The following is a 269948-nucleotide window of genomic DNA, read 5'->3' on the forward strand; positions in this document are numbered from 1 at the left end:
GATTTACTGTATCTCCAGTTCACTGCACTTACCCTTTGCCGGGAATCTTCTGATTATGTTCAGTACTTCTCTTTTAATTTAATTAGGGAAGTGTGAATCCTAGTATTATGAGAAAAGGAAGACTTACTCCATCTCTTTTCTAGTTAACAAACAGAAAAAAGTCCCCTTTTAACTAACACCAGCACTGATGATGTTACCTAGTTAAGGTAATGAAACATCTGCAAGAAATTAAGTAAACAAGCAAGGACCCCTCTCCTTAACTAATAATATTTTGGTTCTTTTCTGCAGTCTTCCAATTCTAGAATATTTTTGCTGGTATAAAGCAACAGAACTTCCTACAGCACAAATCACTTAAACCCATTCCCTTAACCATAAATCATATGAAAATGAATTAATAACAGAACAGGGCTGGGCTTCTAACCCCTAACCTCGGTATCTAGAAATCAAACATGAATGCTTCAAGGAAAAAATGCCTATGCGTTTTTCTTTCAGGATTTCAAACTATGTGCACATTGGGAAGGCAGAGATGCACAAGGGACATATGTCAATTCAGATGATTTGGACCCAAATGCAAATATGAAGACATCTGAAGTATCTACATGAATATTTTATGTCAGCTGCAAAACTTTTTCTTGTGTCAAATCTCTCTGCCAAATAGATTTGCCTCAATATGTCTTTGTCCCTATATTTAAAGGCTGTTTAAGTAAACAAGGTCAGAAAAATATTCCATTATTAGATTCCTAATATTTCCAAGGAATTTGAAGTTTAAGTTACGTTTACGATTTCTTTTTCTCAAATGAATATATTCAACAAGTCTAATACTGTTACTGAAAACAACTGCATTCTTTCTACCTTAAAGACACTAAAATTACAATTTGGAATAAACTGAATTTCTTGAGTCTTAGCAGATCTTATTTTCTATAATGAAGCACTGGGAAAAGATAATAAAATGAAGGGGAATTATTGCTGCTCTGCAAAAACTCAAGATGGCTTTTGACTCACTTTTATTTCATAGTAAGAAAGATGGAAGGACTGAGAGAATTGTTGGCTAAAGCAATTGACCAAGTTTCATACTTAAAGTATGATTTAGTTTCCTGCATCATCACCATACACTAGCTGTCATACTTTATACTCCCAAAACATCTTTCACACCACGATTTCAAAATATTTACAGTGATTTCATGGAAGGTCCAAACCATACCTTAATTATTCCTTCTCCCTGTGAAGTTGAGAAGCAAGCTCGGTCTTGTTTCTGGATTTGAACCAACATCCACCCTTTTCTCAACACCAGTTGGCTTCAGGGCTAAGGTCTTGGCTCTTCACATTGAAAGAAGAGTTAACTTTGTGGTTTTAAATATGGACTTTGAATGCTCATGAAATGAACATGGAAGGAGTAAGAAAAACATACCAGTTGCTTCAAGTCATTTATGTATGAATGGTTTTGCTGTAATTATACTGCCCTGCACTGGGACAAGTTAAAAATAATTATTATTCTTAACACAGATTTCACTTTAAAGGGAAAACAGCAAGGGAATTTGTTAGATGCAGTTTTCAACCATGCCATCACAAATCTCTTCGTTTTAAAAATTATACTACTTGTGTCTTTTGTTTTTTTGCTTTAAAAGGATAACCAACTTTTGTTGCCTTGTGGGCCATTCTAGGATTTACATAGCATGCCATGAACACCTCTCAGATTATATTTTTGCAGTTTAAGGCATTCATTTTCCATAATTCTCACCAAGATCCCAAAATGTTGAAAAAAGGGGGAGGGGCTGGAATTTTCAGGCAGCAGGGAAAGCATCAAAAAGCAAATTGGTAGGCTACAACTTTTCAAACCTCTATAACCAAAGCCCATAAATTTATTTCCCTAAAATTGTGCTAAAGGACTACGACCCAGTGTTGAGTATACATTATACGGAAAGAATGAATAATTACTTGGTCAAAATTCCTTAACAGCTATTGTAATTTACAGGGAGAAATATAAACTACAGAATCACTAAAACAATATTTTTTTTTTTACTGACAGTCCACACTGTAAAGGCAAAAGCAAATTAGTATCGGCTTGCCATATTCCTTCAATTAGCTAAATCAATTAGCCTTATGACATTTTGTAAGAAAAGAATCCAGACACCAATGAGAAACACAAATACTTTTTATGTTTGAGATTAGACATTGAAACAGAAGACATTTCTCCCCAGAAATCTTTTGCAACTACATAAAGAGTGAAGTTACAAAAACTGCTGACAGAGGCAACAGTGAAAAGCACCAAGAATCACTGGAAAAGCATGCACTGGTACAGCTGAACAGCCCTCACCTTGGACACTTGCCTATGGACTAACCCTACTGAAATCTCTTAAGCTTCGTCTTCCTCTCCTTCCTCCTCAAACTCCCCTTGCTCATCTGCAGTAGCATCTTGATATTGCTGGTACTCAGAGACCAGGTCGTTCATGTTGCTCTCGGCTTCCGTGAACTCCATCTCATCCATGCCTTCGCCGGTGTACCAGTGCAAGAAAGCCTTCCGTCGGAACATGGCTGTGAACTGCTCAGAGATCCTCTTGAAGAGCTCCTGGATTGCAGTGCTGTTGCCGATGAAGGTGGCAGACATCTTCAGGCCTCGGGGAGGAATGTCACACACGGCCGTCTTCACGTTATTGGGGATCCATTCTACAAAGTAGCTGCTGTTCTTGTTCTGGACATTCAGCATCTGCTCGTCCACCTCCTTCATGGACATTCTGCCCCGGAAGATGGCTGCCACCGTCAGGTATCGGCCATGGCGGGGGTCGCAGGCCGCCATCATGTTTTTGGAATCAAACATCTGCTGAGTCAGCTCCGGGACTGTCAGGGCACGATATTGTTGGCTGCCACGACTCGTCAAGGGAGCAAAGCCCGGCATGAAGAAGTGCAGACGAGGGAAAGGCACCATGTTGACCGCCAGCTTGCGTAGATCTGCGTTCAGTTGGCCAGGGAACCGGAGGCAGGTGGTCACTCCGCTCATGGTGGCAGATACCAAGTGGTTGAGATCGCCGTAGGTTGGAGTTGTGAGTTTCAATGTGCGGAAGCAGATGTCATACAGAGCTTCATTGTCAATGCAGTAGGTTTCATCTGTGTTCTCTACCAGCTGGTGAACAGAGAGTGTGGCATTGTATGGCTCAACCACCGTGTCTGACACTTTTGGAGATGGCATTACACTGAAGGTGTTCATGATCCTATCAGGGTACTCCTCCCTAATCTTGCTGATGAGAAGCGTTCCCATGCCAGATCCAGTGCCCCCACCCAACGAGTGGGTGAGTTGGAAGCCCTGTAAGCAATCGCAGCTTTCAGACTCCTTCCTTACTACATCCAGCACCGAATCCACTAGCTCAGCTCCCTCTGTGTAGTGGCCCTTGGCCCAGTTGTTCCCAGCACCACTCTGGCCTAAAAGAAAAAAAATACCCAGAAGAAAATAGATTAATAATTATTTCATCAATATCACCTTGCACCATGCATAGGTAGAAACTATTTATATGCTTCAGTTGTATTTTGGTCAAATTCTAAAAATGGCTCTTTAAATGACTGCCACCTATTACACACACAGGAGACACATTAAATACTAATATTTTACAGGTTGTCCTAGTGACTGGCTCAGACAGTGACTGTTCAGTTATGATAATGATGAAAAAGTTTGTGACCAATCCTCGCATATATAACCTTTGCAGCTTAAGTTCAATCACTAAATCCTGATTTTTCACTCAGCAACCACTTTGCTTATTTACCAACCTGCTGGTCTCAATTGTTGCTAAATGAGGACTGCTTGTATAGCCTTATGATCAGACAAGATGCAGCTGTTTTAAGGACCTACCCCAGATATGATGGGAGTGTCCTTGCACATACCAAATCATTTTCTTTTTTTATATCTGAGCACTCCAAGGCTGCATTTTAAATATAGCCACAGTTTCACACATAATACTAAAGTCAAAATGAAGCTTATCACATATATCCCGCCCCTGTAATTTATTCAATAGACTGTATCTGAACCCAGGCACCATTTATTATAAATAGGGTACATAATGCTACTGATTTCTGAGCGCTAACCTATTCTAGGGAACTAATTTATCCAAGGCTACAAGACTTACTTAGCCTTTTTAAGCCACAAATTTCCCTTGCCTAGAAATGCTTGACTCTTTTTTTGGTCTACTTTCAATAAAGAATGAAAATGTTTTTGTCCCATGCAGGTGAAGTAGATTTGAAAGAATCAGTAGTCTCTCCTTCACATAGACTCTTTATATATGTTGAATTCAAAACACTTAAAAAACAGGGGTGTCCAAACTTGGGAACTTTAAGACTTGTGGACTTCAACTCCCAGAATTCCCCAGCCAGCATGGCTAGCTGGGGAATTCTGGGAGTTGAAGTCCACAAGTCTTAAAGTTCCCAAGTTTGGACACCCCTGACTTAAAACAAGTCTAGGTTTTTGCAATGTATGAAACCACAGCAACTGGCTTCCCTCAGCACTGCCCATATTGCTGAGGAGTGTTGGGAGTCATTATTTAAAAATTTATGGAAGGCCGCTTAGCACCCACCCCTGCTCTTGTGCCAAAAAAACCCAACACTATCCCATTATTTTCCATTGAGGTTTTCCTCTGAGAATGGCCAATTTGCTTTTCAAACACAATTGAGTATATTTAAAGAGAAGCCATGTAGATCAGCTACACACCAAAGACAAAATTATCAGGCCTAAAGATCTGGCCAAAAGGTCCAGATCTGACCGAGTCCATTGTACCAGGCTCCAAGTCAACAAGGATTGCACGGGGGACATATTTGTTACCTGTGGAAAAGACAAAATACCCAGTATTACTGATCCAACCAACTTTTTTAAAAAAAGAAACACAAAGCTGCTTCCATGCTTTTTGTCAACTCTTCAGTGAAGAAAGACAGGTACGGTACAGACAGATAGAAGGGCAGGTTGACATTTAAAGGGGGCAGTCTGAGGCATGGATGGCCAATCTTTTGGCTTGCCTGGATCACTTTCAGGAATTGTCTTGGACCACATATAAAATACATAATGTAGTAATGTATATAAATCACATACAGGTAGTCCTTAACTTACAACAGTTCATTTAATGACTGTTCAAAATTACAACAGTACTTAAAATGTCTTATGACCATTTTTCACACTTATGACCATTGCCCCATCCCTATGTCATGTGATCCAAATCCAGATGCCTGGCAACTGGTTTACATTTATGGCAGTTGTAGTGTCCCAGGGTCATGCGATCCGCTGATAAGCAAAGTCAATGGAGAATCTCGATTTGCTTCACCACCACGTTATTAACTTAACAACTGCAATGATTTGCTTGTGAAAAGTCATAAAATGGGGCAAACTCACCTAACAAATGTTTCACATAGCAACATAAATTTTGGGCTCTATTGTGGTCCTTAACTTGAGGACTACCTGTAATAGGGTTTACTATCTTGTGGGCCACATTATTAGCTGTCCAGGGCTGCATGCAGTCTACAGTCAGACACGCCTCATCTAACGAAACCAGGATGGAATTTCAAGTAGGCATTCATGCTTTGCTAGGGATTTAACCAGACTGTTTTATCAATGATTTGTCACACTTTGCTCCCGGTGGCTGCCTTCTTTCTTCTAATGAAAAATAATTCAGGCACAACATATCACCGATTTTCTCTCTCTCTCTCCCTCCCCCCCCCAGTTACCAGTTGCTTCATTGTAGTAGACATTGATCCTCTCCAGCTGCAGGTCGCTGTCTCCATGGTAGCTGCCGGTGGGGTCAATGCCATGTTCATCGCTGATGACCTCCCAGAACTGGAATGAGATTTTTGAGAGCTGTTAGCAACTGTGTTCAAAATGCCAGGAGGCTGCAGGAGCATGTGCTTCTTGCAGGCACACCCTGTCTAATTCTGCTGTCAGAGCTGCTGTTGCTACCCCAGCAGAAATCAAGGCAGCTGTGTCAACGGGAAGGGGATTTTAAAGCACAAAGAAATGACACAGTTACAGCTGAAGGCAGAAAGAGGTTCTATCCGTCACTGACTTGCCATTATTTCTAAAAATACACACACACATTTTTCTATATTTTTGCCAAGGAGGAGAGTTGGGCACCATAAATGAAAGATTTCCTGCTCTTTAGTATTTTCAGATATGTTCTAATTAAAACTAGTCTCAATGTTTCCCCCCCCCTTTTATGTTCAATGTTCTTTACGAAAGAATATTGAACATATCTGAAAATACTAAAGAGCAGGACATTTTACATCGAAGAGGCTTTATTAACAGCTGTATCTCGAAAGAAAATGAAGAATATATTTTGCCCATACTGCAGACTCTGTGTTTTACATTAGAATAAAGTGAAGATATAGGATCGTTCGGTTCACACACCTGCCTACAACCCCAACCCAAAAAAACCAGTTTCCTTCCCCAGATATAAAATAAATGCACACATTTCACTTCATCTGATTGAGGTCTCCTAAAAAAAAGAACCCGTGGTCCTTAGTATTTTTAAGATCTACGGAATGCATGCTGAGCATTTTTTGTCTGTCTTAGAGGGGTGGGGTTGCAGAAGGCTTAAAACAGCACAGCACTGGATCAATCCTATTTCCAACCTCCTGCGCAGCTAACATTTGGGTCCCAATTTCCCCAGGAGGCTACCAAGTCTGCTTCTGTGGTGGTGTCAAAAGCACCAACAATGGGTACCACCAACCAGAACTGCCTAGATGGCAGCGAAGAGTTAAGCTCTTTTTCTTACCCGCCTCCTCCAATTGTTAGCTGGATTTCACATTCAATAGTCTCACCAGCCTTGTGAAAAATTAACCTATTAGAATTGCAGGGGACTGTAATTCTATATCTTGCCCCTTTTGCTGGAACTGAAATTCCAGAATTCTATTCCAATTAAATTGTATGCAGTTTGTCCTCTAGTTTAGTCTCTCTCCCCACTAATATATAATAGAAGGTACGTCTGAATGGAAGGGGAGTAAGGGTGTGGCCAAGGTCTCTAGATGGCTCAAAAAAGAATCCCTGCTTTCTCACCGAGTCGCCCGAATCTTTTATCCTCCCACCGCGTATTAAAAAGCAACGGGGGGACGGGACATGCCTTTTCCCCCTCCAAGCGCCCCGGGTAAAGCTCGCCCGCCCGCTACCTTTCTTTGTGCCACAGCAATGAACCTGATTATGAACGCCGACAAGCGCTCTCCCCTCCCTTCCACTGAAGCAGAACAAAGAAAAAAAAGTGCAACCGAGATCATACATACACACACACAAGCACACACATATGTAATCTTTTTATAATTATATATAATTGTAACTATTCAGAAAGAAATTAGATTTGGAGAGCACAGTATTGGACTTCCGAGTGCCCCCTTCTGCTGCAGGTGGAAGGAAACGACTGCCCTGCCACAGATGATGCAGTGACACCCGTGGACACTTTCGACTCCCACCCCGCCGCGAAGCCTTCGACAGCAGAAGAACCCCTTCCGCTCTCCACGCCCAGGGTACCTTGGCTCCAATTTGGTTCCCGCACTGGCCGGCCTGGATGTGCACAATTTCACGCATGGCGACAGCTTTCTTCTGGGCTCACACACCCCCTCAGTGGCCGCTGCTTCAGCCTCCTGCCTTACCCCACCTCTTCTCGCGCCGGCAACCTGCGACAGGGAAAGGGCTGGTTCCGCGAGCTTCCTTTTATACCGGGAGCGCGGATCGCCGCCCTTCCGCAGCCCCAAGCCCCGCCCGTTTCCACCCAAGCCCCGCCTTTTCCTCGGGTGAGGTAATGCGGCTCTGGACAAGCGCGCGGGGAGGGGAAGGGGGGCGACCGCGGCAAAAGGCCGGGGGTGTCGTTTGCTCCTCTCCTTTCTACGCCGCCACCGCGGCGAGAGGCAGGTCGCTTGCTGTCTTTTTAGAAGGAAGTCAATTTGACGGAAGAAGGGATCGCGGAGGGGGGCTCCCTCCCGGTCTGTCCAATTGACTCCCTTCTTCTATTCCACAAACCAAGAGATCGACAGCAAAAAAAAACAAACACCCCCCAATATTCTACTAATCGTAGTAATACAGTAGTGGTAGAGCGTAGTACAGAAATAAGGGAACGGCGGTATCAAAACGCTCAGGGCTTTTCTCGAAAGCAAAGAGTCGGAAATGATGTTCGAGTCCTCTCAAGGCAACCAGACCCATTTCAAGCTGGTGGGTGGGGCGATCATCACAGCCCCCCCCCCCGGCATAATTCCTCAAGGCATTTTGCCCTCCTCTGCTGATTTGAAACCCCCCCTCATCCCACCCACCCCCGCTCCCCCAGGCAGAGAAAATGCGGCTCGGATCAGAGAAGGGACCGAAAGGAAGGTCTGCTTTGGTTCTCTCTCTCTCTCTCTCTCTCTCTCTCACACACACACACACCACACCCAAGCGATCTCTTTCAGGGTTTAACCGACATGCGGAGCCCGGGTGGGTGGGGAGGCTCCAACTTTTTTTTTAAGTCTGAAGCAGCGCTTTGTTCTTGGTTTCTGTTAAGTAATGAAGCTCCCCGTTAGAAGAGCGAGTATGCAGAGAAGCGTAATGAGAGTGATATGGAATAACGCGCACAAACCAGCATACAGAGACACTGAATAGCCTAGGGTTACATCCCTAACAGTTTCTTCTGGGGGGGGAGAGAGAGTGCTAAGTAAGGCACTAGGGAGGAGGAGGCGACGAAAAAACTGCAACGTCTGGGCTTTCAGGCTCCGAGCATCCGTCGGAGAGCGCTTTGCACCGCGCCCTCCGACTCCCAAGTCCCCCCAACTCTTTTGTTCCTTCGGAGGCTCGCCCGCCCCCTTTGCAGCAGCAACAGCAACGCTGAGAAAGGTGGTGGAGGGCAGGGGCGTGTCCCGCGCTGCAGCTTCTCCTGCAGCTTTCCCACGTGCTTTCTTCACACACACATACACATACACACACACACGGGGACCCTTTCGAGAAACCACACCAGCTGTTTGCGGATCGAGCCCTTCCGTTTCTTCGCTTGCTCCAGGAGCCGAGCTTGTGGGAGAGAAAAGAAACCCAACTCTGGTTTCAGCGTTGTAGACAACGGGTAGCTTTCATTAACGTCCCCCCCCCCAATCGTCTCTCACGACCTTCCCCCTCCCCCCGTTTCGGGCCCCAATTGAGAGCACTGCGTCTCTCGGTATGAAAAGCCAGCCGGGCAGCATTTTCGAGTTTTCAAGCTGGATCGATTTGTATTTTTTGCACGGCGGGGTCTCGTCAAGGTCGCAATATTGTACTGGTCAGAGCAGTCGGGCAACGGCGTTTCTCGCGAAGCTGTCAATGGGGGGGAGAGGAAGAGTTGACGGTGATGCGATCCGAAGTGGGGGAGCGGTTGGGAGATAATAGCTGTGAGAGATAGGGGGGAGGGAGAGAGAGAAAGAGGGGGAGAGGCAGACGGGTGGAAAAGGAGGAGAGAAAAGGCTACGGGAGGCTTTTCTCACGCGGACTGGGATTTTGTAAAGAACGGAAACCGTGTCAAAGCAGTTAAGCCCCCCCCTGCCCCCCCCCAGTCGGCGCTAAGCGAAGTATTAACTCTCCGGTTTCCAGAATGTTTCAGACTGAAGAGTATTATCCTTCCTATTTGTTTTTAAATGCAGTTGGTTTAATTAGGCGACTCCTTTGTCAAATTTGCACAAAAGCAGCGTGCCAACTCCATCGCTTTTCCTAGATCCGCTTCTTTGTAGAGGAGGGATCGGTGCTGAATATCTCCGTTAGCTTCCCACGTTTTAGGGCTGGGGCTGGGGAACAGTCGGCCGTCCTTCAGCAGATCCAGCAGCTGTGATGAGAAACGGAATAGCGCTGGGGGTGGGATGGGGTTTTCTATGCTGCGGGCTGTTTCTGCCAATTCCTATTGTTAGTAGATGTAACTTGGAAGAAAACACGCCTCACACACAGCCTGTCAACCGAGTGATCGTAGGCCACGGAGTAGCCTTTTTGTATTATTACTGGAATGCTGCTGAGGGAGTGAGTCAAGAGGATCTCATAGCTGGGGCTTTCACATTTGCATTGGTGCAAGCCTTAATGCAGAATCCATATCTCCATTATATATATGCATTATACAGTTTCATTTTGAGAACCAAAAAATGATGTATTGTTCATCTATTAAGCAAAGAAATAAATCCACCGATTCCTGCCCAAGAGAACTCTGGATGGCAAACAGAAATAATAATAATAATAATAATAATAATAATAATAATAATAATAATAATAATAATAATAATAATAACAATAATAATAATAACAACAATAATAACAATAACAACAACAATAATAACAATAAGCGGGGTCGAGGAGAAGGAACATGAAAAAGCCACGAAATACCAGGACTTAAAAATTGAAATCCAACGATTATGGCACAAACCAGCAGTGGTAATTCCAGTGGTAATCGGCACACTGGGTGCTATTCCAAAAGCACTGGAATTACATTTAAAACAGTTAAAACTTGACAAAATCACCATCAGTCAAATGCAAAAAGCTGCACTGCTTGGATCTGCACGTATATTACGAAAATACGTTACGACGTCCTAGGCCCCTGGGTGGGGCCCGTCTAGTAATCAATGCCAAATCCGGCGAATCAACTGGCCGCTGTGATACAATCGTATAATAATAATAATAATGGCACAAACCAGCAGTGGTAATTCCAGTGGTAATCGGCACACTGGGAGCTATTCCAAAAGCACTGGAATTACATTTAAAACAGTTAAAACTTGACAAAATCACCATCAGTCAAATGCAAAAAGCTGCACTGCTTGGATCCGCACGTATATTACGAAAATATGTTATGACGTCCTAGGCCCCTGGGTGGGGCCCGACTAGTAATCAATGCCAAATCCGGCGAATCAACTGGCCGCTGTGATACAATCGTATAATAATAATAATAATAATGGCACAAACCAGCAGTGGTAATTCCAGTGGTAATCGGCACACTGGGTGCTATTCCAAAAGCACTGGAATTACATTTAAAACAGTTAAAACTTGACAAAATCACCATCAGTCAAATGCAAAAAGCTGCACTGCTTGGATCTGCACGTATATTACGAAAATACGTTACGACGTCCTAGGCCCCTGGGTGGGGCCCGACTAGTAATCAATGCCAAATCCGGCGAAACAACTGGCCACTGTGATACAATCGTATAATAATAATAATAATAATAATAATAATAATAATAATAATAATAATAATAATAATAATAATAATACGTTATGACGTCCTAGGCCCCTGGATAGGGCCCGACTAGTAATCAATGCCAAATCCGGCGAATCAACTGGCCGCTGTGATACAATCGTATAGTAATAGTAATAATAATAATAATAATAATAATAATAATAATAATAATAATAATAATAATAATAATAATAATAATAATAATAATAATAATAATAATAATAATAATAATAATAATAATAATAATAATAATAATAATAATAATAATAATAATAATAATAATAATAATAATAATAATAATAATAATAATAATAATAATAATAATAATAATAATAATAATAATAATAATAACAACAACAACAACAACAACAACAATAACAATAACAATAACAATAATACAATTGTCAATATTTATTACAATAGGAAAAGAAGTTAGTCCTGTAGAGCAAACACAACCATGCCAGCTCCATCAGCATCCTGGCTCCAGGTTTTCACTGCCTTCCTCTAGGGAAGCAGTCGGGCCCAGCCATATCTTGGAGGAAAGCTGTTTCACAAAGCACCATGATAAAAAAAACCGGGGGCTTCTTTTGAGACCCCCATAAAGAGACACGACTTCACCAAAGTGACCTGGGACATTGTCCACCCTCTTTTAGATCTGGTAAGATGGTCACAAACCTCTGGGGATGAGCAATCCTGCAAGGAATATAACCCCTATCTACGCCTTTAAAATAATAGTATTAACAGGTGGAGATTATTATTTTACCTTGTGAATCACAGGATCTGTAGATTCATAATCACATGACATGGGATGTTATTTTGGGTGAGGGAATTTAGAAACTGAATATTCTTATTTTTTCATTTAAGCACTGTGGGGAAAATGTGTGATAAGATAGTATGTTGGTCTTCTTTTGAAGAAACATTCCCCCAAAGAACAAGCAGGCACATCTCTGTGTGTGTGTGTGTGTGAATATAAATATAGATGCCATGTATATTATTATTCACTTTCAATGTATTTCCTACTTGTTTTGAAACCTGCTAAGTTCACACAATATTAATCCACATTTTAACTGTAGCCTGTTCACACATAACACTAATTTCATGCATAACAACAAGTTGTATTGTGAAGAAATCACAATGCTGAGTTCACACTTTTTTCAAAAAATGGTCTTTCAGTCAGTCTTGATTCCTGGCAACTGCTTGCAGTATTCCTGGCAACAAATTCCTGCAGTTTTCTTGGCAAGATTCCAGAAGTGGTTTGCTATTGCCTCCTTCCTTGGACTGAGAGATGACTGGCCCAAGGTCACACAGCTGGCTTCATGTGCAAGTCATACCTAGAATTCACGGTCTCGTGGTTTTCTGATGCCTTAATCCCTAGATCAAACTGGCTTGCTCTCACTTACCATAATTTAGCTAAAAGGAAACAAATTACATTATGGTCTGGTACAATGTGTGAAACTCAGGAAAGTGTGCTGCAAAAAAGCACGTTAATTGGAATGTGTTGTTTAATCACATATATTGCTATGTATATTCTATACCTATGTGGAAAACATACTTAGTAAATTAAAGTATTTATGAATATAACTCTCTGGAGAAGAGCCTAATGCTGGGGAAGATTGAGGGCAAAAGAAGAAAGGGACGACAGAGAATGAGGTGGCTGGATGGAGTCACTGAAGCAGTAGGCATGAGCTTAAATGGATTCCAGAGGATGGTAGAGGACAGGAAGGCCTGGAGTAACGTTGTCCATAAGGTTGGGTTGGACACAACTTCACACTAACAACATGAATATAACAAGAGAGCCAGTTTGTTCTAGTAGTTAAACATCAGGCTAGAATCAGAAAATCTTGTGTTCTAGTCCTGATTTAGGCATGAAAACCAACTGGGTGACTTTGGGCCAGGCACTTCCTCTCAGCTTAAAGAAGGAGTGGGTTGTTTCAGGATACAAGCCAGTTGGTCATTTCCTCTTGAAACCAATGGATCAACATTTGATTGATCTGAAAAAGCAAACCCTGCACTTGGAGGAAAAATGCTAGGAAGGAGAATGAGATATATGAGTGTTGCAGGTAAATCAAGATTATCTGTGAATAAATATCCCGGGGCATCTAAAAATATTTTGGAGAATTATGTGCATTTATAACAGGGGTGTCAAACTTGCATCGTCACTTGATGTATTGCAACTTTTTTCCCCTTTGCTAAAACGGCGGTGGCATAGCCAGCATGTGATGCCTGTGGCTCACGGGCTGTGAGTTTGACACCCCTGATCTATAACTTGACTGGTCTGTTATCTGGTAACTGATTGGGCCCTTACAGCTGAAAATGTGTCCATTCAGGCAATACTAAATCTTAACATTGGCCTAAAAATGGGTATATAAACCTGTAGTCCTGTGCTCATCTTCTTAGATGTTAGTCCCAGGGAAGACAGCAGAACTAATGTTGCAAATGAAATTGAGTTTTATCATTTTAGTTCAGTTTCCAGATCTTATTTAACAGTTCAGTCATCAATCCTTACATCTTTAATTAAAAATTTTGAATTCTCAATTCTTCAGGCTGCTAGCTACAGGTTTCCTTGATTTACGACTGGTTGCTTGGTGACCATTGGAACTTATGACAACCCACATTGGAGCTACTTACAACTCATTTCCAAAGTTACAACAGCTGGGCCCCTTCCATAGTCATGTGACCAAAGTTTGGAGACTTGGCAACACAACTGCATTGATGCTCATTTGCAGTGTACTGCAGTCATGTTATCAAATTTATGAGGGTTTTGCACAAAACTGGAACTTCAGATTTTCAGCTAAACAGTTGCAATACCAAACCTTGGCTTTGCTTTACCCTTTGTATTAGTTTAGAATATGAAATACAAAAATACAAAAGCAAATAATAGGAAAAATAGAGGAGGTAAAAGGGAAGAGAAAAGTGCAGAAAAGAAGGAAATAAGAAAGAAAATGCACTGACTCCCTTTGGTGCAGTAGAATAAGATAGTAACATCAAACCTCAACTTTTTACTTTTACACAACAGTATGAACTAGTCATTTCTATAACGAGATCTATCTAAATCAGTAAAACCCAAAATCAAAGTTTCATTTTGATTTCCACCTCAAGCACAAAGTACAGAAGTGGTTTCCAAGTGATTTCCATAGGTTGGCTTTACAACAACTGCATTTATTTTGTAAAGCTGCAAAAAAAAATGTCATAAAATCATTTTGGTCATGTGATTGACCTATTTTATAACTGATGGCTTAAATGGGTAGACTCCATTACGGCCATAGGTTGAGAGCTACTTGTACGTGGTTATGTTTCAAATTCATTTTTATTAGGCAAATTCATTATTACTAGGCAACAAATATCTAGATCTCACAATAGCATTTTCCTCGAATCCTCTATTCTCCTTCCAACATTGAGTAATCCTCTTTAAACACCGTGGGTTTTGGTTTTGTTTTTTTAGCCAGCTGAGTTTGCCAAAAATTGATTACTGTATTCAGGTTTGAGGGGAAACTGCTTTGCTTGAGGCGATTTTGCTACTTGGTTGTGATCCTCATGCCTTTTTCCTGGCATCCTTACTCTAACTATAATATATGAAGGAGTTACAGCATATTGAGAATCAAGTCAGATATTAGCTACAATCCAGTATAACATTACTGGAATGAAAGCTGACCAGAAAAAAATCTTTCCTACCCTGGTCCTGGAAAAAAGTGCCATAAGTTCTTAGGGACGAATATCCTCCATTTAAGTAAACTGGGAAGTCTGACTGACTGATTTCCAACACACCTCCATCATGGTACAGAGTGCAAGTCAGATGAACAGGTAGTCCTCGACTTACAACAGTTCATTTAGCGACTGTTCAAAGTTACAACATCACTGGAAAAAGGTGACTTATGACCATTTTTCACACGACTGTTGCAGCGTCCCCATAGTCATGTGATCAAAATTCAAGACAGTTGGCAACTGACTCACATTTATGACGATTGCAGTGTCCCGGGATCATAGTGTCCACTTTTGCAACTTTTTGGCAAGCAAAAGTCAACGGGGAAGCCAGATTGACTTAAAAACTGTGTGCGAATGACTTAGGTGATTCACTTAACAACTGTGGCAAGAAAAATTGTAAAATGGGGCAAAGCTCACTTCACAAATGTCTCACTTAGCACCATAAATTTTGGGCTCAATTGTGGTTGTAAGTTGTAGTTGGTCTTCTCCAATAAATCTGCAATTGTAGAGAGAGACTACTGCAGGGGTGTCAAACTGGATTTCTTTAAGGACCAGATCAACATTTTAGTTCTCCTCCGCTGGCCGGCCGGGAGGGGGGTGGGTGGGAGATAGGATGGATGCCTCCTGCAGCACCTGCCAACTAAAACATTTTGGCTTCCAGAGGCACAAGGGGCCGGTCCTTTGCTATTTCCTGGCTGGTCCTGTGGGCAGATTTAAGCACCCTGCAGGCCATATCCGGCCCCTAGACCTTGGGTTTGACACCTCTGGACTACTGCATTCAAGCAGATTTCTCCTCACTCCACCTGTCAAGGCCACTATTTCACGAATAAAAATTTGGATCCAAAAAGTGCTGCTTTGTGGGTTGGATCAGTCCGCTTCAAGGCTGGCATTACTGCTCCATCAAACCAGCATGAATAAATTAAGATAGACAGGGGCCAACAGAGCCACAATGTTTTATTAACATCCTCAGATCCCAGAAGAGTAACACGATCCATGCTATTAAACCAAGTGATGCAGCAGTCAGAAAGAACTATAGCACGTCAAAAGCAGGTACTCAAACCAGCACGAATATGAATGATATGATGCTCCCTTCGCCCGCTGGATGATGGCCAAGGCTATAACTGAATAATTAATTCCTTGGTTTATGTGTGTAATATATAACCATCTATCCCAAGACCTGACACACGCACACGCACACACACACAAATACCGTATCAGTTTCACATCACATATAAAAATGGAAGTGGGTTGCTTCTGTGAATTTTACTAGCAGACATTAAGAAGATAATAGGCCCTCTGAACAAAGAAGATGTCTCCAAATATTAGTGATAATTCTTTCTGAAAGAAAGTGCTAGCTTTTCTGACTGTAGGTGTCTGTGCCCTAAAAAAAGAGAAAAGCAGACTTCCCCTCCCCCATCTCTAGGACGGGAGGGTTAGAAACCGAACACATTTCATAGTCAACAGTAGTTAGAGGAGCCATTATACTGAATAATAGCAGGTTCCTATTGTTTTCGGCAAGGCATCTTGCCCGATCTCAGTCTCTGTTACATTTCGAACGTATGCAGTTATTTTTATGCACAACTTTACATTCCGCGCTAGGAGAGGAATTGCCCTGAATTTGCATTTTTAAATTTTTTGCTTCTCTTCAATTGTATGCCTTCCTTAATTCTTCAGAGACTGTCTCCGTCCTTCATTGAAACGCTGCCCACAGATCCCTGACGCTCGGTCTGGCCAGCCACACATTGAATCAGATTCCACCTACTGCGGTTTCCTAGGCAACCGCTTTAGCCTTGGAAACAAGCTGCAATGAGGGGGAAAAAAGGATCCCTCTGTCTCGTCATCCCGCAACATTTTCGGTTCTGACAATACCGTCTCATGGCTTAAAAAGCAAGAATATGGAAACAAATGAATGTCTCCCCTCCCTGAATTTTGAAGGAAAGGAGCAGAGAATTGCTTGAAATCGATGCCCAGAACAACATTTATTTTACACCTTTTTCTATGCCCTTTGAGCATAGGGCTATGGTGTTCAAATATAAGAAGGTGTTAAGACCCCAGTGCTATAATTTTCTTTGCTGGCAGGTAACAAAAGACTTATTTCAGCAATACAACCACCATGGGCATCCATTGGTGGGGAGAAGGAAGGGGGAAATGATAAAGCACACATCATTGTGTTGAAATGCAAACTTTGTTCCTTCTGTAGGGAGGATTGTGATGTTTTGCTTATGCAGGTAAGAGGTAAAACGTGCATTGGCATTTTGACAAAAAACTCATCATTTAGATTGCAGTTGAGACTGATATCCATTTATGTAGCTACATGATCTATAGAATATAATAGAATAGAATAGTTGGAAGGGAACTTGTAGGTCATCTAGTCCAACCCCCTGCTCAAGCAGAAGATCCTAAACCATTTCTGACAGATGGTAGTCCAGTCTCTTCTTGAAAGCTTCCAGTGATGAAGCTCCCACAATTTCTGAAGGCAACTTCGGTTCCACTGGGTAATTGCTCTCACTGTCAGAAAATTCCTCCTTATTCCTAGGTTGAATCTCTCCTTGATGAGGCCCCCATTCCTCCTGCCAGCTCATCTGCCTCTTCCCTCTGGCTGCATCTCTGCCCTCTGTCTCCCACAGACCATTACTTAGTGGGATTTAATTCAGAATAGGCAGGCATCAGATTGCAATTCTATCCGGGGGCCTAATGGCCACCAGATGGGACTACATCTACCTTCAATGTGGTTAGTTGGGAGTTATAATCCACCCATCATTCATTATATCCTTGGCAAGACACCTAATTGGGGAATCTAATTGTAGACTCGTAGAAGGAAATTTGGGTTCATTTATGATAGTCAAAAATCAGAAAGTGTCTGATAGCATCTTCTAAGAAAAACACATTTTATTATGAGGCATGAGTACTCATGCAGGTGCTACCAGGCTGATTTCTAGCTGGGGAAGCCTATGAGAACCATCTAAAGCTGACATTCAGTATAATTTTATGCTCTTTTTCATAGATGTAAGACTCATACAGTATTTCAGTGTGTCTTACACTGCAGTATTGCAGTGTTAAGTACCCTTTATCTCAATGAAATCAATAGTTTGGATTTCACTTTGGGTAGCGGCCTGGGTACTGCTAACAAAAAAAAAGGCATTTCCGATACAAGAGGGGATGAAGCAGCTCTTTTTGCTGATATGTTGATATGACTCAAATGAGAAATCAGAGCCTTAAAGACTTTAGTTAACCATAACTTCTAAATCTGGTGTCCTTCAGATATGTTGGTCTGACACAGAGGATAATGGGAATTATGTGATCAAGCATTTCTGGTGTTTTTTTTAAAACCACAGTTATGTATAATGCTGCCTTCTGTGAGTAGTTATATTAGTCTTGAGGACAAGGCAAAACAAACATGCTTAAATCCACAACAAGGGAAGAACATTATCAGCTGTTCTGTGTGCAGATAGGGTTTCATTCCTGGCAGCTACAATTAGGAGTGGATTTGGTCTTTAAGATCTGCTGGCATTGTAGATGAACACTGAGTTTGTTGCCAGCATCAGAGGTGGTATTCAGCAGGTTCTGACCAGTTCTGAAGAACCGGTAGCAGAAATTTGGAGTCGTTTGGTGAACCGGTAAATACCACCTCTGACTGGCCCTGTCCCCGTCTATTCTCTGCCTCCGGAGTCCCAGCTGATTGGGAAGAAATGGAGTTTTTGCAGTAACCTTCCCCTGGAGGGCGGGCGGGAATGGAATTTTTACAGTCTCCTTCCCCTGTCACATCCACCAAGCCACACCTACAGAACCGGTAGTAAAAAAATTTGAATCCCACCACTGGCCCGCATGGTCGTATTCTAAATGCAGCAGTTCCCTGGGTTACTGCTCATGAACAGGGGTGGATTGATCTTGGAAACTCTTCTTTCCAGTTTGCAGAAAGGTAGGTTGAGAGAGGAGAATCTTCTCAACAGATCCATATCAAGCACTCATAGAGTGGATGTAGAGCTTCTGCCCAATCTATTGACTGCTTAACAGATACACTGCAATGCCTCTAGGTGAGATGGGTGACAATTCAAAAATAAGATAAAAAATAAGATAAAAATAATAAAATAAATAACAACATAAATTAAAAATAATAAAATAAAATAGCAATAGACTTATATACCGCTTCACAGTGCTTTACAACCCTCTCTAAGCAGTTTACAGAGTCAGCATATTGCCCCCAACAATCATTTTACCCATCTTGGAAGGATGAAAGGCTGAATCAATCTTGAGCCTGGTGAGATTTGAACTGCCGAACTGCAGCTAGCAGTCAGCTGAAGTAGCCTGCAGTACTGCACTCCAACCACTGCACCACCTTGGTTCATAAAATAAAAAATAAAATAAAATAAAAAAAATAAAATAGTAATGTAATGTAATGTAATATAATATAGTATAGTATAGTAATGTAATGTAATGTAATGTAATTAATATAATATAATAATATAATATAATATGATATGATATGATATGATATGATATAATATAATATAATATAATATAATATAATGCAATGCAATGCAATGCAATGCAATGCAATACAACAACGACAACAACAACAACAACAATAATAATAATAAAATAAAATAAAATAAAATAAAATAAATAATAAAATAAAATAAAATAATAAAATAAAATAATAAAATAATTGTCTGGAGCAGGAGGGTAGCAAATGCTGAATTCAGAGACCAGATAATTTTTCCTCTCCTGGTTTTATAAGAGATGAGATCAAGAATATCAGCTCTTGTCTGGTGTTTGTAAAAAGAAGTAAGATATACAGAGTTTCTAGAACCATTTTGCTTAGCTAATTGGATTTTTCTAAACAGTAGAAATGTGTGTATTCACAGAAGGACTAATGTTACAAGGGCACGGAGTAAGAAGTGGGCTACATCCCAAAAGAGTAATTCTTAGCTTCTAAATGTAACAAGGGAAGTTTAGTTTTTCACATAGGCTTTCCAGGAAGAAAAATGGTTTCATAGTTAAACAGATTCATAATTTGTTACAAAGTTCCTGCATGCTTTAATAGAAGGACAAAGAAAGCTCTGGAGACTTTGTTATGCTGCTTTTTGTGTGTGTGCACAAATATGTAAATAGAGAATAATAAAAGTATAAAGACGCAGAAAAACTATGGTATTTTCAGAAAACGACTGGCTCTCTCTTTCAATTCATACTCTTATCTGTCTCTCTGCAGCAGTATTTGCACAACACATTCATTTGTGGTTAACAGAATTATGGTTTACTTAACCCAATTGCCTGCGTTCAGACATCTCACTTAATCATAAGCTGGGCTCACACTCTCCGCTGACATATACCCATTGGTACATGAATCTGATAGATTCCAGCTACAACAGTAATCTATTAGGTAATATTAAAAAATCAGTTTGCTTCCAGCCTTAAGTATGTTTCAACAATTTAGGTTCCATTTCAGGGTGTTCAAGTGGTCCCTTTCTCATTCTTCTGGAATTGAAGCATGTAGATGTTTATCTTGGAAAGGGGACCATTGCATGTCATTTAATAGTTGTCTTAAAATGTATGAGGAACTGTTACAACGATGGAGCAATTTGGTTTTTTCTCTTTGTCACTCCAGGAATGAGTTGTCTCAATGAGTGCAAATTAAACAAAATTGCAAAGTAGATTTAATCGATTCTAGAGCTTACAAATAATTTTCCAGTGATAGCAACTGCTCGTTGTATAGAAATTGGTTGATTCGCCTTCATTTGAACCCTGGTGGCACAGTGGTTAGAATGTAGTATTGCAGGCAAACTCTGCCCACAACCCAGTGTTTGATCCTGATGGGGCTCAAGGTTGACTCAGCCTTCCATCCTTCTCAGGTTAGAAAAATGAAGAGCCAGATTGTTTTGGGGGGGGGGAGGATATGCTGATATTGTAAACTGCCCAGAGAGTGCTGCAAAGCACTATGGGATGGTATATAAGTGCTATTGCTATTTGAAAATATGAAGTGAAGACTTGATGGGTTATAAAGGATTTCCTGCATTAGTAGTAAGATTGAACGAGACCTTTCATCTCCATTTTTCTGTTTTATGAATGAGACAATATATGAACAAATCAGTTTTCACTGTGGAGGAATGTAGTCTGGATTCAGTCTGAATGTAGTCAGGGAGGGAGTACATTCCAGAGGAACAAAGGCAGCAAAGTTTAGTCTGAGTGGGAGGAAGACAGCCAGAACAGCTCCTCCCTAGGAATTCTCAGAGTATATGTTTAATGATGTAAGTAGTTTGCTTTAGCTTGGCAATATTTCTGTCTATGGGTGAGGAACAATAAAGGAATCTGCTTAGAACAGGTGCGTCAAACTGGCAGCCCATGGGCTGGATGCATGATGTGCAGGCCATGCCCACCCCAGTTCTGCGAAGGGAAAAAGGGTCACAATATGTCAAGTGACGGCAATGTGACATGGCAAGTTTAACACCTATGGCTTAGAACTTTGGTGTGTCTTTGTTGGTTTTTGGAGCCTGACAGCCACAACCACTTCTGGAAAAAGTTGACTGAGATTGTAGGGATAGCTGATATTTATAACTGCTTAGTTTATACTATTCTTTTATCATGCAAATGTGATTTCCTTAATATATACAATTTCCGTTTAAATTCAGCATAACCTTTTCCAGTGAAATAAAAAAAAACCAGTATCAGAATATTTATAACAGGTAGAGTCTCTAGATAGGAATAATAAAGTTTCTCCATCTAGTGGATAGATGAGCTATCACATCTCCGGGTCTTAAAGTATAAGGCTGTGATAATCCAAAACAGCAATGATATTGCAGTTTTTTAACAAATGAAAGGCTTCAAAGTCAGTATTAACAACAATCTAGGCAGCAGCAGGCACAATTTGCATTGGATTTTCTTGAGTTTTGCAGATAAACATAAAATGCTTTTTGTAAGAATTTAGGAACATTCAGCATTATATATTTGTTGGAAGAAGTGTCCTTCTGGGTTCAGCTCCAAGTGGGGAAAAAGACACTGGAGACATGGAGGCTGCTTGGAAAGATGGTTTTAATGGTGGACAGGACCGCATGGCTTGAGTCCTGAACAGAAAAGGTGATCACATGCTTCAATGTTGGTGGAGAAGAGAAGAGAAGGGAAGAGAAGAGAAGAACAGAGAACAGAAGCGCTGAAGGGCTTGCAGGGCTTTTTATAATCTGTTCAGCCCCACCTATCTGTTTCCTGTTCCTGTGTAAGAAATGTATTCTGATTGGTTGCCAGACTCCCATGGGCCCATGCAAGGGCAACCATCTAGGCCAGTGATGGCGAACCTTTTTTGGCTCGCGTGCCACAAGTGGGGGGAGCGCAGGGGGGTCGAGTGTGGGCGTGCCGCACCCATAATGCAACGCGCGACCCCCCCCTGTGCGCATGCACGCACAACGCGCGACCCCCCATTTTTACATGGTTTTTTGCCATCCCCAGGCTCCAGGGGCTCTATAGGAGCCTGGGGAGGCTGAAAAGAGCCTCCCCCGACCCCCCGGAGGCCCTCCGGAGGCTCCAGGGACTGTCCGGAGGCTTCCCTGAAGCCTTCGAAGTGCTTAAAACCACCCTCCGAGCAAACCGGAAGTGACTTCCGGGTTGCTCGGAGGGTGGTTTTAAGCACTCCAAAGGCATCAGGGAAGCCTCGGACGGTCCCTGAAGCCTTCGGAGCGCTTAAAACCACCCTCCGAGCAAACGGGAAGTGACTTCCGGTTTGCTCGGAGGGTGGTTTTAAGCGTTCCGAAGACTTCAGGGATGGTCCCTGAAGCCTCCGGGGGGGGGAAGGCTCTTTTCGCCCTCCCCAGGCTCCTTTAAAGCCTTTGGAGCCTGGGGAAGGTGAAAAATAGCTTTTTAAAAGGTGAACTCAGCGCCTCGCGTCCCCTGACAAATGGCTCCGCGTGCCACTTGTGGCCCGCGTGCCATAGGTTCGCCATCACGGCTCTAGGCTGAGTTTTGAATCCAGGTTTGGTTGAGTTCTCAGATGCCATGTGGTCAGTTGAGTAAAAGGCAATATTATCCTGCCTTAATCCCATCACTCTGGAGTTGAAGAGGAGAACTCTTTATTATGTAAAGTGGACTAGCTTGGCCTTCTTAATGGCTCATTGACATGTTTACAAACCACGTAATACTTAAACTGTATCACCCTCTTGTAGGATTATAAAAGTACAGCTGGTTATTATTCAGTACCTGCAGCTTTTATTAGTAATATTTTATAGGATCCTTTTGATTATTGTTGCAGAATGTTTGGCTGTAGTTCAGTGACCTAATCTTGTATGTATGTGATTGGGAGATTATTTGTGCATAGTTATTCCATATATTTGCACTATATTTTTTTTCTCCAGTAAGTCTTTGCCTTCGTCTTCTGTCATGCTCATCTTTGCCCAAATATATTTCTAGATATTTTTCTAATTTTCATCTCTCTTATTATTCATTTGCTTGCTCTTTGCATTATTTATAGAACGTTGTTCCCTGAAAAGATTTACTGAGGCAAAATTCTGTCCATTTCTATTGCCTTTTACATTCTGCCTTTTATTAGATATTTTCGATACATTTTCAACAGTTATTTTGTTGTATTTTCTGTTTTACATTTCAGGTATTTTATTTGCTCTTATCTTCAATTATACCACCAATGTCAATCCCAAATTCTTCAGCCATTCTTTTTAACAAACCTATTCCATTGAACCTAATCCTTTTCTCCATTGCACAATAATATGGAATATTGCTGAAATTATATCTTACAGGGCTGTTGATTCTATTGATTTCCTTTAATTGTGATTTAGCAAGGAGTTTGCAATTTGAGCTGTAGTCACCACAAGGCATTCGTTAGTTTTGCTGACCAAATGAAGCATCTTTATTCTGGCTTGTCTGGGTGTATCGGCAATATGATTTTGTCCAACAACAAGCAACAAGATAATCAACATCTGGACAATGTTTGATTTTAAGACCTTGCCTGCAAGACAGAGGACATGAAGAGAAATGGGGGGGGGGGGGGAGGCACTGCTTTTTGTCACACATTTGAAACCTAGATTCAAATTAAGATCATTTCATCAGCTGAGTTCTTATCCTTTTCTTGATCTCCGTTTCTTCTATTATTTGCTTTGCTTGTCCTTTTAACGATCCCAATTTTCCAGAGCATTGGGTTAAAGAAGTTAATCATAGATTCCTTGTTGCAGGAAGAATGGACGGGGAGTGCAATTTAAACGCCAAAACTCTTTTGAAGTAACAGCTGTTTCTTAAGCTAAATTTGCACAAGGTGGCCAAACTGTGGTTATGGCCAGCGATGCGTGAATTTAATACAATCTAACAATTCCTTTATGGCCCAGCGTGCATTTTTAAAAAAATAAAGAAAATAAACGCGTTCATAAAAGTCGAGACGCCGGTTGGAAGAAAGAGAAAAAGTAAGAGAGGGCCACGCCCGCTTCTGGCCCACTGACGCCCGGGAAAGGGCGGACGCGATCGGGGATCGCTTGCTTTGGCCTACCGCTGCCAACAGCGGCTGCTGAGTGGCGGCGATGGAGGAAGCGCAGAAGCCGGGAAGAGGAGACGCCGCCGAGCGAGTCTCGGCTCCCGCCCCGCCGGTCGAGGAAGGGGGGATCTCGCTGCACAATTTCTGCGGGCGTTTAGCGGAGCAGGTTGTGCACTTCCACGCCATGCGCCTGCAGGACTCGCTCTTCCTTTGGGTCGGGGACGGCCCGGAGCTCAGCAACTTGGCCGTGGCCATGTGCACCCCCCGCGTGAGTTCCGGACTTTTTACCCCTCTGGGGTTGCAGCCTGGGGGGGTAAAGGAGGTTGCAGACGATGCGCATCGTTTTGCAAAAGTGGGGTAGCTGCCGGTTGGCTCCCGACCCAGCTAGCAACCATTTTCTCCGCAGATGCAAGCCGTGGTCCGTCTGCCTTTCTTTTTGAAACAGCGCTATGAGGAGGCGAACTCCTGCTGCAGCTCAGTTTTGTGGGTGCAGGGAGTCCTTAACCTACGACCACAATTGACCCCACAAACTTCCTCAGTGAGAAAATTAGTTGAGTTTTGCCCCATTGTATGACTTTCCTTGTCATGTTGGTTAAGTGAATCACAGCAGTTGTTCAATTACAACACAGTTGTTAAAAGTGAATCTGGCTTATTCATGGATTTTGCTTGTCGGGAGGTCGCAAAAGCGGATCACATGACTCGGGGACACGGCATCCCGTCATAAATACGAGTCAGTTGTCAAGCATTTGAATGAAAGTCATGTGATCCTGGGAATGCTGCAAGGGTCATAAGTGTGAAAAACGGCCATAAGTCAGTGCTGTTGTAATTTCGAACCGCCATTAAACAAACGTTGTAAGTCAGGGACAACCTGTACGTGCCCAGAGGTTGATTCCCATGATTTCCACAAGGCTTAGTCCAGGGGTGTCCAAACTTGGCAACTTTTAAGACTTGTGGACTTCAACTCCCAGAATTCCCCAGCCAGCTCTGCAAACTACTCTTATAAGAAAAGCATACTCTTATTCTTTAAAGAACCCAAGTGAGTCCTGAGGAGAGACGCATCACCCTTACCTCTTGAGATCATTTGTGTATAGGTGAGCAGAGGCAACCTGTTTCCAAATTCTTGCTAAGAAAAGGACTTAGCCAGGTCTGGTGCTTGACTCTAGGGAGATGCACCTTAGCATCTCTTCTTCCTGCCTCTGGCACTGATTTCTCTCTCTTTCGAATGCAGCTCCTGGTTTATGTGAAGGGAACACAGTCAGATTCTTCAGGAAGTCTTGTTTTCCAAGTTTCCGGCACCAAAATAAATAATGGGGTTTTCTATTTTTCCTTTCCTTTCTGGGATTGATCACTGAGATAGTTTGTTTTGACAGTCTCAGCAATCATTATTGAGGCTAAGCTGCGGGTTTGTGCATCACTACACTGCATTATGGTTCTGTCTCATTTGGGGACGCAAGACACATTTTTCTCATCTCGCTGGAGTCATAACTTGATAGGTTGGCATGCTTATCAATTAAGATAAATGCATCTGTGGCTATCCTAATTTTCACGCTATGTTCATTTATATTAGGAAACAGTAGAGTTAGGTATTTCAACCTATCGAAGAGAAGGGCTAGGGGCACATGATAACACTCTTCCAGGACTTGAGGGGCTCTCTCAGAGAAGAGGGGATTCTCCAAAATACTTGAGGGCAGGACAGGAAGAAATGGGTGGAAGCTTATTAAAGAGAAATCCAACCTAGAAGAAAGAATTTTTCTGACAATCAGAACAGTCAATAGAATAGCTTGACTCCTGAGGGTTATGAGTGCTCCATTATTGGAGGTTTCCAAGAAACCTCAAGACTGAACAACCATTTGGCTGGTATGGCATAAGCAGGGAGTTGGACTAGAAGACCTCGTGGTCCCTTCCAGCCATATGATTCTAATGTATCTTAGGTTCTGAAACCAAGAGGCCACAGGGTTGAGCTGTTATTGGTGTAAAAAGAGGCTGTGTGCAACATTTTATGTACCAATTAATTACCTACAATTGGTGCTTATGATTTCACTGTACTTTTTGTACGGTTTTTGTTGTTGTTGTTGCCCAGAAGAATCTCCATTTCGCTACTGTTTTGTAGTTTTTTAATAGGAGCTTCTAAAGATTGTTGGCATATATGTATGATGGAAGCAAATGATGCCTAGGAATAAAAGCATTCATGGATAAATGTGTAAGGAATGCCTGTTGTTACAATGGCATAGGCACCTGCTCCTAAATATGATAGTGCTAAAATGATGAATCATATGCCACAATGACCTTTTGTATGTCTTTGCATTGTGACACTGTAGGCATATATGTAAAGTTTACATCCCTCATTCCCATGGCACACACTTATAGATGGCAAAAATGTACATATTGGTAAAGGATGTAAATGTATGTGCAAATTTGAATACAGATGATACCTTGTATTTGACAGAATCTAAATGATTGCAGAGAATATTAATTAGATTGTGTGATGCAGTGAGAAACGTGTAGTTAATGTATCAAAACCCAAGGTGGTTATGTTTGACGGAAAATAGAGCAAAGAATTTCAGGTTATACAAAGGTAGTAAAAAACCAGCGCAGGCAGATGTTCTTGTGCATCATGATATTATAATATGCTTTATAAACAAAAAATGTGGGGGAATAGTTGTGGGTAGTAAATGGTGTGTTGAATGTTTGTTGAAAAAAGCAAAAACAGTGATTTATAAAACCAAGCTACTCTCCACTTCATTGCACAGGTAGTCCTTGATTTACAAACACAATTGGGACTGGAATCAGTCATTGAGTGATCTCGTCATTAAGTGAGATGTCACACGACTGTTTTGCTTAACAACTGCAATCCTGGCACTTGGTTGTGGTCATTAAGCAATTTTTTGGGTCATTAAGCAGATGGAGTCCCACGTAAGGAGTGCGGAGTGCCTTAGAAATAGTCTGACAGGGAGCATTTTCAGCCCCATAGTTGAGAGAGAGGCAAATCTCTCTGATCAGATTGGAGTTGGTGAGAGAATTGGATTTTGGAGAGAAAATTTTAAGACCCAGAGTGGGCAGATTTTTTTTTCTTTCCACCGTGAGACAAAAAATCCTCCCTGTTAAAATCCAAGCAGGATGTTCTACCCCAGAGTAGAGAGACCTTCCCTGCTGGCTTCCCCAATGACTCCCTGGAATAGTCAGGAGAGATTGCAAATGGTGATTACATGATTGTGGGATCTCGATTGTGACTACAGGGCCCATTATAATAGCTGCAACTTTAGGGAACAATTGTAGGAACTTTTGCTCAGCTACTTTAAATGATGGTTGAACAAACGGTCGTAAGTTAAGGACTACCTGTAAGAGTTTGTTGTGTTGGTAGAAATATAATATATAACACCGTGAAAGCACTTCTACATAATACTGTAAAACCTGAAAGATAATTATGAGTATATGTACTGTATATGCTCAAAGTTTAATTTGATTTCCCCTAATTTCCCCCCCCCCATGTTCTTAAATTAAAGGCATTAAATCTGTTTAGTTTAGTTTTTTAGTTTACTTTTCTTTACTGCCATTGCATCTCGTACATCAAAATTAAATGCCATCTTCAGTATACATCATACATCATACATAAGAAAACTATAAAAATAAAAAACACACATCCTTCATGCTCTATACAATTGAATTGAAAACCCCTGATACTGCATTAATATTACACTATACAGTAGAATTCAATATAGTTACTGCTCTCGGATAGAAGGTGTTTTTTCAGCCTATTTGTCCTTGTTTTTATTATCCTGTACTGTCTGCCAGATGGTAATAGTTTAAAAAAAGGGTGCCCACGATGAGATGGATCTTTAAGAATGTTTTGAGCTTTCTTAAGGCAGTGGGAGCTATAAAGTTCTTCCAAGGAGGGGAGAGGGCAACCAATTTAGATATGAGGTTTCTGTTTTGTGATCTTTCATTTTAGCACTTCTGTTGTTTTCATACATCTTGGAAACAAGGTTTTTAGAAAATAAAAAGTAAAAGGATGAAGCAAAAATTGTATCTTCAGTGGCATCAGCATTGGGGAAAATTCCATAATTACAGCATTTTTTCTTTTGTCGAGGATCTGTGTATGTATTAGAGCACAGAATTGCTCCTAAAAATTTTTCTTTGTTACAGGACTCCATTCCGGCATCTACCTTACTTTTTGGCAATGCTTCTGACAATACCTCAAATTCTTTAGCTCAAAGGCTAGGTACGTATGTGCATGAATTTTTAAAACTTAACACCGGGAAAAGGAAGGAAAAAAAATCCATGACCACATAAGTTGGGCTTAATTGACAGCTTTTGTGTGTGCTGGTCACCATGATACAAAAGTTTAAAAAAACGTAATGGCTCAAATTATATGGGATCATCATAAACCTTGTGAGCTTTGAGCAATCTTTCAGCATGTTTATTATTATTCTTTTAAATCAGGGATGAGGAACTATGGCAGGGGTGTCGAAACTTGGGAACTTTAAGACTTGTGGACTTCAACTCCCAGAATTCCCCAGCCAGCATGGCTGGCTGGGGAATTCTGGGAGTTGAAGTCCACAAGTCTTAAAGTTCCCAAGTTTCGACACCCCTGAACTATGGTCTCTTTATGACTTGTGGACTTCAACTCCCAGAATTCCTAAGCCAGCTGTCAGGCCTGGAAGCCATCTTTTACATTGGGCCTTCTGACCTGCCACATTTTCCACTATGGAAAAATGGGAGGGGGGGATTATATGGAGCATGGGAAATATATAGTCTAAATAACATTCCTTTCTCAGAGAGTCAAGGGCATCTTGCCCTGTATCTGGAGTGGTGTGACTGGGAGGCATCTCCAGTTGGGACGGTGCCTGATTGGGCCATGTGATGGACATGTGGGTGCTGGGCAGGGACTTGAACTTTCACTTGGGTGGGGAAAACCTGGAAGCTTTCAGATTTGGATTTTCCCGGATGTGCCAATATGACGTCTCTAATAAAATGGAACTTTGAGGAAACTCAAGGCCCGGAGTCTTCTTTCATTGGGGGGGTGTTACTTGGAACCCTAACACCAGCTATGCTGGCTCAGGAATTCTGAGAGTTGAAGTCAACCGGTCCTAAAGAGGCCATAGTTCCCCCCCCCCCCCACTCTACTTTACATACTGCTGCTTCCCAGATAACCCCTGGGGATACTGAAAGCAATTCAATTCCTGTTTAAAGCAAGCCTTTTATCCCGAAGAAGTCCCAAAATGTCTTATGTGGAGAATTTATCCCAAATGTAAAGCAACTACCTCCCAAACTCACACTTGTTTTTGGTCAGCAACTGAGGGCTTGGAACTGTGGGAAACACATGGTGGTATTTGATTTCTGCTATGACAGTCCTTCAAAGATTGATATGATTTGTGCTTTGTTTATGTTTTAGCCAGCAAGACTAAAAAACAGATTTTTGTCAGTTATAACATTCAAAATACTGACAACAGCTTCATACTACTTGTAGAAAATCGTATCAAGGAAGAAATGACAACTTTCCCAGAGAAATTTTAGTTCGGGATAGTCACATTTTTTGTTTATATTTGTTTTTTTTTTAAAGATGATTTTTTTTTTGTAAAAAAAAAAGTCACTGAGATATATTTGGGATGGCAAAATGCATTCAGTTTAATCGAGCATCTTTTTGAACTAATGAATGAATCTACATATCGGTCTATAATGAAAAGGAAAGAAGTATTCAGTTCTTTAGATATTCCTGTTGGGAGAATATAGAACTGGAATAAATGCTGCAACATTTGACAGATGTTGCCACCTACTGTTTCTGCTTGACATGACATAGATCTGTTTTGAATTTTCCAATCACATGTGATCTAGTTCTGTGGCATCAGATCAATGATAAAATGAATCTGTTCAGTGGAAAGTATTAGATGTGAAATTGATTCATTGCAGAATATATGCCCATAGCAAACCAAGTCAAGGAAAAAGACTTAAAACTTATTCAGTAAGTGTAGTCTTACCAGCTTCTCTAACGATTTTTGATGGAATGGTGTGGAATTGAATTGACTACTTTCCCATTATATGAGCACAGTGGTGAACAGGCTTACATTTTTTACAAGAAAGGGGGAAGCATTCTAGAATAACATCTGTGAGATGAGGCAGAAAAAGTGTCACATGCTCCTTTTCAGAAAAAATGAATTTCAATGTTTAAAGTAAAATAGCTAGATGTAGACTGTATTACAAAGAAAATCACTTGTGCTGTCAAATTAAAAATAAAATAAACCAACATGTAATATTTACTCTGCTTTGTGATTCATCCATTAAATCAATAAAAAGACAAGCTACATTTCAGTTACATTTAGTGAAATAAAGTTAGAAAGTTTTGCTGATCCAGGTCCGTGGACCCTCTAAAATAAAGGCTTGTTAAAGAAATTGTGCTTCATATTGGCTAATGCTCACTGCCACTCAGAGAGCAAGTTTAACTCTATTTTTACATAAATGCTGCATAATTCCTAGAGGCTATTTACTGTTTGGGAACAGGATTTAATATTGTAGGACGAGAGTGATGGTGTTTTTGCTTTCCAAATCTCTAAAACCTATACTTAAGAAATTCAAATCTACCCTGTTGGATAATGGCAAAAGTCTATTTAATCCAGTATTCTTTGCTTCAAGCAGCCAATTAGTTTGTTTGGCTTTTGGGAGTTTTCTCTGGAAGTATAATAGCTGTATTAAAGCTATTGAAGGCTTCAATGGCCATTTTCCTTCTTATTTACATAATCCTCCAGCTCCTGAATTTTAACAGGGCATTCTTAGCAAGGCAAGAAGTGGCATGATGGCGTCATGATGAAGATGCTCACCTTGCACTTGGAAGGTCCTAGGTAGTGGCAGATATTTCTCTCCTAGAGCAGTGGTCACCAACTGGTGGTCTACTGACCACTGGTGGTCCACAGAGAAATCTTTGTATTTTTGCATTTTTTATATACACTCATCTTCAAGCTACAGGCTGGATATGGCCCCAGAGAGCAATTAATCAGGCCCGTGTGCAGCAACGCAAGGCTATACCGTCATCACCCTGCCCACCCACCGGCCCCCACCCTTCGGCCGAGCGCAAACCTCACCTTGAGTAGAGCAACACGAGCTGGAACTGGAAGGCAAGGGCTGTGCTCCTTTTTGCACATTGCATGTGCCATCCAGAGATTTCCAGCCGCACCACATCCAGTCCCATATTACAGAGCTGTAGTGGTCACACTCACAGGACTGGCCCGTTGATCATCCCAAAGCAGCTCCTCCACCCGGGTGCACTGGCCTGCAGGGGAGCTGCCTGCTCCCCGGCAAGCTGGTGTGCCTGGGTGGAGGAGCTGGTTCGGGATGACCAAAGGGCCAATCCTGTGACTACTACAGTCATGGGACTGACTTTCCCACCAATTATGAATGTGGTGGTCCGCGGGATTTAACATTATGAACTTGGTGGTCCCTGAGATCCAAAAGGTTGGGACCCCTGTCCTACAACATAAAGACAAAATATTTGCTGTGAACTCCACGCGGGCGTCAGGAGGGGCATCTGGCCAGTAAATTCTCAGCTTCATTCAGTCACCCTGATTCTACCCCGAATAGAAAAAAGGGAGGTATTCTTGGGGAAGGCCTGTGGAAAGCAACTTTGGGCAAAGCAGCATCTGTAATAGTGCAAAATGGGGTAATCCCAACAAAACGGATGAACACCAGCAATAATGGAGCAATGTCTTTTATTCCTGTACATTTACATACAAAGTTGTTCAGTAGGTACAACGGGTGTAACATCATGCAGACATTTAGCTTTTAAGACTGTTCTCCAGTAGTTGATTGTTAAGCTTGTGCTATGAAGAAGCACCAACTACTCATGATAAAAAAAAAAAGTACAGTAACAACGATTAGTCAAGAAAACATCATCAGAAATTGAGGGAAAGGGTGGGGATGTCATCCACTACAGACATAGCACACTACTCTGTTCCAAAAGGTTTTCACACAGTACATTGAAAAAATGAGGTTTTGTTAACTTTTATTTTTTAAAAAAAATCAAGTGTGAACCATATTCAACACTTGTCTTTCTGTCCCAGCTATAGATGCAACTTGACATGACATTCAGAGTTCATTTTAATGGCACTTCTGAATTTGGTGACTTTTTTTCTTCTTTAGTTTGGCTTTAGGATCTGGCGACATAAATAGTTGGTAATTTAAACAACAACAACAACAACAAAAACGAAACTGAGCCAACAATTCAGAATACTCATAAGAATCCATTCTTACAATGATCCATAACAAGGTTCTCTGCACCATTTTCAAAATGCTTTGATAACAAATGGCACACACAAGTCTTGGAATGTCCAGTTTTGATCTGAACTTTCTTGCTATTTAAAAGGTTTCTAATAAATTATTTTCAAATATACTTCCCAAAAATGGCTGACGACCTTGAATTACCGAAAGCAGAAGGAGAACAATTGAAGTGGACAGAACAGATACCGATGGGCTCCCTGTTTGGATAAATATGAGGATTGATTTATTTTTCTTCCAGGGCCAGGCAGCCTGCTAGAGCTTCCTAGCTGGAAGGTCTGACCGTCGTGGTTCTTAAAATCTCTCCTCTTTGGTTTTCTATGAAATTGCCAAACAACCAGGGACGTGCGGTCTCGGGAGGCAGGGGAGGCACAGCCTCACCTCTCTTCATGAAATAATAGTATATAATATTATATACTATATGTATATATATAATATTATATTATATACATCCGTCCGGCCGCGCCCGGGAGCTGCGGAGGCAGAAATGTCGTCGGCGCTCCCGGATGACGGGGAATGGGAGGCGGGGAATGGGATCACGTGTGCTGGAGGCTGAGGCAGCCTCCGCCTCCAGCACACGTGGTCCCATTCCCCGCCTTCCTGATGACGTCACCAGCCTCACCAGCCATGAACTTCACCGCACGTCACTGCAAACAACATATGCCATGTTTTATTTAATTTGGCAAGAACCAAGGATATCATCTGTGTTCTGCAGCAGTCAGTTTTCAGGCATTCTTGTGCTAAAGCTGGTCTTGAAATCTGTGCAACTAGAGAGCATCCCTTCCCTTTTCGTACACCCCATTGCAACAGCTTGTAGGGGATGCAGCAGGAGCTGATCCGACAAGAGCACATTCTGTGGTTCTGCAGATTGCTTAACTTCAAAGCTGCCACAGGAAAAGGCTGTAGTGGCACTGGTGTTGTTGTTGCTTGGTCTCCACTGGACAAAATGGCATTGGGTACCCGATCAGTCTCAAACGATCATTTTTAATGGAGAGTTCAAGCCATTCTCACAGTAGACCATGAGTGTGGTAGTGGCAGTCGAACCACACCGATGCTGCAGTATATGCGCAGACCCAAGTTTCCTACCACTTCTGCTGAACCTAGACCCATTGAAAGGAATGGTCCGATGACACTCCCATTCCCATTTTCAATGGGTGACGGAGTTCTTGTTGATCAACCTTTTTCTATTAGAGAACAATATTTTTAACTCTTTTTTTAAAATATAGATTTAATACAGGTATTGCCACTCTGTCCCAATTGAACATTCAAACTGGCTTACAGTTTAAAACAACAGTGGGGAAAAAAGATGCCACCCAGTTAAAGACAGCGTTGTGCTAAAAAAGTTTGGTGGTGAATGGATCCTAGTGGTACATGGCTCATTCTTGCTGGTCTCCACTCAGTTTTGAGGAGCAGAAAGACCATAAAACCTGCTTTTCAGACTTAACGAGAAGAATGAAGCTATACTCCACATACCTGCAACATTTCACACACTGGAAAAAACTAAAACATCAATTAATGCCTAATAAATAAATAGAACCAAGTCCTGTGAGGCTGCCTGACTGTCAAAAGTTACAGACTTCTGGTTGTGTGCGTGCAATCAGCTCTATATTAAGGACCGCTGCCAACGTCTAGGGACAATGCTAAAGTTGTAAAAAACAGAAGACCTGTCCAGATGTTGATAGGCTGCAATAAGTAGTTGATTTTCCAGAATCAACATGGGGACCAAGTATGTAGTAGTTCAGTCTTAAGAAGAATACTTGAATGGGATGTTATGGAAAAATATTGCCAATGGTTTGCTATGAGCAAGCCTCCAGCAACGTGCAGCTCATTATTGGAGGAGACAGCAGCAAAAGCTCACCACACCACAACTGTAACAAACTTCTGTGAATCCTTGAAAATGGATCAAAGTTCAGGTAGGTCAAGTTCTATGAGTAGCCTTCGGAATCTAGGGTTGCACTTGAGCACATTCAGTAGAATCCTGTGGTCCTGCGGATAATTTTATGCCCACTTAATTCATCCGAAAATAATTTAAATTTAGGCGTGCAGCATAATTTATTAGAAACATGTGCTACAAAACTGTCTTCAATAAAAATGTTGTGAGGACTCAACTGACAGTCTTCCGTGAGGCAAACTACAAGGAAAGTTGGGCACGAATAACAACACATTAATTCCAAATACCAGATTCAGACCAAAATAATAAAAAAACACATCTTAAAAACAAATCTTTTTTTAAAAAAAATCACCAAGAGCTCCTCTCATCTTACAATATACAATCTCCAACCATTCACTCTCTTTCTCTGCTTGTTTGTAAAGTTAAGGAGCGTCACATCAGAAAGTGGTGAGGATTGTAGGTGACAAAATGAACACAACAGGGACTTTGAACCATGGCAAAATGCAAGAAATTCCCTATATTAGTGCATGGTTGTAATAAAGACTATATGTACAGGAGTGGGGAGTTTTAAAAAAGCTACTCCACAGCATACAGACTGCAAAAGTGCTCTGTTGTCTACTTGGAGCCTGGATGTCAATAATAAATCCCCCTCCCACACACACAAAAAAACACAAGGCCCCACTCCACTGAAAAATAATTCTATACTAGAAACTTGCTGTTCCTGATATATCACTTAATGACAAGCATCATATAAAAGGCAAAAGGCGTCACACAAATTTGGCACATGAATACTGCACAATTCAAAGGGCCTTATTTTTTGAATGTGATGTCGAAGAGATAAATGGAGGAGGGGTGGTCATGTTAAAACCAGACAGTTTACTAGAGAGTGCAAAAAAAAAAAAAAAGGCTGGAAAAACAAGTTGTTTTTCTCCCACCTCTGATCTACACAAAACAAGTCTGACAGGAGAAGTAAGAAGATACACAGAGAAGTCAACAGACAATATACAGAAAGAAAGGAAGAAGGAAGGGGCATAACAAGGAAGGCTGCACAAAAGTGGGTCCCTAACACTTTACCCACAAATGCAAAATATACATCAAACAAAATGACCACCAAGTGAAGAGCTCTTACACATCACCACATTGGCTGCTGCGTTGATTTAAATGGCAGTCCTGTTGGACAATCGGTCTCATGATGGTGATGTTCATAAAAAAAGGGAGAGTAGGAATAGTTTAACTAGCCACAAGTTCAGATCTTCTTGCGTGAAGCTGACTTTGAGTGACTCTTGCATAAGAAGCACTGCTGAGACAGCCAAGGCTTGAGCAAGAGCAGAGATTTAAATTGCCAGCAGATATTATTGATGAATCTGTGGGGAAGAGGAAGGAAGGGATGATGTGTTTCACTAGCTTCCTGCTCTTAAACACAGCTGATGCAGAAGCAGCTGAGTTTCAATAGCAGTTACCTTCAGATTTACTTAGGACCAGGGAGTTAAGAATCTATTTTCAGCCCCAGTGATCATATGGGTCTTGGCTTTTATTTATTGTAGGGTTAAAAAAAAATGAAGAATCCTACAAGAGCACTTTGGATTTTGTGTTGGTGCACTTATGGTGGCCATTTTGTAAGGTTTCAATAGTAAAAAGGGTAGCTGGTTGACAATATATGCAACCTAGAAAAGTAATTACTTCGGATGTCACATGGAGGGTGCTCCAAAATCTTCTTAAAGGGACCTTTTCAATCGGTTGCTTCCCATTTCCCCCTATATTTCCCCCCCTAAACTTGATCTTTAAGTCATTGCACTCATCCATCAGAATCAAACATTCCTTAGAACAAGGATGATGATGTTGGGGCTGCCTAGAATTTCAGCCCATGGCTTCTGAGACAACCAGTAAATATTTTGCTATCATTTATCCCCTTCTCAGATTGGAGGTAATTTTCTAAAAAAGCATTACCTCTTCTTTTTGAAGTTAAAAAATAATTCTTGATAGTGTTTATTATCAAGTAGGGCTTTTTGAAATGGCTTCTTGTTCTTAATTAGCAGACACTTGAAAGAATATCAATAAAAATCTTTCCCACTTAAAAACCCTATCCATTTAACCTCTTCTTGAAAAAAAATTACCTCCTTGTGCAGTGCTTTTTATTTTTACTGTAAACAGCAATTTACATGTGGATTCCTCAACTTCTAAATTAAGAGGTGTTAAAAATACCCCAGGGCTTCTGATCCGAACTTTTCTTTCTGCTACTTAAAACACAGTTGGAATTTAGTTTTATGTGCACACTTTCACAGTAGGTAGGACTAGGAGGTTGGAAGGAGGAAATATTAATTATCTGGAGAGATCAAGGGGAAAAAAAAGATGACTCAAAATGTCAGTAGCCAACAAATTCATTGTTGCAGCAAGAGATGCTTCATACCCCTAGTAAAAACACAAAAATAAACAATAAAATGAAACCAAAACCATACCACCTCGTGATTTCTTTCTTGGAATGGCTGCTTTTCTTGAGAGTAACATGGCTTCATGTTTATGGTCAACAAGAGAAGAACAGAATAAAGTGCTTTCATGGGGAAAATCAACAAAATAAATAGAACTATTTCATGGCAGGAAAAAAAAATGGACAGTGATCTCCAGCCAGTTTTTCTAAAGATGCATTTCCCTCCATTACTGTGCCTCAAAGCAATTTGTATCCCCATCACAGATTTCTAGAAGTGGCTTTAGCAGCAGAGTCTAATTTCCCTGTATATCCATCCCTTCTTCTCAATGGTTTGTAAATCTTGGACGAGAAGCAAACCCACAACTAAATGCTCCTCCTCCTCCTCCTACATTGCTTTCATCCCATTGGCAGTGACGATCTCGGTCACCCCATCATTCACGGTTGCCGAATCATGGAGGCCGGAGTAATCTTTAAGTTCAGAGTTCGTCAGCAGCAGGGGCTGCTCCCCCTTCTTATGCGGTATGAGAGGCTGCCGGGTATAATGTTCACCATCTGGAATGTTCTCTGGCAGGTTCTGGTTTTTGCTCTCTGGCAAGAGGAGAATGCAGATGATGCAGATGAGGGTGCAACAAGCAAAAATCACATGGTGGAGGAAGTAGCCTTTCTGGTTGTGAAGTTCCATGATGGGTGCTGTCAGCATCCCAAAGCCTGCACTAGCCAGGACGAGGCCAAGGCCGCCACCCCTGTGGAAGCAAGCATAGTTCTTCAGTATAGGGCAACTGCCCATGCAATATGATGATAACATTAGAATAGCTGCAGTTGAGCATCTATCGTATCCTGCCCCATACATCCCTCCGGCCGATTTGCTCACACAGAGAGGGACTCCTCCGGGTGCCGTCCACTAGGCTGTGCCAGTGGACGACGCCTAGGGGAAGGGCCTTCTCTGTGATGGGCCCGACCCTCTGGACTGACCTCCCCCCCGACATTAGAATGACTACGGATCTCCGCTCCTTCCGTCAGAAACTTAAAACCCACCTATTCCAGCTAGCCGGCTTGGCCTAATTCCACCTATCCCACCTCAGTCCTATTTCTAAATTTTTTAAGATTGGTGTTAAGGTCTGTTTTTTAATTTTTATAAATTGTACAGGGGTTGTTTAATCTGATTTTTATTTATGTGTATGATTGTTTGTATGTTTTAAATTTATTCCTGTACACCGCCCCGAGTCCCTCCGGGGAGAGAGGGCGGTCTAGAAATTTAATAAATTATTATTATTATTATTATTATTATTTTTATGGTCCAACCCCTCCTCATCTCTCAATTCGGTTACTTTATCTAATACTTTTGTTTAACACCAAATATATAAAAATGTTTTTAACACTAAAAAACTCAACGCAATTTGCAATTGTTGAAGGATTGCAATAAAAGTATAAGAGGAATACATATGGAAAAGAACCCTTTAATTACTTAATTGAATTATAATAATGATGGCAACTAGTCATCCCAAAAAATTTTTCCAGCATCTGCCCAAAATATAAAAATCACCCAATGATATCCTTGACCCCAATAGAAGCCAACTTACTATTGATTTTTTAAAATATTTGGTTACACAGTACATGAGAGAACCAAAGATAAACCATAGCCAAGCCTGAGGACTTATGTTTACTTGTTGGTCTCCTTCTGCCAAGGTTGGCATGGGTCATAAAAGCAAAAAGAATAGCTGATTGGTTAATAAGTGACAATAAGTGGCGACAATTGACAGCAGCAAGAGTCATGGAATCTGAACGTTTCTTTCAAGAATTATTTTCAGAAATCAAATGAATTTTTTACTCAATAAAGTCTTATTGTGCCAACACTGTTGCTTAGATGCACATAAAACCGAACAGTTGCATTTACAGTAGGTATAAAACTACTTCATAACTCGGTTCTAACAATAATCAGCAGAAATGAGGAAATGTCACAATGAGGTCATCCACTGTCTGCTTTAAATCTGAATTTATCATCAAGTACAATCCAAAAATAGGTAAAATATGTTATTAAAACTAATAGAATACCTTAAAATGCCCTCCTCCCCCTTTCTGTGTATTTGTGTGTGGACATACATTAACTATTCTTCTATTCCACTGATCAGCCTTTGTTTTCTATCCTACGAAAAACAGAAACTTGGAACTTATGTAATTCTTTGTGTTATCACTAGAGAGCAACCTTTCCTCACATTTATTTTATAAGAAATATAAAAGCAGGGAGCCGGGTTACTGAAAAAGATATACTGATGACAGGCTTCTTCACCAGCATGCCTGCTCACTTTTCACTGTCACATTTTAGATCCACTATAAATTTGGAAGTCCTTCAGGAACTATCATTTTTTTTAAAAAATGTTTCTTTTAGCTAATGAATTAAGTACACATGAATGTGTAGAACAATGACAATTCTGGCCTGGATCCAAATATAACAAATACACAATGATAGAGGCTTTAATGACACTGATTTCTAAAAAGAATATTTTCTAAGTGTGCCTCTTTGGATTTAACACATTATTCAGAATTAAATCATTCTTTGATCAAACAGTGGAAAACAGAACAATTTATATCCACATTTTCTATACTATCCATGAATTCAGATACTTTTGTTATGTCTACATTTACTTATCTTTTATCTGTCAGCCTCCAAAGTTTTTTTTTAAAGGAAGGCACCAAATAAACGTATCTGACCTTTTCTCCATCTTTCTTTTATCTCTCTGTAACAATCCTCTCGAGATCAAGTGATCACACTGTTTCATCTCCTAAAATTCAGTCTGTGGAATTTATTATCTATTGTCTTCTAGTAGTGCTTAAAATCAGGAATCTCTACGAATATATTGGCTCTGTCGGGATTCTACAATAGGCTTTTTTGGTGAAAAATGTTTTTCTTTATATATTCACACTTTAGGAAGTTTCCAAAAGCTGCTCCTATACTTTCATGGACTATACACATATACTTCAATGGAATATGGAATATGAATGAGAATCACTCCCAAATAATTTCAGGAATTATTCTCTCACACATTCTGGATGCTATCTCGCTCACTCTCTGAAATTACTTGAGAATGATTCTCTTTCAGCTTCCTTTGATTTTTCTGTTTGTCCTCTTTGCCCAAGTAATAAAATAAAGGGCAAAAGAAATCCCGGTTTTTCTATCTGAGTGAAGAGAGAAAATGTGGTATAGTGATAAAGATGCTCGACTAGAAATAGGGAGAGCCAAGTTCTGGTCCTCCCCTAGGACAGAAGCCAGCTGGATGACCTTCAGCAATCACTCTCTCCACCCAAATCAGCAAACCAGGATGAAAAGCACAGTCCTTATCATATCACATACTAATAAGCTTCACTGAAACAATGAGGCAAGTTCTTTCAGTGAAGCTAAGAAGAACAGACTCTTAGCTGAGACAATGTCAATTTTGTTCCTTTTGCCCAGATTCCGATCTGGGCAAAGAGATTGAGAAATGTTTCAAATGGGAAAGGCCCAGCTTCTTAGCACCTGGACCCTCTTTCCTCATAAATATTCTATTAAAAAAGAATTCTGCTTTCAGTAACCAAAATACACAGTTATTCCACAACCAAAAAATACTACAGGAGATTTAGGGTGTTCACTTTGCTAAGTGTTTGAACGCATATCTATTCTCAATCCCTTATAATGTGGAATTAGGATTTATCAGAGATGTTTAATTGCTTAGCAGCTAGAAGCTGGAAAAAGCAACCAGAATTAAGGGATTGGCATCTGTCTCAGGGATGGGGAATCATGGCCCTTTTATGACTTCTGGACTTCAACTCCCAGAGTTCCTGTCAGCCATCTGGCTCAGGAATGCTGGGAATTGAAGTCCACAAGTCATAAAGGAGCCAAAGCTCCTCACTTCTGTATCAAAGGATCTCCACTTCTTTTTATGCTTCAGTTTGAAGTTGTTCACAACAGACCTTTTCTTGTAACAATGCAAGTTTGAATACATACCATTAATTGCCCCTCTAGTCAATATCTTAAAAATGTTTTTATGAACTTATATTCATCAAATTTAGAGCCAGTGAATTATACAGCTGAGGGGAATTAACAGGAAAAATCAACACTAAGAAACATAATTTTAACAATGCTTGTTCGCTGTAAAGAATAGGGTATTGAAAAGATTTTATATTACTTCAACTTGAGTTACGTCGTTCTTGAAAATCAAACTGGGTTTATATACCAAATAAACCTAAAAATATTTTCCTAATAATTTGAGCAAGAAAGTAATTTAATATTTTGTGCCCTTCACATTTCTCCTTTTATCAGCAGAGCTAAGGGAAGCTTAATCCTCTCTCTTCCAATATTAATTAGATTTACTACAAAGTTATATAATAACAGTATGCAAAAATTACATATACATCAGCTCACTAATATTTACAATGCTCCATGACAACAGTGTTTATGATAGCAATACAGATGCAAAGTCTAATATAATTGCTAATATCTCATTTGCTGCAGGCAAAATAACAGCAATAATACATGTGTTAAAGGTATTGGAACAGCTTACATTCTGTGATGATACCTTTAGCACACCCACATTTGCCTATCCTGGGTCCCTGGAAAAGACTTGTTAGATGGATAAAAATGTCAAATCCAGTCTGAACATTTGGCTGACAAACAGCAACAACAATAATAATAATAGTACCAGTATTAGCAGGAGCACTGGTACTACTTTGAGCAATGCACACATTACTATTTCTTTAACTATCCTAAGTTTTTGGGAAAGATCTGATAGTCAAAAGTGCTAAATCCAGTCAAAGGTATCTGGAGGGATAAATATACTGAGAGGGATGATTGATCCCCGAATGGGACAACTTCTCATGGTCAATTCATCAAGGGCAACTCACCATGGATAACTTGCCATGGCCAACTTGCCATGGGACAATTCGCTGCAGGACAATTCAACAATTCAACTTCATTTTATTTAAAATAATTTAAAAATTATTTTATTTTTTCTCATTCACATTCAGTTTTGTCCCTCGTTTGGCCCCCTTCCTTTAATGCTTCTATTCCACTATTTCTACGATATTAGTGTAACTCTTCTCCCTCAGCAAGTTGTCCAGCAGCGAATTGGCCATGGCAAGTTGGCCATGGCAAGCTATCATAGACCTAACTGGTCCAATGTCACCCAGATGGCTTACAGGCGTATGGGATGACAAGGTCCTGTGTCTCTCTCCAAGTCTAGTCAGTCCCTCAACCACTACACCACATTGGCTCTCCTTCAGTGAAGCTTCCTCTGCAGATTATAACCACTAGACGATGTAAGATCTCACCATAGCTGATGGTAGACACAAAACACCTTGCAGCTGCCACCAAAACCTGGTCAGAGCATTTAACCACTAGCAATAAAATTATGAAATCCACCTTTATTTTATACAAAAATCATTATCTTTTGGTCTAAGGAGCTCAAGCCATCACAAGAAACAATGGCTCATCCCCTTCCCCTTGCAACAACACAATGACTCTTCAAATCACATGATGGTGAGAGGGAGTTTTTTTAATTTTAAAATGTGCTGATAAGAGAATATTAGGACAATGTATGCAACAATTTGACTTCATCATTATGAATTGATTAAAAGTGTACATATTGCTTCTTATGTGCACACTCCTGTAATGGTTGGCCACAAAAGTGTAAACAATAAAACAACCAGGTAAAAAGAACAATAATGAGCTAACTGGGCATGGCAAATGTTTGGTTTGCCAATATTCTGAAGAACACTATGGCATTCAGAAGACCTTTTAAAAAGTATACGGTTGTGATAATCCCTTCAAAACCAGCATTTTGATTGGACTAGAAGGCAAGGTTTAAGGAGAGACAGATTAATATTTCCATTAAACTAAAAAGCTCCCTGAATAATTTTTATTAAGCCTGTTCATTCATTGGTAACTGAAACCTTTGATGTTCCCCAAGCTCAAATCATTTTATGAGGCTCAAAGAGACACTAGGAAAACTATTTACACTGACTGGAATATAGGTTAAACAGAAATAAAAGAGAAATGGAGAGGACAACTGAAGAATAACCACAATAATTTCCAATTATAGCAAACTGTAATCAGTTTTCCTTTCATTAGCTTTAGGGATCAAAGCTACTGTATGGACTAATCACAAGTGGTATGCAAAACAACAAAACAATGTCCTTACTAGTTTTTGGAAGTTTACATAATAATCATAAGACTTAGTTGCCCCAAAATGTCTAATCCTAAAACTAGTTGATCAGAGGATCAATGTCTATACGTAAGGATGGAACTTCAAAACGTCTTCTGTTCCTAGAACAAACTCTTATTTAAATACCTTATTACTGTTGGGGTGATCTCTGCACAGAAGAATACACTCAGACTTCCAACTGCGTGCGATGAAAACATCCCCACGATGGAAAACGTAATGGAGAATTTGTCCTTTACGGTGTCACTCATACCTGTTTAGAAACATGCAAATATGTCATTTGCATTCAGCTCTCAAAGACTGACAGCTCCCCCTTGTTCAATGTGCCCCTCTACCAACTACAACGGTTGGCCCTTGTACACATTTAGGAGACTGTAATGAAGAGGAAGTATAAGGCAACATGAGGGACATTATGCATGTTCCTTTGCCTTTGTGAATTGGTGCCTTTGAAACAGTGTTGACTGCTGATGACTGCATGGACTAATTCCTGCAGTTTTCTTGGCAAGGTTTTGGAAGTGGCTTGCCATTGCCTTCTTCCCAGGCTTGAGAAGATATGACTGGCCCAAGGTCATCCAGTTGGGTTCATGTCTAAGGCAGGACTAGAACTCACAGTGTCCTGGTTTCTAGGCCAGCACCTTAATCATAGCACCAAATTGGCTCTTTTATCTCTCTCTTATCTGAAGTATGGAGAGATAAACCTGCCTTTACCATGCATGGAACTGAAAAAAAATGACCTCCAATTCTTATGTAATTATAATTAGTTTAAAAGAGAAAAAAACAGGACATAGTTACACATGCAGGTAAAATATGCCTTTGGGCTCAAGAAATAGATATTCCCATACCATTAAAATCAAGGCTGTCCAAATTTAGGAGGTGGGGCTGCCCAAGGATGTGCTCCAAAAAGGACAGGGCAAAGTCTAAACTTGATTCATTTAAATTTACATTTGATTAAAATTTATTCCACATTGATATTACAGATATTGTAGTTATTCCCCATATGTCTGATGCTTCCCCCTGTTTCGTTACCTGAAATTTTGTGGAAGCTTTGGGGATGTGTGGCTTTGACCAATAAGATTTCTGCCTGTTCACCCCTGATTTAAAAGCATGCTTGTTGGGGAAGTTAAAATACAAGAACAATAGGTATTAAATGGGTGAAATAGTATTTCTTCAAAACTGGCTAATTGTGCTTAAAATGGTTGAAATGTACCCCCAGACCAGTGGTGGGATTCACATTTTTTTACTTACCATTTCTGTGGGTGTGGCTTGGTGGGCATAGCATGGCTTGGTGGGTGTGGCTTGGTGGGCATGGCAGGGGAATGATACTGTAAAATCTCCATTCCCAACCCACTCCCGGGAAAGGTTACTGCAAAATCCCCATTTCCTCCCAATCAGCTGGGACTTGGGAGGTAGAGAATAGATGGGAGTGGGGCAAGTTAGAGGTGGTATTCACCAGTTCTCTGAACTACTCAAAATTTCTGCTACCAGTTCTCCAGAACTGTCCAGAACCTGCTGAATACAACCTCTGCCCCAGACCAAGAAGGTTCAGTAACATTAATTAAATCACATTCTAAATGATCTGGAAATGATACCTGAGTCTGGAAGTTGACTGTATTTTCCTATCACTGGATTCCGAACAATAGGATGATGAAAACATGGGAAACAGAAAAAGAAAAAAAAGAACATATGAAGAAAAACACACATCTAATTGCAGTTGTTTAAAAAAATTACAGTGAAGAATTGCTCCTTTAACTACCCCAGCACATTGGTTGTTTAATGATTTAATAAAGTGAAAATACATCTTTTTCCCTGGCCTGCCATTCAATTTCCAATTCCCAATAAAAATTCTAATGAGTTAATAACAATGAACTGCATAATAGTGAAAGATTCCAGGCCTAGAATTAATGCAAAGGCTCAATAAAAGCTTTTATATTGATAATGTAGGGAAAATAGAGAGAGAATACCAGACGGAAACAAATTCAGTATTAAAAAAACAAAACTCTAAGATTTTTAGACAAGTTTACTGGAGTCTCACAAAATCCTGTTATTGTAAATGTTAGGACTCAATCCTCCTTGAATGCGTTCAAGAAACCTGATCTCCACGTCTTTTCCTGTTTCTCAAGACATCTTTGGATTATTTCAATATTATTGTATGCAACATATCTGTATGTTATATACAGATATGTAACATATACATATCGCTATGTAATATTGCAATAGCACTTAGACTTATAAACCACTTCACAGTGCTTTACAGCCCTCTCTAAGTGGTTTCCACAGTTAGCATATTGCCCTCAACAATCTGGGTCATTTTACCGCCCTCAAAAGGGCCGAAGGCTGAATCAACCTTGAGCGGGTGAGAATCGAACTGCCAAACTTCTGGCAGCTGACACTCAGCAGAACTAGTCTGCAGTACTGCATTCTAACCACTGGACCACCACTGCTCATAACCAGATATAAAATTTTACAGAGCTGCTTAGCTGTCGTTTGCATTTATATGAAGAGGGATATGATATGAAATCAAGTGTACTCCAAAGTTCCATCCTAGAGATGAGCGTTTTAAAATCAAAATAACATTTCCTTGAAGTTAAGCTTGACCTGTGTATCTTCATGGATAACATCCATGCAGTTGAGAAACAGAATGGAAGTTATTTGTTAGTGTCTTCTTCCAAAGAAATGTTTCCAGTCTCCCCAACAGGCTGAGACTCTATAATGCTCTTCCTTCTTCCTTTCATGTATGAAATGTCTACAATCCTCCTTGGCTTCCAAATCCGGAAAAAAACATCCTTATCCATCTGCTAAGAACTGAAAGTGGTGTGTGTAAAGTTTGATGTAGGCATAAATCGCATGGAGCTTCTGCTAAAATATGCCTTCTAAATGCCTGATGCCATATTTCTTATATCTGCATTGACAGAATCACCTGATCATTACAATCTCAGAGGCATTACTTAAAGTCACACAAGGCCAACATTAATTTAGGCTTCAAAAAAAGAAAAGAAAATGATATTGAATTAAAAGTAGAGGTTAAAGGTGAATCCGAGTCACTATGATCTGCTAATAGTTATAGATGAGGATTTTGTGGGATCTTGTGATCTCGGCATCTGCTATTCTCCGCCAAATTCAAATTAACACAAAAGGAGTTGAGATGCTTTCCATTAAAAGTAGCATAATCAGTAAATCCCAGGATAGTTCTGGCAGAGATGGAAATGTGTCATCAGCCAATGTTTTCTTTCTCCCCAATCTCTGAATTTATCCAGACTAGACACAGACTATGCTAGAAAATGAATCTTGCAGAGAGACCCAAGATTTGGCTATATATGTGATGCATTCTAAATTGTGCAACTGACCTACAGAAAATGATAACCTTGAATAAAAAAGAGATGGTTATAACTAGCAGGTTGCATGACATAAAACCGCAATTACACAGGGCACAACTATCAGATTATACTTTGTTCTTTCTCTCAGAAGCCAGCATTCGGAGTAAGAACACTGCATGAGCCTTCTAGCTAGTGGGATGTCAGCATATTGGCTTGTAAGGTGGTAGAGTAGTTTGCCGTACCTGGGGTAAAACTGGCATTTGTGGTACCCTGACCAAAATATCTAAACCAACACAGTGATATACAAGTGTAGAGATGCAGTATTTGGTAATAGGCATTCTGATGTGAGAAATGAAAGGCTATCAAAAGAAGTAAAAAATGGCTACATATTAGAACTTGCTTCTGCTTTGCTATATGTGAAAACAGGGTAGGGCAAGGGAAATACAATGTAAATTGAACCCAGTGGAAATAGGGGTTCTTAGCATGCATGGAAAAGAAGAAGCGATTGAGTCAGGGTTGAGTGGGTGGTGACTGAATGCGGATTCAGTGAATGAGCAGCATGACAAATATGTTGATGGCTTGGTCATGTAGGGAATGCAAATCAAATCACAAAAGAAATATATAACGTGTGAATGGATTGAGGGGGAAATGAAATCAAAGGAAGTCATGCTAGCATGGAGTTCAGAAAAGGGAGGTGAGAAATTTCAGGAGCAAAGGGTAGTGTATGAAGAAGTGAATGGATATGGTAGAAGTGAGGAATGTTTGCAAATATAGAAAAATATGGAGAAATGCAGGGAACAGAGTCGATGTACAATAATTTAACTATGCTTCCCTTTCTTTTCATTTTTCTCATAGTTTCAATGTTTGTTGTTCAATAATTTATACTCATTTTTTTCCTGAGTATAGGAAGCAAATGGAGAAAATCAGAAGGACTAAAAGGGCCTGGTTTGTTTTGTCGTAATGAGACCAATCTACCTGTTATCCACACTCCAAATATGTTAGAATTTTCTGTCTTTAATTATAGCATCTAATGCTAATTACAGAAACAGTAGCAAGTCAGATGCAAGGCATTCTTTACTTCAACACACAAGCAATAGGTCAGCATCCTCCATGCAACTGATGGCTAATGCTGACTTAAAGGATCCGGGATAAACTGCATAGCATACACTTTAAACATCTTGCTGTTTTGCCCACTCCTTTCTCCAGCATCTGCCACCAGAGTTGGCTGCTTCACTTTGCTTATTGACAGAGCCCTCTATAGCCTGGCTAGAAGTTAAATTCGGGACCCCACACACGAGAGAGGCCATACACTGGACCTTGTGTTTGTCTCTGACCAGTGGATGAGTGATCTGGGAATAGGGGATTTAGCCATCACGCCCCTGTCATGGTCAGATCACTCACTTCTCCAGCTGGACTTCCCTGGCGCTACCCCCCGCCGCGGGGAAGGCGGAACCAGATTGTCCTAGATGGTTCCGCCCCAGGCGTCTGATGGAACCAGATAGGTTCCAGGCGGAGCTTGGGCCACCTCCTGCAGACCTGTCCCGCTCCCGGGCAGAGGACCTGGTAGCTGCATGGAATAATGCGGCTGCCGGAGCCTTAGACCGGCTTGCGCCTTTGCGGCCTCTCCAGTGGCAACGATTGACCCGGGCTCCCTGGTTTAACGGGGAGCTAAGGGTGATGAAACGCCACAGGAGACGCCTAGAGAGCAAGTGGAGATCCTCCCGCTCCGAATCTGACCGAACACAGGTAAGAGCCTACTTAAGGACCTACCTTGTGGCAATAAGAGTGGCCAAATGCCGATATTGTGCCACCCTTATTGCGTCTGCAGAGAACCGCCCTGCCGCCCTGTTTCGGGTGACCCGCTCCCTTCTGTCACAGGGGCAGCGGGATCCCCCTTTGCAGGGCAGGGCAGAGGAATTCGGGGAATACCTGCAGGATAAAATCGATCAGATCTGGAGGGAATGGACCCCCTTCAGTGCTCCAGGGGGGGCGTCCGAGGCGAGTCTTGAGAGACCACGCTGGGAGGAGTTTGACCCTGTTGTCACCGAAGATTTGGACAGGTTGCGCGGGCGACTGCGAGCCACCACATGTTTACTGGACCCGTGTCCCTCCTGGCTTGTACTGGCATCCTGGGAGGGCTCACGAGGCTGGCTACTGGGACTGGTGAACGCTTCGTTGAGTGAGGGCCTTCTACCAGCCACCTTGAAAGAGGCGGTGGTGAGGCCCCTGCTCAAGAAGCCTTCTCTGGACCCAACGGAGCTAGCAAATTATCGTCCTGTCTCCAACCTTCCTTTCTTAGCGAAGGTTGTTGAGAGTGTGGTGGCTCAGCAGTTCCCGCGTCACCTGGAGGAATCTGATTATCTAGACCCGCGCCAGTCCGGCTTCCGACCCGGACACAGCACGGAGATGGCCTTGGTCGCGTTGGTGGATGATCTCTGGAGGGCAAAGGATAGGGGTTGCTCCTCTGTCCTTGTCCTATTAGACCTCTCGGCGGCTTTCGATACCATCGACCATGGTATCCTATTGCGCCGTCTGGAGGGGTTGGGGGTAGGAGGCACCGTGTTGCGGTGGTTCCGCTCCTACCTCTCTGGCCGGACGCAATGTGTGTTGGCAGGGGAGCAGAGGTCGATCCCGAGGCCCCTTACTTGTGGGGTCCCGCAGGGGTCGGTCCTCTCGCCTCTCCTGTTCAACACATATATGAAGCCGCTGGGCGAGATCATCCGTGGTTTTGGGGTGGGATACCACCTGTACGCTGACGACACGCAGCTGTACATTTCCACCCCAAACCACCCCAACGAGGCCGTCGAAGTGATGTCCCGGTGTCTGGAAGCCGTGCGGGTCTGGATGGGGGACAACAGGCTCAAGCTCAACCCCTCCAAGACAGAGTGGCTGTGGCTTCCGGCTTCCCGGTTCAACCAGTACATCCCATCTCTGGCCATCGGGGACGAGCAATTAGCCCCGGTGGAACGGGCGCGCAATTTGGGCGTCCTCCTAGATGCCCGGCTGGCTATGGATGACCATGTGGCAGCCATGGCGAGGGGGGCGTTCCACCAGGTTCGCCTGGTGCGCCAATTGTGACCCCTTTTGGACCAGGATGCCCTGCGCACAGTCACTCACGCGCTGGTGACGTCCCGCCTGGACTACTGCAATGCTCTCTACATGGAGCTCCCCTTGAGGTGCGCCCGGAGATTGCAGTTGGTCCAGAATGCAGCCGCGCGGGCAATTATGGGGAGAACGAGGTTCTCCCATACAACACCTCTCCTGCGCGAGCTGCACTGGCTTCCTGTGGCCTACCGGGTGCGCTTCAAGGTGTTAGTCACCATCTTTAAAGCGCTCCATGGCACAGGGCCTAGTTACCTGCGGGATCGCGTTCTGCCCCACACATCCCTGCGACCTATTCGCTCGCACAGAGAGGGACTTCTCCGGGTGCCGTCCTCCAGAGAGTGTCAGAGGGCGGCGCCCAGGAGTAGGGCCTTCTCTGTGATGGGCCCTACCCTTTGGAATGACCTCCCCCCAGATATTAGGACAACAACTGACCTCCGCTCCTTCCGTATGAAACTTAAGACCCACCTGTTCCGATTAGCTGGCCTGGCTTAATTTAGCGCTTCTCCACCTCTTGGGCATTTTTAATTGGTAATTTTAATTTTTAAACTTTAATTATCATTGGGGTTTCAATTGTTTTAAAGTTTTGTAATTTATTTATTTATTGTTCCACCTCCTCCATATTGTATTGTTGTGACCGTTGCTAGTGTACGTCGCCCCGAGTCCCTTGGGGGAGAGGGGGCAACTAAGAAGTCAAATTAATAAATAAATAAATAAAAATTGGGAAGATGGGCAATCGACTACAACAGGGGCGTCAAACTCGCAGCCTGCAGGCCGGATGCATCACCCTCAGGCCATGCCCCCCCTGGCTCCGCGAAGGGGAAAACTGTTGTGAAACATCATGTGACGGCAATGTGATGCTGCAAGTTTGACCCCTGTGAACTTCAATCAAGAAGACAAGGTAATATACAGGGACTATATTAAGCTTTGGAAAAAGAAAGCTCTAAAGAAATGTACAAATTTGCATTGTTCCTTATTTTTTTCCCTTTTTATTCATAATCAGGGCTCCTAACTACCCATTGTGATGGTTTTCTGATCTTTCGACCTACAACTAAGGGAAGAAACGAAATCCAATTCTGGATCTAAATTCTTGAGTCTTGTGACATTTTTCCCCCCTTTCTCATTATTTTCAGTTTTATATATAGCAATAGCACTTAGACTTATATACTGCTTTACAGTGCTTTTAGAGCCCTCTCTAAGTGGTTTACAGAGTCAGCCTATTGCCCCCAACAATCTGGCTCCTCACTTTACCGACCTCGGAAGGATGGAAGACTGAGTCAACCTTGAGCCTGGTGAGATTTGAGCTGCCAAATTGCAGTCAGCCAGCAGTCAGCAGAAGTAGCCTGCAGTACTGCACTCTAACCACTGTGCCACCACAGCTCATAAACTGGAAACCCTCTGGTAATCTGAAAGTCAGGGCCCAGTGAATCTGAACTAAACTTTGCAACAGTTCGATGCTGACACTCACAGTTGAGAAGGCCCAGTTGTAAAAGAGAAGCCAGAGCAGTGAGGATCATGAAGAGCAGGAGACCCCCTCTTCTTCCGAGAAAACCAACCACTGGGCACATAGCCAGGCAGGACACCAGAGTGATGCTGGCCATGGTGTAATAGTCTGCATAAAAATTGTTGGTAAAAGACATCATATCTTCATGACCCATCATACTCTTTGCAAAGCAGTGGTGTATTCCGTATCCAGTCAGCCTGTGGGAGACAACATGAGACAAATAACAGGAACCACTCCTTTTATGACTGCACAGTAAATGATTACTTAGGATTATCAGGTGGGACTTAGCCCAATCCCAAAGATATGTTTCCTTTTTAAAAGTCGGGGAGGATGAGAAGGACTCTAAATAATGTATTTCTTCCATTTGCTTAGATGTCAGGACCTGTTGTGGCCCACCAGCAGTCAGCAGAACTGGCAGTAATTGGACAGTGAGGAGGTTGGGGAGGAGCATGGCTTGAAGGCTGGGGAAGACTCGGATGAGGGTTCTGCATCGGAGGCAGAGAAGGGGGCCGAGGCCGCCTGGCAATGATCAGGTTCCTACGGAGCCAGAAGCAGTGAGGCAGAGGAACAGCTAGAGCCTGTTCCCAGTGTGCGCATGTGCAGAGCTGCCAGAAGAAAAGAACAACTCAGAAATCAGGGTCGACTTGGGAGTAAAGTCACAGGTGGAAGGTGATTGGCCCCTCCCATAGGAAATAAAAGAGGAGCAAAAGGGGAGTGGGCTTTTGCAAGAAACAATTTGTTCGTTCAGTCATTAGATTCGTTTTAGGTGTGAAGATCAGTCCGTGAATTCTCAGAGACTCTGTGCCCAGTCTTTCTTTGCACAGCACCTCATTTGGAAAATATTTACACGGCAGCTTTCCAAGATAGATAAAGCCTGTAATCATAAATATTCCTTTGAAAGACTGTTTGCCAGGCCTTGCTGAATGTGAATGAGAGGAATTCACATTTGTTTAATAAAAGGGGTTTTGTCGGGATCAGGACTGTGCTTTTTGGGGAAGCCTATGTCAGAACAGGGCCAAATTTAGCTTTATCATATCAGTATTGTTCTAGAACCAACTAGGAGACCTTGGTATGTAGACCTCTACACGCCAAGACTTGACACGCAACCTACAGTGCCATGCAGTTCAAACTCCCTACATGAGAAGTCTCTCTCCTGTGGAAAAAGACACAGTCGCAATAACCATGCAACCTGCTACAAGAAAACTACACACAAATGCACTCTCAAAGATTTGCTTAGATTCATAATGGAACAGTAATTCTATTCAATATATCTATATTGAGCAAAATTATTGTTCCACCATGAATCTAAGCAAATTTTGGCACAGAGCAGTTGCAATTTGCAAATAGTAGTACGTGGTAGGAATCTTTTTTTTATCTTTAGTGTCTAATATCTGCTGGGATTAAATATCAAAATCTGTGAAAACTCATATTAAACTATAAATATTCTAAGACATGCTTATTTTAGGCAGATAACATGAACTGCATTGTTTGCATAATCTACTGTACTCCTCCTTAGCTAGGGAAAGAACAAGGAACAGTGCAGAATAAAGAAATCATATCCTTGTACATAAGAAATGAGCTGCTTTTTTCAACGTTATTTCACCAAACATGGACCAAATCTTGGAAGCCAATGTTCACAACCAAGAGGGACTATAAACTTGCTTTTAATTTTTTTTAAAAAAGCAGAGTTTTTGGCCAATAAAGAATTCTATTCTTTTCTATTCAAATAACGAATTCTCTGTTCAATACTAAACTAAAAGACATTTTTCTACTCTAGCAAAGAACTGCAGAATCTAAAGGCTAGCAAGAAGTCATGTACAATTAGATGGTGGAGAATCTTATTTCATTTCATAGTTTGCAGTTTGTCTTTCCCACAATGAACAATTTCCATTAGATTAGCGCATCAGTTAACACAATCAAAAGAGCAACAAATATTTGGATGATTTATTTTTGTTAAAGAATTATTTCCTACAGGAGCCTGAGGGATGTTTGAAAAAAGACTCTGTATTTGCAGTACCACTGAGTGATACGAGAATAGCATCAGGCATGTGGGTAGAACATTTAATGCTGCAGTTATCAAGCTATGAACATGCATATACAATCATTCCTAATATGGGCCCTAAAGAACTTTTACTAGTCTATTTAGATAAATAGATGCCTTACATAAAAATATTATGCCTGTCTCCAAAATCAACCTGCCAACCCCAAATCAACCTGCCAATCCTGTTTTTAGTTGTTGTTTGTTGTTACAGTCATTCAGAGTGATATTGTTAAGTAAAAAAATCATGCAACAAAAAAATCAGTTCCTTTTGAGGGGACCAGGGGTATCTTCAAGTCAGTCATTCCTAGTGACTGCCTGAATTAATACCTGCAATTTACTATTACTATTAATCTTCTCACCGTTCCTATCACCCATCTCCTCCCACTTATGACTGTATGACTAACTTTGTTGCTTGTATCCTTATGATTTATATTGATATTGTTTCCTAGTATGATTTGTTTGCTTATTTGTACCCTATGACTATTATTAAGTGTTGTATCTTATGATTTGTGACAAATGTATCTTTTCTTTTATGTACACTGAAAGCATATGCACCAAAGACAAATTGCTTGTGTGTCCACACTTGGCCAATGAAGAATTCTATTCTGTTCTGTTCTATTGTATTCTCAACAAGATTTCGGAAGTGGTTTGCTATTGTCTGCTTCTTAGAACTACATACAATTCATTTTAGCTGATTTCTTTCCTCCCTGTTAGATGGTCATATTTTATCAATGAGATTTCAGTGAACTTTGCAGTAAAGGTTATGGGACCTTTAATGCTGGTAACGGAGTCACTGAAAAAGTTTCAAGATGAAACTAGCAAACACATAAGCATACACGTATTTGTATAAACAGAACAGAAGGCAGAGCAATTTTGTGACTGCTATTGTTAAAACAGTTGAAATTAGAAATCTTTGCCAAACTCCTCGAAATCACTCAGGGAGTTATATTAGTCATAGCTGTCTCAAAGGTACTTTTTCAAAAAACAACTGGACTGTTTTTTCCTTGTATACTTTTGACCAGCTTTTCTTAGTCTTTGCCTCATCTCAACTGGAATGATAGGAAAACCCAAGGCAGGAAAAGCCACTCTCATGGAATGGATGGCAAAATGCACAGCAGTTAAAATAAATTCTTTTGCTGCAGACTTCCTCTTGACAATGGTAGGAGTAGCAATTCTGGTGTTATAATATACATGCAATGCTTTTGCCCCTTATAGAGCAGGGGTGGGACATGGCGGCTCAGTGGCTAAGATGCTGAGCTTGTCGATCAGAAAGGTTGGCAGTACGGCGGTTCGAATCCCTAGTGCCCCGCTACTTGTCCCAGCGCTGGGAAGGCAACAGTGCTCCGTGCGCCTTTGGCATTTAGTCCTGCTGGCCACATGACCATGGAGATGTCTTCGGACAGCGCTGGCTCTTCAGCTTTGCAACGGAGATGAGCACTGCCCCCTAGAGTCAGGAATGACTAGCACATATGTGCTTTACCTTTACCTTTACCTAGAGCAGAGGTCCCCAACCCTTGGACTGTGGACTGGCACCAGTCTGCGGCATGCCAGAAACCAGTCTGCGTAAACAAGCAAAGCCCCAGTCGCGGGATGCAGACCATGCACCGTCCGGTCCACGGAAAAATGTCTCTCCACAGAACCAGTCCCTGGTGCCCAAAAGGTTGGGGGCAAAGATTGTAGAGAAAAGGCAGGCAGATTCTTATTCTTATGAAAAAAGTTTAACATTCAAGCTACAGGAGTTGCTGATGCTAATAGGTAAAACATTTCCACTATTTTCTTCATTGCCTACGGAGTTGCTCTTGATAATCCTTCTGGGGGGGCCGTTCATACTTACGAATTGATGCAAAGCACAACAATGTTTTTCCACAGGTTTCTCGTTCCCACCACTTTAACAATGCAGACTTTTTTTGGTCTCCTGGCAAGCTCTTTCTCTAGTTCTGAAACAAAAGCAACATTTCATTATTTAAAAGGTAGGCATTTGGGAAGGAGGCAGATCAGCTCAGCGGAAAGAAGGAAGTTCTAATTAAAGCTCCTTGTCCCTTTTTTATCCAAGGTTCCGTTAGACAGTGAATTGTGTTTAAACTGCACACGTTGTGGTTTCTGAGGTTTGGGAACCATGCAAACAGAAAAAAAGAAAGTAATACGCCTCCCCTAATCTTGATCTCATTTTTGAATTAATAATTAATTGAACCTATTCCCCCTTTCCTTTCGAGCTATCAAAGCCTTGGAGAGTTTTACGATCAGATTAATGAAGCATAAATTTCAGGATTATCGTGTGATTTCCACAACCGCAGCTGGCAGAAGATAAAATTAAAGAATTCTTTACCCAGTCATTTAGTTTGATTACCAGAAAGGGACAGATTTCATACGCTCACAAAAATGTTACTCCTCATTTCTTATTTCAGCTTGGAATAGTTTTACCAATGTAGAGTCTATCTTATTCCCTTCTGCCCATCCTTGGATTAAATGTTCTATCTTGTCTTCAGAGAGTTGTTAACCTTGTTAAAAATGAACAAACCCACAAAAATGTTTTGAAATGGATATGGACAGTCAATTACCTCACTGTCTTTGGCAAATTAGAAATGCCAGCAGTTGACCAAACAGAGTAGGGAGATGGGAGTTTTTTTTAATGTATTTGTTAATAATTTGAAGATGAGACTATTGGACTATTGAACATTTTCTGAGGTTTAGAATTTCTTCTAAGTTTTATTTGCAAGGCTCTGTTCTTAGATACTATATAGTCACTGTGTTGAACTACCTGATATTAAATGTGTCCATTCAAGTTGGAATTAATATGCATTGAGTATAGGAAGGAATAACTGAATAACACAATACTCTGAGACTCTGATTTTGCCTGGGGGGGGGGGGGGAGAAGAAAGCTTTGTACAAGAATTATTTGGATCTACATATTGGGAGTTGATAATTCCTTCCTCTCTCTCCTTTCACAACCAAGAATAGAAAGAGATCCAACTTTTGTACCAGGAAGTAATAATAGCAATAATAGTGCTTAGACTTATATACCACTTCACAGTGTGTTACAACCCCCTCTAAGCCGTTTACAGAGTCAGCATATTTTCCTCCAACAATCTGGGTCCTCGTTTTACTGACCTCGGAAGGATGGAAGGTTGAGTCAACCTTAAGCTGGTCAGGATTGAATTCCGGGCATTTGGCAGAATTAGTCTGTAATATTGCATTCTAGCCACTACGCCACCATGGCTCTTATCTCGAAAGTACAGAAAAATAACCATCTGAATTGTACAGGAACCATAAAAGCACTAACAGACAATTAGATTTCACTATCCACCCAAGCCACGTTCTCAAACAATAGAAGACGAGGGAGGTAAAACCTCCTTGATATTTTATATTTCGAAATAGGATTTTTTCCATTTATTATTCTAGTATGCTTTTTTCATATCTAATTCATTTTGCCTAGTTTCACATCTTTTTTCTATTTTATCATTGTTAGACTGACCCTATATAGAAAAAATGGTTTTCCCTTTATTTTTTAAAATAAAAATGTCAGCTTTAAGAAGATTTCTGCGTAGCTAAAAAAATTCTATGACCAAGCCATAAACACAAGTGAAATAGAGATAATTGCTTTGGTATGCCCATAGATTTGTTTCCCCATTCCCTTGAATCTTTATAATCTTTGTAAAGTTCAAGAATTCAAATTCTTGAATTAGTGAAGCATCTCTCAAGCACAGGAAATCCCATATAACATGAAGAAAAGACCAAAAGAGAAAAAAAAAAGATTTTTCAATTCATCTTCTTGTAAACATCACTGACTTACTTAGATAGCACAGATAAAATAGGGTTGAGTCAACAAAACAATCAGACAGAAGGCCATTGTAGAACTGGTTTTTCTTGGTTTTTTTTTAAAAAAAAACTATGTTTGTGTGTATATATACAATTGAAAAAACTGAAATACCTGTTAGGTTACCTATAGGGTTTCAGTGTGACAGTCCTTTACAGAAGCTTTTGTGAAAAGCAACAAGGGTTTATAACTTTATTTTCAGAGGGGTTGGACAATGATGATTTTCTGATTAGGCTTATCAAGAGGTTGCAGGCAAAAAACATTATGGAGAGCCATTTTTGACTAGTGGTTGAGCACCAGGCTAGAAAGCAAGAGACTGTGAGGTCAAGTCCTGCCTTGGCCCTGAGTGTCTTTGAGCCAGTCACTCACCCTCAGCCCAACTCACCTCAAAGGGCTGAAGTTATGGGGAAAACAGGAGGAGGGAGGCGTGTTGGATATATTCACCACTCGAGTTATTTGTAAAAAATAGAATAAAAAAATAAAGGTGGGATATAAAACTGGCACGGCAAAATCCATCATTTAATGCCGAAACAACATGATGACTTCTTCCAAAAGGTACCTGCATTCTTTTCATATATATTAGGAAGCTTTTCTGAAAATTACCTTTTTATTTATACCTCCACAACATAAAGGATAGAGGGCCAATTCAGGTTCTCGTTCAACACATAAACCAGGGGTGTCCAAACTTGGCAACTTTAAGACTTGTGGATTTCAACTCCCAGAATTCCCCAGCCAGCAGAGCTTGGGAATTCTGGGAGTTGAAGTCCACAAGTCTTAAAGTTGCCAAGTTTGGACACCCCTGACATAAACAAACAAGCACTATAAAATCTAGCAGGCAAGAAGTTCTATAATATTTCTGTCACAATAAGCAATAAAATGTGACCAGCGACTTTACGTAGATGCTAGCATCACATCGTTGTAATAACAACAACTTGGGAACCGCACTAAAGAAAGAGAGAGCCCAGCCAATGGTAAAGAAATGTAGCTAGAAATTGCTTAAATTAGAACCTTTCCCAAGCCCTCTCCTGTACGTTTCAGGTATATCTGAATTAGGCAATTTGCTCATAGAGGTCACACTGTTGCTGCTTTAGGGCTAAATCCACTATTGCGGCATGCAATGTCAGAGGTGGCACGCAGAGCCCTCTCTGTGGGCATGTGTGCTATTGCCAGCTGCTGTTCTGGTTTCCGGTGCGGACGTGTGTGCTGGCTAGCTGGTCTTTGCGGGCACCAGAGCGCCTAAAAACGGTCTGAAAAACAGCCCGAAAAACAGCCAAAAAGGCTCTTTTGATGCCATTTTTTGGGCCAAAACCAGCCTGAAAAATAGATTTTTAAGGCCATTTTAAGGCTGTTTTTTTCAGGCCTGAAAACAGCCCCCAAAACTGCCAAAAACAGGCATGCACGTGCTGGCCAGCTGGTCTTTGGGTTTCCGGTGCTCCAGCATGCGCACACACATGAACCCACATTCCGGTTTGGGCACTCGGTGCCAAAAAAGTTTTGCCATTACTGTACTATTGCATAATTAGACATCTACGCACAAAAGATGAGCCTCCCTGATCTCCTTCCTGCCTTCCCCTCCATGCATCCTTCAGATCTGCTCTGGGTAGCGCTCCCAAACACTTAGAGAATATTTGGGAGGTGTTCAAGAGTGAATGGGAAGATGGAGAATCTGAACTGCCCATGGTGCCCATTCTGTGGCCAAAGGGATACAATCTTCACTGAGGTCCGTCTCAAATACTGGTAGTCCTCAACTTACCACAGTTCATTTAGTGACTGTTCAAAGTTACAACGGCAGTGAAAGAAGTGACTTAGGACCATTTTTGCACACTTACAACTGTTGCAGCATCCCCCACATGGTCATGTGATTAAAATTTGGATGCTTGGCAGCTGTCTCATATTGATGACAGTTGCAGTGTCCAAAGATCCTTTGATCAGCTTTTGCGACCTTTTCACAAATAAGGCCAACGGGGAAGTCAGATTCACTTAACAACCGTGATACTAATTTAACAAGTGTAGCGATTCAACTTATCAACTATGGGACGAAAGGTTGTAAAAGGGGGCAAAATTCACTTAACAAATGTTTCGCTTAGGAACAGAAACTTTGGGCTCAATTGTGGTTGCAAGTCTGTCTCACTTTGGGCCTGACATCTATGCCACAAGATCGGTAGTCGGGCGTGAAATATCCATCATTAAATCTTCAAACTGAAAGCAAGACAGCTTTCTGTTAAGTAATTAAGCTCCCCGTTAGGAGAGCGAGTATGCAGAGAAGCGTAATGAGAGTGATATGTAATAACATGCACAAAACAGCATACAGAGACACTGAATAGTATAAAAATATAGTAGTTTACTATGTAGAAATATAAAGGTATTCAGAGTCCGGTTAACAGTCCAAGTCATACACGGTTCAGTAATTCAGTTATCAATATTCTCAGTTTAACCCACAAAGTAGCTAACAGTAGCAAGACTCAGTAACTCACGAGCAGTATCAAACAGTATCCATGATCAGCATCTAACAAAACAGAGAGCTAACAGCCATTCTGGCTCCCTCTTATAGCTGCTTGAGGTAACAAACCAATTACATCTCTTAAGCATTTAAAGTAACAGTAAAGTAATCATAGTGTCAGCTTTCTAAATACCATGCATGAAATCAATCAGAGACCAAGGCAGAATCATCCTTAAAGTTCCAATTTAATCATACAGGCATGTTAGCACGTCTGTGGAATTCCAACTCTGATTCTCTTCCTGGAATTCCACCCAGTTTAAAGTTCATGATCCTATCCCCACACCCATAACCCATCACATGTTCCAATCATCATCTTCCACGCTGGCATCTACACCCCTCTGCTTCCGGTCAGGTGTCGAGGTGCGGAGACAAAAGATGGCCTTTAGCTTCTAGAAAAAATGACAATACATTCCACAAATCTACTCCTTTCTATTCCCCCCTCCCAACTACTACACTAATGAAACACATAGGAAATTATAAGAAAGTGTGGCAGGCCAAAGATCCTAAAAGAAACGTAACTACAGGCCTGACACATAGCTTATATACATTGCCAAGCCAAGCCTAGGGTTACATCCCTAACACTTTCCACACATAAAGTTAGTGTGGCACAAGAAAGACTCCACCACAGCTTTATCTCGAGTATACAAAGAATAGTATCATGTAACTACTACTTCCCACAGAAGTCCCTTTTCTACAAGTGTATTTTAAAACGGAGCGTGCATTCAAATGTTTGATTTGTAGAGCACTCATCCATGAACTAATTGTATGAGCGTGCTAATCCCAGTCTCTGCTTCTCCATGAGTTAGTTGTATGGAACCTCTGTGTCTGGCAGCCTGCTCATACATTACCTCCAGCTTGGCTGCTTCCCACATCCCCCATCTGGCACTTTCTGACAACAAAGCCATTAGAGCTCCATGACATGCTGTCCTTTTCTTCACTTCCTGACAGAGCTGTGGGCAACCACCTGTGGCCTGTGAGAAGGAGCCAAACAAACAGGTAAAGGAAGCACGGTTTGACTGACAATATCAGGAAACAAAAACAGCATTCCCTTAATCTGTCACAGTCTAGCAAAAGAACATTAAAAGCATGTATGTTTCCCTAAATAAACCACATCCGTGTAAAGGATTTTCTTTCCTAGGAGCGACGACCCTCCAGTTCACATAATCTATTGTCCTCAAAATATAGAACATTCATGTGTGCATAAACTAGGCTGACTTCCAGGCAACCGAGCTCATTTACAAGCAGGGATCATCCTTATCTCCCTTCTGCAGAGTTTTACTATTTAATGACTAATGGAGTATGTGTATACACAGCACAGGTCTCTCAGAGTGTACTTGGGGGAAAGATTCTGTGCCCTTTTTCACAAATAAAATAAAAATGGAAATTAAACATGTGCTCAATACACCTATTTTCCTTCCGTTTTCCAACAAAGCACTAACAAAGCACTAAATATTGGCAGTTCAACCCAGGTTGTGATTTAACAACCACACTCATGCAAACAGTAACAAAGGCTCTGTAGGAGGCCCATTTTTGCAATACAGGATAGAAGTGGAAGAATGGCTTTTATAGAGTCAGGACTTCTCATAGGTAGCAAGCATGATAAAACAGACCTGCAAGGCCAGCATACAAGCTTCAGCTAACAAAAGGCTGATAGACAATTGTCCAGGAAACTGCAAAGTCACGGACTGGATTCAACATAGCTAGTTATCTAAATGTTATCTATACTGCTGCAACTCTCTTAATCTATGTCCGCAACAACAAAGGCTAAGCAAAGTCTTATTGAAATTAGAATCATTTGTATATCCAGAAAAATATGTCTATAAAAACTTGTAAATTGTCATCTCTGGAGCAAAACACAGCAGTTCTTCCATTCAGATGTCAGATCATCTGGAACATCATAAATGACATTTTTTTCTGCGTAAAAAAGGGGCATGTAATAATTAAGGATAACACAGAGATGCTCTAGAAGTGGGGAACTACTGCCCCTTTATGACTTGTGGACTTCAACTCCCAGAATTCAATCTGAGGCAGCCATGCTGGGAGTTTAAGTCCACAGGTAATAAAAGGACCTTAGTTCCCCACTCTTGCTGTAGGGCATACATTTGCTGCCCATTACATTTAGGAGAGTCCATTGTGCATTTATTTTTCATTTTAAAGCACCCAATGGTAATGTGGCTACAAATTTGCTTTTATAAACATCCAGCTGGTCACTTGATTCAGAAGCATCCTTCTCCCAAAATTCAGTTCATGGCAGCACACAAAATATGAATTAAAGGGAACAGAAGGGTCAAATTACAATACAGAACAAGACCATTTAAATGACAAGTGCTGTTCTATATTTCACATTATGGAACAAAATATCAAGCTGAGATACATAAGACATTTGGTGGGGTGGAAACCAAAATATGTATGATAGGAAGGTTTGGACAAGATGCTGCTGTTTCTGTTGTAATTCTTGAATCTGCTATACATTTTTCAGTTTGCATAATCAGAGACCAAGTAACTTTCTGGGGGAAATGAACCTTATAGTCAATGACTTCTAAAATTCTGCTGTGCAAAAATGAATAAAGTTACCATCTGCAGTTGTCCAAATATAGGTCAGCATTCCTTGGCCACCATCTTAAGCAAAGTACCCATTGCCACAAAATTATATTCCTAATTTGTTGTTCTCTTGTCTCTTTCTGGCTTTCTAAGATATTTTTTTCCTAATGGTTGTCCTCTCATTTAGTAGTCATTACTTTAATTAACTTAGGAAGAATGAGAGACATTTTCTGTAAAATCCATTGTGAAAATGTGCTTTCTTGACATATTTGTCCTTGACAAACTCATGTACAGACAGGAAAGCACTTAACATATGGACTTTTGAGATAGTTTAAAGGAAAAAAAAGTGTTGTGATAAGGACTAAAAGGAGAAAGAGAAGAAAAAGAACACCAATTGATTTGGTATGCCTACAAAAACAGATGTGTCCTGTTTTCTAATGTTATTAAACAAAGCTTGCAAGAGTGGTATATCTCTGCTAATCTTGTGTGCATAGATAGTTTAAGCCTTTAGTCCTGGGAAGCTGTTGATTGTTCTGTCTTGGAAGTAATGGACCCAGCTCATTTAAGTTATATTAAGCATTACAGGTAGTCCTCAACTTACAACAGTTCATTTAGTGATGGTTCAAAGTTACAGCAGCATTGAAAAAAGTAATTTAAGACAACCTTTGCAGCATCCCCATGGTCACACGATCAAAATTCAGACGCTTGGCAACTGACTCATATTTATGACGGTTGCAGTGTCCCGGGGTCAAGTGATCACCTTTTGTGACCTTTTGACAAGCAAAGTCGATGGGGGAGAGGGGGGTGCAAATTCACTTAACAACTGTGTTACTAACATAACAACTGCAGTCATTCCTTTAACAAGTGTGGCAAAAAAAGTCGTAAAATGGGGCAAAATTCATTTAACATCTGTGTCACTTACCAACAGAAAATTTGGATTCCAATGTGGTCATAAGTTGAGAACTATCTGTACTTCTATATTCCAAAATAATTTTATTCTTAGTATCAATAAAATATTATTTACCCCGTATTTTGATATGGAACTTAATTGATGGGCCAAAATGTCCCACATGAACCAAATAATTCTTTTCTCCATTTTGTTGGTTAAATAAACTGAAGGAAAATAGCATATGAGTTTGGAATCCAATGTTTTTCCCAAAGCAAAATTGCAATTTTTAATCTGCAATGTACAAAACCATCCGTGTGTACTTTCATTGTCTACTTCGCATAGCTTCAAACGCTTACCAGACATCACTCCTTTAATATCACACTCTGTGTTTGACCTATTCCTGTGAATCAGAGGATGGATGAGCTTCTTTGCAGCTTCAAACTGTTTTGTGGCCATCAGCCAGCGAAGAGATTCTGGGAAAATACTTCAAAGGGAGAGAATGTGTTAGTCAAGGTTCTTAAAGGTTTTTTTTGAAAAAAGTTTTTTTAGTTTTTAATATCATCTTCTTTTCCTGTCTGGATGTATATTTTTTTAGTTGAACTATGAATAACAAATATTATCAAGTAGCTAAATGCAAGATGCATAAAGAAAAAAGATACCCCAAAAATCTACTAAAAAGCAAGTAGAGAAACAGGTACTATACATGTACACACTTACCATACATTAAAGTATTATCCCATTGTGATCTATTGTTTTTGAGGTAAACCATAAAATCCATCCAGATTTGATAGAAATATGATTTCCTGTCTCTGATGTCTCATTAGTTTAACTTTGCCTGTGATTTAAAGACCACAGGCTGGAAGAGAAATGGCAGAGGAAAAAAGACGGCACTCTACCTCCTCCCACTATTTCTCTCTGTGTTCCAGGGGTGGGTTCCTGCCAGTTCTAACCTCTTCTATAGAAGAGGTTCCACAAATCTACCGTGCCTTTTAGAATCGGTTCTAGCTCCCTCTCCCCACCCGTCCGCACCACGCTTGCCCCGCCATCCGCTCACTGATTGGCTGGTTCACCAATCGCCCTGCCCGCCTCTAAGAGTCCTATCTAAACCTTAAAGTCTTAATTTGACAGCTTTAAGACTTGCGTGCTTCAAATGCTAGAGTTTCTGAGCCAACATTTTGGTTGCTATGCAAGTGGCTTGCCAGCCATGTGACCAAGTGGGAATGGCTTGGCAGTCATGTGACTGGGTGGGTGTGGCCTACTTGTAAAATGTGGTGAAACTCACTTGGTTGGCAAGCCACTCCCACCTGGTCACACGGCCAGCAAGCCACTCCCACAAAGCCACCTACAGAAGAGGTTCTAAAATTTTTTTGAAACTGCTGTGTTCATATATAGTGTCATGAAAATTTGTGATCGAACACCTCATTTCTCTTGTAACATTTGGCTCTGAACATTTGCCTGTTACTAATGAACCCCTTTCTGAAAGTAAAGAATCGTAGATACTTACATCCAGTACAGTAACATCAGCAGGAAAGGGCAGATGATAACGGCTTGGAGAATTTGCCAGTCCTTGCAGAGGGCAGCCAACCCTGGCATCAGGAACTGCCCTGCCATTGCTACAAAGCTTGCTATCATCGTCATCATGAAACGCTGGTTAGGAAGGCAGAGCTCTATCCCTGGAAAATATAAATAACATTTTGAGAGGGATGACAATCAAGAAGGAAAAAAAGATAAAATCTTCGAAACAGTCACTCTCAGTGCTTATGAAAACAACCATATATTCAAAGAGGATAATTCCTATCTGAAATATTCTACACAGCAAACTTTGTTTTAGGGTGTATGGAAAAACTGCAAAGTTACCCAGCTGCTGCTCTGCACCTCTCTCAAGAGTGATGGCCTGCATTTTACAATTCAGAATAGAATAGAATAAAAGAGTTGGAAGGGACTTTGGAGGTCTTCCAATCCAACCCCCTGCTTAGGCAGGAAACCCTGTAGCATTTCAGACAAATGGTTATCCAATCTTTGCTTTGGAGAATAGCTTGACTTGGCAATTTATTTGCATGAATACAGGCTAAAAAGGAAAAGGGAGAAGAAGCCGGCCTAGAATCCATTGGCTGGACAATGTAAAAGATGACATCGAGATGACCATGGCAGATCTGAAAGAGGCAGTGCAAGACAGAGAGTGATGATCCATAGAGTGGCGGAGGATCAGGCATGACTGAATGTCCGTCCGAGTTGATGACGACGACAGATGTTAGTAATAGTTACGGCTGCATTTTATATTCCGTGAATCACATCAAAACCAATTAGACTTGACTTAACCAAGAGTCACTGTTTTCAATCAAATTAATCATAATTATCTCACTTGGATCCAGACTATATTTACCACTGGAAAAAGAGTGACATTTTTCTGTTTTTTGGTTTTTAACAGCTACCACAAATACCAAATATTCGCTTGGCGTCATAAGATACCTATTCCCATTTGAGCATCCCAGAAAATTGTTAGTGGCCTGAATATTTGATTGTCAACAAGTAAACATTTGGATGTGCCATAGTTCACCTAATTAAATGGCACCCAACATATTTAGAAAATATTTCTACTCTGTGTTTTGGAAACACAGTTGAAGGCATTATTTTGCTTTAGACTTTATCAGTCAGTCTGTATTGAAAGATAATACTGGCTTAAAAAAAACAATTGCTTCCAGTTCAAAATATTGATATTGTTGTTCACTTTGGCTGCACTGTGTTTATTCTTCCCAAAAGGTGAAAAAAAATCTACAAATGTAATATATGCACAGTTGTTTCTGCTACCAGCAGGGAACACCAAGAGCTGTATTGCCCATTCTGCTTATAATAAGATGCACGTAAATGGTAAATGGTCTTGGATGGAAAAGATTGCTCACACACGCTGCAGTGCAAAGCAGCATAAAAGATTGGTTGGCATTCTTTGATTTTATTTTCCCCCTTTGATAAAAAAAAGAGCAAGAAATGCAAAAGGGGAAAAAAAAACCAAAATCAAATAAAACCAATCAATCTCACACTGCTTTGTAACAAAAACACAGCAGGAATGTAATAGCATTCAATACATTATTCCAAATTAGTTTACGAATGAAGGCAAATATACATGTCCAAAGATAATACTGCAAGATCGAATCTGGATCAATCACTGGGACCAGAGATTTAGTCTTCCAAGCTTTTGGATTCATGCTGGAGCCATCTTCAGAGAACTTCTCTCTGGAATATGTGCTTGGGGCTACCCTGTGAGTCATATTTATGTGGTGCCTTCCTATTGGCTGATTGGTGTGTTGATGGCTGGCGACTGCTGTTGCTTCTTCATGCTGCCAAGCCCTCAGCTCCTAAGTGCTTGATAACCTAGGAGCCAAGGGCTTAGCAACAGAAGGAAACAACAGCCAATCACCAGCCATCAACACATGATGCGTACATCTCTGACTGGAGTTAGAACTTCAGCCTGTATTTAACATATTTTGTTAGTTTTTCCACAAAGGTACAGACTGCAGGCCCCCAAAATATTTCTTGGAACGTCTCCCCTCCCCTCCCCTCATATTAATTTTTCTGTTTAATAAGCAGACCTATTTCCTCCTAGTCAAGCTATGGTTTTTCTAGTTGCAATGTATGGCTGTGAAAGTTGGACCATAGGAAAGGCTGAGCACCGAAGAATTGAGGCCTTTGATCTATGGTGCTGGAGAAGACTCCTGCGAGTCCCTTGGACTGCAAGGCGATCAAACCGGTCAGTCCTAGAGGAGATCAATCCTGACTGCTCTTTAGAAGGCCAGATCCTGAAGATGAAATTCAAATACTTTGGCCACTAATGAGAAGGAAGGACTCACTGGAGAAGAGCCTAATGCTGGGAAAGGCTGAGGGCAAAAGAAGAACGAGATGGCAGAGAATGAGGTGGCTGGATGGAGTAGTAGGCGTGAGCCTAAATGGACTCCAGAGAATGGTAGAGGACAGGAAGGCCTGGAGGAACGTTGTCCATGGGGTCGCGATGGGTCGGACACGACTTCGCAACTAACAACAAACTTTTCCCCTGGCTACTCTCTTCCTTGGGAAAAGATATCACTAAAACACTAAAACAGTGTCTGAGAAAATAATTCTATCAAATTGAGGATTATATGATAACCATATTTAGATTTTGGGCAGGGCTTTTGGCCTTTCATATTAATTGGCTTGGCAATATTGTATTTCAGCAAATAGCATTGGTTATATGGTACAATAAAGCCAGATAAATCAGGACGGCTAAATATGACATCATTAAGTCAATTCAAACGGAGACGAAACATTACCTTACTTTGAAGGAATGTGAACTAGGAGGAAGAAGAATACAGTAAATGACACTTGGGCATCTGTGAAATGGGTTGGGTGGACATTTTTGTTCTTATTGTACTCTCAACTGAAGGAAATTGGGATAAACATTTTAAAGGTTACAAAAACAACATTTATCATATGGTACATGAAAAATGCACTGGGGACTCTCTCTCCTAAAAATGCAACCAATGATATACAGTAATTTATAAATGGTATGTTTGGAAAGCTAATTTTATAAAACAGGTAACACGTAGCATCATGATTAACAAACAAAATATGAACACTAATCCTAATAAGTATTTATTCATCTGTGAAAAGTGTTTTCATGAAAACAATAACATAACCCTACTGTCTGACTTTTGGCTCCTTCAGACATCTCTCCGTTTACAGATGAGAAAAGGAATAACATGGAAATGATCTGATACTTATTGTCCTTGTTATTCTCTTTCAGGTTAAGGGTGCGATGCAATTATCTTAAGGAAACAAAAATAAATGATTATTTCAAGTTTTAAGTGTGGATAAAGGAATGTGGAAGTGAAGAAGTGCTGGGCTGAATTATGTCTTAAGAGACTGTATTCATAGTAGACATAACAATTATCTGCATAATTGATAAATGTAGCACAGGCAAATGTGCACATAAATATTCTTATTACTGGTTTGTTTATTTGTGGACCAAAATACCAGCCACAACAGTAATGGTAATATTGAGCACTATGTAAAACAGCCTTCCCCACACGAACTCTTCTAGATATTGGCCATGTCTTGGATCTTCTTGATGTGCCCTTTGTTGTCATGTTGTCTGAGAACTTTTGGAGGCACTAGGTTCAGGAAGGTGACACAATGTATTTTCAAGTGTTCAAAGCACTTCCCAAAAACATTTTACCACTTCTTAGAAAAATTATTGTGAGCATGGATGGTGATGAAAAGTAGTTTGCTTATGGCCATCTAGTTGAGGATACAAAATATAGAATAACAGAGTTGGAAGGGACCTTGTAGGTCATCTAGTTCAACCCCCTGCTCAAGCAGGAGACCCTATACCACACAGGTGTCAAACTGACAACCTGCAGGCTAGATGCATCACATGTAGGCCACGCCCACCCCGGTTCTGCAAAGGCAAAAAAAAATCACAATACGTCAGGTGACGTGCTCGAGTTTGACACCCGTATGATACCATTTCTAACAAGTGGCTGTCCAGTCTCTTCAAAGCCTCCAGTATTGAAGCTCCCACAACTTCTGAAGGCAAGCTGTTCCATTGGTTGATTGTTCTCACTGTCAGAAAATTTCTCCTTATTTCTAGGTTGAATCTCTCATCCATTGTTCCTTGTCTGGCCTTCGGGTGCTTTGGAAAATAGATTGCCCCCCCCTCCTCTCTGTGATAGTCCATCAAAGATTGGAACACTACTATCATGACTCCCCTGGTCCTTCTCTTCACTAGACTGGTCATGCCCAGTTCTTGCAACCATTATGTTTTAGCCGTATCATTTTGGTTGCTCTTCTCTGCACATATTCTAGAGACTCAACCTTTTTTATGGTGTGGTGACCAAAACTGGATGCAGTATTCCAGGTGTGGTCTTACTAAGGCTTTAGAAGTTCCCCGTCTATTCCCTCATCTAAGTCATTTAGGAAGATATTGAAGAGTACTGGGTCTAAGACGGAACCTTGTGGTACCCCACTACTTACTTCCTCCATGTAGATGCAGTTCCATTAAGGACTATTCATTGAATACCATTGTCAGCCAGTTACAAATCCATCAGGTGGTGATGCTATCTGTCATAATGACATGAGATTTCATCTGGAAACTTCCCACATTTAAGTAAAATCTCATTTTACAAAATAGCACTAACAGAGTTTGTGGACCAATACAAGTTGGACACAAAATCTATTCCTACTGAAATAAGCCTTACCTACACTGTGCAGGATAGTGTCTCTGTGGCATACATGCATTATTTCCTAGCTAATATTAACTTATATTATTCACTTTTGGTAAGGAACAGGACTGCCATCCCAATGTGAATCTTGTATTTGGCATCACTGATATTTCCTCTGCTTCATTATTACTGCCATCATCCACTTTAGCCAGCCTGATATTTCCACAACCTGTAGTTATTTACTTAATAATAGTAGGCTCATAAACTAAACTTCCACGTTTCATCGGTCAAATTAGACTAATTTTTCCTCTTATCCTATAGGAAATTAAAGCTCATAGTTTAACTTATATGATTTGCATAGTATGGAGAGAAGTCCTTTTTGCATGGTGAGAAATCCAGTGAAGCTCAGCTTCCTAACAAATGTTTATAATAAAAAGTGGGAAACTGAAGAAAACCAATCTGTGCATGACAAAATAGAACTAAATCATTTACTAATCAATCTCAAACTGACCAGTTTGGGTTGGAGAGAAATATTTTATAGAGAATCAGAATTCCATAGAAAAAAATGTTCAAGCAGCAAGTCAGGTGGATGTTAAATGACAGTCAAGAGGTAATTAATCAAACTAATGTAGTTTAAACACAAGCTGTCCACTGGGAGATCATCAAAACAAGAGAATGCCCTCAAGAAGAAGAGATTATGCCAGCTGAGGGTATAGGTTTTAAGGAATTTTATGACATGAAAAACCTCAGGAAATTTCATCTAATGATAATGATAAAAGTCATAGAACTCTAAAGCAAAAAAGTTTCTGGATTTAACGAGGATGATGATATTACCCATTCAGTTGTGTCTGACTCTTGGAGAGTCTATGGACCAGATCTCTTCATTTTTTGCAAACTTGTACTACTTCTTTGAGTTTTTCTAGGCTCTGGTTGGTGTCGGCTTTGATGATGACATGTTCTTTGATGGCCTGCCTTTTGCCGCTAACTCTTCCAAACATAATTGCTTTCTCCAGTGAATTCCCCCATGTAACGTGGCCAAAATTAAGTCAGACTCAGTTTCGTAATTTTGCCTTCTAATGACATGTCTGGATTTAAAATCCATCATAAACATAATATGGTAAATTAGATTCCTCTAGGGAAACCACAGAATGGAGCTATCACCGTTTCATTTGCAGCACCTCATTTTCTCACTGCTATATTCTAAACGACCAACCTCCATCAAATTACAAGGACAAGAAAGCATCCACCTATTAAATGTATCACGGGAGCAACTGAGATCCTGCATTTCACACTTCGATTTGACTCGGATGAAATATGACAGCTGCTGCCTGAATCCTGGGAAACATAAACGGTCCTCAGGGGTTACAAAATTGTTCCATCTCCATCTCCTCAATCCTATCTGTTCTGTGCTGACAGAGGAACTCTAAAATCACCATGGTAAACAGGTTCGGCTAAACTCGGTTGTAAAATTTAATATACATTTAAATCTAGACAAGATGCTAGAGAGCAGGATAATGCTCAGCTAAACATTGGTATACCTGTCTTTTGATCATTCGGGCAATCTAGAAGAGTCAAAGCAGAAGGAGAAGGAGGACAGGAGGTACAATTAGTTCAGTTCGTTTAGTGACTGTTCGAAGTTACAACGGCACTGAAAAAATTGGACTTATGGCCATTTTTCACGGTTTTGACCTTTGCAGCATCCCCAGGATCATCTGATCAAAATTCAGATGCTAGGCAACTGGTTTATATTTATGACCGTTGCTATGTCCCAAGGTCATGTGATCACCTTTTGCAACCTTCTGATGAGCAAGGTCAATGGGGATGCCAGGTTCACTTAACACCTGTTTACTAACTTATGACCTGCAGTGATTCACTGAACAACTGTGATAAGAAAGGTTGAGGCAAAACTGACTTAACAAAATAAGTTTTGGGCTCAATGGTGGACATAGGTTGAGGACTACCTGCATTACAAACTACAATTGTGTAATCCTTTATTTAAAATAGTTTGTGGTAAAAGAGAGAGAGAGAGAGAGGAAAAGATGGAAAGGAGACATCAGAAACCATAGACTAATTAATAGGCAAATTAGTCAAATAAAACCATGCTAGACTTTGCACAGCAAATAGAAGGTATGGTAATTATAATAAAATGTTCCTCAAAATAGACCTGGATTATCATCAGCACTATTAATTTATCACTGCAATTTTCTCTCTAACATTTTACGTTCCGTTTCTAGTCACACTTTCATTCTTACAATAATACCCACTATTTTTAGCAGCAAGCTACTAAACACACACCTCCCTTTCCCCATCCATGATACCTTAATCAGAGCTTTCTGATTTTATTCCAAGGGGAAATAATATGCAAGCTATTAGGTACATTTTTTGCCTGACTCAAAAAAAAAAACCCCTCCCCCTAACAATTTCCATTCTTGCCAGCAAAATAAAATTATGTCTGGCAATATATACAGGTATAAGAAGTTCTAAATACAGGGTTATTAATTGGAGCATTTGAGTTTTAGATCAAAATGCCAGATGCTTGAAGTTTCTTTCTTGTGTTGTAGATGCTGACTCAGGCCTTTTATTAAAAAATAAGTCTTGATTTCTCTCTCAAAAATAAAAGCAAATTCAACCAATAAAACAACAGAGGGAATAGAACAAACCTCCTTATGGATAAGATAAATCTATCACTATCAGAAGGAAAGAAAGCATTTACTGACTGCAAAGATCTGGACAAACAGTATGTGGCAGCAAAGAGTTAACATTTTGGCATCTCTTTACTGCTGTATAGTGGTCATTTGGACTTTCACTATCTGTAGACTATCATGTTGGTAAACAAGATACAGTATAGTTCTGAAACAGGGCTATTTGATCACACATTTTGAGTTTGTCGGCTGTTGCCTTCTGCTGCATTATTTGCACACAAAAAGAACAGTGGGAGAGATAGCTAAGTATGAAATCAGAATACCAGACAGATTTCATACTACGGATGTAAGCTAACCTACAGTAAAATAGCTTGGTTATCTGTGCTCCTAATCTATGCAATAAATAAGGTCACCTGAAGGCCAAAATAATTTATAATTTAACTGTATCACATCAGCAGCTTTCTAGTTTACAAATGTCTTCTTTCTGTTTTCCAGTTTCTGGTAAGGATAAGATACGAGAACTTGATCCTATTAGTAAGGGTATCCTCCAACATTTTCTTAAATGTAAATAAGGATTCTGGTGTACTTTTAAAGAACTTCTGCTTTCAGATATGTTTAAGGAAAGCACTTATTTGCCCCTACTATGTTAAATGTTGCTACTGCTTCTTTCAATCTGTCCAGCATTGGATTCCCCCCCCCCCCCAGATGGCGGTGCGCTTAGACGCTGCGGCTTTGAGCTCCTGGTGCCACAGTAGAGTTAGGCAAAAACTAGTCTATACCCGCAGGGAGTTATTAAAGATTGGATCTTCTAGTCAACTAGATATTACCAGCGATTTCCAGCAATCTCATAATATACCGAGTTGTTGCAGAAAATGACAGACTTAGACTTCTCAGGATACAGGAAGAGTTTATTTGGCAGCCAGGTTCAGAAAGCTAGCCCATGGCTAGCATTGCAAGTTCTGAACAACCTTCATTATCGAAGCACACGTTCTTATACATTCTCAAAGGCAGCGTAACACGGAAACACTTAACTCATTTCTTATTGGTTACCTTGAGGAAAAAGCCTTATAAGGAGATGGGGGTCTGTCTTCTCCTTTTGTCTTGGGCTATAGGTACTGTCTACGTGTCTTTATGCGAACTTTAATTGAACCTTGTGGTTTTGGACATTTGACATAGGGACGTTTGCTGGAACATGTTGTGGTTGAAGGCTGATATTTCCCTGTCCCTTTAAGCAAGCTTCTAACTGTCCCTTTTATGCCACGTCTTCATTCTTATATTTTAATCCATATTTTATTCTACTTTATCCCCCCCCCCCCCCTTTCTAGACTCTATTAATACCCACAATTGAGTCTAGCCTGTTAGATTAACAATATAAGCATGCAGGATACATAATAGCAAAAAAGCAAGGATACAAACAATACACATCTTAGGGCTTATCTTCCAGAAGTACTTTCTCCATTCCTAGGAGTGCAATTTGAACAAACGAGCTAGTATCTAAAATTTCATCTTCCTCATCAAGATGTGGGATATGGTTAATAAGGTTTTCCAGCAGCATTAATTCCTTTGCAACCAGTATTTCCTTTACAGACCTCATAAAGAGTTGCTTAATTAGGGGTATTATGCAAAGGAGAAAGGCTAAGCTTGCGATCCCACATAACAAAAGAAACAGCATTTGTTTAATCCAACCTGATCCCGGTAGCCAAGAAAATGACCGTTGTCTTACCTGAACGGTCGTTCTCATGGCGCTGCGGAGAGTCCAAGGATGGGTTAACACAGCCTGTTTGCCCATGGACTGAGTAGATTTTTCCCCTCTGGCCACGCCTCCTTTGCCTCTTCCGGCTCAGTTTTAAAAACGAGGTCTTGTCCAAAGAAGACGTCCTCAGCTCACACCTGTGTAAAGATACAATCTCGGAGCTAAACAATTACCCTGGGTGGGTCTTGGACTCTCCGCAGCGCCATGAGAACAACCGTTCAGGTAAGACAACGGTCATTCTCCATAGCGCTGCTTGGAGAGTCCAAGGATGGGACATGCCCAAGCTATGGTGTCCCAGGGCGGGAAGAAGTAGCATTGTCCGGAGCCTCAATAACCTTCTGTAACACTCTACGGCCAAAGGAGGCTTCGGCAGAGGCAAAGGAATCGATCTTGTAGTTTCTAATGAAGGCCGTGGGAGACGCCCATGTGGCCGCTCTGCAAATGTCCAGAATAGACGCTTGAGTCGCCCAGGCCGCGGTCGTGGCCGCACTTCTGGTGGAGTGTGCCGTTACACGAGGTGGAACCGGCTTGCCCTGAAGGTCATATGTCATCTTAATGCAAGTCCGCAGCCACCGACCTATGGTTGAAGATGACACCTTGCGACCCAGCGAGCCTGGTTGAAAGGACACAAAGAAGGCCTCGGAGTGCCTGATGTCCTTAGTTCGTTTCAGGTAAATGCGGACTGCCCTTCGCACGTCCAATTTGTGCCACCTGCGCTCCTTGGAATGTTGAGGGCTGGGACAGAAATTCGGGAGGATCACCTCCTGAGACCTGTGAAAATGAGAATCCACCTTCAGCATGAAGGCGGGGTCTAACCGTAGGATGACCCTGTCTGGGTGTATGATGCACAATTCTTCCTTGGCTGAGAAGGCCGCAATCTCAGACACCCTTCTGGCTGAAGTAATGGCTATGAGGAAGGCAGTCTTAAGGGTCAGATGTCGAAGAGAGGCCTTCCTCAAAGGTTTGAAGGGAGCCGCTGTCAATGCCTGCAGGACAAAGGGTAGGTTCCAGGTCGGGTACCTGTGCACCACCTGGGGTCGAATGTTGTAAGCCCCCTTCAAAAAGCTCTTGACCTGAGGATGGTGACTCAGGGATTGAAGTTGGTGTCTGGCTAAGATGGTGGATAACGCAGCAACCTGGCGCCTGAGTGTGGCTGGCGCCAGTCCTTTGTCCAAGCCCTCTTGTAGGAAGTCCAACAACTGAGGGATGGACGCTTCCACACTGTCAATGTCCCGTTGGCTGCACCAGGTAGAAAAGGCAGCCCAAGTCGCGTCATAAATACGAGTAGTGGCCAGACGTCTGGAAGCTTGGATAGTCTTAATGACGCTGTCTGAGAGGCTCTGGTCCTTCAGAAGCTGCCCCTCAAGCGCCAGACGGCTAACTGCAACCATTGGGGCTCTGGATGGTTGATGGCCCCCTGCCGCAAGGATACCTGGTCTGGAGGAATTTTCCACGGTTGTTCCACAGACAGATCGACCAAGTCCGCGAACCAGGATCTCCTGGGCCAATGTGGAGCCACCAGAATGAGCTCCGCCCCCTCCTTCAGCAGCTTGTAGATCACCTGCGGGATCAGAGGGAGGGGCGGAAACGCGTAAAGCAGACCTGGAGGCCAGTTGGACCTCAGGGCATCCGTCCCCTCCGCTTGTGCTGACTTGTAGCGGGAGAAGAACCGCTGGAGCTGTGTGTTTGCCGCCGTTGCAAACAGGTCGACTTGTGGGAGACCAAACCTCCTTACCACCTGTGCGAACAGGTCCGGATGAAGTTGCCACTCCGAGTTGTCGATGGTCTGACGGCTCAACCAATCCGCACTCACGTTGCTGGTTCCAGAGATGTGATCCGCCCTCAGCGACGCTAAGTGGATCTCTGCCCATCGTCCTATGGCCTCCGCCTCTGACATGAGTCTTTTGGAGTGGGTCCCTCCTTGTCGGTTCACGTGAGCCTTTGTGGCCACATTGTCGGTCAGTAGCAGAATGTGGTGCCCCTTCAGCTGTTCTGCAAATCTCCTCAGCGCAAGCCGGGCTGCCCTGAGTTCTAGCCAATTGATGCTCCGGGCTGCCTCCGCGCTGGACCACCTGCCTTGCACCAACTGACCCTGGCAATGCGCCCCCCAACCGTAGAGACTGGCGTCGGTCGTTACCACGATCCTGTCGGGTTCTCTGAATAGGCAGCCCTTCTCCACTGCTCGAGACTGCCACCAACTCAGAGACCGAGTCACTCTTAGTGGGATGCGAATTTTCCTGGTGGAGTTGCTGATCTTTGCTCTTTGCATTGGAAGCAAGAACCATTGCAGCTCCCTTGCATGAAGACGTGCCCAGGGAACTATGTTGAGGCAAGAAATCATGATCCCTAACAGTTGGGATAGTTGCACTACCTGCCAGGACCTGTTCCTGCGACACAACCGGATTCTGCTCCTGAGGTTGCAGATTCTTTCCGGAGACAGGGACACCTGGCAAGATACCGAGTCTATTATGGCCCCCAGGTGTTGTATGCGTGTGGCAGGAGTCAAGTTGCTTTTTTCCATGTTTACGGAAAACCCGTGGTCCTGTAAGGTGTGAACTGTGATGTTTACATCTCTCACCGCTTGTTGATGAGTCCTTGAGTGGATGATGATGTCATCCAGATAGCACTCCAGGCGAACTGGAAGCTTGCGCAGGTGGGCCGTCACAGCTGCAGGAAGCTTCGTGAACGTTCTGGGTGCAGAAGAAAGTCCGAACGGAAGCGCCCTGTATTGGAAGTGCTTTCCGTTGTAACACAGGCGCAGGAACTTCCTGTGTGCGGGATGGATGGGCACATGCAGATACGCCTCCTTGAGATCGATGGAGGTGAGCAGATCCCCTTGTCGCATGCAGCTTAGGATCGACTGAAGAGACTGCATTTTGAAGCGCTTGTAGGCCAGATGTCTGTTCAGGCGCTTCAGATCTAAAATGGCCCTCCACCTCCCTGAACTCTTGGGGACCAGGAAGAGAATGGAATAGAACCCCCTCCCTTCCTGTTCTGGAGGAACTGACTCTATTGCGTTGATCTGCAGAAGATGATCTATTTCTGCCTGCATGAGAGCCCTCTTTACAGGGTTCCTGGATAGTGGGCAGCGAACAAAGGTCCGCGAAGGGGATGATAGAAACTCCAAGGTTAGACCCCTCCTGATGGTATTTAAGACCCACTTGTCCGAGGTTGTTTCCTCCCAACGGTCTGCATAGAATTGCAGGCGGCCCCCAATGGGAGGAGACCCCAGACGGTCACTTCCCACGTCTAAACTGACGGTTGTGGGAGCCCCCACGAAAGGGCTTCCGAAAGGACCCTTGATTGGATTGTCTGCCCCTGGAAGAAAAGTTGTTTTGTTCCTGGGACCTGTCAGAGGACTGGTTAAACTGTCTTTGGGAGGAATAGGAAGAGGTGGAAGCCTGGGCACCTTCCTGTGCCCGAAAGGCCTGTTTCCTGAACGAGCCCTGACCTTTCCTGTCATGCTTCCTGAAGGTGGAAGGAAGAACCTTCCTCTTATCCTTTGTCTCAATTAGGAATTTCTCTAGGGAATCCCCAAAGAGGTTGTCCCCCTTGAATGGAGCTGAAGCCAGCTTCCACTTCGCCTTCATGTCCGCCTGCCAGTGCCTGAGCCAAAGCAGGCGGCGAGAAGTGATGTTAGACGCTAGTGCCCTGGAGGCGAATTTCGCTGCATGCAGGGATGCATCAGAGGCATATTCCACAGCCGTAATGATCTTGTTAAGATCATGTCGCCAACGAGATGCTTCAGATGGGGGCTGAGATCTGAGTTGGCGCAGCCATAATAGGGATGCCCTCGTAAAGAACGAGGCAGAAGTGGAGGTTTTGATCGCCCAGGCAGCCGCCTGGTGCGTTTTGAGACAAGCCTTTTCTGCCCTCTTATCCTCTGCCTTTAACCCTTCTAATAGCTCGGCCGGGAGATTAGAATTAGAGGTCAGAGAGACCACAGGGGCATCCACTTCTGGAAGTTTCAATACATCCTCCAGCCTAGGTTCTAAGGGGTACAGTGATTTGTCTGCGCCACTGGGGTTGGCCAGGGTACCTGGCTGCGCCCATTGGCGCTGGATAACTTCCATGAACATGTCAGGGATTGGTATCAGTTCTGGGTCAGGGGTTGTTTCGCTGAACAGCCCTGCCATGAGGTCCTGGGATGTAGAGGGGACTTCCTTGTCCTTAGGTTTGGCACCAAGCTCAGTAGAGGCTCTGGCCTTGTGTAAAATGGCCTTGAATAAGGATGGCTTAAAGAGACCTGTGAAGGAGGGCTTGTCTGGAGGCATATCCTCATCCTCCGAGAGAGCAAATTCCTCAGCAGTCTCCTCCTCCCACGTAGACACCTCTGTGGTGATAGAAGTGCCCGGGGACTCGAGGACTCTGGTCCTCTTTTCCCCCAGGGGGCGAACAGGCCTAGAGGCCTTGCCACCCCTGCCTTCCTGTAGCCTCATGGCCTCTACCACACCCTGGGAAATAGCCTGCGTGATGAGATCCCTCATTTCTGCTGACATAGCTGGGCCCTTGTCCTCTACAGGCCTGGATTGGTCATAGGCCTGTCCCCTGGCACCCCTAGGAGGATCTCTCTGATCCTCTGCATGAAAACAGCATTGAAAGGAGGGGATATCCTCCCTGACTGAAGAGCTAGGAGAACCTGGATAACCCAGAGAGGCTGCAGGGGATCCTGACATGGAATCCCTATCACAGAAGGATGAGGATCTATCCCCCATTTCCTCCCCCTGCTCTATCTCCCTCTGGATGGGTGGGGAAGGAACTGGCCCAGCCTCACTTGGTAAGGGTGCAGAGGGAACCTGGGGCCTAGCAGACTTGTCCTTTAGTCCTGCCCCTTGTCCCCTTGAATTTTTGGGGCCTTGCTCCCAGCTGAAGAGTGGGAAGCTTTCCCCCCAGCGCCCTTGTTTCCCTTTCTCCCTTGGCCTGAGGGATCTGGCCTACTGCGCTTTGCAGATGGCCCTGCCAGCTCCTCCCTTCGCTCCAAACCTTCATCAGCCATCCTTGATTGATCTTGAGTCGAAGAGGTCGCTGCTGAGGGAAGGGCAGTGGACGCTGGCCCGACGGCTCCAGAAGCGTCTGCAGACTCAGATGGGAGGCTGGATCAGGCACCAGGACACTCCTTGCCGCTTCCCCTTAGGTGGCTGGGGAACTTCAGGCTTGCTGGAGACCCAGGCAAACCCTCGCAATCCTCCGCGGCTGTCTGTTTGAGGCGGAGAGGCTCTGCTGCTTGCTGCTGCTTTCCGGTGGGTAAAATGCTCCCAAAAAATGGCCGCCGGCTCCTCTGCGCGCCAAAAGCCTCACTTAAGTTCCAGGCGCTCCCTATTGGCTGCAGCCGAAAAGCGCGCCAAAACAGCGCTTTTCAAAATGGCCGCCGCTCTCCCGATCGGCAAAAGACGCCGTTTGGAGAAGCAAGGGCTTTTTTAAAAGCCTCTTCTCCAAAGCGACCAGGGAAACACAGGGATTGCCGTCCTTCCCTGCGCTCGCCAGCAGACGCCGGACGAGCGGCCTCGCTTGTTCCCCCAGCTGCGACTAAGCAGCTGTGGAACCGATCGCTGCTTCAGCCTTACTTTTGTAAATCTTCTTCTTGGCAAAAATAGAAAAGGAAAATAAAAAGTCAAAATAATAAAATCTGGGGAAAAATCCTAATAACAACTTGATATTAACACTTAAAATACTCTAAAATTACTATTGGAGAACCCAGTCTATTTACTCAAAGCTGAGAGTTCCCCAAAACTAGTCCTATCGGGCGGACTGAGTTTTTAAAACTGAGCCGGAAGAGGCAAAGGAGGCGTGGCCAGAGGGGAAAAATCTACTCAGTCCATGGGCAAACAGGCTGTGTTAACCCATCCTTGGACTCTCCAAGCAGCGCTATGGAGAACCATGCATCTGTCCTTTGCAGTCTTTGACCAATTGAGGAAGCTCGGTCCCGTAGTTCTTTAACCACCCCCCGGACTGCCCCTGATCTATTCATATAGAAACAGCAATCTTCTCCCAGGAATACACATAGCCCACCCTTTTCAGCAGTTAAGAGGTCTATGGCACGTCAGTTTTGTAAAACCACTGCTGCCAAGGCTTATCCCTAAGAACTGGTCCTTCAAAAAGATAGTGGGAACTGGTGTTTCCAGGGGGAAAATGAACACAAAATCCCATGGTGGATTGTGTTCCCAAATGGGAAGTCAGGGTGGTTGGAATGGCCTTGGGCACCTTCCAGTAGTCAGATTCCCCTCCCATCAGTTAAAAATGAGTGGAGGCAGGAGCGAGAAAGTGACTTTCTGTTGGAAGAGATTGTGAGCAGAAGGAGACATGCTGTGAGTTAATTTCACGTTTTCCTGGGGGCAAGGTACATTTCAGATGGGCACTCTGATAGTGACCCCACAGGAATGCCAAGTTCCTGATATTGTTTGATGTTCAAGGACAGTGACCCTATAATTTCTACACCAACTGCTATGGGGCCAACGAGGGGGAGACGGCTCATCCCCAGACTTTTGAGTGCATCATACAGATCACCATGTAACTGGGCTTCTGCCGTTTTGGTTCCCCATCTACCTCCCTTGTCAAAGACTATCGTAGCTTTGGTGTTTTTTTTTCCAAAGATCTGACTCAACTGGCACCGCATGATAAGGTGAAGGTCCAGCAGACAAACACAACCAGCATTTTTGACCCACGGCAGGGTCAGACTGATTGATTAAGCTTTGACTTAACTCCAGCACTCTTAACATATAATTCTCTTTTCTCAATTGTTGCAGGGGCCCATTTTCCCTATGCTTTTCCCTTTTTCTTACAGGGTTTGTCAGATAATTGACTTTAAGTGTTGGGATTGGCTTACGGTTCTGTCCCCAAGCATAAATAATGCGCCGTTGATGGGAGCGGACCTGTTCCACATCCTGTAACTTGATTCCACCCTGTTCTCCATTTTTTTGGACATCCTTGGATCTTTCTTCAAGAGCAAAGGGGGTTGCTCGGGACATTATCACTTAGCAAGCCTGTTGCCAATAACAACCAGAGCCACAAAAGGCTCATAATTGTCCCTCACACAAAACTTCTCTTAACACAATTCTTTTAGCCTACTGAATCACTGCGTCAGGAAGAAGGCAGGGGTTATATATAATTTGAGGAATAGCAATATCAGCTTTGGGCAATCCACAAAACCAAATCTTATTTGCTAAACATATCACCCACAATCCAAAAACTCCTATTATACTGCAAAGAACCCATTCCCACGGTTCCTCAAACATAAGTGTCATCAGAAGATTCGTTTTCCTCTTGATTACAATTAATGATCTTAGCCTCAGCACCTGTCTTTTTTGGGAGTGGCAATTCCCAAAGAGCGAATACCCAATACAACAAATCAAAATAAAGGTAAGCAAATTTACTAAAACAAGACATAGTGCAGCAATGGCCATACCCTGACAGGTGCTCAAACTTTCTAATACATTTTATATCTAACAAATGGAACGTTGTCTTCCTCCTCCAAATCTTCAGCCATACGTCGAGAAACCAGCTTCCGGTGTGGTTTCAGTAGGCCTTCTTCTGCCTCGTTTGTGAGCTACCCATTGCCGGTAGGGCAGCTTATAGAGGGCGTGTCTTTAAGCGTATTACTAAGGGACGGGATTCATCAGCCTCCCAGTATTCTTCAGCGACTGGTTTAATGCGGGTCCAATGAATCCAAGACTTGGATTCTAAAACTTTTACTGCAAGTGGAGAACACATAACTACAGTACATGGGCCCGTCCATCTAGGTTTCAAGTTCTCCCCTTTCCAGTGTTTCATCCACACTCTGTCCCCCATCTGAATATTATGACTAGAGGTTGTTAGAAATGGTGGGGTGAGGGAAACACAATACTGTTGGATTTCTTGTATTTACTTATTCAATTTTCCCACCATTTGATTCACCCATGAGGACCCCAGCTGTCCTAGGTCCCCTATATGATTTTTCAAATTATGGCTCATAACCGGTGGCTGTCCAAACATCATTTCAAAAGTTACATGACGCCATCGAGAGGCAGCAGCAAACTTACCCTGAGGGCGCTTTTATCATGGCTGGGGATTTTAATCAAGCCAGTCTAAAGTCTGTTCTCCCTAAGTTTGTGCAGTATGTGCTGTGTACCACCAGAGGTAAGAACACTCTAGACCATATGTACTCAAGCTTAAGACAGGCATATAGAGCAATCCCACTCTCCCATCTGGGTATGTCTGACCACATCTCTCTGCTACTATGCCCAAAATATATCCCCTTAGGAAAAGGATACGACCAGTCTTGAAAACTATGAAAATCTGGCCAGAGGGAGCACTCTGCCAGTTGCAGGACTGCTTTGAGACTACCGAGCGGAGTATATTTGAACATTTGGAGCTGCAAGAATTCATTGACACTGTACTCTCATACATTAAAACATGCACAGACAATGTAACAGTGAATAAGCGCATCAGAGTTTACAGTAATCATAAACCCTGGATGTCAGTAGAGGTACAATCACTTCTGAGAGCCCGAAACTCCACTTTCAAGGTAGGAAACGAAGACAAATACAATGAAGCCAGGGCAAACTCGAGAAGAGGCATTAAGGTGGCTAAACAGAAATACAAACAAAAGGTAGAGAAGTACCTGGAAGATAACAACTCAAGACAGGTGTGGCAGGGGCTACAACACCTAACCAACTATAAGGGCAATACGAAAAAAATAGTCAATGCTAATGCCTTGCTAGTAGAGGAGCTAAATAGCTTCTTCACCTGCTTTGAGGTCAAAAGATCAGTCTCTGTGGCTCTAGCCCAAAGGCTCTCTGACCTCCAGCCACTAACCCTGGATGAACTTCAAGTGAGAGCTGAGCTGAAGGCTGTAAATCCCAACAAAGCTGCAGGTCCAGACGGGGTGTTGGGGAAAGTGGTAAAAACCTGTGCTGACCAATTAACAAGGGTCCTGACAAGGATTTTTAACCTCTCCCTGCAACAGGCTAGAGTCCCATCATGCTTGAAAGCAGCCACAATTATCCCGGTTCCGAAGAAAGCAGCCATAAAAAGCTTGAATGACTATAGACCCATTGCACTGACGTCTATAGTGATGAAGTGCTTTGAGAGACTGGTCCTACAACACCTCAGGTCCTGTCTTCCACCAAATTTTGATCAACACCAGCTTGCTTATAGAAGCAACAGGTCGACAGGGGACGCCATCACCACTGCTCTACATATTGCACTGAGCCACCTTGAGAAATCTGGGAATTATGTCAGAATGCTTTTTATAGACTATAGCTCAGCCTTTAGCCCCATCTTACCAGGAATTCTCATTGAAAAGTTGACTGACCTGAATTTCCCTCCCCTCACTTGTGAATGGATCAAAGGCTTCCTGACGGATCGTCCACAAACAGTAAGGGTTGGGTCCTTTACATCTTTCACGCTGAAGCTCAGCACAGGCTCCCCTCAGGGCTGTGTGCTCAGCCCCTACCTGTACTCGCTGTATACATATGACTGCATATCCTCTGATCCATCCAACATCATAATAAAGTTTGCAGATGACACAACAGTACTGGGTCTCATACCTGGAGGGGACGAATCAGCATACAGGGAAGAAGTCCAGAAGGTATCCGCATGATGCTCAAGAAACAACTTACATCTAAATACTAGTAAGTCAAAGGAGATGGTGTTAGATTTCCGGAAGCACAGAGAGGAGCCTGCCCCATTGTATATCGAGGGGGGCTGTGTGGAGAGGGTTTCCTCTTTTAAATTCTTGGGAGTGCTTATTAGTCAAGATCTCACCTGGAAAAACAACACGTCTCTGGTGATTGGCAAGGCCCAACAGAGACTTCATTTCCTTAGAGTCCTGCGAAAAAGTCAGGTGGAACAATAGCTGATGACCACTTTCTATCGGTCCACCATAGAAAGCGTCCTCACATATTGCATTATAGTATGGTATGCTGGTTTAACAGCTGTGGACAGGAAGGCCCTACAGAGAGTGATCAATTCGGCACAAGAAACCATTGGTTGCTCTCTGACACCCCTGCATGACATCGCCAGATCTCGCTGCTTTAGCAGAGTAAGGAAAATACTCAGAGATGATTCACACCCTGGTCAGTGTCTCTTTGCACTTCTACCATCAGGCAGAAGACATCAAAGTATAGCAGCCAAACAAACAGGTTTAAAGAAAGTTTCTATCCTTGGGCTGTGAGATTTTTAAATACAACCACAATCACTCCATGCACACGCTAGTTTTTTTCCTTTTTCTTTCTTTTGTCGTTTCTGCTATAATTTTGCCAGTGACGTGCAATGAGGTTTATAGCTGGTGAGGCAGCAATTTTTTTTAGACTTGTGGACTTCAACTCCCAGAATTCCACAGTCAGGCATGCTCAGTTGCGACCTGCCTCCCTCTGCCCTGGGATTTGGCCACGGCACCGCCTGCCAGAGCTGCGCGGAATCTGGGGCACGCTTGTCGGGCGGGGGCAGCGCAGGTGGGGAGCGGATGGAGCGGGGGAAGCCTCTCTCCCCCCTGCTTCCCACGCCCGAAAGAACAAAGGGAACCTCTGCTGCCGCCCGGGCAACCTGGCCGGCCTCTCTCGCGGCGGCTCTCTGGTGCCAAGCTTGGGAGTCCCTGGAGGAGCTGGCGGGGGCTGCAAGCACCGCAGGCTAGGCTGGACTGGAGCCTCGAGTCTAGAGCAGCAAGTCATTCAATAGGAAACTTGCTTCTTGGAAGGAATGACTCGGTTTGGCTCCTGCTTTGTCTCTCCTGCCTCTTCGCTTCTCCGTTCGGTCGTTGGGCGGCAGATCGAAAGCGGGAGCCAAACTGGGTCATTCCTCCCAAAAGGCAAGTTTCCCATCGAATGACTCGCTGCCCTGATGATGAGAGGTTAGGCTGTGCCTCACTTGCCTCACCTGACTGCACGTCACTGAATTTTGCACCAGTGAGGTTAAAACCAATTTTGTTGTATTTATGTACAATGACAATAAAGATTATACTTATATTGGAACAGAGTGTTAGTAAATTGAGCATGCAAGTAAAGATTAAGCATATTTTAAAAGAATGGCAATGCTTAGCTTGCAATATAGATTTAAGGATCCTGAATGGAGAAAAAAACACCTCAGAAAAATTCAGAAACATGTATTGTTTGTGGAGACATTTCGTAAGTTTTGTTTTAATCTAGTTTTCTGGCCACATGAAGGGTTAAAAAGTGGCAGAAATGGATGGGTTGGTATGATCCTCCAACAATATTCATGGTTGTGATGGCCCTGACTGTATTTTTTTTTAAATCTACTCTTGTTGAAGGGGAAAGAAGCAGAAAGGAAGCTACAGCTTTTGGGTCTATTTTGCACCAGCTGGGGAGCTAAAAAAAACAGCTGGCAGAAAAATGATCAAGTCATGGTGTTCATGCCATTTGGTGTAAGAGGATAGATCAGCAAGAATGGAGAGGAGATGACTCAATAGTGATGTCATGACAGCATGATCAAATGTTCATTCTTGGTCATATTGCAAAGATAAAATGTTTGGGTTTAATTACAGCTGAGGGAGGTATGTTCTATAGCAACAGCAGGTAAAATGCTTTAATCTAATCCCATTCCTGACACATTGCTGACTGTATGGGGTCTGAGAGAGTGTCCTTCATCAGTCCTTTCCCCTGTATGGGCTGTCTATGGAAGCATTCTACAGACTTCTTCTCTACTAAAAAAGACCCAGATATCTTTGAAGAGGCAGATTTGGTTTATGGTTCAATGTAAGATATAAATCCAATCAACTATGGTCGATTCATCAAACTGCAAAAAAATAAAAATCAAGCCACATCTGAGCAACATTTGCTGAAGAAAACACACCTTTTGAAGTTACCTCTGAAGCACTCGAGCAAATGACTCTTACAAAAGAGAAGGGAGAATATGAATCTCTTATAAAGCAAACTACTCCCTCTTGTTTTATTTTCCTTTCTCTGTTTCTTTTTTTTTTTGATACACACCTTCTGCTGGAACACCTTGTCTTTTAATCTATCTTGCCCTTTACATTCTTAGTGGAAAAAAACCACAGGTAGGTGTTATCTCAGTTAAATATTTGCTTGGGGAATGACACCCAAAATCCTCTAGTTGCTGTGAACAACTAGAGGAATTATTCCAAAGAAGGTAGCACTTAAATCATTGTTCCAAAATAGAACTTCTGTGCATTCTTGCCTGAGATTCTTACATATAGAAAAAAATCAGCAAAATCTGTCCCACTGCCATGGGATGGGGTGGGAGGTTTCACATGATGGATTTTTAAATATTGTAAACTACCTTTGTGTGTGTTGGGTGGCCATATGAATTTGTCAAACAAATAAATAATACCCCAGGTTATGCAAACTATCACTGCTTATGACACCTTCACAAAACAAAATTCATGGCCTCAGCAGTGAGTGTAGAAAATTTAATATGGGGGGGGGGATCACTTGCACCAAGAAGCACAAGAATGTTCTTTAAAAAAAATTAGAAGAGGAAACTGAACTTCCTTCTTTCAGATTCCTCCAACTTTGTATTTAATACCTAAATCCTTGTTTAATAAATCAGCAGTGATTTACAAACATTTTGGTCTCAGGATCCCTTTACATATTTAAAAATGATTGAGGAACTCAAACAGTTTTGGTTTATGTGGGTTGTAGTTATTGAGCCTAATGCCTAATGCTGGGAAAGACTGAGGGCAAAAGAAGAAGGGGACGACAGAGAATGAGGTGGCTGGATGGAGCCACCAAAGCAGTCGAGGTGAGCTTAAATGGACTCCAGAGGTTGGTAGAGGACAGGAAGGCCTGGAGGAACGTTGTCCATGAGGTCGCAATGGGCCAGACACAACTTCGCAACTAACAACAAGAAGTTATTGATATGTACTGTATTAGAAGTTAAAACAGGAAAATGAAAACAAATAATATTTATTAATTGTCTTTGCAGACCTCTTAGGTCTAGAAGGGTTTTGAGGATGTCCAGAGGTCTCCAAACACTGATAATCCTTGACTTATAGGATTTGGACCCCACACTTGGATTTCCTCTGAACTTGTGAACAGCAGTAATTTGGACAAACTTTTGAGTTGAGGAAGCCACTACTGTATTTTTCAGAGTATAAGATGCACCAAAGTATAAGACGTACCAAGGTTTTGAAGAGGTAAATAAAAAAAAAAGTTTTTGCACTCTGCAAACTTGCGAAAACGGCCCGTTTTTCGCGAAAATGGGCCTGTTTCCCCCCCAAAGGGTTTTAATAGCCCGTAGGAGGCTTGTAGAGTGTTCCGGGGCGGGGGGAATGATAAGGTGACTAGATTTTAACATTGGTAAAGCGGGACATCATTGACTGGGGGGTGGCTCTTGATTAAAAATTTGGTCTATATCCTTGCACCCCTAACCCTTTAGGGGAATTAACCCTAGTGGTCTTCAAATCTGACAGCTTTAAGACTTGTGGACTTCAACTCCCAGAATTCCTCCTCCAGTCATGTTGCGGCGATATCATCTGCGTGGATCTGCTCCATCTTCGGTTTTTTTCACTGGGGGCAGGGCTGCCGCTGAAGATGCCGCTGAGCCCCCGCCGCCACCAGAATAACTGCTGCCTCCTCCTCCTCCTCCTCCTCCTCCTCCTCCTCCTCCTCCTCCTCCTCCTCCTCCTCCTCCTCCTCCAACAGCACCACCACATTTGCTGTCCGGTGCTGCGGCTGAGGTGAAGCTGCCAAAGCTCCTGCTGGCGCCTCCGCCCATGGCAGCGGCGGCGGCACCACCTCCTCCGCTTGGAGCACCTGAGCTAGGCCCCGCGTTACCCCTGCCACTTCCTCCTTCTCCTCCGCCATGCTTTTGAGAAGCCATGATGCTTTTTTTTCCTGCTCCCGCCCCCTCTGCGGCCTTCCTACTGGCTCCCGCAGCCTCATGGCTCCTCAAAAGCACGGCAGAGGAGGAGGGGGCAGGGGTAACGTGGGGCCCAGCTCAGGTGCTCCGAGCGGAGGGGGAGGCATGGCTGCCATGAGCAGGGGTGCCAGCGGGAGCTTTGGCGGCTTCACCTCAGCTGCAGCGCCGGGCAGCAAATGTGGTGCTGCTGTTGGAGGAGGAGGAGGCGGCAGCAGCAGTTATTCTAGTGGCGGTGGGGGCTTTGGGGGTTCATTTCAGCCGCAGCGCTAGGCACAAGCGGCTAGGACTGGCTGCCCACAAAGGACCTCCCCAGGCTTGCTTTGCTGAACACGGGGTGACTGACAATAGTTTGAACGGGCGCGGCCGGTGCAAACTACCATCAGTCGCCTCACGCTCATCAAAACAAGTCCAGGGAGATCCTTTGCGGGCGGCCAGTTCTAGCTGCCCACAAAGGACCTCCCCAGCTTCCGGAGCCTGTGACAGTAGAAATCACCGCACGGCAGTTGCAAACTGCTGCGCGGTGTTTTCTTGCCACGTGCGCGGCCACGCACCTTACCAAAAATCGGGACTTTTTAAAAACACCACGGGACGCAGGACAAATTATTAAAAATTGGGACTGTCCCGCCAAAAGTGGGACGTCTGGTCACCTTAGGAAATGGGCAAAAACTGACCTGTTTTTCATGAAAACAGGCCTGTTGTTTGTCAAAAAAGGGCATTAGGAAGCTTATACAATGCTCCTGGGGGCTGGGGGGGGGCACAATTCAGCAAAATGTGGCCCATTTTTCACTCATTTCTGCCCTCCCCAGCCCCGAGGAGTTCTCTGAAAGTCCCCTACAAGCTCTGCACAGTCATTTTGTTCAAGGGGCGGGGTTTCAGGAGGCAAAAAACATGCTGTATTCAGTGTATAAGACACACCCAGATTTTTAGCCTCTTTTTTGAGGGAAAAAGGTGTGTCTTATACTCCAAAAAATACGGTAATTCTGAGAGTCAGTAATTTAAGTAGACAATGGATAAACTGGAGATCAACTCCTATAGGTAGTAGCTCAGTGCAGGAAAATAAGGCTGTGCTGCCAATTTTTTTTAATTCTAGAGCTTGTATTATCAGCTGTTCCTCCTTTTTATAGGAATGTCCCTTCTTTTAATGAAGCTTTTCTTCATTTTCTTCATCCTCTTATAACATTTACAGGATATTAAAGGTATTTATTTTTATTTATTTATGTGTTTTAATAGACTTTAGATTACTTAATAAACCACAATTGACTGGGTTCACAATTGACTTGGGAAAACCAAAGCCAGGTAAATCCATACTGTAGCCTTGATGTGTTTATAGCAAACAGCTATGGCAAGTGGAAGTGCATTTCAATTCAAAGTATTTGGTAAACCTCACTGGGACTTCCTTCTGAATATACACTTACTGGAGCCGTGCCTTGCACCTGTGACATTTCACTAGAACATAAATAAGTTCTTACAGCAGCTAAGCATTTGAAGAGTGTGTGTGAGCAAAACAGTGTCTGTACTTTTATGGAGCAGGGAATTACATTTCCAGAACAAGTAGGCAACAAATCTGGAGAGAACCTGCCCCCACAACATTTCAAGCATCCATAAATAGTTTTGTGATATTCTATGCCTGTTATGGAATATAAATACAACAGGGAACAAGCCATCTGCCTCACCATGTTGTTTGCCTTATTCTTCTAGAACCAGTTTAGCTTAGTATCCTTGTCCATCTGTGGAGAATTATTTTTTCTTCCTTGGCCGCCTTAAAAGAAACACTATAACAAACCTTGCGTCATTCATTTTAATTGCTTTTAATGTCTCAGTTCAAATTTTGATTTTATGCATTATTGTAAATTAGTGTTAGATACATAGTTCTTAAATATTCATATAAGTTCTAGATACTGGGCTAGAACTTATAAACCAACAGCTGTGTGCTCTGCTTTATTTTTTAACTAGATAGTTTCAATGTACCATAACAGCTCTTACTTTATAGTGGTACCTTGGTACTCAACTGCTTTAAAACTCGTTGAATTTGGTACTTAACACATTTTAATGTGAACATTTTGTCCCAGTATTAATCGTTTGTTTGGTACTCAATGCACAAGCTAGAAGTTGTTGTTGTCAGCTGCCTTGTGACTTACTACATTATTCCTTATGGGGAAAAATTTTGTTTGGTACTAATCATTTTTGGTACTCAAAGGGCTTCCCGGAAGAATTAAGGATGAGTACCAAGGTACCATTGTACTATATTTATAGGATGCTCATTCACAGAGACTCTAAGCCAGTGATGGTGAACCTATGACATACTGTATAGGTCAAAGATGATATGCCACAATGGTTTCAGTGACGTGCCAGATTGCCAGAGTTCACCAACACCCAACAACGACTACTTTTAAAAGCAATTCAAAAGAGTTGAACTCCCAACAAGACTCATCAACCCTTAGCACTGCTATTTTCAGTAATATTCCTTGCTCCCACACTGACTCTAAAAGCTACCTGATAAAATAAAAATGATGGGTAGTTACAATGTTTTGCTTTGCAATCAGAGGTGGTATTCAGCAGGTTCTGACCAGTTCTGGAGAACCGGTAGAGGAAATTTTGAGTAGTTCGGAGAACCAGTAAATACCACGTCTGACTGGCCCTGCCACCATCTATTCTCCGCCTCCCGAGTCCCAGCTGATCAGAATGGAATAGGGATTTTGCAGTAACCTTCCCCTGGAGTGGGGAAGGAATGAAGATTTTACAGTATCCTTCCCCTGCCACGCCCACCAAGCCACACCACGCTCACCAAGCCATGGCCGCACAACTGGTAGTAATTTTTTTTGAATCCCACCACTGTTTGCAATGCTTTGTTGGGAAACCCTCAAAAAAATAGATAATGAGCATCTTGGAAGAACATTAAAGGGGATAATGGACATTGTTATTGGTATTTTTCTTATGTTGTTTATACAAAAGCTCTCTCTCTCACCTGTTGCATTTTAAAGTGTACCTACATTGGTTTGTCCTTACAAGGATTTTTCATGATGTATATGCTTTATTTAGGATGTTGTATTAGGTACAGGAACATTCTGAGATTTTTCTTTTTTCAAGCAAAATGCCTCAGAGGTTTTTATGAGTTTAAATATGTGAAGTTTCCAAGAAGCTTACAAACAAGGCAACTGTCTTCATCTATGATTGGCAGATTGCTTCTGAAAATGAGAAATCAGTTAACATTTTTGCTAAAATAAGAGCTGTAGCAAAACCTCATTTTGAAAGATAAGATTTAAAGTTCTGGAACCAGCAGAGATCAGCTTAGACTGTTCCAGCATTGTTCTCTCATCTGATAGGATGTCTAGATCTACAAAGAAAATTTAAAACTGGAGGGTCTGGACAATACCAGAATGGAGAAGGCTGCTGAAAGCTACCCATAAAAAGATTTTTGGCTGAAATCTTGGGGAAAAGGGTATTTTTGTACAATCATTATAGTTCTAGACGGGTGGGAGCTCTTTGTACCAGCTGTATAATTACGTTCAACCTGTGATTCCTATAGAAATTATTCCTGTCTAGAGGTTGAACAATACAGGAATGAAGTACTTATCCTATAATTCCTCCTGGCAACACTGAATTCCTGGCATCTGGAAAGCAGAAATTAAACACCTTCATATGGTATCAATAAACAGTAAATCAAAGTATTATTTTCTGCTTATGAACTTGTTATTCCTTCCATTATTAGAATTATCAGTAAAACACACTCTTTTGCAGACTCCTTCTTTTAAAAAAAATGTAATACAAATGCAAGTAAGGAATTGATACCCAAGTAAACAGACTTAGGACAAAGCCTAAAGCAGGCTATACTATACAATCAGCTTTTAGTAGGCTTTTAATCAGAGGAACCTAGCAAACCAGTCCCCTCTGCGTGGTTTCCAAAGTCAGCATATTGCCCCCAACAATCTGGGTCCTCATCTTTCCCACATCAGAAGGATGGAAGGCTGAGTCAACTTTGAGCCAGTCAGGATCAAACTCCTGGCAATGTAAAGTAGAGTTAGTCTGTAATATTGCATTCTAATTACTGCACCACCACGGGTCCATTATTTTAACATTTTAGCTGTATCCCTGTCTTATTAATCTCATAAGAAGAATTGAAACTAGGGTCTGTTCTTCAGAAGTATATGCCGATAAAACAAGTGGCAATGAAAACAAAAAAAATCAGTAACGTTTAGGCTATCTGGGGAACCATCTCACTTCAATGAGACTGGCTCACCCAAACTATGCTGGCAGAAGGGGCATGCTGCAGGCCCTATCAGTCAAGAAACTGGTGGTAGTAGATGGGGTCCAGGAACACAGGCCTTTTTTTCTGTGGTCCTGCCCTTTGAAACATCATGCCCCCTGCCTCCAAGATGAGTGTCAATCCTGAAGTTGGCTGAACTGTGGCCATGTTGTTTTTTGTAGTTTCTAGAGAGATTCCACCACCCTTACTGCTTCAGGGCTGACACAGCAGCCTGGAGTGAGGGGGCCAGGGATGGAGTTGTAGAGATTAGCTGGGGTGTTGTAGCCTAAATAAAATTCTTTCCCCTGAGATTCAAGGACATTCGTGCAGGTTTCTGCAGGGTGGAGACTGGGACATCTTGCAACTGGACTGCATGCTGATTGGACTGTCACTACGTTAAAAAGTTTGCTAGATATGAACTGACTGAACTGACACTAAAGAGTTAAACTGAGAAAGAGTTATTGCGCAGGTCATAAAAGTTCTTATCTGACATTGATGTATTTGCGCATGCCTTCACACATTCCAGAGGAGAGAGACAGAGAAAGCTACTGCTGAACTTTTGTCCGGCTGCCAAAAAGCTGGCAGACGGAACCTTTATTATCAAAATGTAACAATTAGTTAGTTTTGTTTTATTTACTTTTATTATTTTTGTATTAAAGTTTGTTTATTAATTAGAATATGCTTCCCAAGACTTTTATTCTTTTTCTTCACATCTTAATGCATATGCTGTTGGAATCAGCCGCGATCCTAGACTTCACTTTCTTCAGGGTGAAATTTTCCCCTGACATGGACCATGTGATTGGAGACTCTGGGGGGAAGTAACAAAGTTTTACTTTTAATTGGGGGGAAAACCAGCGCCAACTTAGAGAGATGATTTCCACCAGGAAGATGCCAATTTGATATGTCCTAATAAAATGTTCTTTGAGGAACCTGCTTGCCTCAGAATTCTTATTGAATGGGATGTATTACTTGGAACCCCGATAGTGAGATCCATTCTCATCCTTCTGATTTTCTGTTAAGGGCCCGAAGACCTGGCTTTGCCAACTGCTTTGGGGGTGTATCACACTGGAGGCGGTTGATGTATTAAAAGAAGACCCCACCTTCTCCTCCTGCCATCCTGCTCCCTTCCTCCTCATCTTTTAAATTGTGATCTTTACCATTATCGGAAATATTTATTTTTCATGGTTTTACTGGCTTTTATTGTTATAAGCCATCCAGATTCACCACAAAGCAAGAGGGACCACAAAATATCTAATAAATAAATAAGTATACTCTCAGTTTCCAAATTCTCACAGGGCTCCAACAGCCCAGGGGATTAAGGCAGCTTGCTATATAGACCTTCCTAATAAAATGCCTTCCAGGTGCATTGGAAAGACAATATCTTGAATGCAATGCATCTAGATGTCACAAGGCTGCATTAAATATTGGAAATTGAACTAAACAGCAGTGTTCTAATCATAGCTTCCTTAATTCTGGCAAACAATTGTGACCTCACTTAAGGAAGTATCTGTAATATTTCCGAGAAAGCATTCTAGGAACATAAAATGTATGGCTTATCATGATTTTCACAACCCTTGAGTTTGACAGAGCTCAGGTTGTGCATTTTACTATTAAAAAACCTGACCTTCAGAAAACCACATCCCCTTTTTTGGATGCAACCATCAATATGCCATCAATCATTAAACAATTAAAATGTTTAAGACTGCCCCAAAACTGATAAAGTCACACATTTCTTTTCAATAAGAAGCAACTACAGGGAGTCCTCAATGTATGACCACAACTGAGCCTGACATTTTGGTCATAAGTGATTTGGTCATTAAGCAGGTCACCATGTGACTTGACTGAATTTTACAACCATTTTTTACAGTGGTGGTTAAGTGAATCATGTGGCTATTAAACAAATTTAGCATATCCACCAGGCAGTTGGAAATTGTCTTGTCCCATGACCGCAAGATGCTGCAACTGGTCACAGATACAAGCTGGTTGCTAAGAGCCCGAAATGCTATCATGTGAGCATGTTGGGGGTGTTTTGTGTGTGGCAGTCGTACCTTTGAGGATGGGTTGTAAATACAGTGATTTGATTTTATTCAGACATTTGTTAAGTGATTTTTCACCCATTTTACGACCTTTCTTTCCGCAGTTGTTAAGTGACTCACTGCAGTTGATAAGTTAGTAAACCAATTATTAAGTGAATTTGGCTTCCACATTGACTTTGCTTGTCATGTCACAAAGGGAAACACATGACGGGACACAGCAACCGTCATAAGTATGAACCAGTTGCCAAGCATCTTAATTTTGATCACATGGCCATGGGGATGCTGCAAAGGTTGTAACTGTGAAAAATGGTCATATGCCATTATTTTTAATGCCATTATAACTTTGAATGGTCACTAAACAAACTGTTGTAAATCGAGGACTACCCTGTACTGCAGTGTTTCTCAACCTTGGCAACTTTAAGTCCTGTGGACTTCAACTTCCAGAATCCACAGCTGGCTGGGGAATTCTGGGAGTTGAAGTCCACAGGACTTAAAGTTGCCAAGGTTGAGAAACACTGCAGTACTGTATCTTAAAAGTATCCAGATTAATTATATCTGCTTTTCTATTTTGGATAAGGTATAAATGTAGATCTACAGCTATTTGAATTCATATTTGAAAAGCTAAAGGAAAAATCCCTAGAATCAACTAGAACTGTAGCAACAGTGGTCTATAAATTCTGTTCAATACTCAAAATAACAAGGACCTACACAGGCAGTCCTTGACTTATGACCAGTTGTTTAACAACCATTCCCAATTATAACCAGAGTTCTAAGCCATTCGGGTGTTCGCTAACATTTTCCCTCTGGAAGGGAGGGAAAAACATGGCTCAGCCCTCTTCCTACCTCACTATGCCCAGGAAGCCTGAATCTTTTCCTGGTGCCCCACGTAAAGACCCAGACAGTCATTTAATGACAACAGGGAGAGCCAGGATTGTGGTTATTAAGCAAAGATGTCACACAATGACTGCTTCATTCAACTACCAACATCCTAGGCCCAACTGTGGTTGTAAGGGCAGGATGACCTTTATCAGTGATGGCTAACCTTTTTTTAAAGCTATGCCAAAATTGTGTGCACACACGCTATTGCACATATGCGCGTGCCCACCCACCTGTGCGAGTGACACACAAACACACATAGGGTGGGGATTTTCACCATCTCCAGGCTCCGGAGGCTTTCCTAAAGCCTGGGGAGGGTGAAAACGGCCCATTTTCTGACTTCTGGTGGGCCTGGTAAGTCCATTTTTTGTCCTCCCCAGTCTCCAGAGGCTTTCTAGGAGCCTGGGGAGGGCAAAAACAGCCTCCCCCCACCTCCCCGGAGGCCCTCCAGAGGCCAGAAACAGTCTATTTTCTGACCTCTGGCTTGCGGGTTGGGCCGTTTTTTGCCCTCTGCAGCCTCCTGAAGCCTCCGGAGGGCGAAAAACGGCCCAACGTGCAAACTGGAAGTCTGTTCCCGAACTTCCGTTTTGCATGTTGGGTTGTTTTTCACTTTCTTGAGACTTCAGGAGGCTTCCCTGAAGCCTCCGGAGGGCGAAAAACAGTCGAAAATGAAGGCCGAAATCAGCACTGGAGAGCTGGAGCTGACTTTATTAGAAGGTCGCAAAAGGTGATCACATGACCCTGGGACATCGCAACTGTTATAAACTCTTGCCAGCTGCCAAATGTCCAAATTTTGATCATGTGACCACAGGGAGATTGCAATGGTTGTAAGTGTGAAAAGCAGTCGTAAGTCACTTTCAGTGCTGTTGTGACTTTGAATGGTCACTAAACAAATGATTGCATGTCGAGGACTACCTGTATCAAGGAAGGACACTGAATGTGCTGCCAGATTGTTTAAGTGTACCTTAAATAAATTAAGCCTAATTAGATATATCCACCTTTTGAATGGGACGCGGTGGCTCATCAATCAGAAAGATCGGCAGTTCGAATCCCCAGCGCTCTGTAATGGAGTGAACTCCCGTTACTTGTCCCAGCTTCTGCCAACCTAGCAGTTCTTAAAACACATGAGCTGCCATCTGAACTACATTGTTCTTGTCATGATAAATTATCCCCCTTTATTCTAAATAAAGAGAAGAGCAAGTGAAAATGTGACAATACCAAGGAGAAACAGCATGGTGGAGAGATCCTAGGACAGACAGTGAGGCCTCAATATTTGTCCAGCAATTTTAACTTGAACATATTTTGTGATAAGGTGAAATGCCAAAATTACAAGGGACCCTGATTAAAGCTCGTGTTTAAAATTATCCTAGACAATTAGCCCGTTCAGACAGTCATTGAAAATTCTTATATGCAAATTAATCAATGTCCTATTCTAAATATCTCCCTAATAGATACTAATGGCCTGTGTCGGGTGCTTTGAAGCCAGGTTAGGAGGACACAGCCAACCCCATAAACACTTTTGAGACAATCACATCTGACAAATGGTATTTCAGAGAGGGAATATTACTCTGAGTTAGTACTTAAGTATATGGAGATTTCTTAGTTGAGGCTCTCTTTCTTGGAATAATTTCTTAGGGAATAATCATTACCTTCAGAAATGTTGCTAGATAATCTGCATAAATAACAACCATGTAATTAAAGTGGCTGAAATTAATTTGGGGGTGGGGAAACAAATCTGCAAGAATCCAGATAATCAGCATTTAAAATATATGAACAAGCAAAAGTTTAGAATTGTCTGGCACAATTTATATTGTAACACATTGGAGGGCCTCATGTGCTTTCTTCAGTACAGTAGATCACAAATTATATGGGTCTAGGAGACGGAGTGGGGTAATGACAGAGGAGAGTATTTTCTTATTTCTGTGGTGCTAACAGGAGATAAACAGAGCTTAAGATAAGGTGAAGATCTTCAAGGTTGAAGGTTTCTGGAGAAACTAGTCTGATTGCTTTCTCCTACCCTTTTCTAAGGATAGACCTTTTTGACTCCAGATGGAACCTCAAATGACCTATGTAACTAAGAATTCTTATTTGATTTCAGTGATGTTTGTTTTCATAACCAAACGCCATAAGAAATGTGACAAAACAAAGCATCATACAATACTGGAGACTTAAAAGAGAAAATTGCTTTCTGTAATTTCCTACATGCAGGGTGTTCCAAAAAATACAAGTCCATTTGAATTATTATATAAAAAAGATGGGGAATATGAATTACAAATCCCCACTGTCCTCTCACTATAGCCAACTTATGAAAATATAACACAAAGTTATGTTTCTCTTTAATTTGTATTCCTATTCTATAAAGCAGCGATGGCGAACTTTTTTTGGCTCGCGTGCCACAAGTGGGGGGGAGCGCAGGGGGGTCGTGTGCAGGCGTGCCGCACCCATAATGCAATGCGCGACTCCCCAGTGTGCATGCGCGCACAATGCGCGACCCCCCCATTTTTACATGCTTTTTTTGCCCTCCCCAGGCTCCAGAGGCTTTATAGGAACCTGGGGCGGGTGAAAAGAGCCCCCCCCCGCCCCCCCGGAGGCTTCAGGGACCGTCCGGAGTGACTTCCAGTTTGCTTGGAGGGTCGTTTTAAGTGTTCCGAAGGCTTCAGGGACCGTCCGGAGGCTTCCCTGAAGCCTTCGGAGCGCTCAAAAGGATCTTCCGAGCAAACCAGAAGTGACTTCCAGTTTGCTTGGAGGGTCGTTTTAAGCACTCCGAAGACGTCAGGGAAGCCTCCGGACGGTCCCTGAAGCCTTCGGAACACTTAAAACGACCCTCCAAGCAAACTGGAAGTCACTTCCGGTTTGCTCAGAGGGTTGCTTTAAGCGTTCCGAAGGCTTCAGGGAAGCCTCCGTATGGTCCCTGAAGCCTCCGGAGGCCCTCTGGGAGGGCGGGGGAGGCTCTTTTTGCCCTCCCCAGGCTCCTATAAAGCCTCTGGAGCCTGGGGAGGGCGAAAAATGGCTTTTAAAAAGGTGAACTCAGCTGGCCAGCGCGTCCATGCGCGCTGGCCAGCTGACAGGGCAGCGCCTCACATGCCCTGACAAATGGCTCCGCGTGCCACCTGTGGCACGCGTGCCATAGGTTCACCATCATTGCTATAAAGCATCAACTATTACTTAGGTGGAAAAAGTGCAATCAATTTAAAACAGTCACAGAAAGCTCCATTCAGTCAGTATTAGAAATAGTTGAAGCCAGAGGTAGGCATCAAATACTGTAACAACCGGTTCACTCAGAACCGAAAATGTGAACATGTGGACATGATAGTGCCAGGGTGGGTGGGCAGCCCTAGCCGCTGGTCAGAACTACCGGTTTGTCTGAATCAGCCCACCACTGCTTGAAGCCCAAGCTCATATATGAATGAAATTCTGTGCATTAATCTAACAGACTGTCTCTCCAACAAATACCGATTGCTATTGCTTCCAAATCCTAGGTATGAGGAAGTCCTCAGTCAACAGCACCATATGAATAATGTGTCCATGATTGAGGTCCATTTGGTCAACAGACTGCGGTAGACTATGTAGTTATAACACTACATACTCTGTATATAGTTGAGAGCCAATTTGGTTTCGTAGTTAAAGGGCCGGATTAGGAGTTGAACCAGTTGCGTTCTATTCCTATTTTAGCATAATGATCTTGGATCAGTGATTCCTTCTTCATACTTAGAGCAATGGCAAGCCACTTCTGAAAATGCTACCTAAAAATTGTCCAGGTAATCACCAGAAGTCAAGTCTGATTCAAAGGTAAAAATAAAAAAGTATAAAACTTTATTAATTCCAGTAATACTACCAACTTTTCTCTGTTTAGTATTACACAAAATGGAATCCTCTGACACAATAATCCCCTTAGATCAGAGGTGTCAAACTCAAGACCTGGGGCCCGGATCTAGCCCACCGGGTGCTTTGATCTGGCCCGTGGACATGCCCTGGAAACAACGAAGGACTCGTCTGTGGTGCCTCTGCCAGCAAAAACGCAGCTCGGGAGGGCCACGAGAAGCCCTTCTGGGCTCCGTTTTTGGATGCGACAGCCTCCTGCAGCCCTCTGCCAGCGAGAATGTAGCCCTGGCAGGCTGCGTTTTTGCTGGCAAAGGGCTGCAGGAGGCAGTCATGCCAAAAAACAGAGCCTTGATGAGTGACATTGAGCTGGCTATTCCCACCCTGGCCATGTCCCCAGCCATGCCCCTCCCCCCCGAGGTCAAACACAACCCTGATGTAGCTCTCAATGAAATTGAGTTTGACATTCCTGCCCCAGATAAGGCCTAGTGGCTTATCTGGCTTTTGTTCTGCCTTTTACCTCTAGGTTAATAAAAGCAGCAGTGTTATATAGATATCTTTTACTCAATGCATATTTACCAATGTAGGTTTTTAATACTATGTAATTCAGCCCCAGTGAAGTAAAATGACCTTTGAAATGACTTTGTCAATTCAACAAAGTTTTTCTTCAGCACTGTAAGGCTAAACTGGTGGGTTATGTTTCCAAGAGTAGTAGGAATACTGCCAAATCTCTGGATAAAATTATTTCTTACAGGAGATAGATTATTTATTAATATGTGCATACATCAGGCTTTTATTTATTTTCAGCTGTGTTCCCTTAATGGCTGTTAGCAAAGGCTCACTTTATCATACAGTTAGATCAAAGGCCAGGACTTGAGAGCTAACTGTATTTTCTAAAGAATCAAGTTCAGAAATAAACTGAACATAAGAGAGCCGTTGTCAAACAAAGCAGTCTAAATTTTCATAGATTTTATGAGTAGCTATGGAAATATTTACTATTTAGAACCAGTGAGCTTTGCACACAGTTGTACATACACTACCTACTTTCATCTGGCTGAATGCAACAGAAATTCAACTAATCTAAAGGAAAGTCTTTGTTCCAAGATAGTTTATTTTGAAATGATCTATAATGTTTCTGTAGGAGAAAATATTAAATCAGTCACTGTAACATGAAAAATAATTGCTTGCTCACAGGAGGATTATAGTGAATCGCCAAGAGTGAATGTTTGACTCCACCAAATGGAAATAGTACGACGTCTGACATTTAATATCAAATATAATAAATTTTAGTTTAATCTGTATGAGATACACCAATACAAAGTTTGACTCTTTATAATGTTTCCCCCCGAAAATAGGACATGTCCTCATAATGCAGCCATGCCACATTTTTCTGGTGGGCAAAAATATAAGCCCCCCCCACATATAAGCCTCCTGGACAACCCCCCACCTCTGGCCAGGCAGAGCGCCGCTCACCAACCTAGCAGTATCCCGAAGGTGCCAAGCCACAGGAACTGGGGGGGAGGCAAAGGTGATTATGTTGCTTGGCGCCTTCGTGATACCGCTAGGCTGGTGAGCAGCGCTGTGCCCAGCTGAAGAGGGGGGTTGCCAGGCGGCTGCTCTCTTGCAAGCGGGCACCCAAAGAGCCGGGCACAGCCACATGGGCGAATGGCTGTGTTGCGCTGTCGCAGCAGCGCAACACAACAGCCATGAAGGGACCATGCTCACGAGCAGCCACTCGGCAAAATCCCTTTGCAGCCAGGCACAGTGCCATTCACTGATTAAGGACATCGCCAAGCCGTGTGAGCGCCTGTTCACCGCTGCCCAGCTCTTGCGGCTTGGCGCCTTCCAAATGCCAGTGAATGACACTCTGCACGGCTGGAGAGGGTGGTTGCGCGAGTGGCTGTTCCGCTCTCGCTCACCCACCTCCCAATGCATGGCCCAGCTCTCATTATGGAGCCAGGGCACCTCCGCCGCCATCCCAGCCTAGTTTTTTCCGCACCTTCCAAACCAAGTCTTTCGGCAGTGGCCACTTTGGGCGCATGCTCTATGGTTGTACGCTCTGCTGGCAGCTGGCCCCAAACCATAGAGCGTGTGCTCAGAGCGGCCACTGCCGAAAGACTTCGGTTGGAAGCCGCAGAAAAAGCTAGGCTGGGATGGCGGTGGCGGAGGTGCCCTGGCTCCGTAATGAGAGCTGGGCCATGCATCGTGAGCTGGGAGGCGGGTGAACGAGAGTGGAATAGCCGCTCGCACAACCCCCCTCTCCAGCCGTGCAGAGTGCCATTCACTGGAATTTGGAAGGCCCTAAGCTGTGGGAGCCAGGCAGCGGCGAACAGGCGCTCACGCGGCTTGCCGATATCCCTAGGTGAGTGAATGGAGCTGTGCCCAGCTGCAAAGGGGGTTTGCCGGGTGGCTGCTCGTGAGCGTGGTCGCTTCATGGCTGCTGTGTTGCGCTGCTGCAACAGAGCAACACAGCCATTCACCCATGAGGCTGTGTCCGGCTCTTTGGGAGCCCGCTCGCAAGAGAGCAGCCGCCCGGCAACCCCAAAATAATAAACCCTCCCCCCATAATAAAGCCCAAGTCATATTTTGTAGGTAAAAAGAAAATAAGACCCTGTCGTATTTTTGGGGGAAACACGGTACTAGGCTCCTGAATTGGGATTAGCAGCTTCCAATAACGATGAAATTTGAATGTTGCTCTGAGCAGTTTGAATTTATTTATCTTAGTTGGGTTATACACCATTGCAATACTGAATGCGGTTTTGCTTTATAGTTCATTCTTCATTCCTTCATTCATCTTCTATGGCAGACCATCTCAGTCAATGACTTTGGGAGGCTTACAGTTCATAAAATATGTGGGGAGATGGGTGGCAAACAAATTAAATAAATAATACAATTAAAAATAAAAGGAATTAAATAATGAAAAATAGTAAAACCAATTTAAAAAACAATAAAGACATCCAATTCAAGATACATAAGAGTAAGGTATTTGGCCCATTAGCAATACAGCCAGGAAACGGGCACATTCAGCACCTGAGGCCTGGAAACATAACTGGATTTTTAAGGCCTTACACAAAAGGCTAAAGGCTAGTTCAAATTATTATATCATCAAATTCCATTGCTTCCATGTGCCTTAGGGTCTAGCCACCAAAAAGAAAATTTAGATCTTCATTTACAAGGAAATAAATCCATTCAATCCATAAAAGCTTAACCATTTGGCTGCATATTATTACATAACAAGGTAAGTAAATCAGCTCTGTAAGGCATAAGGTCATTTCCAGTATGTCTTTGTAAATGTGTCAATTAAAAATATGATCCTATAATGCTTTTTATTGTGGCATTTCTGTAGATAATTTTGCTTGCCAGAAAGAGGCTAAGATTGCAGAAAAACTATTTGCCCATATCACTTTCAATATATGTATCACTATTACAGAATCTATATAAGTACTACTAGGCCTGGGTTAACATGCATTACATTAAAATTACAATGCATTGAATAGCATTTTTATTTTAATAAAAAGGAACCAATGGAACAATTCAAGCTTCATTGCATTTAATTAAACTTGGTTTTAATGAGACCTAGTCTAATCTGTGGTGAGATCACCTCTAACTCAAATTTATTCTCTAACAGCTCAGTTCACCAATTTTCAAACAAATAATCAAAACTTACGTACAAAATAGGAAAGGCACAACTTTATTTGGGTTAAGATAATATCTATTCAGAAATAACTAAAGGCGAGGTTTACCAACATTATAATTTACTTCAAGTACAAGTGAAAGTTTGGGGTATAAGTCCCTGATCTTCCACACTGACCCATTAAATTGCACTCTTCCAGGTATCAGAAATAATTGCATTAACTAAATGTCATTAATTAAATTTTGATTACTCTAAAAATAGTTTTCTCCTTCTCCCATCTTTGTGTGTGTTTGTGGTACCCTGGTATTTTAAAGAAAGGCTACATACAGCTCTTGGCCCAAAAAGCTGAAGTGAAGTGAAGTATAAATGACCTAATTTCTCCCGGGTCTGTTTCAAATCTGACTTCAGTTTCACTACTAAGAAAACCGGACTTCAGAAAGATGAGCCACATCCGTCTTGAATTTCTCGGTCATCAATCATCTCAACAACTCTTTAGAATAGGCTGTTAGGAAAAGTCATTGAAGGGAATAAAAGGTCACCATCTAAGATAACCAAACAAATATCCTATTTCAGATAATTTAAGAAGTAGGTCAATCCACATCCAGTTAATATTATCAAGATACGTACACAAATGTTGGCTAAAAGGTTCTGGAAGATATCTATTATTGGCAAATGTCTTGACCACTTATAACATGACACAGAGCAGCATGTCAGAATGCATTGCCCGCATAATTTTATTCTGCAAATCCACAGATGAGTTCCTGGAAGCTGTTTTCTTTTTACTCCTGCTTCCAAGATCTACCCATCAGAATTACAGTTTGAACATCAATGATTTTCCTCCTTTTGCACATGCCTGCTCCATTCACAGCCTCACGATCACCCATATATTGTATACAGATGTGTTAGATTGGGTAATGCACACATAGGCTTAATGGTAACAACAGCTCTTTATTAAGTACAAGTGAGAACAATCCAGGGAAGGTTGAGTCTGACAGCAGCCCTTTTAGCTGTCAGACCCTTCGACCAATAGGATTAAACCTCTGTTCCCGCCAGAACAGAGGACCTTGGTGGAAACCACTGTAGTTAGAGCAAGTATCTAACAAGATGTATATATATATACAGTATATCCAAAAAGGGAAAGGACAAAATTTCATAACGAAATAGAGAAAACTGAAGTCCTCCTTGAACGAGGGAGAAAAACAGCTTAGTGCAGTTATTATACTTTTTCAGTATATAAAGGTAGTGGCCTAGATGCCTCATTGGGAAAGTCCTCGTGGGATAAGTTTTTTTTTTTAATTTTATAAGCTGTTTGAAAAAGAAGCTTTTCCTCTCAAAGGCCCCCATCAACAGCTTCCCATTCTATATTGTGCTTTGCTATTTTTTTTATAAATCGTCAGACACTCAAAATCACTGTGCTGAAATAAGTGGCTATAGTGAAATAAAAGCTAGATTGAGAAATATGTAAGGATAGCAAAGCCTCATGTCTGTCTAAATAACTAAATAATGTCTTGGAGAGTAGAGAGTAGAGTCTATGTGTGTGAGAGACAGAGAGAGAGGAAGAGAAATCCTTTGTATTGTAAACACAGTGACTCATTTAATTAATAATAGACCGGATGAGAACCAGAGAGGCATGTGCTCATCTATTGTATCCCTAGTGGTGAAAAAGACACAAGTATGCAAACAGATGATGTCATCAACAATGGGATTTTATGGAAGCTAATCTTGTGACCTGTACAGGTAGTCATTGACTTACGATCACAACTGAGACCCAGATTTTTGTTGCTAACCAAGAGAGTTATTAAATGAGTCATGCCCCATTTTACAACCTGTCTTGCCACAGCTGTTAAGTGAGCCACTGCAGTTGTTAAGTTGCGCAACGTGATCACATGACCCTGGGACAATGCCACTATCATGAGTCAGTTGCCAAGCATCTGAATTTTGGATCATGTGACCATGGGGATGCTGCAATGGTCGTAAGTGGGAAGAATGGTTATAAGTCACTGTTTTATTGCCACTGCAACTTTGAATGGTCGCTAAATGATGGTTGCAAGTCAAGGACTACCTGTCTAGACTTTTTAAAAAATGCAACTTGCAAAATGCCTTGCCACTAACTGATTTTGCATCCCCCCTCCCCCATCTTTGCTGTAGACAATACATACGTTTGCTTCCAAAATGTCTAGGAATGTGATGGCGAACCTCTGGCACATGTGGCACACAGGTCGCACACAGAGCCCTCTCTGCGGGCACGCGAGTTGTCACCCCAGCTCAGCTCCACTGCACATGTGGGAGGACCTCCCGTTGGCCAGCTGATTTTTTGGTCTCCGCCACACAAGCACGCGGGGTGGATGCGTCCTCCTGTTTTTGCTCCCAGGAGGCTGCAGGGAGGCCTCTAGGCCCAAAACTGAGTGTGAGAGGGGGTTGCACGCATGTGCGGGGGGGAGTGCTAGGGGGGAGCATGCGCATGCACGGGGGAGAGGAGGGAGCATGGGGGGTCATGCGTGGCAGTGTGTGGGGCACACAGAGGGTTTGTGCATTATGGGTGCTGGCATGCGCACGGGCTGTTGTGCACCTGTGCACACACTTCTAGCACGCCACAAAAAGGTTAGCCATCACTGGTCTAGGAGATATAGAAAATGGATGGTTAACCCCCCATTACCCTAGAATTGCAAAGATCTAATAGATCAGAAGAAACCGCATCTAAACTTTCTGCCCAAAAATTCAGAGCCTCAAATCCATTTGAGGCATATTTCTGACATCATATTGCTGATGTAGACATCGGGTCTGCGTTCTGCAGATTTACAAAATAGGAAAGGGTCCAAAAATGTCAACAAAATAAGCAGGAGCCATAATTAAAACAAAATTTAAAAAACAATGGCATGGTAAAGTAAAACACCCAACAGTATTATGCCTGAATTCTATGTCTACATTGTGGCTCCACTGAACTGAAAAATCAAAGGATTTTTCTGCATATTACTTGAAAAGCTGCTACTTGCAGCCATTCTGAGTTCTTTAGAGAACTTCCTTTCCTCCATAAAATTGTCAGAAGAAATCTTTATTGAAAGCTTCAAGGAAACCTGTCTAATATTTCCTGTGGCTTTCAAAATTTATGGATCAGCTAAGTTCCAGCTTTATTATAATAACAATTTGCTGTGTTACATATAGTAGAAAACATCTACACTATTTACATATTGTTGAAAGAGAAAATCTGCATACTGTATTTTCCATGAATTGCTAAATTCATTTCCCCCATCTTAAAGCTATCACATTTTTCCTTTAGCTTTTTTATCACCTTACTGGGTTACTGTCATCTTAATTTAATTCCTTTTGGCTGAATTAGAAAAAAAAACCACTGCCTTGTTAAAATGTTGAATTACAGCCATTCTATCATAGTACTATAACCCTATTTAACAGTTGTTTCCATAATGTTTATTTTAAACACAGCATATACTACCATTTAGCAGAGTTGAAATACCAGGTAAAAGCCTCATAAAATGGCAACCACCATAAATATTATGTTGAATCTTTGCTGAAACATAAGCGTTTCTACATCCAAACAGGATTTTTTGAAAAACAAATGGACAATAAAATGTCTCTTTGTGCACATTTCAACATTCCTGCACCTTCCTTGAAAAAGAAAACTTGTAAAATGTTCCAGAAACATTTTGTCCTTCACATGTTTGTGTGTATCCCTGCATGCATGTCCATTTTTCTACCCTGTGGTCTATTGGTATGTCTAGTCTAGTGAAAAGAAGGACTAGGAGAGAGATGATAGCAGTGTTACCAATATGTAAGGTGCTGCCACAAAGAAGAGGGAGTTCAGCCTATTTTCCAAAGCACCAGATGGCAAGACAAGGAACAATGGATGAAAACTAAGCAACCTAGAACTAAGGAGAACTTTCCATGAGAACAATTAACCAGAGAAGTGCTTTGCCTTCAGAAGTTTGCTGGAAGCTTTTAAGAAGAAATTGGGCAGTCACTGTTGTGTACCGAGGCCGTCCACCAGCAGGTGGCGCTGTCCCAGTCTTCCCTGATTGGCCCTGCCATTCGGCGGGAGAATTCCAGTTATTCTATTGGTTCCCCGTCTGACAGCTATCCGTATAAATAGCTGTCAGCCGGGGTTCTTGTTGCTCTGTTCTGTCAAGTTACTGTTGCTAAATAAAGGTTAATCGTTCAGCAGCCTCCTCGTGATTTATTACCTCAGAACATAAAACTGGCGACGAGGACTGGCGAACCTGAACCACACCCTCTTCATACCATGGCCACTGCTACGCTATTTGCTCCGTTTCGCATCGAGGCCGAATCATGGGAAGCGTTCATCAAACGCTTTGAATGTTTTCTACAAGCCCATGATCTGACTGAAGAACATAAAAGTCATTTGTCTGAAATAGTGTAGGGTCTCCTGTAGGGGTAGGACTAGATGACCTCCAAGGTCCCTTCCAATTCTGTTATTCTGTGTTATGTCAGTTTTGATGCACAAGCAGCAAGGAAGGAAGAGTTGTGCTGCTAATGCCAATGTCTGACAAGTCTGATTTTTTTGTTTTTTACTACATTCCAAGTTCAGGAAAAGGATTCACCTTGTGTAACCTTTTAACAATTAAAGTGCAGGTATTTTTTCTCCTTCCTTTGTCCTATTCACTAGGAAGTTTAGAGCAATGTGAATGACACTGCGCAACTGAGACCAAGTCTAAAGACAGTTTTCAACATACGACCACAATCGGGACTGGAATATCTATTGCTAAGTAAGATGGCTGTTAAATCGATTGCACCTGATTTAAGGACCTTTTTTGCCACTGTTCTTAAGCAAATCACTGGGGTTGTTAAGTGAATCGAAAAGTAGTTACCGTAAGTCAGGGGTGTCCAAACTTGGGAACTTTAAGACTTGTGGACTTCAACTCCCAGCATGGCTGGCTGGGGAATTCTGGGAGTTGAAGTCCACAAGTCTTAAAGTTCCCAAGTTTGGACACCCCTGCCGTAAGTGAATCCAGTTTCCCCCATTGACTTCATTTGTTGGATGCGGGGGCGCGGGGGAAGGTCACCAATGGCAATCACATAACCCCAGGAGGCAGCAACAGTTGTAAATATATATTGGTTGCCACACATTTGAATTTTGATTACATGGCTATGGGAATGGTGTGATGGTCATAAGTGCTAAGACCGGTCATAGGTCATTTTTTTCAATGACAGTGTAACTTCAAACCATTGCTAAACAAATGGTTATAAGTTGAGGACTACCTGTATCTTGCCTATATGGCGCCTATTGTGGCCTGCCAAAGGCCAGGAACCGGCAGCAGATTCGGACAGTGAGGAGGTTGGGGAGGAACATGGGCCAGTCCTGGAATTTAGGGAAGGCTCTGATGAGGGCTCTGTATCGGAGGCAGAGCGGGGGCCAGAGCCGTATGCCAGTTATCAGCTGCCTTCAGAGTCAGACATCAGTGAGGCAGATGAACAGCTGGAGCCTGTTCCCAGTGTCCGAATGCGCAGAATTGCCAGAAGAAAAGAACAGCTAAAGAACAAGGGTCGACTTGGGACAATGAATGACCCCTCCCAGAGGAAATAAAAGAAGAGTGAAAGGGGAGTGGAGTTTGCAGGAGACAATTGGTTTGCTTCACTGGTTCGTGACTCTCTGAGACTCCTTGTCAAGTTTTGCAGACATTGGCCTGTCAGCTCTCCAAGCCAGATAAGATCTGTGACTGTAAATCCTCCAGACTTTGCTGGATGTGACTGAGCAGAATTCACAGTAAATTAATAAAAAGGGTTTTTGTTGGCACAAGGAGTTTGCTTCATGCTCTTGGGAAGTCTAGGTCAGAATAGAGCCCTTGCATTTTCCCTTGGGTGTATTTCAGTCCAGAGATATGCCAGTTACCTTGTGCCAACAGAGAGAGGCTTATTCTCTACACAAACAAAGCTATTTTTAGAGCCACATCACCTGCTTATTCTCGCCTGTGCTTTATAATTCTGCAGCGTAATTTTTAGTGCAGCCAATTATTTTGAACCCTCTACAACTCTGTGTAAATATGCGCCATTGCTTTGTACGTCTTGCACAGTGAGGTTAAAACCGTGTTAGAGACAGAACGAATATGGCAATTTTAACCAGAAAATGAGGGATCTTCCCCCCCTCTTCCCTCCCTCTCTCATGGGTGATTCAAAGGTTTGGTATATAAATAGGGAATATAAATACAGATACTCCTTAACTTACAACCATTCATTTAGTGACTGCTTGAAGGCACTGAAAAAGGGACGTTTGACCATTTTTCACACTGATGACCTTTGCAGCATCCCCATGATCACATGATCAAAATTTGGATGCTTGGTAACTGACTTGTATTTATGACAGTTGCAGTGTCCCAGGGTCATATGATCCGTTTTTGTGTCCTTCTGACAACGAAAGTCAATGGGGAAGCAGACTCACTTAACAACTTTACCACTAACTTAACAACTGTAGTGATTCACTTAACAATTATGGCAAGAAATGTACAATGGGGCAAAACTCACTTAAAAACTATTTTGCTTAGCAACAGAAATTTGGGCTCAATTGTGGTTGTACGTCGAAGACTTATCTGTAATAACCAGACTACTATTACAGCTGTCTGGAGCACCCCCACCAAAAAAAATGGAAAATTCTTTTCACATACATGTGAGATTTATCTTTTTAGCTAGCAACTATTACTACTTAGATTTGGAACTTTGGAAACAATAAAAGAGAAAAGAAACTTTTATTGATGTAGAACAGTGAAGAACAGCTGTGAACTTCCAGGTATTATTGGACTCAAACTCCCATAAATCCCATGCAGCTTACTAATTGATTAGGAATACGAAGAGCTATTTTTGAAGAACATTTGAAAAAAACCAAAGCTTCCTTAGCACAGAGTTATGGGGAGCCAGTATTCGAGATTGAGTATTCAGAGGGAGAATATCCTTAAAATTAATAGAATGGCTGTGACCAGTATAAGATAAGAGTTAGTCAGCACTGAAAATAATCAAATGTGATTACCTCCTGACTGCTCAATTGCTGATGAGTATTTTCACTTCAATCACAGTAACTAATAGGATAATAATCTTACATTTGTCCATTCAGAAAGAGATATATTTGAATATTTTATTCAGTCTAAGTTTTTAATGGTCCGCATTTCCCGGACTAACAAAGAACACAGCTATTATTTGAGTGTCAATGTCTCCTCTATAGTGAGGAAATTCTGTGTGAAGAATACAGATATCTGTAAAATAGGGGATAAAATATATAGAATTATAAACTTTGACAAAAAATACATTTAGCAATTAGGGAGGTGTGAATACTTCTATAGAGAAATACAATGTTGTGTGGATTTTTTTTAAAAAAAATGCTGATCAAAACAGAAATGAGATGGAATGGATTTACGGATGAACATATGTCAAACTTATATGGACTATAAAGATCAGTTTAATTATAAAGGGATACTTAGGTCCAAGAAAGTGATCACAGGATTTCAGCTGGACTGAGGCACTAAGCAAAATACATTCTTACCCATAATGACATCTTATGGAGATTTAAAGAGGCCCACTCTGGTTTGAGTTGATTAAAAAAAAAGACTAAAAAGAATATATACAATCTGAAAATACCAAAAAACACTGTGTCACAGAGGTGAAAGCTTAATCATTATAGATTGGCAGGATGCAATTAAAGGGGTGTGTAATGCTGAATTTTGTTCTGTGGTGATATGGTACACAGAATGAAAATAACTGCCAAGTCATAGCACTGACAAATACAGTCAGGTAAAAGCTGAACAGAACCCAATTCCCCAGAGATGTAGTAGGTTCCCTTCATCAGACATTGTTTTAAGGGGACACTAGACAGCCATATTTCAGAAATGTTTGCATTTCAATCTCTGCAGAGGGTTGGACTCAATGCCTTGATGATTCCTTCCAGCGTGTATGATTTCACCATATTCTGACATAGATTCATTTTCAATTACAATTAATTTCACGCCTGTAATAGCCATAGCCAAATATATTTTTGTTAAAAAGCCTATAGGAAATGAGCAATTTTTGCATAACAATCCAGAATATAAATGCAGCTACCCAGTTTCCCCAAAAATAAGACCTCCCCAGATAATAAGTCCAATCGGGCTTTTGAATGCATGCGCTAAAATAAGCCTTCCCCCAAAAATAAGCCCTCCCCAAAAATATTGCAACACAGCAGCAGCCATGAGGTGACCACACTCACCACAGTCTGCACCTCAAAAATAATAAGATAATAAGATAGTAAGTAGTCATTACTTCTCAACCTGCTTAATAGCATTACTTTCTTATATGGTTACATTAAAGGAAGGTAGGAAGGAAGGGACTTACTTAATAGATTCCAAAGTTTTATGGAAATATTACTTTTCTTTTTGGGCTACCTGCCCTTATGTTTGGCTACCGCAGTTGGGGACAGGCAACTCAGTCATTAAGCAAAGTGGTTGCTAAGTGAAACCACAACTGTACTTACGATCTCCCTTCAGCTTTTCTTTGCTTTATAGACTTGCGAAGGTCATAAATATGAGGACTGGTTGCAAAGTTATTTTTTTATCACTGTCATAACTGTAAATGGTCACTAAATGAGGCAGTTGCTAAATGAGAACTACCTGCATTACTCAACTTAGCCATGGAGATATCATTTGAATTTAAATAAACATTTGCTTGCAGTTGTGTACATTTTTACTTTTGTTTGGGAAGAAAAAAACTCAGGTTCCATAAAATGCTTTGGAAATAGCTATTATCTCTTATAACTAAGGGAATCTAGTTGGTTCATAACTTATTCAAGTTTAATTTATACATGCTCCCCCCTATCCCGAAAGATTACACCTAGATGTGCACTTTTTCAGAAGAGTAGTCTTTGACAGACATGTACTCCTGTTGGAAAACTAGGTTTGACAGATGCTTTCCTGCTATTTAATTCTTAAAAATAAAGCAAAACAAGGGGTGGGGAAGCATTGTATAAGCATTCTTTCCAGAAGTGTGTGACTTCACTGTTATATTATACCATGAAGCCTTACAAAGAAATATTTAGTTTGTCTTTAAAAATACTTCTGAACAAAGATATAGCGAATTACATTCATAAAGTCAGCTTTTAACCAGCTCATGCCCTGACTGAATTAACTGATGTGCCATCAGGTAAATATCGATAATAAATACTCAGATATATTTTCAACCATACAAACAGTTCTTAACCTGGTCCTTCAGGCCTTCCAATGGTACATTCATCATAACTGTAATTGAATCAATCCAACTTGTGGGAGTCATCTTCTCCTTCTCGTTCCTTGCAACTCACGCCATAAATCACAATTTTTTGAATTCTATTAAGGATTGCACCAAAAGGATTGCACATTACTCAACACAGATGTCAATCAATCTGTAGTCCACTGGGCCGTGAAATTTCAGTTTCCTTTCCTACTGATTGAGGAACTTAGCTTGGCAAAGTATTCATATTAAAATTATAAACAACATTCCACTTTCGAGGAGCTAAATGATGGATTCTGAAGATGATACGGTTGCATAAAGCATTTTGTATCTGTAATCTAGATTAATTGCATGGTTCTTAATGATTAAACATTTCCCCCTGACACCCTTCCTACTTTCTTTTAACTTGGCAAGCACAATTCATTAGATTTCTCTATTGGGTATAATGCTTTAAACATGATGTAATACTGTTTTTGAAGGTCTCCTCAAGGGCTTTCTTGGTGAAAAAGCAGAGTATGCATCTTTAAACAAAAGAAGCAATATTGTACTGAAGTGGGCTTGGTTCCAACAATGTTGTTTAGCTAGCAGAAAGATATTCTTTCCCAGAAGAGCTATTTCTGATCAGGTGAAATTACACTGTGTCAAAACAAGGACTGCAAATCCTAAAGTCTTCTAATTGTTCAAGATAATCTCTAACATTCCTTTGCGTCACATTATAAATGGCATGCCTGTATCTTTTTATGTGGTATTGTATCTTGTGATCTACATTCCCTTATTATGTTCCCAAGACATGTTATAAGAATTTTGCTCAGTTCACAAAGATACCAGAGGAAGCTGTCTTGGGTACTATTGGTGGACATCCAATCTACTCAGATTCAAAATTATCAACTATCTCCTGATTCATCCAACTCAGTAAACACAATGTGATTTGGGGACCAGATGGGGTTGTATAAACATGATTAACAAGCCACTGTGGTTTGTTAATCATGGCCTACAGCTCAATGCATTCCATAAGCTCAGTCAACTTTGAAAAAGTGTTTTCCAATAAACTATCCTTAGATAAATCATACACAATGGTTTCAGGGAATATTCCCAGGCCTATTTCAATGATAGGAAGTGATTTCTTCCTATACTGATTTGAAAACCTTTAAATATTTGCACTTTTTGAAATTTTACATACAAAAAGTGTATGTAGCAAGGTAGCCATTAGAGCAAGGTAGCAAGGTAGCCATTAGAGCAGGTTCTCAACCTTCCCAATGCCGCAACCCTTTAATACAGTTCCTCATGTTGTGGTGACCCCCAACCATAAAATTATTTTCATTGCTACTTCATAGCTGTAATTTTGCTACTGTTATGAATCGTAATGTAAATATCTGATATGCAGGATGTATTTTCATTATTACAAATTGAACATATGTAATTATATATTGTGAAATGGTTTGCTAATGAAAATAATATATATAATATAATATAATATAACCTCTAACCTTGTTACAAAAAGTCCATGAAACATTTCAGTTGGTAACAAAATAAAAATAAAACAGAGAAGAAAGACAGTAAAAACAATGGGTCAAAGAGAAATACAGTACTAGGTTGGATATCCTTCCTATTTTTCATCTTGTCGTATTGGTTCTTTATGATTTATCAGTTGTTTTTTGTAACTAATAATTGTAACTATTATTATGATCTATGACCTATTACTTGCAGTTTATATGTACACTGTGAGTTGGTGCACTGGAGACATTCCTTGTGTGTCTTATCACACTTCACCAATAAACATTTCTATTTCTGTTTCATTCTATTTTTATTTTATTCCATCCTATTCTTATTTCATTTCTATTCCCATTCCCATTTCATTCCATTCCATTTTCCTATTCCATTCCATTCCATTCTATTCTAAGCATGGAAGCTTAAAACCTAAAACTAAAAAGATGTAGTGCTTTATGGTTTTTTTGAGGGGCTATTGAAGATGTTTTGTGATGGCTACCTTTTTTCCCCTCTGCCCCATAACTCCTGGAATCCTCTCGCTCCCAAGTTTTCCAACCACTCATTCATTCATAGATATCATGGGAAGGAAACGAAGGTGGGTCTCCTTGTGAATGAACGGAAGTTTTTACAGAAAAGGGAAAACCTGAACATCTGGAGCCAGCTGCTGCAGAGTGCCTGCATGAACTTCTGAGTCTCCGAGGAGGAGGAGACTGCGGACTGAAGGGACATCGTTGCCATCCTTCCCGCCTGGGTTCTCAGCTACTTCTTCCCAGTCTCCCCTCCCCTCACCGCTGGGAGACCGAGCCTGGCCTGGCCACCACTTAGGGTGCCGCCTCACTGCCGCTTAGATGCTCCGTTCTCCCCCCTCCCCACGTCAAGCACAGCCGTCTGATCCGCCCGCCGATGCCTCTCGTGTCGCAATTGGCTGGGCGCCGGCTGTCCTCATGCTGCCACTCCTGTCAGGTAGCCCCTCCCTTTTGCAAGGCAGCGCCCACCGCCGCTTCCCTGGCTCCAAACAGTGGCACGCAGGTGTCTTGGTTCCTAAAACCATCGAAAATATGTCTTTTCCGATGGTCTTAGGTGACCCCTGTGAAAGGGTCGTTCGACCCCCAAAGGGGTCACGACCCACAGGTCGAGAACCACTGCATTAGAGGCATGTGTGACCCAGATATTTACATTTGCGAAAAGGAATCTTCAAAGAGGTTAAGTTTTAAGAACACTGCTTGTAAAAAGCCAATATTCATCTTTTAAGCAAATATGTATATAAACATAAACATGGGCTTAAGCTGCAAATGAGGAAGAAAATGAGAGAGAATAGGTTTACCAGTTGGAAAATAAGTATTTGATAGCAACTAATACATACAACAATTGTCTCATCTCTTTACTTCTTTTCAGAGTCCACAGAACAGTTCTAAGACACTTTTTTCCTTTTGCTTAGAGAATTTTGGACACGAGCCATTATTATGACCTTTTAGGCTGCGCAGTACATTCTGTACTTAATTTTCAGGTGTAACTACTAGAATTGATTTACATACACCAAATTTTCTGACTGAATTCTTTTGAAGTGAGCCTCTTCCCTTCCCTCTTTGACAAGAAAACTTGTAAAACAAGTAAATAAAGCATCACTATGTGGCAAATCCTTTTCCATATGCGATGGAAATATGAAGATAAAAGCAATATTGATGAATATTGCCTTATTCTGGCTCCACATGAACTTGTATTATTAACTTTACTTAATTGGGATCTCCCTGAGCTTAGAGTAACCATAATGAAAACAATAAAAGGAAAAAGATTCAGAAAAATAATGGGAATGGATTTGCAGAACAAACTTGCACCATTGTGTGGACGACATGCTGTTTGTATTCCTCTGAAAACCATCTAGATGACCTTAGCCAATCTCAGTAAAATTAATATTAATATATATATATAGTAGTATATATGTCCAAGCCTGGTAATTGAGAGGATCTTTAATTTTATCCCGTAAGAGAGAGACAGAGAGGATAAAACCTGAAGATTGTAAAATCCAAGCAAATTGTATTTAATATATTAGCTGGACATAACCATAAACTGGTTTAATGAACATTCCACTGATTTCAATGGGATCAATTAAAGATGGTATTCAAACAGTGTTTTCTCTGGACAGATTAACAACTACTATCAGAAAAAAATTGTCTTTTTTGACCTCTGCACATATTGTCTAAAGTCTGGTTGGAGATCTGGGTGCACAGTATTTTCCAAAGCAGCTCAGGAGTAGGTTGGGAAGGGGAGGAGAATTTTTAATGTGAAATGTTGACCTTGAGCCTACTTGCAATCAAACTATGTTTTGGTGCAGGGGCCAATGACAAAGGCATTTGGCTTCAATGAGCAATTATTTTTAATGATGACATGGAAGAGACATCGTATGCAGTCTGTATAATCATGCCCTACCCACATACTTCACAGAGCATCTAATTTGCTATACTTGGTTGGTTAGATTAAATGTGAATCAAGAGAGTATCTACCCCACTCTTAGGTTATCTTCATTCTGCATCACTTATTCTGGTGTTCTGCCTAACTCCATAGCTGCACCAGCCAGTTTGACTAGTTTCTCAGTAATATAACAAACACAAGAAGGAATTGAGTAATTATATGTATGTATGCATATGCATATGTAAATCTATATCTATATCTGTATCTGTATGTGTATGTATGTGTGTGTGTGTGTGTATGTATGTATGTATGTATGTATGTATGTATGTATATGTATATGTATTTGTGTTACAACCCCTGGTATGCCTAAATATGGGAGGAAGGTCACTACTCCCTCATTTCTGTCCTTCGGCTTATCACAGAAGACCATGCAGGCAGAAAACCATATTTTTATTTTTAATGTTGCCTTTTTATATTTGTGTTGTATTTATTTATCAGTACAATTATTTATTTATCAGTACAAATACACCATAAATAAATAAATAAATAAATAAATAAATAAATAAATAAATAAATAAATAAATAAATAAATAAATAAATAAATAAATAAATAAATAAATAAATATATATATATATATATATATATATATATATATATATATATATATATATATATATATATATATATATATATATATATATATATATATATATATATATATATATATATATATATATATATATATATGCATATGCTGGTTTTGTTGTATTCGGGTCTTTTCCCGTGTAAGGTTGAGATTGTCTTTGCAACGATGTTTGGTAGGCGGGAGGTATCATCACGTTTGGTAGGCGGGAGGTATCATCACATCTGGAAACCAGCCCTAGCCAACAAACGAACACCACCCACCACCCAAGCCGTTAAAATACAAAACAACAATGCACACACAACCTGTACCAATCAGCACCAATCTACCAATCATGATACAACCACACAACCAATCATTCCACTTACTGAAACAAAGCCACCACCCCATCCCCTCCCACCAAGACTTACAGAAAGACGGCAGCTCCGTTCCCATTTTAAGCCCACAGCTTGAAGATGGCAGGTGTGATCCTGCCGAAACGTTGCAAAGACAATCTCAACCTTACACGGGAAAAGACCCGAATACAACAAAACCAGCATACCTACACCCGTGAAAATCTACGAAAACACACACACACACACACACACACACACACACACACACACACACACACACACACACACATATATATATATATATATATATATATACATACATACATACATACATACATACATACATACATACATACATACATATATATCCCGTGTTTTTTGGAGTATAAGACGCACCGGAGTATAAGACGCACCAAGATTTTGAAGAGGTAAATTTAAAAAAGAAAATTTTTGCACTCTGCAGACTTCCCAAACCCTCTGCACACCTCATTTTTTGTGAAAAATGGGGCATGCAGAGAGTTTGTGAGGTCTGCAAACTGCTCCTGGGGGCTGCCCTCCAAAAACGAGCAAAAAATGGGCCTTTTTTTGCCAAAAAAAGAGCATGCATAGCCTTTAGCTGGCTTGTAGAATGCTCCTGGGGGCTGGAGGAGGGGGAAACGAGCAGAAAACGGGCCATTTTTTGCCCCCCCCCCCAAAAGCATGCATAGCCTTTAGCTGGCTTGTAGAATGCTCCTTGGGGCTGGGGGCAAAAACAAGCAAAAATGGCCCGTTTTTTGCTCGTTTTTGCTCTTCCCAGCCCCCAGGAGCACTTTGCAGGCCTCAGAAACCCTCTGCATGTCCATTTTTGTGAAGGGGTGTGGTTTCGCGAGCCAAAAATGCTGCATTCAGTGTATAGCATAATCATATGAAAACACAACCAACAACGAGATGAGGCTTACAACATAAACATATTTTAGAAAAAGATATCCAAGATGTATTCTGAAGACAATACTCACGTAGTGCATACAGGGAAAGCGTTATTCCAGCCAGGCAAAACCCTTCAAAAAACCTGAGTGTGCTGAACATGGTCACATTCACTGAGAGGGCCACTGTCAGTCCAAATACTAAGATGAGCAACACTGAGAAGAGCAGCACTGTACGACGACCAACCCTGTCAAAATAAAAGAGGAACAATAGGAAATGTGCATTTATGCATTACAGGTTCCATATTATCCATTTGCAAATTAGAATGCTGCACTGGGTACAATGTTCTCCAGCCAATTTCAAAGAATCCATGATCGTAAACACTCTCTTGTCAAAAGATTCCCAAAATGTTTTGGGAACCATATCTTACCGGAGATTTATGATTTAGATTGGGTGTATTTAAAACAACAACAACAACAACAATTATATAAATTTATTTTGGAGCCTTCTCTATGTAGAATATAAATTGTGGTATGAAAGGAGAGTATGTCTGAAGAAGCTTTGTTGCCTTCTATATCTTTTGAAAAATGCCTGCATAAAAAAAAGTTCATCCTGGCTAAAATCATGTTAAACTTTGGCTGATATTCTATTGCTTCTAGTTATTTATTTTTAAAGTTTATATGTGTCCCATCAAAGCCAAGCTTTCCTAGTCCACAAAAATGAATGTCCTGGAATGCCTTGAGCAATTTCAACCAAACTTGGTACACAGATGACTTACTCTCTGGAAACAAATACTGTGGAGGTAAGACACTCCTAACACCCCTTGGTGTGTGTGTGTGTGTGTGTGTGTGTGTGTGTGTGTGTGTTCCAGCATAACCCTGGAATGTCTGGGCCTCTGAAATGAAAAAGGGATGAATTATATCTATAGTGTCAAATCACAGTACTTTTGACAGTGATAGTGTGCATTTTGGATTCAAGTCCGTGTATGTGTGTGTGCACCGCAGCATAACTCTGGAACGCCTGGGCTGCTGAAATAAAAAGGAATCGATTATATCTATAGTGAATTACTTTGACTTGATACTATAGAAAAAAATCATTCCTTTTTCTGTCTAATACAGGATTGGGATCAATAAATACCCGGGCAACACCGGGTTATCAGCTATTTGGGAACAAATAATGTCACAAGTATGATGGCCTTCCACGCAATAGACATATGTATTCAGTTAGAATATAGTCCAGAAGATTATAAATATCTATAAACCAAACCAAACAAAAATCCCACTGATTCTTCTAGATTCTAGATCTAGAAGAATCAGTGGGATTTTTGTTTGGTTTGGTTTATAGATATTTATAATCTTCTGGACTATATTCTAACTCTATGTAAATTAACAGGACGACAATAGAAGTGAATATTCTCTGCTTTTATGACTGCAAAATAATTGACACTGAAAGAGTGAAAGGGCTTCCATTCTTTATCTGGTTATACAAAGGTCAGACAAACCTACCTCTCCTTCTATAAACAACTATTTTACCAAAGGGTAATTTAGGTAATCTCCCCGAAATAACTACCTAAACATTTAGGCATTGCATGACTTCAAATTTAATAATTTGATTCTCAAACCTATTATGTACATAGAATTAGATTTATTTGGTATAAGAGATGCATGTTTGGTGAGACTTACTTCCTTCCCTTCTCTTCCCTTCCTTTCCCTTCCCTCTTTTTCTCTTTTCTTTCCAAATAAATTACATTTTTAAAAAAAACACGATTGTTTTTATTTGATGCTTCACCCTTATTTTATGCAACAAGCATGAAAATGCTGCAGGTTTCCAATGTTGCTAAACTTTAATTCTCAGGACCTCTAGTCAGCATCGTTAAAACTAAGGGATTTGAGAAATTGTAACTCAGTGGTATCTGGAAAGGAAGAGATTCTCCATCTCTAATCAGGACGAGGACTCTCCAATCTTCTTGTTCTAGATGTAGTCCTTGACTTACAACCTTTCATTTTTGAAGTTACAACAGCACTGAAAAAATGGATCTATGACCATTTTTCACATAGACATTGCAGCCTCCCCATGGTCACGTGATCAAAATTCAGATGTTTGGCAACTGATTCATATTGATGACAGTTGCAGCGTCCCGGAGTCCCTGGGATGCTGCAACTGTCAGCGATCACCTTCTGTGACCTCCTGACAAGCAAAGTCAATGGGGAACTTAACAACTGTGCTACTAACTTAGCAACTGCAGTGATTTACTTAATAAGTATTGCAAGAAGGGACATAAAATGGGGGACCACTCACTGAACAGCTGTCTCGCTTAGAAACAGAAATTTGGGGCTCAATTGTAGCCATAAGTCGAGGACTACCTGTATTTCATATTTTGAGATCGTGCTTTGGAGCACTCAAATATTTTTTTTTCTTTTCTTTTGGTGGGGGAGGCAGCTAGTGAGTACGTTTACAGATAATGAATCATTCAATATTTTTATTTTCTAAGAAACACAGTCTTTACTTTAACAACTGCATTGTTTAGTGACTGTTTAAAGTTATGATGATGCTGAAAAGGTAACTTTACAAACAGTCCTTGCACTTACAACCACTGCAGTGCTCCTCAGTCATGCGATCATCATTTGCAAGGTTCACAACTGGTTTCCAACAAGCAGAGTTGGTAGAGGAGCCAGCAGTAATATCTTAAATCATGGTTATATGATGTCTCGCTTAACGACTGTGAGTAATTTACTTAATGACCACAGCAAAAGTGGTATCCTAAGTCTGGTGCAGTCGTATGGCTATTGGCATAATGACGGCATTACTTAGCAATAGATTTACCAGGCCCAATTGTGGTTAAATGAGGATTACCTGGATCTATGAGAATTTATGTGGAATCCAAAGGAATTCTTGGCAATAAAGATAATTGGAGGTTGGTTCTTTGCTTTAAAAGATGCTGGCTTCACTTTTAATTTTATTTTTTAAAAAAAGCCTTTAAGCCACTGAAAAATAACTGGGACATGGAAGGTGAAAAGGAAGATTTCCATAGCTGTATGATGCTCACAAATATAATGTTGGACATACTGGCAGAAAATTGGTGGATTACAAATATTTGGATCAAAATCTGGCTTTAAAAAAGATGACGGGTTTATAGCCAATGATGGCTTTCTCCTGGCAGTATAAAATCTACCATCAAAAGAAATTCTTTCTTTGCCTCCTCAACTCACCGCAAACCTCACCAAATTTCCTCCAGAATTTTGAGAGGGCCTTTGGAGAAGATCTGAGGAATGCTAGAGGAATGGAGAGGAGGAGAAGCAATATGTCCTGTTGCTTCTGCAGATATATTTGTAGATGGTTAGATAAATCCCATACATCATTTTTCTGAGGATTACTATTTATAGCACTATACTTTAAAGTTTTTCTAAAATGTGAATTTATCTTGTTCAATGAAAACATTAGTGAAAACATTAAAAAGAAAGAAAATGTGTTAGTGAATACTGCAACAAGGTGAACATAAAAACAGAAAAAACACTATGCCTGTGTAATACACTTTTTTGTGTTGTTCTTCCAAAACCTATGGAATTGCATTAAGCAGCCAGTCAATTGTGTTGGTGTATTTCACGTAGCCAACTTAATAGTATTTTTTTTAAAAATACCGTAGAATAAACCTACTTAACATTATAGTTTCTTAAACGTCCATTCACCACATAATTACCCCTAATCTACTCACAGAAAGCCAATTCTAAAAGGATTTTTAGAAAATAATTTGTTTTGGTTGGTTTTTTTGAAGGAAATAAAAAAAATCTAGTCCCTAAACTAGTCTGTTTTCCAAATCAGCCAGATCTAGCTAAGAAGCAGAAGCAATGACATTTATGCTAACCCTGCGATAGATTACAGCCGTTATCCAGATAAAAAGTCCCAATGTCTAATCCAGATTCAGGTACCTAGCATGCTTAATAAAACATAGTCACAGTCTCTGCCTGTTACCAAGCAACTATAAAATGCTCCTATCAAACCTCTAGATCATAATTTTATGTCATAGTATTGTTTACCCAACTCAAATCACCATTAATCCTCTACAACCTGAAGAAAATACAAGCATCTTATTTGGATGATTTTCTGATGATTGCTGATGAATGTTTGCCTTAAGTTAATATTACACTGATGCGTCTTCCCTTCCCTCCCTTTTCCATTAAATTCTTGAGCAAAACAAGCTCACTGAAAAGCTGCTTGACCAAATTATCAATTAGAAAAACCTATCTGGGGAAGTGTCAAGCTATGACATCAAGGCAAATGGAAATGCGTGAAGCTGATGCTGTCAAATTTTTGCCCAGGTAGGATTCCTGGCATTAGGAGCTGCAAATGTAAATCCGGAATGCATTTGATTACATAGCAGCATATGGTATAAAAGCTGTTTGAATTGCATGGACACATGTATGAATGTACAACTCTCTCTGCATTCCCAAACAAGTAATGGCTGAAAAATGTATATTATGTCCATAGAATGAAAGACTTCTATTGTGTGCTTTTCTAAATTAAAGAATGAAAGTAATCCTTTATTTAATTCTTTATTATTGGATGTTTCATTTCAATTTTATCTACAAATTACTAGTTCTTTTCTTACTAGCAGTGAACTCAGTGGCTATAGTGAAATAATAATTTAACTGCATTAAAATTCCTTACAGGGATAGAATATTTTAGGTAAGAAGTACTGTCATTTTCTCTAAACTACCTCAATAGCTGGGAGATATTGGAAGCTGAATTTCAACATAAAATGGAGCTGGAGATAGATTTAATTCAAGCCATCCCTATTATCTCAAATACCTTCTTTTATTTTTTTTAAATGACTTTATTTAGCACAGCAACAATACCAATAAATTGCAAGCCATTTGTGAAATACTGTGCTTGTGTATGCGTGCATAAACTTTATTGAAGATTCTTATATTGATAAAAGTTAGATGTAAAAATATATAAACCAATTAGAAAAATGTGCAGAACCAATTAGAGAATGAAAAGAAGAAAAAGATAGTTAAAGAAATTACTTTGGATCTTATTCACAATTGCAAATGAATTTATTATCCCTTCTCCCCTTTTAAAATTATATTATATAAATTCCATTGCATGTTCAACCCTTTTTTTAATTTAGAAAATACAAAGATCACCATTTCTCTTTTTTCCCCATTTTCAGCAAAAAACCCATAAAGGTTTTTCAGTCTTTTATAAAAGCACCTGTGGTTTTATCCTGAACAAGACAGGTAACTTTTTCCCATTTCTGCTAATTCTACTATCTTTAGAATCCATTCCTCTATTGTGGGTATGAAATACTGGGGTTTTGTGCATTGAAATGGAAAAGTATGGGGAAAAATTCAAACATCACCGGAGGTGAGAAAATGTCATTTCCTCATGGAAAGCAATTTTGTACTGGTTTTAGTTAAACTTACCAATCAGCTATACATCCTGTTATTAGGTAGCCGAAGATTAATCCTACAAGCAGAGAAAACTTCGCAATGTGAACTTTCCAGGCAGAATCACAGACCAGATCCCACTAAAAGAAATAAAAAGAAAGAAAGATGATGCATTTAAAGTAGATAGGGTTATTTTCATATACTTGGAGCAAAATCACGTATAACTGTCTAGCACAGGTAGTCCTCTATTTAATAATAATACTTTATTTACAGTCACAGACCAAAACACAACCACTACAAAAGAGACACAGCAGCCAGTCACCAAAACCCCAACTAAGGGAGGATTCAGCTCTCTCCTCTAATGGTCACAGCTCTCAAGAAAAACCTGGAAACCTGAGAGGTGATGTACGAGGAGACATCCCCAAGGCAATGCACAAACAAATCACAGCCATCAGGACCAGAGGGGACGATTTCAGGAAGAGACAGTAACCTAGATCTGTCCGCGCCATACATAGGGCAAAATAGAAGGACATGCTCCGCTGTCTCAACCTCGGCTCTGTCACAAGGGCACAGCCGCTTATTAATCGGGAGCCTCTTGTAACGACCATCCAGAAGTGCTGAGGGCAAGACATTGAAGTGAGCTAGGGAAAAAGCTCTTCTATACTTGGGAATGGTTAGGGTATAAAAATAGGAAGACATCCTCAATCCATAGTTGTTAACTTGGTTGAGAGTCAGGGGGGAGGAAGTTTTATTGGCTCTGGCTCGTAGATATTGTAAATCAGTCCACAAGCTGTTGGACTATCCTAAATTGGACATCCTTGAGGTCGTAGTTTCCCAAGGCATCCTCCGTGAAACCTAGCAGATGAAGTTTCTTCAGCAGCTCTTTCTCCCAGCGAGAAATATGGGAGTCTGTGAACACCAGGGAGAGATAGCTGCCAGGAACTGCCAGAAAGAGCACCCGAAACCACCAGTAGTCCTCTATTTAAAACCATTCACTTAACGACCGTTTGAAGTTATAACGGCACTGAAAAAAGTGACATAACCATTTTTCATGCTTATGACCAGAGGTGGTATTCTTCCAGTTCGGACCAGTTTGTCTGAACCGGTAGTGGAAATCATGGGGGGGGAGGGATTACCCACCTGCCCCGGCTTCATGCCGTCCCATTTAGTCACTTTTTAAAGCCAAATAGCATGCACGAAAGACTAAGCTCAAGCACAAGTGCGCTCACATTTGCAAACCGGTAGGGAAGGTAAATGAATACCACCCCTGCTTATGACCACTGTAGCATTCCCATGGTCAGGTGATCAAAATTCAAACTCTTGGCAAGTGGCATCTATTTACGACAGTTGCAGTCCCCTGCCTTCATGTGATCCCCTTTTGCAACCTTCTGACAAGCAAAGTTAATGGGGAAGCCAGATTCACTTAACAACCATGCTACCTAACTTAACAACTGCAGTTATTCACTTAACAACTGTGGAAAGAAAGGCTGTAAAATGGTGCAAAACTCACTTAACAACTGTCTTGCTTAACAACAGAAATTTTGTATTCAATTGTGTTGGTAAGTATGTTCACTACAGTGACTATCAGTAATTTTACCTTGGTGTTGTCATGTTTACAAAATGCTAAGAATTGTTATTTCTTCCTGAAATAAGCTTTTTCCTTAGAAACAGCTAGCTATAAATGTACAGAAGCTGATAACCAGACCCTATAAGATTTTACAATTCTAGTCATTCACTCTTTCTTCCCTCTGGCAATTCAGAGTTTTGACATATTCTCTGAATATGGAGATCTTCTGTGGCAAATGTATCAATAATGAATCTGTCTATTTTTTAAAAGCAGATGATGTATTTACCAACATTTACTAACTTGTGCCAAAAGGAAGTGCCTTCTTTGTCTACTGAACGAGTTTATTGGTTTACTTCCATCACTCTGTTTGCCCTTTTCTTTTCCCCATAAGAAAATATTCTAATGGCTCTTTTAAACAGCACCCGGAACTCATTTTTTTGTTCTTCAGTGGAGGTCGATATCTAAGGTCATGAAAGCGAATGGTAAACAACCGTATTATTTTTCTGTATTCAGAGCAAGTATTAGCAGAGGTTTGGCCAGATCATCTGTAATCAGAGAAGGAAGAGTTATTGTTAAGCTGTTAAGAGTTCTGGGAAGCTTGTATATATATCCAGTAACATGAAATGACTGGATAAAATGTCCTTTCTGGCATCTTCTACAGTTAGTCTTCACCTTGAAGAAAATGGGAAGAATTTCAATTTGCACTGTTAACTACTGAAGGATTTTTAAAGATAGTTTCGCATCTCTGAGCCATTTAAATAAATATTAACAGTATCTAAAAGGAAGCAATCTAAAAGCATTTATTTGACTAAATATTTAACTCAAACAAATCTTCAATTTAATCACAATTGCATTCAAGAAGATTTATGTCAATATTTTTTTTTAATTCAGGAAGCTCTTTCAGAACAGTCAGTTCAGACAGAAGACATATTTAAGTGCAGTTGTTTCCATACTTCCATCAGGACGTCCCAAAAATCCTAGTTGTTTAGTAATCTTTTTAGGCTAAGCAGCAAGGGGACTTCAGACAACCAATAACTCAGTAGGAACTATTTTCAGTGTTCCCACGTCACAAGAGGAAGAAAGGGAAATTAACTAGATTAACTAACACAAGCAGAAATCTCAGGCAAAATTAGCTGCAATGAATTTTATGTAGCATCAATGCCAACCAAACTAGATACTAACCCTGCCCTATCTTTCATTAAGTGTCAGTAAAAACAATTGGCCCTTTAAAAACCCATTAATCGTTTTGGGAGAATGGGGTGCTTGAGCACTAGCATCTGATCCCTTTGTTGAGATAATATTTCCGTGGCACATCTGCTAGCTAGCAGGCGTGTTCACTGCTGCGTCATGAGACAGTGTGGCTAAACCACAACAAACTGGATTTCGTAGATTTCTCCACAAAAGCTTCTTTTATGGCAAGAACAATCTAACCACAGTTTTCTTCATGAAGTAAGTTCATCAGCAGATAAAATATTCTGCAGAGAGGATTCAAGCCATGTGCAAAAGATGAGCTGTTCGGCTCTGATCCTCTAGATCAGGTGAACCTTTTTGGCACAGAGTGCCCAAACTGGAGGATGTGCACGCATACCAGAGCACCAGAAACCCGACGACTAGCTGGCTGAACTGGGGCGATGGTGCACGTGCCCAAAGAAAGGGCTCTGCGTGCCATCTCAGGCACATGTGCCATAGGTTTGCCATCATGGCTCTAGATAGAACAAAACACGGTTGTAACTTCTGCACATGAGCTGCTCCACTGAGTTACAGCACAACTGCATCGCTTAGTGATGGCATTCCCTGACGTTCCAGTTGCTATGGTTAACCAAATCCCACAGTTGTTAGGGAAGGTAATTTCCTGCTGGCTTCCCACAGCCAACTCAATGGGGAAACTAGCAGGAAATTGCAATTCCTAGGCAACTCACAAGCAAGCAGAGGCAGATAAGGTGGCTGATGTCAGGTGGGGAAGGTGCAAGAGAAGGTGAGGAAGGATGCACATCAGAGGTGGGTTGCTCCCGGTTTGGCCCAGTTTGGCCTGGTTCAGGTGAATTCCCCCCCTGGCCACCCTCACAAGAGTATTTTATACTTCTCTTTGTTGGGGCATAGCCTCCTACTTCAATTTTTCTTATGGCACTAAGAACTTCCAAAACCACTTTTTTTCTGCTTTTTATTCCCTTTTGTTGGGACACCTCCTTTTTCTGCAGTTTTTACAGTTTTCTCTATACCACTGCCAAGACTCATGGTTTTTTGTCTGCTTTTTATTTCCCTCCATTTCCCCCCCTTGTTGTCTTGCCCTCCCTTCTTCTTCTTTAAATTCTTCTTTAGATCTTTGCTTCCTTGGGTTCAGAATTCTATTTAGACTTGATTTTAATGATTTATGCATATTTTTAATATTATTATTTATGCATATTTTTACAATTTCACGTACTTCTTCTAATTCCCAGTTTTCCATGATGTTCCAAAGTTATAGTTAGTTGTACAATTCTTGTTTCAGAGTTCTAATCCACTTTAAATTTATCTACTTCAACTGCTGTGGGGAAGAGCAATGGGAGCCATCTTAGTCTTTTGTTCTTCCTTAATATCCAGTTCCAAGATTGCAGTTAGCTACGTATACAAATCTTATTTCAAAATTCTGGTCCACCTTAAGTTTAATTAATCCAACTACTTTGAAACCAGAAGAAAAGCTGACGTCATCTTAATCTTTTGCAGAAAAAAAGAAGAAGAAAGAGGAGAAAAAAAACCCCTTCGTATTTCCCAGATCTGAGTCTGATATTTATTCTTTCCTTTAATAACTGCTCAAAATAAATCACTTGTAAGAAGCTTGTAATCAGCCAAAAGTTTTTCTTTGCCTCCTGCTTTCCCAAATTCTGATTTATGGGAGTTGGTTAATTAAAACTTCCCACACAGTCAAGGTTAAGTTATCAGTTATCAGTAAAAAAAAAACATGCTTTTTTCTTGATTATATTAACTGGAAGGAATTCAAACAAAGAAAAAGTAAACTTTTCAGGATATTGGTTTCTATTCCAAATTTCAAAAACAAATTTGAAGTTCATGATTGAATGGGTTTGTCACTTCTCTGCTGTCTATTCTTTTGTCCGAAAGTGTTTCAAACAAAGAACTTGGGGTGGTGGTGGTGGTGTTACAACCCTCCACCTTCCTTCCTTTCTTCCTTGTCTTTTGAAAAAAGAAAGTCCCGATTTGACCATGAATATTATTTATGTTCTCAAGATTTCTTTGCCTTTTCCAGGTTTAATTTATAGTTGTGGATTAGATAAATTTTCTTACCCAGTCTTTTATCTCTTCCACTCCCCTCCTGTTCCATTCGCTTTGACAAAAAGTCAGCATCTTGTCAGCCATGTTGAAGGCTGCCACCCCGACTCCGATTCAGGTAAATCTCTGACCTGCGAGGGACTGTTGCTTCCCTCTGGGTCTGATGAGACACTGCCCTTCTTTGCCCCCCCTCCAGGGGGGTTCTGATCCAAAAAAGGATCCCCGGAGTTGGTTTGTCAGACAGGGTTCATATGAAGCTCATCAGAGCTCACATTCCCCACATCTGTCTAGCTGGAGAACATCCTGTCCAACCTGGCATGAACTTTGGTGTGAAAACTTAAAGGAGGTCTTTAATCAGCTTCCAAGACACCCAGTTCCCTTCTCAACAGTATGCTGCACTGTCAGGAAATGCTTCCTAAACGTTTTCTTACCCTTTTTTCCCTTATAGCCTGAATCCAAGAGTTGAGGGTTTTTTTTTCTATTTTTGCTTAATTGTTTTTCAAGCCTAGGTAATTATTTGATGGCTAGGATCACCCAAGCCATTACAGGCTTGCAATTACACTTTCCATGTGTTTACGGGCCACAGATGCAAGATGTTCATCATTAATACAAATGACAGCTCTTTGAATATATGAAGACAGTTGACATCTCACACCTCATCAGTCCTAATTCCAGACTAAACGTTCCTAATTCCTCCAATCTTCCTCATTGACTTGGGTCTGTAGGAGCCAATGATTCAAAGATTCCTCTGTCCAGATGTAACACCTTCCTGGAGGAAACTATCAAAGTCATCCTAACCTATTTATAGAATAGTCAACCCAAAAGTTTTGAGATTTGGAAACATCTCTAAATATAATATCTTTGCATGCATGAATCTAAGATGGGAAAATATGTTGCAGGTTACAGTATTGCAGGAACCAAGCATTTAAAGCATTTAAAGAGTTATCAAGGGACGCAGTGGCTCAGTTGCTAAGACGCTGAGCTTGTCAATCAGAAAGGTCGGCAGTTTGGTGGTTCAAATCCCTAGCGCCGCGTAACAGAGTGAGCTCCCGTTACTTGCCCCAGCTTCTGCAAACCTAGCAGTTTGAAAGCATGTAAAAATGCAAGTAGAAACATAGAAACCACCTTTGGTGGGAAGGCAACAGTGTTGCGTGTGCCTTCAATGTTTAGCCACATGACCACGGAGATGTCTTTGGACAGCACTGGTTCTTTGGCTTTGAAACTGAGATGAGCACTGACCCCTAGAGTCGGGAACAACTAGCACATATCTGCAAGGGGAACCTTTACCATTACCTTATAAAGAGCTATCAGACGTGGCTTTTATTGAAACTAGGACTTTTATTGAAACTAGCACACAAACTTTGATTCATACACTCTAGAGAAGCTTTAACTAGCATCAGCTTCATTACTGAATCTGCTCGTGCATTCTAAACAAAATTCTCATCTCATTATTTTATACCTTTGTTGCCATGGAAATGTGAAAACGACTTCCCAACTCTAGGGGGCGGTGCTCATCTCCGTTTCAAAGCTGAAGAGCCAGTGTTGTCCGAAGACGTCTCTGTGGTCATGTGGCTGGCATGACTAAATGCCGAAGGCTCACAGAACGCTGTTGCCTTCCCACCAAAGGTGGTTCCTATTTTTCTACTTGCATTCTTACATGCGTTCGAACTGTTAGGTTAGCAGAAACTGGGACAAGTAATGGCTCACTCCATTACACGGTGCTAGGGATTCGAACCACCAAATTACCAACCTTTCTGATCAACAAGTTCAGCATCTTAGCCACTGAGCCACCGTGCCCCCCCCCACTTTTATCCATACCTGACCCCTTTTTCTTTCTTGTCCATTTCACTAGCCCAGGAGTCCTTACATTTTATGGTGCCAGGAATCTTGATAATAACAAATTACGTGAGAACAATACTCTCCATGAATAATACAAACTGTAGTGTTGGGACCCCCAGAGACAATAAATGACATTGATCTCCTTCAAATCTATTCTTGATTATTCATGACCTATGGTTTAAAAATCACAGATCTAGCCCCTTGATACTGCCAAGAACTGATGCTGAGAATCTAGATCTAAATCTGTATGTACATAACTACTTTATGAATTTCATAGATTTGATTCAAAAATCCTTCTCACTCATCAGATCAATGCTTGAATGTTCAATACTTCCGTTTAATCAAGATATCCTCTCCTCAAGACACAGGAGGTGTATACATACAGTGGAAGGAATGCTCATTAAACTTGACGGCTACCGCTGGGTAACCATTTATTATTGTGCATGGCATATCCCACAATAGTATAACCCCCAGGATTGTGATTCTTACATATTCTCTTGTTTTTCAGTGGCTATAAACCAGGCAAAACTGAAGTCGGTTTATATTTCATATAATTTATTGATTGGGCAAACTAATTTACTAAGCTAAGCTAGCATTTTGACATTCTGTCACTCCAAATAATATAAATTGGTGTTACAGTTCATAACATAATACCTGAAGGAACTTTCCTGACCACAAAGCTTTAGCACTGAAAAGGGAGAAGGATGCTTTCAATCCAGATATTTAAATGCAGAGTCTTTCAACAGGGCCTTGACATGTCAACCCACACCAGTCAGCTTCATCACTTAGTTCCAAAGTCTAATTTCTAACTTGCCGGTTCTGTTTCTATATTTAGAAATATATACAAGATGCATTGGAGAGTTTTTTTTTTGAAGCCTAATAATCACCGAAATGGGGTGTATACCAAGTTGTCATTTGCATAATGGCAAAATGCAATGATGGATCTTCATCCATCATGTTTGAAGAGGACCTTGACATCTAACAGGTTGTGGGCTGTCTGTGATGTGCCAGCAGGTGGATGGTAAGGCCTATATGGGCATGAAATGTTCTGCCACATGTTGGGCAGATGTGTGTGGGCGCCCTTGTTGCAGCATTTGCAGCTCTGGCTTTGCGGAGTGCTCGCTTCTTTTGTGCTATGGTTGTTCTTCTGTCCTCAGATGTCGGGCAGCCTTGGTGGATCAGCATCAGTGATGTTGAACTATTTTGTGCCGGGGTTTCCCAAGAAGTTGTGTCAATTTCTAGGGGCTTGAAGGAGGCTTTCAACATGTCTTTGTATCACTTCCTTTGTCCCCCATGCGATCGCTTTCCTTGAGACAGCTCACCATAGAGGACCTGTTTGGGGATGCAATGGTCTTGCATCCTTGCCACATGGCCTGCCCAATCTGTCTGCACTTTCATCAGCAGGGTGTGAACTGATGGCAGATCTGCTCTGGAGAGGGCTCCTATGTCTGGCACCTTCTCCTGCCACTGGATCAGGGGTGACATTCAGTAGGTTCTGGAGCACAGGTAGCGGAAATTTTGAGTAGTTTAGAGAACTGGCAAATACCACCTCTGGCTGGCCCCAGAGTAGGGTAGAAATAGAGATTCTGCAATATCCTTCCCCCAGGAGTGGGGAGGGAATGGAGATTTTGCAATATCCTTCCCCTGCCATGCCCACCAAGCCACACCCACAGAACCGGTACCAAAAAAAATATTTGAATTTCACCACTGCACTGGATCTTCAGTATTTTACCGAGGCAGGTGATGTGGAAGTGGTTTAATTTCCTAGTGTGCCTCCTGTATACAGTCCACGTCTCACTGGTATGCATGCAAAATACAATAATCAGGAATCCAAGACAGTTTGTGATGGGTAAATGGTAATTACTAAAAATATTATGTTCCACATAATATTGCTGCCTCATTTTGGTGGGAGATTGTTCCTGGGCGGAATGAGTGAAGAACATTGCTAGTGTATGCCAAGAGTGTATATTCCTAACAAGGTGACCCTAGGTGTGAAGGACATCTCAACTGCCCAATTAAAGGAAGCGGGCCCCTATATTGGGCAACAGCAATAAAGGACAATGCTGGAGGCATATGATCACTTAGACAATGACAAAGACATCAATTCAGAATAATGGATAAAATCTATTTATGTGATTGCTAGGAGTTGAAAACTACTTGATGGCATATAATTAATCAATCAATCAGAATATATGGTAGCCAGCATCCATCTTCACATCTTCTCCATAAAAACAGAAATCCCAGGAAAATAGTAGTAAATCTACATTCAATTTCTCCTATGGAACCATCTCAAAAAAGAAATGTGCTTTTTGCAAAATGTATATGTTTCTTCTTAGACTGAATAAGGGAATTTTGGAAGTGAAAAAATTAAAAACTACCCCAAATGCCAAGGAATTCTTGGTCCATTCCATATAATCCAGTGTCTGGTGGCAAATACAGAATGGCATTTTCAGTGTTCTGGGGCTTTTAACAGCCACAAAATTTACCATTTGTGGTGAATATAATTTCAATAAGATGCTCGGAAGAATATTTCAAGACAATAAAATAACTGAGAGATATAAAGGCAGCTGCACAAAAGTCATTCATCTTATCCACTGCAGTGGACAAGAGAAAAGTGCCATCCCAAAGCAATTACCGTACCATAAACTACTGGTTCTTAAAAATATAGTACTTTTTATTGAGAATAAATGGTAGTTCTGACAAGGATGAAAGATTCTTCTGAAAACTTGTCATATTTGAAGATTCTCTACATTCGGCATTTATATTTTAAATAGGCCTACAATAAACAATGCCGATGCTGAAAATATTGGGAAACCTATTCAAACATGCCTGATTCAAGATTCAGCTTGGAATAGGCAGTGAACTATGCCCATTATCTCAGTGTATTTCTTGATTTAGACCACAGGAAGAGGGGCAAACACTGCTTCACACCCAATTGCTCAAGTTTTCCTTGGATTCAGGAGTATTCATAGGAAGGGTTAAAAAAAGAGACAGTGGCCAAAAAAGTCCTATCCTTTTTTAATGTACATTGTAACCTTTTTGTACTCTCCTGTTTGGGTCTGTCCTCTAGGATTAAAAGCCATGTTGCAGTTCTGTTTACCGTAATAGAGAAATAGAAAGCTAGAGACTACTTTAACAAGACAGAAATATATAGGATGGAAGCATCACAGCCACAGGTTCACAAAAAGTTCTTTAGAATTGCTGATCTGCCCTATTGTCCATTCTGGACTCAATCAATAAACAAAAATAGATTTCCTTCAATATTAGATGATTTGATTGTTTTAATTATAGCTTCTATTTTGCATCACATGTTTTGCATTTAAAGAGGTGCCCTTAGATTATCTTAACATTTTACAGGTCTGTCTTAAGCAGCGACAGAAGTCACATTGTCCTTGGTCATGGTTTGTCAAATTAGCTAGAATTGGATAGTTTTCAATAACTGTGAAGTCCTTGGTGCTCTCTGAACTTGGTTGCTTACTTGTGGATATTTCATTACCTGACTTGTTTACAGAGTGTAGAATAACAAGAATTGGAAGGGATGTTGGAGCTCTTCTAGCCAATCCTCTGCTCAGGCAGGAGACCGTATACCATTCTGGACAAATGGTTGTCCAATCTATTCTTAAAAACCACCAGTGATGAAGCATCCACAACTTCTGTAAGCAAGCCAATTCACTGATTAATTATCTTCATCATCAGGAAATTTCTCCATAAATCTAGGTTGGAGCTCTCCTTGAACTCTCCATGACTTCTTGTCTTGCCCTCAGGTGCTTTGGAGAATAGAATTGACCCCTCTCCTCTATGACAGCCCCTCAAATGTTCAAAGACTTCTATCATGTTATCCCTAGTCTATCTCTTCATTAGAAACTAGACAAACCCAGTTCCTGCAGCTGTTCATCATGTTTTAGCCTCCAGGACATTAATCATCTTTGTTGCTCTTCTCTGCACTCTTTTTAGAGTCTCAACATCTTTTTTGTGGTAATCAAAATTGGATGCAGTATCCTTAATTGACAAGGGATCCATCCTAAGATTACCCGCTAGAACAAGAACATACAGCAGATCACTACAAAATTTATCTTTGCCCTTCCATTGTCCGTAAGCAACAAGACAATTGTTTGCTGCAGCAACACTTTGGAAATCAACCATCAAACAATTGTGATTGTTCCACAGGAAACATTTAAGTAGGAGAAAGAGGGAAAGGAGCACAAAGGAAGAATAATTGGGTGAGAAGCAATTGTCCCAAGGACAGAACATGTAATGAAATGAAACAAAGAGTTTGGATGATACTTAACATATTATATATCCCTATTCTCATCTGGCATCTTTCCTGCTCTAGAAATACCTGTATATCTTGCCTATCTACCTTACCCTTAATATTATACTTTACTTTACCTTACTAACATAATTGCTTAACGAGAAAGCACAATTAAGTTAAGACACAAAACTGGGATGATATATTACCACTGGGTGCTTAAAAAAAACCTAAAAAAGAGGCTAAGTATGGAGACTGTGTTGATGTTCATTTGTTTGTACCATACGTCCCTTTGAGTCAGTGCTGACTCCTTGTAACTGTCGGGATAAGTTTCTTGGCCCCATTTCAGAAGTGGTTTGCATTGCCTGCTACCTAGGACTAAGAGGGTATGATTGGCACAACGTTACGCAGCTGGCTTCGTGCCCAAAGTGGGACTAGAATTCATGGTCTCTAGCCTGAACCACTGCACCAAACTGACTGTCTCTGACCTAGAGGCTGGATAAAGAAACCGATACAAGCCATACATTGGCAGTGGAAATGAGGATTTTCTGTCTGCTTTTTGCAGTCACAACAGATGCGCAAAGCTATTATGGAGACGGTTGTTTTTAACCAAGAAAGCAACCTTTAGAGTGCTAGGATGTCTCTAAAAGAGAAGAGCTGCATTAATGCCAGGAGTCTGGCATTCTTGCAATAAATGAATATAGCTTGCGTGTATGCTTTGTATGAGGAATAAGCCCAGCCAACTTTTCAAAAGACCACAGCCAAGCGGTCAGACAAAAAAAAAGTAAAAAGATGTGTTGGAGAAAAAGCACTGGCTTAAGTATGTTCTAAATTTAGGTCCTCACTGGGAGTTCTTTGCAAGATCAAAATTACTGCCTGTCCTCAAAACCTCCATATACAAGTGCCACACTGAAATGTAAATTTACCGTAATTGCAACGTGACAATCCAGCGCCCTGAAAACACACACTGCTCCATTATGCTGCATTATAGTTATCTTTTTGGTTTAGGGAGGGGAGAGGAAGAACACCTATCAAATTACACAGACATGAAATGACTTTCAAGTAAAAGTCCCAGTTTAAGAACCGGCTACAACGTAAGTCTATTAGCTGTATTAACGATTTGCCATCTCCGCATACTATCAGTGCACCGGCAGGATTTCAGCGCTCCTTGCTCAGAGTGATAGTTCCATCAGAGGCAGGGCTCTTAATTAAAGACCCCAAGGTTTGAGGTAAATAATTGGCCCAGACCACAGAAGAGCGAGAAGGGGAAGTCATTCAAAAACACAGATAAGAAGCATTTATTTTGAACTATCAGCCTCACGGAAACATTGTGAACTAGTAACTTAATCCGGTCAGGAACGTCGACTTTGTGCAATTATAAGTTTTATTGGCACAGACAAATGCATTCTCATGCATTTATTAGGACTTACTCCCAAGTCAGTGTGTAATAAAGAAAAATAAAAGCAGGCCTTAATTTCGGCATTTACAGTTAGGGAATCAGAAGATAAAAATATGGGAGGTATTTGTTGCTAAAGCAATTTCTTCTGATAAGAGAGCAGAAATATGTCTTAGCTTCAAAGATGAGGAAGAAGGGGAGAGTAACTTAGTTATAACTTAATCAGGAAATATTCCAAAGATCTGATTTATTTTATTGTACTGTACTAGAATTTTCTGAGATAATTGTATCCGTTACTGATTTGTTTATTATCATTTGAATATTGCCTGGGTAGCTTACAATACATAAAACTAAAAACGTCCATTAAAAGATTAGCAATTTTTGGAGGCTGACACTCCAAAGAAACCCTGGGGTTCTGTGTGAACTTGACAGGAAAGACAACAGACAAAATAAATTCACTTAAACTCACCCATAGTAATTTTTATAAATAACAGCAGAAAGGGAAAAAATGATGGCGATGATCTTTACCTAAGAAAATACCTTGGTTATGCAGGGTTCTCCTGTGGGAAAACCTCACAGCTACCATTTTGTTCATGTCCACTCTTGTTTTCATCCCTTTCCTTCAGCAAGGTCACCAGGAAGCAGCAGAGAGCCAGGCCATACTTAACTGGCACTACTGTTATTGTTAAGTGTAATGGAAGGCACACACAGGCTAACGGTAACAACAGCTCTTTATTAAGCACAATAAGTGAGAACAATCCAGTGAAGGTTGAGTCTGACAGCAGCCCTTTTATAGGGAGCTGTCAGACCCTTCAACCAATGAGATTAAACCTCTGTTCCCGCCGGAACAGAGGACCTTGATGGAAACCACTATAGCTGAAGCTAGTATCTAACAGTTACAGACAAGGAAATTGGTGGAAAAGTTTTATTTCCTATTTTCTATTTTTAGAACTAGGGGTGGGCTTCAAAAATTTCAGCAACGGGTTCTCTGCCCTATTGCTGGGTGGGCGTGGCCATGGTGGGCGTGGCCTAGTTGGCCTCCTTCACCACGATGGGGGGTGGGGGGGACGAGACGTTTTCGCCTTCTCCAGGGTCTGGAGGCTTTTCTTGAGCCTCTGGGAGGGTGAAAACTGCTTCCCCTGGGCTCCAGAGGCCCTCCAGAGGCTGGAAACTGGCCCATTTCTGACCTTCCAGAACTTCCGGGAGGCCCATTTTTCCCACTCCCCAAGCCTCCACACAGGCTCTGCACTTACCTCACATCCAAAATGGGCCAAATGAAGGCTCCTGGGAGGGGAAGTGGGAGACAACCAGCCATCACGTTAGCTACGGGTTCTCCCGAACCCAGGCAAACCCGTAGCAGCCCACCCCTGTCTAGAACCAACCTGCCTTTCCTTTCCTCTCTTTCTCTTTCTTCTTTCTCATTTATATGGCTGCCCGTTTAAAAAAAGTGACTGGCTAGTTTTTAAAGAGCTTTATCTCTTAATCAAGGGGTGCATTATTTTTGGTTGGTTTCTTTTAACTAATAGTTTTTCCTGGAAACGTTCCCCCCCCCCTATTTTTGGCCTAGAAAAAGATGATTTAAACCCTTAGGATTGGAGAAGTGACAATCCTGTGAGTCCTTGGTATTTATTGATGCAAGAACAGGTGTAACTGGTAGAGCTTTTGAAGTTGGGCAAAGGATCTCCTGGCCACAGAGAAGCTGTGAGTCCAAGATATATCACAGGTTGTACACTCCTTTAGGGGAATCGGACATTTAAGAACATTAGGCAGAAACTTCATGAGGGCATGAAGCCTAACTCCATTTTGCTGGGATTCATCAGCAGTCTCCCTTTCCCCATCTAGGCCTTCATTGACTCCAGTTACTTGGATAACACTTCCTCCACGGGTCATGTCACCCAGAGTTGTGACCTAAGATGTAAAACTTTCCAATAATTTAAATAAATATATGCCACAGAGGATCCTGCCAACACACTTAGCTCATAAGCAAAAACAAGTCCCAGATGGGGCAACGAGGCATTTACCTGTTATCTTGTGAGACTCCACCTATCTTGCAACCTTGTTCTCAAAGGACTTGACAAACTCTTCCCAGAGGCCAGCAGGAGAAATTTCCTGTGACCCAGAACCCTTAAATGAATAAGTCAGTCTGCATTCAATCCAGGGAGTTATACCGTGGTATTTAAGAGATCAAGTTGCACACTGGTTCAAATCGCTGCCAAGCCATATATTTGCTGCTGGGTGACCTTGGACAAATCTCTGAATCTTAGATAGGCATCTCAATGTACCCAAGATGAGGCAAGGAATATATATGGTCTACCTTAAATAAGTAAATGAATAAGCTACTGGTATCCTTGAATCAGTTTTGACTCCTGCCATCTGCCTAGACTAGGTTCTGCAGTTTTCTGGCCAAGTTTTTTTGGAAGTGGCTTGCTACTGTCTCCTTCCCAGAGCTGAGAAAATGACTGGCTCAAGGTCACAGTCCTCCCATTTCTAGCCTGATGGCTTAATCACTAACCCCAACTCATTGTATGAGTATGCCTGTGCGTGTATAAATATGTTTCTAGGAAACCTTATTTAGTCCCACTATGCTCAATGAAGCTCTGTTCATCTATCACGCATATGATTACTTTAAGATAGAGGTAGTCCTCAACTTACAACAATTCATTTAGTGGCCATTCAAGGTTACAACCGCACTGAAAAAAGCGACTTATGACCCTTTTTCAGTTACGACCTTTGCAGCATCCCTATGATCATGTGATCGAAATTTAGATGCTTGGCAACTGGTTCACACTTATGACGGTTGCTGAGTCTCAAGGTCATGTGATCCCCTTTTACAACCTTCTGACAAACAAACTTAAATGGGGAAGCCAGATTCACTTAACAGCCAGATTACTAACTTACCAACTGCAGTGATTCACTTAACAATTGTGGCAAGAAAGGTCATAAAATGGGGCAAAACTCACTTAACAACACACATTTTGGGCTCGATTGTGGTCATAAGTTGGACTTTCTGTACTTGCCTCAGCATTTCTTATTTCTATTACTACAAATAGCAAGATGTTGTTTTAAGTGCTGCGAAGTCGGAGAAATGAAATATTGTAAGTATTCCTACAGTGTTGTATGTATTCTGATCCTTTGGCCCCCTGTGTGAGTGAGATTCAGGATAAACACAGAGGAAATCACAGTCACTTGACTGAACAGCAGAGAATAAAGGGTCACTGTTACAAAAAGAGATAAATCTATATTTTGTCCTGAAATCAATATAGTAGTCACGGAATGCATTTTCTTAACTGTAATATCAGCATGCTAAGAAAAAGTAATTTTCCTGGATCCTCCTTAACAAATGGGTAGTAAAGGGATCATTCTCAAAGCATCAATATGAAATTTGGAAAAACTGCCTCATTGTATGCAAACATCTAAGAGCTTGCCCTGAGCAAAAATTACTTAAATTGGCATCTCATGTTAAATTGGGTAATTTAAAAAAAATAGTCATGGGCAAGAAGTATCTAAGGGATTATTTTAACCCCTACATTTCTACAATCTAAGCTGTGATGCTGTGTTCGTGGAACCAAAGCACTACCCTCATACATGACAGGAAAAAAATGGCTATCTTGGGGAAAGCCAGGATTTGCAAAAGAACAAATAATTTTCAGAAGATGAATCTGGGGGGGGGGGGGAAATCTCAACACTAAATCAGGTCCAGAATGCTCACCAAGAAGCAGAAAATCATCACAAAGCAATGCTGCAGGATTTCACTTTGGGATATTTCAGAAACTATATGTACCCTTCCTCATACAGAGATGTTGATCCCCATCAATTCTGCAATGTCTTCACAAATGCAGGAAGTCCACTATATAGCTCTTAAATATTACAAAGCGATTTCCAAGCTTACTTTCTTTGATAGGAAAATCCATCGTGGCAATTATTGTTTTTTGAACTGTGTTGTATATCTTATTGCCGTGTTTCCCCGAAAATAAGACAGGGTCTTATTTTCTTTTGATCCCCAAAATAAGCACTTAGCCTTGTTTTTGGGGAGGTATTTTTTTTGAGGTGCAGGAGGTAGCGAGTGTCACCCCATGGCTGCTGCTGTGTTTCAATATTTTCAGGGAGGGACTATTTTAGCACATCTGGGGAGGTCTTATTTTCGGGGAAACAGGGTAGTTTTACTCTGCTAAAATATTTTAGGTCTGGCATAGTTCATATGAGAATATGAAGAAAGCATCTAGGTCAGGGTTGTCAAACTCAAGGCCTGGGGGCCAGATCCAGCCTGTGGGGCTACCCTGGAAACAGTGAAGGACCAGCCTGCGCCGCTTCTGCTAGTGAAAACGGGCCCCCGAGCTCTGTTTTCGGCTGCCACAGCCCCCTGCAACCCTCTGCCAGTGAAAACGGAGCTCCATTTTCATTGGCAGAGGGTTGCAGGAAGCCATGGCAGTCAAAAACAGAACTCAGGAGCCCATTTTCGGTGGCAGAGTACTCGGGCCACCATAGGTGCCACCAACAAGAGTGATGTCGAGCTGGTCACGCCTACCCTGGCCATACCCATCCTGGGCCTCCAAGATCAAACACAACCCTGATGTGGCCCTCAATGAAATTGAGTTTGTCAGACCTGATCTAGGTGAAGGCCTTGTTCGCATTGCTCTGGAAGATCACAGATCATCTCACAGAGTCCTCTACAACCAGGGTTTCTAAATCTTGTTGAACTCCAGGATCCTTTGAGAATCTGATGAAACACAAAAACCCTTCTCAGAAATATGTATTTAAATACATAAAATAAAATGGTAATTCTCTTCCATCCAAGTTCAGGAAGCACCAGAAATCTATCACAGTTTAGAATCACGACTCTACAACAAGGACAGGATGCGACAGCATCAAGCTGAGATTTGGGAGCAAAGTTTGAAATAGACTTACTTCACATGTAAATTAAATAATGAACAGTATCTTATGAAAATATTTTACATAGAAACTGGAATATTATTAAATCCACTCTCTAAGTTTATCTAGCTAACCCTAAAAATGTATGTGGAATTGACTCTCTATAAACAGGAATTTTAGAAAATGTTGACCTATACAGTTGTTGTAGCTGCTTTAAAAAATCACACACAGAGAGACATGGAAATAATGAAACACACTAAATAAGACTTTCAAGAAATATAAAGAGAAGGCTGTGTAAATTTTGCAATGGGAAGAATCACAAAAATGTGCACTGCATACACTACAACACGAATCCTTGCATACTTTACTTAATACACTAAGCCATGGATCTCGTAGAAATTACGAACAAGTCTGCTTTTCACTGATGGGATAAAAGAAATATTCCTTTACTTATTTATTACCATTACTTGTATGCCTTAAAGGAACTGAAAGATGAAACAAAATGCCACGGGAGACTTAGCAGCAAGCTGGTGTCCTCAGATTCAACAAAAACAACTATATCCTGTAGAGAGAGAGAGAGTGTATGAATATGTGTGCACACACACAAATGCATACCAAAGCTTGGGTCTTACAGGCATTAGCTTTCGTAGACATACTTTGAGTAGAAATAACTTCCAATCTGATTACAGAAATAGATGCTATCATGAAAATTGATCAAATTTCCCATTCAGTGAATTCTGTTCATTTCTCTTATATACTGCCTTATCTCTAACAGGTCAAGGCTGTATACACTATTCACACCTGAATAAAACACCATCATATAGATTGGGCTGAAGCAATTGATTAGGCCAAAATTACTAGGAAGAACCATAATTGACTGGCAATGAATCCCTAGTCAAAGTCTAAATCACAGCTACCTAAGTCATTTAGAGTTTAAAAGATTCAAACCAATAATGGCTGGCAATTAGAGCTTTTAGCATTGCAGTGATACAATTGATGATCACAGTATCATTCATTAGTTAGCAACAGCAATGTAGTATTTTGCTCCAGCTGACTTTTGGTTATTCTTCAGGATAATGTTTTAATAATTCAACCAAGTATCAGATCAGATTAATTCAGTATGCATAAAGTATGCATATGCTCATGCGTTCCAGAAAGCTGCTATGAGCTTTGCTTATTTGGAAGCTAGTGCTGTGAATGAACTGGTCACTCTTTGCCAAAACTATCATCTTAAATATTCACAGAAACAGGAGAATCAAAAATAATAATCTTTCAGGGATCAACAACAGCCCCAAATTGTCTCACAAATCTCTTCCTATGTCCTCACTTTACAATGCCAATGCCACAAGGAAAGTGATACGCACCACATCAAATCTCTGGAAAAGGAAAAGCCATTAAATTAAATCCTGAATTAACATTAATTTGGAAATTTAGGAAACTCATGAGAACATGTAAAGATGTACAGTGGTGGCCTTACATATCACACCAAGATACGTATAATGTGATTTGTCTGATTCCAGCTGAGCATATTGTGTGTGGTTGATGCTTCTGCTTTAACATTATGAACACAACCAATTATGGATTTCTCCAAACATTATGGTTAAATCTTGTATGAAACAAGATAATTGGGAGTAGGTTCACATATTGCACTAAGTCATGGTTTACTAAACAATGAATTTCACAATAAAACAGATCAATGTCTATAATTTTTCCCCTAAATCCCATTTAGAGCAACAGGTTTTATTTTAATACCACAAGCAGATGGCCTCCAACACCCAACATCCCCAACCAATATACTCAATAACTGTGCCTGTTACCCACAATAAAATACAATCAACCTGGAAATTGAGGAAGTGACTTATAAGAATTATATCCTTGGTCCATTAGATATTTGAGTTCAAAAAATGGAAGAATAAGAGGTTACTATTAACATTTTGTAATTAAGTACTTTTATTTCATTCCCAAATACATAACAATATGGAAAACAACTAATCAATGACTCTACCACTAATGCAGTTTTCTCTCCTAACTGGACACCCAGGACCATCAATGCCCAATAAACATTGTGGTGCTATTTGGAAATTAGATGATACTTTAATAGCCACCATAAATCCAATTGGAGGTTTAGAGATCCAATTCTCTAAAGTAATTCAGACAGATAAATCTAGAACAAAGAGATTTACTGATGCCCAACATTACAAGCTCTGAATTATGACCAGAGTCAAGACCTCAACCCAGATCTGTGATTAAATACACACACTGGCAGCTCTGAATTATGCCATCAGCTACTACTACAGCATTTGTTTGAGTTGTATAAAAGACTCCTGATCCTGTATTATCTGCTTCAAATTCTAATTGCTAAAACTGACAGCTGAATCTGATAATGGGTCCAATGTCAAAATTCAGCCCTAGCAGAAAGCAAGAATAGCAGGATGGCTTCACACAATGCCAAGGCCATGTTTAATGATGATTTGCTGAATAACCACAACAGTTAAATTTTTCCATCTCACCACCATCAATCTAGGAGTAAGGTACAACAAAGCTCCTAGATCAGTCAAGAAGGCTTTTCACAAACATATTCCCCACAGAAGAGCCATCCAAGTTACAAATTGTATTACACTGCCATCAATGGCTAGGTGGGATGGCTGCATCTATAAACATAAATGATAAATGGTAAATGATGCAACTGGCATCCCACTGCTGTAGGATTGCAATACTCATTATCCACAGCTGTCACGCAGCCTAATAGTACTAGAATTCCTAGAGCATGGGTGTCAAACTCGCTGCGCCAAGTTGCCATCACATGATGTTTCACGATGTTTTCCCCATTCGTGAAGCAGGGGTGGGCATGGCCTGTGAGTGATGCATCTGTGAGTGACGCATCAGGGCTGGGTATGGCCTGTGAGTGACATATCCGTGAAGCAGGGGTGGGGCTGGCCTGTGAGTGACGCATCCAGAGTGATGCTGCCAGTTTGAGGTCCCTGTCCTAGAGGTGTATCAGTTGGAGAAAGCTGATTTGTTTTGATTAGCAACAATAAACTTGGTCTAAAACTCAAAATTTTCACAGCACCCATTTTGAAGAGATATTAAAAATAAGACTTTTCTGCATGCAAAATAGAGTATGCTATGGAATCACCAGTAATTTAGCTTGGTATGAATTTGGGTCTTTCAGAAGAAATCATACACTGAATTTGGACTGGCTCACTAATGCTTAGCTATGGGTATCTGATGATTATGCAAGAACAATTTCCTATACGAGTTCTCAATCAGGAAGGCAGAGGATCAAAATGAGATATTTAATTAAATCTGGGTTACAGTGAGAAACGTTACTAGAAAAAACAGTGTACGATATTTCGGCATGAAATAAAACAGTGTTGAAAAATCCATTTCTGCCAGCAACTCAGAAATGCAGCCTATTTTTTCTTCTCACTTTTTAATTATTTTACTTCTACTTCACAAAAAGCTTTTGGAATATTCTTGGTTTTTCAGTCTAACAAACTAATTCTCCAATAATCATTTTCAGGTTACACATCTTTCACTTGCTTCATGCAACTTGCTCTAAAATAAATGAGGACTATTTCTTTTACTCTAATAATTAGCACCTTTTTCAATAATGGAATTTCATTCCTACTTTTTGACATACAGTACGTATGATTTTTCTGTAAAATTGTGCTCCTTTTTGTAATAATATATGCAATGCATAGTGTGGATAGTGTGTTTTCTAGTCCAACCCTCTGCTCAAGGCAGGAGCCTTTTACCATCCCAATCAAATGGCTGTCCAATGTTTTTATTGGGTATAGTTAAGGATTTTACCAAAGGGGAAACAAAATTGGCCTTGTATATGGTTAGAGCAGCTAGGTTGTTGATTGTGCAACATTGGAAAAATGATTTTTTGCCGACAATTGATCAATGGATTCAGAAGGTGGCGGGGTTCGCTGAAATGGCAAAAATTTCAGCTTTCTTAAAAGCTCAGAAACAGGAGGATTACACACAGGAATGGGCAAAATGGATTGATTATATGCAGAATAAATACCAGACTAGGAGTTATTATCTAGCCTTTAGGTAAGAATGTTTAGACCGATAGACGATCAGAGTAAATAGTATATGGGATGTTTGGAATTGTTAGAGTGGTATACAGCGGAAGTCAGGGGGGTGGGTTTGTGTGGGAGGTGGGGGAGGGTTAGGGTGGAGGATGGGGCAATATATATGTATGAATAAATTAGAAGATGGGACTAATGAAACATTGTTAGGCTAGGAGAAATGTATATTAAGAGTTATAGATGTTAAATTAGCTTAGAAAATGATCAATGTGTTATTATCAATTTAAGAGAAATTTATATAGTGTTTGTTGGGAGGAGAGGGGTTATGAGTAATCTATTTTAAGATGGGGGGAGGGGAGGGGGTAAAGTGTTTGGTATAATATTTGAATGTGAATTTTTGCGGGGGGGTTGGGGGGGTATAGCATTTGTATGAGATTTATATTGTGTGGAGGGGGGGGTGAAAAGGGGGAAAATTTGTTTGTACAAAACTCTTTTAATAAAAAAAAAATAGAAAGAAATAAAAAAAAAATGGCTGTCCAATCTATTCTTGGAAACCTCCAGTGATGGAACACCTACAATCCCAGGAGACAAGCTATTCCATTGATTAATTGCTCTCACTGTCAGAAAATCTCTCCTGACTTCTAGGTTATCTCTCTCTTTGACAAGCTTTCACGCATTACTTCTTGTCCTGCCCTCTCTGTCCTAGAGAGTAAGAAAATAAACAACAATTTGAGTTATGGTCTTCTTCTAAAAGTCCAACAGAATTGTGTGCCCCAGTCTCTTCCTTGGACAATGTCATCTGATGGGATTTAGGAGAATCTGTCATTTCTGCTATGGTGCCTGCCCTATGGAACAATCTCTCCCACCTTCTGTTCAAGATTTGATTGTCCCCAAGTCTGTTAGTCTTCAAGAAGGCTTTGAGGACAAGCTGTTTCCTCAGTTGTTGAGCCAGGATGTTAGATGAGTCCATCTTGGGTGGTGAAATATATGTTGATGTGCCCCAACTGTGGATTTGTTGCCTTTATTGATTTTCAGTTCTTCTGTTGCAGGGGACACTCATCTCATTTTTATTATTGTATGCCCCCAATAGATTAAGAACTAACAGCTAAAGCAAACCACACTCTGACTAGATACCATGTTTTACCTATCATCATTGCTCCTCTTAAAAATAAACTAAGGTAGGTCCTGTAGCATTTTCAAGAGGAATTGGAACAATATTTAATCATCAGGCAATGAAAGTTGCAAGATAAAGCAAGAATGCACTCGCTTGATTAGCTTAAACCACCAGGCAGTTAATTCTAACACGGTTCCCAGAAGGATTGCATTTTGCTGAGCTTTGGTGTTTGGGGATTAAGGGAACTACAGTACAATCATGATGAACAGTTTCATTTTACAGTGTAGTTGTTTATTTGAGTCATGCTGGAAAGGCAGGCAGACTCTCTCTTGAGTTGAACATGACTCCTTGATGACTTCATGGTATCTTCATGCAGCTTCCTAGGAACAATTTGGAAGTGGTTTGCCACTGCCTTTTCTTAGATTTTTTAAAACTTTCTACTCTAACCTATGGCTTTGGGATTCCCTAATTAATCTGCAATCCAAGTACTACACAGATCTGGCTCAATTTAGATGCCAGAGGCTAGAGAAGATGCAAAACACCAAATCAGCTACTGTCCCTTCCCCAAGAAAAAAGAACCAACTGTTAAAGGAAGCAAGTGAGGAATACATTCTAAATATTTAGAATGAGCTCCTGCAGCAAAACATTATACTGCAATTCCACCCTTAAGAGCACCATTCCTATTTGTGATTCCTACTCTTCTGCATAATATGATGATTAAAAGTTCCAAATAAATCTAGCATTTATTCATATCAGAGATTATACCGAATTAGCATCAATATATCAAGAATTAAAGCGAAATTGTTATGCTATAATTTTGGAACACAATTTCTTGGTATCTTTGACCAAAATCTTCATTCTTGTATTGAAGTAGTCAATATATCTCTAACTGGCTCCTTCCATCCATCCATCCATCCATCCATCCATCCACCCACCCACCCACCCATCCATCCATCCATCCATCCATCGACTAGGGTCGGTCATGTCAAATTCTATTTGGCTTTAAACATGGCTTGTTAAACTAGTAATTGGCTAATTATAAATTCATGTTGATAAAATATGACTGGTTCACAGTATCCTATCAAATCACATTAAGAATTAGCGTACTATGAGTGTGTACTAGCCAATTCAATGACACCTTTTCTTCTTCATTAAGTGAAAGGTTAGAATTTGTAGTCTAAAGCTAGCAGCTCTGTTCCCTTGTGTTTTAAGCTTCCTTTGTATCAACCTGCTTTTCACCAAGAAATATATATCATCATCACATGATGATCACATGGCAAAAGTACTTATGAAGCGGGACAAGCAAAATTCCCAGGTGAAAAATGCACGCACTGGAATCTTTGTCTAGAGTCTGGGCAGGCATTGTCCTGTGTTGTATTATGGGTCATTTGGTTTGTCTGAATGACGCCACTGAGAATCCAAAATTTCATTTATGATTTTGTTTCACATCACTATTAAAAAGCACCTCCTTATCATAGGAGCTTCACTTAGAAACATTATTGATTTTGCCAAGAAAGGAAAAATAGGTGGGATTTTTTGTGCATTCTTAGCTTAAAAATCTAAAACAGGATAAATTATAAAAGGATCGTAAAAAATATATGCTTGTATCTCACTGACTTAAAGCAGTTAAAGAATTCCAAGGTAACAAGAGATTATTTCACTTTAATCACCAGAGCAAAGGGTATCCTTAGGAGGAGGGTATCCCTGAAAAAGGAAAGGTATTATAGGAATTCAGTTCAAACACAACTAACAGAAGTTTTTTTTTTGGGGGGGGAGGGGGGAAACCATCCAAAATGAGCAAACATTCTTTATTAGGTTCATGTCAATAATGTGTTTGAGAAGCAGCTGAAGAAATATTACAGCTCATAATCATCATTCCCATACAAATAGGCTGCTTTTGTACAGCTTAATTACCATCATTAATTTAGCCACAACTATTCCATTAACCCAATTTTTCTGGGTTCACCTGACATACCAACCGTTTAACTACAAGGAGCTGAATTCACACAACAAGGTAGGTGAAAATATGGTTGAATAGCTTTTATCAACCTTTTCTTCACCACTGACCCCTTTAAATATCTTCTGTGGCCATGGACCATGCCCATGGACCCCCAAGACTTAACTCAAGAGTTAAATCATAGCATTTCTTCAAGACTTTGCGTATCTCCTGTGATCACATCACGCACACACACCCACACACACACCAGTCCACAGACCACAGGTTGAGAACCACTGGCTTATATTAATCTACTACTAATCTAGTCAATGTCACATGATGACACATCCCTGTCCACGCAGAGGTATTAGAAACGGAAATGCCCTGGTCCTGTGCCAAATCTCACTCGCCATCCCCCCACTTCCTGCTGTGGAATCTTCTCAAGCGCATGCACACATTAAGCCTTTGCAGGACCAGAAAAGCCCCACTCTGAGCACCTCACTCAAGAACTGCATTCAAAGAACTGAAGCCACAGGCGATCTCATCCATTCGTCCCCTGCAGCTAATGTGGACTGCAGAGAACTTCATCAGAAGTTGCAAGGTCCACTTCTCCTCTTCCATCCCCCACCCAGCCCCAGATATAAGAGATACAGGTAGGGCCACCTTTCCTGCTTTACTGTTCTGCCAGAGAGAGGCCAATAGTCCCAACGACCCATTCTGCCCCTGGAGAAGAGGCAAGGCGACTTCCCACTCTGCATCAGGCGGTCTCCCACCTCCATTACTCTTACCTTGCTCACTACATTCTGCTGTAGGCCTGCAGGGATCCGATGGTACCTCTCACTGCAGTGGCAGTAACTGTCATTCTTTCCCTCAGGAGTCGGCAGTTCCGGGGCGGCCAGGATCCCCCTACTATAGCTGTTGCTGCTGTGGTTGTAGCTGGGGCTGGTGGTGAGGCCCCTGGGTGGTGGCTGCGGAGGGAACTCGGACCAGTTGCCCTTCCCATCCGTCCCCTTGCACCAAGAGATGGGCTGCACCAAGAGGAAACTGTCCGAGAACTGGCTGAAGCCGATGAAAAGCGCGGGGATCCAGGTGAGGAAGATGAGGGTTTTCTGGTGCCCGCCGCCCAGGCGCTCCAGGAAGGGCAGCACGGAGCCATCGTAATCCAGAAGCAGGGGGTTGCAGGACCCGGAGGGAGGCGTGGGAAGAGGCAGGCTCTGGATCTCTGCCGAGAGACCCCCTTCAGGGGGTGCGGCCGGGGCTGCAGCGGCAGGGTCCGCCTCCCCGGCAGGCAAAGAGCCGTTTTCTTCGGGGAGGGGGCGGCCCCCTCCGCCACCCTCCTCTCGGCGCCGGTCAATCGCCATCCAGCAGGAGGAGGAGGAGGAAAGGCAACCTTACATAGAGGGAAACCAGGGAGGCGGCGCCCGGGGCACGATCCGCGGTTTCGTAAGCCGGCCGGGCTGGTGGACGGAAGGCTCGCCTGCGGGATCCTCGGCTAAGCCGCGCATAGGTATCAACAGCTCTTAGACGCGGCGAGGTCTCCGGGAGACCCGAGGGTCGCCCGCCCACCTTCGCTTCGCCTCCTTTCCCAAGCGCGCCTGCCTGCCCGCCTCGGCCGCCACACCCAGCACTCCCCTTTCCACGTTGCCCCTAAAACCTTCCTGCGTCTCCTTCGCCGCACCCGCTTCTTCCAGGACACGCGGATGCCGTTTCTTCCGCTGCCGATCGGCGGCGGGCCCGACAAGCCCGCCGGGTCTTGGCGATCGGATCTAAAAGATCTCCTTCTGGTCGCGGGGGCCGGGAGGAACCGGCGAACGGCTCCTGCGGGTCCCTGGCCAGCCCGCGCTACCGCCGATTAAGGACGCCGGTGGGGAGGGGGACGGGCGGACGGACGATATCCCTTCGCCGAGGATCCAGCGGGCGGAGCGTAGAAAGGAGCCGCATTCGCTGCGCTCAGCCAGAGCGGGATCCGGTCCTCTCGCGGCTGCGGATCGCCTCCTTTCTCCAGTGGGGGTTGGGGGGCGCGGCGGCGGCGGCGTCTTGCCTGCCTCCCTCTCTCTCTTTCTCCCGCCGCGTCTCTCCTCCGCTTGGCTCTCAACCTGAAAGCCCAGCCCCCTGACCCAGCTCCCCGCCCCCGTCTCCTCCTTTCCCGGAGGTAAAGGTAGCAACTGCAGCCGCCGCACCTGCTGCTGTGGCCGCCTCTCCTCCTCCTGCCGTATTGAACCTCTGCGGCCGCTCGGCTCCCCCTGCAGGAGGCGATAGCGACGCCCCCGACATCGGATCGCTTGGCACGGCGACAGTAGGGAGAGTTTCCAGCCAGGCCCGCCAATCTTTGGGGCGAGTGCCAGGAAAAGAGAGAGAGAGAGAGACGGCTTGGCTTGGATAGGCAGCGTCTGGGCAGAAAATAGGTCGGGCGCCGCAGCAAGTATCTTGGGTTCACCCGGCACGCTAAACTGCAGCGTGGCTTGGTTGGGTTTTCGACGGCGGAATACCTTGTGAAGCTGAGGTATTTGTAACCTGGGAGTCATTGTTTATTGCTGAACATGTTAGGTCAACCTCAGGCTAAGTCATATACTGTGGTTAGTATTAATGGTATATAGGGGACAAGATCAGGGGTGAAATTCAGCAGGTTCTGGAGAACCGGTAGCTGAAATTTTGGAAAACCAGCAAATGCCACCTCTGGCTGGCCCCAGAGTGGGGAGGGAATGGGGATTTTGCAGTATCCTTCCCCTGCCATGCTCACCAAGCCACACCCACCAAGCCATGCCCAGAGAACTGGTAGTAAAAAAAATTGAATTTCACCATTGGACAAGATGTAGAAAACCAGCCAATTGTGGGATAATAAATAGCTCAATGTGATGTGTGCACTCAATCTACAAAGGTAACCCAAGCCTATGGAATCTGTTTCAAGGTAATTCTCTGATGGGGTTTATCTTGATATCTTCTAACCTTGGAACAAACATGCCCCATTAACCATTTCCAATGCCGCCTCCTCTTTTTGTCTCAATCACAGCTGAGATACCTTAAAATGGTCTTTAGTGTTAAACTGTCATTTTCCCTCTTCTCTACAGACCCTTTTTGCTGTGAACCTAACCATGTACAGGTAGTCCTTGATCTACAACGTTTCCTTTAGTGATCGTTCAGTTACATCATCACTGAAAAAAGTGACTTCTGAGCATTTTTCACACTTAAACCGTTGTAGCATGCCCGTGGTCACATGAGTTACATTCAGATGCTTGACAACTGACTCACATTTATGACGGTTGCATTGTCCAGCAGCCATGTAATCACCTTTTGTGACCTTCTGACAAAGCCAGTTAGCAAAGTCGCTTAACAAATGTGGCAAGAAAAGTTGTAAAATGAGGCAAAACTCATTTAACAAATTTCTCAACTAACGTAAATTTGGGGCTCAATTGTGGTCATAAGTGGAAGACTACCTGTATATTAGGGTTGATGAGGTTATTAGTGTGAGGGTTCCTTATTGGCCATACCAGGCTTCTGTAGGCACAGCCTCTCCCCTCCAATCTTTAGACATTGCCCTTCTTGGTTATTTAGGCTGCAGGACCAGACATGCTACCCGATTCTGCAGAGGCCTCTGTGTGCATAATGCTTTACTCCAGCACTTTTCAGACCTCATAGGAGGTCCTTGCATACACAAGTTTAAAGGTCTTTGGAAAGTGCATAGCCTGTGTTTAAAACAAAACAAAACAAACAAAAAACACCAGCATTTTCTTCCATTGCATTGATTCCACTAGGGAATCAGCTGCATGTTGTTGATTCTGCTGCCAGACTGCATTTTCTATTTATTCTGCTGACAAGGGGCTTTTAAAAAGATTTTTATTTGGGGGAGGGTGGGACTATTTTACTCACTTCATATTACTTCCAATTACAGCCAACCACAGCTGCTGGGTAGAGGGGGGGGGAGCAAGAATCCTTAACTTGTCCTGTCTTAACACAATTAGGGTAATAATACCACTCTCTGGCTTGTTTAGTAGGGAAGTAGGGAAGACACTGTAAAATATTCCACTTTGCTGTCTAGGTAGGTGAAAGGACTTTAGCACTGTATTGCTTCCTCTTCAGTGGAAGATTACATAAATAAAAACCTTTGATTTCCAAGGAGTTCCATATAAACCTTTCAGCAGTGTTTAATATAAGTGAATCCAGAGATAGAGGCTACGCAAGATGGATGATACCTAACAAGGCTGTTCATGTTGCAGAGATAATATGTTCTCCCTTGATGGGTCTTGGAGCCAGAGCATTTATTTTTTCAAAGTGCTTTACATAGCCAGAAACACCAAAGGTGCTTCCTTTGTGCTTTCTCTGCTGAGTGTGACACTCTACAGTTTACAGATCGTTTCATGAAGCTGCTTTTGCATGAAACTTCATAGAAAGCACATCTTCAAAGAATTGCTCAGCCTTACTTAAAATCCCATTGATACTTTTTTGGGGTGGGATTAACGGTTAGGAAAGTGTGCAGAAAGGTTTTATGCAGTGCAATTCTCTATGTGCCTACTGAAAAGTAAGTACATAATTCACATTACATTAAGCCAGAATGTTTAAACTATGATTTGTTGGATAAACCACAATGTACATAAGTACCTTAAATACTTCAAGACACATGCTGGCAATATTCAGTAGCACTCCTAAACCAAGCAACCTCATTTAAAATTGTGTGTGAACTCAGTCTCTTGATAGTTTACGCATCAATTTGCAAGGAGAGTCTGTCATCTTTGCCTGTTCATGCAAACATTAGTTTTAGTGATGGATGGAAGTTGGAGAAATTGCATAGCATGTCACAAATATGAAAGGCTAAGTGTTCTGGGAACTGGAGCTGAAGAAAATAGCAAAGGAGAGAGTTGAGACAATCAGAAAATAGTAAATACTATCTTTTAAAGAGAGATGATAGATTGTTATTTTTTTTCCAGACTTTAGCTATGTTGTATAGTTCATAGATGACATCAATTATTTAAAAACCTAATTCTTATTAATTTGACCTTATGATTTCTTACAGTATTAGATATTTATGCTGAATGTCTTAATTTAGACCTGTAACAATTTTTTTACATGTGTGTGCAGGGAACTAGTATCTACATGCTACTTTTTTGCACAGAGTAATGGAGAGAGGGATGCCTATTCAAGCACAGGCATGCTTGAAAGAAACCAATTATCTAGACTTATTTTAGATTAGCTTTTGGCCTGGAAATTACACTGAAGTAGTTTTAGTTGCCCTGAATGTGACTGATGAACTTTACAGTGGGGGGGGGGGGAATGAACACAGGGGAATGTTACCGTGTTGATTCTTCTGGATGTTTCAGATGCCTTTAATCATGAGCTATTGATCATGAAATACTACTGAAGAAGCTTAGTTGGATTGGGAATTGGAGGCATATATGACACTCTTTCTTTTTATATTCTCAGCACATTATCAGAGTCACAAAAGCATATTCTTGTTCATCTCCATGCCGCTTAAGTTGAACAGTCTCGTCAAACTTTTAGACTCAGAAAGAGAAATATGCCTTGTTCCGGGCAACCTAGCTTTCTCTCTAGAAAGACCCAGGGTCCACCTTCCTGGTTCCTCCTGATTCTAAGTAGCTTCATAAACCTATCTTCAACTTCAGTGGTGTGCTAGCTTTGGTGATCCATGATTTAAAAACTTCTCAATTGAATTACAGTAGTTACTGTAATGGAGCTACCCTTGCAGAGGGTCTGGGAATTTCAACTGATACAGAATGCAACTATGGCAGAGGCGGTATTCAGCCAGTTCTGACCGGTTCTAATGAACCAGTAGCAGAAATTTTGAGTAGTTCGGAGAATCGGCAAATACTACCTCTATTTGCTGCCTCCCGACCTCTCAAGCAGGTTAGAGGGGTGGGGAAGGAATGGGGATTTTACAGTATCCTTCCCCTGGAATGGGGTGGAAATGGAGATTTTGCAGTATATCCTTCCCCTACCACGCCCATCAAGCCACGCTTACCAAGTCATGCCACACCCACAGAACCAGTAGTAAAAAATTTTGAATCCCACCACTGAACTACAGATTCTTAATTGGGACAGGCAAATCAGATCAAATAGCACAGTCATGAAAACATTGAGTTGTAATCTGTCAGGGACCAATCTCAAATTAGGGCATCAATGTTAAACTGTAAAGTCCTAAATGGCTTGGAATCATGCATGTAAAAGATCACTGACCAACACCAAACTATATTTTAACGTCAGTTTCAAAGATGCTGCTGTTGTAAAGAGCCAATATGGTACAATGGTATTGGTTCAGGTGATGGGTCTAGGTTTCAGTCCATCCTTAGCCATGAAAGCCCACTGGATGACTTGGGTTACCCACTTTCTCTCATTTTAAATCTATATCTCAGAACCATTGTTATGGAGAAAAAGAAAAGGAAGAAACACTACATAGGCCACCTTGAACTCGTGAATGAAAGGCAGGATATATTTTAATAAATGTATAAATATATGGTCCACCAATGAACTCAAATCACAAAGCAGGGACCAGGATTGGGATATTCTCAATGGCAGCACTCCAGTTATGGAACTCTATTCCGAAGAAATTGTAACTGCTTTCTCTTGTTTTAAAAGACAAAGGTAAGACAGTTTTATTTTATTTATTATATTTTATTTTAAATTGAAACCAGTTAGGATTACAAGTTATCCTGAGATAGATGGCAATTTTAGACAGCTTTTTAAATCGGACTCTTTAAAATTGCTATATTTTAATACTTTTTATGATTGGTGAATTTCTTGTTTTTATTGTTCTTGTAGACATTGCTTCCTTTTTGTAGGAGGAGGATTAATACAAAATAATCCCATTTAGAGAAGGAAAATAAATAAATGGGTAGTTACTTATTTGCATCTATTTATAAAGGGGTAAATTAATTATCTTATGCAAAAAACATTTGCCTAGAAACAAAATCCATTAGGCTCAGGGGTCCATGACAATTCATCCCAGCCAACTCGCTGCAGCCTCCACAGCCAACTTGCTGTGGCCAACTCGTTGTGGGACAGAGTTGTCCGTCCACAGAGGGTTGACTATGGAGAATTGTCCTGCAGCGATTTAGCCGTGGTGACTTGGCTGCGGCATGTTGGCCATGGCGAATAGGCCGTAGCGAGTTAACTGTGGCAAATTGTCCCATTCTGTAGGCCCACTGCCACCTCAGAGGGCAATTCACTTCTAAGGAAATGAATGAGGTTGTATTGTACACTTCCCATTGTACACGGGGAAAATGCTCTGAAATCTGCTACTGGTTTGCTTTGCGTGCACTTTGCATGCATGTGCACTACAGGCGCTGATCATTGGAACTACCAGTTTGCCAAAACTGGTAGTAAAAAATGCTACCGGTTCAGGCGAACCGGTAGTTCCAACGATCAGCTGTGCGACAATCAGCTGTGCCGGGGATTAGAAATCAGCACAGCTGATTGTTGCACAGCTGATCGTCGGAACCAAACCAATAGTAAAAAATGCTACCAGTTCACCTGAACTGGTAGCATTTTTTACTACCGGTTTAGGTGAACCAGTAGTTCTGACGATCGGCGCCTGCGGTGTGCATGCGCGCACGAAGCAAACCTGTAGCAGACTTCAGAGCATTTCACCCCTGTACAATGGGAAATGTACAATACAATCTCATTCATTTCCTTAGAAGTGAATTGCCCTCCGAATTGGCAGATTTATCGCAGAGCACAGCTGATTGTTACACAGCTGATCATCGGAACCAAACCGTTAGTTAAAAACTGCTACCAGTTCGGCTGAACTGGTAGCATTTTTTTTTACTACCAGTTCACCCGAGCCAGTAGCATTTTTTTGCAACCAGTTTGGGCAAACCAGTAGCCTTTTTTATTCCCGGTTCAGGCGAACTGGTCCAAACATTTCACCCCTGCCATTTTATCACAATTTTATGGATACCTTATACATTTACCGTATTTTTCGCCCTATAAGACGCTCCGGAATATAAGACGCACCCAATTTTAAAGGAGGAAAATCTAGAAAAAAAAGATTCTGAACCAAATACTGTAGTAAAATATTTTATATCAACTGTATAAAGTTAACAGCAGTTTAAGAACAATTTTATGTCCCCCATTTTTAGATGACCCAGGCAATGTTCCCTCTAATTTTTTTTCAGTGTGAGCAGAAAAGTATAGTATTTGAGCGGCATATTTTTATGCCTGAGCAGCACCTGAATTTTTTTCACAGGTGTCACCTAAGACAACAATAAAATCAGTATTATTTGAAACTCAAAGTTATGTTTATTCAAGGTACCCCGTTAATTAAAAGTGTTATATAGTATCACTTAACAACGCTCCTGCTTAGTAACCAAAATGTTGGGTCAGGAACTCTGGCATTGAAGTGTGCAAGTCTTAAAGCTGTCAAGTTGCAAGACCCTTGCACCCCTAACCCTTTAGAAAAAAAACCCCGGGGGTCTTCAAACCTGACAGCTTTAAGACTTGTGGACTTCAACTCCCAGAATTCCTCCTCCAGTCATGTTGGCTCAGGAACTCTGGCATTGAAGCATGCAAGTCTTAAAGCTGTCAAGTTGCAAGACCCTTGCACCCTTAACCCTTAAAAAAAAACCCAGGGTCTTCAAACCTGACAGCTGCCCCCTCCTCCTCCGCCGTGCTTTTGAGAAGCCATGAGGCTTTTTCCCCCCCTGCTGCCCTCCGCCACCTTCCTACTGGCTCCCGCGGCTCATGGCTCCTCAAAGGCACAGCAGAAGAGGAGGGGGCAGGGGTAACGGGGCTCAGCTCAGATGCTCGAAACAGAGGGGGAGGCGCTGCTGCCGCTGCCACGGGCGGGAAGGCGGTGGAGGGCAGCAGGGGGAAAAAAGCCTCATGGCTCCTCAAAAGCACAGCAGAGGAGGAGGGGGCAGGGGTAACGGGGCTCAGCTCAGATGCTCCGAGTGGAGGGGGAGGCGCTGCTGCCGCTGCCACGGGTGGGAAGGCAGTGGAGGGCAGCAGGGGAAAAAAAGCCTCATGGCTTCTCAAAAGCACGGCGGAGGAGGAGGGGGCAGCAGGGTAACGCGGTGCCCAGCTCAGATGCTCCGAGTGGAGGGGGACGCGCCGCCGCCGCTGCCATGGGCGGGGGCGCCAGCAGGAGCTTTGGCGGCTTCACTCCAAATGTGGTGGTGGAGGAGGAGGAGGAGGCAGCTGTTATTCTGGCAGGGGCTCATCGTCGTCGGGAGCTTTGGCGGGAGCTTTGGCGGCTTCACTTCTCACTGTCAGGAAATCTGCCGCAGCGTCGGGCAGCAAATGTGGTGCTGTTAGAGGAGGAGGAGGCGGCAGCAGATATTCCAGTAGAGGCAGGGGCTTTGAAAGTTTATTTTAGCCGCAGCGCCGGGCACAAGCAGCTAGGATTGGCCGCCCACAAAGGACCTCCCCCGGCTTGCTTTGCTGGACTTGAGTCAGTCACCCCGCGCTCACCAAAACAAGTCCGGGGAGGTCCTTTGCGGGCGGCCAGTTCTAGCCGTCTGCAAAGGACCTCCCCAGCCTCCGGCGCCTGTGACAGTACAAAACACCGCACGGCAGTTGGAAACTGCTGCGCGGTGTTTTGTTGCTGCGCACCTTAGAGGGAACAGTGGACCCAGGTGGCTACATTCGGCTTATAAGACGCACTCAGATTTTCACCCTCTTTTGGGGAGTAAAAAAGTGCGTCTTATAGGGCGAAAAATACGGTAATTCACTGGAGGCTTCTCCAAAAGAGGTTGGCAGAACATTTTTGCTAAAGTTTGCTTTTGAAAGTCCTACTAACAATTGTGTTGCTGATTCCTAAACCTGTTAAACCTGCTTTTGTAAAGCTCATAACTGATTTCCTGATGGGTCACAGACCTGAGTTAACTAAGAATGGCTGCTCTTGACCACATCTCTTCTGTTGAAACAGGAAGTCAGACCTTCTTTAAAAAAAGTTATTGCTCAACATCTTCTGTAAATAGAAGTGATTATTTTTATCAATATGTCATTAAACAAACCATGGTTTAAGGCAATAGGACAATTTTGCTCTAACAATTTATCTAGAGATCTGAATGGAGTGGTCAGAGAAGGCTGCATATCATACCAACAGGTCACGTTCCTTTGTCTAAGGCAGTGATGGCAAACCTTTTTCGGCTTACATGCCAAAGCGGGGGGAGTGCAGGGGGGGTCGTGCACGGGCATGCCACACCCATAATGCAATGCGCGACCCCCCAGTGCCATGCGTGCATGACAGGTGCAACCCTCCCCCATTTATTCATGCTTTTTTGCCCTCCTCATGCTCCAGAAGCTTTATAAGAGCCTGGGGAGGGCAAAAACAGGCTCCCCTGCCCCCCCAGAAGCCCTCCAGAGGCTTCAGGAGCTTCCTCCGAGCGCAAAAAACCCGCCCTACGGGCAAACCGGAAGTTCAGGAACGGACTTCCGGAGGCTTCCCTGAAGGCTCCGAAGAACAAAAACAACCCTATGAGCAAACCGGAAGCCAGGTGCATTTAACAACAGTGTTATTAATTTAACAACTGCAGCGATTCACTTTAACAACTGTAGCAAGAAATGTTGTAAAATGGGGCAGAACTCAACAACTGTTTTACTTAGCAACAGAAATGTTCTGCTCAATTGTGATTGTAACTCAAGGATAACCTGTACTTGTTCCAGATTAGAAATGTTTTTCAAAAGGCATTTTTATTTTCCGGAGGCTTTTAGGAACTGTTTTAAAATCTCTGCATTATTTTACACTTTCTATTTTTCTTCTTGGCAGTATTGTGTGCTCTTGGTTGTCATTCTTCTGGGTTACCACCATGGTTTTATTGTTGCCCTGTATTCTTTGTTCTTAATTTATACAGTGCCCAGAAAAAATTGTTTATTGGTGATTTAAAATGCACCAAATGTAATTAAAGGAATAAAAATGGAGCCAATATTCACTCTTTTAATTTTTCTTCTCTAGAAAAACGATGTGATTTCAAAATTTGCTGAAAGTAAAACTATTTTAATCATTTCCACTCAAACCATAAGAATTGCCATTTCATTCTCTGCAATAAAAGTGCAATCTAATACAACATTAAGGTTGACAAATCATTGTTGTTGTTTTTGAAGATCAATGCTAAACATTCAAGCCATCATCTTGTTCTTAATACATTAAAATGTAATTTCCTATTATTATTAATAATTAAATATAATTGTAAACTATTGTATAATATCTGCATTAACTTGGTCAATAGAACAAAATGTCTTGCCAACCTGACAGTTTAAATCAAAATTATAAGAAAATTGGTACGAGGCACCGCAAGATTCTCTAAAGTTGTTTCCAAGGCTGGTGAGCTAAGATGCTCTGGTCCCATTCTTCCAGCAGAAAATCAAATTATAGAATGTAAGAGTTGGAAGGAAACTCAGAAATAATCTAGTCCAATTGTTTGCCCAGTGTAGGAATCCAGTATTCTACCTACTGCCAAGGCAGTTTGTTCCTTGTTGAGCAACTCTTAACATTTAAAAGATCTTCCTAATGTCCAATCCATCCATATTTGCTTCCTTTGCACTTTAAACCCATTGTTTCTAGTCCTTTCTTCTGGAACAATTTGACCATTATCTATTTCTCAGCCTTTCAGATGCCCCCACCCACCCCCGGGCAATCATCTCAGTGCATCCAATTGTTAATCCTAGGTGGCTCCTTACAGGTCCCCTTATCAGATTGGTTGCCGTCCTCTTTGTGCTCCACTTCTTCAATATCTTTCTTAAAATATAGTGCTCAGAACTGAATGGAAAATTGTCGGAATTGTGCTCAGAATGTTCTGGTCATTGTGAACACAATGTTAAAAAGAACAATTATTTATTTTGACCTACATACTCTTAATTCTATGGATGCAACCTAGGATTGCATTATTATTATTTTTGCAGCTGTATCACAAGTACAATTAAAGATACATTGCCTTTTGAACTTTTTAATCTTTTAATCTAGAAAACACTTTTCTTTCCAGGACAAAGCCTTCCTAGCGCTAATGAGTTTCTGTTTGGATAACCATGCTGTGCAATTTCAATCACTTCTGTTTGGAAACCATTATCTATGGTCTGTTTGTGAATCAAGCCACTAGGGCTTGTCCCACAAAGCATGTATTTCACTTAGTCTGTGAACCAGGCTTTCTAGGGGCCAGGATATATTAATCAGGGATGATGAAACAATAACCTTTAATGCTATTTAAATTCAATTTCTATTGACTTGGATTACCAGATCTTGTCTACCCATCTACTGGTTATTCAGATTTTTCAGCCCAGACCAGGAATTCTGGAAATTGAAGTACACTGCATTAGCCAATGCATCTATTCCAGTGGTGGGATTCATTTTTTTTTACTACTGGTTCTGTGGGCGTGGCTTGGTGGGCATGGTGTGGCTTGGTTGGTGTGGCAGGGGAAGGATACTGTAAAATCTCCATTTCCTCCCCACTCCAGAGGAAGGATACTGCAAAATCTCCATTTCCTCCTGATCATCTGGGACTCAGGAGGCAGAGAATAGATGGCCAGTCAGAGGTTGTATTTACCAGTTCTCTGAACTACTCAAAATTTCCGCTACCGGTTCTCTAGAACCTGCTGAATACCACCTTTGCTGGAAACTTACAACAAATCTGGTCAGTGGGTTATATATGACGAAAGAGGTTTAAAGTTTAAATTGTACATGCTTAGAAGTCTGCTGGTCTGTTCTACTGATTAAAATGTTTACCATCCCAACAGATAGAGAAGCAACCTGGACTTTCTGGAGAAGCACCATCACTTTGCACTGGCCCCATGGGTGACTTGGTCGCAGTCTTTCAAAATTTGAAGGGTTGCCACAAAAATGAGGGGATCAGTCTATTCTCCAAAGCATCTTGAGTGCAGAACAAGAAACAATTGTGGAAACTAATCAAGGAGAAAACCAACTTTGAACTAAGGAGAAATGTCCTGACAGTTAGAACAATTGATCAGTGGAACAGTTTGCTTTCAGAAGTTATAGAGGCTCTGTCATCGGAGGTTTGTACAAAGATATTAGACAGCCGTTTATTTGAAATGGTATAGATCAGGGGTCAGCAACCCACGGCTCAGGGTTGCTTTCATCCCTCTGCTGCAGCTCCCTGTTGCCGGTCACCTCCACAATTGATAGGGTTAGGGTTAGGGCTTTTGGTTAGGATAAGTAGAGGAAAAAGGATGCTGTGCTAGGAGGAGACTATTGTGGGGAAACCAGACTTCCTGTTGGCAGAGGAAAAAGGATGCCGTGCTAGAAGGAAACTCTATTGTGAGGGAATCGGACTTCCAGTTGGCTCCAGAATTGAACGGGGGGCTTTTGGTAAGGACCTTTATGACTCTTTGAGTGTTTAAGGTTGCCGACTCCTGGTATAGATCTTGTGCTTGAGCAGGGGGTTGGATTAGAAGACCTCCAACTGAAGGAATGAGAGGCAACCTTACGTAAAGACATGCGCAGGAAGCTACCATGATCTCAGTAGTTGGTTATCTTGGATACCTACAAGCTCACCTAATTAGCAGAACCAGATGTGGGAATAAAGGAAAGGTTACGCATAGACATACGCATTTCAGCTATGGTCTCGAGTAGTCTGTTATCTTTTAGCCCACTATCTCACCGAGCAAAGGCAGGAGTTAACCTTGGCCATTTCTGGATTCACTAGGGAAAAAATGGGGGAGTAAACCAAAACAATATATTGTTGCTCTGTGCTTTGCTTGTAAAACTGTATAAAAGCCAAATAAACTCTGCGAAGGCAGACAGACATTTTTGACACCACTGCTTGACGGATTTCTGAAACCTACATCCAACTCTTTTTTTGGTATTCCGTAAAAAAAGATCTATTTCTACTTTTGATAATAGGACTTTTCTCTCTCTTTGCCTGGCATCCCTATGGTTATATTGATTTCTTGTACACAGGTAGTCCTCAATTTGTGAGCACAATTGAGTCCAGAATGTCTGTTGCTCAACAAGGCAGTTGTCAAGCACCCACCTTTACGATCTTTTTTTGTCATGGTTGTTAAGCGAATAACACAGTTTGTTAAACGAACCTGGCTTCCCCCCCGTGACTTTGCTTGTCAGAAGCTGGCAACCACATGACCCCAGGACACTGCAGCTGTCATAAATATTTGCCCATTGCCGAGTGTCTGAATTTTGATCACATGACTGTGAAGATCCATGTAAGTCAGGGGTGTCCAAACTTGGGAACTTTAAGACTTGTGGACTTCAACTCCCAGAATTCCCCAGCCAGCATGCTGGCTGAGGAATTCTGGGAGTTGAAGTCCACAAGTCTTAAAGTTCCCAAGTTTGGACACCCCTGATGTAAGTGCAAGGACCCATCATAAGTCACTTTTTTCAGTGCGGTTGTAAGTTTGAATAGTTGCTAAACCAGAGAATTCTGGGAGTTGAAGTCCAGAAGTCTTAAAAGTTGCCAAGTTTGGGGACCCCTGTGCTAAACCAATCATTGTAAAATGAGTACTACTTGTATAAGCGATTTCCCTTTCAGACAGCCTGAAAAGGAGGGAACCCTGTTAGCTGTTTACACAGGTGAATGTGATTCAGTGGTTTGGTATCTAAATAATGAGCAGAGTCATCAATTGAAAAGCTGCAATCTTGCCCCCAGCTAGGTTGTGCACAGTCTAATGAAGTCACGAAGGTTTAAGCAACTGAATTGTCTTCCTTTTTTCAAGACTACAGTAGAGTTAATGACTCAAATTCTATATATAGTGGCATGGTAATAAACCTCTCTGAACTTTTAAATAAATATAAATGGGATGTGGCTTTGCAGTAATTGAGGTACCGTACTCCCAAAGCCACATACATAGATTAAATCAATGGTTCACATATACTAAACCACATTTTGTTAGCCCTGTATTGCTGAATAATAATTGGGTGGATTTGCACCATATAATGCAAGCTTTAATGCTATTGGTTATTAATCACAATGGGTAACAATTTGTTGTTGATCATAATAAATCACGTTCTGATATAGCATAATTTTTGTTTCCACACAATAATGGCTTGATGCAGTGCAACACCTTAAGCCAGGGGTCAGCAACCTGCGGCTCTGGAGCCCCATGTGGCTCTTTCATCCCTCTGCTGCAGCAAAGGACCTTTGCGGCTCTTTGAGTGTTTAAGGTTGCCAACGTCTGCCTTAAGTCATGATGGTCTAATATATATTCATCATGCTGTACCATAAATCAGTCACTCCAAGAAGGAGAAGGGCCTAAATTCATCAAAAACCTAAAGGGTCGACCTAAATTTGACAAATGCATAAATAAAAAATAATGACTAATTGTTATTAGTCATTGCGACCAACCTCTTAGCGCTATTCATTCATAGGGTGTGAACTAATGATGGTACAATGCAGAACTGTTGAAACTTGCAGATATAACCAGAAATGTAAACTATTGCAAGTGTTGGAAGAAAATATCCATTTGGTTCAGTTCCAAGTTGGAGGAAAGATGCTGGAAACATGGAGGCTGATTGGAAAGATAGTTTGTTGATAAAGCAGAACCACAAACCACGTGTGATTCTGGGCAGCTGACAAAATGGAGTTGAGAGTGGATGGGATTTACACCTTCTTTGGGCTTTGAATTTGAGCCTCCTGTTCCTGTGCAAGAACATGTCCTTTAATATTCTATTGGCTATTGTCGGATTCCTATGGGGTTCATGTAGGGGTCATAGCTGGCTCTATAGGCAAAAGAGGAAATGCAAATCCTAGGTGTTTGTCGGAGGTAATCTGGTCAATCTCTGGTTTATTGTTTATCTGAGCTCCCAGGTTTCTGTGACTTTGAGGTTTGGACTGCTCTGAGAGTGGTGTAATGAAGGGGCTTATGTTTTGAAAGGGTGTTGGGTAATTCCTATTGTGACTAATGATTTTCGTCCTGTGTTGGACCTTGGGTGAGGAGTTGCTTTCTAATCCTACCATTGGCCAAGAAGTTTCGAAATATCCTGTCTTAATGGATTTCTGCCTGCAGCGTTTGCTTTGCTTATGAATAGAGCTGTCTAGATACTCATCTTCCTCTTTAAATTATCTCTTAAGTGCTGGCATCTGCTGTGGGCTATTAAGAAAGTCTTGGGGGCTGCTTTCTGTTTTTAAGAGCATGTTTCTCCATTTCTCCTTTAGTGAAATATAATATTCTGCCTTTTTAATATTTCCCAAATTATTTTAGTCTTCTAGGAGGGGGGGGCTTCCCACACAAGAATAGATCATTCATTATCCCAAATCACAGGTAGCCCCAAACCTTCCTTTGGAGGTCCTGGGGAACCTCTCTTAAAATTGCAGTTTTCCCATTTTGAAATGCAAAACACATGCACTATAAATCCTAAAGTTGGCATGAATCAGTTACAAAATCAAGAGCATATCAGTGGTGGGATTCAGCCAGTTCACACCTATTTGGGAGAACCGGTTGTTAGCTAATCCTGTAAGGAAGGCAGGAAGGAAACATTCTGGTGTTTTTCTAGCCTAATCTTTATTGCTCTGCTTACAGAAACTGCCTTTCCAGTTACCCCTTATTACATTGTAACAGCTAAGACGACGAGCCCATCGACGTGAGTTACGTTGAGTTGGCTACACCCACCCAGTCACATGACCACGGAGCCCCGCCTACCCATCTGGTCATTAAGGCAGAGAACCGGTTGTTAAATTATTTGAATCCCACCACTGGAGCATATAAACTCCCCCAATCCCATTTCTAACCGCATAGATGATGTGGCCCTACACACTTTGTAAGTCCTCAGCCTCACAATGTTAAATGTGTCCCTTGTCTACTCTTTCAGGATTGTACACAAATGACTGTCCTTTCTTTACTGGAGGGGAAAGAATTATGTAACTTTGAAAAGCATTTTTGAAACACTGGGCTCTGCAAAACGAAGTTGTATTATAGGCTGCATTTTAAATATATAAAAATAGGATCATACATAGTCAAAATTCCTGATGCATGATGTTCAATCTGCCTGTACTTGGCACACTCTCCATGTGCATTGCAATAAAATGCCTTCAGCTATTGGCGCATACCAGTAATCCTCAATTTACAACAGTTTCTTTAGTGACTTGTGTGCTACATGCTGGTTATAAGATTTTGTTACCTCATCTTTTGAGTGCCAAGAACTTACTTTAAATTTCTGCTTTTAATGAGAGTTTGTGTTGGATTTCGTACTCCTAATTAGAGCACAAACATGAATCCAATTCCCTTCAGAGTTTATTCAGCTGTTGTAGCAGTGGTGGGATTCATTTTTTTTTACTACCGGTTCTATGGATGTGGCTTGGTGGGCATGGCAGGGAAGGATACTACAAAATCTCCATTCCCACCCCACTCCTGGGGGAAGGATACTGCAAAATCTCCATTCCACCCCACTCCTGGGGGAAGGATACTGCAAAATCTCCATTCCACCCCACTCCTGGGGGAAGGATACTGCAAAATCTCCATTCCCTCCCCACTCCTGGGGGAAGGATATTGCAAAATCTCCATTCCACCCCACTCCAGGGAAAAGATACTGCAAAATTCCTGTTCCCTCCTACTCCTGGCGGAAGGATATTGCAAAATCTCCATTCCACCCCACTCTGGGGCCAGCCAGAGGTGATATTTGTCGGTTCTCCGAACTACTCAAAATTTCTGCTACTGGTTCTCCAGAACCTGTCAGAACCTGCTGAATTTCACCCCTGTTACAAGTGCTTAGCAAAATGCTAAGTATCAGTCACAGATTAATAACTACCACAATATAATTGCAGCAGAAATGTAGAAGACAGCTAGCTATGTTCCACTTCCAGGTATAGGGGAGGAAATCATATACAGCAATAGATTTATTAGACCAACAGATGATTTGGAAATAGCATGGAAACGTTCATATTTCTGAGAACATCTGTCAGAATGACTCCTCCCCCCCAAAAAAAATCCAGAAGATGGCAGAAGAGGAAAAAATGACTAATGTTTAAGATACATCTACATCAGATTAGTCTTAGATGAAAAGTAGAAGAAATGAGCAGACGGGCAAATTGGACCTATCGGATGCAGAAGTGGTATTGGCTAATTAAATTTCTTTTAATTTATTCCCTAAGTGCACAAATTCTCATGTAAAAAGAAGATATGAAAAAGGATGTGTGTTCAAAATAGCTCCAATCAAATTATCTGAGAGATTGCTTTTTTTTCCCTTTGAAGCAGCCTGAATATTGTTCTATTGTTATAAACCATAATTCATAGCTTCATATTCTAGGTATAACCAGCATTTGAGAATAATGTCATAAAGTATTAAGGAAACCATGGCTAAATAGTAATATGAGAATCAGTAATTGCACCCAGTTTTAAATCCCCTTTTCTTTGCTTCCATTCTTCATTTAGGCACAATTTATTATCTTATTTAGACCAATAGTTCTTTATGCTCAAGCAACCAATTAACTGACTTTTTTGATGGTCTATTATTTTACTACCTAATGCTTTAGTCATTTTTAACATGCACTTTTCAAGTTTATTTCTATTATTTATTTATTTTAAAGGGTAGCTATCGAGAATGGAAATAAAGAAATACATGGAAATAAATAAATAATGTGGCACATATAGGAGTTATAATTACACTGAAATTCAACATGAAAAATAATCCCTTGGTCCCCAGTGGTGGGTTGCAGGTGGTACACCCCGGTATGGGTGTACCGGAGCCAGCCTGGAGCACCGGATACTGTTCTGGTACGTGCTCCGGAGGGCCCACCTGCCCACCTGCGCTCCTTACCGGTGTTTAAAGGTTTCTGCGCTACCGCGCAGGCACATGGCACATATAGCGCCTGTGCGACACTCCGGTTGGAACGGGATTTGCAACTCACCACTGCTTGGTCCACTTCTGAACACTTGATTTTTCAATTGATGTAGCTGCAGCTAGATGCATAGTAGAGCTCAATGTACTATATGCTCCTTTCATTTTTTCACACGTGACTTCTCCATTTTAACACAATATCAGAATAATAGAACTGGAAGGGACATTGGAGGTCTTCTAATCCAACTTCCTGCTCAGGCAGGAAACCCTATATACCATTTCAGATAAATGGTTGTCTAATCTCTTCTTAAAAACCTCCTGTGCTGGAGCACCCAAAACCTCTTGATGCAAGCTCCTCCACTGAATAATTGTTCTGCCAGGAAATGTCTCCTTAGTTCTAGGTTGGTTTTCTCCCTGTTAAGTTTCCACACATTGCTTCTTGTCCTGCCTTCAAGTGATTTTGAGAATTTCTTCTTTGTGGCAGCCTCTTAGATATTGGAAGATTGCCATCATGTCCCTCCTAGTCCTTTTTTCAATACAGTCCTTCTTTTCATTTAATTTTTAGGGCCTACTCATAGGGCCAAATCCGCCTATGAGTCAATGAGTGTAGTTAGGGTCTAAATATAGAGCGCTGTGCAACTGGAAAAGAAAAAGACACATTTTTAGGAGTCTGGATTTTGTCATCTCCAACCTCACACGACTGTTCTTGTGACTAGGATAGCAACCAGACTTCAGTGATCAAGTTTTGGGAATGGCTTACTTCATGACCCCAGGAAAAACTTCATTGGCGGATGCTTTGTATATCTAGTTATTTAAAAAGCCACAACAAGAGACTATTTAAAAGGTTTCATATCACTTAGTATGTGGTTTATTGCACAACATGAAGGCAAAGCTGATGAATGACAATTATGCATCTGTCTCTCTCGATGCTCAGCCAATATAGTTAAATTTTGAAACCCGGAGCCCATTATTTGAACACACGTCTTCACCAATACTTAATAAAAGTTAAAGATGAATGTTCGCGTTGCCTAACATCTCAAGTCTCAGATTGTTAAATGCAAGAGTTGTGTGGGTTTAGAAAGCTAGTCCTCTCTCATTCTAACAGACAAGTATATGTATCCCTTCCTGGTCTTAAAATAAGCTTGCTTAGAAGCAGGCCTTGAAGATTATTTTCCCCTTGACCTCTTTGCTTTAGTGAAATGTGATATGGAGTATATAATACCCAGGGAATGATCCACAGAGTTGCCACCTATTTACAGTAAGCAGTTGCTACTCCTTTTCCCTCTTGCTACCTGCTACACTACCTATCATTTCCCAGAGCCACGTTACACTATGAGACTGAAGAATAACAGAGTTGGTAGGGACCTTGGAAGGTCTTCTAGTCCAACCCCCTGCTCAAGCAGGAAACCCTATACTATTGCAGGCAAATGGCTGTCCCATCTCTTCTTAAGAACCTCTGTGTAGGAACTTCTGGAGGCAAGTCATTCCACTGCTTAATTGCTTTAACTGCCAGGAAATTTCTCCTTAGTTTTATGTTGGTTTTCTTCTTGATTAGTTTCCACGCATTGCTTCTTGTCCTGCCTTCAGGTGCTTTGGATAATAGATTGACTCCCGCTTCTTTGTGGTAACCCTTCAGATATTGGAAGACTGCTATCATGTCACCCATGGGGCCAGTGCAAAGCAGTGGTGGGTTGCAGGTGGTACGCCCCGGTATGGGGGTACCGGTGCCTGCTGGGAACACCAGCTATCGTTCCGATATGGTGCTCTGAAGGGCCCAACCACTCACCTGAGCTCCTTACCTGTATTTGAGCTCTTTGGTGCTTCCGCGTACACACAGGGAGCATACGGTGCCTGCATGATGCTCCACTGAGCGGCTGGAGTGTCGCGGAGGTATCGTGGAAGTGTCGTGGAGGTAAGGACGCATGCGCATGCTGTGCACGTGTGCTGCCCGTGTGCATGTGGGGGACGTCAGGCTCTGTTTTACCGTATCGGTTGAAAGGGGATCCGGAACCCACCACTGGTGCAAAGGGATGATGGCAGCCCACAGATCAGATTGAATCAGATTCAAATTGAAGAAGGCTATTCTGCATGATCCCTGGAGAGGATTCCTTAAGAATCTGTTCCTCATATATGAATCTGCCCCAATTGGCAATAGAGGTTGTATTCCACCATTCCTGCCTAGCTAATCTGCTCTCCCTCCGCTTGAAAGATCAAGTCAATCACAGATCCAAACAACAGGTTACCTTTGATTTTATTTGAACAAGTAATTATAAAATTTGGACACGAAGAGGGTTTTTTTGAGGAAAGATGCTCTTTAGATGCTAAATGTATATACCGGTAGTTTCACAGCGTAGTAAGCCAGTGCTGAGTTTCTGCTCTGAATTCTTCTCCCTTAAAGGCATCATTGAAATGAGCAATGAAATCTGTTCTACTGCAAAAAGGATTTCTTTAGTTCAGTGTCTTTTTCTGTTATATTTAAATATTGCTTCCTCCTTGGATTTTATATTTGTATGGGAAAATAATGATCAATTAGATGAAAGTCATTAAGAAAGTTAATGCTGTACTCACCCGGATTACAATTTTCATGCATGCGTGCTTACAAATGTAGGCTAAGTGACTTAATTTAAATGAGAGGCCTGCCACATGGAACAGCACACAGACAATAAAGGTTTGTTTTTAAAAGATGTCTGATACCATATTTAAACGAAGCTCCCATTTTCAGATATTCTAAGTTATTTCAGGTTACTTGGCTCAGAATAAACCAACAGACATAAAAGTGATGAGCTAGAATTGCAACTCAGTTATACCAGGTTAATTTTTTTAAAAAAGCTATGTACCTTCATGAAAGATGCTACGGAATTTATTTATTTATTATTTATTAATCTAATTTATATGCCGCACCCTCTCCACCAAAGGACTCGCGGCGGCGTACAATTTATTACACAACAAATAAATAACAAGGAGGAGATATAAAAAGCAATGTACAACACATAATAAATAAATAATCAATTAATTAAAAACAGCAAAATGCAATTAAAAACAATTAAAATACCCAGAGTCAAACTTAATTTAAAATTTTATCCAGAGGGATTAGAAAATAGCTATAATTCAAGCCAGGCCAGCTAGTTGGAACAGGTGGGTCTTGAGTTTCGTGTGGAAGGAGCGGAGATCGGTTGCTGTCCTGATGTCGGGGGGGGGGGAGGTCATTCCAGAGGGCTGGGCCCATCACAGAGAAGGCCCTGCCCCTCGGCGCCGCCCTCTGGCATTGCTTGGTGGACGGCACCTGGAGAAGTCCCTCCCTGTGAGAGCGAATTGGTCGCAGGGATGTATGGGGCAGGATACGATCCCGCAAGTAGCTAGGTCCTATGCCATGGAGCGCTTTAAAGATAGTGATCAACACCTTGAAACGCACCCGAAAGACTACAGGGAGCCAGTGCATTTCTAGTTGTCATTTTCCTATCAGGACAACTTCATATTTCCCTGCTGGAAAACCTTATTATTTTAGTAGAAAACATTTCTCTGCATCAATTATTCCATTGTGCTGGGATTTACCATGTCTTTCCTCGTATAAACAACTGATTTGTGATTTGGGCATGTGAAACAGTACTCCTACGTGTGTTAAGTTATCATCCTTATGTAAATTGCAAACACAATGCATCATTATATTGCATAATGACTAAATACAGTATATCCATTTCATTACATGGAAACATGAAGCACGAATAAGACATAAGATAAGTTTAAGAATTATAATAAGTAAATTAATCACTTCATTAAAACTGAGTACTTGAGCTGTTCCATTATGCCAACTTTAATGTCTGCAACTGGCAGGGGTGGGGGAGTGAAAAAAAATAAGTGCCATGATGCAAATTCCATGATCTATCTGTGTATACTTGTATCCGACATCAGGACATACGTTTATAAGGTCAGTATTTGTAGTATAAGATTGCTGCATGCTTGCCATCATTTTTAAAAATTCATTATGGTTGCCTCAGATGTTTCTTATTGGAATTACAGTTGCTAGAATTCTTAGTCATGACAGTTGGCAATTTCAACAATTATAGTTCCAACATATCTGTGGCAATTGTAAGAGAAAGGTGAGTGACTCTATTTGAACAGTAGTGACTGTTAAAAGGTGAAGGATGTGAATAAAATAGTTGATGTGAAAATGATTGAAATAATTCCTGTTGTCCAGTTCTAGTGAAATTCACCATAGTTTGTATCATAGTATATCATGGACCTTGCCATTTGTATAATCCATGGCTTATAGTGATGTGTGAACACCGTAACACGTTTCAACAAGCAAATACTAATACGTGAATTTGACCAATATGAATTGAACTACATGCAAGAATTCAGCTGTGATGGCAGAAAATATTAAGTCCTAACACCATTCATTTGTGGCTTGTGGACTATGGTTTATGGCTTATCAAATTGCATGGAACCTATTGAATAAAACATAATAACCTTGGTTTTGGGTGATGTGTGAATTCTTTCTTTCAGATTAACGTTATACTCGTGGCTATAGTCTTCATTTTATAGGTCTTGTTTGCAGGCCTTTACATCAGCAATTTAATAGGTGAAGCTTTCCTGGATACAAAGAAACAGTGAGAAATAAAATAAGTTCATTCTGTGCCACATTTTTGTAAAAGGAACAAGTAGTGGTTCCAATTTCACATAAAATGGCATCTTCCCCTTTAAACAATGCCTGTTCTATAATATGCAATTATGTTTTATTAAAGTTGTAGTCACAGATTACAGCCTGTTCTGTGTACATGATGCAAAGAAGACATAACAAAACCACAATTGTTTTCCCTATGGTTTAATAGTTTTATTGGAGGCAGGAGACTCCAGTTTGCATTGGAAAATACTCAAAAGTGGAAATAATTAACTCCTTCCTCCCCACCTCACAAATCTAAATAAAATTCATTAGCATTCATGGGGATGTAATGCATACAGATTTCTTTGTAAGAGTGAGATGTGGCACAGTGGTGACATGTTCTTATTTTCTGGAAGGTGTTTTTTTTTTTTTGCTTTTTAGAACAACTTCGGGTTTTTTTATAGGCAGTTACAGATTTTTTTCATTCAAATAGAATTCTAGACCTATTGCTATTTCCTAATTAGAAAATGGAACGGAATGGAACAGAACAGGTCTCCAGTTCATAAGCTCTCAGTGTACATATAAGCAACAAAGTGATAAATCATAAGATATAACCAACAGAGTAATAGTCATAAGATACCAATAGGAGCATGTAATAGGAAAGATGAGGATAATACATGGCCCTGCTTTTTATTTTTTCCATGCTGGATGTGTACTGCAAAGCTAACAAGCCTCCATTTCTTCTCTACCATTTGATCATTAGCATGTATTCAGTTATAACTAAGAATGCTAACCTCCAGTCACACTTAATAGTTTCTAATGAGCAGAATTTCAAAAGGTGGAGATATTTTTTCTCTTAAAAATATATCATAAAATATGCATGCCCAGAAGTGATAACCTTATGGGATTTCTTGGTCTTGGATAGCATCAAAGGGGAAGAAGGCTCTGTTCAGAAAGGCTGGGAGTCCGTGCCACATATAAGGTTTCCAACTGATTAGGGAAAGGATTACCTGGTATGACAAATGTAAAGGCTTCACAAGATTCTTTCTGCTGGTGTTAAGGGCTAGTTTTATTTAGCAAGTTTTGATAAATAATGCTACTAGTCATAAGAACAGCTGCAGCTCCAACAGAGCTTCCTGTAATTCTAAGAAAGAGGGAATCTTTTTTTTCAAAATCCTTTAATTTCCCCCTCCACTCCTGTGTCTCATTAACATTTCCAATTAAAAGTCCTCCCAGGCTACTGCAAAATGCACAAACAAATCAAGGTTTGTTTCCTTTAACTTTCCTTCTCCTAAGCCCTTCTCCTCTTTTCATTCCATTCCCAATGCAAGTGGTTTCCTCCCCCCCCCTCCCGCCATTTGCCAAAAGAGAAAGAAGGCATTTAAAATCTCAACCGAGGAAGAGAGAGCCTACAGTATCGACAACCTGTTTTTGTTGTACTTGTTATTGCTTGGTCCAAATTATTCAGTGTTTGAAGGCTTAGCGCTACCCAGCAACTCGGGGCAAGGAAACCACCTGATTGGCTGGAGGAAACAGAACTTGGCTTGGCGCCTGGGTGCACGCAGCTCAGCCTTCTAATCTGTATGAGAAGGAGAATGCCACGCTCCTTCACTTCCTTTTTAACATTCGTAAATCACCCAACAGGCATGGTTAGCTTCAACTGAGCTCTGCTACAAAGGACTTGAGCAAAGCTGCGGATATGTCATGCAGATAATTTCTTACCTGAGCTGTGCTCCGAATATGTGATGAGTCCCCTGCCTGTGCCAGTTCCTTCTGAATCAATTGGGCAGCGTTGTTTAAGCTCAAGGATCCGTTGAGAAGGGATTGCTACGGACTCATCTTTAAGTTATGGGCAGCAGGCTTTTTGAGACCCATAAGGCAGTTGCCAAGTTCCAGTGAGCCTAGACAGGAATTTTGTTTGGACCGAGGATTATTCCACACTAAAAATTAGCCTCTCCTTGGTTCAGCAAAAATTGTGTTAGGTGAAAATACTTGCAGATACCTAATAGTACAGGCAAAATTGCATAAAACCCCAGCTATTAGTAACTCTGTCCTAGAAGTTAGTCTCTCCCTTAATTATAATTCATATATCAACAATGTTTTTCAATGGAATGGAATGGGCATCATTTGGTTGCTGTAGGCACTGCTGTTATTTTCTGCAAGCTTTTTGAGAGACATGCCCCTTTTGTCAGCTGTTAATAGACTATCCAGTCAAACTTATTTAGGCATTCCATTTGACACATGCAAAGGAATCTATGGAAATTAGGTTTTGTATGAAGAGAACATTTCTTGCATTATATACAACATTGCATTTAGGCAGAACCCAATGAAAATATCCCAATTCAGTCTATTGGAATTCTGTCCACTGAGAGCATATGCACTGGAGACAAATTCCTTGTGTGTCCAATTACACTTGGCCAACAAAGTATTCCTTTCCATGAGAAAGGAAGTTGGACACAAGTAGATAAGGTGTACAACTTTATTTGTGCATACTGTCTATAATCTCTTATTTGGCTCCAATCACAAATAATAAAGTAGTAACATAAGTGGAGGCCAAAGCTGAAACCTTTTGGAATAGGAAAGTCATTGAAACATACCTAAGATGAAAACTCAAGTGAGCTTTTTGGAACTCCCAGAAAAACAACTTTGCTAATTTTGTTGTTACCACCAAGAAGAAATGACCTTAAGTGATCACTATACAAATTTCTATCAAATTGATCTCTGAAGCTTATCTTAACTTCAGGTGGGTTCTTGGGGCAAAAGATGATCCTTAAGATACAAACATCTCAGGTAGTCCTTTACTTACAACCACGATTGAGTCCAAATTTCCACTGCTAAGCAAGATGGTGGTTAAGTAAGTTTTGCTCCATTTTAGTACCCTTCTTGCCACACTCGTTAAATGAATCCCTGCAGTTATTAAGTTGGTAACATAGTTATTAAATGACTTCTCAATTCACTTTGTTTGTCAGAAGGTTTGCAAAAGGTGAACACATGACTCCGGGACATTGCAGCAGTCATAAATTCATGCCAGTTGCCAAGCGTCTGAATTTTAATGATTTGACCATGGGCAATTGGGCATGCTGCAACGGTCATAGGTGTGAAAAGCAATTATAAGTCACTTTTTTTCAGTGCCATTGTAAATTTGAATGGTCAATAAATGGTTGCATGTCTCGGGCTATTGGACCCAGATATTGTGAACTATTATTCCTATCAAGCTATTTTCATCTCCTTCTAGCATTTAATGTAGTTTTAAAAGTACATAAGCAATGCAATATCTTGTAAATATTAACAGTGGAAGATATTACCTCAGCAACAAGATTCTAATGAGGCACCCCCAATAGAATGTTGTATTAAAAATAACACATATCCAGCAGTACCTTAAAGGCTAAAAAATGTATTGCTTTCATTATGAAATGGACTGTAGTACACATAGTGAATAAATAAACTTTCTGGTCTATAATTATATAAGATTAGGGTTTTTAAAAAAATAATTAAAAATGTTAAAGAGAACTTGTGGAGTTAATTGGTTAATCAATAGCTGGCAAACCACATTGATTAAATCAGTCAAAGTCCACATTCCTTTCTCTTAATCCTTTTTGCTTACAAGAAGGTACATTGGAATTTACACGTAGACACATTCCATGCAGCAGTCAATCATTACATAAGGGTCACGTATCATCTTCATGAGGTGTCCATGAGGTGTCCATGAGGAAAAGCATGCATCTGTAAACCAATCAATAGTTGCCAAGTGTATTTTCTGTCCAATGAGCTTTTGCTATTCTGAGAAGCTTGACAATAAAAGGAAACATTGGGGAGATACTCAAGGTGCCTTCCCATGACAATCTTACTCCTGTCTATGTCTGCTTTTCTACGTTACCAACAAGAACTGAAATTGGGAGACAAACTAATACAAGGGGCAGAGGAATCATTTTTCTAAACATCAGAAGAATTATTTAGAAAAGGAACTTAATTGTGCATAAGACCAACCGCACTCAACGTGTAGTCCTCAATGGAACTGCATCTACATGGAGGGAAGTATGCAGTGGAGTACCTCAAGGCTCTGTTTCAGGCCCGGTACTCTTCAACATCTTCATCAATGATTTGGATGAGGGAATAAATGGGGAACTCATCAAATTTGCAGATGACTCCAAGCTGGCAGGAATAGCCAACACTCCAGAAGATAGGCTTAAGATATAGAAGGATCTTGACAAACTTGAACATTGGGCACTATCTAATAAAATGAAATTCAATGGTGTAAAGGGTAAGGTTCTACATTTAGGCAACAAAAATGGAATGCACAGGTACAGTATAGGTGGTACCTTGCTCAGTAGTAGTAACTGTGAAAGGGATCTTGGAGTCCTAGTGGACAACCATTTAAATATGAGCCAGCAGTGTGCAGCAGCTGCCAAAAAAGCCAACACAGTCCTAGGCTGCATCAACAGAGGGATAGAATCAAGATCACGTGAAGTGTTAATACCACTTTATAATGCCTTGGTAAGGCCACACTTGGAATACTGCATTCAGTTCTGGTCGCCACGATGTAAAAAAGATGTGGAGATTCGAGAAAGAGTGCAGAGAAGAGCAACAAAGATGACTAGGGGACTGGAGACTAAAACATATGAAGAACGGTTGCAGGAACTGGGTATGTTTAGCTTAAGAGAAAGAAGGACTAGGGGAGACATAATAGCATTGTTCCAATATCTCAGGGGTTGCCACAAAGAAGAGGGAGTCAAACTATTCTCCAAGGCACCTGAGGGTAGAACAAGAAGCAATGGGTGGAAACTAATCAAGGAGAGAAGCAACTTAGAACTGAGGAGAAATTTCCTGACAGTTAGAACAATTAATCAGTGGAACAGCTTGCCTCCTGAAGTTGTGAATGCCCCAACACTGGAAGTCTTTAAGAAGATGTTGGATAGCTATTTGTCTGAAACGGTATAGGGTTTCCTGCCTAGGCAGGGGGTTGGACTAGAAGACCTCCAAGGTCCCTTCCAACTCTACTATTGTATATACCTGAATACTTGAAATTGGCACTGAATTATGTTACAATGTTTATTTATTTTATTTATTTATTTCTTAGATTTTTAGACCGCCCCCTCTCCCAAAAAGGGACTCGGGGCGGTGTACAGTCGATGCAAATAAAATACAGTCATAACAATAAAATACATTTAAATACATTTGGAGGGGAGATAGGCTGTACAAGAAATAAATATATTCTACCCTAAAAACATCCCAATTAAAACCCCAAACCCAATTAAAATAAAATAAATCCCCGGGAGGTAAAAACTAAGAAAGTGCCAGGCCAGCTGATTGAAATAGGTGAGTCTTTAACTTTTGACGGAAGGAATGGAGGTCGGTGGTAGTTCAAATGTCTGGGGGGAGGTCATTCCAGAGGGTTGGGCCCATCACAGAGAAGGACCTACTCCTAGGTGTCGCCCGCTGGCATTGCCTAGCGGACGGCACCAGGAGGAGCCCCTCCCTGTGTGAACGAATAGGTCGCAGGGACGTGTGTGGTAGGATGCGATCCTGCAGATAACTAGGTCCTATGCCATGGAGCGCTTTAAAGATGGTGATCAATACCTTGAAACGCACCCGAAAGGCCACAGGTAGCCAGTGCAGCTCGCGCAGGAGAGGTGTTACGTGGGAGTAACGTGTACTCCCCATAATAACCCGCGCGGCTGCGTTCTGAACTAGCTGCAGTCTCCGGATGCGTCCCAAGGGAAGCCCCATGTAGAGGGCATTGCAGTAGTCCAGGCGAGACGTCACCAGCGCATGAGTGACCGTGCGCAGGGCACTCCGGTCCAGTAGGGGGCGCAATTGGCGCACCAGGCGAACCTGGTGGAACGCCCCCCTTGCCACGGCTGCCACATGGTCCTCCATTGACAGCCGGGCATCAAGGAGGATGCCCAATGGCCTTACATTCTCTACAAGCAGCTGCTTGCTGGGTAATTTTCTTTCTCTGTCCTTCCCTCAATTTTCTATTAATATGCTCCATATTTTTGAAGTTTTTCATTCTAAACCTGGTGGCCCTCGGCAAGAAATTGTAGCTGTGCATATAAAACAAATTCCCAACTAACATTAAGGTATTTTGATATCAATTAACAGTTCAATTCAGATCCTTTTTCTAGTTAAAAGAAAATGTGTGGACCACCCGCTGCAAGCAATTATAGCATTTAATTTTGCTTAATTTTGTCCAAAGGAAAGTAGAAATAAAAGGGAGAATTTTTTTTTCTGCAAAAAGAATTATGTTTTGACTGCTGTTGATTCTTTTCACCCCTTGTCAAAACGTAACAGATGTAACCTGCAGTCCTTGAAAGTAAGAAAATATGTGTGTGTCCATAGGCACAAACCCACGCCCAAATGCTCCAATTTCCTAAAGTGTGAGATTATGTTTGTCTCCCAGGGGACCTCAGTGTTTAATTTGAACAATTATTTCAATTTGGGTTGTACAAGAGGCAAGATAGTAAAGACTAAATTCATTTTCCAGAGATTTCCCTCCCTCCCCATTGTATTTTTTTTTCTCAAAAGAGAAAAGGCTAACTATAAGACCCCTTTTGTGAGCTTCACAATGGAGATCTGCAGAACTTCATTTCGGGCCATCACAGACCATTCCATTGTTTTGAAGACATGCCCGCATAAGAATGGGGAAAAAAAGATGCTTTTTTTTTTTTTTACAATAAGCTAGTCAAGATATAGCATTGCCATCCCGTTGGACAAAGCAAATAATATAATAGATTTTGGAAGGCAACCGCATATGCAGCCAGTATTAATATCTATAGATCAGAGGTCTCCAAATTTGGCAGCTTTAAGACTAGTGGACTTCATTTCCCAGAATTCCCCAGCCAGCACTGGTTGGGGAATTCTGGGAGTTAAAGTCCACAAGTCAAAAGCTGCCTGGAAATCCCTGATTTATGGAACCGGCTGCCAAGATTCTCCTGAGCTGCATTAGTTTTAAACTGCAATCTGCACCCCTACCTGTCTACATCTCAGTTGCCTTTACATCAGATTGCCCCCAAAGTCACATTTAGGTATCTTATTCTCAATGATTGGCTTTAAAAATGTACGACGTGTTTGTTTATTTCCTTGGTGGTGGCGTTCCAAAGACAGATAATTTCCTATTGAATTCTAGATAGCCTGAAGGAAGCTAAATAGAACAGAAGAGAAATATATTTTAAAATAAAGGAAGTTCATTTTCGTGGTCAATTCAGATTTTCTTTAGAAGTTAAGAGAACATGTGATGCATTTTCTTCATCCTAATACATTGAAAGCAGTAGCAGCAAACCCTGAGTCACTCAACTTAGTGCTCTCTTCATCACAGAAATCTCTTGAGCAACATTTGGCCATCCAACTAGGACCTCTTTTGTCCAGAAAGTGAGAGTAGTCAGAGAAAGCAAAGCCTTTATATCACCTACACTTCCTTGTAGGGTAACCATAGGCAGTTTATGGCTCTCATACCATATGCAGCTCCGTAGCCCAATTTTGACTCCTTAGGATTGTTCTGTCCAAATGCAGCTGCAGAATGCTGAATAATAGTGTCATGATTGCTATCCATTTTCTTGCAATGCCTTTAAAGCATATTCTACACACACACACACACACACACACAAACCCTGAGAAGGGATAGAATGTGTTGAAAGTCCAGCTTTGGCTTCTCAAGTGATGCCATGGCATCACTGAACAGTCTCTCTAGCATTCCCTCAATGGAGAAAATAATAAAATCATAATTGCTGTCATCATCATCATCTGTATTCCCTATCCACAAGGTTATTGTCCCTGGTACAAGGTTTTTAAAACACCTACAAGGCAAGTTCTCAATTGGACTGACTGTCCAGAAAAGCCCCATTGTGTTATTTCCTTGCTTTCTCTTTGCAACCCTAAGAAGGCAGTTCTAATGCGCTCTGTGTGCAGTTTCCCTTGAAGAATAACCAAAAGCTTCAGATGGCAAAGATTGTGATGGCAAATGGCCTGGTCTTCGGCCATGTAAGGCTTGGTGGTAAAATGATTACAATGCAGTATTGCAGGCAAACTCTGCCTGGAGTGGAGTTTGACCCTGATGGAGTTTAAGGTTTGCTCAGCCTTCTATCTGTCTGAGGTTTGAAAAATGAGCACCCAGATTGTTGGGGGCAATATGCTGATATTGTAATCTGCCCAGGGAGTGCTGTAAAGCACTATGGGGCAGTATCAGAGGTGGGTTCCTACCGGTTCGCACCAGTTTACTAGAATCGGTTTGTCAAATCAACCGAACCGGTTAGAAGAGGTTTCACCGGTGGACCTGGAAGTAAGTTCCGGAATGACTGCCCTGGCCCTGTCGCTTGCTCACCCTGCCTGTTCCGTCGCAGCTCGCTTACTCCCCCGCCTGTCTGAACTAAACTAGCCCAGCCTGCCGCTCACTGATTGGCTGGAGTTCAGTCAATCAGTGAGTGGGCTAGAGTCGCCCCGCCTGCCTCTAACATCCGTTTAAAAGCGCAGCGGGTACTCCCTTCATTTTGTTTTCTTTTGCTTTGCCTTCCAGCAGCTTGCTGCTTCCCTCAGGTAAGCAATTAAGCATGAGGAGGGGTGGCTGGGGCGGCGGGAGGCTAGCTTACGCCAGCTCACGGCTTTTGCAAGGGAAGGCCTTCAGAAATATTATTCCTTTTCACGAATGGTTTATTTGTGATGCAATATGTTGCTTTTAAGTGTGGCATGGTTTATGTGCCTTAAAGTGGCTGCTTTTCTAAGGGCAGGGCAGGTTGGTGCAAGGCAAGTTGCCAGATTTTGTGTGTTTCTGTGTGCTACCTGGTTGTTTAGGTAATTGTGAGGTGGTTTCTGGTTCTGTGAGCTTCCTGGCACTGTCCTTTATAATTTCCCACAATGCCTTGATGATTTTTATTCCAGTGGCTTTGTCTTTCCTGTCCTTAGGGTTAGGGAAAAAAACTGGTTTCATCTGCAGTCTTTTGGGGGGGAAATTGTAATTTTTTGGTGTTTTTTGGGCACTGTCATAGTTTGTGGGTGTGTAATGTCCCGCAGTTATCTACACATTAATAATGATCAAGTACTAATAATATTTCCTTATACATTTTAGTGACCTTTCCTTACATAATTGATGTTTTCTTTCATACTTTTAGATTTCTAATTTCTGTTTCTGTTAGTTAGCAATTGCTAAAACAAATCCCACGTGAAAAAGTATTCAAAGCATTCTTAATTTTAATTGTCAATTTATTTATTCCTGCACATTCTAATATTTATTCATTTTCATATCTCTGTGTTTCCACTGTTGTGCAAACACAATTCCAGCAGCTGCTAACATGTGTAAAATTAAATATGTATTGTATTCCCTTTCAAATAGCCAACAAAATATTTCTGGTTTTAAATCCATATCTTGCTTTACCATTGCTTCTAACCACTAACTCTTGAATAGCTACTTGGACCGACCTAAGTACTGAACCTAATTCATATATTCCTGTTTTTTGAACTGAGAACTAAATTTCAAGAAAAAAAAATCTGTATTGCTCTGTGAATCTACCTATGACATTCATTCGTGATCTAACTTCTTGAATGAAAGACTATATATTTCCTGTATGTTGGGGGACATCCTTCCTGAAAAGAATGTACATTGTTGGGTGAAAACAAAGGTCCCTTCTGTTACCTGTAGTGTAGTCCTCAGCTTACAACCACAATTGAGTCCAATATTGTTTTATTTCTTCTGCAATTAGTATTATTTAACAGGATGAAGAGGCAACAGATTATGACCGCTAGGACAGTCATCTTTCCTATGTAAGTAGTTGTTTTATTGCTTTGTGTGCTTGTTTCATCCTTAATATTGTAGTGCAAGCAATTAAAGTCCTCCTTTCTGTGTCTCTTCTTTGTGCAGGCCATTCATTGGAGTCAGTGACTGGCAAGGACAGTCATCTTCCTTCTGTAAGTAGCTCTTTTATTGTTTTGTGTTCTTATTTTAATCTTATTGTAGTTTATCCATTGGGGCAAAGAATTCAGTGACATCATCTTGGCCACTCCCACCCGGTCACATGGGTGACAAGCCACTCCCACCCAGTCACATGGGCGGCAAGCCACTCCCACAAAGCAGGCCACACCTACAGAAGAGGTTCCAAAATTTTTCGAAACCCACCACTGGGTATAAGGTATAGTAAAGAAAAACTGGCAAACTGTAAAGGTTCTGTTGTGATACATTGCAACATAAAGAGCTTTCTTATAGTACTTCCTGATTTTGGATCCAAATAAAATGCTGTACCAGGACTCTTTTGCCTTATTCACTTGCCTTGTGGGGGGAAAATACATTCAAACCAAAATATAAAACAATGATGAAAAATAGATCATCTTGTTCTGGTCTCTGGGTAAAATATCTACAGGTAGTCCACAATTTACAACAGTTTGTTTAGTGAACATTCAAAGTTACGACATCACTCAAAAAAGTGACTTATGACCATTTTTCATACTTACAACTGTTACAGCATGGTCACATGATCAAAATTCAGATGCTTGGCAACTGATTCATATTTATGACTGTTGTAGTGTCTGAGAGTCATGTGATCAATCAGCTTTTGCAACCTTCTATTAACAAGCAAAGTCAATGGGGAAGCCAGGTTCACTTAACAACTATATTACTAATTTAACAGGTGTAGTGATTCACTTAACAACTGTGGCAAGGAAGGTTGTAAAACAGGGCAAAACTAATTTAACAAATGTCTCATATTAACAATGGGTATTTTGGGCTCAGTTGTGGTCATAAGTCAAATGAATACGTGTATTTACAATAAAAAAAATCCAATAGTAATTTACATAATATATTTACGATTTCAGCTTGGATGTCAACCAGCCTTAGGCACTTGGAATTGGGAAGAAACATGTAGAGAGCAGAGAACAGTACAAGTCACTGATGAACGAAGACATTAATCAAGCGTCACAAGGTACTTTTATGTTGCTTCTCATTAAAGAATTAGCAAAATAGACTGTGAGTGAACTGGAGAGAAAGAGTTGCTTTAATTTTAATTTGATGGCGATGGATATTTAATTTCTGCTATTTCCAAGTTAATTTATAGCTGCACTGACATAATGAAGGCCAATGCAGTGACTTTTAAAATTTGTTGCTGGCAAGTAATCTTGTTTAGATCCAAAAGTATTTACATGCAGTTTAGATTGTGCTAACATGATATCACTGTTGATAATGTGAGAAGTCTCCTACTGTGGTACATCATAGTCCTTTTCAGGCATATTCACTGAAGACAGATGGGCTAATAGTGAGATCCCTTGTTGTGAACCAACCTCTTGCTTCCACATTTTAAAGCCTGAATCCTCAATGTTGCATTCACACCGCCTTTATGTCTGTTAGGCTCCCTGCCTTGCTTTTATTTTTTTAGGTTAAAAATAATAAATGGAAAGAAAAAATGCTATAACAGAAAGCACCCCACATCCTGCTTTTATTATCACAAAATCTTCTACGTAGATTTTTACCATCTGAGTTATTGTGTGGTATACTGTTTCAAATCAGTGTGAATGATGCTTTAATTTATAGGATGTAAGAAGATAAATCCTTGCCTTCAGGAAATTCCAATCTAAAGATCAAAACTAAGGAAATCATAAAATCAGAGAAGGGAGACAGGAGTTAAAAGGGAAGTAATATGCAAAGATCAAGATGTGGTTGGAATTTTTGTAAAAAAAATCAATAAAGAATAAATCTAATTAGGCGCATGCTTGCACATGTTCTGTACACACAAATATATCTGTTAAAAAGCTTGGTACCAGCATTTACTGCAAAGTGTTTGATTATGTGCCATCAAGTCATATATATTTCAAGTGGTGAAATTCACATTTGTTTACTACCAGTTCTGTGGACAAGGCTTGGTGGATGTGGCGTGGCTTGGTGGGCATGGCAGGGGAAGGATACTGCAAGATCTCCATTCCCACCCCACTCTGGGGCCAGCCAGAGCTGGCATTTGCCAGTTCTCCAAACTACTCAAAATTTTTGCTACAGGTTTTCCAGAATCTGTCAGAACCTGCTAGATTTCACCCCTGGTTTACAGGCCAGATGCCTTCCCTTACACCTATGCGAAATTCACAGCAGATATTTTATTTGTGTGCCCTAGAAAATAAACATCAGCTGCTACCTAGGGTTGAACTCTCAACCTTCCTGGCCACAGTTTGGGAGTCATAATACTAGAAAGCTAAATCAATGCATTTCTCTCTCTCCACCCCTCCCACATTTCTGTCCATGTTGCAGACTATGGAAGACATTTAATCTTAATTATTTGGGGAGATACTTGTTTGTAATGTTCTAAATCAGTGTTTTTCAAACTTGGCAGTTCTATACGATGTGTGGACATGCTGGCTAGGCAATTCTGAGTGTTGAGATCCTCACATCTTAAAGTTGCTAAGTTGGGAAAATACTGATCCAGATCATATTTCAAAAGTCTTTTCTTAAAAAAAAATTTAAACAAATTTTTTATTGGTTTTACAAAAAATAATCAGGAAAAGGGATGGTGGATAAAGTTACAAATTTTGACAGCTACATTATGCAGGAAATGGCCCTCCCCCCCATTCTCATAACTTTCATTTATTAATACATTAAATTGTTACTACTTAATAGTATTTTGTCAGCATATAGCCTTTTATCTTCAAATAATTTCAATCATTTTATATCAAACAGATTTTCTAGTTCATTTTTGTGATCTGAGTTTTCTCGATGTTGCCTCTTCTCCCCCCTCCAGCAAGGCTCCGGCACCTCCCATGTCCTGTTTGTCCCGTGTAGTGTCATCGGATTTATCTAGAAGGACTTTGTTTTTTTCCATGAAGGCCTCAGCCTCCATAGTTGTGTTGATTCTAACTCTCGTGTCCTCCCAGAATATTAGCATACCTTCTGGCATAAGCCATCTGAACCACACCCCTTTCTGGTATAATTTCTTCGCTAGAAGTGAATAATTTTTTCTTTTATCTCTAACTTTCTTTGGGATTTGTTTCAGAATGGCTATTTCTCTATCGTATTTTAATACTTTGTGCACTCAGAATCTCATCTCTTGTAGTCTTTCTGAGAAATTTAATGTGGACCTCCCTTGGAACGTTATGTGTTCTGGCATATGCTGAGTTTACTCTATAGACCAGGTCAATATCCCACCCCAACTGTTGTCTGTCTTTTTTGATGTATTTAGCCAGTAAATTTGTCATAATATCCCTCAGGTTTTCATCATCAGCCTCAATTACATTTTGAAATCTAAGGAAAAAAGACATCCTTTCAAATTCCATTTTTATCTGGTGGTTCTCAAGTTCTTGATTTCCTCTCTGGACCCCCTTCACCTCCCCCCTCTTCTCAGCCGTCCCCTCCTCCAAAAGTTCCAGTCTCTATGAATTTTGAATCGTTCGGTTTTGGTTCTCTCTGAGCTGTTCGTTCATTTCTTTCAGTTGATTTTTCAAGTCCTCCTGCCCCTTTAAGAGTTGTTGAAACATCTGTTAAGTCCACCTCCAAGGGCTTAGGCTGGAGCAAAGATGTTAGTGTCTGTTGTCCACTGGGGCTGGACGTTGAAGATGCTGGAGCAGAACCAGCAAAACCTGGTTTCCCCGGTGGTGGTCTTTTGGGTGGCATTGTAGTAAGAAGAGCTCAGAAGTGACTGTGTTAATACAGGGGAGAAACAGTTGTAAAGGTGGATAGCCGAGAGAGATCGCGAGGCAGGCAGTCCAGACAAATAAAGACCTTTTCTAAAGTCTAAGTCCAGGCAATAAAATCCATTGTTCCAAGTCCAGGATAAAGTATAACAAGAGATATCTCTGAGTGTCACGGAGACAAAGACAAAATGCCAGCAGTTTCTGTGGGTGGAGTCAAATTTCAAAGTAAATGAAGACAACGGAAGTGTGCCATCTTGCCTTGCCAGCTCCGGGATCAGAAGGCAACAAACCAAAAGTTTTCAAAGTTTTCAAAAAAAACCAGATCATCACCTCATTTTCACTATTGCAGTAAAATTAATCTGCTGTTTGCTATTAGCATGACTTCATTCAAGAGCTCACCCCCCTCCTCCTCCTCTGGGGGCAGAGAGCAGTTTAGAGACGCTTATCCAAGGGGGGGGAATCCCCCTCCCTCCAGTCACACTTCCCAGGAACGGGTTGAAAGTTTTTTCTAAAGAGCTGACAGTCTTTTTGTTTTTCCTTCAGTCACAAAAGGGAACGGGGGGAATTTCCATCTCACCGCATTGTAGCTGCAGCCTTCAAATTGTCAGTCTCGCCCAGCTGCCTCAACGCGAAGACGCAGAGAAGCGCCTCCCCTTTTGCCTCCCGGTGCCTAGGGCGATGCAGGGAGCCCCCTGGCCACCGCTGACACAGGGGGTCCCCCGCTAAGCTGCCCCCTCGGCAGGGGCCCCTACGAAGCTTCCTGTGCCCCCCCGATCAGGGGGGAGCCCACCAAGAGCACGCAGGGCGAGCAAAGCATGCCCGTCGCGATCCACAGCCGGAACCAGAAGTCAAAAGTTTTTTCTTAAATTGATGCACAAATGGTTTTAAAATATTTTCACCCTCCTCAGAAAGCTGCAGAGCATGTGAAGAACAAGATGTTGTTGTAGTAGTTATTTTATTATTTAATAATAAACGATATTTATTATTTAACATTTTATTTTTATGTCTTATACAGATATAAGAACAGCTGTAAGGAGAAGAATATATTATTATTCCAAAATGAAAGGATGCAATACTATTTGTGTTGTTTTCTGGACACAGACAACAATAACCTACAATAGAGTATTTGCCCTGGCATTTGAACTGTACACATGTTTGTTGGTTCTCTAAATTTTTGCTATTGGTATTCACGCACGATTTGACCTTTATTTTACCGAGGCACACACAAAGACGTATATGGTCACATAAACTAATAAACAGATGCTCAGAGATATACTGTTTGCCTTTGAAATGCACTCAAACCTATCAGGGCTAAGAAAAAAACTACATTGGTTTTGAAGTGCAGTTAATACAGCTCCTCGTCAGTTTAAATAATTTCTCTTCTTTGACAATATCATTTTCACACTTGGAGAGGTGGCATAGAAGAATTGTAGGATGATAACTCTAGGAGAGAGCAGAAGTCCTAGGAACAGACAAAGACTTGAGTGGGAGAACAAGAGTTTGTTAGGGGAGGGCAAAACCATAAGGATGTGTTGTGGCCCACCAGCAGAGCTGGCAGCAGATTCGGACAGTGAGGAGGTTGGGGAAGAACATGGGCCAGTCCTGGAGTCTGGGGAAAGCTCTGATGAGGGTTCTGTGTCAGAGGCAGAGATGGGGCCAGAGCCGTATGCCAGTTATCAGCTGCCTTCAGAGTCAGACATCAGTGAGGCAGATGAAGAGCTGGAGGCTGTTCCCAGTGTGCACATGCCTAGAGTTGTCAGACAAAGGGAATAGCTAAAGAACAGGGGTCAACTTGGGAGTAAGGCCACAGGTGGACAATGAATGGCTCCTCCCAGAGGAAATAAAAGAGGAGCAAAGGGGAGTGGAGTTTGCAGGAGACAATTAGTTCATTTAATTGGTTGGGGACTCTCTGAGACTCCTTGCCAAGTTTTGCAGGTATCGGCCTGGCAGCTCTCCAAGCCAGATAAGGTCTGTGACTGTAAATCCTCCCTTGAAAGACTTTGCTGGATGTGACTGAGCAGAATTCATAGTTATTTAATAAAAGAGTTTTTTTTGTCGGGACCAGGAGTTTGCTTCATGCTCTTGGGAAGCCTCGGTCAGAACAGGATGAGAGAACTGTAGCCAAGTATCCGGTCAGTTATTCTGAATAATAAAATCAGCCCTCCCTGCCTGATGTTCTCCAGATGTAATAGGCTACAATCTCCATCTGCTGCATAGATGATGGGAACTGTAATTCAGCACTTCTTGAAAAGACATGTCAGGGTAAGGCTGAATTTGATGGCCTTTCAATCCAAAGATGGAGATGTTTCCAACAGCCCTGTTCATCTGCTTTTCTTCTGGAACCCAGAACCGAAAATGTGCCAGGCGAAAAGGGAGCCGCCTACCTTGCCCCTACAAGCTGTGGGGAGATGCCTGTGTCAGCTCCTCTATATCTGCTCACAAAGCCTCCTTGTGTGTACACAGTGTTCCTTATCTTTCATTTCCCCCAAAGAATAGCAACAGCCTGCTCTGTTCTGCTATTGAGCTTTGTATAAATGGGGGGGGGGGGAGAAGTCTTAACAACTGTTTGTTTAACAGGAGGCTGCAAGGGGTCACAGTTTCTTGAGCCACGGGGAAGTACCCCAGAGGGGGAAGGTTTGTTCAAAAGTGGAAAAAGTCTAGAGTTATGGACTATCCATTGCAGTTCATGGCAAAGAAGTCTCAATTACTACTTCCGCACATGTTTCCACTCCAATTTCCATACTGTGTGACAAACCAGAATTGACAAGAATAAACCGTCAGTCAAACCAGAAAGATGCCTTTTCTCCATGCCTTTTAAAATACAAAACAGTCTTAATGGCTGCGTCTGAGAGTAAAAGTGGGAAGAAGAGATTTCTGCTCTTCTTCAGTTGAATATGAATGATGCTGCCTTCCCCCCAAGACCCTTTTCTCCCCCTTGAATAAAAAAGTCACAACTCTCTGTGTGATCTTCAGCAGATGTGCTTGGGAAATGAAACAATAAGGGAAATGCGGCCTTGTATGGACATAGGAACCCAGAGCAATGTTCCCTCTAATTTTTTTTCAATGTGAGCAGAAAAGTATAGTGTTTGAGCGGCACATTTTCATGCCTGAGCACCTGAATTTTTTTTACAGATGTCACCTAAGACAACAATGAAATCAGTATTATTTGAAACTCAAAGTTATGTTTCTTCAAGGTACCCGCTTAATTCAAAGTGTTATATAATATCAGTATCTCTTAACAACGCTCCTGCTTAGCAACCAAAATATTGGCTCAAAGTCTGGCATTTGAAGCACGCAAGTCTTAAAGCTGTCAAGTTACAAGACCCTTGTACCCCTAATGCTTTAGGGAAAAAACCCCCAGGGGTCTTCAAACCTGACAGCTTTAAGACTTGTGGACTTCAACTCCCAGAATTCCTCCTCCAGTCATTTTGGCTCAGGAACTCTGGCATTGAAGCATGCAAATGGTAGCTGGTCTAAAGGCCACGAGACATGATGATTATCGAGACATGTACATGGGACATTTGCAACAGTCATAAATTGCTTTCAGACTTGCTTATTCTCACAACCAGCACTTCCACAAGGCACCATTTCTATTGCCCAATCTCTCCTCATAATAGTTTACCATTTTTTTTACTGATCGGAATGCCAATCAGTGTTCTTCGTCTAACAGCTGGCCTGCTCATCTAATCCTGAAGCAGCAACAACGATGTCCAAATCACTACTTTCCCCATACTCATTTTTCAACTGAGTTACTTTATTGGTCTACTTGTGCTTTACTAACAATCTTAATAAAACGGTGGCTGTCTTACTTAAGACCACTCTAATGCGTGGTTTGAATATCCCCAGCCTGGAAATAAAATATGTTTTTGTATTTATGTGCTGGATTCAAGAAGCTTTGCTGTCCAAAAATGAAAGATACATTGATGTTCTTCTCCAATCTTATATGGAGAGACTAAGCAGAATGACGGTGGAATCTTTTTTCGATACTGGCAACAGAACTCCTTCCTTGACTCCTGAGGGTAGCAAGATAACTTAGAGAAAGTAGGACAGTTCACATAGTTTGCCCAGTTCTGCCTTCCAACATCTCGTGAAGTTCCTTGGTTCTTTAGCATCCACACCTTCCCAGTCAACACAGGTGTTGAAAAGATATGGACAGTGCATCCACACAAAGAGAGTTTCCCAGATAGAAGTTGGTGCATCTACTACAGATGGCTTTCTGTATGCCACTTCCTGACCACCACACCGAACAAAAACCACACAAAAAACTCCTGAACTTCCTCTTGATCTTGGGATTTGGACTTGGAAGTGCTGAGGTAGATGTGTCAGAAAAATGGCTGTTGCTTCTTATTTATTATTTATTATTTTCTTCGAATTTCTAGACCGCCCCCTCTCCTGAAAAGGAGAGCTTAGCATTCATCTATGTCATTAGGCACTTGCTCGGTCAGCAGTGCCATTTTTTGCTCTGCTGACTCTTACTCCTATTATTAGCTCTCTTTTCTACTTTGTGTCAGAGAGAAATATTTGTCCCATGAAGGTGCATCACACTATCTTGTAAACCACAGATACTTAAGTTCACAACATCAGCAGAACTACAGTGCTGCAGTTTTTGCTAATAATCTATGTACCACCTGAGACTCACATCCTCACTATTTCAAGTAAAAAGCAGGTGACTTCTGGATTTTGCATGCACTGCTGTTTATCAGCTTGAGCACTTTCAGATGAGACGATAATAAAAACAGAATAACAGAGTTGGAAAGGACCTTGGAGATCTTCTAGTCCAAGCCCCTGCTCAAGCAGGAAACCCTATACCATTTCAGCTAATCAGCTGTCCAATCTCTTCTTAAAAAACACCAGTGTTGGAGCACCAAACAACTTCTGGGGGCAATTCATTCCACTTATTAATTGTCAGGAAATTTCTTCTTAGTTCTAGGTTGGCTCCCTTCTTGATTAGTTTCTATCTATTACTTCTTATCCTGCCTTCAGGTTCTTCCCTCATTTAACCCTGAGGTAATTCCAGGAAAATCCAGATATATTCATCCCATTGTTCTTACTGTTATTCCTCATCTGCCTTTCTGTCCATAGAGCACTTATATTTCTGTATTGCTTCTTCCATATTTTTTCTAACTGCATATACTTTAAGGAGAAAATTACAGAGCAATTTTTTCCAGGTGTAGATGGGAGAGTGATGAACAAGATATAGTGAAAGAAGGAATCCATGGATGATGCTTTGGACATTCCCCTTATCTCATAATTGGTTGTTGTACATATTTAATTTTAAAGTCAATTCATATCCTGCACCAATGTTCTCCAAAATTATTTATCTCCTATTGCTTTTTTAACCAAATGAAAATTAATTGACCCCATCTAAAACAACTCCTTCTTCTGACACTTTGAACCAACTTTTCAAAACCCCTTAAGTAATTGCTTCTGAAGCATTCCCTCCCCTTGAAACTAATAGGTGTCATAATCTTTCTTTTTAAGTTATATGTCATTCTGATTATATCTCAGATCAAATGGTATTAGTGATTTCATCTTTCCCTAACCTTAGCAACAACATAATGGTAGAATAGAACCAAAGGAGATGTGACATTTTCCATCCTCTATGGGATGATTTATTTATATACTGCTGCAATCTGAAATAAATTGGTAGAATTATTTACTTTCTATTATTCCATTTCCATCCAACAGAAATGAATTAATCTAGATAAGCTCAGTTGATGGTTTATTTTTTTCCCCTCTGGGTCAAAGTTGTAATAGAAACATGCTTAGGGTACGTAATGTTCTTAAGGTGCTCTTTCACCAACTCTCCATATTTTCTTTTAAGTAATTCTGATGCAGTACAAGTCATTTTTAAAAAACCAATTTTGGAAAAAGATGAGCTTGGAAGAAAAACAGGAGGCAGAATCAAGTTTTCCCCTTTCAGTTTTTCCCCACTGCTGCTTCACACAGTCATAGGATTGTCCCCAAAGGTGCTTTTTCAAAATGCAATTGGATTTTCTTTGTTTTTCTTTGAAGATGCTTTGCTTTTCATCCAAGAAGCTTCTTCAGTTCTGCCACACAAAGGCTAAGTCCAGTTGTCTTTTGAAAAAGCACCTTAGGGACAACCATGACCTACGTAGATGACTAAGAATCTCCATAGGATTGTATTATAGTCTTGCAATTCAAAAAGAATGGAATAACTCTGAGCTAAATTCTGACACAGTAGATACATGTCACCGCAAAATATTGGATTGGGAGTTATTTTTTTGTCTGATTGCCAAATTATGAAAATTAATGGGTAGTTCTGAAAATTAATGGGTAGTTCCATTTGATTTATTTGCCTGATTGCTTAGACTAGACATTGAGCATTTTTGTGATGCATGGTAGTTGTATGGATTCCCAGGAGAGAGGGGGTGGATTCCATAGGAATAAGAGGCAGCGCAGTCTAGATGTTTTATGTGAGAGAAAGAGGGTGAAGACAGCCTCTCCCTAATAGTTCTATGATTATAGGCTTGAGGTAGACAATAGGATGCTTCGGTTTGCCAAGATTTTGTTGATAGGTGTAGACCGATTAAAAAAAAAATCTGCTTGGAAGAATCACCACGTGTCTTCTCTTGGTTTTTGGGCCTGATAATTTTCAAATTACTCAGAAGCCAGGTTTCCTCAGCAATAGCTTGATCTATAATTATCTTGTCTTGTTCTCTGTCCTTCCCTTGGACAATTAGAGCATTATCTGCCTACTGACATAACTAGGAACAAAAGTCTGGATTGCTTCCTGCAGCTGAGGTGCCTTTACTGAATTTTGATGGTTTTGATTTAGGTCTGGGACCATCCTAGTATCACTTTCTGTCACAAGTAGAAACTAGATTTAACTAATTAGCCATTATTCTGCCTAGCTGGGTGATGCGCTGCAATTTAGAACTATCACAAGCCTGAAATTGTATCAGAGGACAGGAAGAACAGGATTTGGAAGGTGAGAGATCGGTTTAATCTATTCTTGAATTTAAGAGTGCTTTAGTTATTACCTGCCTTAATTACTGGTTAACCCACTTGCCACACCCGTTGTTAAGTCCTCGAGGCTACGACACGATTGACTATCATAGCCAGCCCCTGATTGGTTGAGACGCAAGCAGCCAGCTGGGGGGAAAATACAGCCATTCTATTGGTTCAGCGTCTGACAGCTCTAGTATAAAAAGGGCTGTCAGCTGTCAAATGCTGCTGTTTGCCAGGTCGAGGTTTGCCTTACATTTTGCTGTGTTATACTGTTAATAAAGGTTGTGTTAACTTCAACCTGCCTTGCCTCAGGTCCTGTCTGCCTCGTTCTCCTTACAGAACACCCTTGATCTCTGTTTAGATGCAGTTGGGAAGAAGAGTTCTTTGTCCGAATAATGCAAAAGAGCTGAAGGCCGCTATTGAAGCATCCTGATCTCCCATAACACCTCAGCAGTGCCACAGGCTGATAGCTTCCATGCCATGCCGCATTGAGGCAGTAATTGCTGCAAAAGGGGCCCAAACCAAGTACTGAGTACATATGCATGCTTATACTTTTCAGAGGTCCGATATTGTTTTATGCAGAATCCTTGTTTTATGGATTGCATGTAATATTCTAGTTTTCTGAGATGGTGGATTTGGGGTTTTCGTGAGCTGTACGCCGTAATCATCACAATTATGACAAATCACGGCTTGAACTATCTTGCTTTGCATGTAATGAGTCTTACATCATATATTAGTTTCACCTTTTAAGTTGCATTACTGAAATAAATGAATTTTTGCACAATATTCTAATTTTTCGAGTTTCACCTGTACACTGCATAAAGATTTTTGAAGAACCTGAGTTCAAGAAAGGACTTTTCTGTGCATGAAAAACATCTTAACTTGTGTATTCTCAGGTACATCCACTCCCATTTCAAGGGAGTGGTTGTTCAGTAAGAAAACAGATCAATATTTTATTAAAATACAGCATGAATCGTCTCCTGAAGTCAGAGTTTTGTCTCTCACTTTCAGGACAACTTTGCGGAATAGATCAGAGGTGGTATTCAGCAGGTTCTGATCAGTGCTGGAGAAACGTTAGCAGAAATTTTGAGTAGTTCGGAAAACCGATAAATACCACCTCTGACTGGCCCACCCCCATCTATTCTGCGCCTCCCGAGTCCCAGCTGGGACCCATCGGGAGGAAATGGGGATTTTGCAGTATCCTTCCCCTACCATGCCCACCAAGCCACGCCCACTAAGTCATGCCACACCCATCAAGCCACGCCCATAGAACCAATAGTAAAAAAAATTGAATCCCACCACTGGAATAGATGCATTGGCTAGTGCAGTGTTTCTTAACCTTAACAGCTTCAAGATGTGTAGACTTCAGTTTCCAGAATTCCTGTGTATAGCTAACAAACTTAAAATTCAGTGGAAACAGACTAGTAAGAATAGCAGAAAAAAAATGTCATGAAACTAGCAATTAAAATCATTGTCTTTTAACAACCCCATAATCACTTGAGGGGTGGAGTCTGGGCAACTGAATGGAGCTAGCAGAACGTTTTAATGGCCCGATGCCCTTCCTGTCACCAATACGGAGTTTTGTTCAGCAGATATATTCTCAGTGTGCCCAGAGAGAGAAATATCTACCTCTACCTAGGATCGAACTCACAGCCTCCTGAAAACTAGCAGTAAAAATATGCAAAGTATACACAGAACAACTGCTGAGAGCAAAAATAAACACTATAATGAGTCAGCCTGAAGCTGAGTCACCCTAAAAGTTAGCTTTAGTCATGCAGATATAGAGCAATATCATGGATTCATTATAATACATCCCTTTGCAATCTCCTTGTATTGCAAGCTGTACTTACACAATCTAGCGTCTCACTCCAAAAGATAGTGTTAAGGCTTGATGCTGTAGCTACCGTATAATACTTTTATTATAATATTGTATTTCTACACTTCCTTTAGGATTTTTCTTTATGTGTGTGGGTCTTTTCAACTGAATTATTTTACCAAATAATTCAGCTCAGACCATGTCTGTAGGTTGCTAATCTATACTGCATCTATACTTCTCATCTATATTACATTCTCAGATTGTTTCTTTCCTTGCACCATTTAAATAATATCCGGCTGTTAGCATTGTTTGTCTTAACAGTCATTTTTACAATATTGCATAGCAAATGGAGGCACAAATGTTATTGGCTTGACTTGCTGTGGATTTGGACATTGTTGATCAAAAAGGCAGGACTAAAATCTACAAAATAAGCAGGAAAACAGGGAACCTTGCCAATTGGGCCACTGCCTTCCTGCAACTCCCATATGATAAAACCATCCCATTTCTCCAGCTCAATTTAAAATGTGTGATTGTTAAAAAACATGGGAGAAAAAGAAATCAAAAGGGCAAAAGAATACTGCCACCACATTCCTTTCACTGAAGTAGATGATCCTAAGAAACTGCTTGTATCAGCTCGGACCACTAACGCCACAGATTCTAGGCATTTCTACAGGTGATCATTGCCCCATTCCAGAATCAACTTTGGAAATCAATGTTGTCTGTATTCAGCACCTAAACTCATTTAGCTAAAAAGATGAGGAGGGAAACATCCTACATTTTTGTTTACAAGAGATGAAGTTCTCCTAAGATTTTGGGCAGTCTGTTTCCACATTAATGAGAAGTCTTAACTCACTGGGCCCATTTGGGTTTCAGCTGACTTACTTAGCATGATCTCCATAAGTGCTCTCCAAGGGGCAAGATGACTTGACTGGTCTCCCTTGTAGATTTTTTTGTACTGTATAGGACATGGTAATGTTCTGAATTGATTTGGCCCATTTTGACTGTGCAGATTTTGGCAACTCTTCCCAAGACGAAGCAAGCAAGAATGAAATCTTTTTTTTAAAGTAAGGTTACACGTGAGTCAGTTTGAGCACATGTATGTCTAATGATTATACCTCAACTCAATGCACAGAGGACTGTGAGAAACAAACCATTATATCATGTAGCAATGATACATCTGCCCTACCTTTTTACAGGTACAAAATCAAGTCTTAATGGTAGGAAATAAATAAATGTGTCTCACTATTACAAAGATTTCCCAAGCCAGGAAAAAATAGAACGAATGCTATAAAACTTTCATTAATAAGAGCTATTTGATTACACCAGTATGCCCTGGTCAGGACATATAATCTTGTATTCCCCTCCCCCCACAGCCCCCAGTATTTTAAAGAGAGAAAATCATGCTGGAACAGACCTGTGATCCATCTTGGTTCCCACCATGTCCCTGGGAATTTTACAGCAAGACATGAATGACAGACCTCTGTGTTTAGGGCCAACCAATCAAATACACATTGATGTTTGCAAAGAAATCAAAGTATACTTCAAAAATGAAAACCTTCAGCCCTTGGATTCTGAAGGAGAAAAAAGGGAAGGGACTTGTGCTAATAAATAGAAATATTTCAAGTGTGCAAGATGTTACCGTAAAGCTTTGGTTTAACAGACCTTGGTTTATAATTTATATCCTTCTTGGCTTCCTAACTTTCTGCTCTCCTGATTCTATTTCTGCCAGAGCAATTCCTCCCTATTTAGCAAGGACAAAATGTTTGTGAGTAAAATGTTCCACGGCAAAACAGGGTGATATCAATTGTAGAAAATGTCAAACATCAGCAATATTTTCTAAACAGATATCTTTAGGTTACCACATTGCTCCCAGGTTTAATGCAGAGCAGGGGTCTGGAAAATAGCATTTGATGTTGATGGAATAATCATCTCTCACTGAACTTTTGGGTGGATTATCATTTAGGGGTAATAGCCCAGTGGCTATTAGCACATTATGCAAAAATCTAAAGAGAGATTTCAAAATGGGTCCCATCTTCTTTCTTCTTTTCACTCCTGATTTTTCGGTCTAACTATCCCTTTACTTTTTCCTTGAAAAACTTTCACCAAAACAGTCTCTGCCCCATAGCATTGAAATTAACTTTAAAATGTAAAACAAGTGAAACAATCTAATATGATATTTATTAGTTATCTATGATTGAAAATGGGGGTTGGCTTACCTGAGATGCCCTTTCTCAGGACAGGTGGAGACAGCACCCATGCCTGGGTAATACTCATATACTATCCAATAGGACTGATATCTTTAAGACACACCTTCTCCTGCAGCTATATCCAGCTTTTTGACGAAGATGAATACGATAACAGACTGACGTGTGAAACTGTAAATCGTATAAGGCAATCTCTTCTATTGATACCAGACCGGGCAAATGAAAAAAAACATTAGGGCAGGGCTGGATGCTGTCTCCACCTGTCCTGAGAAAGGATGTCTCAGGTAAGCCAACACCCATTCTCCATGGTTGGTAGAGACAGCATCCATGCATGGGACATACCAAAGCTGTCCCTTATTATGGGTGGAATGAAGATGACCGGGCCAAAAGAACCCAACTCTCCTCAACCCGTTGTAGCACCCGCCGTCCAAATGTGGCCTCGGTCGAAGCATACTGGTCAATTTTGTAATGCTGAATAAAGGGAGGAGGTGAAGTCCATGTTGCAACTCTGCACTCTTCCTCCAAAGATGCCTGGGTAGCCCAGGCTGCTGACGTTGCTGCGCTTTGTGTGGAATGGGTAGTGATCTGGGCTGGGGGAGTCTGTGATTGCACAGAATAAGCTTTTACGATACATGCCTGGATCCAGCGCTCCAAGGTTGCTGACGAGGCTTTGCATCCTAACGATTCTAGATGGAAAGTGGTAAACAATGCTTCCGTGCTCTGAAAAGGAGAGGTTCTGTGGATGTAGATGTGTAGTGCTCTACGCACATCAAGAGTGTGTCACTTGCATTCTCTGGGGTGAGATGGGTCTGGGCAGAAATTGGGCAGAATGAGTTCTTGGGAGCAATGAAAAATAGAGTTCACCGTTGGGATGAATGACGATTCGAGCTGCAGGAACACCCTATCCATGTGAAAAACACACAAGTCTTGTCTGATGGACAGGGCTGCCAGCTCCGACACCCTCCTGGCCAAAGTGATAGCTATCAGGAAGACCACTTTGAATGACAGTTAACGTCTGTTTCAGAGGTTCAAATGGTGGCTCTGTGAGTGCTTGGATACCATGGAAAGATCCCAGGTCGGAAATTGATGCACCACAGAAGGGCAAAGGTTGATGGCTCCCTTCAGAAACCTTTTAATGAGAGGGTCATGTGCCAATGATGTGGGCGCCCCACAGTGTAGGACTGACGAGAGGACCCCCATCTGTCGTCTGAGAGTGTTAGGCGCTAACCCTAAATCCAGACCCCCTGTAGGAACTCTAATATCTATGGCGAAGAGCTAGAGGTGGAGTGATGTTCTTGGAGCGGCACCAACTTCTAGGGATCGGACGATGACAGACATGTTTGTCCGCCGCTCGTCTCCCCGGTGGGTCCCTTAGGGGACACAGGAGCCCTTATAGGGGGGTCCTGCCAAAGGGCAGCTGGCCGAGGCACCCCGCATGTGGCGGCAGCCAGCTGGGGTGCTTTTCGGCTTCGCCTAGGAGCTGGGGAGAGGAAGGGGGGGTGAGAGACAGCTTCGTGCTGGCAGTCATTTTTGATGGCGGAAAGGCCAATTGGAACCTGTTCCTTGGTAGGGCCGTTTGGGCTGATAGCGTTGCCACCCTCTGCCTGACCTGTCTTGGTGCTGACTTTGTCTACCGTAATATTGGCGGGCTGGACAGGAGAATCCGTATCCCTCATCCGAGCCTCAAAAGGGTGGCTTACGTTGATAGGGTGAGGCCCTGGGCTCTGACATACAGAATTGGGAGGGAAGAATCTTCCTCTTATCTTTAGATTCTATCAACATGGGGTCTAAGGGAGCCCCAAAGAGCTTATCCCCAGCAAATGGGGTGGAGGCTAGGCACCATGTGTGATTGGTGTTCACCTGCTGCTCTCTAAGCCAAAGCATTCTCCTGGCTGAAACAGAGGAAACTGGATTTTGATGCAAATCTGGCTGTGCTCAAGGAAGTGTCGGCAAAAAATTGCAGGACCGCCTTAATTTTGCTAAGGTCTTGATGTGCCCTGGAATCCGATTTAGGGAGCCACTTTTGCAGTTGTGTTAACCAGAGGAGAGCAGCCCTATCGAAGAAAGAAGAGGCCATTGAGGCCCTGATGACCCAGGCGGCGGATTGATGGCCCTTAACTAAGAAGTGCTCAGACCTCCAGTCCTCTGGTTTCAATGCTTCCTCAGGGATGCTGGGAACCAATGAGGGAGAGGAGAGGGCAGCTACAGGGGCATCAATGGATGGGACCTTAAACAGCGTAGATAATTCTGGCCCCATGTTAAAGAACCTTTTGCCTTGAGATGTGGGGAAAGGGCTTGGCCCGGGAGAAGTCCACTATCTCTGAACAATGTCCAGAAACAGTTTAGGGGAAGGAATTACCTCCTTCTGGACCAATGGTTCAGAAAACATTAGACCTGCTGAGGTCACTGGGGAGGAAGAACCTGCTTAGGCAGCCTAAGCTGACTCTAGCTCAGCCACCTTCTGCGCCTTCAGAAGGAGAGAGGTAAATATGGAAGGACAAAACAGGCCGCCCGTGGTGGACTGTCCAGCCTTGGGATCCTCATCTACAGATAGTTCTGAATCCCTATGAATCTCCTCTTCATCAGAGGAAGAAGATGAACTGCTAGGGGACCTGGAAGGTTGTTTGTCCGATGTGCTTGGTGTTACAGTAGGATGTCTGGTTTCCTTACGTTTGTGCCATTTGCTTGGCTGGAAGATGAGGAAGCCCTTTGTTCATGGAGCCCTGCAGCAATGCCCTGCTTAATTGCCTCCGAAATAATGGAAGCCATATCAGGAGGCTGTTGAGCCAGGTAGGCAATGGGAAGCTTGGGTGATGGAGAAACCCTGTTTTCCTGGGCGTCCTCCTCTGCAGCCTCTACTTCAGATCCCTCACTGTCTAGGAACAATTCCTCCAATGAGAGGGGGTCTGCCTCCTGGATGGGAGTGGGATTATTTTGAGGGCTAATGGAGGCCTGTAACAGTTGTTCCGCTGCCCTTTTGGCTGCTTCTCTTTGTGCCTTTTTGAACTGCTTGTCCAGGGCCCTCTGGTGCCTATCCTCATCCTTCTGGGAGGTTTTGGACTTTCCCTTGGATTTGCCCCCCTTCTTTGCTGGTGGATTGTGCCTCTGTCTAGTACATCTTACTCCAGAGGGGTCAAGGGGATCTTCTGATAGGGAGGAAGAGTGTTCCATCCCTGCTTCCATATCCACCACGCTAACCCGCACCTGATTTTGAGGTTTGCCATAGGAGGAGGGGGGTTGGCTGTGTTAGCCACACCAGGGCCTGGTCTATACTTGGGCCTGCTGGGGAAGTCTAAAGTATGGGGCCTCCAGGGCCTGGTTTGCTGCCCAAAGGAGAATCTTAGCACTTCTGGCATTTATTAAATCTTCAAGGCCACCAGGTGGGAAGCAGGGAGGCTGCTGGTGGTGGGGAGACTAGGGGAGGGCGCATCTTGCTCCATGAGCCTGGCTAGGCCTGATGGCACCAAATTTGGAGCTTCATTATGAATTCAAAATGGTGGCCACCATGTGAAGATCTCAAAATCATGGACGCCCTCTTCATGCCTTTGGCAAGGCTTCCGAGGCTTTTCTGCCTGGCTGGGAATGATCACAGCATTCCCTGCCCCCTCCACCGCTGCGCCCCACCCCCAAGCAACTTTACAGTCACTGCAGTCTGTGTCAGGGGAAAAACGCCTGATATCTGAGATCAATGGACCGTGGCTGATTCCCTTCCGCATATCTTTTGAGATATTGAGAAAAATAAAAGTCTTTAAAAATATTCTAATTAATAAACAAACTTTAATAATAAAATAATAAAAGTAAATGAAACAGAAAATAACTAATTGGTTACATTTTGATAATGAAAGCTCCGTCAGCCAAAGTTGGCTGCCGAACAAAAAAGAGAAGAATTTGGAATGTGTAACGCGTGCGCAATAAATCACTTTCAGATAAGAACCTTTTTTGTTTTATGACCTGCGCAATAAAGCTTTCTTAGTTTAACTCTTGAATGTCAGTTTAGGCAGTTCAGGCCTAGCAAACTTTTTAACATCGTGACACCCCTTCTTTTGCTAGTCTGGGCTGACATCATCAAATAATCAATTAAGGCACATCTTCTTTCGCAGATATTTGTGTTGATTTGCGGCGAGTGGTTTGTTAAGCATGTCTGCGATCTGATCATGTGTAGAAACATATTGCAATTTAACAAAACCTTGCTTAACTAATTGCTTTGTGTTTTGATAACGAATGTCAATGTGTCTGGACCTAGAACCTGTAAAATGTGACTCAGAAATATAAACAACAGATACATTATCTTCCATCACGGTGATTGGTCGAATCGGACGTGTCCAGATATCTGTGATCAAAGCATCAAACCACGTTAGAGAATTACAAGCATCTGAAACACAAGCATATTCAGCTTCAGTAGATGAACATGAAACAAAACTCTGTTTTCTCACTTGCCAGTAAACAGGACAACCATTTAGGAACATCATGTAACCAGAAGTGCTTTTGCGTGACTTCTTGTCGCTCGCCCAGTCGGAATCGGCAAAACAAATCAGCTTTGGTTGATCAGTGTGTGTTGGTTCTAGCAATAACTTCATGTGTTTAGTGTGTTTTAGGTATTTCAACAACTTCTTAATGCATGACCAATGAAATTGTGTTGCCTTACCTACGTGTCGTGATAAAAGATTAACACTAAGTGCGATGTCAGGTCTGGTCCAACTACTAATGTATAATAGTGAACCAATGACTGAACGATAGAGTGTTTGATCCTCGAACTCAGGACTTGGTTCATGTGTTAAGTTGTGAAAATCTGTTTGCATGGGTGTCTTTGTTGTGCTAGCATCTTTCATGTTGCAATGATGTAGAATGTGGTCAATTTTCTCCTCTTGTGAAAGACTAAACCCCTTCTGTGTCTTTTCAATTTGAACACCTAAATAAGTGCTAATGTGTCCTAAAGATTTTAGTGTGAAGTATCTCTGCAAACTTTTAGCAAAAATCTCACTCATTTTCTTATTTGGACCGATATAAACAATATCATCAACATAAACAAGAATTATCTCATATGCATTGTTAGATCTTTTTGTGAACACGCATTCATCAGTTTCGGACTTAATAAAGCCCATTGAATTTAGTTTGTCAGTAAGACATAAATACCACATTAAACCTGACTGTTTCAGACCATAAAGACTTTTGTTCAGGAACCAGGTATCCCCTTCTTGCTTTCGGAATCCTGGAGGGCTTCTCACGTAGATCTCTTCATCTAGGTCTGCATGTAGATAAGCTGTGTCCACATCAAATTGGAAAACTTCTAAACCAAGAATAGTTGCAGTGGTTAAGGCAATTTTTACACTTTCAGTTCTGACTGTTGGTGAGTAAGTGTTTGTGTAGTCCTCAGGATAACGTTGAGCGAAACCCTGAGCTACAAGTCTGGCTTTGTATAAAGACTCACCATTCGGTTTCTTCTTGATTCTGTAGACCCATCGGGTGCCAATGACTTTCTTATTTGCTGGAGGTTTTGCAGGTGTGAATACATTAAGTTTCTTTAAACTGTCCATTTCATCCTGCATTGCATCATACCACTTGTCTTGTTCTGAATCAGGAAGCTGTTTGATTTGTGTGAATGTCTCTGGAGGAAGAGTAACGTTGCAAATCAAAGGTAATGGTGACTTTGTCAGTTGCCATGAATAACGTTGTGGAGGGATTCCTTTTGTGGCCCTCTTGGAGCGTCTAGGAACATCAGTCCAGTCTTCTTCTTCTTCATCATCATCCTCGTCCTCACGTTCGTCGCTAGCATCAGCATCCGCGGCTTGCGAAGACGGAACATCAGGTTGTGAAGAACTGGTAGAAGGAACATCTGCCTGCGAATTGTCATCAGGCTGCGTGGCATCTGGAACACCATCTCTAGGAAAATAAACTTCAGGATCATTGGAATGAATCCTGGACCAGTCAATATCTTCCTCAAAATTAGCAGATTGTGAAATGACAATCACATGTTTAGTATCAATGAATTTGTACCATTTTGAATTATCATCAATACCCATAAATCTCAGTCTCTTTGCTACTGTACCTCCCTTTCTCCTTTGACTTAAGGGAGTGTTCACCATAGCATATGAACCAAAAATGTGGAGGTTCTTGAGATCAGGCTTGTAGCCATACAGCATGTAGAAAGGAGTTTGATTGATTACACTGCTCCAAGTACGGTTGACAATGTAATTTGCATATTTGATTGCTTCACCCCAGTATGCGTTACTGAGATTGGCATCTTCTAGAAGACAACGCATCATGGTTTGTAGAACCCCTTGTCTTCTTTCTACGACTCCGTTATGAGCCGGTGTATATGGAGCAGATGTCTGATGAAGAATTCCATTCTTACGCATCCAGTCCTGGAAACGTTGAGACATGAATTCTGCACCACGGTCACTCTGGATTCTGGCGATGCGAACTTGGTATTGTGTAGAAACAAATGCTGCAAAGTCTTTAAAGATCTGAAAGGTCTCAGATTTCTCTCTCATAGGATATACAAATCCATATCTAGAATGATTATCTACAATTGTTAAAAAATACTTTCTGCCACCAAGGGTTGGTGGGAAAGGACCCACTATGTCAGTGTGTACCAAATCAAAAATGCGTGTTGACAGGCGTGTAGCGTGTTTGGGAATTGCAGCCGCCTTGGATTTAGCCTTTTTGCAAACGGCACAATCCAAAAACACCTTACACCCCTTTAGATCCAAACCTTTTGCGAACTCCGGCATCTTTCTAAGAACACGGAAACTGGCATGCCCCAATCTTCTGTGCCACTTGTGAATACACCTGGAATGCAAAGGTTTACCAGTTAGTGAATTCTCAACATTAACAGTTTCATGAGGACCCTCAGGCTTGCTTTGAGCAATCTGTTTCTGTTTTCTTTGTTTGTTGGCTTTAGGAGCCTTTGGCACAATAACGCTTTCTCTCTCTGGGACAACTCTCTCTGGGTCTGCGTTGTGCCTTTTTGGAGTTTGCATACTTGCCTGTGCTTGCCCTTTAGGCTTTGGCTTTAAGTAATAAACACCACCAATCAGCATGGTTTCAGCAACAATATCACCATCTTTAACTAAGTAACTTGCTTTTTCGAGGTGGTGAACCTGGAATTTTAAATCTCTAGACAAGTGACTTTGACTAAGCAAATTACTGGTTGCTGAAGGTATGTAATAAACATCAGGGATGTGTGTATCGAGCTCTTCAATGTAAACAGTTCCTTTTCCCATAACCTTGCAAGTGTGGTTGGTGAAGGAATACAGTTCTCGATACTCGGGCTCTGGTTCGCCCATCTCTGTGAAAAGTTCCCTTCTGTGGGTAACGTGCACAGCTGCTCCACTATCTAAAGTCCACAAAAGACGTCTGTCGAACTTTGGATCAGGTTGTGGAACGTTGGTTATGGCCAGTGTCACAAGTGGAGTTTGTGGATCACGCCTTGGACCACGACGACCTTGTCTTCCGCCTCTACCTCTGCCTCTGGAATCTGTTCCTCTGGGCTGGTACGTGGCGGGAGCTGGAACTCGTTGGGGACAATCCCGCGTGTCATGTCCCACACGGTTGCAGGTGTAGCATTTTGGCATCCTTGGAGCGTAGCCTCTTCCTCGGAAGGGACGTCTGGCTGGAGCCTTTGACGCTGGAGGTCGTTGCAGATGTGGGGTAGCTAACCTGATAGCTTCGTCTTCCACTAAAAGTCTGCAAACGTGGTTAACTGTGCGTTGAGCAATAGGCACGTAGTTAATCTTTGCAACAGCATCTTTCCATTCATAATTCAATGAGTTAATGATGATGCTAATCATTTGGATATCATCGATTACATGGCCATTTTGTCTCAATTCACTTCTCATTCTTTTCAGTTTGGTCAAATGTCCACCAATTCGTTCACCAGGTTTCAACTTCGAACCATGGAACTCAGACATGAGCAAACATGAGGATTCAATTGAAACGGGCCTGTAGCAATCTTCCAAAATAGCCCATATTTCTTGGGCAGTTGCATCAGGTGGAAAGATACCTTGGATCTCAATTTCCATTGACATGAGTAAAGTCGTGATTGCTCTGTTTTCGAGGTCTCTCATTGCAGGTGTCCAGGGTTGACGGGGAGGATTAAAAACCATGGAATATGTGCCTTCTCTTCGAAGCAAGAGCGCAATTTCACTGACCCAGGCTTTATAATTCTCTCCTGACTCCTTTAATTTGGACTCACCAGTCAAGGGGGTGACTGTGAATACCTGCTGAGGAATGTGCATCGGAACAATTTGTTGCTCTGGTTGCAAATCTGGTTGTTGAACCAGGGGATGCTGGGGTTGCATCATTGGCCTTTGCATGGCAACATCAAATTGGCTTCCTCGAATTCGCCTTTGGCTTTGCCTTTTTTCATCTAGGGAGGATTCAACGCCGCCAGGGGGTGTTGAAGACTTAACCTTTGATGGCAAAGTTTGGGCTTCTGTAAAACTCATAGCTAATTCTTTAAACCTCATCATCTTTTGCTGTAATGATTTTTCTCCGCCAGCAGATGGCAGTGCAGCTTCACTTTTTGGCTGCCTCTCCTTTCTATACGTATGCGGAAGTTCAGTTGACTCAAAGGGACCACGTGACCTCGGTGACGTGTACATGTCTCTTTGTTCTAATTGACCAATGAACTCTGTGGGGTGTGTCTTAGGCTGTTGTTTTGAAGACAAGATGGCGTCCTCAGACATTTTGGGAGTGGGGGAGCTCCTCCTACTTCGCTTTATTTCATTAAAGCACTCTCTCACCTCCCTAGTATATTTTTCAAACAGCTTTAATCGATATAGATAGCTTTGCATTTCTTGCTCATCATCTGGGGGGATTTCATAAAATCTGCTTTCTGCGTGGGAGGATTTTTTTTGTGCCGGCAGTTGCCATTCATCAATCGTTTGATAATCTGCGAGGGTCTGGGAATGGAGTGGCTCTGGCAGAATGGGAAGTTTTGGCTTGGCCCCCAAAAATTCATAATCTCCTGGAGATATTTTAGAAGGAGGAACCACTGACCTCGTTTCGTGGATGTCGCGTCCTGTAGCTCCTTCCCCCATATTTGGCTCGGCACTTTGTTGCTCCTGGAATACGTTTGAAGGTTTTTGCTTCTCTGTGTCCGAGGAAGCCTCCTCGTCAGAGGAAGCTGATTCATCTGTGCTCGCCCCATCTTTCCTTTTCTTTTTTTTCTTTTTCTCCGACATTGCTAATTAGGCTTAGTCGGTTATCTTAAGATAGCGCGAAGAGAAAATACAGCCATAAATTGTAACCATCTCAGCTGGTATCATCAAAACCAAAACTCTGCATACCAAGTTGTCAGGGGAAAAACGCCTGATATCTGAGATCAATGGACCGTGGCTGATTCCCTTCCGCATATCTTTTGAGATATTGAGAAAAATAAAAGTCTTTAAAAATATTCTAATTAATAAACAAACTTTAATAATAAAATAATAAAAGTAAATGAAACAGAAAATAACTAATTGGTTACATTTTGATAATGAAAGCTCCATCAGCCAAAGTTGGCTGCCGAACAAAAAAGAGAAGAATTTGGAATGTGTAACGCGTGCGCAATAAATCACTTTCAGATAAGAACCTTTTTTGTTTTATGACCTGCGCAATAAAGCTTTCTTAGTTTAACTCTTGAATGTCAGTTTAGGCAGTTCAGGCCTAGCAAACTTTTTAACATCGTGACAGTCTGGAGCCTTGATCCGGCGGCCTCTGGGTGCTCCGGAGCCGTGCTGTGACGTCTGGTGCCATGCAGCAAATTGGAGAACAAAGATTAGCCTAATCTGTAATGAAAAAGAGTAATTTTGAACAAATTGAAGGAGAGATAGTTTCACACGACTGTCCTTTGAGTTATACTGAGTCACAAAGCTGGGTATAGCTGCAGGAGAAGGCGTGTCTTAAAGATATCAGACTCAGTCCTATTGGTTAGTGTACGAGTATTACCCATGCATGGATGCTGTCTCCACAAACCATGGAGAACATCTCTTACCATTTAAAATTAAGCAAGTTTTACATCTTTGAAGAGATACATCCAGTGGGATAGCACTACCCTGCTTGGATTTAGTGTACACTTTAGGAGATATTCTGGACTCACAACTTCTGCTTAAGGAGCAGGTAACAGTTATGGCCAGAAGGGCCTTTACACAGATTTATTTGTGTGCCAATTATACCCTTTCAGGGTTTGACAATCTGTTGATATTCACTCATGCCTTAGTCATTTCCCAATTGGATTATTGCAATGCATTCTGCTAAAGGTTACTCTTGAAGAGAACAGAAGCTTCAAGTGGTGCAGAATGCAGCAGCATGAGTAATTACACTCATGTGACACTACTTCCAGTTCAAAGTGTTGGTGATCAGCTTTAAAGCAATAGGAAAGTAGACTTATAGGCAGTGGTGGGTTTCAAAAATTTTTGGAACCTCTTCTGTAGGTGTGGCCTGCTTTGTGGGAGTGGCTTGTCACCCATGTGACCAGGTAGGAGTGGCTTGTCACCCATGTGACTAGGTGGGAGTCGCTTGCCATCCATGTGACCGGGTGGGAGTGGCTTGTCGCCCATGTGACCGGGTGGGAGTGGCCAAGATGATGTCACTGAATTCTTTGCCCCAATGGATAAACTACATTAAGATTAAAATAAGTACACAAAACAATAAAAGAGCTACTTACAGAAGGAAGATGACTGTCCTTGCCAGTCTTCAGTATCACTGACTCCAATGAATGGCCTGCACAAAAAAGAGACACAGAAATGAACTTTTCCATTGCATGCACTGCATTAGGATGAAAGAAGCACACAAAACAATAAAGACAGCTACTTACAGAGGGAAGATTACTGCCTTGCTGGTCTTCTGCACACCACCACCTCACCACCTTACTCCAATAACCTGCACAAAGAAGAGACACAGAAAGGAGGACTTTAATCGTATGCACTGCATTAGGATGAAACAAGCACACAAATAATAGAAAAGGAAGATTACTGTCATTTTCTCTGTCTTCTGCACCACCACCTCACCACCTTGCTCCAATAATCTGCACAAAGAAGAGAGACAGAAAGGAGGACTTTAATCGCTTGCACTTACTATATTAAGGATGAACCCAGCACACCCAGCAATAAAGACAGCTACTTACAGAGGGAAGATTACTGCCTTGCCGGTCTTCTGCACACCACCACCTTACCACCTTGCTCCAATACCCTGCACAAAGAAGAGATACAGAAAGGAAGACTTTAATCGCATGCACTGCATTAGGATGAAACAAGCACACAAAATAATAGAAATGGAAGGTTACTGTCCTTTTGTGTGTTGAAGTCACCCACTGACCACCTTGCTCCAATGAATGGCCTGCACAAAGAGATACAGAAAGGAAGACTTTAATTAGTTGCACTACTATATTAAGGATGAAACAAGCACACAACGCAATAAAACAGCTACTTACATAGGAAAGATGACTGTCCTAGTGGTCCAGGGACGTGCGGTCAGGGGAGGCATGGGAGGCAGAGCCTCACTGCTCTCATAATGAAAAGAAAAAAAAGGTAAAGGCACACATGGTCCAATTCCCTGCCTTCTTGATGATGTCACCAGCCTCACCAGCCATAAACCTCACCGCATGTCACTGTAGTGGTCATACTCTGTTGCCTTTTCATCCTGTTAAATAATACTGACTGCAGAAGAAATAAAACAATATTGGATTCAATTGTGGTTGTAAGCTGAGGACTACACTACAGGTAACAGAAGGGACCTCTGTTTTCACCCAACAGTGTACAGTCTTTTCAGGAAGGATGTCCCCCAACAAACAGGAAATATATAGTCTTTCATTCAAGAAGTTAGATCAAGAATGAATGTCATAGGTAGATTAACAGAGCAATACAGATTTCTTTTTCTGAAATTTAGTTCTCAGTTCAAAAAAACAGGAATATATGAATTAGGTTCAGTACTTAGGTCAGTCCAAGTAGCTATTCAAGAGTTTTTAATTAAATCTCTTATTGAAGGCAGACACATGAAGGAGAATGTAAGGCAACTCATAGATTTAATTGACTATCTTGATAAGAATAAGCAGATCTCTGCAGTGCTGGTCTTCTTGGATGCAGAGAAGGCCTTCGATCGAGTGAATTGGAATTTTCTAACCAAGACTTTGGAAAAGATGGATATGGGACCATGATTTCGGCAGGCGATTGGAGCAATTTATCAGCAACAAAATGCACAACTTATTATTAATGGAAATTTGTCAACAACTTTCGAGATACAAAAAGGCACAAGACAAGGTTGCCCATTATCCCCATTGTTATTTATTTTAACTTTGGAAGTCTTGTTGAACGCAATTCGGGACTCAAAATCCTTAGATGGCATAGCTATCAGGCAAAAGGAATACAGAACTAGAGCATTTGCCGATGATCTGGTTGTTACCCTTTCACATCCTTTGAAGTCAATAATCCAGATGAAAAATATCATAGTAGAATTTGGCATGGTGTCTGGGTTTAGACTAAATCAAAACAAAACGAAAATGATGGTTAAAAACATGACAGAGACTCAAAGAAAGAGACTTGTAAGTTTAGCAGGTTTTGAAATAGTCTCCAAAGTCAAATATTTAGGAATACAAATTACAGAATCAAATACAAAACTTTTCTTAAATAACTATGAAGTGTTGTGGCAAAAGATACAGAAAGATCTTGAAGTGTGGAAAAATTTACAATTGTCTTTGCTTGGAAGGATCTCAGCAATTAAAATGAACATTCTACCTAGATTTATCTTTTTATTCCAGATGATACCGGTGCTTAAATCAGATAAAACTTTGTTAAATTGGCAAACAACATTAAATAAATTTGTTTGGAAGGAGAAAAAACCGAGAGTAAAGATGAAGATTATGCAAGATACTCGTGAAAGAGGCGGCCTTAGACTCCCAAACCTTCGATTGTACTATGAAGCTGCGGTACTAACGCATGTAGCAGATTGGTTTGGGAAAACAAAAATGGATTTGCTGAATATAGAAGGCCATGATCTTGTTCTGGGATGGCATGCATATCTTTTTTATGAAGATAGGGTGGATAAAGTGTTTAACAATCATGTTCTCCGAAGTGCCTTGATGAGAATATGGAAGAAGCACCGGCCCAATTGGGATTATAAAATACCGCTTTGGTTGGATCTTGCAGACACCATGGGGATTATGAATATTAAGTCACTTGGGGGTTGTTTATATAAAGATGTGCTTATTGCTGATGGGGACGAATGGAAGTTAAAAACTTTGGAACAACTGTTGGAAGAAGGAATTATTTTAAATTGGTTACATTACATACAGCTACAGAAGAGATGGGAAGAAGATCGTAGGGTCGGTTTTATGGATAAAGAAGTGGAACTGATCAAGCAGATAAAAGAGACTGACCCAAAACAAGTTAAAAGAATATATAATGTACTGTTAGAAAGAGATTCAGAAAGTGAACTGGTTAAGGATTGTATGATTAAATGGGCTCAGAATTTTGGTGAAGTGGTCATGTTGGAAACGTGGGAAAAAATATGGGTTCAGAATGTTAAATTTACACAGTCACAGAATTTAAGGGAGAACTTTTATAAAATGTTTTACAGATGGTATTTAGATCCTAAAAAATTATCATGCATGTACCCAAATGTTCAACCAAAATGTTGGAGATGCGGGTGCCTAGATGCTACCTTTTTTCATGTATGGTGGACTTGCAACAAGGTTAAAGCTTTTTGGATAAAAATATGGTGGGTTATGCAAAATGTATTTAAGAAAAGAATACAATTTACTCCGCAAATGTTTTTATTGGGTATAACTAAGGACTTTACTAAAGGGGAAACAAAATTGGTCTTGTATATGGTCACAGCAGCTAGGTTGTTGATCGCGCAACATTGGAAAAAAGATTTTTTACCAACAATTGATCAATGGATTCAGAAGGTGGCAGGGTTCGCCGAAATGGCAAAAATTTCAGCTTTCTTAAAAGCTCAGAAGCAGGAGAATTATACACAGGAATGGGCAAAATGGATTGATTACATACAGAATAAATACCAGACTAGGAGGTATTATGTAGCCTTTAGGTAAGAATGTTTAGACTGATAGATGATTAGAGTAAATAATACATGGGATGCTTGGAATCATTAGAGTGGTGTATAGTGGAAGTCAGGGGGGGGTTGAGCGGGAGGTGGGGGTGGGTTAGGGTGGAGGGTGGGGTAATATATATGCATAATTAAACTAGAAGATGGGATTAATGACATATTGTTATTTTAAGAGAAATTTATATTATGATTTATATATGTTTAATTAACTTAGAAGATGGGATTAATGGGCTATTGTTACTTTAAGAGAAACTTATATTATGTTTGTTGGGAGGTGAGGGGGTACAATATGTGAATGAGTAATCTATTTTAAGACGGGGGAGGGGAGGGGGTAAAGTATTTAATATAATATTTGAATGAGAAATTTTTTTGGGGTTGGTGGGAGGGGAGGGGGCATAGTATCTGTATGATTTACATTGTATGGTGGGGGGGCTAAAAGGGGAAAAATTTGTTTGTATAAAACTTTTTCAATAAAAAAAGAGTTTTTAATTAAATCTTAATTAAAATTAAGAAGACTTTGAATACTTTTTCACGTGGGATTTGTTTTAGCAATTGCTGACTAACAGAAACAGAAATTAGAAATCTAAAAGTATGAAAGAAAACACCAATTATGTAAGGAAAGGTCACTAAAATGTATAAGGAAATATTATTAGTACTTGATCATTATTAATGTGTAGATAAATGCAGGACATTACACACCCACAAACTATGACAGTGCCAGGAAAACACCAAAAAATTACAATTTTCTCCCAAAAGACTGCAGACGAAACCAGTTTTTTTCCCTAACCCCAAGGACAGGAAAGACAAAGCCACTGGAATAAAAATCATCAAGGCATTGTGGGAAATTATAAAGGACAGTGCCAGGAAGCTCAAAGAACCAGCAACCACCTCACAATTACCTAAACAATCAGGTAGCACACAGAAACACACAAAATTTGGCAGAGCTGCCTTGCACCAACCTGGCCTGCCCTTAGAAAAGCAGCCACTTTAAGACACATAAACCATGCCACACTTAAAAGCAACATATTGCATCACAAATAAAATATTTGCAAAAAGGAATAACATTTCTTGTAATAAACATATTCTATAAACAATAAATAAATACAAATTCCCTAAAAATAATTTTAAAAAATATTCTATAAATAATAAAAAAGTCCTAAAAAACCATTAAAATATTCTATACATAACAAATTACAATAAACCATTTAAAAATATTCTATCCACAATACTTTTAAATGTATTGAGTATAGAATATTTTTAAATGGTTTATTTCCTGTTATTGTTGATAGCATATTTTTAAAAAATAGTCTAAGACAATTTAAAAAAAGATTCCACACACTATAAATTACAATGAAAACATAAAAAATATTCCATACACAATACTTCTAAATGTATTGAGTATAGAATATTTTTAAATGTTTTATTTCAATTTATTGTTGATAGAATATTTTTTAAATAGTCTAAGACAATTTAAAAAAGATTCTACAAACAATAAATTGAAATAAAACATTTAAAAATATTCTATACTCAATACTTTTAAATAAAATGATTTAAAAAAATTCTATATACAATAAATAAATATTCTTTAAAAAAACATTAAAAGCATAAAAGAAAAAAAACCCGGGTCACTTACCAGCAAGCAGAATCAGCAGCTCTCCGATGCGATGGATGCTGCAGGAAGCAGACAGGCGATGAGGCAGCAGGTAAGCTGGACTGAAGGGACAAGGGAGAACCTGGTCAACTAAGTCTGCCGCCCGGCAGGCTTAGCCAGCTAGGAAAGACCGGAGACGGAGGAGAGGGGATGGGGGCATAGCAGGAAACCCCCTTTCGGCCACGCGGCGTAAGCAAGCTCGCCGTTTTAGCGAGCAAAGGCCTGAAGGCCTTCCCTCGCGAAAGTGGCGAGCTGGTGTGAGCTAGCCTCTTCCCTCCCCCGCCGCCGCCCCCATCTCCGCAAGCTCACCGCTTTAGCGAGCAAAGGCCTAAAGACCTTCCCTTGCGAAAGCCTAAAGGCCTTCCCTCGTGAAAGTGATGAGCTGGCGTGAGCTAGATTCTCCCCCCCCGCCGCTGCCCCTGCCTATGCCTATGCAAGCTCGATGCTTTAACGAGCGAAGTCCTGAAGGCCTTCCCTCATGAAAGCAGCGAGCTGGCATGAGCTACCCTCTACCCCACCTCCGCAAGGCCATGCAGCGTACGCATGCTCACCGCTTTAGCGAGCGAAGGCCTGAAGGCCTTCCCTCACGAAACCATTGAGCTGGCGTGAGCTAGCCTCTACCCCCCCCCCGCCACTGCCTCTGCCACCACCTCCGCCCACCTCCGCAAGGCAACACGGTGTACGCAAAATCACCGCTTTAGCGAGCAAAGGCCTGAAGGCCTTCTCTCATGAAAGCAGCGAGCTGACGTAATCTAGCCTTCTGCCGACCCCCTTTGCACTTAGTTGCTTACCTGATGGAAGCAGCAAGCGTCTGGAAGGCGAAGGGAAAGAAAACGAAACAAAGGGAGGACCCGGTCAGCAAGCGCGATGCGACAGCTGCTTGGGAACAGACTCTTTTCAAAGAAGGACTGTTTTGAAAAGAGGAATGTTGGCCATTGGTGCCGCACTTTTAAACGCTTTTAAGACTCCAGCCAATCAGTGAGCAGTGGGCTAGACTTGTTTAGTGCGGACGGGCCGGGGAGCGAGCGGCCTGGGCATGGTGAGCAAGTGACAGGGCCGGCCTGGGCAGGGTGTTCCGGAACTTACTTCCGGGTCCACCGGTGGAACCTCTTCTAACCGCTTTGGTAAATTTGACCAACCTGTTCTACCAAACCGGTGTGAACCGGTAGGAACCCACCTCTGCTTATATCAAACAAATTAAGGCTGGATTATTCAGAAGTTTATTTTTTTTCCCTCATGTGTTCTGTTTTCCTAGGCCTGAGTAATTTTTACTGAACTTTTCCTTCCCTAACCTTTTGTTCATCCTTTCTTAGGATCAGGATGACAACCTATCACACCTGCAGAAGTGTTGATCTTATTTTGAAGGATGAAAGAGACTGTCGAGTGTGCAATACTAACAGCTTTCTCGGTGCACTAGGAATACAGTTTGAACATGTCAAATTAGTTTTTGAAAAAAGTCATCTGGGCAGCTCCAGGATATAAAGCAGACCTCATTAAAGTTAGCTGAGTATAACTCTCTGTTCATCTATTACAACTGGAGAAATCTGTCATAATCTTTTTCTTTTCATTGGGGCAGGCAAACTGCAAAACAATTAATCAAACCTTTCATAAGGCAAAAATCATGCTTGACAGGATGCATTCAGTTAGTCAGAGAGGCTTGCTACAGAGAGGTGGATAGGCCAATAGAAAAGTGGCCAATAGAAATATACATGAGTATGTATATTCAGAATATTTTATTTGTTTGTTTGTTTTATTTATTTACTAGCTGATGACACGGCGTTGCTCAAGTATTTATTTATAGAGGGAAAATGTCTGGATCAGATGTAATTTTTAATGTTGGATTTTCCCCCTTACCAGAGGGAGCCCCTTTGTGGAGTACTGTGAAGCCATTACCATGGCAACTCCCCTGCGACATACAGTAAAAGCCATTTTAAGGCATACCAAGCTGTATCTCAACCAGAGGTGGTATTCAGCAGGTTTTGACCAGTTCTCGAGAACCGGTAGCAGAAATTTTGAATAGTTCAGAGACATGGTAAATACTGCCTCTGACTGGCCCCGCCCCCATCTAGTCCCAGCTGATCAGGAGGGAATGGAGATTTTACAGTATCCTTCTCCTACCATGCCCACCAAACCACGCCCACAGAATTGGTAGTAAAAAAATTGAATCCCAACACTGAACAGAACACATACCCTAAGGGGTGTTAGGGGTGTCTTACCCCCACAATATTTTTTTTCCAGAGGGTCATCTTACCCTCTGGAATGGTTGAAATTGCTCGAGGCAATGTTTGGTTGAAATTGCTCGAGGCGTTCCAGAGTTATGCTCGAACACACACACACACACACACACACACACACACACACACAGAGCCATTTTTATATAGAGAGGAGAAGATATAAATGTATTTGCCACCCATCTCATTTCAAACCTACTTGTTTTGAATAGCATGGACAGAAGTTTAGGAGCCGTGTATAGACAGAAACTAGGATTCTATATAGCAGTGGTGGGTTTCAAAATGTTTTAGAACCTCTTCTGTAGGTGTGGCCTGCTTTGTGGGAGTGGCTTGCCAGCCATGTGACTGGGTGGGAGTGGCTTGGCAGTCATGTGACTAGGTGGGCATGGCCAACTTGTAAAATGTGGTGAAACTCACTTAACAACGCTCTTGCTTAGCAACCAAAATGTTGGCTCAGGAACTCTGGCATTTGAAGCATGCAAGTCTTAAAGCTGTCAAGTTACAAGACCCTTGCACCCCTAACCCTTAGAAAAAAAAACCCAGGGGTGTTCAAACTTGAAGGTTTAGATAGGATTCTTAGAGGTGGGTGGGGCGATTGGTGAGCCAGCCAATCAGTGAGCGGCAGGTGGGGCAAGCATGGGACGGGCGGGGGGAGGGAGCTGGCATGGTAGATTTGTGGAACCTCTTCTATAGAAGAGGTTAGAACTGGCAGGAACCCACCCCTGCTATATACCTGGAAATAAGTTAGAGAAGAATAAAGAACATGCCTTTTGGAATGCAATTCAACCAATGTTTGCCCAGACCTGATGTTTACATTTTGTCCAATGCAATAAAGCAACATGTACAGCATATGTATTCCTGCTTTTCCCTTGGGGATGCTCTGTATGTTTTTGTCTGAAGGTACATTGAAAAAAATAGGCTACATATGCTCAACATTGGATCAAATGACAAATGGAGGTGAGGGGTTTAAACTGAGAAATTGGTACCAGAGCCGTGGTGGTGCAATAGTTAGGATGCAGTATTGCAGGCTAATTCTGCTGACTGCCATCAGTTCAATCCTGACCAGCTCAGTCTTCCATCTTTCCGAGGTCAGTAAAATAAAGACCCAGATTGTTGGGGGCAATATACTGACTCTGTAAACCGCTTAGAAAAGGCTGTAAAGCACAGTGAAGTGGTATATAAGTCTAAGTGCTGTTGTTGGCATCCCAAGGGACCACCCACTGCTTCTTCCCCAGGCAATGCATGAAGGATTTCATCTCAGTCCCCAGTTGGTTCCGGCTTACTTTCAAGGGTGGGCTTCAAAATTTTTAGCAACGGGTTTTCTGCCTGGTTGCTGGGTGGGCATGGCCGTGTCGGCCTCCTGCATGGCAGGGGGGGGGCTCCAGAGGCTCTCTGGAGGCTGGAAATAGGCCCTTTTCTGGGGAGGGCAGGGCCAGGCAGGAGTGAGATTTGAGGGTTCGCCAAACCACTCAGAATCTCTACTAGCAGCCGACCCCTGCTTATTTTCAATCTTTCTTTTGCCAGCTCCTCCCACCCATTTCAAATTTGGTTCCATTCTGTCCAGTTTTTCAAGAGCTATTATGTGGAAGCGGAGATAGAATCTCAAGCCCTTTGTCTAATTTCTTTCCAATTTCAGTAGAGTTTGAAAGAATAAAAACTGTTGCTGGACCATCTTGTATCAAATGAATGTTACTGTTTCCCTGCCTTCTGATCATTTTAACTGCATCTAGTAGAAACAACAAGGGTAGATACTAAAAATAATGGTGGATTCCCATGTCATATTAAGGCACGATATGTTGAATAGCCTCGCAGTTAGCTGGAATTGCACAATGCATCAGGGTGTATTAGCTTTGCTCTGAATACTGGGGCACAGTAACACAATTGAACCTCCTTCACAGTTCTGAAATTTGAATTCCACACCCACACCTCAAAGCTAAAAACAAAACCAGAACTGAGGAGACACAAATGAGCTAAGCTTAAAAGAAAATGTCAAGTAGCATGCTGAGAAGTGTAAAAATTTACATTGATGCAAATAAGCAAAAGCTAAGAAATGCACAGGGAAAGGAGGCAAAAAGAATCTGTCCTACCTTCACACATATGTGCTTTTATTACAGTCAGGTAAAGTGAAATTTCTCATCCCACCTGCACTGGTTCTAGGTTAGCAACACACATAAACAAAACAGGTGGAACTTCAATTACATGTTGGAGCAGCGATCTAGCCTCTTTTGACCAAACCCTGAAGACACCTTGACACTCAGACACAGGCAGGTCAACAACTAACTACTTAACTCCAAGCAATTACTATTAGACAATATAGACCAGAAGTCTCCAGTACAGGAAGAGATTGCTCCCCATTTCTTAAAGGTGTAATAGCAGTGCCCACAAAGACAATAATATGTGGCAATCAGGAAGAAAATGAACCACACAGCCCAAAGGAAGTTGACCTTGTCCTGACTAGACACCCTACAGATCAAAGAAGGAGTCACAGAGACCAGTTGAATGCACGCACAATTATTCATCAAACAGAGAACATTTCATTCAGTGCAGGAACTAAGACAGCAATTCTTATGACATTTTGGCCTTTTGTTGTTGTTTCTTCCACTGACAGAGTTCATTTTAGTGAAAACCTGAAGACTGGTAGAAGGTATTTTATTATTTTAAATGGACCAGGTCAGCCATCTGGTTCATTTCCAAAGTATATTGATAAGCTTTTGAAAATCTTGTTATACAACCATATGCACAGATGGTGTGCAAGTCTGACAAGAATATCTCTGTTATTCTCCAACTTTAGGCAAATTCTTTTCCCAGGTATTTGGCTTTTCCAATTATGGACAAAGCAAATTGGTGAGTGATTGGTATACATGGCTGGCTTCACTTAAAAAGTGATATTGTGAGTAATGAAACCATAGATGCCCACCTCACAGGACACACTGGCTCAGACTTTAGACCAGCCATGTCAAAATTGCTAATCCCAGATTCTCTGCTGAAGCTGCAACAATGACTGAATTCTACAGTATACTGGTGTCCCAGGTAAAGTGTAACAACCAAGGACTATGTATTTTCATGAGGTTGCTCACAGCTCTATATGATGCTATGCCAATTGTTCCAGATATGTAAAATTCTCTGGAATCATAGAATGATTTTATCTTTCACGGAGTATCAAAAAATGGCATTACTTCTCCTTATGTATGGTCTCTTAGCTCAACTGTAAAGTTTTGTATGTAGATGCAACAAAATGATTGTCAGACCTGGAGGCCATCTTTTACGTTTGGGATTTCAGGCCTGCCACATTTTCTACTGCAGGAAACTGGGAGAGGGGATTATACTGTGGGTGATATGTAGCCATAATAACATTCTTTCTCTGAAAGTCAAGGCCGTTTTGTCCTGCAGCTGTGATGAGGTGACTGGGAGGCATCTCCAGTTTGGATGGTGCCCGATTGGACGATGTGATGGACATGTGAGTGCTGGGCAGGGACTTGAACTTTCTTTTGGGTGGGGAAAACCTGGAACCTTTCAGATTCGGGTTTTCCCAGATGCGCCAATATGACATCTCTAATAAAATGGAACTTTGAGAAACTCAAGCCTTGGAGTCTCCTTTTGTTAGGGGTGTTACTTGGAACCCTGACATTAACCCGAATCCCTTCTAAAAAACTTTTCCAGCTCCTCTGAACTTTGGGGTGCTGTCCAGGGTGCTGAGCCCCAGCGTCCACCCAAATCTGAGTGACGTGAAGACTCAGGGAAGATTTCTTGGCAGGGAGACATTGATCTCACAGGTTTCTAAGGCTGATTCATTTCCACTTCAGAGATACCCACAGGGTGCCAAAGAGGTCATTCATCTGTGCAAGAAGGACAGATTTAACAGAAGTTAGAGCTCTGAAATATCAAATAAAGAAATCCCCCCTTTCTTTCTTTTTAACCATATTTCCTCATGAACATCTTGAAGACCAACACCTGCAATTCAACATTGTTAGTTACTCTAAAACTGACTTAAACAAAGCTGTAGAGCTGCTCCAGACCTTACTCAGTAATTTACAAGATGTCAGCAACTGATAAAGAATTGTAGACATCTAGAGAACTTCTGGCCAAGAAATATAATAGCGACTTGCCAGAACGGCTTTGTGAGCATTTTATTGTAACACAATCCTAGTGATAAAAATGAACAGTAATGGAAGTTACCCAATTTCTTGGGATAGGGAACTGTAATTTATTATCAAATTTTGCCGAAGTCTGCATTGCATGCCTGCTTGTCTTTTATCATCTCTATGACAGGGACAGCTGCAGTTGTAAAGAGGCCATTTTCCAAACTTAAATCAATAAAAAGAAACCCATCTGTGAAGTTATCAAAAGAACATCTAAGTGCTCTGTCGGTATTCTCAATGGCGATGAATTGTCAGAAGACTTGATATTCCAATATAATCGATATATTTATAGATTGAAATGCACCAAAGAAAAATGTTTCATAGTTCCTTTGCAAGTTACATCCATGCCTTCCATCTTCACATAAGGGAAAGGTTTCCCCTGTCTTACTCTAGGGAGCACTGCTCATTTCCGTTTCTTAGACGAGGGAGCCATCATTGTCCAAAAACACTTCTATGTCATGTGGCCAGCATGACTTTATGTTAAGACACATGGAATGCTGTTACCTTCCCACCGAAGTGGTACCTATTTATCTACTTGCATTTGCATGCTTTCGAACTGCTAGGTAGGCAGGAGCTGGGGTGAGTAACGGGAGTTCAGCCCATCATGCAGAGCTTGGGTCTCAAACCCAGACTGTCAGCTTTCCAGCTGACAAAATCAGTGTCTTTAACCGCTGAGCCATTACACCTCTTGTCTATCTGCATATAGCTAAGAGTAAAAACAGGCCGCTTCTATGATACTCCTACATTCTGAGATTCTCTGACCACAAGGCAAGCTTAGCTCCTCTGTTCTGCCATCAAGAAGATATTGAAAACCTTCCTATTTAGGCAGGCTCTTCCTACCCAAAGCTATATTTGCGGGACAATATGTATTATTATAATTTCTTTTAATTTGGGAATTTCCCTTTTATGTTTTTTTTACACGTAGGGTTAATAGATACCTGAAGATCCAAACACTTGGAAAGAGGGACAAATGGGAAAAGAAGGTCACATAGTTTAATTTTCTTGGCATCTATGACGATAGACCTATACACATATGAAATTCCCTTTTCCGTTATCACAACGGGATTGTGGGTTTTTCAATTGCAATATTTTTCCAACAAACCTTTATTTTCAAGACTGTACACTAGCAATAATATAGATGAGCTATGATGTGCTTGCCATATTTTACCATATGGCAAGTCACATGATCTACAGACTACAGTGATGATAATAAATTTGAAGGGGCTGGACTGAAGCTGGTTGTTGGAGTCAGGAAATAAATTAGATAACATAAATCTTGTTGAGTCTGTGAACAAACAAGAAAAGAAAGAAGCAGGCAATTTACAAAGTTACAACATATCTCTTCTTCATTTGCTCTATCAGATATAAATTCTTTGATCTTTTATACATTAATTTTCACCCTTGCTCCAAATCATTTGAATTCTCACCAACAATATTACATTATTTGCAAAGAGAATTTCATATATTACACCTCAAACCATGATCCCTCTAAGGTTACCACAAGCATTCTTTGGATATTTTTTTCATAAATACATTAAATAGCGAAGAGGACACAGACACCCTTCTTCAATTCTGACTCATTGTTCAACTGTGCTCTAAGCGTTTCATTTATTCTCATTCCTTCATATACTGCTCTTATCACACATAGCAACAAATCTTCCAACATTTGTGCAAAATGTTCCGTAATTGAAGCCTAATCGCTTTATAAAACATTTTGTCACGCTTCAACGCAGCACAACTGTAAATCTAGATTCTCCAGACTCTTATTCTGCAATTCTCTTACTCGGCAGTACGCTCTCTGACCGTGAGCTAGTATAAATATTTTATTGCAAGCATGAGTGAAGTCAACTATAGCAATCAGAGCCTACAGATAAGTCAAGGGTTAAAGGATTTTTGTTCCATCTTTCCAAGTGAACAAATCTTTTTGGTACTCTTCAGATCAGCTGGGATTTGTTGACCTTATCATTTTTATTAGAAAACCACCACTCTCTGCTTCACCAGTTTCCTTCCCCACACGCTTTCTGTAACATGCAGTAAACTTTCTCATATTTCTGATCTTTTCCCCACGTTTCTTATGTTTCTCAGGGACTTCCTGGAGAATGAAAATCTAGTCAGTGCACTTCCCAAATTTCACTCATTGTCACTTTTCATCTTCTTCAAAAGTGTGTTGTGTTCAGACCGTTCCAGGAGACCACACAAATGAATCCTGGTGTTTTGCATTCACTTTTGCTACCTTTCCCTTTGTACAGAGGAACAATTGTGGCATTGTTCTAAAAACCAGGCACAGATGCAGTATTCGCGTAAGCATTTAAGCAAGTCGCACAGGTATTCCTGAGCAAACCGCCTCCATATTTCAAGATTTCTCTGGTGACAGAATCAACATCTGAAACTTTATTAGTTTTCAACATTGTCTCAGCATGCATTGCCTCCTTTTTATCTTTTTTTGTTTTGTTTCCTAAACAATGAGATCCATTGCATCTTTTAAATTTCATTCTTCAGCACTATCTCAGTTCAATCTCTTCCCACAGTTTCTCATCCTTTTTATTCTTAACCCATTCACTCTGCTAGAGGCTTTTGATTTCTCCCTCTTCACTCATTTCAGAGCATTCTTTTTTTTCGTTTCACAAATAAAATGCTTCTTGTAATCTTAACTATTCCTTAACCATTCCTTTGATTGCCTTGTTTTCTCTATGTACATATTAGATAATTTCTTATTTATATACACTTTTTCAGCCACAACTTTTTTCAGTTCATCATCCCACAAAACCTGTGTTCTCTTATTTCACACTACTGTAACATCACTGGCACTTTGTAACATTAATTATTTTAATTCTGTTCCCAGCAGCTTCTATACCATCCTTCCTTGTCACTGCGTTAATTGATTTGCTAGCTGTGCTGAGATTTACTGCGCAGGTCACAGTTCTTATCTGCAAGTGATTTAGTGCGCATGCCACTTCACATTCCTTCTTAACTTTCTCTTCTGATCTTCTGTTCACTTGCCAAGGAGGAAGGCACGTAGCTTTGCCAAGATGTAATTAATTCAGTTAGCAAGTTTTGTATTTTTATTTTCTTTTATATTAAAAATATTTTTATTAGATCTTGCTTCGGGTTTATTTTGCTTATTCAAAAGTATACTTCCAGGGAGAAGCCATGATCCATCACCATTATTCACAAGGTTTTAAGTTATATTCCTTAACATTCCTTGCGCCCATTCTTTCATTCTTGAGTTTTTTATATATTTAATAAGGGTGACCATATATTAATACATTTTCACCCAGAGCTTGTATTTCTTCCCACTGTCAATTTCCTTTACTGAAGTTTCTTTCATTTCTTTCCTTTTCTCTCCTTCGTACTATTCCCCCCCCCAAGATTCCCTCAAGACTCTACTGAACATATCGTGTGTCTCATAATCAGACCCTTTTATATCCCTTGAATTCATTACTAATTTTTTCAATGTTTCATTACAAATACCAAATGAGTCAGTTACATTCACTTTGTCATGCATGTGATAACAGGCTTGAACTGAAACCACATAATAAAACCAAACAAGCAACAAACCTTTTCTAAGAAGTAAACAGTAGCCACAACAGTCCCCATTTTCTTTCATTCTTGAGTCTCCCAATTGATTCATTGACTTTCTCTGTACTCTCTTGTTTCATTCTCACCCATCCATTCATTCAAAGAGTAAGTTGCTTTGAGTGAATCATATTCATTCAAAACTCATCCCTGTTTTTTTCATTACCACTATTCCCTAGACAGTAACATGCTATTAAAAACAATCTATTAATTCTTACTTTCCTACACACCCACTCTAATTTAGAAATCACAATTTCATACTTTGTGGCATATACTTTGCCCATTTTGTTCATGAAGAAATCTTCAGTTCTTGGCACGTATTCATTCATTCCACTTCACGAAAACAGAACACATCCCTTCATCTCTGTTACCTTTTCCCTCTTTGTCTTTACTTCACAAACACACAATATATACCTCTCTCACTTTCTTAATGTATGTTCTTTGTATTTTACATTTGTAATCATCCTTAGTAACTTGGTTATTTACCAAATAAGTCTATAGATAATATCTTTTGCCATTCATGGTGTTGCCTAATTGAGGCATTTGTTTAACATTTGTCAGAGGAAACATATAGATTGTGTTACCAGCCCTATTTGGACCCATGTTGCACACAATTTCCTTTGCTGATGGTAAGAACAGTAGTGGTCAGTGTTGGCACTTTGTGTGCCTGGAATGCCACAAACATATCAAATCTCAGTTTTATCCCAACTATGCTTACAAAATCCTATCCAAGCTAATATTTCAAATCTAATCTACAAGCCACTTGAGTTTCCATTAATGCAGATATAAAACAATAAACTGTGCATAATATATATCCATGCATTATGCTCTTTGATGTAACTTTACAGATGAAAAGCAAAGGTGTAAAGTTTGAAGGTCTGGGTAGGTAATTTTAAAAAATGGCAGTGTTAGTGATTTCCATTAACAAAAATGTCTTGATTCATATACTGATTTTTTCTTCCTCTCCACTATCGCCACTTCCACAAAGAGATGATACAGAGGCAGACACAAAATAATCCATGTGGGCCATTGAGAAATGTTGGAATGTAAGGAACTATTTTCTCTCTCTTGGGTGGGTTCCAGCCGGCACTACTGTCGTTCCACTTGTGTGCACGCTTTGTGCATGCTCTTGATGCGCACTGTGTGCATGCACAGTGCAATTAAAATTGTTCTGCACATGCGCAGAACTGAAAACAAGATGGCACCGCCGATGGCACCAACTGGGGAACTGGTTCGGGAGCGTGGCAAGGCAGGGTCGCCGCCGGTTCCAGCAACTTAGGCCGCCAAACCACTACTGGTTCGGTCAAACCGTCAGAACCGGTAGGAACCCACCACTGCTCTGTCTGTCTGTCTGTCTGTCTGTCTGTCTGTCTGTCTCTGTGTGTGTGTGTCTGTGTATGACTGTAGAATAGATCCCATGTAACTCATAAAAAGGTCAAATTATCTTCGTGTCTATACAGTATACAGTATATATGTTTGTTTGTTTGTGTGTGTGTGTGTGTGTGTGTGCACACGCACACATCAAATCTTTTCTTCAATACTACCAGCCATGAACAAATAAAAGTAAGCTCATCAAATGTAGGCATCATAGGGTTTGGTTTGGTTTGGAAATACCCTACGTTTCACTCTACATATCAATTTGAAAGCTAGCATGCTGATCAAGAGAGTGGAAGCATACATTTATATATGTTTGTTTCTTAAAAGGTTAAGCTAGAAAATAACAACATTCTATAATTCACTAAAAACGAGAGAGAGATTGGTCTAGCAAGATAGGGTTTTTTTTTTTTGAGAAATGGCACCTATCACCATTGACCACACTGTAACCCAGAGGTTTTTTCCCCCATTCATACACAGAGAATGGAGAGAAAACAGGATTTCCCATGCAGCCTCATTGCGACTTACCAGCCTCCACATGGAAGGTACGAAGAACAGCTAGAATAATTGTGGGCATAATCTAGAATCCTGCTTTATTTGATATGTATCTTTGAAGCAGCGCATATATCTGTCTAACTGCATGGAGATGGATTAAACAGGAGCTGCATATCCAATCCCATTTCCAATTCAGATCAAGACCAACTGTCAGCTCTACTAGATAGACCAGATCAGGAATCGACTACACATCAAGGTAAGATTACTTGAATTGAGAGTTTGTTATGTGCCATTAAGTTGATATTGATTCTTAGTGATGCCATGGATAGATTTTCTCCAGCACATAAAACAAAATGCAGTATATAAATGAAATAAGAAATGCATTAAATTAAAAACGAACCAGTAAGAATAATAAAGGGTTTTTCCTCCACAGTGCTATGACTTGGTTAAGAGATACATCTGGATGGAACAAATAACATTCTATTCAAATGCTGTCCCTCTCTCGTTTCCAAGGGTATGCAGCATAAAAATATGCATACAATAAAATAGCTGGCCATTTCAAGTGATGTATTCTTCATGTATCATAAAAGCTATTTTCACTTTTATCCTCAAAATAAAAGTCCCCCAAGTCAAGCTCAACTCAGAAACTATTTTATCTACTTTTACTTTGAGCCCTGAGGAGCACATGCAAAATGGACCTCACAATTACTATATTTTTAACTCCTCTTCAAAAGAGCTAAACCTTACAGGCTCCCATTAGGAGACTTCAGAAAAGGTTCCAAAGATAAAATTTAAGAGTGTAACTGAATTATCGTCTGCAGAGCAGTTTAATTCGCACTGACTGAAGGTTGACTCAGCCTTCCATCCTTCCGAGGTCGGTAAAATGAGGACCCAGTTATTGGGGGCAATATGCCGACACTGTAAATCACTGGGAGAGGACTGTAAAACACTGTAAAGCGGTATATAAGTCTAAGTGCTATTGGTATCTGTCTGTCTGTTTATCTAATTCTTTATCATCTATCTCTCCATCCCTCTCTCCCTCCCTCCCTGTATGTATGTATGTCATCTATGTTTATCATCATTATCATCTATCTATGAATTGTCCCTTCTAGGGAGGACACAAGAGTTAGAATTAATACACCCATGGAGGCACAGGCCTTTATGGAAAAAAACAAAGCTCTCTTAGAAAAACCAGATGACTCTACACCAGATACACAGGACACAGGAGGGGCCGGAGCTCTGCCAGCGGGGGGAGATGGGGCGACACCGAGAAAACTCAGATCACAAAAATGAATAAGAAAACTTGCTTGACATAAGTTGACCGAACTTATTAATTGAACTTATATGCTGACTATATGTAACTATTTAGTAATGCAATTTTTCGTAAATGTATACTTTGAGTATGGAGGGAGGGGACACCTACCGCACATTGCAACCGTCAAAATTTGTACCTATCCACTACCTTTTTCCCTGTAAAATTTTAAAAAAACCAATAAAACTTTGTTTATATAAAAAAAAAAAAATTGTCCCTTCTAAAATGACTAAGCAGAAGGGGGATTATGTTTTGGGATTTCTAAGCAATGTCCTTTTGTGATCAAGATCTGAAGAAGCTCAGGATTTGGTCACAGAAACATGTCATCTACGTCAGTTGTTTTCTACTTATCTGCCAGCCTTCTGCCAGCCAGCAGCTGATAACCTACCTTCTCCCCCCACCCAAAAGCTGTGCTCAATCAAGGCTTCAGCAGAAATTCAGAACAACAGCTGACAGTAGCAAAGTTTAAAGTGGCTAAAGACTGCTACAGCTCATGCAACAAAGGAGAAAAGAAATTTTCATAAAACTCTGTAGGAAGTATAAAAGCACTCAGGTGTCAATACAGTATTCCATGTAACATATCTTTACTATGAGTGTTGAGTTCAGAAATAAGTAATTTGTTAATGCTTTGTATACAGGTATTCGACTTCTGACTTCAATAGGGGCCAGAATTTCAGTTGCTAAGCAAGGTAGTTGTTCAGTGTGTTATGACTTTGTGACTTTTTTTGCCATATTTGTAAGCAAATCATGACAGTTGTTAAGTGAATTTATTTATTTTATTTTATTTGTCAACAAGTACAAGGAAACAAGTACGAAAAACACATGAAAAAAATGGCACAAATAAATGGGTAAAATAAGCAAAACATAGCCATAAACACATAAAAAGAGTACATATAAATGGGACAGTAGGACAGGGATGGTAGGCATGCTGGTGCGCTTATGCACACCCCCTTAGGGACCTCTTAAGAAATGCTTAAGGTCCATGGTAGAGAGCTTAAGGTAAAAGGTATGGGGGTTAGAGGAACTAATAACAGGATCGGATAGGGTGTTCCACACATTTACTATTTTATTGCTGAATTCGTTTTTCCTGCAATTAAGATTAGAACAGATTACATTTACCGTATTTTTCGGAGTATAAAATGCACCAGATTATAAGATGCACCAAGGTTTTGAAGAGGCAAATAAAAAAAAAAGTTTGCATTCTGCAAACCTCCCCAAAACAGCCTGTTTTTCACATTTTTTTTCAAAAAAAAAAAGGCATGAATAGCCCTTAGAAGGCTTAGAAGATTGCTCCGGCGGGGGGGGGGGGGGGGCAAAAACAAGCAAAAAATGTTTTTGGTCAAAAAAGGGCATGGATAGCCTTTACGAAGCTTATAGAATGCTCCTGGGGGCTGGGGGGGCACAATTGAGTAAAAAACAAGCCATTTTTGCTCATTTCTGCCCTCCCCAGCCCCCAGGAGCTCTCTGAAAGCCTCCTACAAGCTATGCATGGCCATTTTTGCAAAGGAGGTGGGGTTTCAGGAGGCAAGAAATGCTGTATTCAGTGTATAAGATGCACCCAGATTTTCAGCCTTTTTTTTTTTTTTTAGGAAAAAGGGTGCGTCTTATACTCCGAAAAATACAGTAGTTGGTATCTATTGATAGCCCTTGTGTTATTGCAGTTGAAGTAAAAGTAACCATTAACTAGTAGGACGTTATGGCAAATTATCTTGTGCACTAAGTTCAGGTCGGAACATAAATGGCGTAGTTCAAGGTTATCCAGGCCTAAAATTTCAAGCCTGGTGATATACAGAATTTTATTACGAGCAGAGGAGTTGAGTACTCTTCCTGTAAAATATCTCTGGACCCTCTCTAATGTTTTGATGTCCGAAATGCAGTGTGGGTTCCAGGCAGGTGAGCAGTATTCAAGTGTAGGTCTGACAAAGGTTTTGTATGCCTTAGTTAGCCACATAGCATTACCAGAGAAAAAACTACACAAAATAAGGTTGATTACTCTGAATGCCTTTTTGGCAATGTTGTTACAGTGACCTCTGGGGCTTAGGTCTTTCGAAATGAGTGCTCCTAGGTCTTTGACAGAGTGTGACTCATCTTTTGGATCATTTCCACCCAGCTTGTATTTGATATTCTGATTTTTATTGCCAATGTGTAGGAGCATTTGTTAGCAGAGATTTGGAGTTGCCAATTGTTTGACCATTCAGATACATAATCTAGGTCGTTTTGTAGAGTAGTAGAATTGCCTGTGGTGCTAAATAGTTTTACATCATCGGCAAAGAGGACGTAGTTGCTTATAATATGATCACAAAAGTCATTTATGAAAAGTAGGAAGAGTGTTGGTTCTAGAACATTGCCTTGGGAATCACCACTGTTAACTGGTGCAGGGTTAGAAATAGCGTTTCCAATTTTGACTATTTGTTGCCTGTTTGATAGGAATGCAGCTATCCGCTTGTGCAAAGATCCAGAAATGCTGTAAGAACTTAGTTTTAACAGAAGTTTGTCATGTACCACTGAATCAAAGGCTTGGCAGAAGTCTATGTAGATTGCATCTATTGCTTTATCCTAGTCGAATTGAGAGGTCCAAATGTTTGAATTGTGTGGTCATTAAGCAAATCCAGCTTCCCTCAATGACTTTGCTTGTTGGATGCTGGATAAAAAAGTCACAAATGGTGATCACATGACCTTGGGATGCTACAACTATTGCAAATACATGCCAGTTGCCAAGCAGCCAAATTTTGATCATGTGACCATTTATTTATTTATTTATTTATATTTGGTGCTTCTAGACCGCCCCCTCTCCCAGAAGGGACTCCTGAGGATGCTGCAATGGTCATATATGTCAGGACTGTTTGTGAGTCACTTTTTCAGTGTCATCGTAATTTCAAACAGTCACTAAACAGATGGTTATAAGTCTATGACTATCTGTAATAAGAATATTTCTGGAAACACAAGGAAGGCAACAATAAGCACTCCCCAAAAATATTGCAACATAGCTGTAGCCATGAGGCGACCACGCTCGCCACCTCCTGCAACTCAAAAATAATAAGACCTCCCCAAAAATAAGGCCAAACGCTTATTTCGGGGGTCAAAAGAAAATAAGACTCTGTCTTATTTTTGGGGAAACACGGTAAAAACACCAAAGTCAAAAGTAAAAGAAATATTTTAAATATTAATTAAAAACCTATACTTTTTTGGAGCATATATATGCTCCCTGTGGCTAAGCTGGCTGATTTTGAAAAGCAAAAGAGGCTTAACCTTGCCGAGATGGGTTAGAGTCAGACTAGATGAAAAAAGAAAGGTATATTCAACAATTTCCATATTGTCGTTGAGAAAAATATTTGGGGGTTTCCCTGGGATTAGGAATCAAACTCTACTCAAGGGAGATTTGATCAGTTTTCTATAATTCTATCTTTCTCTGCAAGCATTATGTATTAAAAAATCAAAACATTACAGTCACCCATATTCAACATGTCACTCCAAAATGACATTTGTTGCCAGTCTTTCAAGGTGGACAAGGTCAAGGAGCAGGCAGGGCAGAGATTGCAGGAATGCTGTTTGATTGCTTCCAGGTATATTAATTGAATCTTGAAAGCTATTTTAAAATCTTTGCTGCCCATTTTAACAACAATACAGTCAAAGTGGGGCTGTTCTGAGTCTCACGCTTTATATTTTCCCAAGGCTAAGCAACTATTTCCCTCTCTTCTTTTCAAGGCTAAAGCTAAATTCTTCTACATTTGCAAAGCTAAGGACAATTTATTAGGACCGGTCAATGTGCAGGATTTAGGTTGCGGTCTCCCCCCCCCCCGAAACTGGTCCCTGGTGCCCAAAATGTTGGGACTGCTGTATTAGGACACTAATAGCTTAATGCAGGTAATAAATTTTGAGTGAGGCAATGGATCCTGTAGAGACCTATGGCCGATTCTCCCTACTCTACACTTTTCCCCCACTGAATCCTGAAGTGCTGCACAATCCTAATCCTTTTCCTGTCTCTATAAAGCAGGTAAGGTAGAAATGTCTGTTCTTAAAAAAAAACTGCCAGAGTTCAGGGCACTGAATAAATGACCCTTTTTGGTCTGTCAGAGGAGCCCTGGCTGCTTCGTGGTTTCTCAACATGTTAAGGTCAAGAGGTGCCAACTGAAGAGCAGAGCAACCTTCTCTTGGAGAGAAATAGAAATAGTGCCATCTGAAAGCAGCCCCAAATTTATTTATTTAAAAGATTATATTCATCGTCTTTGAAATAAATATATTTTATTTGCTTTAATATATTTAAAAATATATATTGAGCGGCTTGGTGGCCTACTGGTGCAGACGCTCTCACTCGGAAGGTTGAGAGTTCAATCTTAGATAGTGGGAGTTGCTTCGCTCCCAGGGTGCAAAGTAAAATATATCCTGACACGGGTGGGTTCCTGCTGGCATTACTGCTGGTTCGGGGCACAAAAATGTTTTGTGGCAACTTTAAGACTTCAACTTCAAGAATTCTGCAACCAGCATGTATATGGTTACCCTCATCTTGTGACTCTTGGTAGCTAACAACAATTTAAAACCTAAAAATAACACATATTATATAACAGAAGCTGATATAATGCTATGCTACTAAGGGCTACCTCAATTGCCTTCCTCCCTCCCTTCCTCAAAATCATATATCTATTGTGCTTTCAAAAAGGCTTAGAATTCTCATTAGCAGATATTTTAATGTATGGATCTCCATACTTCTAGAGTCTAGACCAATGATGGGTTGCCAATTTTTTTTACTACTGGTTCGGGCGCGCTCACGCATGCATGTGATGCTTATGCGCATGCACAGACAGGTCTGGGCGGATGGACGGAGCCTCCTACCACCGCTACTACTGGTTCGGCTGATCCAGGCCGATCTGGGAGCAACCCACCTCTGCTCTAGAGATCTGGAATAATGGGATTTGTTGCTCAATGTATCCAAAAGGCACCAGGTTGGAGAAAACTGCTATAGAGTTTCACTGGGAATGAAGTTAGGCGTAAATAAAATACATTATACAAATAAAAATAATAAAAGTTAAAAAGTTAAAATTAAAAAAATATAGGTGCTTCTGCTATACAAAGTACTACATTGCAACAGAAGTAGCAACTTGCGAGGAACAAATCAGCTTCTGACAACACTGTCATTTACCTCCTGTTGAGTAGGAATTATAGATAATCAAACAAGCTTGGAGTTTCCAATTTTGGGAGAGCATCTGAAGGACACTGGGAATTTTTATTATTCTGGCAAAAGAAGATGGAGTCTGATGTCTGCCTGCCTTTTTTTTCCTTAGCAGAAAAAATAATAATTCAGTAGTCAGGAATTGTTTTGTGAAATGGGAAAAGCAATATACAGTATAATTATCTAAAAAATAGCATAAGGCTGCAATTTGTAAGCAGTTAATTGGGAAGGAACCCTCCTGAACTCAGTAAAACTTAGAATATTATGTGCTTGAGCTGTAAATGTCATTTTCTTTCCATTTGTAGAAATTTGAGACAGATCTAAAAATGATTTTTTTAATATGACAAACACGTAGGAATCCAGTAGTACAAAATGCAGTTCAAAGCCAGATGGTGCATATTGGGGGCTAATTAGAAAAACCATGTTCCAAAGAAAGTCAAATATTGCATTCAGAAATGCCAAATTCTGCACAGTATAAAGCAATATCTAATATTTTGCTATTTATATATTTTGCTACAGCCAATGTTTTGCTCATTTAAAGGTTTTTAAGGTTTCGTTGTTTACAAAAACTGATGGAAGCTTGTCATGACAAAGAACATTCTCTATTAATGGTCATATTGGAGATTTCGCATACCTTTTGAAGCTTATTTTAACAGCATTAAAGTTTAGACTTATGTCTGTAAAATTACAATGTAATCACTGAGATTGTCACTACAGTCAGTTGAAACCTAGATCTGGAGTAATCCTCCTAAAGAACCCTGCTTTTCTTTGTCAGGCATTTTCCTGAATGAGTCAGAACATCAAAGTTTGTAGAAGACAAGGGCATGTATGTAGCTCCTTTCTTTGTATGATTTGCACGTACCCAACATTGGGGAACTGGGGGTGCAATAGCTCAGGGGAACTTGTCAGCTGGAGAGTTGACAGTGCATGTTCAAGATCCAAGCTCTGCCCAACAGGGTGAGCTCCTGTTACTTGCCCTGGCTCTTTCCTACCTAGCAGTTTGAAAGAAGCCATATGCAAGTAGATTAATAGGTACCACTTTGGTGGGAAGATAACAGTAGTCTGTGCATCTTTGACGTATAGCCATATGACCACAGAAAATGTCTTTGGACAATGCTGACTTCCTTGGCAAAGAAACAGAGATGAGCATCATGCCCTAGAGTTGGATATGACCGACAGGGAAACCTTTACCTTTAACAGAGTAATATCTGAAGGGAAACTGTTTACTCCTAGATCAACTCCAGCCAGACTTCCTATGTAGAGGTTGGATGGTTTTGAGGTTACAAGTGCCAGCTGTCTAATGACTTTTAAGCTTTACATGTTCGGGGATACAGTTTCATCTTTTAAATGGAAAAGAATAAGTGGATCAACATCCAAGCAATATGACTTACCGTAACTGCTTGCCTAAGCGAAGAGAGAAGACCTGCTGTCTGCCAGGTCACTTGATTTGCATTTGGGATATCATGTTGACTGTTGAAGTGTTGCATTTTTAGGTTTATGCATTCTGTTTACCTATGCCACATCTGCATTATGGATATGTGGTGTGGCCGGTGGATTAATACCCAATTTAGCAAAAATAGAATAGAACATTTGCTTAGGTTGCTTAGGTTGGGAAGTGGCTGTATATTATTTCATTTTGTAATATCCATGTACATACAAAAATATTTTACCACAAGAAATAAGAGTACATAGATAGAAATCTCTTTTTAAAAAGTTGGTATTGTGTAATTTTAAATGGATACATTTGTCTTGGGAGAAGAGCTAAATGACACTTTTTTCTATAAAATTCAGCTCAGGAAACTGAATTTGGAATAGGACACAGGAATATGACATAGCAAGAGTGTAGAGAACCTTTGTTCCCATTCTGCATTTCCAGTCCAAATTGGGAACTCTGAGTGTAATCTAAATTGCGCAAAAACAATTCATTGGGAATACTTATCTCTTTAAACACTGATGGAAAACTTGCAGTATTCTGGAGATCTACTACACATCCCAAGAGTCTCATCCACCCTTGTGATAAATGCTAAGAACTGACATTCAGCAATATTCCAAGGGCTTGCTTTAAATGAAGTTTGTACTTTGGTCTTTACCTTTTACCTGTTCCATAAATCACTTTGGAAATTATCTTGCTGCTGATCTTTTTATGTTCTTGTTAAACATTCCCTCCCACACAGACACTGAAACTACTGGATAAGAAGGTATATTCATAAACAAAGGAGTAGTATGAATAAAGTATATATGGAATAAGGACAAACTAAAGTTCTGAATGTACTGCTACTTGTGCTTGGCAGACAAACCACTACTTTTTATATGATTTTTGCTGAGCCTTGCCACACCACAAAGTTTTCTAAACCCACCTATTTTTTCTGTGCTTTGTCTTCATCCTCAGGTCTGAGAAATGCTAACTAGGATTCAGGATCTATGTAGAAGAGGAAAAACAATTGAAATGAAACACTTAAAAAAAAGCAGACAGCCTTTGGGGTCAAAATAAAAGTGTATTCAATCAACAGACCTTGAGATTTGCATGATGGCATCATAACTAATACTTTTAGAACTTCTTCCTGACCTGGGTTTAAGAAACATGAATAAACATTGGCATTTGTCCAATTAAAACAACAAAGCAAAGGCCACAAGGGCAGAGGAAACACGCTAAAAGGTATGTTCCATTGGCCTTAAAATGTAGGGCCAGGAAATCCCATTTCTTACATGTTGTGATGTGTCAGCATTGGCTTGTTGTGACGATCAGTGGGGAAATAGCTAGTAGCAGAGTGATGCCAACTTCACTGGGGCTTTCCCAGCGACTAAGTGAAAGTGTTACCCGCTCATCTTTGAGTCAGCACAAAACAATGCCAGCATGGAATTAATTATCTCCATTGTCAATTCCTGTCCTGTTTCTATTCATCCCTTCCAAATCAATGCCAATAGCATGGTTGATTTGTGAATAAATCATCAATTTTAAGCAAAGTGATTGGCTTTCCCCCTCTGTTTTTGCTACAGCACATATCTACCCAGAAATCAGTCTGGCTTACCCCTAACTAAATGATACAGGACAACAGCCTTTATTATGTTGGCATTATACTCACTCCCAATACTATTGAACAAATAATTATTCTAATAATTAATCTACTAATACTAAATCTAATTTAAAAATTAACCCGAGTCAACACTCATTAACTCTGGATGAAAATGAAACATGCAGCCTATACATGTTTTAGTCTAATTGACTGTTCTAATCATTTATTTTCAAGACTAGATTAGATTTTCCAGAACACCAATAAAACCTCCTTATATAAAGGTGTGAAATGGATAGATAGATGGATAGACAGAGAGACAGACAGAGAGACACATACACAGATAAACATGATAAACAGAGATGAAACCTTAATGATGTTGGTAATATGTTTCTACATTGGTGCTGACAATTTAAACCCTTTCTTATAGTACATAAATTAATCTATTGGCATAATGGATGGTTTTAATTTTAGCACTGAATGTAAATTTGCAGATATAAAGCACTCCTATTACTAATAAAAATGTTTGCCCATAACTGTAACAGATTCCCATTTTTTTTTCATATACTCAAAACCATTTTGGAAATCATTTTAAAAAAACAAAAACAAATTCAGCATTGAAAAGCTGTCAACTTCTTTCTGAATAAAAACAAGGAATTCGCTATCGAGAACTCAAATACCAATCAAAGAAAACCTACTCTATGCTCTATGACAGGGGTGTCCAAACTTGGCAACTTTAAGACTTGTGGACTTCAACTCAAGAGTTGAAGTCCACAAGTCTTAAAGTTGCCAAGTTTGGACACCCCTGCTCTATGAGTTTGCTTTCTAGGCCAACTTTACTAAGTGCCTTTGCTTCAAAATAGTCTTTCTTGAAAGCAAAGTCTCAGTTAAAATAATAACAGACAGCAGGGAAAAAAAGCATAGCTTTCCTGTGATCCTTTTAAAAAGTTGAAAAGCAGGCACAATCATGGATCTTTTCAGTTCAGACAGGTTATTCCTTATAGCATGAAATAAAGTTGAAATTATTTAACACATTTATTAGGAAGTAAAATCCCATTCTTGTGATGTGAGCAAATCTTCAGTTCAAAATCAATTTGTGACATGTATTAACTAAGATGAATGTTACATTTTCCTGAATCCTGAAGTCATTAGGAAGTATTTCTGAATATGATTGTCTGTTTTTCTGTCTGTCTGTCTGTCTGTCTGTCTGTCTGTCTGACTGACTGACTGACTGACTGACTGACTGACTGATTTCATTCCATTTGTACATGGGTTGACTTCCAGCAACTCTGGGCAGTTTTACAGGGTTGAATTGGTTTTGTTCATGTTCTACAACAGCTTTTAAACCAGAGGTTCCCAACATGTGGCCCAATTTGATTTTTAATAGGGGCAATCTGAACCTTGTTTAAACCAAGTTAATGGCCTTTTAGTCTTCCTCTGTGTGAGTAGAGTTCACTTTTTGAGTAAAGTAAGAATTATATGTAATGGGGGGGGATCAGGATTTTAGAGATGCTTAGGTGGGGCATGGCCAAACAAAAAGGCTGGGAATCACTGTTTTAAACCTTTTTATGTGAACATAAACATAAGTAAGAAACACTTACTGGTACTTATCTCATCTTGATGTCTAAAATCTTATAGTTTGGTGATATGCATTAAAATGAAAATTCCAAGGTTGAAAAAATAAACCTTTCCAAGGTTCAAAAATGATCAGATTTACATGAGTCTCTCATATTGAAATAGCCCTTAGCTTTTCAGTACAAATAAGAAATGAATTAAGTTGACCGTCATTTAGCATTATTATTTCTAAAGTCCCACATACTTGAGTTTTATTGCCCTGGCACCTACACTGAACTACAGGGTTTTCATTTGTTCCAGAGTTTATCTTCTTACTAATTAATTTTCAGGCATTTAAAAATGTTATGACAGCTTTCACTGATTCATCATATCGAGTAAAGTTTCAGGCTTGAGGTCCCAGTATAATTCAGTTTAAAGCACTTGAAACACTTCAGTTCAAAGCAATACTTATGTGTATGTTACTCATAAGCCTTGATTTTTTTAAAAAAATATATCAAGTAGTCTATAGTCTCGATCATATATTAACTAGTACAGATGTCAAGGGGCTGAAAGGAGAGGTATTTCAGAGTATACAGGAAGATTGAGTTTTCCAGAACAAAACCTCACATGTGAAAGATAATGGGATTTTGTGGCATGGACCAACTTAATTTTACAGAACATAATAGAATTAAGTGGTTTTCTTTGGGCAATTCTTTATGCCCAATAAATAATCACGTTAAATGATCCCAAAAACAGTAACCATCTGTTTTTTGATGGAGACAGTTGGACTGCAACTATCATCATAGCCAAAGGATACTTAAATATGGCACATCAAAGGTTCTGCACCCTGATTATCAATTCCAATTTCTTTTATTCTTGTAAAGATTCTGGGAATTGCCTCCCAAAAGTGATACAGGTAATCCTCGAATTACAAGTTTGTTTAGTATCCATTTGGAGTTAACAACAGCACTGAAGAAAGTGACTTATAATTGTTTTTCACACTTATGGCCATTTCAGCATCCTCTTGATCAAAATTCAGATTCTTGGCAACTGACTCATATTTCTGTCATTTGCAGTGTCCCGGGGTCACATGGTCACCTTTGGCAACCTTCTGACAAGCAAATCTAATGAGGAAGCCAAATTCACGTAACAGCCGGGTTACTTATTTAACAATCACAGTGATTCTCTTAACAACTGTGGCAAGAAAGGTTGTAAAATGGGGCAAAACTCACTTAAAAATGTATCACTCAGCAACAGAAATATTGTGCTCAGTTGTGGTAATAGGTCAAGGACTACCTACATCAAATGTTTCTTTTTGGAAAGCCAAGTGATTTAGAGCTGGAGCAGAGAATAGAAAATCTCTGAACTTAATTTAACATAGTTTAATCATTACATGAGATTCCTGTGTGTTATATTGCTCTGGAGAAAGTTGAAGAAGGCTAAGGCTACATTTAGTCCTGTGAGCCATCAATCAATCATAATGTCCAGCTGTGGCCATAGATTAGCTTTTTCCAACTAGACACCTCTGGCTGTGTTGGATTTACAGTTTTTGACTTCTCTTCCTTTCTATTGTGTACCTTTCACTATATAGGTAGTCCTCGACCACAATTGAACCCAAAATTTACATTGCTATTTGTTAAGCAGCTTTGTCCCATTTTTACAATCTTCCTTGCCACAGTTGTTCAGCAAATCACTGCCGTTGTTAAATTAGTAACATGGTTGTTAAGTGAATCTGGCTTCCTCATTCAATTTGCTTGTCAGAAGGTTGCAAAAGGTGACCATGGGAGACTGCAATCATTATAAATATGAAACAGTTGCTAAGCTTCTGACTTATGATCATGAATTTTGATCATGCGGCCATGGGGATGCTGCAATGGTTGTAAGTGTGAAAAGCAGTCATAAGTCACTTTTTCAGTGCCGGTCACTAATGGTCACTTATGTTTGAAGTCAAGGACTACCTATAATGGATGGTGAATATCTGAGTATGCCAATCCTTCAAAGGCTGCCTTTCAGGGCTCCTTCTGAAGTACTACATTAGAGAATTGGAATGCATATCCTCATCTGTTCTATGCATACCAGATTTAAAGAAAACAAAGTTATAGAATAAATTGAAAAAGCAGAATCCCAGCTTTCTGATGACCCCAGTTCAAACCTCTAAAAATATAGACGTGACTGAATTGCTCAGATTAATATGAGCCACAGCTATACAGTTTCAGCTAGGCGTGCTAGGCGAAATGGTCAGTCCTGCATAATCCAAGAACATTATGACCTGGAACAATAGGAGAACTGGGTAAAGATTTCCATATCCTGGCGCTCTCAGGCTGTTTTGGAACGGCTGCTGTTCATTTAGTTATGCTGGCTGAGAATCTGTGGGAATTGTGTCTTAAAATAGCTGCAAAGTCAAGCAATTGGAGTTGGAGAAAGTGGTGAGGGGGCATTCATTGGGAACATCCCAGCCTTGCCTCAGATACATAAAAGGAAAGGAAAGAAAGAAATTGGTTCAGCACTTAAGAAATCCAAAAACTATTTAGGAGTGTTCAGTGTTAAAACTTTTAAAATATGCATTTGAAAACATCATAATCCTCAGTAAGACTGACCTACGGCTACTGGCCATTTTCTTGCATCATTAAAGGTTTTCCTCTTGGCGGAAGTTAAAACCCATCTCTCTCCTAGAAAAATGAAGTATCCTGGGAAATACTGAAAAGGCAGAATATTATATTTCCCTGGATAAGAAATGGAGAAACATGTTTTTAGGCTGGAAGCAGACTCACTCTTAACAGCCGCTACCTTTGTCAATCGACCATTAAAAGGCCTGAGCCAGTCTATTCTACATAACAAAGATCTCCCCCTTCAGATCCAAGGTAATGGGATTAAGACATGATAGTATTAGCCCTTTACCCATGTCACCACAGGGCACCTGGGAAGAAACAATGCTCAACCAAATCTTGACTCAAAACACAGCCTACAGATTTGCCCCTGCATGGCCCCATGGGAGTCTGACAACCAATCAGAATACAAGATCAAGATCAAAGCCCAGAGAGGGCATAAAACCAGGGACTTTCAGCACCTCTGTCTCTTTCTTTTCTTCTTCACCCAACATCTGGAAGCATGTGAGCCCCCTTTTCTGTTCAGGACCTCAAGCCACGTGATCCTGTCCACCATTAAAACCATCTTTCCAAGCAGCCTCCATGTCTCCAGTGTCTTTTTCCCCACTTGGAACTGAACTCAGAAGGACATTTCTTCCAACACTCTGAAGCACACTCAAGTTTATATTTTCCCAGACTTCCAAATTCTGGAAGAATTGAGGCGGAAGGTCAACTTGGCACATCTGTAGAGGCATTGAGTTAGCTGAGCAGGAAGTGCAAGGGAAAAGGCTACATCCAGCATGAGTCACTCAGTCACACATTGCTGTGCTCTTGTATCAATATTGACATGGTGTTTTTTTTTTCCCACCACCTTAATTAAAGGAAAGCTTGGCATTCTCTCATAGATCTCTTGGGTTCACCGTGTATTTGCCTCATAAGCCTTACCTTTTCCATGCCTTCATCCTCCCCCAGCTTGTCCGTTCTTGATATTGTGACTGTAGTGTTTATTCCTATAATGGCTCATATGTACTGGGTAGATTCTTTAAAACTTTCGTCAAAACAGAAATTTGTATATATACACTTATCTAGTTGCTGAGGAAATTAGGACTGCCAAATCCTGGATTGTAGTATTCTGGTTGACCTCCACATGTCAACAAGATGTTTCTCTTCACTGCCACCTACTGATTATCTGGACTTTTACAGACATCTTCGAAAGCCCTAAAATATATCAAGTGAGGGTAAAGGTTTGTTCATCTGGCTACGTAAGATCTTCAGCGGAGTTTAGGGGATGTCAGTGTTACCACAAGACTCTCACTTTACACACCCACACCCGAAGCCCTTATAAACAGAAGAACACTGAAGATCTTACCTAGCCTGGTAACAAAACATTCGGATACCAACACACAAGTTGGTTTGGAATGAACCTTCACCCACATCCTACACCTGAGCTATAGATATTTGCATATTAAGTGAGCTTTAGGCCTCAAATATCACAGCTATAATACAGGTAGTCCTCGTTTAGCAAGTGTCTCATACAGTGATTATTTGCAGTTACGACAGTGATAAAAAATAACTTTAGGGTCAGTTCTGACATTTAAGGCATTCCTGATCCGTAAAGCACAAGAAAACTGAGGTGAGATCATAAGCACAGTCATGGTTTCACTTAGTAATGTTAAACTTAACAACCAAGTTGCTGGTTGCGATTGTGATTGCTAAACAAGGACTACCTGTATTGCCATTTGGAACTGGTGCAGATGGAGCAGTTCTTTATGTGTATGAACTAATATTTGGATGACTGCACTCACATATTTGTGGCTTTTACTCAGATAGTAGTTGCGTAATAGTTGCAACTAATCCTGTTGACATCCCAGTCCTTCAATTCTCCTGCCACCATTAACCCCACCCTAATATAAGAAAAGAACCAAGGGCAGCAGGGCATATTTGTGGTCTTTAAGAAGGGGGGATGTAGGGCAAATGGAGAACACACCCCTTTGTCTTCAGTCATGAGTCAAGTCAAGACAAAACAAGACAAGATAGATGGCACTTTCATCTTCAAAACCCCGACACTCTTGAGAGATGAAGCAGCTGCAGCCAAGCAAGGCATCACCATTTTAGAATCCATTTTGGAATAACATTGCATCTTTTGGTTCCAGGTAAAAAATTAGCAAGGCATTTTTATTAATAAATGTATGAATCTTATCAAGATATAAAATACAAAAGAAAATGGGAAAAAATGGGAAAAAAGAAGTGTAGGGTAAAAGGGAGAAAAGAAAGAAAAACATTGATTTGGCTCTTTGCAGTGCATTAGAATAACAATATCATTACAGCCTCAACTTTTTACTTTTATATACTCAATATATACTAGCCATTTCTATAACAACAAACTCACCTAATTAGGAAAACCCAAAGTCAAAGTTGCAATTTCCCCACCATCTTAAGCAGAACATTCAAAAGGAATTTCCAAGTACAAACACACTTGGAGGTGTTATTTTCTTTGATCAAAGCAGCTAATGTAGCTATTTCTGCTAGTTCTATCTGTTTTTCCAGCCATTCATCTCTGGGGCAAAATTTTAGTGAGGCATTTAAATGTGTACAGACCTACTGCCATCCTTCCAGATGTAACAGCGGGAATGGAGAAAGCTATGCCCTGACAATTATACATTATTCATGCTGGTATCAGTAGCTACGGTGGCTTCCTTACTCAGCCCCTCTGATTCTCTGCTACTCTCTTTGGTGAGTGGGTAATTTGCTTCCTAATTTATATTTTTTATCAGAGCACATCTTTTACTCAGGTTTGAGTCCCACTGAGTTCAGCAGGATTCACTTTTAGGGGAACATAAATTGGACACATCAAGCATTTTATGTACTGTGTTGCTACAGAGAATTCTGACAGTCACCAACAAAAACCTTTGAAAGTATTAGCTGGTTGAGCTGCTGAACTGACTTGTGAATGGTATAGAGAGTGAGGAAGATGATCTTGACAGAGATACAATATTAGGAATGGTTACCTTGCTAAAATGATGCACTTTTAAATCCAGAACTACAAGATAACATTCAGAGCCAAATCAGGCAGAGGCCTTCCTAATTGACTGGGGTTTAACAAGAAGGAGGAAGTATCACACTCCCAAGATTCTGTTATTATAGCCAATCTCAAGAAAAATAGTTTTAACCTTTCTCTGGAATTGATTTCCTGGTCTGGTCTGCCTAATGGGGCTGACCATATGAGTGTATCCATTTATCATTCCTTATTTGTTAGAGCTCACTGTTAGTGACCCAAGTGTTTGAAAGATAGTTAATGGTTAAAATGTTAATGTGACAAAGTTATATCAAATTATATTCGAAAATATAATTTTGATTATTATTTTTTACTGGTGGACTGCATTTTATACATTTTTATGCTTTTAACTATACAGTGCCCAGAGTCCCTCTGAGAGTAAGGAATGGTACCTAAATTTGACTAGAAAGATAGATGATGGATGGATGGGTGGGTGGGTGGGTGGGTGGGTGGGTGGATGGATGGATGGATAGATAGATAGATAGATAGATAGATAGATAGATAGATAGATAGATAGATAGATAGATAGATAGATAGATAGATACTGGTAGATGGATGGATATATAGATACAGTTGGATGGATGGATAGATACGGATGGATGGATGGGGCGGACAGATAGGCAGGCAGGCGATAGAAATCTACAATATTTCAATCTATGAAGAGCTTTGGATATTGATCTTGGGTTGCTCTGAAAAGATGATTATGTATTTATGAAGAATGCTTGTGTCTTAGACTCTAAAAGGCACCTTAATTGAATTTGCCAGCTCTCAATCTTTAAATTAGATTTCAACTGAAAGAGAGGCAAGTTGTAATGTTATAATTCCACATGGGTTAGTTTTAATTGGTTATTTTGAGAACAGAACCATAATGTTGATATTGATCAAAGTTATATACTGTAATTTTTATTATCTCATATATTTTGTTGTGTTTTCCCCCCTTTAATATATAGATTTAGAATTACATTTTTTGTTTTTATTTTTGGATTGTTTTTCTTTTTCTCATCTTTTTGAGTTGGTTTTTAGCAGTTCCCCCAGGGACAACACATCTTTCTTATTATTCTTGTTTGTTTGCTTGTTTTTCTTCCCTAAGATTTTTCTTTGCTTTTGTTTCCCCCTACTATGCAGCTCTTTTTATATAATACAGTCAATTTCTCTTTTATAATATTTTATAATGCAATTATCATAGTTATGTGTACAATATTACCCATTCATAACTATGTTTTTAAAGAAATGCTAAATTATATTATTTTTAAAGTTTAATAAAATTATATTTTAAAAGTATACCTAAGAATAAGAGTCTAAAGCAAAATTATTCTAGGTTAAATGAAACATGGTAGTGTTACTAAAACAATTTGATCTACGCTCTTCAACTGATATTTTTCTATTCCTCTATTAGCTATAACATAGTAATAACTAAGATTCCTTTGAAATGAACTCAGTTCAGTGACTGTATTTATTTGACTTTTTGGCAATGTTACCTTGATGGATTGTTACTGCCATCTTTTGAAATATTTTTTGACTCCCCTGTTATCCTAGCAGCTCTGGATATCCCAAGAGGTTTCAAATCCAAATATTCAATCAGCCAGGGTTGATTGCGCTTACGTTTTGAGTTATTGGGAATATCAACCACGGTTAGACAGGTTCTGCCAGGAGCCAGTCAAGCAGAAATGTAGCTTCTTCAATCATCTACAAAAAGGAAGAAAAGGCAGCGCTTAAGAGTTTAGTGAAAAATAAGGAAACAGTAAAAGGTAGATGGTTTGGGTGGAACGCTCACGTTTCTATGGGAAATGCTGTGATATGATTATTGTAGGTGTGCTGACTACCTGGGGATTTCCAGAAGAATGACTCATGTCAGAGATGTCACAATTAGAAGAGCTGCGGATACCTTCTTCTAAATGCCTTGGGCTGGGAAGAGGCTTCTTAGAATGGCTGGAATCCAGGAAGCAAAAGTTATTACAAATGCAGAATTGGAGTGTATTCCAGCTCCCCAGAAACTTAGGATTGCAAAGAAAACACTGGTCTTACTGCTGCAGTTTCAAATGAAAATAAGCTGCCTGCCGATACTGTGGTTCACAGAAATCTAAGCTACTTTCCATTCCAAAAGCACAAAGCAACAATCTGAAATCCTAGGGGTTTTCAAACTGAAGGCCTGTGGGCAGGATTTGACCTGTGGGGTGCTCAGATCTGACCCACAGGGCCGCCCTGGAAACATCAAAGGAGTGGCCAGCAGTGCCTCTGCCACTGAAAACGGAGTTCAGGAGAGCCACGCATGGAGCTTGAGAGCTCCGTTTTCAGTGGTGGTGGCCTCCTGCAGCACTCTGCCAGTGAAAATGGAGCTTGGGAGGGTGGCACATGGCCTTCCTGAGCTCCCTTTTCACTGGCAGAGTGGTGCAGGAGACCGTACCAGCCAAAAACAGAGCTCGGGACTTGGGAGTTCCAGTGGGAGTTCCTTGGGAGCTTGAGGACTGAGCTAGGACTGAGCTAGGCTTGAGCTAGGCCCTCTGCTGTCTAGGGCTCTGGACAGCCTGCACCTTTGGAAGTCAAGGGTTTGGCATTTTCCCTGGTCTCACCTTCCTTTACTGGAGACAATGCATTCCCCAATCCCCCCCAAGCCACCACAGGCACCCCCAACATGAGTCATGTCAAGCTGGCCACACCCACACTGTCTCCGCCCCCTCACCCCCTGAGGTCAAACACAACCCTGATGCAGCCCTCAATGAAATCAAGTTTTACCCCCTTGCAATATCCCATTGAACATGCTGGCTAAGCATTCATACCATTGGTCTGTTAATCTGAGATCTCTGTGGCTCCGTTCCAGAGAAAGTTCAACAAGAACTAATCTCATTTTTATTAGGCCCTACATCAATCACTCAACCAGACTGTTTCAAACTAATGCCTGTGCTTCAATGAACACAATGTGGAAATCATTATTAGGTGAATGTGTTCCTTTTCACACCAGCCATTTAATGTTACATGTTTGTTAGGTTTGATAACATGAAGTTTATTTAAATTAAGGTGACCAACCGTCCTCCTTTAGGGAGGACAGTCCTTCTTTTGTAAGTTCTGTCCTCCCTCAAAAAGTGTCCTCCTACATGTCCTCCTTTTCGATATTTGAAGACTAATCTGTTGCGCGTTATGTGACGTATTTGTATTTGACATGACAATTCGTCAAGACTCGGTATAGTGCGGTATAAGACGCAATTATGAGACACATGTGCTCCGCACGGGAGACCTTGAGACAGAGCGCCGCGTGCAAGTGGCTTTGTTTACTTCTTACCGAAACACAACACGGCACATATGCATGCAGTAGACTCACGGCACGTCGGCAATTGAATGACTCACAGTAATTATTTCTTTCTCAGTGAATATTCAATTATACAGAGGTAAGTACAATTCACGTTTTATTAAACAGTTTTTAATGTGTTTTTTTTACTTCATCGCAAGTATATTGAACAGATATTGAATCTTGTGTTGAATTTTTATCTAAAGAAATGCTAGACATTAAAATAGACGACAATTGTCTCTTTGAAGAAATTAGAAGACTGAATGTATATTTAAATTCTGAAAAATTAATACAATGGGAAAATCAACATGTTGAAATTGATAAAAGATGGGTGGATATTTTCAGCCATTTCAAAAATGAACATATTCCATGTGAACATTTTTTTATACTTGTTCAATTTACGTTGTACTGCCCTGGAACTAATGCAGCAGTTGAAAGAGTTTTTTTTCAATTGCCAATGATTTTTCGACAAGTGAGAAATCGAGATTGAATGTTGATACTCTAGCTGCAGCACTTGCCGTAAAATTCAATATGAAGGATATTTCTTATTCAGATATTTCCAATATATTGTTAGAAGATGATACATTGACAAAAAATATTAATTCAATGGAAAAGTACTCATTTAAATAATAATTAACAGGCATGTAAGCATAATTACAACATTAAATGTTGCAAATGTTTTTATTATGCATATATCATATTTTAGTGTATTATTGTTGCAATGAATAAAATATTTCTTTTATTTACTATATATTTTTTCCAATTTATTTGTCCTCCTTTTCATTGTAAAAAAGTTGGTCACCTTAGCATTTTGGACAATAGAACGTGTTTTGTCCTCCTTTTCATTGTAAAAAAGTTGGTCACCTTATTTAAATGTCAGACACTCTGTTAGGATCCCAGGAACAATATTGCAGTTATAATTCTTAGCTGCAATGCAAGGAGTATTGTTAGCATAAATGTACCATAAAAATTAAGAAATAGATTTTTAGGAAATCAATTTCTGTAAAAATAGTAGGCATTAGACAGCACATTTTCTGAATCCCCTGACACTAATGTGAAGTCAATGCAGCTTCTGTCTCCTGCTTTATTAATCACCAAAATCGATATTCCAAATGTTTTTTAACTATTCTTTTAAAATACTGCTGCTGCTGCTGCTGCTGCTGCTACTACTACAATGTTACTATGACTACTAAGTTATATGATCCCAAGAAATCAGATTTGTGCAGGCATTTTTTTTCAGTGATTCTGTAATAATTGCAAAAGTTGAAGTTTGAAGAAGCAGGATAGACATAATATTGATGCTGTTGAACTTTAATGTTGGAGAAGAGTCCTGAGAATACTAATGGATAGCTAAGGAAACAAACAAATGTATTGATGAAAGAAATGTCCTTCTGGGTTCGGCTCCAAGTGGGGAAAAAGACACTGGAGACATGGAGGCTGCTTGGAAATATGGTTTTAATGGTGGACAGGACCACATGGCTTGAGCCCTGAACAGAAAAGGTGATCACATGCTTCAATGTTGGGAAGAAGAAGAGAAGGCAAAGGAAGGGAAGAGAAGAGCAGAGAAGCGCATGAAGAAGGGCTTGCAGGGCTTTTTATAATCTGTTCAACCCCACCTATCTGTTTCCTGTTCCTGTGTAAGAAATGTATTCTGATTGGTTGTCAGACTCCCATGGGCCCGTGCAAGGGCAACCCTCTAGGCTGAGTTTTGAATCCAGGTTTGGTTGAGTTCTCAGATGCCATGTGGTCAGTTGAGTAAAAAGCAATATTATCCTGCCTTAATCCCATCACTCTGGAGCTGAAGAGAAGTATAATAAAGAACTCTTTATTATGTAAAGTGGACTAGCTTGGCCTTCTTAATGGCCCATTGACAAAGTGGGGATGGGCCGGAAGCTGCAGGAATTTACTTTGTGTTTAAAATGTGTTTCTCCCTTTTTCACATCCAGGAAAATATAATATTCTGCCTTTTCAATATTTCCTAGGATATTTCATTTTTCTGGGAGAGGGCTGGGTGATAACTTCCAACAGTATTATTGATCAAATCAAGCCAGAATTCATCTTCAAAGCACCAAGGACTAGAATCAAGTTATCCTACTTTGGACATATTATGCAAAGACCTAACAGGAGGAAAGGTGGAAGGAAAGAGAAGATGATGGCCATCAGCAAGATGGATGGACTAAACTACAGCAGCAATGGATGCAACATTGGAAGGACCAGGTTGGGAGCAAAGTATCCTGCAGAAAGTCTACTTGTGAAGACTAAGAGTTGATACAAAGTTAAGGGTAATTAATCAATCAGATTCTGAAATAAAGCATCAAGCTCCCTTTGCTTCTGCTCTTGACCTCACAGAAAACTAAGAGAGTTTCTTAGGAATTAAAATATGTGGTTTTGTGTTGAAGTGTGCAAACCTGCCCAGAACAGAAGACAAAGATAAGTTATTGCAATGAAAAACATCTGGAAAAAAGCTGAAAAACTAGCAGAAAGAAAACTCACTATAGTGGTAAGTTGATGGGTAGTCAAAAATATCAAGATAGCAACCATGCAACAAGCTTTGCTTCCCCCCCCCCATTTTTTAAAAAATGGGAATACCCAAGGCATGCAGAAAATGGGTTTGGTTTGGTTTTGTTTTATCACAGGGCACTGGATGTCATCTAGATTTTTTTTCAATATTACACCCCCTTGTGCCTCTACTCATCAGCTTATCTTCTGATAAAAAGAGTTTGGGGATCACCCACAAGAGTATGGTAGTCTGGGCTGGTTTCCTTCAGGATTGACTGATTTGAACTCCTTATAGTCCAAGAAACTCTCAAGAGTCTTCTCCACCACCATAATTTGAAAGCAATCTGAAAGCTAAAGGCATTCAAGTATTAGTACTTCAGGCTAAACATAATGGATATATTGATCTATTCTTTAGACATCTTAAAATGATTTGATTTGGTTGCCACTAAGCCAATTCTTGAGGATCTGGGTAAAGAAGTGTTTTGAACTACAGATTATTAAGTTATTTGGGTTTTTTTTTTTGTTATTATAAACAAGTGCTTTAGCTTGGGGAGAGAAAAGATTCTCTTGACTTCACTCAGGGCAGCGGAGATAATTTGAACTTTTCCACACTGAGGGACCTCATTTTATCATCTTGCTCTGATGATAGACCTGCTCACATGAGGCCACTGATACGTTGCCTTCTTGGTCTTTGCTTTTCACCATTGTGCAGCTGGTAAATGTTTTGCTAAACACATGAACATACAGTGGTACCTCAGTACTCGACTGCTTCAAAACTTGTTGAATTTGGTAACTCGACACATTTGAATATGAAAATGTTGTCCCAGTACTAAACTTTTGAATCTCTTCTCTCCCCAAGCTAAAACTTTTGTTTAGTACTACTAAACTTTTGTTTAGTACTCAACGCCTTGTGATAAGAAGAGTGGGATGGCTGAGGAGAATGGACATTGGTTGGCCATGCTGGGAAAGTCACTGACATAGGAAAAGGGACAGGCAGAACATTATTCCTGGCTGAAACAAAGGGTCACATGGTAAGTCACATGGTTTGTTTGGGACTCATCCTTTTCAGTACTCATCACACCTCCTGGAACCAATTCATGATGTGTACCAAGGTACCCCTGCAATAGTAATGATGGTCTCCAAGCCTAGTAAAATATAAATTCCCAAGCTGTTCTAGTGGAGCTATAAAAATAATATGGAAATCCTCAGAGAGATAGAAAGTACTTCTTGTAGAAAACAGGACTGTAGGGAAAATTAAATTCTTTCCAAGATGGGGCAGGTTGGAAGAATGATGTATTACATCTATAGGGAGTGGGCAATATTCAGTTCAATAATCCTATCTCAACCTTGATCATTTTGAGCTGGTCCTTCAGTATGCTGTGCAAATGATGATGGCTCTTAATGTGATCAAAATTTCACATTCCCGCTGAGTATTCTTTCAAGCATAAAATATTTGTCCTGTGTATTTTAAACAAACTAGGCACAAATACAGTTATTAAAGTAATATACAGACTTGTTTGGAAACCACAAATTATAGTTTCCTGTTAAAAATTGTAGAAAATTATGGTTAGCTTCCCAGCTTGTTTCCTTCACTTTTGAGAAGTAGGGTCTGGACCTCTGTTGATGGTTACTTATCCTTCAAAAAACAAAACAAGTTTAGAGAATACCTTCTGGATTGCTGCTTGGGAAGGAAATAGCTGAGGGGTAGCAATCCACTCTGTCGCACAAAGCTGAGAAGATAAAGGTAGGTAAAATGCAGGGGCGGGCCTGCTAGGTAGTGGGAATGAATCCATTTGCTCCCAGCTGATCTTCAGAGCCCGAACCTATCCAAACCGGGAGAATCCCACTCTTGCATGCGTGCTGTCGCCCTAGGGCAGATCTCTATGGTGCATCTTTCGTGAGCTTCTGATTCCCTGCAAACGATGAAACAGAAGCTCACGAAAGAAAAAGATCTTACCTCTTGCTGCGCTGCCAGTGTTGGGATGCCCCGCCTCCCACCGGCCAGCTGGTCTTCGGGTTTCTGCTGTGCATGTGCGCATATGCACTCACGCGCACCTTTCAGTTAAGGCATGCGCAAGCACACAATTTGGGCACTTGCTGGATAAAAGTTCACCATCTCTGGTTTAACTTTACAGATCCAGGGCCACAAAACTTGGAAGATACAATACAATACAATAGTAGAGTTGGAAGGGACCTTGGAGGTCTTCTAGTCCAACCCCCTGCCTAGGCAGGAAACCCTATACTGTTTCAGGCAAATGGCTATCCAACATCTTCTTAAAGACTTCCAGTGTTGGGGCATTCACAACTTCTGGAGGCAAGCTGTTCCACTGATTAATTGTTCTCGCTGTCAGGAAATTTCTCCTCAGTTCTAAGTTGCTTCTCTCCTTGATTAGTTTCCACCCATTGCTTCTTATTCTACCCTCAGGTGCCTTGGAAAATAGTTTGACTCCCTCTTCTTGGAAACATTTGGTCTATAAAAATCAGGGTTTCTCTGGCTTATGTTAATTTCAAATTAGAGCATAGCAGTCATGTCAAGATTGTTGTCCCCAGTCAAATGGTAGAGGATGAGGTGAACCATCTCGTATACAGGATGATGATATTCCAGTTCAGGCCTTTGTACAGGACTCTGGGTGACCTGTTTAAAGAGGGCTTTGCAAGGCTGTTTGCTTTGGTTTTTTCAGTTCTTCCTGGGTGTCATCCTCATGCTGAGTCCTGGCCCACAGCCCAGACTCCTGCTTCAGACAACCTAAGCACTGCACTTCCTGTTCCTCTTCTAAGAAAACTCTGCAGCTTGGAGTAACCGTTCTTTTATTAGGTTTCTTTTTTTAAAATCAATACCCTTATACATGGGAGGGAAGAAAGGAAAAAAGTCCTGTAATCAGTCTTCTGTGCTGGGTGGGAGGGAATTGAGGGAAGAGTGAGAATGGGAACAGACTGACAAATATTGTTGGAACTGGTTGTTGTCTAATTTGGATAATAACGCTGGTTCTCTGTTGCACATAAAAGCTGAGTGATCTCACAGAAACACTTACCAAATTCTCTGTCTCAAGGATTCTTCAGATAACCACTTTTTGAGGGTAGGAAAAGAGTTTCATTCTCAAAAAAAAAAAAAAATCCAGAAAACTACAGATCTGTATTTATCTTACATTTCTTAAATGAAGCAATAGATTGATCCCAGTGAGACAATGTCATATCTGACGCAAGGAAACAAAGAGAGTGGTTTTCTTCCTACCCATGGAGCATCTGCTATCTCCCCAGGCCTGTCCTTGCCCCATCCTTCAGCTGTTTCCACCAGCTGTCTTAAAAGAAACGTTCCTTGTTTCTCTGTGCCAATATGAAATCCCTTCAGTGTCACTGGCAAGGTAGCCAGGATCAGTGAAAAATCATCCAAAGTCTGGAAAGGGTCAAAATGATCAAATTGTAATCCTGGCTAGGATTTCATTAAAACAGGGAAATTCATTAAATTACAACCTACCTTTCAACAAGAAGATTCTACATTACTGATTTAATATTGCTGTCTGTGATGACCGCCTCCCCCGATTGAAGCAAGACATTTAAAGTGGTTTTGGCCACGTAGTGTTCTTCTTACCTCTTTGCTGTTCTTACATTTTAGGTTCCCTTGACACTGCATTAATAAAAGCAGGCAAGGAATAGTGGTTAGCATTATGCCTATACCTAGTAAAACTAGATTCCAATCTCCATTCAGCTATAATAAAGCACATTGGGCAGCTTTCGGCCAGTTATACTGTACTAAACCAAAGTTTGATTCATCATGGTTTGGAGAATATATTACATTTATATATCACTATGGCTAGCTTCATTTAGCATGCTAACCAAAATAAAGCATATCACGTTCAGAGATGGTATTTAGCAGGTTCTGACCAGTTCTGGAGAACTGGTAGCAGAAATTTTGAGTAGTTTGGAGAACCAGTAAATACCACCTCTGACTGGCCCCATCTATTCTCTGCCTCCCAAGTCCCAGCTGATCGGGAGGGAATGGGAATTTTGCAGTAACCTTCCCCTGGAGTGGGGAGGGAATGGAGATTTTACAGTATCCTCCTCCTGCCATGCTCACCAAGCCACACCACACTTACCAAGCCACAGAACTGATAGTGAAAAAATTTGAATCCCACCCCTGATCACGTTATAAGTTAATGCAATAAGTAAGTCTACTCATTGGATAGAACACTATGTTGATAGTCTTCAACTGAGAAGAACAGAAAAACAGTGTTGGAAGGGACCTTGGAGATCTCCACTACTTCTGAATTTCAATGATGTGAATTGTCAAGGTGAAAACAAGGTTGCAGAAGCTAATGTAGATGGCTGACCAAGATTGCCTATGTTGCATATCCTTGGTCTACAGGGAGATTATCTTTCCATAGATACCTAAGTTTGGGCTAGTCAAGAGATTTGACTCTTGTGGTCTTCAGAAGTGGTAGAATGTAGCCTGGATTCAAAGGAGGGAGGGATTGAATTCCAGGAGATAAGAGACAGCAAAGTTTGGTTGAAAGGAAGAGCAACTCCCTGGAAATTCTGAGAATATATATTTAATGATGCAAGTAGTTTGCTTTAGTTGGGTAAGATTTCTGTCTATGGTTAAGGAACAATAGAGGAAACTGCTTTGAAATAATTCAGAATGCCTTTCTTGGCTTTTGGAGCCTGACATCAGGTAGGGGAAAACAGATTTATAAGATTAGATATACATGATTGAGTTTTGACCAGAATAGATAATAAAAATATACTTCCCCATGCGTAATATTTCCATTACTGGTTGAAAGTTCACAATGCTTGAGTTGTTTTCTTATGTTGCACAGTTAAAGGCATTAAAGCAAGCAAAATGTTGCCAAGGTCAACTGCAAATGGCTCTGGAACAATGCATTTGTTAAACAGCTGTTGCTATCTTGTTACATTACTATTCTTAGCCAATCCACTTTGGAAAACAATTGCAGACATTGATCCTCGTATGTAAAATGTATCTGGAAGTTACCATTGTTTAACAGTCCCTTCATCAAAAAGGGTTGAAGTTGCTGTTCCTCAGCTGCCAGATACAGAGGCCGCTCTGTTGCTAAAAATTTTACATTTACATGGTATCCCCACATCAATACATGTAATGCTTATTAGGAAAAAGAATCTTCAGTTGGGGCCAAAGGGCATTTGTTATTACCCAGATGCTGGTCAAAATCTACGTTTTTAATGTTACCTTTCATTCCATATTCCTCTCAAACCTGAAGTTTCAGTAAATTATAGTAAAAAGCAAAGAATATAAGAGCAAATGAAAATTTAGCCATATATATTCCTCTCAAAAAAGAAGAATGCAACCTTCTAAGACCCCAAAAGATCTCTCCCTATAAAGCCAAGAAACAAGTCATGAATGAGATGGCTTACGTAAGAATATAGATTTGGTTACTTTCGTCAATTTTAGCCAGTTTGATCTAGTGGTTAAGGCACCAGGTGGGAGACCATGAGTTCAAGTCCCATCTTAGTCATGAAAGCAAACTGGAGTCATGTGGGGTTTTTTTGTGACCTTCTGATAAGCAAAGTCAATGGGGAAGCCAGATTCATTTAACAACCGGGTTACTAACTTAACAGCTGCATGATTCACTTAACAACTGTGGCAAGAAAGCTCGTAAAATGGGGCAAAATTCATTTAGCAACAGAAAGTTTGGGGTCAGTTGTGGTTGTAAGTCGAGAGCTACCTACATTGTTTTCCCAACACTATAATAAGGATCATCTATATATCTGATTTTCCCCCTACATACATATTCTTGATTTGTAATTTAAGTGATAGTGTGGATAATATTGGATTGGATCTACTATTATCTGACCCTGCCAGAATCATAGCATCTCCAGAATAGAATCGCACTCACAATGTCCTTGTTGGTAAAGCAAGGCAGGCAGAGAATGAGAATGAGAATGAGAATGAGAATGAGAATGAGAATGAGAATGAGAATGAGAATAATAATAATAATAATAATAATAATAATAATAATAATAATAATAATAATAATAATAATAATAATAATAATATCTCCTTCTAACAGGATTTCTCCATTGAAACAAAAAGCCTTCTGCAGTTGGATCAAACATTTCCACTTACTAGCGGCAAAATTCAGATCAGACCTACAATGAATGTAACTGCATTTATGAACTTGAAAACGTCAGCAGATGCCCTTATAGACAATTCTGCTGTATGAAAGCTTTATAACATTAGCCTAGCTGCACAAAATCCACTTTAAGACAATTTCACACCACTAATTTTGCACTCCATATACTGTAATTCCTAATGTTGGCTGCACAGTTAGTGGGTCACAATGTTTTGAGGTCTTACGAATTTTTGCTGTGCGTGGAGAAAGTCTTACTCTTCTGCACAAAACTAACGTTTTATGCTATATTTAAAAATAATAATACAATTCACTGCCATTAAGATACATTTGGAGGCAACCCTGGCTTGAATTATAGAGAAGACAAATGCTTCAAAGTACCTCAGTAAAAATAAAACATCTGCATTTCAGCCGGCAGTCAATGTTGTGCAATATTTTTTTTAGCAGTTTAAAATAAAGTCCTACAGGACTGGTTTTCAATATTTAGTTTTAACATGAAATTCTTTTCTGAAGAAAATCCGCCCTTGTCAGATTCCATCTCATATTATGAATTTCTTCTTTGCTTTATGTTTTAGTCTATTGAAAAAGAAAAATATGAATAGCAAAAAAAAAAAAAAAGGGATGCAAAGTTTTTAAATGCTGGCACTAGGATTGCCAATGCAATGTCAGCGGAAGCAGGCTTTTTCTGAGTCATACCCCTGCCTCACTTCATTTCTTTCATTTAAAACAATCTTTTTAAATTTTAAACTAAATAAAATTAAAAAGGGAATCGGTGAGTGAGAGATTGGGAGCCACAAAAGCATAACTTAAACTATTTCTATTGAATAGATTTATGGCTTAATTCCTAGCAGAGCAAAAATAGAGGTTGCAATTGCCTTACGGTAATAAACATAAAAAAAACAACAACAACAGATGTTTTATTTCCATGGTTGCTTTTATTAAAAAGAATATTTTAACATTTGAATATATATTCAAAACCCGATCATGCCTCTAGATATTTTTTAAATATTCTTATTTTGAACATAATTATTTTAACCAAGTTAAAATTACGTAGAGAAATGTCATCCTCCCTGTGATCTAATAGGCTCCCAGGTTTCTAAGTTTTATATTAATAATAACAATTAGTCACCATTTTTATCAAATCTTCTATCCATATGTATTAGATCATGCCGTTTGCCTAATTTAAATAGCAAAAGGAACTAATGAAGGTATAAACATTTCCCATTTCTATGTAAACTTATTTCCAATAGAGTTATGAGAGAAAAAATCCTTAAGCATGAGAGAGAGAGAGAGAGAGAGAGAGAGAGAGAGAGAGAGAGAGAGAATTTATATAAAGACCAATAAATTGTATCCTTTTTTTAGCATTGAAATAAAGTTATGTGTAGAAATAAAAGGTGTTTTGTAGTGATGCATCACTAAAAGATGGCAAGGAAAGTATGAAAAGGAGAAGAACATAGAATATAGAATCATAGGCCTGGAAGGGACCTTGGAAGTCTTTTAGTCTAATACTCCTGCTCAAAGCAGGAGCCTTGTACTATCCCATTCAAATGGATGTCCTGTCTATTGTTGAAAACTCCAATGATAAAACATTCACAACCCCAGGAAGCAAGCTATTCCATTGATTAATTGCTCTTGCTGTCAGAAAATCTCTCCTTTCTTCTAGGTTGGCTTTCTCTTTAACAAGCTTCCACCCATTAGTTCTTAAATCTTACAGTTGGGGGGTGGGAGCACAGGAATATTGAAAGTTGTCATCAACTGTCAGGGTTTGGGTAGGGAAACACAAGTTCAGAAACACAGCCCCTCACCTCCATGACATGGAATGTTCCACTGAATATTTGGGCCAGACCTTCGTATCCCATCATTCAAAAAGAAATGCCTTCTATGAACACTGGAGCTTTAGGAACTGTAGCACAGTATACAGAAGCAATTATAGTGTGGACACAATCACAGGAGAAATTGTAGAGCCAATGAAACACACTACCAAATTTCTTAAAGAACATACATGCCTTCCCCCCTCACAATACCACAACATGAGTTTACAGATCTGATACTATTTATTTTTATTTATTTTATTTATTTTCAAGATTTATAGACCGCCCCCTCTCTCCGAAGGGACTCTGGGCGGTATACAGGCATCTCATTAAAAACCAGATACAAAAATAAATACCCTTAAATACCCTTAAAATCGAATTAAACCTAACAGCTGTACAAGATAATAAAAGTTAAAAATCAACCTAAAACTAACCCCTAAAAATTTAAAAATGCAGATTTGAGGGACTAAACTGGGATTAGGCCAGGCCGGCTAACTTGAACAGGTGGGTTTTAAGCTTCTTACGGAAGGAGCGGAGATCGGTGCTGGTTCTGATATCAGGGGGGAGGTCATCCCAGAGGGTCGGGCCCATCACAGAGAAGGCCCTACTCCTGGGCGTCGCCCGCTGATACAATTTGGATCCTCCTCTTTCCATATCGAGAGGTGAGTGCTATCCCTTGTGCAATCAAAATGGTACCCTGTTTTCCTGAAAATAAGCCCTCCACGGATAATAAGCCCAATTGGGGTTTTTGAGTGTATGCACTAAAATAAGCCCTCCCCTGAAAATAAGCCCTCTCCCCAAAATATTGCAACACAGAAGCAGCCATGAGGTGAACATGCTCGCCGCCTCCTGCACCTCAAAAATAATAAGACCTCCCCAAAAATAAGGCCAAGTGCTTACTTCAGGGGTCAAAAGAAAATAAAACCCTGTCTTATTTTCGGGAAAACTTGGTATTAAAAGAGAGGGATGACAAAAATTGGAGGAATGGCATGATATGTACAAGCAGAAAACACTGTAGAAATAAAGTCAAAACATGGTTGAATCCTGACTTCCCTATTCAATAGCCCACTGAAGCTGATATTCAATAGTTATGGAATGTGCACTGTTGGTAAAACAAGATACTTATATTGAGTAGAAATAGAATAATTCAGCAAGATGTGTGGCTGATTAGAACACAAACTGGACATAGTTCACATTCCTATATTTTCTTGAAGATCTATTTGTTTTTCTACAATTGCTTTAGCCTACGACCAAGAAGCAATGTGAAGAGTTTTGTAACATATATTTATTCATAAATATCAATGACAAGTTTGGACAGTAAATGGAAATATATACATTATTTTTTTCTTAATAGAGAATTGACCCTTCTGCACATTTTAAAAAGCTCATTTATCACACCATTTGGTGTAAAGTACTTGTAAATGGTTTACTTAAGGCAGAAAACAACTATTTTATTATCTTCAAGTATGGACTCAACCGTATTGGAGACCTTTTTGCTTGGGATACCAGATATGTGCTGCAAAAAATCTGGATGACCACTAGATGCCTCCAACAGGTTTTCTGTATTTTCTTCTGCTCATCTAGATTTTTGCTGTCCTGGCCCAATAGCTTTTCTTTGAACCAGTATATTTACAATTTATTTTTGTCGCTTCCATCTCTCTTGGAGTGACTCACTCACTTTGGCATTGCAGAGGCTAATTTCCAAAAAATAGGTGGACCAAGACAAAGTCATAGGCACCTTATGGCTAACAATTGTTGGAAGAAATGTCCATCTGGGTTCAAAGACACTGGAAACGTGGAGACTGCTTGGAAGGATGGTTTAATGGAGCAGAACCATTAAGCACATGGTCCCAGTGCAGCTGAAAACATGGAGTGGAGATTGAGATATATTTATACCCTCCTCTTGGGCCTTGCGCGAAATGTATCCTATTGGTTGCAAGAAATATATCCTATTGGTTGTCATACTCCCAGGGAGCTATACAGGGGTAACTTTGTAGGCTGTCTTGAGTTCCAGGCTTGGCTAAACCTTGCTGAGTGATGCAATCTCCCCAGGTGCCAGGTGGTGAGTTCTGTTGCTAGATGGGTAGAAGGCTAATCCTATTATGTCCTGAGGGTGAAGGTCTTTTGTCTTGTAGATAAACTGGCCCAGCCTTTTATCTTGTTGGCACCAAAATATCTGCTGAGGGCAGGAAGCTGAGGTCGAGTTTCTGCTTCTTTTAATATTTTTTATTCTCTTTTAGGGAAAAAATATTCTGCCTTTTTTAATATTTCCTAGAATATTTCAGTCTTCTAGGAGAGGGGTGGGTGCTAACTTTCTACACCATTGATTTTGATTTCGTTTATGATTGGCACCAACATTAGTATTTCATTTTCTCCTTTTATTGCATTAATCTTTTCATTTTGGCAGAGCTCTGCAAATTGTATCTGTGGGGCTCCCTGTACCTCTGGCGCCTCTTTTAATGTAGAACAGGCTTCCTGTACACACTGGACTTCTGACAGGTTTAAGTTGGTTACTTCTTACACTCTAGTGGATATGGTAGGAGATTCTATTCAGCCCATGTAACCTGTTGGAATTAGAACAGCTTTTATGTATATTTCAAAACCCAGGAAGCTCAGAGAATCTATTTGATGTTCTTTTTACTAGATTTTACCAACTGGTTGCTCAGTTGATGCAGAGCCCAAGTATGCACTCAGTGCATGGATACAATGCAGAAAAAGTGCCACTGGTTTATTTATTTACTCTCTAGGGACTCTTCATTATTAGAACAGCCATGTCCTGATTTCTATGGCAACGGCTACTCAGCGGCAGATTCCATCAAAATACAAGCGCAGGCTAAGAAAAGGGAAACAAAAGAATGTTAAGAGTTTGAATAAATAAAAAGAGGCTCTCTTTTTTTCTTTCATCCTTTCTCTTCCTCATTCCCTCTCTTCCACTTTCATTTTTTTAAAGAAAATTGATGCATTTAAACAAATTTTAAGAGGGAAATAATGCAGAACCCTGACAAATAATTTAATTAGCCCAAAGTCCTGTTGGCTTCCAGCCCAAGTAAGTAATTTTGCTCAGGGTTGGTATTCCCTTACTTTCCCTACACGTGCGGAAGGCTCGGCCTTCCACACGCGTGCTCTCATAGTGCGCGTGGCTTTCATGCATGCGTGCGGCTTGAAGACATGCCTAAATAGGATGGCATGGAGCTGGGGCAGGTGGGAAGGCCCACCCGCAATTTCCACTACTGGTTCGGGCGAACTGGTCCAAACCTGTTGAATACCACCTCTGAGTTTGTTCATCTTATTGGTTGATGCTGGTAGTTTCGTCTCTCTGAGCCTAGCTCAGAGTGCAAATATAAGTTTGGGGGAGTAATGTAGCCATGCTGATCAATTGTGTATTTAGTGACTCTGAAATCATCCTTTGAAGGGGATAGTGTTTTGTTTGTGTGTGTGTTTAAGGTAGAACGCTTGCTGGAATTCATGGGTGGTTAACTGAGAAGATTCCTCTGCATAAACTTTTAGCAATAAATCTAGCTTCACATGTGGACCTGGTGCTTCACCCCTGACATTAACTTTCCTGTTTTTCTTTTTAAAAAGGAGAGAGGAGAAGCTAAAAACCCCAGTCCTCTAGAAGTTATACACTAGGTTCATTGCTTGGTGGCCAAAAGATTGCTCACTTCTGGCGACATAGTTGTATGGCAGTTTGTTTCTATAAAGGCAAGGTTGGATCTGTACATTAGCATGAGGATGGATCTGCAGGGCAGGATAAAGAAAAGTCAAAATGGCAGATATGCAGGTGGGGGCTTCAAAATTTTTAGCAAGGGGTGGACGTGGCCATAGTGAGGGTGGCCTAGTCGGCCTCCTGCACCATGGTGGTGGTGGGGTGTTTTTGCCCTCCCCGGGCTCTGGAGGCTTTCCTCGAGCCTCCGGTAGGGTGAAAACTTCAGGTGTACCCAAACATCTGGTAGGCCCATTTCCCCCCCCCCCCCAACATCAACGTGCGTCCTGCACTTACCTTCATCCAAAACGGGCTGCATGGGGACTCCTGGGAGGGGTGGAGTGGAGTGGGCGGAGCTAGCCAGGAGTGGGGTTTGGGGGTTCTCCGAACTTAGCCAGAGGTTCTCCCAAACCCCTAAAATACCCCAGCAGCCCACTCCTGCAGAAAACACCATCTGTTTGGTGTGTGTGTGTGTGTGTGTGTGAGGGAGAGAGAGAGAGAGGTGTGACAACATAAGAAATAACAGCACTTTGATCCGGCATTGCAGCTGTCATCTTAACTTTTTTTAAGTAGCCCCCTCCTCATTAGTTTCTATCAAAAAAAGATCAAGGCAGACTTTTTTTTTTCAAGAGAAACAAGGATAATTCTTCAGCTCTCTTTTGTGTTGCCCATATTTAACAGATACTGTTTCTGTTTTGAGGCAATATATTACTTACATACAGTAATAAGTAGCAGCTTCTTAAGCATTCCCCGATGCACAATTAAAATCCAGCCTGAAGTCTTAGAGAGATGGGCATTTTAAAAAAAACTGTTGCATCACTCTGTTCTTCAAAATAATGGTGTTATATTCATTTTTCCAGCCCTTCTCCAGCAGAGCTTTTCATTATGGTAAATAATTTTGAAGTGCAGAGAACTGGATGTGTAATATCTTCGAGATAAAATGTGTACATCTTCCTCTTTTCCCCACCATTCAAAATTATGCATCAAAATCAGTGTTGTGCTTTCCTGATGTTCTGTGTGGAACTGCATAGGTTGACGTGACCTTGTGTGTTATCCAGACTTGTCTCCCTCGATTGTCATGGACACAACATTACTTGGCTGGCTGAGCAATAGATTTTTTTCCAGCTTAGTTCACCAAAACAGAACACAAGTAAATCTTCCTTGCTCAGGATTGCAAACAACTGAATCCATCACATTCAGCAAGTTCCTTACATATTTCTGGAACATCTGTCACCAGCCTAGAGGATGCTCTTCTTCCACAAACATTTTTTAACAATAAGAATCAGCCAGCCTGCTGTGCCTTTAGTTGTATAACCAATTCCTTGACCTCTGTAGTAAGTACAACCCTTATTTCATAGATACAGTAGATTGGCAGATGACTAAGATGGCAGGGATCAAACCCACTTTATTTTCTATGTAAGAAGAGCAAACTAGACAAAAGTCAGGATTGGGTAGATCAGTCCCATCCAACTTAATATAAGTAATTCATTTTCAAATTGTAAATTGGTCACCAAAGTTCATCTTCCAAATATTTGAGGGCTACGATGCAAGTTTTCTTCACAAAAAAGCCATTCTACATAAGTCACATAAAGTGCCCAGAAATTACTTGGGTAGATCAACATGAGTTGCAAACTTTGTGATATCCCATTACAGAGTAGCTGCCCAACATCTGACCAGCATGCTGCAAGACCAGCCTTTTGCTAAAATGAAGGGGACAGTAGAAAGGTGAGTTTGTGAGACGGTTACATATTTGAGAGTAAATGGCGTCCTTCTAGTTATCCAACATCTTTTTTCTGTTGTCATGCAATATCCACGCAAAATTCACCATCCTGTTGTTTCCCACTGTCCTCTTGTAAGTTTCCAAAATCTTAATATACAACTGAAATGGACATAAGCATCAAATAATGCCAGTTCATCTTCTGAAACAAAATTGATATATGAAATCCCAAAAGGAGCTATTATACCAATAAAGGAGAATATTTGCAGCTCCGGGTTGAAATGAGGGGTCCTTGCTTGGTGCTCTCTGAGCTTGTTGTTTTCTTGCAGACATTTCATTATCTAACTAGATAACATCATCAGGACTAGCACTGATGTTACCTAGTTAGGGTAATGAAACATCTGCAAGAAAACAAGCAAGCTCAGAGAGCACCAAGGAGCTATTATAGCACATAATATGAAGCATCTTGACATTATGTTTCTCATAAAACCTGAACTACGGTGATCATATTTTTGCATCATTGTCAAATTGATGTAAAACAACAACAATAATAAGTAGCTGCAAAATGCAGCTTTACTTGGAACAGCTTACATCTTATGACAGTGCCTTTAACACAAACAACAATATTTGCCTATTCCAGATCCTTGGGAAGAACTCAATAGATGGATGAAAGGACCAAATCCAGTCTACATATCTGGCCAACCATCATAATTTTAAATCCTCAAAATATGGCATGAGCATCCATTGTCAAAATGGGCATCCATTAATAGTTCTTTGCTGGATATTCTAATTCCTTAGTTCATGTCTCCCAACATTTGGAATGTATTTACTCTGGATTTAAAGCTTGTGTTTTCCTTGGCCATCTAGGGATTCTTCTATGTGATTCATTGTTTTCTTCCAAGAAGATTATGTCACAATTCAATGCAGTACCCATTTCTTAAACCCAAATTCCAACAAGGGGTTTATCCCTACATCTTATCTTCTGAAAACTATATGAAAACCAAGTTTGAGCTAAACTTTCCAATATGCAAAAACTGGGGACATGGTGGAATTCAACATTAGTACCATCTAAGATATTTCACAGTGGAAATGCTGGTAAGGGTACTGTTATGGGAAAACTTGAGTTTATACTTTATTTTCATTCAGTTGGAAGTGCAGATGCTACCCACACCAACACCAAACAGCACCAGTTCCATTGGAGCAACCCAAAAATAATGAGCCATGCTACCCACCCAACCATGCTTGTGAGTTCATTGAAGCCTGGCACTCCACAAGCAATTCCATCAACAAACACATTGACCTACAACAAGCCTACAAACCTGAAAGAATCCAAACCAACCGTACAGCCAACTTGAGACAGTACCAACCCTCAACCAATCCATTCACACACCACCAGCTGTTCACCTCCCAATGACCATGACCTGTTGTAATCTTATTACAAGATCCATCACAAGACTCACTGATCACTCACACCTGATCCATCACAAGAACCTCACTTGACACACCCACGCCTAAAGGCCTTATAAACATAAGAACACTGACATCCCCTAATCTCTGCTGAAGATGTTATCTAGACTTGGTAATGAAATGTTCGGAAACCAGCCCACAAGCTCGGAGAACAAACCTTCATCCTCATGCATCATTTTTTCTGGTTATCCTATTTCTTCTCCTGCTCAATTCTCCAGCCATCTGCTCTGACCTGCTGTCCTCCTAGCAAATGTTAATCAAGTTTAGAATGGAAGCTCATAAACAGAAGCCCATATGAAACTTTATCTTCCCTTCGTGAAGATGTATCATTTTGCCCAAGAGAATACAAGTTCTAATCACACTCAATTGTTCTTCTTTCCTTGACTTGGGTTACACTAAACATCCAGAAGATAATAAAATGCTGACTAAGGAACCATTTCTTAATCTTTAAGCCTCAGATAGATGAGAGAGGAGAGATCCAAAATGTGATTCCCCACCCACCCACCCAGAAAATAATTTCAGCTGCAACAAAAAATGAGAACCATATTTTTAATACTATGGCCATATCAACTTCCCATTTCCCAAGATGACACCTGCCATATGTATGGGACTACAATACCTGTACATGGAGGTTCTGGAAACCTCATTCCAGCCATGGAGGATAGCAGGATAAGAAACATCAGCTTAGAATGAAATTTGTCCAGTAAATGTTAATTCTCAAACAGGAAACATTGGAAGATCTGGCTTGTCCCCTTACCTTATACAATACAATACAATAGCAGAGTTGGAAGGGACCTTGGAGGTCTTCTAGTCCAACCCCCTGTCTAGGCAGGAAACCCTATACAATTCCAGACAAATGGCTATCCAACATCTTCTTAATGACTTCCAGTGTTGGGGCATTCACAACTTCTGGAGGCAAGCTGTTCCACTGATTAATTGTTCTAACTGTCAGGAAATTTCTCCTCAGTTCTAAGTTGCTTCTCTCCTTGATTAATTTCCACCTATTGCTTCTTGTTCTACCCTCACATGCCTTGGAGAATAGTTGGACTCCCTCTTCTTTGTGGCAACCCCTGAGATATTGAAACACTGCTATCATGTCTCCCCTAGTCCTTCTTTCTCTTAAGCTAGACATACCCAGTTCCTGCAACCGTTCTTCATATGTTTTAGTCTCCAGTCCCCTAATCATCTTTGTTTGTGCTATGAATTAAATAATTTGTTTAAATCTGCTGGAATCTGAGACAATGTTTTTTGGTAGTACCAGTGGCCAAGAATAGCTTGATTGTAGCCTGTTATATTTTCAAACTGTGATACAGGTAGTCCTTGGCTTACAACCATTTTTTAAATGGCCATTCAAAATTACAATGGCACTGAAAAATGTGCCTTAGGACCATCAAAATGCAGGTGCTTGGCAGCTGGCTTAGATGGTCACGTGATCACCTTTTATGACCTTTTGATGAGCAAAGTCAATGGGAAAGCCAGATTCACTTAACAACCGTGCTACTAATTTAACAACTGCAGTGACTCCCTTAACAGCTGTGGCAAGAAAGGTTGTAAAATGGGGCAAAGCTCATTTAATTGTCTTGCTTAGCAACATAAATTTTAGGCTCAATTGTGGTTTCCATGGCAGGCTACCCATACCTGAACATAAAAAAGAAAAAGCAGATTGTATCTGACTTTATAATTTGTACTTAGTGCAGATTAGGTGAAACCTGGCTCAATAGTAGTAAATGAGAAAAAGATCTTGGAGTCCTAGTGGACAATCACTTAAATGCAAGTCAGCAGCATGCTGCAACTGCCAAAAAAGCCGATGCAACCCTAGGCTGCGTTAACAGAGAGATAGAATCAAAATCACATGAAGTGTTAGTACCACTTTATAATGCCTTAGTAAGACCACACTTAGAATACTGCATCTAGTTTTGCTTACCATATTATAAAGGTTTAGAGACTCTGGAAAGAATGCAGAACTTAGGGGGCTGGAGGTTAAAACATATGAAAAACAGTTGCAGCAGTTGGGTTGTCTTGTCTAGTGAAAAGAAGGACTAGGGGTGACACGATAGCAGTTTTACAACATTTGACGGGCTGTCACAAAGAAGAGGAGGCCAACCTATTTTCCAAAGCACCTGAAGGCAAGACAAGAAGCAATGGACGTAAACGAATCAAGCAATCTAGAACTAAGGATAAATCACCTGACAGTGAGAGCAATTAACCATGGAAAGGGTTGCCTTCCACGTTTTGCCTTCCAACGTGGAAGGCAACACCACTGGAGGCTTTTAAGAAGAGACTGGACAGCCACTTGTCTGGAATGGTACAGATACAATAATAATACAATACAATAGTAGAGTTGGAAGGGACCTTGGAGGTCTTCTAGTCCAACCCCTTGCTTAGGCAGGAAACCCTATACCGTTTCAGACAAATGGTTATCCAACATCTTCTTAAAGACTTCCAGTGTTGGGGCATTCACAACTTCTGGAGGCAAGCTGTTCCACTGATTAATTGTTCTAATTGATCTCCTGCTTGAGCAGAGGGTTGGACTAGAAGACATCCAAGGCCCCTTCCAACTCTGTTACTCTGTTATATTTGTCTTCACTGAATAAAACATAAAGGAGGAATGTGTATATATAGCGTAGCTGTGCATTTCTTCAGATTCAAAAGGAAAATGGTGCTTTGGATTTTATGGGGGTATTGATGTAGCTGTCAGAAACTCTTTAGAGCAGCTGGGATCATACAGCTGTCCTCTGCAGCTGCCGTACATTTTCCAACCCAGGAAAAAAAGACAGAATTGAAGGATGGCCTTACATGTCCATCCCCATGTGCTCCAGCGCAGCTTTTTGCCTTGAAACCCAAAACACTGCGCAATGCTAATGCATAGCTAAAAGGCACACTTTGTGTATCCATGATAAGGGGTCTACTTAATTGCAGGCATTTCAATTTATATTGAAAGATGGTGTGTCTCTTTAAGCATAGAATTATAAATCTCTGTTTATACAACTTATATATCAAGCGAAGGGAAATTGAGTCACCATTTTAGCTGCTATTCCATCTCATCTGTGAAATTTCATCCATTTCATCTGTTCGCCTGTTGCTTTTAATAAATGAAAACCCCAGAGAATTCACCACTTAACTAGGGAATAAGGCCTGGCATCAATAAGAAATGAAAGTATAAGAACAGTACAACTTATGACAGTAATTGGGACCAGAATTTCAGTTATGAGGGAAGCAGTTGTTAAGCGAGGCACCCATATAACTGCTTCAGAGGTGGGTTCTTGCCGGTTCAGCCCGGATGAGGTGAACCTCTAGTAGCGGGGGCAGGAAGCTCCGCCCATCCACCCGGATGCTTCTGTGTGCGGGAGTGCGCGCAGGAGCATGCCTGAACCAGTAGTAAAAAAATTAGCAACCCACTCTGGACTGTTTTGCTCACTGATCTCAATCCCAGCTCTCCTAGTTGTGGGTCATTAAGCAATCGCATGGATCATGAACACCAGAAGCTGAGGGAAGTCTTGGGAAGTGTAACTTCACCTACCTCTCCTCTGGATCCTTCCCTTTTACTCCAACAGCAATGTCGGATCCTATTGATTTTCCCAACTCCTTCTCCCTTTTATTATTTATTTATTGAATTTTTATGTGACCCATCTCAGTAATATAGCAACTTCGATGGCAGGGGAGATACCTTGGTCACGAAGGAGGTTTTCACAGGATGAGGCTCATCCATTGCACTTCGGCTGTGCTGACCCCTGCGATTTCCCCAAATGCGGAAAACTCGACTGCATAATTTGTGATATGGGTAATACAATATAATGAAAGATAAAATGGAACCAAAAGTTAAAACATTAAATTAAAAACCAAGATGATGGGCAGTATCTTCTCTATCCTGTCAGCCTACCCAATGTTGGGGGTCTTTGTCAGGGCACCAAGCCAAGGGGCAGAGACAAATTTTTGGACTCTTCCACTCTTCCAGAAGGCCAGGAGTGTGTGGGAGGATCTCACCTCTGGTGAGAGAATATTCCAGAGGGTGGAGGCCACAGTAGAAAAGGTTCATCTTGTGGCCCCCGCCAGCCTAAATTCTTTGGGCAAGGAGATTCAAATAAGGCCCCTTTCTGCCAGGGTTGGGTTAGTCTCATTAGTGTAAGGCAGTTCCTTAAATACCTTTCTTTTATTTAAGGAGCAAGTGAATTACAAAACTAAGAGCAGCTATGTTGATGTTATATTGATGTGGTATACAGACTACAGAAACATTCTAACATTTGGCAAAAATGTAACACCAAAGAGAATATGCATCACCCAAAAAGTAGGGGGGAACGACACAAAAGAGAACCTATAGTAGAAGCTAACAGTAGGAAGCAGCAGTTCCTTGGAGAAAAAAAATTGCATGAGGATGTCGACTTCCTTTTCCTGCTTTTCCTTTATACTCGGTTATGGAATTCCATCCAACCAGCAAAGGAATAAAGGGAGATTAATGGTTCCGAGTAGTTAGAAAACATTGGGTAACCATGTTACCCAAGGAGGGTAACTACAATATATATGTATGTATGTATGTATGTATACACATACATACATACATACATACATACATACATACATACATACATACATATATTTATCAGTACAAATACAACATAAAAATATGGTCTTCTGTGATGAGCCGAAGGACAGAAAGAGGGAGTAGTGACCTTCCTCCCATATTTAGGCATACCAGGGGTTGTAACACAAATACATACCTATTTCCCTGGCTCAACTGAACAGGAGGCGATCCTGTGGCTTAGTGGCTAAGACTCCTGCATATATATATACATGTGTGTGTGTGTGTATGTATGTATTTATGTATGTATGTATGTTGTATGTATAGGCAGGCAGGCAGGCAGGCAGGCAGAAGATAGATAGATAGATAGATAGATAGATAGATAGATAGATAGATAGATAGATAGATAGATGATAGATGATAGATAGATAGATAGATAGATAGATAGATAGATAGATAGATAGATAGATAGATAGATAGATAGATAGATAGATGATAGATAGATAGATAGATAGATAGATAGATAGATAGATAGATAGATAGATAGATAGATAGATAGATAGATGATAGAGATGCAAATATAGAAATTTAATCGCCAATTGAGAACTGGCAAGCAGAAGACATGGTTACCCAATGTTTTCTAACTACTCGGAACCATTAAACTCCATTTGTTTCTTTGCTGGTCGGATGGAATTCCATAACCGAGTATAAAGGAAAAGCAGGAAAAGGAAGTCAACATCCTCCTGGTGTTTTTTCTTTATAGACAGGAACATGCAAGTGTGCACACTGTAGGAATTATTTGGCAACCCTAGATGGAAAATACGTTCATTGCAGGCAGCTGTGCGTGTAACTCAGTTCCTGTAGGGAGCCAATGATTCATACTCCAGAGAGCTTTTGCTGATACAGTTTTGTTTTCAGAGGAAACATACGCTGTAAGGTGGCAGGGATGATGAGGGCAATCTCTCTGCTTCCAGACTAGGGCCATTTCAATGAAGCAAAAGCAGATCCTTTGTATCCAGGAAACTATGGCTTCATGCTTTCACCCAGTACCAAATTAACAGAATAACAGAACAGAATAGCAGAGCTGAAAGGGACCTTGGAGGTCTTCTAGTCCAGCCCCCTGCTCAAGCAGGAAACCCTGTAACATTTCAGACAAATGGTTATCCCATCTTTTCTTTAAAACCTCCAGTGTTGGAGAACCCTCAACATCTGAAGGCAAGTAGTTCCACTGACTAATTGTTCTGTCAGGAAATTTCTCCTTAGTTCTAGGTTGCTTCTCTCCTTGATTTGTTTCCATCCCTTGCTTCTTGTCCTGCCTTCAGGGGCTTTGGAGAATAGCTTGGCCACCCTCTTCTTTGTGGCAGCCCCTTATATATCGGAAGACTGCTATCATGTCACCCCATGTCCTTCTTTTCATTCAACTAGACATACCCAATTCCTGCCTCTGTTCGTTTCAGCCTCCAGTCCCCTAATCATCTTTGTTGTTCTTCACTGCAGTCTTTCTAGAATCTCAGCCAAATGCAATCACATTGTCCACCATAGCTTGTTTCATCTTTTAAGAAGTTTCTTGGAAATAGAAGGCAAAGGCATCAATTTAAAAATATGACGTCAAGGAGTTATGTGCATCCACCTGCAAGTTATGTCAAGCTGCCAAGTGCAAAGAATTATATTGATTTATGTGCACTGTAAAGGAAATGAATTCGGCTTTTCAAAATGGAAAATGACTAGGTAGGTGGGGAGGGTGGTGGTACTCAAGGGTCTTGCATGAAATGACAACATAGGAGAGATTAAAGATATATAGAGTTTTAAGATGGGCAAGAAAAGAGTTATTGTGATAATACACGTTGGAAACTCAAGTATAGTGGCCAATTTTATAGGGTGATTTGAGTATTACTTTGCTGGCTTCATCTATAGAAAACCTTTTAAAATAAGCTCGGCAGCCAATGTACTTGATTGATCTTGAGCAGGAAGGTAGGGTAGAGAAAGAATTCTTTTGCTTAAAGAAAAAAAGACACACATATGCCAGGTGTTGTATTTCTAATAGAAGATCAGCCACAAAGGAATTTGAAAGGATCCCCCACCCCCATTTGTAATTCCCAAGATTAATACTCCAGGATCTGAAAAGTTATTTAATAACACAATAGACTCAGTTCAGAGTTTTGAATTGAAGGTGATTCAATTGACTCTGAACTGAATGTCTAAATCAGATTGTCAGTTCAGATCAAATTATTCAATTGTTTCCAAATCAGTCTGTCAATTTGATGGCCTTTTTCCTATGCACCATAAGTCTTTTTTTTTAACCTGGAGTTACTTTCTGATCACGTTCCAGTCAAATGGGAATTTAACTTGGCAATCTGAATCAAACTAATATGGAGATAATAATATTGCAAACTTAATTAGCAATATGAATCGGATCACTCTGCCAATTCAAATCAATCTATACAATCCAATTATTTAGGGATAAATAGATGTTAAACATACTTCATTTTTAGTTTCAAAGGCTATTAAATCTTCTTGCCATTCCCTTATGAAGCTTTCCATTTCTTGTTTATTTGCTGTGTGAAAAACATTTCCTTTTGTTTCAAAAATATTATTTCAATATTCTATTGGAGGAAATCCCATTTTAATAAATATGACAAGAAAATCCATTCTCCACCAAGTCTTCCCCAACTGCCTTTTGATTAATTATATCCAAATTGCTGTCCAAAAGAAATAAGCAAAATAAATTTGGCATTCTGTATAAAATTAATAAATATTGATAAAATGACTGAAGTAGATTGCCGTATTTTTCGGCATATAAGACGTTCCAGAGTATAAGACGCACCTTAGTTTTTTGGGAGGAAAATAAGAAAAAAAAATCTGCCTCTGCCTACCAGCATCCATTATATTCATCTGGCTAGCATCCTGTCAGTGTGTGAGAGAGTTGAGGGCTGTTTGGAAACAAACAGTATTTGCTGTGTGAGCAACAAGGAAGAAGACAGCAAGGAGCCTGTGTGTGGCTTGTTCTATACTAAAGCTGCATGCTGTGCTGATATCTGAAAATAAAACTGAAAGTGAAACTTCACTGCTGAACTACCATGTTGGCAAACCTGCTTTTGGTATTGTATATTTACTTAATGCGTTATATTATATGTAAAGAGAAGTTACTGAATCCTGCTGAATCAGTTACTTGTGTATGCTTTCTGAATGTGATTGCTGCTGAAAATTCTGACACCTCCTTGCAGCAAATAAATAATAATAAATAAATAATAATCAAACAACCAGCTCAGCTTCAGCACATTATTGCAGCCTGATTCAGCATGAGCAGCTGATTGGTGGGCGGATTGGCCTCCAGGAATACCCACAATCAGCTGTTCCAGGCTGCAGGGATTGCCACAGATCATCGCCTCATCCGTGCCTCGCATTTTTTGGCTACATTCTGTGTACAAGACGCACCCAAATTTTCACCCTCTTTTAGGGGGGGGGGGAGTGTGTCTTATACTCTGAAAAATACGGTAATAAGATATTTTCCCTCTAAAAATGGCAAATCTTTTGGTACCTAATTTCAGAATCCAGCAAGTCACAAAATATTCAGCTAGCATGAATAGCTGAAAGAAATATGCTAATTATCCATATATTTAAGCCTTAATGCCAGAAGAGATAGGATACTGGGGAAAGCAAGAGGCACTGAATGCAGAAATGAGCAACAGAGAACCATTTTTTTAAAACAAATAAAAATATTGGTATCAAATTTATTTCTGTCGCATACATTCAGAAATAGATGTCATGTAGCCCTCAACTTACAACAGTTCATTTAGTGACCGTTTGAAGTTACAACAGCACTGAAGAAATGTGATTTATGACCATTTTTTCACACTTATGACTGTTGCAGCAACCCCACTCGTTCATATTTATGACGGTTGCAGTGTCCCAATTGATGTGACCTTGCTACTAATTTGACAACTGCAGTGGTTCGCTTAACAAATGTGGCAAGAAAAATCATAAAATGGGACAAAACTCACTTAACAGATTTCTCACTTAGCAACATAAATTCTGGGCTTGAGGACTACCTGTACTTTTTCAGAGGCAGTCGTTATTTATTTGTCTTATTTATTAATCAACTGCCCATCTCACCCAAAGCGACTCTTAGTGGTGCACAATGAGATAAAACAACAATCTGCTACGATTCTCATGAAAAGCGCACTTTAGCATTCTTCTTTGCTGAAATCCATTGAACCATTTGCCTTTTGATTGTTTTGCTCAAGAAGAACTGAGCTACAAAATGCGTTGGGCAGCAATAAATTATAATGTATATAGATGACTAGTAACAGAAGGTTCTTATCAGCTACTTCTCTATAGAAAGGGATTTCTTTAATCTCCCAAAAACTCTGCAATTCCCTGCTGTTTCACTGAAGGTAGAATTATTCAGCATTAGGACCAGGTATTACTATTTTCTCTTGGGAATTAATTTACTTTTACTGTACCATTGACTGAGCAAATTAAGTGTGGTGGAGGGAAGCACACATGCAAGACAACTGTAGTATGTACTGAGTATTGTAGTACTCAGACAAGGCATTGGAATGCCTTTGTAGATTTTAGCACAAGAAGCACTTTATAGAAAAGAATCAGCCGAGAGAAACGGTTGACTTATCGGACAAGAACATGGAGAACATAAGATGGAAGCCTAAATATCAATTGATTGCAGAGGGATTTTGTTTCCAATGGTTTTCCTATATACAGCTAAGAAAAAGATTTTAATTAGACAAAAGAACTTAACAATACAAGATGAAATTTGAAATGGAATTATGTGCATATGGTGAACATATAATTGTTTAAATACATGAGCTTTTACTGAAATTGGAAACAGAAGAACAGTTTAAAGGGTGCATGATAAAATGGGCTAAGAACTTTGGTTACAATATACAGATGGATCAATAGGAAAATATAGCAATAGCACTTAGATTTATATACCGCTTCATAGTGCTTTACAGAACTCTCTAAGCGATTTACAGAGTCAGCATATTGACCCCAACAATATGGGTCCTCACTTTACCGACCTCAGAAAGATGTAAGGCTGAGTTAACCTTGAGCAGGTGAGTATCAAACTGCTGGCAGTTGGCAAAATTAGCCTACAGTACTACATTCTAACCACTGCGCCATCATGGCTCCTATGGGGCTAAAAGGACTGAAATTCATATTATGTTATACTTTAAAAGAGAATTTTTATGAAATGATACACCTTTGGTGTATATGATACCAGAAAAACTTTGTAGAATCTATAAAGGTATTTCAAATTTATGTTGGAAATGTGGATAACATGAAGGGTCATTTTATAATGCTTGTTAAAAACAGTAAAACACTTTGGATTCAAATACACACAGTGATAAAAAGAATTTTATAGATTAATGTCTATGGAGATTCTCAGTCATCCAGGTCATGGTTGTCCCAAAGATGCTTTTTGAAGAGGCAACTGGATTTTCTGGTTTTTCTTTGAAGATGTTTCGTTTCTCATCCAAGGAGCTTCTCCTGCTGAAGATGCTTCTTGGATGAGAAGCGACATGTCTTCAAAGAAAAACCAGAAAGTCCAGTTGCCTGTTTAAAGCTTAATATTCAACTGAAACAAAAACTTTTCTTGCTGGGATTAATTGTCAGCAACTAGAAAAGATTTAAGGACAATTGGTCTTTTTACAGGGTAACTGGGTTGATTAATAAACTTAGAGAGGAAAGGTAAAATATAATTGTTTTTAACTGCTGCAAAGGAGATCGGAACGCACTATGTATAACTTTTCCTTTCCTTTCTTTTTCTTCTCTGGTTCTTTATTTATATCTTTCTCTCTATTTTCTTTCATTCTTGTGCTAGTTATTACTTTTCTTTTTCTTTTTGTTTCTTCTTTATATTTGTGTTGTTTTTACTTTGCAAATATCTTCTTTAATCTAAATTAATTTAAAAGAAAAAGAAAAGTGTTGGATTCTGAAGAATAATATTTTACACTTTTTCTCCCAAATCGCATTTTAAAAAAAGTCTCCTTCCAGTCAATCTCATCTTCAGGATATCCCTATGCTGTTTTCTTGATAGTAAAACAGAGTTGATTCGTCATTAACTTATTTTAATTTAGAGCACAAATAGTCACTGGAGGCATTCTATTATATATGCACCAAAGACAAATTCCTTGTGTGTCCAATCACACTTGGCTAATAAAGATTCTATTCTATTCTATTCTATTCAAATAGCAACCAGGGCTAGGCTCTTCTTAGCTTCTGGACAAGGCCTCGTGTGCAAGTTCCATCATAGGTAGAGTAGAAAGAAATTGGCAATAGTTCTTAATCAACTAAAAGGGTTTATGACATGATTTTAAGTTCTTATCTGCATATGTATGAGATG

General features: G+C 40.9%; 3 protein-coding genes and 1 long non-coding RNA gene across 5 annotated transcripts; 2 read left to right on the forward strand and 2 right to left on the reverse strand.

Annotated features, from left to right (window-relative positions):
* Positions 1 to 2134: 2134 nt before the first annotated feature.
* LOC309390966 (tubulin beta-2 chain) lies at positions 2135 to 7664 on the reverse strand. The gene is made up of 4 exons (XM_081950919.1): positions 7484 to 7664; positions 5695 to 5803; positions 4691 to 4801; positions 2135 to 3414 (listed from the first exon to the last, which is right to left on the reverse strand). The coding sequence occupies exons 1-4, from the start codon at positions 7538 to 7540 to the stop codon at positions 2354 to 2356; spliced, it is 1338 nt and encodes a 445-aa protein (XP_081807045.1). The 5' UTR covers positions 7541 to 7664; the 3' UTR covers positions 2135 to 2353.
* Positions 7665 to 24239: 16575 nt separating this feature from the next.
* On the forward strand, positions 24240 to 30713 carry PSMG4 (proteasome assembly chaperone 4). The gene is made up of 3 exons (XM_081953115.1): positions 24240 to 24586; positions 28462 to 28537; positions 29711 to 30713. Exons 1-3 carry the CDS (start codon positions 24365 to 24367, stop codon positions 29830 to 29832), a joined length of 420 nt encoding a protein of 139 aa, XP_081809241.1. The 5' UTR covers positions 24240 to 24364; the 3' UTR covers positions 29833 to 30713.
* A 1285-nt stretch (positions 30714 to 31998) lies between these two features.
* Positions 31999 to 37076, forward strand: LOC309392308. The gene is made up of 2 exons (XR_014175420.1): positions 31999 to 33120; positions 33197 to 37076. It is a non-coding gene; the product is annotated as an uncharacterized lncRNA (long non-coding RNA).
* Positions 36407 to 148831, reverse strand: SLC22A23 (solute carrier family 22 member 23). Of its 2 annotated transcripts, XM_081953391.1 has the most exons (11): positions 147222 to 148831; positions 122196 to 122299; positions 116865 to 117019; positions 64297 to 64465; positions 63149 to 63276; positions 60211 to 60333; positions 54883 to 54985; positions 50972 to 51204; positions 44677 to 44709; positions 43217 to 43340; positions 36407 to 37639 (listed from the first exon to the last, which is right to left on the reverse strand). In XM_081953391.1, exons 1-11 carry the CDS (start codon positions 147792 to 147794, stop codon positions 37282 to 37284), a joined length of 2103 nt encoding a protein of 700 aa, XP_081809517.1. In that variant the 5' UTR covers positions 147795 to 148831; the 3' UTR covers positions 36407 to 37281. The 2 variants fall into 2 exon arrangements, with proteins under 2 accessions (XP_081809517.1, XP_081809516.1); XM_081953390.1 differs by lacking the exon at positions 60211 to 60333 and having other exon boundaries at positions 147222 to 148818.
* Between the last annotated feature and the right edge of the window lie 121117 nt (positions 148832 to 269948).

Source organism: Natrix helvetica (assembly GCF_964273705.1).
Source record: "Natrix helvetica genome assembly, chromosome: 4".
Classification (NCBI taxonomy): Eukaryota; Metazoa; Chordata; class Lepidosauria; order Squamata; family Natricidae; genus Natrix; species Natrix helvetica.

Coding starts and splice junctions, on each gene's coding strand:
- LOC309390966 (XM_081950919.1), bottom strand. CDS start 7,540: ATGCGTGAAATTGTGCACATCCAGGCCGGCCAGTGCGGGAACCAAATT. Junction 4,802..5,694: donor CTACTACAATGAAGCAACTG/GTAACTGGGGGG, acceptor TCTTTTCCACAG/GTAACAAATATGTCCCCCGT. Junction 3,415..4,690: donor GCCTGATAATTTTGTCTTTG/GTGTGTAGCTGA, acceptor TTTTTCTTTTAG/GCCAGAGTGGTGCTGGGAAC.
- PSMG4 (XM_081953115.1), top strand. CDS start 24,365: ATGGAGGAAGCGCAGAAGCCGGGAAGAGGAGACGCCGCCGAGCGAGTC. Junction 24,587..28,461: donor TGGCCATGTGCACCCCCCGC/GTGAGTTCCGGA, acceptor TCTTTGTTACAG/GACTCCATTCCGGCATCTAC. Junction 28,538..29,710: donor TTCTTTAGCTCAAAGGCTAG/GTACGTATGTGC, acceptor TTTATGTTTTAG/CCAGCAAGACTAAAAAACAG.
- SLC22A23 (XM_081953391.1), bottom strand. CDS start 147,794: ATGGCGATTGACCGGCGCCGAGAGGAGGGTGGCGGAGGGGGCCGCCCC. Junction 117,020..122,195: donor ACAGGATGTATAGCTGATTG/GTAAGTTTAACT, acceptor TTATTTTGACAG/GGTTGGTCGTCGTACAGTGC. Junction 64,466..116,864: donor GCTTTCCCTGTATGCACTAC/GTGAGTATTGTC, acceptor TATATTTTCCAG/GGATAGAGCTCTGCCTTCCT.